Raw genomic sequence first — 288,358 nt, forward strand, 5'->3', positions numbered from 1 at the left:
CCCCACTCACCTCACAGAGTGTTTGTTGTGGGGGAGGAAGGGAAAGCAGAATGTGAGCCGCTTTGAGACTCCTTCGGGTAGTGATAAAGTGGGATATCAAATCCAAACTCTTCTTCTTCTTCTTCTTCTTCTTCTTCTTCTTCTTCTTCTTCTTCTTCTGTCACTCTGCCTGGTCTGTGCAGACGGTGTTCTTGCAAATAAAGAGTTAACTCCTCTTTGCACAGTGAGATTTACTGCTGCCTTGCTCCTGGCACTAATGGACCCGTGTGTGTGTGTGTGTGTGTGTGTGTGTGTACGTGTGTTTTAGCAAATATAAACCATACGATTCATATACACCTCTTGTTCTCGCCTTGCAGTTTCCTCTAAGCGTTCGCCGGGATGACGCAGGAGCCCGCTGACCCCCTCTCCGCCGCCAGCCCCTACAACTATGAGCAGCCCCTTCCCCCCGTGGCTCGGACCAATGCCTTCACCCAGGTCCCCCCTGCCAAGAAGATAACATTTTACAAGAGCGGGGACCCTCAGTTTGGAGGGGTCAAGATGGCCATCAACCAGCGCAGCTTCAAGAGCTTCAACGCCCTGATGGACGACCTCTCCCACAGGGTCCCCCTGCCTTTCGGGGTGAGGACCATCACGACGCCACGGGGGATACACTGCATCAGCACCCTGGACCAGCTGGAGGACGGAGGGTGTTACCTGTGCTCCGATAAGAAATACGTCACGCCCATCAGCGTTGGTCCCGCTGGCCGGAGGGCAGTTCCTCAGAAGGCAGGCCGGCCGGCCAGCGCATTGCGGAGGGCAGCCCAAGACGTCAAGCGCGAAGACCACTCGGCCGCTTACGCCCAGCAGAGTCCGCGGATACCCAAGAAAGTCACTCTGGTTAAGAACGGGGATGTGGCCACCAGGAGGCCGATAATCCTCAACCGCAGGAACGCGCGGAGCTTCAAGACTCTCTTGGACGAGATTTCGGAGATCATGCAGTTCACGGTGAAGAAGCTGTACATGTTGGAGGGGAAGAGGGTGAGTCTTTGTGCCGCAGAGTGCTTCATAAAAAGAATAGCCTGACTTGGCTGCTTCGGTCCAAACCATGTGTACTCTGCACACTCAAAAGTGCAGGGCGCAAAATGCAGCATGGTGGAAGCAGCCCAAGCAGCCCAAGAAAGCTTGATGGCTTCTCTACTAGAACCAGGCAGGAGCTGAGCTGATCGACCAGAGGTTCTCAGAGTGGGTGGTAGTGCCTCCTGGGGGGAGCAATGGGATGGACTGGGTGGGGGGCGCTAAGAGGCAGCAGAGTGGCAGGGAGGTGCTGGAAGTATATCTGAAGGAGCGTCTACACCCCCATCATTCTGCCCGGACACTGAGGTCCAGTGCCGAGGGTCTTCTGGCGGTTCCCTCACTGCGAGAAGCCAAGTTACAGGGAAGCAGGCAGAGGGCCTTCTCGGTGGTGGCGCCCGCCCTGTGGAACGCCCTCCCACCAGATGTCAAAGAGAAAAACCACTACCAGACTGTTAGGAGACATCTGAAGGCAGCCCTGTTTAGGGAGGCTTTTAATGTTTAATAGACTGTTGCACAGTGGTACCTCGGGTTACATACGCTTCAGGTTACGTACTCCGCTAACCCAGATATTATGCTTCAGGTTAAGAACTTTGCTTCAGGATAAGAACAGAAATCGTGCTCTGGCGTTGCAGAGGCAGTGGTTGGTCCCATTAGCTAAAGTGGTGCTTCAGGTTAAAAACAGTTTCAGGTTAAGAACGGACCTCCGGAACGAATTAAGGACGTAACCAGAGGTGCCACTGTATTTTAATATTCTGTTGGAAGCCGCCCAGAGTGGCTGGGGAAACCCAGCCAGATGGATGGGGTATAAATAATACATTTTTTTAAAAAAATTACCACCAGACTTTGAAAGGTCGGTATCAGTGGACCAAGTTCGTCCATTTTGTTGAACTAATTAAACTGAACGGTTTAAACTGGATTTTGAATAAACGTGCAATTAATGAGCGATTGAATTTTATCGTTACATTCTCTTCCTTAAGGGTTCTCCCCCTCCCCAATTTTGTCCTTAAAGGAACTTGGTAAAATAGATTAAGGCCAGAAGTTTTCAACCCTTTTGAGTCCACGGTTCCCTTGACCAATTGCATTCTTTCTGAGGCACCCCTGGAGGGGGGTCAGGAGCCCACTTATGTCCCCCACTTGCCTCTTGCCCTTTTTCGAACACCCTCCCTGGTGGAGGGTTCCCTCAGCCTCCTCTCCTCTCCTCTCCCCTCTCCTTGGGAGTCTTCTGGGCAGCCGCTGCCGCCGCCCCTGGTCTCTGAGTTACCCCTCCTGACCCAAAGAGAGATTTCTCCTCACATTGCACCACTGAATTATTATTATTATTATTATTATTATTATTATTATTATTATTATTATTATATTTGTACCCCACCCATCTGGCTGAGTTTCCCCAGCCACTCTGGGCGGCTCCCAATTGAGTGTTAAAAACAATACAGCATTAAATATTAAAAACTTCCCTAAAAAGGGCTGCCTTCAGGTATTTTCTGAATGTCAGGTAGTTGTTTATCTCCTTGACCCCTGATGGGAGGGCGTTCCACAGGGCGGGCGCCACCACCGAGAAGGCCCTCTGCCTGGTTCCCTGTAGCTTTGCTTCTCACAGTGAGGGAACCGCCAGAAGGCCCTCGGCGCTGGACCTCAGTGTCCGGGCAGAACGATGGGAGTGGAGACGCTCCTTCAGGTATACAGGACCGAGGCCGTTTAGGGCTTTCAAGGTCAGCACCAACACTTTGAATTGTGCTCGGAAACATACTGGGAGCCAATGTAGATTTCTCAGGACCGGTGTTATGTGGTCCCGGCGGCTGCTCCCTGTCACCAGTCTAGCTGCCGCATTCTGGATTAATCGCAGTTTCCGGGTCACCTTCAAAGGTGGCCCCACATAGAGCGCATTGCAGTAGTCCAAGCAGGAGATAACTAGAGCATGCACCACTCTGGCGAGACTCCTGCTTGCTTGCTTGCTTGCTCCGCGGTCCCCTCAGCTCCTGGCATCCAGCACCCCCTGGCCAAGCCCCATTCGCGCTGTGGAGCTTGTAGCCAGGGCTGCTGCAACAAACAGCCACACAAGCCGATGGGAGGCAGAGATGCGAGAGGACACCAGAGGAGGGAGCGAAGGGGAAAGGGGGCATAGGCCAGTCACTCAGCAAGCTTTGGACCGAAGTGAGGATTTGAATCCAGGTCTCCCCACTCTGAGACCTTATTCACACCTTGCATTTAAAGTGCTGCGATATCACTTTAATCATTCATGGCTTCTCTCAAAGAATTCTGGGAGCTGTAGTTTGTTAAGGGTACGGCTGAGAATCATTAAGGTTCTCCTATTTCCCTTCCAAAGCTACAATTTCCAGAGTGAAGAGGTGTTGTTAAACCCCTCCGTGAAGGGAACGGGGGACTCCTAGCATTTCTCAGAAACCTTAAGAAACTACAGCTCCCAGAATTCTTTGTGGGAAGCCATGACTATTTGAAGTGGTATCATTAAATATGCTTAATCTTTTTTTATATAAATAATTTTATAAGCTATGTAACCTTCTTGCTCAATTCAGTCTTTTTACATGGTTTTTTTTAAAAAAAAATGCATTGGAATATTTTTTATTGTGATTTTGTGGTTGTTTTTATTGATTATAATCTAATAACAATATATGGTAACAGAGTGAATTTCTGTTTATTTATTTGTTGATATGTTGTATGTTAATTTTATTGGGTATATTTTAATGGATTGTTGAATATTACTTTATTTGATGAAAGTTGTTTACTTTAAGACATATTTTTATTATGATTGATTCGCATTGGATCAGATTGCTATAAGATGTGTGACATTTTATCTTTTGCTGCCCTTTCAGCTTGTGAACTGCCTTATGCATAGTAATATAGAAAGGCGCTATACAAATTAAAAGTGAAACAAATTGAAATGGTGTGAATGTGGCCTAAGACCATCTTTCACACCATAAAGGGACCCCTGATCATTAGGTCCAGTCGTGTCCGACTCTGGGGTTGCGGCGCTCATCTCGCGTTAATGGCCGAGCGAGCGGGTGTACAGTTTCCGGGTCTTGTGGCCAGCATGACTAAGCCGCTTCTGGCGAACCAGAGCAGCGCACGGAAACGCCGTTTACCTTCCCGCCGGAGCGGTACCTATTTATCTACTTGCACTTTGACGTGCTTTCGAACTGCTAGGTGGGCAGGAGCAGGGACCGGGAGCTCACCCCGTCGTGGGGATTCGAACTGCCGACCTTCTGATCAGCAAGCCCTAGGCTGGCTCTTAAATCAGTTTGTGTCAGAACAGAAGGCCTGGCGTCAAGGTCAACCCACCCATGAGGCAAGCTGAGGCAACTGCCTCAGGCTGCAAGATCCCCAGGGGCTGAAATCCTGATCTAGATCTTTATTCCCCCCCCCATGTTCCTAATATAGATCTCCACTCACCCCTTCTTTCCTGGCGGGGAGAGAGCTGCCATTTTGTGATTCGCTTCAGGTGCCAAAATTTCTTGGGCCAGCCATATATGGGACCCGGAAGACATGGAGGTCAGTGGCTTACCAGAGGATACAATCCTGATCTCCCAGGCCTCCTCTTCATTTTTCTAAATTTGACAAGAGTCTGTGTGTGTATTTGGTCCTTCAAGGAGAGCATACCTTCTTGTTTGCTTCTCCATTTGTCTCCTCTCCTTTGCTGAGAACACAACAGGACCCCAAAGACATCTGGAGATGGAGGGATCAGAGGTTCTCCAGATGGTGCTAGAGAACAACTGCCTTTATCGCGGTCTGTGCCGGGTGATGGAAGATGGAGGCCAGCAACATCTGGAACGCCACAGCTTCCCTTTTGTCAATGTGTTCACACAAGCACAGCTTATATTGACATTTACCTTCTACTTTTCAACTCACCTCCTCTTCCTCTCTCCTTCGCCCAGCTCCCAAACTCCTCTCCCAAGCTCACTTCGCAAGAGCCGTTTCCCCCGCAATCCCAACAGTCACAGAATCTTGGAATGTTCCTTTCTGGTGCTTGTGAGATAGGGAAGACGGGGGGGCCTGTTTATCTCTTTGCTCGGTTGAGTAGTAAATCTCGGTGGGTCATAGAATTGACCCATAGAATTGTAGAGACAGAAGGGACCCCAAGAGTCATCTAGTTCTCCCTGATGTTGAGTCAGAAGCACCTTTCTTGTAACTCAAATCCATTAATTCGTTTCCTACTCAAAGTAGCAGCACAGCCAACTCCCTCAACTGCTCCTCATAAGGCTTGGTTTCCAGGCCCTTGATCACCCTGGTTGCCCTCATTTGTGCATGTTCCTGCTTATCATAGAATTATTGTCAATATCCTTCTTAACTTGTGATGCCCAGAACTGGACACATTTTTCCAGCTGTAGTCTGACCAAGGCAGATTAGAGCAGTACCTTAATCTGGACTCTAGACCTCTGTTGATGCAGCTGAGAATATCACTTTTTTCCTGCTGCATCACACTGTTGACTCATGTTAAGCTTGTGGTTAAGCATGTGATCCTTTGCACATGCACTGCTGGCAAACCAGGTTCTGTTGTAGTAGTAGTAGTAGTAGTAGTAGTAGTAGTAATAATAATAATAATAATTTATTTATACCCCGCCCATCTGGCTGGGTCTCCCCGGCCACTCTGGGCAGCCTCCAACAAATATTAAAATATAATACAAAGTCACAAATTAAAAACTTCCCTAAACAGGGCTGCCTTCAGATATTTTCTAAATGACAGGTAGTTGTTTATCTCTCTGACCCCTGATGGGAGGGCGTTCCACAGGGCGGGCGCCACTACCGAGAAGGCCCTCTGCCTGGTTCCCTGTAACCTCACATCTCACAGGGAGGGAACCGCCATAAGGCCCTCGGCGCTGGATCTCATTGACTGGGCTGAATGATGGGGGTGGAGACGCTCCTTCAGGTATACAGGACTGGGGCCATTTAGGGCTTTAAAGGTCAACACCAACACTTTGAATTGTGCTCGGAAAGGTACTGGGAGCCCATGCAGATCTCTCAGGACCGGTGTTATGTGGTCCCGGTGGCCACTCCCAGTCACCAGTCTAGCTGCCGCATTCTGGATTAATTGCAGTTTCCGGGTCACCTTCAAAGGTAGCCCCACATAGAGCGCATTGCAGTAGTCCAAGCGGGAGATAACCATAGCATGCACCACTCTGGCAAGACAGTCTGCGGGCAGGTAGGGTCTCAGCCTGCGTACCAGATGGAGCTGGTAAATAGCTGTCCTGGACACAGAATTGACCTGCACCTCCATGGACAGCTGTGAGTCCAAAATGACTCCCAGGCTGCGCACCTGGTCCTTCAGGGGCACAGTTACCCCATTCAAGACCAGGGAGTCCCCCACACCCGCCCGCCTCCTGTCCCCCCAAAATAGTACTTCTGTATTATCAGGATTCAATCTCAATCTGTTAGCCGCCATCCATCCTCCGCCTCCAGACACTCACACAGGACCTTCACCACCTTCACTGGTTCTGATTTGAAAGAGAGGTAGAGCTGGGTATCATCCGCATACTGATGAACACCCAGCCCAAACCCCCTGATGATCTCTCCCAGCGGCTTCATATAGATATTAAAGAGCATGGGGGAGAGGATGGAACCCTGAGGCACCCCACAAGTGAGAGCCCAGGGGTCTGAACACTCATCCCCCACCACCACTTTCTGAACACGGTCCAGGAGGAAGGAGCGGAACCACTGTATAACAGTGCCCCCAGCTCCCAGCCCCTCTAGACGGTCCAGAAGGATGTTATGGTCGATGGTGTCAAAGGCTGCTGAGAGATCCAGCAGAACCAGGAAACAGCTCTCACCTTTGTCCCTAGCCCGCCGGAGATCATCGACCAGCGTGACCAAGGCAGTTTCAGTCCCATGATGAGGCCTGAATCCTGATTGGAAGGGATCCAAATGGTCCGCATCTTCCAGGCGTGCTTGGAGTTGTTCAGCAACCACCCGCTCAATCACCTTTCCCAAGAATGGTAGATTTGAGACTGGGCGATAGTTGGCCATATTGGCCAGGTCTAAAGATGTTTTTTTAAGAAGCGGTTTAAAGAACGCCTCTTTCAGCGGGTCTGGGAATGCTCCCTCACAGAGGGAAGCATTCACCACCCCACGGAGACCATCGCCCAGCCCCTCCTGGCTAGCTTTTATAAGCCAGGATGGGCAAGGATCAAGGAGACAGGTGGTCGGTTTCACTCATCCAAGCAGCCTGTCCACATCCTCGGAGGTAACAGATTGGAATTGATCCCATGTATACCTGAAGGAGCGTCTGCACCCCCATCGTTCAGCCCGGACACTGAGATCCAGCGCCGAGGGCCTTCTGGCAGTTCCCTCACTGCGAGAAGTGAGGTCACCAGGCAGAGGGCCTTCCCGGTAGTGGCACCCGCCCTATGGAATGCCCTCCCATCAGATGTCAAGGAAATAAATAGCTATCTGACTTTTAGAAGACATCTGAAGGCAGCCCTGTTTAGGGAAGTTTTTAATGACTGATGTTTTAATGTATTTTAAATCTCCTGTTGGAAGCTGCCCAGAGTGGCTGCAGAAACCCAGCCAGATGGGCAGGGTATAAGTAATAAATTATTATTATTATTATTATTATTATTATTATTATTATTATTATTATTAATTACACTAAACTGGCTCTCTTTTGCTTCTGGCCCTGCCCACCATTAAGATGTGGCCCCAAGTGGGTATGTAGTCTTCAGGAGGGCAAGCTTTTGTTTTTTTCTCACCCCCAGATATACAAAATATCCAGAGTGATATACAACATTATATATATACTGTATAATTTGGGACACCTTAAGATCTGCCTTGTCCCACGTGATTAATTTTCAGGGGGCCTTTTTAAATATATATATAAATCAATCAATCACAAATTGATGTTGTAAAAAGGAGAACTGAACTCAGGATTGGGAAAGCGATAAATTGACAAATTTGCCCATTCTTAGCTATGAACACAGAGCCAGCTTCTCTTCTGTCTTGTTATAGGATTGTGAGTGTCCAAGAATAAAAGCAGGATTGCATCTTGCAAGGGGATTACGTTCCAGGGTGGGGGTAAGTGCGTATAGACAAAATCATGTGATGTCAGGGGGAGGAAACTGGAAGTGCCTGCCTGCCTTCCAAGGGCATGCCATTTTAGGGGGTGAAACGTGAGTTTTGGAACATTTCCGTCCATGAGAGGCCTTAAAAATATGTTCCAGGATGTGAGGAATTCAAACCTGCTCTTATTTTTGTGACGGGACAACATTTAGCTTGGCAAGTCTACGTTTGACGAAGAAGCACATAAACTGCTTTCGTAATACCAAAGAATTTTAATTTTTCCTTCTGGAAATGTCAGGTAATGACAAACAAACAAACAAACAAACAAACAAACAAACAAACTGCAACTGCTTGCCAATCATTTTTCATGATTTCTATGCAATTTCGCACACATTTCTACTTACCAAGCAAAACTAAATCCCATTAATTTAACCGAAATACCTTTCGGATTCCCAAGTCACTCATTTTTCGGAAGTTGAAGATTGAAAAATTCTACATGCCCTACTGCCCTGCGCAAGCAATCTTGCCTTCCGGAGCAGGCACAAAATCTCGCCAGATCTCACGAAGGCCTTCAGAACCCACGTGCCACCTTCCCAAAGCCCGGAAAGCAAAGCAGAAGGCTTTAAAACTCTTCCCGTGGTGTGGAAACCTGGAATGGAAAGAGCTTTTAAGAGCTTTTAAAGCTTCCTGCATTGGTTTCCAGGCTCTGGGAGACATTCACATAGTCTCTGGAAGCTCTTCCAAGAATCTTGAACAGCCCCTTCCACTGGTTTCCCCCTTCTCTCCCACACCTCATTTTAATTTCAGCCAAGTCAGTGGCAGACGTACATTTTGGGAGATGTAAACACAGAGCAGTCGAACGCAACATTGCTAGAGTGGACATGAAGGTGTCTCAGACCTCCAGCCTTAACTTCCTGTTTACCTGGACTGAGACAACTTCCTCTAGGTAACTGGAGATGGGTGTGGTTTCACCTGGGCAGGTTTACACAAAACCACAGGAAGCAGACCCCATCTCTCTCTCTCTCTTGGATTTGCATCTTCGAGGAAGAGCATCTCAGGGACAGAAGCCTGCTTCTTTGTGGAGTTTGTTGTTGTTGTTGAGTCGTTCAGTCGTGTCCGACTCTTCGTGACCCCATGGACCAGAGCATGCCATTTCTCACTGCCTCCATTTCTTCCCCTTCTATTTGCCAGGAGGTGATGGGACCAGTGGCCATGATCTTAGTTTTTTTGATGTTGAGCTTCAGACCATATTTTGCGCTCTCATCTTTCACCCTCATTAAAAGGTTCTTAATTCCTCCTCACTTAATTCCACCCCTACCTCGATACTGCCATCAAGGTAGTATCATCAGCACATCTGAGGTTGTTGATATTTTTTCCGGCAATCTTAATTCTGGTTTGGGATTCATCCAGTCTAGCCTTTCGCATGATGAATTCTGCATATAAGTTAAATAAGCAGGGAGACAATATACAGCCTTGTCGTACTCCTTTCCCAATTTTGAACCAATCAGTTGTTCCATATCCAGTTCTAACTGTAGCTACTTGTCCCACATAGAGATTTCTCAGGAGACAAATGAGGTGATCCGGCACTCCCATTTCTTTAAGAACTTGTGGAGTTAGCTTCATGTAAATACATTTATCCAAGCTAGCCTGCCTTTTCTGAACCTGTACTGTAACTCAGGATGCCTGTAAGTAAACTCTTTTTATACGTTTAAAGAGCAGTGTTGTGTCTTTACTTTTAAGAGGGAAGAAGGGGAATATACCAGGACTATATATTTCTTATAGAGGCTTTAGCAAGCCTATGCAACCGTCTCTGCTGTCCTTTAGAAGGGGAATGAAACTCTGCTAAGTTTGGAGCTTGTTAACACAAGCTGGGATAGGATATCTTAAACAATATATCCTCATCCACATTCCTAAACATTCCCACACATTTTGGGGGCCCTGAAGCTTGAACTGTCATGGGGGAACCCTTTCGCAACCAGCAACGAGATCTGGGTAGCCACTGTTACCTTTTCAGTGGGGTTGTTCCACCACACCTGCACAACATCTGTGCTACTGACTCTCAAACTTTGGAATTGTTGAAATATACACAGCAACAACAACAACAACAAATCAATCTAAATCGTGCAATGCAAATTGCGTCTATTAGACCCAAAACGTTTAAGCAATGTGGACTAAAGTTGGTTCTGGGGCCCCTCCAAGACTGGGGGCCCTGAAGCTTAAGCTTCCTTAGTTTCCTAGCAGATCCCCACCCACCCAAATGAAGTTCATAATGCTACAATCGCACAAGTAAAACCTGTGTAAGTTGCAAGCCTATGGTATAACTGCATCTTCTTCTTCTTTGGCGATCCCTCGTAGCTGAGTAAGATTGTCTTCCATAAACACGGTTTTAACAGTGAGTCCGTAAGTGACTGTGGAGGCCAATTCTGGACCCACATGTCCTTCCACAGTGGGAACATAGGTTTCCAGGCGGGTGTTGATCACGGTGTGGATTTGCCAAGTGTGCCTTCCTCTTAGCACGTTTCTCCCTTGCGTCCTGAGTTCGAGTGTCTTCAAAGCCCATGACTCCTTTGGTAAAGGCTGTTCTCCAACTGGAGCACTCATAGGCCAGTGTTTCCCAGTTGTCGGTGTCTATACTACATTTATTTTAAAGATTTGCTTTCAGAGAGTTTTTGAACCTCTTTTGTTGACCACTGACATTACGCTTTCCATTTTTAAGTTCGGAATAGAGTAGTTGCTTTGGAAGACGATAATCAGGCATCCGCACAACATGACCAGTCCAACAAAGCTGATGCTGAAGAATCATTGCTTCAACAACTGGTGATCTTTGCTTCTTCCAGTACACTGGCATTAGTTTGCCTGTCTTCCCAAGTGATGTGTAAGATAAGTCCAGTTTTGACGTCTGCTGCGCTTGCCTCCCCTCCAGATCGACAACATGCAAGCACTGCTGCACTGCCCCAATGTCCTCGTCTGTGTGGGGAGAGAGCCCTTCAAGCCCATCGTGGTGGAAAACCCCAGGAAGCCCTCCTCGGAGAAGCTGCCCGGCCTGCCTTCACAGTCCAACAGCAGAGGCAACGTTGGCGAAAACCATGAAAGTAAGAAAGAGGGCAGGTGGCTGGATTTGGGTTGGTGGTTTGGCAGCAGTTTGTTCCTTTTCTGGAAAACGTATTGATCGACCATCCCATCCAAAGGTCTCAGGGTGGGGTGACAAAATCTGGATGGCCTTCCTGGATCAGAATGAGGATCCATGTAGGTCTGTATTCAGACTGCAGGCAGTGGCCACTCAGATGCCTTGGGAAACGCTTGGTTATATTCCAGCATCTGGCAAGCCAAGGTACACTGCTCCTGACCATGGAGGTTCCATTTAACCTGTCATGAGTCTATCTCATATATTAAACTCCAGTAGCTAATGAAAACAATTGCTTACATAAATGGACTTTTCCACGATATTCTAATTTTTCGAGTTTCACCTGTACATACTTTGTTATGTGCAAATGGCTTTAGATACCTATTAGGTCCATAAATGACCATATTGCATATATTCAACACAAAAAACCAGAGACCATTTGTTGTTGACAAAGGACAGCTGGACATATAAAGGGCCCCATTAGCTTCAGTAGCTTAGGGCCACATCAAACCTAAATCTGGCCCTGTACCGTGTAGCTATAAAATAGCAAAAATCAGGGGCACCATCAGTTATATGTTGGAGAGCTGCGTTTGTGATCTCATTACAAACTCACTTCCTCTGTGCTTTCTACTTACATACAATCCAGGTTAATTCACACACCTCTCCCTCGTCTATTTGGCTACAGGCACAATCTCATGCCCACCCACAAGTTATTCAACCACAGCACCACCCCGGAAGGCTAACCCAAAGGGAGACACCCCTTCTGTGTTTTACCATTTGGGGTCCGTCTGCGACTCAAGGCAGCTTCCAGATAAACAACTTCAGCTCGGGCGAAGGTCTTGCAGTTTTTCCTCGATGGGCAGGTGCCAGGTGGCTCAACCTCCTGGTCGTTTCCCCCCCCCCAACAGGCCGCTGTTCTGCAGGTTCAGTAAAGAAGGGATGGGGAAGCGGAAGTTGTATCCAATGAAGTCATCCGCTTGGCACAACCACCTCCACCTGCTTAACAGGACTTTCTGTCCATCTCCTCCCCATATCTGCTTTGGAGGCTTAAGGGAACAATTCGGTAGCAGTGGTACTTAACGCAACAGAGACTAGATCCATTGCATTCAACACCGAGCAGATTTTAGACCATTCTACTCATGTAAAAACACCAGGCAGGCCCCACAAATAACCCAGAGATGCACTTTAAATAAAAGCACACATTCTACTCATGTAAAAACACCAGGCAGGCCCCACAAATAACCCAGAGATGCACTTTAAATAAAAGCACACATTCTACTCATGTAAAAACACCAGGCAGGCCCCACAAATAACCCAGAGATGCACTTTAAATAAAAGCACACATTCTACTCATGTAAAAACACCAGGCAGGCCCCACAAATAACCCAGAGATGCACTTTAAATAAAAGCACACATTCTACTCATGTAAAAACACCAGGCAGGCCCCACAAATAACCCAGAGATGCATTTTAAATAAAAGGACACATTCTACTCGTAAAAACACGCTGATTCCCGGACCATCCGTGGGCCGGATTTAGAAGATGATTGGGCCGCATCTGGCCCATGGGCCTTAGGTTGCCTACCCCTGTTTTAGACCTATATTTTGGGAGTGCTCAATCTTTGAAGCACATGGGATATTGTGTGTGTGTGTGTGTGTGTGTGTGTGTGTGTGTGTGTGTGTTATTTTATTACCAGCAGAAATACTAGTACTGTGTTGTTGGAAGCATTTAGTCCTGGAAACAGATTTAGAAGAACTGGTAAATCTGCTTGCTGCTGCCCCCCCTCAAAAGAGTACCGTACTTTTCCATGTATAAGACTAGGTTTTTTACGATAAAATAATGGGGGGGATTGGGGTTGTCTTATACACAGGGAAATCCCCCCCCCCAATTTTCTTAATTTTGAGTCCCCAAAAATAAGGGGTGTCTTATACATGGGGGCGTGTTATACACGTGAAAATACGGTATTTCAAAAAAATGAAGGGGGGAGGGAAAATAATGTTCCAATGCAAGAGGAATGGTTTATTTTTTAAAATATGGATTAATAAAGCACGAGATAACGATGACTACATTAACATACTGCAAAATAGAGTTGTGCTTTCTTTGTTATATTTTGGAGCAGTAAGTATTAGGACCATATAATGAACCAGAGAATTTCAGGGTTGGAAGGGGCCCAAGGGACATTTAGTCCAAACCCCTGCAATGCAGGAATCACAGCTAAATAATAATCTATTTATTTATTTATTACGGCAATTCTGTAGTTCAGATGGGAACTTGGGGAAATGTTTAACGCGGGGAGGCTGCATTAAACAGTGATTTTGCAGAGCACATTAAGAAGCAGCCTACATCCTCCTCTACATGTTGCTTGAGTGTTGTTGAAAGGGCTGGCAGTTTCAAATAGCCCTTTTGCAAAGTGCCTCCTGCTGCTCCTATTTGAGGCTCTTGTGTCCGGGGGGGGGGGGCTGCCTTTAAAGCCCTTTGCAAACAGCCATATGGCTTTGAAGATGTTGCAGATTCCTAAGTGCCTGACACTGATAAAACAGCAGCAGCAGCAACCTCTGTACCTTGGCTTTTAACACCTGAGGCATATGTTTTTTAGGACCCACCTTATATTTATGCTGTGGGTTGTTTTGAATTGTTTTTGATGTTGTTTTGATGTTGTAAGCCACCTTGGGACCTTATGGCAAAGGGTAGCTAATAATAATAATAATAATAATAATAATAATAATAATAATAATATCACTGAGCTCCCAGTTTACTATCTTATGTGCCGCTGTATGCTTGGCATAATTCCTTACAATTTCCCTTTTTGTGTTTCCTCAAAACCCCCACCTCCTGCAAAATCCAGTGAACTTTGGACTCAAAGCCAAGAAGAGTGTGATTCACCCGCGGTCGGCCTTGAGCAATCGCTCTGCGAGATTCTCTTTGTCGTCGGAAAAATCCTATCCAAACGGCCTCACGACATCGCCGGAGAATGGTGCTCCCTGCTTGAGCCACTGCCCGCAACCCAAAGCGGGCAACCTGGTTCATTCCTTGGTCAACGATGACATCGAAAAGAGGGTGCATGTGAACAAAGATGGCAGCCTGTCCGTTGAGATGAAAGTCCGCTTCCGCTTGCTCAACGATGAGACGCTCCAGTGGTCCACACATATCAAGAAGTCCAGTCTGAGGGGCAAGGTGGCCTGTGAAGAGATGGGCATAGACGAAGACAATGGAACAGACCCCACAGAGAAAGAGAACCCGGAGGCCAGCTCTGAGGTGGACGATTCATTATATCCCTGCGATGCCGATTCCTACATCTCGAACCTTGACGTCTCCGAAAATGAGGAGGCGTGTTGCCGGAGTTGCGGCAAGCCATGCAAAGACTATGACATTTGGAAGAACCCCATGCATGCTTCTCAGAAAGAGGAGCCCTGGGTCAAGAACACCTGGTACACACACTCTTCTTGCTCCAGCACGTCGTCCCACCGTAGGGTCGTCCGCAAAAAGACGGCCTCCGTCGAGAGCAGCCATACCTCGTCCAGCGGGGAAGAATATTCCAAGCATGTCGTGCGGGAATCCTCTTGCTACTCGGAGACTGTAGAGAACAGGGTAGAATACCATGCGGTCCAAAAATGCTGTTGTCGACACGGACAGAGCAACACAAGCAAAAGGGGGTCACCCGTGGAAATGGATTCTGCAGCTTGCGTAGCCAGTTCCCCAAACGAGGACAATTCCACGGCAACCGCAGAAGGAACAGAGGGCAATGGCAGCAGGGCAGGGAGCAGCAGGTCGAAATCGTCTTGCTGTTCTGCGGAAAGCCAGATCAAAGTGTGCGAGGAGAGCAGCAGCGTGGTGAGAACCATCTCCTCCCGTAGCATCGAGGCAAGGGAAGAGGTCGAATTGGAAGAGGCCAGCTGCCCGTCCTCTCCAAAGAGCGCCTGCAGCCAGTCCGTTCAGCGTACAACACCTGAGACAAGAGACAACCCGGATGAGCCTCCAGAAGACGCTCAGCCAATCTCTTCATTCTCCATGGAGGAAGAGGCGGACAAGGAACAAGGGGAAACCAGCGAAGTTCATTCCGCCTTGGAAAATGTGGCATCCAACCAATCGGTCAGGGATGATGTCAGCGAGTGTGGGGGGTGCTCCACAGAACGGTCCTTCCGTTCCAAATCTTGCGGTGGGAATAGCCTGAGAGGAGACAGCAACGAAACACAGGTGTGCAGCGCGGCGGCTTCCTCTTGCTCCAGGAGGAGCAAGCACAGCCACAGTCACCGAGAGGCAGGCGCCAAAGTCTCCAGGGTGTCCACCATCAAGAGAAAGAGGACAAAAAGGTCTCTGCATGCAGAAGATGCACGGTCGAGCAGCAGGGCCTCTTGGTACTCCAAAAGCTCCCCAGAGATGGAGGGAAGAGAGGGAGAATGCCATGCATCTCATGACTCAAGCTCTCCTCGTTCCAACGTGTCTTCCTTAAGCGAAGCGGCGGCACCTCCTGCCAACAACGTGGAGAGTGCAAGCAGCTCTGCTGGGCATTGCAGCCAGTCCTTCAAGAGCATCCAGAACGGCGGCCAGCCAGAGTCCTCCAGCAAGGAATCATCTCCTGGCTCCAGCTTCTCCAATTCCAACGGGAAAAATGGGACTGACAAAGCATCAAGGCCGGGGAGCGTGTTCGAATCCACGTGCTCCAAATGCGGCTGCACGGCGGCAGCAAGAAACAATGGCCTTGGGAGCATCCAGTCGATTGTGTCTTCCCATTCAGAGAGTAAATGCGCAGAGACAGAAGCGTCAGGGAGGAGCGAGTCCTCGAAGCCAAGGAGGAAGAAAAGCAGCCTCCATGCCAACACGGAACGCTCTAGCCAAGCTTTGGCATCAGAGTCTGCATCCATGTACAGTTTGCACTGTCCAGCTCCCCCGAAAGGGAGGCCAAGCGGCAAAAAAAGTCGGTCTGCGGTGCTGAAGAAGAAATCTAACAATGCCAGCGCCGCTGAGTCAGAGCCAACTGCAAGCAAAGAGGAAGAGGAAGCCGCCCATTCGCAGCTCACTGAAATGGAAGTGGAGAATGGGCTGGGGGATCCTTCTCTAGCGCTGCATAACGAAGCAGGATCCTGCCAAGGAGAGGCTGCGGTGGAAGGTGATGAGGACATCATCCCTTCTTCTCTTCCCAACGCCTCTCCAGAAGAAGTTGTGCACGAGTGGTTGAGGAAGATCCCCTCGGAGACTCTGCTGATGAAATGCGAGATGCAGGATGATGGAGACGGCACAGAACTGGGTGCCGAAATGCCCAGTTGCTCAAACAACCAGGAATCGTTGGGAGAGGAGTCGGAAGTAAAGAAAGAAGAGGAGGAGGAGGAAGAAGAAGAAGAAGAAGTGGCAGCCGAGGAGGCAGCTGAGGAGGGGGCCGTTGAGGAGGGAGCCGGCGAGGATCTCAGTGACGAGGCAGCTTCCAAAGTGGTGTCAGAAGAGGCTAAGGCAGGCCAAGCAGAATGCAACCACTCTGTCATCTCCAGCCAGAACAACCACAAAAAGGACTTGCCCAGCACCATCCAGACCTCCGTGCAGATCATGAAGGCGCTGCTGGCTTCCAAGCAAGAAGCCAAGTTGGACCGTTCACACAGCTTGCCTGAAGTCTCCCCTACGATGGGCAGAAAGCTCAGCAACTCGGCAAACATTCTGATCACATGCCTGGCTAGCCTGCAGATCCTTGACGAAGAGCTGGACCCCTCAAGCAAGTCCAGCAAATGCCTGAACAGGCCAAGGTACAATGAGCTCTTGAACATTTTCCAGGCTCTCTGGTTTGGGTGCGCATCAGAGAAAGGTGGCACGAGCTCAGGCCTCCAAGGAGAGGCCCCTGCAAAAGTGCCCTCCACTTTCAAGGGCCATAAAGATGGTGACTTCACACCCTTGTCCTCTTCTGGGGTGGATGTGAGCAGTGGCGATGGAGGCTCAGGAGAGGGGAGTGTTGCTGGTGCCCGAGACTGTGCCTTGTCGCCAGAGAAAATGAATGGAGCCAAACCCACCAAAGAAGAGGCGAAAGAGGAGGCAGAACAAGAGGGAGGCTGCAGTGAGGAAGAGGAAGAGGAGCATACCCAGCCTTGCTTAAAATCTGAAGGAGAAGAAAAGGTAGCCTCTACTGGAGGAGAGAAGGTGACAGAAACCAAGGAGAACCAAGGCAGTGACGTTGGCGAGGAGGAGGAGGAAGATAAAGAAGTTGTTGGAGAAGAAGAAATGGAAGGTGTAGAGGTGGAGCAGGCAGAAGCTGATGATGCTGATGTAGACCCTGTTGAGCAGACCCAAGAGGACCCCGCTATCAAGGAAGTAGAAGAGAGTCCCAGTCAAGAGAACGCTGATGAAGCTGATGAAGAGCCAAGCGACGATCAAGAGAATGTTGAAGTTGCTGAAGAGCCAAGCGACGATCAAGAGAACGTTGAAGTGGCTGAAGAGCCAAGCGATGATCAAGAGAACGTTGAAGTGGCTGAAGAGCCAAGCGTTGATCAAGAGAACGTTGAAGTGGCTGAAGAGCCAAGCGACGATCAAGAGAACGTTGAAGTGGCTGAAGAGCCAAGCGACGATCAAGAGAACGTTGAAGTGGCTGAAGAGCCAAGCAACGATCAAGAGAACGTTGAAGTGGCTGCAGAGCCAAGCGATGATCAAGAGAACGTTGAAGTGGCTGAAGAGCCAAGCGATGATCAAGAGAACGTTGAAGTGGCTGAAGAGCCAAGCGTTGATCAAGAGAACGTTGAAGTGGCTGAAGAGCCAAGCGACGATCAAGAGAACGTTGAAGTGGCTGAAGAGCCAAGCGACGATCAAGAGAACGTTGAAGTGGCTGAAGAGCCAAGCAACGATCAAGAGAACGTTGAAGTGGCTGCAGAGCCAAGCGATGATCAAGAGAACGTTGAAGTGGCTGAAGAGCCAAGCGACGATCAAGAGAATGTTGAAGTGGCTGAAGAGCCAAGCGACGATCAAGAGAATGTTGAAGTTGCTGAAGAGCCAAGCGACGGTCAAGAGAACGTTGAAGTGGTTGAAGAGCTATGCGACGATCAAGAGAATGGTGATGAAAAGGCTGAAGAGCCAAGCAATAATCAAGAGAATGCTGAAGAGCCAAGCAACAGTCAAGCTGAACCCGACCCAAACACAAATAAGAGCGAACCCCAAGTGAGTGTCGAAAATCAGCTGGTGGATGAGTCAGAAGCTGACATAGTTTCTCGCCAACCCGCAGCAAAAGCTTCCCTCATCACCCCACAGAAATCTCTCGACCCCGACCCGGTTTGGGTGCTAAAGCTTTTGAAGAAGATCGAGAAGGAATTCATGGCCCACTATGTCAGCGCCATGAATGATTTCAAGGTGAAGTGGAACTTGCCCAATAGTGAGGAGTTGGACTTGATGATTGCACAGCTGAAAGAGGAAGTGAGCCGGAGGATCCAAAAGAGCATCGAGAAAGAGTTAGGGAAAATCAGGAGCAGGGCGGGCAGGAGGGTTCCGAGGCCTCCGGATGAGCAGCTGCGTCGTGATTCTTCCATCCTGCAAGTGGAAAACCGAAGGCGCCGTTTGCAGAGCATTCACAAAATGTCCCTCTACAATGACCGCAGCAAGCCACGCGAGACAAGGGAATTAGATGAGGAATTAGATTTTTTCAGTACGACCATTAGAGACGACATCAGTGACCCCCCCGGGGAAGAGGAGTACTGCCCTTGCGATGCCTGCTTCCAGAAGAAGATGGAGGCCAAAGCCCTGCGGCCTCGAGGGCCGGTGGTGGCAGCCAATGCCCCCATTGTGAAGGCCTTTGACCTACAGCAAATCCTGAGGATGCAGAGAGGCAAGGCAGAAGAGGACATCGCAGAAGAGGAAGCAGAAGGGGAGGCCATTGAAGCTGAGGCAGAGCGGGAAATGTTGGCTGATGAGGAAGAAGTAGAGCAGCAGGAAGTGACCGAAGGTGAAGCAGCAGAAGCCCCAGCAGATGGGGAGGAAGAAGCATCAGAAAATCAGAACTGTGAGGAAGCCGAGGGGGAGGAAACTGTGAACGAAGAAGTAGATGGGGAAGCACAAGGGGAAGCAATAGAGGAAGGAGGAGAGGGAGAGGAGGAAGTAGAAGAAAAGGGGGAAGAGAAAGAGGAAGTAGTAGAAGAAGGGGAGGAAGTAGAAGAAAAGGGGGGGGAGGAAGCAGAAGAAAAGGGGGAGGAGGAAGCAGAAGAAAAGGGGGAGGAGGAAGAGGAAGTAGATGAAGAAAAGGAGGAGGAAGCTGCAGAAAAAAACGGGGAGGAAGTAGAAGAAAATGAGGAGGAAGTAGAAGAAAAGGGGGAGGAGGAAGAGGAAGTAGATGAAGAAAAGGAGGAGGAAGCAGCAGAAGAAAATGGGGAGGAAGTAGAAGAAGAAAAGGGGGAGGAAGTAGAAGAAAATGAAGGGGAAGTAGAAGAAAAGGGGGAGGAGGAAGAGGAAGTAGATGAAGAAAAGGAGGAGGAAGCAGCAGAAGAAAACGGGGATGAAGTAGAAGAAAAGGGAGAGGAGGAGGAAGAAGTAGAAGAAGAAAAAGGGGAGGAAGTAGAAGAAAAGGGGGAGGAAGGGGAAGGAGAAGAAGAAAAGGAGGGAGAGGGAAGGGAGAGGGAAGAAGAAGAAGGGGGAGAGGAGGTGGAAGCAGAGGAACAAGAGGGGGAAAATGAGGTTGCAATGGAAGAAGAAAATGAGGAAGTGGGAGCCAAAAGCGAAGTAGAGGAGGAAATGAATGAGGAAGAAGAGGCAGTAGCTGAAGAACAAGAAGAAGCTGCTGCAGAGGAACCTAAAACGGAAGATAAAACTGATGGTGCAGCAGCCGATCCAGAGGCAGCTGAAGGAGAGAACCAAAGAGATGAACCTGAACGTGCAGAAAACGTTGACGATGGCGAGGTCTCTGATGCACCAGCAGAAGCGGAGGAACAGCCTCCGGCAGAAGGTGCAGAGGAGGATGAGGATGATGCCAAGCCAGAGGCAGGGTGCGAAACGGCAGAAGTGGAAGAAGCAGGAGGAAATGAAGCAGAGGCGAACGGCGAGGAAGCAGAGGCAGACGAGGGCAACGAACCTGTGCAGGACGGTGGCAGTGAAGACCCCAGAGAAACGGAAGAAGGAGCCGCCGAAGGCGCAGAGACGCAGAGAAAAAGTTCCGCCTTCTCCTCTATGGGGAATTGTTCCCAGCAATCCCAGAAAGGGTCTGAGGAGGGGAATGGAGAAGAAGAAGAAGACTGTAAAGAACTGGAGGGCGATGCTGGTGGCGGTGGTGAGGATGGAGAGGCAGAAGGCGACACAGAGACCAAACCTACAAAGATGTACCCAGATAGTGAAGAGGAGGAGGAGGAGGAGGAGGAAGAGGGAGAAGAAGATGACCGAGCATCCCCTGAGGCAAAGAAGAAACCCCAAACTGGCAAGAGCAAAGGTGGAAGCGGCCCAGTCCCTAAAAAGGAGGCGAGCTCAGAGGCGATTGATCAAGATGACCTGGACTTTTAGAATAAGCCACCCAAGACTCTGGGGACCATCGGAGAAGCCTCTGTTTTCTCAAGTCCTACTAAACCAGACGTCCCTCGCCCTCTGATTCCCTCGATGCCGTTTGCATATGTTGGCAGCGCAAATACCTGTGCATCTTTGTAACGGGGGAATCGGCCATGGCAGTGCAGATAAGCGACTTCCCGTGGCGAATATTGCATTACAGGGAGCGCCTTCTACACATGGAAAACTGAAATTCCTTCAGAGCCCCTTGCACTCTGAACAATTTGCTCCCAAGGGGGCAGGGCATTTGCTTCTTGAATGAGAAGCTTCGCTTATTGATAAACCTGCCCGATGTTGCAGGGAGTTCCACAGGTGTTTCGTGCGCATAGACAAGGTCACTCACACTACAACTTGCTGATCTGAATGTCGTGGCTTGCTTGGATTTTTAAGATAATCCAACTTTGCTCAACAGATTATGTGTTTACCACAAAGACAATGTGTCATCCATTTACTTGAGGGAAATGCAGCAATATGTATCTCATCTCCCTGCCCCCCCCCCCACACCCCACCAAACGAATTGTAGCTTTCCAGGGGAAAATGGTTGATGGAAAAGAACAATCAAATCTCATTTGCACCGCTGTATAAAATGTGACTGGTTTAAGCAGCAAGAAGACTGTCTTTCCAAACGTGTGGGTTCCCCCTGCCTTTTTATATTTCTTAAAAATAGCTTTTTTTTAATTGTTTGTTTTTAGTCAAGCGTGTAAATGTGAATGAAACGTGGAAAATGGATGAGCATCACATGAGAAAATAAAACAAACTTGATTTGTTTATCCATGTTTTCTTTCTTTTTTCTTTTTTTAAATGTCCCACCCCAATGGGAAGCTTGAACCATGCACTTGCAAGACAGCTCAAAAAGGTCATTTGTCCCAACCCACTTCCAAGGAGTCCTGCTCCTTGTATTGCAGGCTGCTCCTCTGTTGAACAGCCAATACCACCAGAGAGTTCTTCCTAAAGTCTAGACAAAATCCCTTTCCTTGTCATTTGAACCCGCTGCTTTGGGTGGAGTACAGCCAAACCGTGCCCAAATGCATTGGGAGGCTGGCGTGTGGACAAAATGACCTACTGGCTGCAGAGGGGGAAGCTCACGATTCTTTCTCCCAGCCTTGACCCATGTGATAGCCCTTCCCAGGTGGCTCAATATATTGTGGTGACCGCCATGACCAAGTTGGTGCCCTAACTGTCCTGGCCTTTGAGTCCCTTTTTTCCAACATCGTTGATGAAGAGAAGAAGAGGAGTTTGGATTTGATATCCCACTTTCTCACTACCCGAAGGAGTCTCAAAGCAGCTCACATTCTCCTTTCTCTTCCTCCCCCACAACAAACACTCTGTGAGGTGAGTGGGGCTGAGAGACTTCAGAGAAGTGTGACTAGCCCAAGGTCACCCAGCAGATGCATGTGGAGGAGCGGGGAAGCGAACCCGGTTCACCAGAATAAAAGTCCACCGCTCTTAACCACTACACCACACTGGCTCTCCTGATGTTCTTCTTCCTCGGCAATCCCTCGTAGCCAAGTAAGATTGTCTTCCGTGAACACAGTCTTAACAGTAAGTCCTGACTGTGGAGGTCAATTCTGGATCCACACATCCTTCCACAGTGCGGACATTGGTTTCCAGGCGGGAGTTGATCACGGTTTGGATTTGCCAAGCGTGCCTCCCTCTTAGCAAGTTTCTCCCTTGTGTCCTGAGTTCGAGTTTCTTCAAAGTCCATGACACCTTTGGTATAGGCTGTTCTCCAATTGGAGCGCTCGCAGGCCAGTGTTTCCCAATTGTTGGTGTTTATACTATATATATATATATTTATATATACACACACACACACACACACACACACACACACAAGATTTGCCTTGAGACAGTCTTTGAACCTCCTTTGTTGATTACCAACATTACGCTTACCATTTTTAAAGTTCAGAATAGAGTGTTTGCTTTGGAAGACGATAATCAGGCATCCGCACATGACAGGGTATGGGAAATGACATGACATGACAGGATAGGATATGGGGTGTGATACAGGAAGTTCTCCAGCCATGAGGAGTGGTCGGGAGGTTCAGTGGGGGCAGCAGTAATGGTGTCACTGCTGCCCCCGAATCTGCCCCCTGAGACAGTCACGGCACTCTGCCTAGCAGCAAAGCTGCAGCCCTCCAGATATCTGAAAATGGCTACCATGTGCATGAGACTCTTAATCTCTGGGTTGTGAGTTCGAGCCCCACGTTGGGCAAAAGATTCCTGCATTGCAGGGGGTTGGACTAGAAGACCCTCGTGGCAGCTTTCCCACTCTGCAGTTCTGTGTGTCGTTTCGGAGCTAAAATGTGGGTTTCTTTCCAAGAACAAAAAGAAATCCCATTTAGCTGCTTCCAATCACTCACAGGGCTGTATAAAATGTTTGTCGTGCTCAGAGGATGCCTATTGACATTAATGAACATGAGTAACATAGAATACCCCAAGGGTCATTGAGTTCAATCCCCTGCAATGCCCAACATGGTGCTTGAACCCACGACCCTGAGATTAAGAGCTTCAGGCTAAAGAGACTGAGCTCTCTCAGCTGGGATCCTTTCCTTTCAGTGGGTCTTTTCTGAGTAAAAGTGGGATACAATGAGGCCCTGAAGGCAGAAGAAGGAACTGGACTCAGTTTCACGCATTGCTCTATAAACTCCAGATCCCACCAGCTACAACCAGCATGGCCAATGGTCAGGGATGATGGGAGTTGTAGTCCAGAAATATATGGAGGGCCACAGTTTCCCCACCGGTGATCAGAATCTATCAGCTTGGTGCTTGAATTGTGTTAGAAAGAGCAGTAGGGGGAGCCTTAATTAAACCCCTACCCCAATTTTAGCATGCTAAAACCTGCCCCCCGGGGAACCTACTCTCCCCCACAAGAGTGGAGGATGAAGCCCCTCGGCCCTCCTTGCAAGTTGAGAACCAAACTGGTTTAACTTTCCGGCCGCAAGTTTCTAGTTCTCAGTTTAACCTGGCAGTGCGTCTAATCTTAGCTGCCTCCCTTGCTCTGAACCTTTGTGCTGCGTGAGCTTCTTCTGCAAGTCAGCCAGGAAATGGTCTGGGGCTGAGCTCTCTAATTCGAGACTCTTTGCTCCTTGCATAAAGGCCTCACCATGCTTCTAAGCATGAACATGGGCAGAAACATAAGGAGCAGAGATGCGAGGAAGCTGGTGAGCTCCGATTCCCACAAATATTTCCTGCAAAGCGTCACCAAATGCCCGCAGATCTCGGATTTCATCCCTAATGCGGCACAAGGAGAGCTTGGTTGCTTTGACCCTCAATACTTTTCCTTTGCCAACCCTCCCCAATTACAGGTAGGTAGCCGTGTTGGTCTGCCATAGTCAAAACAAAATAAAAAATAAAAAAATTCCTTCCAGTAGCACCTTAGAGACCAACTAAGTTTGTTCTTGCTATGAGCTTTCGTGTGCATGCACACTTCTTCAGATACTACTTTATCTTTTATCTTTTAGATTCTTCAGTATCTGAAGAAGTATGCATGCACACGAAAGCTCATACCAAGAACAAACTTAGTTGGTCTCTAAGGTGCTACTGGAAGGAATTTTTTTTTTTTTATTTTGTTTTAACCCTCCCCAAGTTTCCTGTTTGCCTGCCAGGCTCCGAGAATTGGATTTTTCCAGTGAAACAAGGAACAGGTGCTGGGAGGAGACAGAGACTGGAGACTGGAAGCTGCAGACGGACCTGATTCTTTACACACACACACACACACACACACACACACACACACCAGAATTTGTTTGCACATTGGATGCAAAGACACTATTGGGATTCTTCCATTTTCCCTTGAACATTTAGGATGGGGGCACATATGGACATTTGAGAAGCTGCTAGAGGCCCACAAAAATAACCATTACCCAGAAGAAAAACTGGTGATGCTCAGAGCCTGCTGAATCAGGTCCATCCAGGCCACTATCCTATTCCCACGGTAGCCGGCCAGTTACCTGTGGGAAACCTGCAAGCAGGATTCGAACACACGAGCGACTCCCCCCTCCTGCGGTTTCCAGCAACGGGTATTCACAGCATTCCATTGTGTAACTGCACCAAAAAAGCACTTTCTTTCTCAGAATCATGTGGCGCCCTCCTCCCACCAAAAAAAAAACAACCTGCCGAAATACCTACACACCCCAAAACAAAACACAGTCAACAAAATGAAGAGGGGGTTAACAAAACTTGAATTAAAAGTGGGGAGCCAGGTGGTCTTGGTGGGTGCCAAGGGGACATCCGAGGGCACAACATGGGCAACCTCAGATCTAGGGTATGCTGATCTTATCTTAGAGTTAGAAGGGACCCTGAGGATCATCTAGTCCAACCCTCTGCAAGACAGGCACATGCCGTTGTCCCATACGGGGATAGAACCCGCAACCTTGGCATTATCAGCACCATGCTCTAACCAACTGAGCTATCCAAGCTGACTGTGGAAGCCCAGAACTTTGTTCTCTCTCGAGTTGACGGAGTGCATTAATGTCCACATGGAAGAAGAAAGGGGCTAGAATCTGAAAAGGGGGGTGTTCACATTTCCTACCCACCCCTTCCCACTGCCACACAAGCACATTGCAGACCCTAAAGCCCCAAAGGTCTGGGGTAGTAAGGCAGGTGCCGTTGCTTTCAGGAGTCTGGGAGTCCTGGAAATGAGAATCTGCATTCAGGCATCACTGAGCAGAGGCAGACATTTATTTCACAGGTCTGCCCCAGCACAGAGAGTGTGTCCATGCAGTGCCGGATTTATATATAAGCTAAACAAGCTATAGCTTAGGGCCCCACTCTCTTGGCCCCCCCCCCAAAAAAAATAAAGAAAAGAAACTGGACGTACATTTCCAAAATATAAAATAAAAAACAAATAAAATAAAACCTACATACAGCGACAGTTTTTTTGTGTTGTGTAGGCTCCTATGATGTAAGCAATGGGCCCCGCCTGCTAGCCTGCTCCCTAAAATATCACTGGTTTGCTCATTTCTATATATAGGGTGCCTACATTCTGCACGGATGGGTTACATGGCAACATATGCAAATGGCTTTAGATACCTATTTGGTCCATAAATTACCATATAGCATATATTCAACACAAAAAACAGCGGCAATTTGTTGTTGACAAAGGACAGCTGGACATATAAAGGGCCCCATTATTACCTTCAGTAGCTTAGGGCCTCATCACACCTAAATCTGGCCCTGTGTCCATGCAAAGGCCAAGACCGTAGCACGATGCCCAGCAGAGAAGCCCGTTGCTAAACAGGCTCCTAAATAGAGTGGTACCTCTGGTTACAGACGCTTCAGGTTACAGACTCTGCTGACCCAGAAATAGTACCTCGGGTTAAGAACTTTGCTTCAGGATGAGAACAGAAATCGCGCAGTGGCAGCAGGAGGTGGTTGTCCTTGTTCAGTCGTTCAGTCATGTCCGACTCTTCGTGACCCCATGGACCAGAGCACGCCAGGCACCCCTATCCTCCACTGCCTCCCGCAGTTTGGCCAAACTCATGCCAGTCGCTTCGAGAACACTGTCCAACCATCTCGTCCTCTGTCGTCCCCTTCTCCTTGTGCCCTCCATCTTTCCCAACATCAGGGTCTTTTCCAGGGAGTCTTCTCTTCTCATGAGGTGGCCAAAGTACTCCTTCATGGATCACTGCCTTGTCGTGGCGAAGGGACTTGAATAACTAAGGGAAGCTATGATCTATGCCATGCAGGGCCACCCAAGACGGACAGGTCATAGTAGAGAGTTTTGACTAAACGTGATCCACCTGAAGAAGGAACTGGCAAGCCACTCCAGTATCCCTGCTAAGAAAACTCCATGGACAAAGACAACAGGCAGTGGGAGGCCCTATTAGCCAAAGTGGTACCTCGGGTTAAGAACAGTTTCAGGTTAAGAACGGACCTCCGGAACGAATTGAGTTCTTAACCCGAGGTACCACTGCAGCTGCTTGGAAGAGAAAATAAACCAGGGCCACAGCCGACATCAACACACACACACACCGGTCAATTCTGCAGAGTCGTGTTTGCAAAGCCAGCTTAAAGTCATTGCATCATGTTCCATCCCATAGGTGCAAGGAGCAGAGTAAAAGGGGGAGGTTAATCCACACCTCCTCTTAACGAACTTCCACGGCTCTGCTCTTATCACTGGCGGAATTAATTACATTGTCAGCCTCCTGTGGCAGCCGACCAACTGCAGAAGTGGTTTGTGGATCTAATCTGATCAGACTCACCTTCGCATGACATTCACCTCCTGGGGGGAAAGAGCGTGGATTCAGGCAGGTACCCAGAAGTTCTGTAGCCCAGGCTATTAAGGTGAATGGATAGAGCCCCTTTCTCGGGACCAAACTAGAACAAGGTGTTATTCCAAAAACAGCAGGAGGGCTGGGGCAGAAATTCAGTCCAGCTCATGCGTAAAGGTGAACCTCCCTACCTGTGAATTTTGTACTTCTCTGAATTTCGAAAGTTTTCCAGCCACATAACATGCGGAAAGCTGCATGCATTTGGGATTTTTTAAATAATAATAATAATAATAATAATAATAATAATAATAATAATAATAATAATTACAAAAATGCTTAATATTAGAGGAGGTAGCTTTGCAAAAATGTGTCTATCAGGCAGTGCAGAGGCAGTGTGGTGTAGTGGTTACAGCCTAGGTTCAAATCCACACTTGGCCAAGAAGCTCAGGGCAATCACTGCCTCTCGGCCTAACCTACCTCGCAGGGTTGTTGTGAGGATAAAGTGAGGGAGGAGAACCATGCATACAACTGAGAGCTCCTTGGTGGGATATAAATGAGATGCTGATGAATTTTCATGAGTAGGTTTTTTGGGGGGAGGGCAACACCCAAACTGATGTGGAAATTTGGAAAAATGAAGAACCAAAACAGGCTGATTCGCCTCCCCCAACGACAACCGAATCTTTGCTCAAAGCTGACAGGGGAAGGAGTAGCCATGGGGCTCAGGAGAAATGGGGGCTGCCCCTCTTGAGTCCCCTGCCTCACTCTGCCTAAAGATAGGGCCAGAACTGCTTAATATGACCCAAAGGTGAAGCTGTTACATTTTATAGATCATGGGTAGGCAAACTAAGGCCCGGGGGCCGGATGCGGCCCAATCACCTTCTCAAACCGGCCCGTGGATGGTCCGGGAATCAGCATGTTTTTACATGGGTAGTATGTGTCCTTTTATTTAAAATGCATCTCTGGGTTGTTTGTGGGGCATAGGAATTTGTTCATCCCCCCCCTTCAAAATATAGTCCGGCCCCCCACAAGGTCTGAAGGACAGTGGACCGGCCCCCTGCTGAAAAGGTTTGCTGACCCCTGTTATAGATCCATTAGCTCCCTCCTCCTGTTTATCTCAGCTGGGCAAATGAACAGTCCCCTGATCTCTTTGGCCAAGGAAATACAGTGGTAACTCATGTTGCAGACGCTTCAGGTTACAGACTCCGCTAACCCAGAAATAACGCTTCAGGTTAAGAACTTTGCTTCAGGATAAGAACAGAAATCGTGCTCTGGCGGCGCAGCGGCAGAGGGAGGCCCCATTAGCTAAAGTGGTGCTTCAGGTTAAGAACAGTTTCAGGTTAAGAACAGACCTCCAGAACAAATTAAGTTCTTAACCCGAGGTACCACTGTATGAGGAGATCGGGAGTCTGCCCCTTGGTGGCCTGCCTCCAGTGGGCATCCCAGAAATTTCCCACATTTGTTCCTTCTGCCACTGATTCATCGATCAATAAAACCTCTGGACGTCAAAAATGGCCTTATAGCAGGTCAGGCGATGGTTTGCTTGGCCTGCCACCGTGTCCAGCGTTCTGCCAATTGGGTCAGCTCTCCTGTGTCTCAGGCAAAGTCCCCCACCTGAGATGGTTTTACCTGAAGATGCTGAGGAGTGAACCTGGGACCTTCTGCATGCCAAGCAGGTGCACTCTGTCACTGAGCAATGGCAGAACATCTGCCCTAAACCCCCAGCACCCTGCAAAGCATTATGGGCAGCATAACACAGTTGGAGACAGTGTGTAGGCCCTTGGGATGAATTCTCAGTGGAGGCTGGCTTATTTTGCGCACTGTCCCACCAACATCAGTCCTCTGCCAACCCCCAGCTGCTGGCTTTCTTATTTAAAGTACGTTTCCAAGCACAATTCAAAGTGTTGGTGCTGACCTTGAAAGCCCTAAACGGCCTCGGCCCAGTATACCTGAAGGAGCGTCTCCACCCCCATTGCTCAGCCTGGACACTAAGGTCCAGCGCCGAGGGCCTTCTGGCGGTTCCCTCCCTGCGAGAAGTGAGGTTACAGGGAACCAGGCACAGGGCCTTCTCAGTAGTGGCGCCCGCCCTGTGGAGTGCCCTCCCATCAGATGTCAAGGAAATAAACAGCTATCTGACTTTTAGAAGTCATCTGAAGGCAGCCCTGTTTAGGGAAGCTTTTAATGTTTGATGTTTTGTTGTGTTTCTAATATTGCCAACCTAGCAGTTCGAAAGCACATCAAAGTGCAAGTAGATAAATAGGTACCACTCTGGCGGGAAGGTAAACAGCATTTCCGTGAGCTGCTCTAGTTCTCCAGCAGCGGTTTAGTCATGCTGGCCACATGACCTGGAAGCTGTCTGCAGACAAACACCGGCTCCCTCAGCCTATAGAGCGAGATGAGCGCCGCAAACCCAGAGTCATTTGCGACTGGACCTAACGGTCTGGGGTACAAAATAAAATAAAAAATTCCTTCCAGTAGCACCTTAGAGACCAACTAAGTTTGTTCTTGGTATGAGCTTTCGTGTGCATGCACACTTCTTCAGATATTGCACACAAAAGCACATACCAAGAACAAACTTACCGGTAGTTGGTCTCTAAGGTGCCTCGGGTGGTACCTCGGGTTAAGAACTTAATTCGTTCCGGAGGTCCGTTCTTAACCTGAAACTGTTCTTAACCTGAAGCACCACTTTAGCTAATGGGGCCTCCCGCTGTGCCGCCAGAGCAAAATTTCTGTTCTTATCCTGAAGCAAGGTTTTTAATCTGAAGCATGCACACTTCTTCAGATACTGCACACGAAAGCTCATACCAAGAACAAACATAGTTGGTCTGTAAGGTGCTACTGGAAGGAATTTTTTATTTCGTTTTGTTTTGACTATAATCATAGAATCATAGACTTGGAAGAGACCACAAGGGCCATCCAGTCCAACCCCCTGCCAAGCAGGAAACACCATCAAAGCAATCCTGACAGATGGCAGACCAACTATGGCAGACCAACACGGCTACCTACCTGTAACTGGTCAGGGGTACCTTTACCTTTACCTAATATTCTGGGTGGGGAAACCCAGCCAGATGGGCGGGGTATAAATAGATGATGATGATGATGATGATGATGATGATGATGATGATGAAAACCAGCCCAGTGGGTGACGCTGGATCCAGAAGCCCCCTCAGACAGCACAATCCCATCCAGGGCAGAAAATGGGCCAATTTCTTGGACACAAGAACCATTCAGCCACAGCACCTCCCTTTTTGCTGGGATTCACAACCTCTTTGGAGATAGATGCTATGGAGAAACACAGCTGAGTGTCTTCAGTTTACTGGTGGCACCTTGTCCCCAAACTCCAGCAATTTCATACAGGGTTGCCATATTTCAAAAAGTGAAAATAGGGACACAAAAGTTGTTGAGCTTTATCTGGCAAAGTTATGCGGCTTTTGTTTTTGCAAAATCCCTTTAAAAACAAAAAGTTTTTGAGCTACTCGTTTTGAATTACTCGTATTCAAATAACTCACACCATGTTTTGATAGGCCCACTCAGGTGTTGCAAGAGATGTCGTAACACTCCCTGGTCCGTCCTTTCACAAACAAATACACAGGTACCTTGGTTCTCAAACTTAATCTGTTTCGGAAGTCCGTTCCAAAACCAAAGCGTTCCAAAACCAAGGCGCGCTTTCCCATAGAAAGTAATGCAAAATGCATGGATCCGTTCCAGACTTTTAAAAACAACCCCTAAAACAACAATTTAACATGAATTTTAATATCTAACGAGACCAATGATCCATAAAATGAAAGCAATAATCAATGTACTGTACTATAAAATAAGTAAGACAGTATTGTAGATGATAAAAATTAAAATTATTATTTTTTCCTTACCTGCACTGATGATAGTCATTATTTGTATGGGGGGCTTTTTATCTATTTCCGCAGTCACACATTCAATCAATCATTAGCTGAACTGGGTTCCACACAGTCACAAAAACAAATGAATCGGAAAAGCCTCAAAAAAAAAAAACACAAAATAAATAGCCAAAAAAAAAAAAACAACAACAACGCTAAACTTAATCCGTTCTGGAAGTTCGTTTGACTTCCAAAATGTTCAAAAACCAAGGCACAGCTTCTGATTGGTGCAGGTGCCTCGGAAACAATAGCCGAGAGCCACATCGGATGTTCGGCTTCTGAAAAACATTTGAAAACCAGAACACTTACTTCTGGGTTTTCGGAGTTTGAGAACCAAGGTACCACTGTATGGCCAATATGGTCAATGTGCCCTTAAATTCAACGGCATACTTCATGGAAAACAAACGTTCCCGAATGAGCAGGACAAGTTCCAGGGAGAGAAAAGTCTCCGTGCTCCTAATTTGAAGCCTTGCTAATTGAGTCCCAAGAGGGGATTCCTGCGTACGACTGAGAGCAACTGCTGAACTGGAACTTTAGCTGTGGTTCCCCAGAGATGACAGTGGCTTCTTCTTTCTGGGTTCATCACATTCAGCTTCAGGGAAAAAAGCACTCTTTTCCCCCAGGTGAAATAGAAAGCGCTCTCTCTCTTCCCTTTGCTTCAACTGGAAAGGTTCAGATAAGTTTTGGGAGCATTCTTTTCTCTCCCTGTTTGGGTGAACCTATAGCCTACACCAGCCTTAATAATAATAATAATAATAATAATAATAATAATAATTCTGCCCTGCCCATCTGGCTGGGTTTCCCCAGCCACTATGCGTGGCTTCCAGCAAAAGATGAGAAATACATTAAAACATCAGTCATTAAAAACTTCCCTAAATAGGGCTGTGTTCAGATGTCTTCTAAACATCAGATATTATATTACATTTTGTTGTTGTTCAGTCGTTCAGTCGTGTCCGACTCTTCGTGACCCCATGGACCAGAGCACGCCAGGCACGCCTATCCTTCACTGCCTCTCGCAGTTTGGCCAAACTCATGTTAGTAGCTTCGAGAACACTGTCCAACCATCTCATCCTCTGTCGTCCCCTTCTCCTTGTGCCCTCCATCTTTCCCAGCGTCAGGGTCTTTTCTGGGGAGTCTTCTCTTCTCATGAGGTGGCCAAAGTACCTTCTTTATGGTCCAGCTCTCACTTCCGTACATTACTACTGGGAAAACCATAGCTTTAACTATACGGACCTTTGTCGGCAGGGTGATGTCTTTGCTTTTTAAGATGCTGTCTAGGTTTGTCATTGCTTTTCTCCCAAGAAGCAGGCGTCCTCTAATTTCGTGACTGCTGTCACCATCTGCAGTGATCATGGAACCCAAGAATGTAAAATCTCTCACTGCCTCCATTTCTTCCCCTTCTATTTGCCAGGAGGTGATGCCTTCAGGTGTCTTCTAAACGTCGGATTTATATTATATTATATTATATTATATTATATTATATTATATTATATTAATTTATCTAAATGTTTATTTCCTTGACATCTGATGGGAGGACGTTCCACAGGGCTGGCACCACTACTGAGAAGGCCCTGTGCCTGCTTCCCTAAACAGGGCTGCCTTCAGATGACTTCTAAAAGTCAGATAGCTGTTTATTTCCTTGACATCTGATGGGAGGGCATTCCACAGGGCGGGTGCCACTACTGAGAAGGCCCTGTGCCTGGTTCCCTGTAACCTCACTTCTCAGAGGGAAGGAAACGCCAGAAGGCCCTCGGCGCTGGACCTCAGTGTCCGGACAGAACGATGGGGGTGGAGACGCTCCTTCGGGTATACAGGACGGAGGCCGTTTAGGGCTTTCAAGGTCAGCACCAACACTTTGAATTGTGCTCGGAAATGTGCTGGGAGCCAATGTAGGTCTTTCAGGACCAGTGTTATGTGGTCACAGCTTTGCAGGACCATTCCAGGGCACAGCTGAGATGCAGCTTGGGCAGTTGGCATCAAGTCCCAAGGCGACGGCAGTTCCCTGAGATGAGCAATTCGGAGCGGTACGATTCACGGCAGCAAACGCAACGAAGGGAAGCACCAGGAGGCAAGCAGACAGAGACCGGGGATCAGCTCTAATGGGAAGGCTTCACTTTGATATATGGGGCTGGGATGGTTATTAATAGCATGCTGGGGTTTACCTTTAAAAACTTACGGTGGATTATTTATTATGTCAGTGCTCTGAGTCTATGATCTATAGATGGGGCAGGAATATTTGCTCGGGATTTCTTCGGGAGGCAGGGTGGCGGCGGTTCCTACGCGGGGAACGAGAGTCTTTAATTAAGGACTTAATCCATAATTGCTCGCGCCCAGCCCTTCACGGGTTGCAGCCTGCAAACGATATACTTTTGAGTAGGGATGCGAGAGGGAACCAGTTCGGTTCAAGCTCAGTCACACTTCCCAAAAACAAAGAGCAGCGACTCGTCCAGATTTTGCAACACATTACTCCAACCAAAGCACATGTCCCAAATGTGTGCATTTTAAGGGCGGGAGCAGGGGGGGCGTAGTTTGCAGAGAAATGCATACAACTGTTAAAGTAAAATACACAAACGCATTCCGTTAGGGGAAATTGGTTGCAGAAATTAGGCAAAACTGTGTACAAAGGTATGTATACAAAGGTGTGCGTCTGGCACCTTCGTGAGAAAGTGAGATGACCTTTGAGGATCATCTAGTCCAACCCCCTGCAATGCAGGAATCACATTTGAGGTGTGTCTACCTGGATTGACATCTGGGGGGGATTTCCGAAAAGCGATGCTTTGTCCTGGATCAGGCATAGGCAAACTCGGCCCTCCAGATGTTTTGGGACTACAACTCCCATGATCCCTAGCTAACAGGACCAGTGGTCAGGGCTGATGGGAGTTGTAGTCCCGAAACATCTGGAGGGCCGAGTTTGCCCATGCCTGTCCTGGATCTTAGAGAAGTCAATCGAAAAATCACTTTTTTTTTGGCGAGTCAACAATTTTGGGGTTTTTACTATGTGGAATATGGCAACCCTATGTGTGTTTTCAGAATCCCCTCTATTCCTGTGACGGGAATCTCTTTCCGCTGTTTTTAATTCTGAATTTTAAACTGTTGTACCTTGCCCTGGGTCTCACTGAAGGAAGACAGGTAGTAATGCAAGCTGATTTTCACAGGGATTTGCTTTTTTCTTTCTTTTAAGAAAATCGCAAACCGAAGCGGAAATGCAAAGAATCGAACTTGCCATTTGAAAAATGAGAATATGAAACTGACCCATCTGTCCAAACCAGCTCTGGAAAGCTAGGGAAACTCACTTGTAGTTGGTTTGAGTTTATTTTTATTTTTTTGCGTATATGCAGAACTCTTGGAACTGAACCTCCACATAAGGTTTAATTGTACTGCAGAAGAGCTGGAGTAACTCAGGTTTCATTGCCCAAGGAAATGGATTCGTATTAGGTTCAGGATGAGACCTTGGACAGCTGCTGCCGGTCAGAGTAGGCGGCCCTGGGCCAGAAGGACTGATGACCTGACGCGACAAATAGCAGTTTTGACAAAAGGAAGTGTGCCTTCTCCATGCAAGAGGTTATCGACTTACCAAAAGGTGTGGAGACAGCCATAGCCTTAAGACGGCTTTTGAAGGGGAATGAGTCACAGTGGACGGCCCTTTCGTGTCTGTTTAGCTCCCATAACAGGTAAAGTGGTTCCTCCACGTTCAGAGGAAGTCTACCTCTGAATTCCAGGTGGTCAAAGAAAAAAGGGGAGGGCTGTTGTCTTCTTGTCCTGCTGGTGGGCTTCTAGGAGGCACCTGATTGGCTGATTCTGCTGGAGAACAGAATGCAGGGCAAGACGGACCTCAGCCTCACCCAATAGGGTGCATCCTCAAAGCTCTGTTAATCATGAGTCACCTAATCCTAATTGGGAAGAACATTCTGGCTGTAAGAGCTGCTTGACAGTGGAACGGATTCCCTCGGAAGGTGGGGCACTCTCCTTCATTGGAGGTTTATTGTTAATTTTATTTTGACAAAGTAATAATCATAAACAAATAAGAATAAACAGCTGCACCCCACCACTGAGACTATTCAATTGGAACTATCCAACCTCCCAAAATTTCACCACCTCTTGCGATGGTTTGACCCCTTTCCGTTTTAACGGTACAAATTCTACAGACACCCTCCATATCTCCTCAAAATCATTCCTCCTGCATATTCCACGTCTTACCTTAATGGCACATTTATTAATTTATCATTAATAGCTATATCCCAAGACCCCTTTATACCATTCTTCCATTTTATATTCTGCTTGCCCCTTCCACTTCCTGGCTATAATAATCCGTGCAGCTGTCAGTAAATTTGTGAGCGAGTCCTTCATAGCCTGCGAACCTTCCACTCCATCGTAAACTGAAAATAACGCTACCTCTGGACCATTGGAGGTTTTTAACCAGACCATCTGTCTGCGATTCTTTACCTGCAATTCCTGCATCGCAGGGGGTTGGACTAGAGGACCCTTGGGGGTCCCTTCCAACTCTTCCCTGATTCCAGTCCTGCTGCAGTCTCAGCGATGCCTGTGCGAGCTGAAAGCCAATATGCTGCATCTCAGCACAGGCTTTTCCTGGTCAATAGCCCCAGCGGAAACCACCCCGGCGTCATTTTTCACTCTCCGCAGCTGAAGGGTCGGCTTGGGATGATATAATGTTCTCCATAACCTGTCCGTCCGGAGAGACTCCCGGCTCACTCAATACCTTGTCAGCGTGACAGGCCTTCTGCGGCGAAAGGGGCCTTGATGGATCATTCCCCAGCTAGATTTCATATATCTTTGGGCTTCCAAAGGGGGCTTGACAAACATAATTGGTGTCACCCGGCTCAGCCCAGCGCCAAATGCTGACAAAACAGTTCGTAACAAGGAGCTCGGCCGAGTAGGCCTCAATCACATGAAGGAGAAGGATGAAAATCCCGTGCCTTGGCTCCATGGTTTGGTCTCAGCTTACCGGGCAGCCCATCGCTTTGAAGGACATATGACATGCTGAAACCTGGGACAGGAATGGCGAACAGCTAAATGGCCCCTCCACGTCTTGAAGAAGTCTATGTTTCAATGTACAGTGGGCGCTTGGGTTGCAAACGCAATACGTGTGGGAGGCGCGTTCGCAACCCACAGCATTCGCAACCCGCGCCGCTGCGCCCGCACACGTGTGGGTCATGATTCGGAGCTTCTGCGCATGCGCAAAGCGCGATTTAGCGATTCTGCGCATTCCCGAGCACCGAAACCTGGAAGTAACCCGTTCCGTTACTTCCGGGTTTGGAAGGGTGCGCAAGCCAAAATCACGCAACCTGAAGCGACCGTAACCCAAGGTATGACTGTATTATACCCTTGACCGAAGAACGGTACACTCCTTCTATCTGGGATGGTCGTCTTCTTCCACCGAGCGCGCAGCTTCGGGAGGGACATACATGGAGCGGTGAGGGAAGAAGGGGACACCCGCCTAGCCAGCCAGATGTGCCGAATCAACCCTGGCGATCAATGGGGTGACAGATGTCGCAGCCAGATCGCCCTCACATCCTCACATATATTTTGATGTTAGCCGCCCTGAGGCTGGCTCTGGCTGGGGAAGGCAGGATATAAATAAATTTTATTACTGTTGTTGTTGTTGTTGTTATAATTATTATAATTATTGTTATTGTTATTATTGTTGTTGTTCAGTCGTTCAGTCGTGTCCGACTCTTCATGACCCCATGGACCAGAGCACGCCAGACACGCCTATCCTTCACTGCCTCTCGCAGTTTGGCCAAACTCATGCTCTCAAACTTCGAGAACACTGTCCAACCATCTCCTCCTCTGTCGTCCCCTTCTCCTTGTGCCCTCCATCTTTCCCAACATCAGGGTCTTTTCTAGGGAGTCTTCTCTTCTCATGAGGTGGCCAAAGTACTGGAGCCTCAGCTTCAGGATTTGTCCTTCCAGTGAGCACTCAGGGCTGATTTCCTTCAGAATGGATAAGTCTGATCTTCTTGCAATCCATGGGACTCTCAAGAGTCTCCTCCAGCGCCAGAATTCAAAAGCATCAATTCTTCGGCGATCAGCCTTCTTTGTTTTTATTGTTATTATTACCACCTGTGAAACACCAAATATGATTTATGTGTTACATTTATATCCCACGCTTTCCTCCAAGAAGCTGAAGGCGGTGTACATGGTTCTTTCCCTTCCCCGTTTGATCCTCACAACCACCCTGTGAGGTAGGCTAGGCTGAGAGACAGAGATTGGGCCAAGGCAAGGATGGAGGAAGGGGGGTCATGGGAGCGCACCACCCCGGGCAGCGCGATCCTGGTGGGGTTCCATCGTGGTGGCTCCCCCGCCTACGCTGGGCGCCCCACCCTCAGAAGGCGCACCCCACCCCTTTGGGCGGCACGCCCCGCCCCCAGGATGCGTGCCAGCCCCGCTCCCGTCTGCTCCGCGCCCCTGGTGCCAGAGAATGAAGCTCCACCACTGGGCAAAGGTCGCCCAGGAAGCTTCACAAGCAAGCGAGGATTTGAACCCTGCTCTCCCAGGTCCTAGTCTGATACTCTGTGACATCACAGTGGCAAGATGGAGAGAGAGAGAGAGAGAGAGAGAGAGAGAGAGAGAGAGAGAGAGAGAGAGAATAAATCTGTCTTATTTTCAAGGTTCGAGATTTTGATTTGAAAAGCCCGCCTCAAAAAAATGCAATTTGACATCAACATTCAACTTTGTGCAGCTCCTCTCAAAGGCGGTGTTTCCTGGCAGGTTAAATGAATGAACGGACAAAGAACAGAATTTACTACACGCTTCTGCATGTCACCTGCCAGCAAACTATCAAATGTCAATTGCTACTGCGTGCCAATCACCTGACTGAGTCATACTATGAATTACCTTCCAGAAAGTGCCAAATATCGACTGTTACATGTCAAACGCTGTCTAATGCTGCTTGCTTCTGCATGTTAGTTGCCAGGTACTCTCAGATATCGACTGTTTCATGGCAAACACTGCCAAATATTGCCAAGCATAGCAAGTGTTGCTGTAGTGCATAGTGTGTTAATGGCTACCAGGAAATCATTCAGCGTCAACTGCGATCCTGCATTGCAAGGGGTTGGACTAGATGACTCTTAAGGTTCCTTCCAACACTGGGATTCTATTCTTGAGCAACAATTATCATATTTTTTCTGTTTATAAGATGACCCCTATTTTTTTAATCCAAAATTATGAAATCAGTATTTCAATTTTTGACTAATCCTTTTTCTTAGCATCGTCTTATACACGGAAAACTATAATAATAATAATGATGATGATGATGATAATAATAATAATAATAATAATAATAATAATAATAATAATAATAATAATTTACTATTTATACCCCACCCATCTGGCTGGGTTTCCCCAGCCACTCTGGGCAGCTTCCAACAGAATATTAAAATGCAATAATATATTAAACATTAAAAGTTTCCCTAAACAGGGCTGCCTTCAGATGTCTTCTAAAAGTCTGGTAGTTGTTCTCTTTGACATCTGATGGGAGGGCTTTCCACAGGGCGGGTGCCACCACCGAGAAGGCCCTCTGCCTGGTTCCCTGTAACTTGGCTTCTCTCAGTGAGGGAACTGCCAAAAGGCTCTCGGTGCTGGATCTCAGTGTCCGGACTGAATGATGGGGGTGGAGACACTCCTTCAGGTATACAGGACCGAGGCCGTTTAGGGCTTTAAAGGTCAGCACCAACACTTTGAATTGTGCTCGGAAACGTACTGGGAGCCAATGTAGGTCTTTCAAGACCGGTGTTATGTGGTCTCGGCAGCCGCTCCCAGTCACCAGTCTAGCTGCCGCATTTTGGATTAATTGCAGTTTCCGGGTCACCTTCAAAGGTAGCCCCACATAGAGCGCATTGCAGTAATCCAAGCGAGAGATAACCAGAGCATTGTACCACTCTGGCCAGACAGTCTGCGGGCAGGTAGGGTCTCAGCCTGCGTACCGGATGGAGCTGGTAAACAGCTGCCCTGGACACAGAATTAACCTGCGCCTCCATGGACAGCTGTGAGTCCAAAATGACTCCCAGGCTGCGCACCTGGTCCTTCAGGGGCACAGTTACCCCATTCAGGACCAGGGAGTCCTCCACACCTGCCCACCTCCTGTCCCCCCAAAACAGTACTTCTGTCTTGTCAGGATTCAACCTCAATCTCACTATGGTACTCGCCATCAGATTGGCAGAGGAGAAAGCTGGGAACAGCATTTTGAGGCAAAGTTTCTTTTCAAGCTCTCCTCGACACCCACCTTTCTAGGAAGTCTGTGAAAAACGGGGAGGAGGGGGCAGAGGGACGACGACACGGGTTCTGTCCCGAGAGCTTCCAGCATCTAATTGTTAACCCCCATTGCCTCCCCCTTTGCTGCATTGTTTGTGTTATCAGCAATTCACATGCACTACACTGCCTCACAGGAAAATATTTCTGCACCTGCCATTCAGCATGTATCCTGTCTGAAAAGGCTCCCATTCAACAATTCAGCCGACACTACCTGGGGAGGAAATCTAGGGAGAGCACACAATTGATGGAAGATACAGCAGCCAGCATTGAAATAATGTAGGGGGGGGGGAATGTGTTACCCTGAGGTTCCCTCAAGTCCCCTGGGAAAGAAGCAATGGTTTTGTGATAGAGGAGAAACTTCTTTGTCTGCAGAAATGTTCAGGTTCAGCGGATGTTTGGCCGAAGGGACTTCATGGGTAGGGCTAAGAGAGTGTCTCCATTGAGATCTCCCTTTATTTATATTTTAAGGACAGCCTTTTCCAACCTCCAGATCAAAAAAAGTTGCAGCGTTTGGGATGTTTTGGTTTATTATCTAGAAGCCAGAGTTAGAGGAGATAGCCACCTTCAACTATCTCAAGGAAGATGGACAGGACTCGAACCAATGGCTTCAGGTTACAAGAAAGGAGATTCTGACTAAACATTTAAAAAAAAACTTTCTGACAGTAAGAGCTGAATAGAGTGGAATAGACTCCCATGAGAAGTAGTGGACTCTCCTTCCTTGGAGGTTTTTAAGCAGAGGTTGGATGGCCATCTGTCAGGGATGCTTTAGCTACGATTCCTGCATTGCACGGGGTTGGACTAGATGACCCTTAGTGTCCCTTCCAACCTTCTTTGATTCTATGATTATTATTTATTAAATTTGTATACCGTCCTATAACCATGGATCTCAGGGAGGTTTAGGAAAGTGTTGACTAAGAGGTGACATGTAGACGTTTCCCACATTGTGCATGTCATGGAATCACAGAATCACAGAAAATGTAGAGTTGGGAGGGACCCTAAGGCCCATCTAGTCCAACCCATTTGCAATGCAGGAATCTCAGCTAGATCACACATGACCTGAAGGAGCGTCTCCACCCCCATCGTTCTGCCCAGACATTGAGGTCCAGCTCCGAGGGCCTTCTGGCAGTTTCCTCCCTGCAAGAAGTGAGGTTACAGGGAACCAGGCAGAGGGCCTTCTCGGTGGTGGCACCTGCCCTGTGGAACGCCCTCCCATCAGATGTCAAGGAAATAAACAACCATCTGACGTTTAGAAGTCATCTGAAGGCAGCCCTGCAGCAGGAAATTTTCAGTGTCTAATATTTTACAGTTTTTAATGTGCTGTAAGCCACCCAGAGTGACTGAGGAGACCCAGCCAGACAGGCAGGGAATGAATGAATGAATGAATAAATAAATAAACAAATAAATGAATAATAATAATAATAATAATAATAATAATAATAGCGACCCAACGTCAGCTTAAAGGTGGATAGAGAAAAGCTTTTCTCCCTCTCTCGTAACACTAGAACTGGTGGACACCCTGGAAGATTCAGGACAGACGAAAGGAAGTCCTTTGAAAGAGGATTGGGCTTTAAGAAAGACATCAGATCTAAGATAAATTAAGGACTAGTCAAATTAGGATAAAAGTGTGTATTGGCAACGAGCAATATGTACAGGTAATTGAAGTAAGGAATTCTATAGTTCAAATACCAATTTTGCTTTATTGTTTTGTAAATAATATCGTGTTCATTTTCATTTGTATTTCTGTTTTTTTTTTTCTTCTTTTCTTCTCGGTGTATCAACAAAAAATCAAATAATTTTTTTTTTAAAAAGGGAAAGGGGAAAAAAGAGGATTGGGCAAATTCATGGCTACTGGCAATGATGGTTGTGCTCTGTCTTCACAGCCAGAGGCAGAGATGCTTCTGAATATCAGTTGCCGGAAACTGCAGGAGGGAAGAGGGCTGCTCTTGTGCTTGAATCCTGCCTGTGGGTTTCCCAGGGTCATTTGCGAAGAATTCGAGTTGAGATGGACGGCAGCAGGGAGAGAAACAGAAATTGATTCTCTCGTCTGCAGTTGTAGTCCGTAACACATGGAGGTGATGTATTTATGGTTTCCCCCTTTGCTATTTGAGTGAGAGCTGGACCATAAAGAAGGCTGATCGCCGAAGAATTGATGCTTTTGAATTCTGGTGCTGGAGGAGACTCTTGAGAGTCCCATGGACTGCAAGAAGATCAAACCTATCCATTCTCAAAGAAATCAGCCCTGAGTGCTCACTAGAAGGACAGATCCTGAAATTGAGGCTCCAGTACTTTGGCCACCTCATGAGAAGAGAAGACTCCCTAGAAAAGACCCTGATGTTGGGAAAGATGGAGGGCACAAGGAGAAGGGGACGACAGAGGATGAGATGGTTGGACAGTGTTCTCGAAGCATGAGTTTGGCCAAACTGCGGGAGGCAGTGAAGGATAGGCGTGCCTGGCGTGCTCTGGTCCATGGGGTCACGAAGAGTCGGACACAACTGAACGACTGAACAACAACCTTTGCTATTCACACAGGTTTTTGTTTTTTTTCTTTTAACCCAGTAGGGCCCTGATGCCCCCTAGTGGCAGTTCCCAATAAAGCAACACAACAAGGGCTGCTTCTAGATTGCAATTACAGGTAGATAGCCGTGTTGGTCTGCCATAGTCAAAACAAAATAAAACATTAAAAAAAAATTCCTTCCAGTAGCACCTTAGAGACCAACTAAGTTTGTTCTTGGTATGAGCTTCCGTGTGCATGCACACTTCTTCTTTGAATGCCACTGCTCTTCTGCGATAAGCTGCATTTGCAATGGACTTTGCAAAGTTTCGTGGATGTAGCGGTTCTGGGTGTGTACATGCTCTTAGCCTCTTAGCAGACTTCCGATTGGCTGAAAGATACAGGGCCTCCTCTGTCGTAGCCCCGTCAGAGTCCCGTTGCCAAGCAAGGAGTCTGCGAGGAACACTTCCCTGAGAGCAGAATCCACATACAAAGTCAAGTCTGCTCCAAGGGCCGGGAAGGCAGCAATGTGTGTAGTCAGCCAGTCCAGAGGTCAGGGAATCCAGATGATCACAGAGCCAAGGGTCCAGAAGGACAGCAGGAAGTAGCAAGGTCGGACCAGGAACCACAGGTGTTGTTTCCAGCATCTGACTGATGCTGAGAGCTCTGTTTAAGAAGACGGAGCCAGCTGGTTCTCACCTGTGACTTCTCCTTGAAGGCTGATCAGCTGCAGGTCAGGAGTCGCTCCGCCTTCTCCCCCTTCAGGCTGCTGTTTAGCAGGTGCAGTGGACTCCTGGCTCATGGCACCCTCCAGACTGGTGTTTTTCGTAGCTTGCTCGCGGGTGCAACATCTCATTGCTTCTCCGGTGCCACAAAGGCCTGTCAGTGAGACAGCAAGTCTCCGAGAGACACTTGGAACTCAGAAGTGACGGTGCCTGTTGAACCTCTGCTGGAGGTGTGTTCCACCAAACACACAAAAATCGTGACCGGCTGAAAAATAATCACAACTCTTAACAATTGCACATATAAACAAATATAAATCTCAGACTGGCCATGCTAAATGTCTAAACTGAGGTCGATCAGGCCTGTGAAACACATGGGACAACGTACAGCACACCTCTGGACGATTCCTCCATTGTAGGGGTTGGGTTAGATGAACCTCAGGGGTCCCTTCCAACTCTACAATACTATGAACTCAGTGATAAAGTTGGACTATAAGGCCCCAGGCCAGCTTTAATGTATCCCGGACCCAAGTTCTTCAGGGTTTGCAAAATCAACATAAGAACCATGCACATGTCTTGGTAATTTGCAAGGTCCATTCAGTTCCAAACACTGTCAAGAACGTAAGATGAGCCTGCAGGATCAGGCCAATGGCCCATCTCATCCGCCATCCTGTTCTCACCAGATGCTTGTGAAAAACCAGCAAACAGGATCCGAGCACTAGAGCAACTCTCCCCTCCTGTGGTTTCCAGCAACTGGGATTCAGAAGCATTGCTGAGTCCAGCTGCGGAGGCAGAGAATAGCCATCCTGGCTAGTAGCCATCAATAGCCCTCTCCTCCTCCATGCTTTTGTCTAATCCTCTTTTAAAGCAATCTAGGTTGGTGGCCAAGGGACGCGGGTGGCGCTGTGGGTTAGACCACAGAGCCCAGGGCTTGCCAATCAGAAGGTTGGCGGTTTGCATCCCCGCGACGGGGTGAGCTCCCGCTGCTCGATCCTAGCTCCTGCCAACCTAGCAGTTCAAAAGCACGTCAAAGTGCAAGTAGATAAATAGGTACCGCTCCGGCGGGAAGGTAAATGGCGTTTCGGTGCGCTGCTCTGGTTTTGCCAGAAGCAGCTTAGTCATGCTGGCCACATGACCCAGAAAAACTGTCGGCTAGTAGCCATCGATAGCCCTCTCCTCCTCTGTGAATTGATCTAATCTTCCTTTAAAGCTCCTTTGGACCACTCTGAAGCATTCCACTGCAGACAAAATACAGCTCTATACATTTCCAAGCATCCTTCAAAACAGCCTCCTTGTGCTCCCCCCAACTCCCATCAGCCCCAGGGGCGCCAGGTGGAGGGCACCAGGTTGGGAAACGATGCTTAGAAAGCAAGAGAATGTGCAAATTCACCTTAGTGGCACTTGATGGTGATTTGCCAGCCTTTGGGGTTCAGCGGGGATGCCGAGAGACCTGGCAGCATGTGTATTGTAGCATCATCTCAGCTGCCCCGTTTCCGATTTCTGGTGTGGGACCCGTTGCGCACAATAGAGTTCCTTCGATTGGCAGGAGAGAGGAGGCCGTTTCCTGTTATGAAAACACAGCCAAGAGCCTGACACTCGGGGTGGGGTGGGGGCGGAATCTGGGCACTGGTGCAATAAACAATGCCGATTCAGATCTGCAACAGAAAACACAATAGCACGTCCCCTATCGATGAGAAGGTGGGAGCACTTGGCGTGACCCCAAGCGCATGGGCCCTCGGCAATAACTGCTTGATAGGCAGGAACCAAATGCGATTGAATGCAAGCAAATCCAAAGGGATGCGCCAAAGGGAAAGAAGAAGAAGAATCTAAAACTCACATATACACTCAAGGGTGCTGAGCTACCAGGAGAGAGTCCTTGGGGGGTCAGAGTGCGTGGCTCAGCAAAGAGTCACCCAGTGGGTGCCACCTGTGAAAAAGGTGAATGTCTTGCAATGGATCATTAGGAAGGGGCAACAGAGCACATTCATGTTCTTTTGTTAAATTCCAGGCGGACCTATTGGGGAAATATTAGCCAGTCGTTTTAGAGGACCGTTAGCAAGCAAGCGGCCTCAATAAGGATGCCAGGCCTGCAACTGTAATCTTGCTCCCAGGAGAGGCAGAGAACCGCCCTGAGATCTATGGGTATAGTAGGTAAAGGTAAAGGGGCCCCTGACCGTTAGGTCCAGTCGCGGACGACTCTGGGGTTGCGGCGCTCATCTCGCTTTACTGGCCGAGGGAGCCGGTGTACAGCTTCTGGGTCATGTGGCCAGCATGACTAAGCCACTTCTGGAGAACCAGAGCAGCACACGGAAACGCCGTTTACCTTCCCGCCAGAGTGGTACCTATTTATCTACTTGCACTTTGACGTGCTTTCAAACTGCTAGGTTGGCAGGAGCAGGGATCGAACAACGGGAGCTCACCCCATCATGGGGATTCGAACCGCTGACCTTCTGATCGGCAAATCCTAGGGCATAGTAGGGCAGTATACAAATTTAAATAATAATCATTCTAGTCCTAGGAAACTTATGGTAGATACAACTCAGAATGGGGTCACGGCTTCTGTTTGCAGCAACATATGGCTGGCAGTTGGGACCAGATGAGCATCTTGATGCAAAGACAGGTAGGTAGCCGTGTTGGTCTGCCATAGTCAAAAAAAAAAAAAAATTCCTTCCAGTAGCACCTTAAAGACCAATTTTTTATTTTTTATTTTGTTTTGATGCAAAGAGTTGTCTATATCCATATTGCTGTGCCCAGTAGCCACTTTGCTTACCTGCATGTCCCTTGCTAGATTCTAGATTCGTTAACCCCTAAATGGCTCAGTTGGTAGAGCATGAGACTCTTCATGTCATGGTCGTGAGCTCAAGCCCCACATTGGGTGAAAGATTCCTGCATTGCAAGGAATGCAGGACTAGATGGAATGCAGGAATAGGTGAGCCTTGTGGTCCCTTCCAACTTGACAATTCAATGAAAATGTGTCAAGGAAATATGAAGTCCTGGATTGCAGCAAAATAGAAGATTCTTTCCAGTAGCACCTTAGAGACCAACTGAGTTTGTTCTTGGTATGAGCTTTCGTGTGCATGCACACTTCTTCAGATACACTGAAACAGATGCACACGAAAGCTCATACCAAGAACAAACTCAGTTGGTCTCTAAGGTGCTACTGAAAAGAATCTTCTATTTTGTTTCGACTATGGCAGACCAGCACGGCTACTCACCTGTAACTGGATTGCAGCAGTTTGGACTAGATGATGCTTTGGGTCCCTTCCAACTCTACGATTCTATGAAGTCCTATAAAAAGTTTCATGGGGGAAAGCACTATCAAAGGTCACTAACTATGATGGTTCTGCTCTGCCTCCATGGCTGGAGGCATCGATGATTCTGAATATCAGTTTCTGGAAACCAAAGAGGGGAAGGGATTTTTTTGTGATCAGGTCTGGTTTGCAGGCTTCCCGCTGTGAGAACAAGAAACTGGGCTAGTTGGGCCACACCACTTATCCGGCAGGCTCCTCTTATGATCTTAAAAAATACTTAGGACATGTGCCTGAGTGGCAACATGGGCTCTCCTGGAAACCAGGAGGAATGGTTGAGAGAGTTGGGTATGTTCAGTGAAAGATACTCGGAGTCCAGTGTGATTTTCATGCTCTTTATTCAGCTCATAGTAGTGAGGAATGTAGTTCCCCCAAAACGTTTGCTTTATATACACTATTTACACAATGGGCCCCACGTGATTGGCTAATTCCGGGATACTCCTGTATGCCAATCAGAGTGCGGATTCACTTCCACCTGGAGCTGGATTGGGTGGCTCCTGCAGACCAATCAGACTGCTGCAATCTCAATCCTATTGTTCTGGGACCAGTCAGACTGCTGCAATCTCAATCCTATTGTTCTGAGACCAGTCAGACTGCTGCAATCTCAATCCTATTGTTCTAGGACCAATCAGACTGCTGCAGTTTGGATCCTATTCAACTCAGTACATAACACCCCTCCCCTCTAAGTTCCAGTCCTGCCTGGGAGGTTGCATCCATAGTCCTCAAGGTACGCTGGCCGCCTATGTGTGCGTTGCGGCCTGGGCTGTTCCCTGGTCAGGGGTTCTGGTTCAGGCTCGTGTTCCAAGGCTGCTGGTTGTGATGGGGCTGTTTGGTCTGGCGCAACCAGCTCGCTCTGTCGTGCCTCTGGTTCCGGTGCCCTTTTGGCCTCACGGGTCCTCTCAGTATTTACTGATTCTGCCTCCCCTGCCGGCCCCTCCTGCTCTACGGGTCTCAATGCCCCACTGTTCCCTTGGGACTCCTCTGACCTGTCCTCCTCCTGGTTTTCTCCTGGGAATCGTCGCCGTAGCTGGTCGCAGTGGCGGCGCCAGCATTGCCCCCCCTCTGTTAGCACCTCGTATGACACGGGGCCCGTCACCCTGGTGACTGTGGCGGGTACCCATGCTGGGCCTGCCCCAAAATTCTTTGCGTACACTGGATCCTGGGCCACAAAGGTCCGGGGGTTCCTGCCTTCCCCCACCACTACCTCATCCTGAGCTCTGTCAGGGTGGAGGCGGTCCAGTCTGATTGCGAGGCGCCGGCCCATTAGTAGTTCAGCGGGGCTCCGGCCAGTCGTTGAGCTGGGGGTGCTGTGCTGTGCTAGAAGGAATGTGGCAAGGCGGTACTCCCAGTCCCCTTGCGTCATGCGGCGTAGGGTGTCCTTGGTGGTCCGCACCATGCGCTCTGCTTGGCCATTGGTGGCAGGGTGGAATGGTGCTGAGCGGATGTGGCGGATGGCATTCTGCGCTGTGAAGGTCTGGAATTCTTCTGACGTAAATGCGGTTCCGTTGTCTGAGACAAGAGTGTCAGGGAGTCCATGGGTTGCAAACAGCCTGCGTAGTACCCGGATGGCTGCGGACGTAGAAGTGGATGGTAGCAGTGCGACTTCCAGCCATTTGGTGTAGGAGTCCACCACTATGAAGAATGTTTTCCCCTGGAAGGGGCCCGCAAAGTCCATGTGCAGGCGTGACCATGGTGCTCGGGCGGACTCCCAGGACTGCACTGGGGACCTTGGGGGATCTGGGCGGGATTCTTGGCAGGCCTGGCAGTGTTTGACCCAGGTCTCTATCTCTCCGTCAATCCCTGGCCACCATACATAACTCCTGGCGAGGGCCTTCATTCTCACTACCCCTGGGTGTGTCTCGTGTAGGGCTGCAAGGACCCTTTTGCGAAGGGGCTCAGGAACGACGACCCTGCTTCCCCATAACAGGCACCCCTTGTGGGCCGACAGTTCATGTTTACGGGTTGTGTAGCCAGCGAATTCTGGCCCGGGGCTGCTGCTGGGCCATCCCCTCCACACCCAGTCCAGGACCCGGGAGATGACCCTATCTTTCTTGGAATGGTGTGCAACTTCTTGTGCCTGAATAGGGCGGTCGGGAAGCAGCTCCAGGCTCATAACCTCTTGTGCGGGTGCTGGGTCGGGGCCTGTTTCTGGTAGTGGTAGCCTGCTGAGGGCGTCTGCGTGGCCCATCGCTTTCCCAGGGCGGTGAATCAGTGCATACTGGTAGCCGGCAAGGAAAATTGACCACCTGAGGACGCGAGGAGACAGCACTTGGGGGGTCTGCTTTTCGGGGGCGAACAAACCAAGCAACGGCTTGTGATCAGTCACCACGGTAAAGGGCCGCCCGTACAAGAAATCGTGGAATTTTTTTACTCCCTTCACGATTGCCAGACCTTCCTTGTCGATTTGCGAGTAGTTCCGCTCAGCTGTGGTGAGTGTCTGGGAAAAGTATGCCACTGGCACCTCTCTTCCATCTGGGAGTTGGTGTCCAAGGACAGCACCGATGCCGTAGGGTGAGGCGTCACATGCTAACACCACCGGCAGCCTCTCGTCGAAGTGTGCCAAGACCGAGTTTGAGACGAGCAAGTCCTTGACTGCCTGGAATGCGGCCTCCTGGCGCTGGCCCCACACCCAAGGGGCCCGCTTGTCCAGGAGTCTGTGTAGGGGCTCTGCTACTGCTGCCTTATGGGGAAGGAAGGCATGGTAAAAGTTCAATAGCCCCAAGAAGGCCTGAAGTTCAGTCTTGCCCTTGGGCGCTGGGGCATCACAAATGGCCCGTACCTTGTCCCCAGTCGGGTGGACCCCTTCTGCATCCACCATAAATCCCAGAAAGTCCACCTGAGGCACTCCCAGTAGACACTTTTCCCGCTTCACCTTGAGACCCGCTGTCTGGAAACGGTGCAGAACGGTGCGAAGGCGATCCTCAAACTCCTCTGCCGTGGGCCCGGCAATCAACACATCATCGAAGAAGGGGGTGACGCCAGGAATCCCTTTAAGGAGAGAGTCCATTAGATTCTGGAATATGCCTGGTGCCACGCTGACACCGAATTGCAGCCGCTTTACCTTGAACGCTCCCCTGTGTGTCACAATTGTCTGTGCCTCTGCTGTGGCTTCATCTACTGGCAGCTGTTGATAGGCTTGGGCCAAGTCCAGCTTGCCAAAAAAATTTGACCCAGCCAGGGTGGCGAGGACATGGCTGACCACTGGCACTGGGTATGCGTGGGCCGTGAGGGCCTTGTTTATGGTACATTTGTAGTCTGCGCAGATGCGGACCGAACCATTAGGCTTGACGGGTGTGACGATCGGGGTTTCCCAGGTGGCATTAGGCACAGGCTCCAGCACTCCTTGCTCCACGAGCCGGTCCAATTCCTCGTCTATACGGGGTTTCAGGGCGAACGGGACCCGGCGGGCCTTGAGCCGGACAGGTCGTACTGCGGGGTCCAGCTGTAGGGCAATGGGGGGGCCCGTATACTGTCCCAATTTCCCATCGAAAACTGCCGGAAACTCCTTGCATATGGCGTCCACATCCACTTGTAAGCTAGTGCGGTTCACCCCAGTGACGGCTAGCCCCAGTGGTCCAAACCATGCCAATCCCAGTAAGCTAACGTAGGAGCCCTTGACCACGAGCAAGTCCAGTTGCCGCGTCCGCCCTCGATATTGCACCCTGAAGGTCCCCACCCCCATTGTGGGGATCTTACGTTTCTGGAAGTCCCGGAGGGTGAATGGGGCTGGCCTGAGTTTGGGACCCCCACTAGGGCACAGTTTCCTTAAAGTCCGTGCCGAGATTATGGATAGGGTTGAACCTGTGTCCAGCTCCATGCGGCACGGGGCCCCCTCTATCTGTACCTCTACATAAATTTTCTCTATGTTGGGGTGGGGCAACTGGTATACCTGGTAGTCCGTGGTCTCCGTCGAGTTGCCTTGGTGCGTTGGGCCCCGGGACCTGGGGCTCTTGGGGTGGTCATCTGATGCCTGGCGTCGGATGGGCCGAGCCCGACACACCCGGGCGATGTGGCCTGATTTTCTGCACTGCCTGCACTCGGCATTGCGGAAACGGCAGGTCCTCCTCTCGTGATTCTCCCCGCAGCTTGCGCAGTTCCCTCCTTCTGGTCGAGGCAGCTGTGGTGTGTGCACGGCTTGAGTGCGCCGCTGTACTCTGTGCACCTCCTCCCTGTCTGATCCTGAATCGTCGATGAGGTCCTCGTGGTGGACCCTTGGTTGGGACGGCACGCTCGGCCGTGCCTCTTGCATCGACCTCTCGGCGGCTTCTGTTGCCAGGGCCTCCTCCAGAGCGACCTGGAATGTTAGGTCCTTCTTGGCATAGAGGCGTCGTTGCAGCTTCTCATCCCTCAGGCCACCGACGAGGCGGTCACGCAGCATGTTCTCCAACTCTGAGAAGTTGCAGAACCGAGCGGCTTGGCGGAGGGAGGTCACAAACCCCGTTATGGTTTCCCCAGGGGCTTGCCGCTTTGCATAGAAGGCATTTCGACGAGCCACCACCGAGGGCTGTGGCGAGAAGTGCCCCTTCAGCCGTTCCACTATTGTTTTGTAAGGAACGGTAGCGACATCATCAGGCGCAAGGAGAGCCCGGGCGATTTCAAATGTCTCCTCTCCGCAGACGCTGAAGAATATCGCCCTCTTCTTGGCATCGTTGGTGACCCCTTTAGCTTCTAGAAGAAAGGTGAAACGGGTGGCGTATCCTTCCCAGTCTCCTGATGCTGGGTTGAATGGCGAGAAGCTGCTGTCCGTTGCCATCTTGAGTTCCTTGGGACCCGGCGCTGAAGCCTGGATACACGGTGCGAGGCAGCTGTGCGGCAGGTGGCGTTGCTGCGGTGCTGTGTGTGGCAGTCAGCTCAGCGGGATCCCACCTTCGTCGCCAGTGAAAGATACTCGGAGTCCAGTGTGATTTTCATGCTCTTTATTCAGCTCATAGTAGTGAGGAATGTAGTTCCCCCAAAACGTTTGCTTTATATACACTATTTACACAATGGGCCCCACGTGATTGGCTAATTCCGGGATACTCCTGTATGCCAATCAGAGTGCGGATTCACTTCCACCTGGAGCTGGATTGGGTGGCTCCTGCAGACCAATCAGACTGCTGCAATCTCAATCCTATTGTTCTGGGACCAGTCAGACTGCTGCAATCTCAATCCTATTGTTCTGAGACCAGTCAGACTGCTGCAATCTCAATCCTATTGTTCTAGGACCAATCAGACTGCTGCAGTTTGGATCCTATTCAACTCAGTACATAACATTCAGCCTGGAAAAGAAAAGACAGAGAGGTGAGAGGGTGCCTGAAGTCCCCTGGGGAAGAGGAGATGGCTCTGTGATAGAGGAGAAACTTCTTTGTCTGCAGAAATTTTCAAGTTCAGTGGATGTTTGGCTGAAGGAACCTTATTGGTATGGCTATCTCCATCGAGATCTTCCATTTCTTTAAATTTTAAGGACAGCCTTTTCCAACCTGGCACCCTCCAGATCAAGGGGATGGAACAACTTCCCTATGAAGAAAAGTTGCAGTGTTTGGGATGTTTGAGTTTATTATCTACAACAGGCATAGGCAAACTCGGCCCTCCAGATGTTTTGGGACTACAACTCCCATCAGCCCTGACCACTGGTACTGTTAGCTAGGGATCATGGGAGTTGTAGTCCCAAAACACCTGGAGGGCCGAGTTTGCCTATGCCTGATCTAGAAGCCAAGCCAAGCCAAGCCTGATGAGGAATGGTTGAAGGAGCTGAAGAAGAAGAAAAGAAGAGTTTGGATTTGATATCCCGCTTTATCACTACCCGAAGGAGTCTCAAAGCGGCTCACATTCTCCTTTCCCTTCCCCACAACAAACACTCTGTGAGGTGAGTGGGGCTGAGAGACTTCAGAGAAGTGTGACTAGCCCAAAGTCACCCAGCAGCTGCATGTGGAGGAGCGGGGACGCGAACCCAGTTCACCAGATTACAAGTCCACAGCTCTTTTTTTTTTTTTTTTAAATATAAAATCTTTATTTTATTTCCAAATGGTTTACAAATTTTTACAAGTTTTACAAATACACATTACACACAATAAAAAAAAACCAGTTTACATTACAAACAATAAAGGAAAAGAAGGAAAGAGGAAAATACAGAGAAAGAAAAAAAAAAGTAAGAGGCCAAAGAAAGAAAGAAAGAAAGAAAAGCAGAAAAGAGAAAGAAAAAGAAAAGTAAATTATTGTTAAAGTTACAATAATCAACTTCCATTGCTGCATTTCACTACCTACACTATCTGAACATTTTTGCCATTCTTCCCTTTAACATCAGAGTTACCATAAATCCACTTAAATGCTATTCTAAACATAACCAAAACCTTTCTCTAGATCCTTGTTTATTCAAATATTCAAATATAATAAAGCAAAAGCCAAAAAAGGTAATTCAAGACCAATGGAATTGTTTCAATGTTTCAAAGTCCACAGCTCTTAACCACTGCACCACACTGGCACTGGGGATGTTTAGCCTGGGAAAGAGCAGAGCGAGAGGAGATAGCCATCTTAAAATATCTAAAGGACTGTCACATGGAAGATGGAGCAAGCTTGTTTTCTCCTGCTCCAGACTGTAGGACCCGAACCAATGGCTTCAAGTTACAACAAAGGAGATTCTGATTAAACATAAGGAAGAACTTTCTGATGGTAAGAGCTGTTCGGCTGTGGATTGGACTGTCCCAGAAGCTGGTGGACTCTCCTTCATTTTTAAACAGAGGTTGGGGGATTCTCTAGCTGTGATTCCTGCACTGTAGGGTGGGGTGGACTAGATGACCCTTGGAGGTACCTTCCAACTCTGCAATTCTCCAATTCTATGACTCTGTGACCTAGTTCCCCGGGACCATCTACACTCCATGTTCAGGAGCATGTGTTCTCCTTTCACCCTGCATGCCTTCACTGCGGGAAACACCGGTGGATCCCAGTTGTCACGTAAGGCGTGGATGGGCATCCGAGTATTTTACTAAAACAGCGCTTGCTTTTTCAGAAGGGAAGCTGGGTTTGCCAAGCGCATTCAGAGAAAAAGAAAAGAACAACAACAACAACCCGGGGAATCGTCCCACGCAATTGCAACACCGCTCATTCAAGAATAATTGCCATGATAATGATTCACCGGGGAATCTGGTGGCCGTAAGAACAACAACCTTTGGTGGAAGGTCTGGAAGCCTGGGTGGTGTTCCCTGGCATCGAAGTGACATGGACGCAGCCTGTGTTTTTTCGCCATGAATGAGCGCAGAAGTACCCACGAGGGGAAGAGGAAACCCCTAATGTAGTTCTGAATAGACCTGTGAAGAGGGATAATAAAAGTTGTCCTGGATTTCCTCTCACAGCAGGTGTTTCCTTTGGTCCTTCTATTCATTCATACTTTGGGTAGCCGGAGGCTGCCAAGATTATCATTTTTTATTATTGTAGGAATGCCCCACAACATTTTACTGACCTGTGTGTGAGAGAAAGCCAATTTACACGCTCAATTCCCCAGCTGTGGCTCTCCCACCGATGCAGAATTAATAGCCGGTGAAATGTATGTATTCCTGGGGCAATTAAGATTTACACCCAATGTACCAGCTCCCCCCCAATGTACCCCCCCATGCACCAGCAGTGAAGACAAAACATCAGTCATGGCTAGTAGCCATCCATAGTCCTCTCCTCCATGGATTCCTCTTCTTTAGCCATGCATGTTGGGGGGGGGGTCATCACTGCCTCCTGTGGCAGCGAGTTCTGTGGTTTAGCTCTGCACAAAGAAGGACATCCTCGTGTCCCGAATCTTCCAACATTCAGCTTCACTGGAGACAATCATTGTAGACTGCAATGAACCAGTGATCCGGCTCAGGGTTCGATAGCCAAAAGCAAAACTTCCTCTCCCTTAAAAAGCCAAAGTCCAAATGGGAGAATCCCTGGCTCCCCTTACATCTCCGCTGCCCTCCCTAACCCCCAAATCCACCCCGATTCCCCATCCATGGGAGCAGGGGCCTAGAGAGAGGCTTGCCCACCTTCCTCTGCCCCTGCATTGACTTCCAATATCAGCAGGACAGATATGGGAGACTCTGTGGGCTCCTTAAATTCTCAATAACCACGGGAGTCTTTTCCTGTGACCTTCTAAATGCTGTTAAGACTACAGTTCCCATCAATCCTGTCCTTTGGCGTGCCAATGGGAGTTGGAGTCCAAGGACATGTCAACAGTGTGATGCAGCAGCTTAAAAAGCCAATGCAATTCTGGGCTGCATCAATAGGAGTATAGCATCTAGATCAAGGGAAGTAATAGTATCACTATATTCCGCTGTGGTCAGACCTCACCTGGAATACTGTGTCCAGTTCTGGGCACCACAGTTCAAGAAGGATACTGACAAGCTGGAACGTGTCCAGAGGAGGGCAAACAAAATGGTCCAAGGCCTGTAAACGATGCCTTATGAGGAACGGCTTAGGGAGCTGGGTATGTTTAACCTGGAGAAGAGAAGGTTAAGGGGTGATAGGATAGCCATGTTCAAATATATAAAAGGATGTCATGTAGAGGAGGGAGAAAGGTTGTCTTCTGCTGCTCCAGAGAAGCGGACACGGGGCAATGGATTCAAACTATAAGAAAGAAGATTCCACCTAAACATTAGGAAGAACTTCCTGACAGTGAGAGCTGTTCGGCAGTGGAATTTGCTACCAAGGAGTGTGGTGGAGTCTCCTTCTTTGGAGGTCTTTAAGCGGAGGCTTGACAGCCATCTGTCAGGAATGCTTTGATGGTGTTTCCTGCTTGGCAGGGGGTTGGACTGGATGGCCCTGGTGGTCTCTTCCAACTCTAGGATTCTATGACATCTCTTCTACTGTCTATCAATTGCATCTGTTTCCCACTTTTTCTCAAAGAAGTGCTAGGCAGCACCCATGGTTTTCAAGCCCTCCTCGTTTCACCCTCGCAATGACCCAGTGAGGTAGGTTAGGCTGAAAGATGGCACCTGGCCAGGGAGCTTCATGGCTGAGAGGGCCTTTGAACCCTGGTCCTAGTGCAGCACTCCAACCATTGCATGACACTGGCCATCACCACATAATTATTTGTGTGTGTGTGTGTTTGTGTGTGTTTATCTTAGTTTGCTTTGCAAGAGAGGGAAAGGACCTTAGCTTGGTGGTAGTACAGCAGCTTTGCATGCAGCAGGTACCAAGTTCCACTCCCAATGTCATCTCTAGGTAGGGCTGGGAGAGACTCTGCTTGAAAATCCTGGAAAAGCACTGTCAATCTGTGTTAAAAAAAAGTAAAAGGTAAAGGACCCCTGGACGGTTAAGTCCAGTCAAAGCCGACTATGGGGTTGCAATGCTCATTTCGCTTTCAGGCCGAAGGAGCTAATGTTTGTCCTCAGACAGCTTCCCGGATCATGTGACCAGCAGGACTAAACCGCTTCTGGTGCAACGGGACACCGTGACGGCAGCCAGAGCGCATGGAAATGCCGTATACCTTCCCGCCACAGCGGTACCTATTTATCTACTTGCACTGGTGTGCTTTTGAACTGCTAGGTTGGCAGGAGCTGAGACACGGGAGCTCACTCCACCGTGGGGATTCGAACCGCCGACCTTCCGATTGGCAAGCCAAAGAGGCTCAGTGGTTTAGACCATACAGAGCTAGGTGAACCAATGGTGTTATTGAATATAAGGCGGCTTCTTAGGTTAGAGAGAGAGAGAGAGAACATGAACAAATATAAGAATGACCGGGGTGTCTATGCAGATGTTACCGAGGGAAGGTGAGATTCCCACACTGAAGAGGAAATGCTGTGCGTTTTCTGGAAGCCCTGAAATCCGTCTGAGGAAGTGGCAGCGAGTCGGATTCTCAGAGGCAGAGGGAGATGAAGGTAAAAGGGGGGGGGTCCTGGAAGGCATCTATTCTTAGAGAAAAGGCAGGGGGGAGGAGGCAGAACAGCAGCAGGGGGTGGGAAGGGGGATGCATTATTGCGAGTCTTTGTTTACTCCAAGAACTGAATGAATCAAATGACCTTGTTGATTGTCAAAAGTCTGAATGGAGACCAAGGTGTGAAGGGGGGGAGGGCATTATGCTATTATTGTTCATTCACAACTTTTCCCCCTTTTATTTCCTCTCCTTCATATAATTGCCAAAAACAAAACAAGAAAAAAGGTGAGGAAGACTGAACTCCCCCATCTTCTCAGATCCATTTATGTGGGTTTCAGAGTAGAGATGTGAAGGTGGGGTGGGGGTGGATAAATTCACTTTTGTTTGCACTTTAATGAGAAATGATCCAATTCAGTTTTCGAAGCAGTACGCAAACAGAAACACGGCCATCCTTCAGAATTCGCACTTCTCTGAATTTTGTGACGCAGTTCTCCAGCCCAAGGACGCACGTGAAAATTTGTAAATAAGGAGAAAGTGTGCATTAAAATGCCTAAATGAGTGAAACAAAAAGGTGTTGCGTATGGGGAAATTGCATCACAAAAATATGAGTATTGGCCTAAACTGCCTACAAAAATATTAGAAAGAATTTGTTATCTGCTTGGGGAAATCTTCTGGGCTCTTTCATGCAAGCTCTTTATGTGGTTCCTGCCTCATCCAGCTGATTTGAGGCCATGGGGACAGTCTTCCAGCAGAGTTTCAGCAGGCACCCTCACTTTTGACTTTCAGGAGTCCCTTGAACACATTTTAATGCCAACAAACCTATGCAGTTCTTGAGCACACAGTTCTTGAGCGCTTAAGTCATTTTGATAATTGATTTATATTGTCTGCCAAGGGTGGCACTGTGGTCTAAACCAATGAGCTTCTTTGGCTTACTGATCGGAAGGTTGGCGGTTCGAATCTCCATGATGGGGCGAGCTCCCATTTCTCTGTTCTAGCTTCTGCCAACGTAGCAGTTCAAAAGCATGCCAGTGCAAGTAGATAAATAGGTACCGTTGTGGCAGGAAGGTAAACAGCATTCCTGTGTGCTCTGGCTTCTGTCATTGTGTTCTGTTGCACCAGTAGCAGTTCAGTCATACTGGCCAAATGACCCGGAAAGCTGTCTGTGGACAAACACTGGCTCCCTCGGCCTGAAGCGAGTTGAGTGCTGCAACCCCCATAGTCATCTTTGACTGGACTTAACCATCCAGGGGTCCTTTACCTTACCTTACCTTACCTTTACCTTTATATAAAGGTACAGCACCCTGGTTTTGCAAGAGAGCAGTCTAGAAATACTTTTATAACTCGATTAATATGAACAAATGCATAAAGTCTTCTCTTGCTTTGCAAAGGAAGGAACCTTGTCCCCTGGCATCGCCCGCTGCCATGCCAGGTGCTAGGAAGAACGGCAAACTCCCACGGGGCAGCGCAGAAAGGGCCAGTGGGGTGTAGTGGTTAAGAGCGGTGGACTCGTAATCTGGTGAACCGGGTTCGCGTCTCCGCTCCTCCACATGCAGCTGCTGGGTGACCTTGGGCTAGTCACACAGCCCCACTCTCAGCCCCTAGTCTCTCAGCCCCACTCACCTCACAGAGTGTTTGTTGTGGGGGAGGAAGGGAAAGGAGAATGTTAGCCGCTTTGAGACTCCTTCGGATAGTGATAAAGCGGGATATCAAATCCAAACTCTTCTTCTACTTCTTCTTCTTCACTTATGAGCTTGCATGGGCTGGCATGACCAGCTGCTAGGGAAAGACTCTCAGAAACCAAGTCTCGCCTCCCCGCAACTGTTCCTCCTCCCAAAAAAGTTTGCCCAGAAAGCTCCTAAAAGACGGCATCAGTTTTGCAGCTAAGCAGAACAAGGTATTCCAGAGGAGGCAGAAGGACCCTAGTGGGTGGGGAAGGCAATGCTGCCACCTAGGGGCTTTGCTGAGGAACTACTCCATTCCTTGAAAGGACAGTGTGCTCTGCAGCTGGAGACTTGGCCCCTGGAGCTGAGTTAAGCCTCATTCAGCCTCTTGCCTTGGCTTACTGCTTGGCTCCCTTGCCCATGTTCCTCTGGGACTCTTCTTCTAATCCCCCTGCCCTCCCTCTCCCATGCTCCCCACTGATGTGCTGCTTGCCAAAAGGAGTGCAGCGTCCATTGAAAGATCCGAGGGGGATAAGTAAGTTAGACCAATTAAGCACACCAAGCAAGGGGGAATCACAAGGGAGGAAATAAACACACACACACAGGAACATGGGAAGCTGCCTTATGGTGCATCTAGCTTAGTGTTGTCAACACGGGCCAGCAGCAGCTCTCAAGGGTTTCAGATGTGAGACAGTCCCAGCCCTACGCAGAGATGCCACTGGGGGACTGAACCTGGGACCTTGTGCATGCCACGCAAAAGCTCGGGCACTAAGCTAGAGCCCTTTCCAAAGTGCTCATCAAGCCCAGTGGCACTCTGGTCTCCCAATAGCATTCAGGCCTCAGCAGTGATGGCTGGAACCCCCTGGGACTCTTGGGGCAGATGGCAGGGTGTCCAGACAATAGGTGGTAGCAGAGAGCCAATGATGGGTGGGGCCAAGTAACTCTGGCTTCGTCCCATCACAGATTACTGTAACGGAAACGTGCTGTCCTTGCATTTGGTCTGGAAGCCGCAGCTACTGCAAAATGCAGTGGCCGGACTGCTCACAGGAGGAGGCTACTGGCAACATGGTAGTCAGCTGCTGAGATTGCTGTACCAATTGCCAATTTGCTATCTGGCCAGGCTCAAGGTTTTTTGTGTTTATCTACAAAGCCCTAACCAACTTCGGCCCAATGCAGCTTGGGGTCCACTTTATTCCTTATACTACTCCTCAATCCCTGAGATCCTTGGGTGGGGCATGTCTGGTGGTTCCCCAAACCCCTGAGGTTCGGTCGGCCTTTACTTAGAACCGATCCTTTAGCATGGCAGGTGTTGTTCTGTGGAACTCCCTGCAGGTGGAGGCTCAGCAGGAATCACCCGTGCTTTCTTTTAGACATCCCCTAAAACTGTGTGGCAGTGCATGCCTTTGCAAAGTGTTTTAAAAATAAACAAGAACTAGTATTTATTATTTTTTGTAATGATTTTTTAGATGTAACTGTTGTTGTAGTTTTAAAATTACAAAGAAAGGAATAAAATTACAGAAGGAAAAGAAGAAAGGGGCGAGAGAAGATACCAAAAGAAAAGCAGTATCAGAGCAGACATGGAGAAAGATTACACTTGTTGAGGTTTAACGAATACTTCTACATATTTGGAAAAGAAAATATGACGGTAATTACCAATATGTTGAATGCAGAATGGGTTAAACAAAAATGTTAATCTTAATCTGCAGTGATGTTTTTATCTACCTCATTGTAATTTTGCATGCTGAATGCTGCCTTGGTGTGAATTTTGGTAAGCATTTCTATTTTATCAAAGAAATACAGTGGTTAAGTACGCTTCAGGTTAAGTACGCTTCAGGTTAAGAACTCCACTTAAGAACAGAAATCGTGCTCTGGCGGTGCAGCGGCAGCAGGAGGTCCCGTTAGCTAAAGTGGTGCTTCAGGTTAAGAACGGAGCTCCAGAACGAATTAAGTACTTAACCCGAGGTACCACTGTAAATGGTTGGTACTATTGATTCGAATGCCTAATACATGCCAGGAGCTGCACAGAAATAAAGAAAGTCTCTCTCCCCCACCGCCAGTAAGGTAAAGGGACCCCTGACCCTTAGGTCCAGTCGTGAACGACTCTGGGGTTGCGTGCTCATCTTGCTATATACGCCGAAGGAGTCGGCTTACAGCTTATAGGTCATGTGGCCAGCATGACTAAGCTGCTCCTGGCGAAGCCAGAGCAGCGCAATGAAACACCGTTTACCTTCCCGCCGGAGTGGTACCTATTTATCTACTTGCACTTGACGTGCTTTCGAACTGCTAGGTGGGCAGGAGCAGGGACCGAGCAACGGGAGCTCACCCTATCGCGGGGATTCGAACCACCGACCTTCCGATCGGCAAGCCCTAGGCTCTGTGGCTTAGACCACAGCGCCACCCGTGTCCATCCCACCGCCAATAAACAGCCTTAAAAAAAAACATGGCACAAAGGGTGAGGAAAGTGGCAGGAAGAGGGGAAAACTTTCCACAAGGCAGGGAATGAAAAGATAAAGGTGCAAAGGAATATTTCCCATCTCTCGTTGATAACTTCTCAGCGGCCTCTTTGCAAACAATAGCTCTTACTGCAGATTTGTGAGCATACAGTAAGGCAAAAGCCATTAATAGCAGCACTATCAATGATGCAAATGATCCTTCTGCAAGCAGCTTCCTTCCAGATGTTGGGGATCACCCCTCCCATCATGATGTCATGGAGATTGAGATCAGGTGATTGACAGGTAAGTGATGCTGCCCATCTGTCAAAAGGGGACACACACTCCTGTAGCATCTTGACCCGGTGTAGCATATGTGGTGGTGCAGGTCTGAGAGAGGAGGGCCAGAGGCAAATTCTAGATTGCCAGGGGTGGGCCAGAGGTTGTCTGTGGCCTACAGCAGCAGTTGATGTACATACACAGCATCTTCGGTTGCAGTGCAACCTCGCGCTGGCTGTAGTGCAGAGTGTAACCACAAGATGTCCCTCCGTATCGCAAAACGTGCCACTACTTGCAAAAAAAACAAACCCGAGAAGTCAGCCCTGGAGGAAACGTGCAGGAAGCATGTTCATTTGACGGCCCTCGGGTTTCGTTTATTTGTTTTACGCATGAAGAAAGCGAGAGAGAACTTGTGCAACAGAGAGAGAGAGTGTGTGTGTGTGTTTGCGAAGCGGATTTTATTACAATAAACGGAAAAGTATCGACATCAGAACAGAAGCAACAGCACTGGCGGTGGAAAGGAAGGGAGAGTCAGCCAAACCGGGAACGGGGATTTCGGGGTGAGTTATGTCAACCTCCGCCCCTTCGGGGATTGCTAGTTTTTCTTCCTCAGCCGTTACTTCTTCCATCTCAGCCAAACCGGGAGCAGGGATTTCGGATTCAGCTACGGCAACGTCCACCCCTTCGGGGATAAATGGTTTCCCTTCCTTGGCCGTTACTGCTTCTATCCAGTCGAGGTAGCTGAAAACCACAGTGTAGATAGCGGGGCTTCCCTTTCCTTCGCAGGCCTCCCCCTGACTGCCTATTCCAACCGCAAACCATCTCATGTCTTCCCCGAAAGTGCAAAGCAAAGGAGCCCCGCTGTCATCCTGGGAGAGGTCGGAAGGAGGAGACAAGAGAAAGAGGTCAACGTTCTCACAGAATCATAGAATTGTGGCGTTGGAAGGGACACCATGGGTCATCTAGTCCAACCCCCCACAACGTAGGAATCACAGCAAATGAATCCCTGGCATATGGCTACCCAAACTCTTGTTTACAAGCTTGCAAGGTAGCCTGTTTCACTGCCGAAAAGCTCCTACTGCCAGAAAGTTATTCCTAGGGTTTAGTTGGAAATCTTCTTTCCTGTAATTTGAAACCACTGTTTTCGGGCCTTACTTTCTGGAGCAGCCGAAAGGAAGCTGACAGCTTTGCACTATTATTCGCAGAGAGGGGTTGTTGCACCCGTTAGGTATCCCAAATCTGAGACGGCGCAGTCACTCTCTCAAGGTCCACAGCCAAACTCTCCTCTCCATAGGCCCCAAAATTCACACAACAGCCACTTGATGGGCAACCAAAATACCAGAAAATAGTGTGCAAATGTTGGGAGTTTTCCCACAATCCTTCACCATCAGGCTAGGTGTTCAATGATTAAACATCAAATGACTTTACACATCAAAAGCTTCTCCGAGGTTTAGCGACAATTGGGTTGGCCTAATCAAGGAATGGCCCCAAAGTGGACTGTGGATTTTCAATTTTACAGTCATACCTCTGGTTGCGTTTGCTGCGGGTTACGAATGCGCCAAAACTGGAACGGGCTACTTCTGGGTTTCGGTGTGCGTGCATGCGTAGAAACACTAAATCATGCTTTGTGCATGCGCAGAAGCGCCAAATCGCGTTGTGCACATGTGCAGATACGGCGCTTCAGGTTGCGCTCTTTTCATGTTGCGAACGGGCCTCTGGAACGGATCCCGTTCGCAACCAGAAGTACCACTGTATGGGAAAACTCAGCCACTTTAGTTTTTGTTTCGTTTTAAATGCTACTAGAAACATCAATGGAGAAGTTTTCTGAGCCTGTTTCCTATGCATGTTTCAACCAAAACAAAGGCATATTCTTCTCCGTTTACCCCAATCTCCATTTCATGCCTTTTCTTTTGTTATCTCCACTGTGTCAGAGTTGAACATGGGTGCCCCTCAAGGCAGGACTCCTCTGCTTTCGCAGCCTCGAAGCCCACGACACGTCGAAGGCGCACCATAGATAATAAATAGCAATCAAGTGGTTTATAAATTCCCCACATCAATTCCCCACCCTCCCTTGTTCCCTTTCCCTTCTGCATTTTCCATAGTTTCAACCAGTGCTATTTTTCTAGAAAAAGAGGTGCTGGAACTCACCCAAAACACCTCCCTCGTTCTCCTATAATGGCACTGGCGCTCACCTGAGAGGTGAGTTCTGGCTGGGGGTGGGGGAAAGCCCTGGTTTCAACCCTCTGCAAAACCTCCTCTTGAGTAAAGAATATGCATCTCTTTCTAAAGAGTTTCCACCTCCAGCCGCAAGCTCACTCCTCCCAACACACAGTGTGTATCAGTGGAGGCAGAAAAGCAGGACAAGAAAATGAGGAGGGGGAAGGAGAGGGAACAATAAGAGAGGGAAGGGGGAAAGGGAGGGAGAGGAACAAACGTAATCAAAAGGAGGGATAAAGGAACACGGAGACATCTCTCTTCCCCTTTCTGGGACTCAGAACAAGATTGGAGGACACGGCCTGTATATCCTTGTAGGTGACCAGGACTTCCCCTACTTGGAAGCTTGCTAAAATAAATCTTCCCCATATCTCCGGAGGCTGTGCAGAGAAACATTAGCAGCCCCCAGGAAGCCCGGGGAAGAGATTGAAGATCATTACCGCATCCATCCTGCCTCCCCAGCCTGCGGCACAGCAGTGCAGGGCCAGGTTCATTATACCTTGCAGGTCTCCTTCCCTCCTTCGTCAGAGACGGCGCACAGCATGCCCTCCGTCAGCCCCTGTACGGTCTTGGAACAGGTCTCCCCGCTGACCAGAGACATTTCCGCTTTCCTTAGCACTCTGGTGTTCTCGTCGCCTGCAGGCACAGAGGGAAGAGGGGGAGGCGGCGCCATTCAGAAACGACGGGAGGAGAAGAGAGGGGTGAATGGGACGGCGGGGGCTTCATCTAGGCCTCGCCGCTCTGCGCAGCGCGAAGACTTGTGCTGTTCTGGAATTGGGAAAAGGAGAGCCTGCATTTCTCAAAGCCAAAGAGGGACTTGGGTTTCAAGGGAGAAGGGGCTGCACTGCTGGCCAGGGCAAGGGCAAAAGGTCTGGTCAATTCAGAGGCCAAATCTATAGCCTGCCAGCTACAAAGGCTGGTGTTCCCACTTGCTCTAGATCATTTTGTGCTGGTTCCTCCCAGTGAGATATCGTGGGGAGGTCTCTGTCACAAGCCATTGAGTTCCCAGTTCAAGCTCAGAGTCCAACAGTTTCAGTTTCTCTCCATTTCTCATTCCTCAAATCTCCCTAAATCTTAAGTTCTGTTATCTGTATCTTCCTATCAGTTTGGGGGGGGGGAGCCCTTTAAAGTTCTTACGAGAATTAATCAGCACCCTAGTACAAATTTCTCCCGTTTCTATGCAATTTTGTCACACGCACACCTTTTTACAAAGCAATTCTCCCTAACATAATGCGTTTTTCTATATTATTTTACACCAATACTTTTCATGTACACTTTACACGAGGATATGAATTTTCTGCACGTTACTTGGCTGGAGAATTGCATTGCAAAATTCAAATGCGAATTTCAAAGGGGACAGCTATGTTTGGGTTCGCATGTGGTTTCAGAAACTGAGGATTTGATCGTTTCACCTTGAAATGCAGACTGAGCCAATGGATACCTGCAAATTCACACACCCCATCTGCTCCAACTTACAGCAGCGAGTGTGTGTGTGTGGCAAACTCAGGGGAGTATTTTTTTTACTGAGCCCTGGACTAGAAAATGCAATACCAGCCGTGGTGGATCTCCAAGTTGCAGCCCAGCAGTCTTCCCACACGCTAAGATCCTGCAGCATGGGCAGGCAAATGGGAGTCCTCTCTTCGCCGAAGTCTACTGGGGAGGCAAGCAGGAGCAAAGCAACGTCGTTGTTCAGGTTTGTACAGTCAAAGTCCTCGTGGATGAGCACCCTGTCCAACTTCATTCTCTCCGATTCATGCCCATTCAAAGCAACCACTACATGGAGATCTGAAGGACTTGGGGACAAGGGAAAGAGAGGCAAACAATGAACCGCAGGACCGTGTCCCAATGAACCAATGACTTGAATTTGCATAAAACAGCTTAGAAAGGGTGGTGAAGGCTTGTGAGGCAACATTTGTGTGCTCTCCCACCACCACCCGCCATTCCCAAGGTGAAGCAAAACAAATGAGAGGCAAATCCTCAGGCTGGTACTCAGAAAGTTGAACATGCAGCAAAACATTGCAGTGGGAAACATTCTTGTACAGGTTTCCTGAAAGCCAGCTCTGCCCTTTTTCAGTACACTCCGTTCTATTCCCTCTTTGCCCAGTTTTCCATGCCACCCACCCAACAGTTGGGCAGCACTGTCCAATGGGCATGCTTTGTAGTCAGTAAGCATTAAGCCATTTGACCGCCCCTCTCCTTGGGCATTCTTTTTTCTAGTACAGTTGTACCTTGGATCTCAAATTTCTTGGCTTCTGAACAAATCGGCTCCCGAACGATCGAAACACGCAAGCGAGCGTTCCGGTTTCTGAACGTTCATTTGGAAGCTGAACGTCCAACGGGGCCAGTGTGGTGTAGTGAAGAGCGGTAGACTCGAATCTGGTGAACCATGTTCGCGTCTCCACTCCTCCACATGCAGCTGGTGGGTGACCGTGGGCTAGTCACACTTCTTTGAAGTCTCTCAGCCCCACTCACCTCACGGAGTGTTTGTTTTGGGGGAGGAAGGGAAAGGAGAATGTTAGCCGCTTTGAGACTCCTTCGGGTAGTGATAAAGCGGGATATCAAATCCAAACTCTTCTTCTCTTCTTCCTCTTCGCCGTCCGAGTGTCTCTTTGCACCTTGCCAAAACCACCCCTTCCCCAAAGGCCAGGTCAAATTTCCACAGCTTGCCCACCTGGGTGGGCTGCCTACCTGGGCCACCAGCTGCCCATCTTCCTGCCTCCTTCCCTGGTTCTCATCTCCAGTTCCCTCCTCCTTGCCTGTTATAATGACCTAACACAGGCATAGGCAAACTCGGCCCTCCAGATGCTTTGGGACTACAATTCCCATCATCCCTGACCACTGTCCTGTTAGCTAGGGATCATGGGAGTTGTAGTCCCAAAGCATCTGGAGGGCCAAGTTTGTCTATGCCTGGCCTAACAGCTCTGAGACCCAAACTTGCCATCACACTGTAGTTCATTGCACCACCTGTCTGCAGCCAGGTGAACTGCAGCATGATGACAGTCTTACATTTTTATTACAGGTGAAACTCGAAAAATTTGAATATCATGGAAAAGTTCATTTATGTAAGCAATTGGAGTTTAATATATGAGATAGACTCATGACATGCAAAGCGAGATATATCAAGCCTTAATTTGTTATAATTGTGATGATTATGGCGTACAGCTGATGAAAACCCCAAAGTTGAGATTGTTAATTTGGGGTTCTCATCAGCTGCAAGCCATAATTATCACAAGTATAACAAATAAAGGCTTGACATATCTCGCTTTGCATGTCATGAGTCTATCTCATATATTAGTTTCACCTTTTAAGTTGAATTACTGGAAGAAATGAACCTTTCCACGATATTCTAATTTTTCGAGTTTCACCTGTATATATGTGCAAGTGTGTGTGTGTGTATTCGAACGTGAGCCTGCTGATCCCCTCCTGTTGTGTATGGGTGGTGCTTAGGATCCAGACTCAAAGGATGCATTCGTGATTAATATATAGTATTATTATTTGAAGATTGCTCCAAAGAGTGTTTGGAGAGTGAGCTTCCTCTGGGACAAAGGTTCTTTATGGATCATACTCTTAATTCATCCATTAAAATAACTCAGGGAGTTGTTATTTTTTTAAAAGACAACTTGCTATCTACTTAAAGGGAATCCTCAGTACTCACAGTTCCTCCGTGTAGCAGTGAGCTGCAGTCAGGACCCACCAACTGCTCAGAATCACACCTCCACAGAAATGCTGCTCATTTGATTGGATGCTGGCCTGCCAGGGAAGTGTCTGAGAGGCAGTCGTTGCTTCTGATCCTGAGGTGGCTTTGAATTCAGGCCACAGGCCACAATGCACAGGTGGCAATGCCTGTAGCTCTGTCAAGAGATAGCAGAATTATTTTGTTCCCTGCAAGGTTTATGCCCATATGGCAGACTAGGGAAAGTGAGGCCGGGCTTGGCTGGAAGCATGTGTCATGGCCATGGGCCTTGCAGTACGATGACTTGTTTCAAACCTGCCCCCCCCGGGTTCCTGTGGATAGCACCAAGACTGAGGGCTTTTTGCCACCTAGATATCAGGAATAAACAGAATCCGCCTACCTGTATGGGAGATTCTCGTGAAGGATGCTAGCAAAAGGAGAAGGCGCTGCAGCATTTTAGCCTCGTTCTAAAGCGGCCCTCTGTCTTCATGTTCAGACCAGAAGCTACAAGAAGCAACCCCATCATTCTTCATTGTACGGGACATAAGCAATCTGTTTGCCTAGAAGTGACATCACTCACAGTTCCTCCCACATTGCCAGACCCCATGTGATGTCACCCACCGGCCTGTTCCCTTGTGGTGATGTCATAATGGAATGCTGGGTCTGGCAGTGAGTTGGAAGGCCGGCAATCTGCGGGTGTCTAGCCTCTGTTAATTTCCCCAGGGGGATCTCTGAATACTGAAAGGAGGAAGCGTCACAAGGGATCCGATGTCGAGATTTGGCAATCCCAAGGAAGAAATGCGAAGGTGGCTTTTCAAATGAGCTTCTTGTGTGTGTGTGTGTGTGTGTGTGTGTGTGTAGTCATACCTCGGGTTACAGACGCTTCAGGTTGCGCGTTTTTGGGTTGCACATCGCGCCGAACCCGGAAGTACCGGAAAGGGTTACTTCCGGGTTTTGGCGCTCACGCATAAGCGCTTAATTGCGCTTTGCACATAAGCACCAAATCACAATCCGTGCGTACACAGACGCGGCGCTGCGGGTTGCGAACGCTGTGGGTTGCGAACGCGCCTCCCGCATGGATCATGTTCGCAACACATACACATACACAAACAACCACCAGTCTCCGGACATGTAATACCCAAAAACTTCACACCAGGTAGCACAATCCCTGCCGCCGCTATTTTAGAAATTAAATTATATTAATGGAAAGAAACCAGGAATCTAGTGACAAATGCATCTACTCTGTGAGGTTTTTTTGTACGCATTTTGGGTTGAAAATTTGCTTTAAATGCATAGGGTAGATGGGGCCCAATATGGCAGCTATGTGAGGTCGCAGTGTCGTAATCCAGGTTACAAATAACCAGGAACCTTTTGTGTGGTGGGGGTGGGGTGGGGGTTGCAGAAATGCCTAAAAAACCATAGAGATAATGGGCGGGTATGTCTTGCACCCACGCGCAGCACTTACAAACACAAGAGACCGAGCGAAACCTCTTTCCAAATGGCGGCAGCCCAGCATAGCAATACATATAGCCCCAAACAGCTGAAGGGGGACATTTGTTTTCCGGAATGAGAAAAACCGCTCCCGACACTTGCTGAGCTCAAGGCCCGTGGTATCCGATTTGCTAATAAATCCAATCTCTTTGTGCAAAAAGCACGGCAGCTTCAAGGCTGTAATTTCTTACTGCTCCTTGGAAATGGGCCTTCCCGTGCCAGAGGCCCTCACCCAGCAGCGGGAGAAAAATAACACTCGCCCGGGCAATACTAACTAAAGAGGTAAAGGCAGCCACGAGTAAAGAATCAGCTGCAGCGCTATTATGCTCTATTCCCCTTTTCACCCCTGCGCCTGGGAAATTAGATCGGGCCAGGTTCCTCGATAGTGAAGAACAGAACAATTCAGAGGTATAACGTTTCCACACAATGTGCTCAGTTACTATAGGAACCATGCCTTCTAAGGCTGAGGGGGGCAGCTCAGGAGGGAGGGCAGACTGACATGTTAGACCCTAGCCAAGGGCAAACATTGAAAAGGATGGGTGGGTAGGGGGTGTTGCTCACCACTGAGCCAGTTTGGCCCCATGACCGTGGGTGCCATGCAGCGTGCATGGCCTTGGCACTGAAATTTGTGGGTGCCCGGCCCCTTCATGGGGAATTTCGTGGGTGCCCCGGGGAGTTGGCACCTATGCCACATGACCCATTCTGACCACCAAACTGCAGGGCGGAAGGAGAATGCCCTGAAGCGGTCGTGGGATTGTGGCTTTGAGCACGTGGCCATTGAAACGATCCATAGAATCATAGGGTTGGAAGAGACCACAAGGGCCATCCAGTCCAACGCCCTGCCAAGCAGGAAACACCATCAAAGCATTCCTGACAGGTGGCTGTCAAGCCTCTGCTTAAAGACCTCCAAAGAAGGAGACTCCACCACACTCCTTGGCAGCAAATTCCACTGTCCAACAGCTCTCACTGTCAGGAAGTTCTTCCTAATGTATAGGTGGAATCTTCTTTCTTGTAGTTTGAATCCATTGCCCCATGTCCGCTTCTCTGGAGCAGCAGAAAACAACCTTTCTCCCTCCTCTATATGACATCCTTTTATATATTTGAACATGGCTATCATATCACCCCTTAACCTTCTCTTCTCCAGGCTAAACATACCCAGCTCCCTAAGCCGTTCCTCATAAGGCATCGTTTCCAGGCCTTTGGCCATTTTGGTTGCCCTCCTCTGGACACGTTCCAGCTTGTCAGTATCCTTCTTGAACTGTGGTGCCCAGAACTGGACACACTGGAACCAAACCACATTTGTTTGCCACGGGAGAGCAGATGGAAGCGGGGTGAACGGTGGTGCAAGGATTAGATGGTTGGCGTTCCAGCGGTGGGCAACTCAGCAGAAACCTCAGTTATGGAGGGGCCTGATCTGTAGCTTTACAGAGCGGAGTGGTTAATGCAGCCACTCCAAGCCCAGGTCGGCAGCCTCGATGTATGGAGCCGAAAAGCACCTTGGGGTATGTGGACTCGAGATAACAGCACAAGACACTTTTTTTCCTTAGCAACCTGTAGCTCTTTATTACAGTCTCCTTACCGATCCAGACCACCACCTGGGTCAAGAAGACTCAGGTTTCTTCAGCTTCCCCCACGTCCCAGCTGCTCTCACAAATAAGAAACAACTGCATTCTTTACAACTGAGCGAAGGAGTGGGGAGAGAATCACAGAAGTAATTTCAGGGGCGGGCGGGCAGGGAATTGCATGCCAAAGACATCTGGGGCAGTAACGGAAGGGTACCCATGGGCCGAGGATCTTACAAAACTGCACATTTGATGCTACAGAAATCAAACCTTGCGGCTCCTCCTTCAGTCAAGAGACTTCCCCACAGTCCAAGCTCTCAATTTTCACACTTATTTTCAGCATAATTCCCCACCCCAAGAGGATAGCAGAAGCTTTATATACCACAGCTGCAAAAGCAACTCAGTTGTGCCCACGTAGCTCCCCTCCCGAAATGCCTTCCGACAGAATTAACTTCTGCAAGAGAACACATAAAAGATCTGTGGCCTGAACCCACAGAATTAAGGCATTAGCCGAACGCAGATCGATATAACTGAGCTCTGGCACCAGTTTCAAAACGAATGGGGCCCTATTCACACCATTAGGATTCCATCGTGGGAGAAGAGGGGCCATTCTTGTCATCCCCACCCTCTCTTGGCACATTCTCGTTGCCTGCCCCTAACCCCCCGTTGGGAGATGTGAAGTGGGAGCCTGCTTTCCTCATGCTGGGGTGTCATGCTGGTGATACAGAACTCTACAAAACTAGGTTTCTAAATCCTGGGGGGAGGGGGGGGAGTCTGCAGAGGTTGCTTGCTTCAAACCTTCATCCCTGGTGCATGGAGGGTGGTGGGAGTTGGGTGACAGGGACACAACAGAAGGTGGGGGGCTATCAGAATAACCCCGCCAACCCTGCAAAATATTCTAACCCCGCGAACTGGGCTTTAACAACCGAACGGGGGCTTTGCAAGTATGAGCATTTACAGCAAAGAAGCTAGAGGGGTGTGCAGATGCTTTGCTCTTTCTCTGTTGTCTGCTTCTCAAAATCCTCTCCCGGGGGCTTTCACCCATCATCATCTTGTTTATCTATCTCTTCTCTCTCCTGCATGGGAACACACAGCCTTGCCTTTCACACCCCCTTCCGATTCCAGGACTAATGCTGGCGCACAGCGTGAAACACCCAGTCCAACCCTGGGCTCCATTGCAGAGACTATGTCCACCTGAGTGCTTGTGATGGGATTCTGAGCCGTGTAGATTCCGCAAAATTACACATTACAGGCCTTCCTGGACTGCACCACTTCAGAATGTAGATTGGGGGAGTGCATTTTTGAATGCTCCCCTTTATTTATTTTTTTAAAACCCAAACGCTTTGTGTGTAGAAAACTAATATTCCAGGCTATGGCAGTACACCAGTTGAGGCATCCGACGAGCTGAATTCGTTTTCACTTACATGGAAGAGCATGATACAAAAGTGGTTTTCCCCGTCTGCATCCTGAAGTGGTGGAGTCCAACAAGGACTCCAGGCATGTGGCTCTGCTAAACGCATAGCTCAGCAATCAGCCTTTCCTTGCAAACAGGTGCCTTTGATTTCACGGCATTCACTGGCGGGGAGAGCGCCCCGAAGACTGCAGCCAAACTGTAGGAAAGATCCAGAGCATGTCCCCTTGCGTCCGACATCTTGCTTTAAGGTGCTGAGGCGGTTGCAGGAGGAAAGATCACTTTTAGATGCCGATGGGGCAGGAAACCCCGGTGCCTCCAAGTCCGCAGTAGCCATTAGGGTGCTTGCTCAGGTACTGCTGGTGATACTCTTCAGCGTAATAGAACGCTGGAGCCTCGCGGATCTCAGTGGTGATCGTGCCGAAGCCTTTCTCCGTCAACACCTGCCAGAGGGAGGAAAGGAGAGAGAGAATCCCATTAGGAATTGTTTGCACTGAGGTAAGAAAGTCATTTGCGTGACCCACCACCCAGCAAACAGAGGGTAGAGCCCGATTCAGGAGTCTATAGCTAGGGGGTCTTCGCACACATGGTTGCACATGTGAAAACTTCCCCAGAATCTGCAAAGCTGATAGTTCAGGGCTGCAAATTCCAGAGAAGTCTCTGCATGGTGAAGTATAAGCATGGAGGCCCCCTCCTCTATATGTGGGCGTCAGGAGAGGAGTCCACAATGCCAGGGTGGGGGCTACCCAGGGAGGACATGAGAACATAAGCAGAGCCTGCTAGATCAGGCCAGTGGTCCATCTATTCCAGCATCCTGTTCTCATGGTGGCCAACCAGATGCTCCAGTCCCATCAGAGTTCCTTCCTTATTGTTCACTTCCTTCCATTTCTGGGTGCATGTTTAAAGAACCTTTTCTCTTAGTTGCATGGCTTGGAGGGGGGGAAAGTGGTGGGTTTTTTTTTACCGCAGCTGTCAGAGAACAAATTGGAAGCAAATTGCTGTGTGTGTGAAATTACTTTCACTTGCTTTCCAGAATGGTGGTGATATAGGTCTACTGCACTACAGGGGTGGGGGTGGGGGGGAATCACTATATACCGGAGACATGTTCCAATCCATTGATTGCAAAAATGAATTGCTTAGATCCAATTCCCCCCAGGCAAAGACTATTTCCACTGCTATGGGGGATCCCATCTAACTCCTTTATCTTGGCAAAGTTTTTGGTTGAAACAAATGGTTCTTACACAGTGCAATCTCAGCCAAGAAGGAAACGGAATGAGTGGGAGGGTGTTTGTAGAGCTGATTTCTCAGAAATGGGGAGCAGCTAATTCTCCATTAGGTGAGTAACCTGATATCTGTAATCACCTAGGAGGGACATATCCAGCCAGCCATATCCATCTTGGAACAGAGTCCATAAGCTGACCTCGTGGATACAGCACACAGCGCAATTTTGGGTCTTTCTGTTGTTGGGTTTCCCCCCAGATTTTTCTTGTTCCCCATCACCCCCTGCTATGTGTAGCATTCCACCTGATTTCAAGTCCTGAGAACTCGAAAGCTTGCCACAATTTTGCAATGTTTTCAGCTGACCTTAATAAAGGCATTGCCTAGCTGTGGATTTGAGGAGTTCCCCCTTCTCCATGGACCAACACAGCTACCTTTGCTTTTCATGTGCAAACAATTTGAATGTAGGAGAAAGCCTGTTGGTTCCCTTGAACCCTGTTTACTTACGTATATCCTGCCCTTCTTCCCAAAGGAGCCCAGGGGGGAATGTGACCAAGAGAGCCAGTTTGCTTTAGTGGTTGGCGTGTCATATTAGGTCAACGGGAGAGCACAGTGCAAATCTGCACTCAGGCACGGAGCTCAGTGGGTGACCTTGGGCCAGTCTCTGCCTCTCAGCCTAACCTACCTCTCTGGGTTGTTGTGAAGATGAAACGAAGAGCAGGGTGAACTACAACACACGAACAAATAAAAGGAGTTAAATCCTGAGTCTTCGCAGTTAGCGAAGCAGGCATGGCTCCAGGGGGAGGGAAAGGAGGGGGAAATGTATTTCCCCTAACAGCGGAAAAGGTGTTTGGAAGAATCCAATTCCACCGAGTTGGACTGTTGTTGTTTTGGCTGCTGGCACCATACCGTGGGGAGTCTAAGATGGTGCGAAAAAGAAAAGGAAAGGAAGGCTTTCTTGTTTACATCTGAAGTCTGAAAGTGGTGTGCTGTGAATAAACAAAGGATGCTTCCCCCAAAATGCTGTGTCAGCGAAAGGCCCTCCCAGCAAAACAGCTCTGCGGCACATGCCTCTGAGCCAAAGGCGTACAGCAGCAGCTCAACTTTTGCCTTTCTGCTCTCCCTCGTTTACTCATCGAGTGCCATATTTCTGGATGCCTTCAAATGGCCTCCTGCCCCTCATACACCCACCCAGCCATGCCTTCTGAAGGCAGAGTGACTAAAGCGGAGTTTGCATGCAGCTGGACTTCTGAGCAAAGTCAAATAGTCACCCTGCGGTTGGGGGACAGCAGAAATCAGGTCACCTTTCTTCATTCCTGGGAACGTAAGATCTGAAAACAGGACGCAACGGGAGGTGGCCCAGGTGCCAGTTCTGGCTGGCAGAGAAGCAACTTTTGACCTGTAACTCGCCCACGTTCTCCTAACGGATAAAAAGAGCCCTCCAGACCCTGCCAGTCTCTGTGCGGCCCACGCACACTTGCTGCAGGATCGGCTTCTGACCTTGCTTTTGCCACAAACCTGCTGGTGGCAGCTGATAAATCAGGGACGGGGGCTCAGACTCTGACATCTGCGCCCTTCCTTATATTGGCCTGCTGACAAAACCAGCTGCTAAAATCTCAGAAAGGGGCCTAGGGTTAGGACAGGCTGTTCGGTCCTGCAGAGGAGACTTTTAAGTTAAAAAGAGAGGGGATAATTTAAAGTGCACATTTGTGCCCTCTCTTTTTTCCAGCTCTCAAGGGCTCTGGGCACAACTCAGAGGCTTCCTTTCTGCCCTCCGAACAGGAACTGTGCTTTGCTTTTAACCCCTGCAGATCTGAGTGTGAAATATTCACCCGAGAGGCTGGCTGCTTTGATATCTGCCCATCGCAATGGACACCTAAGCTTCTGGCTGCACCCCTCTCCCCCAAATAGCCCCTGGAGTATGGAGGCCAACCAGACTGTGAGCAAGACGCATTCACCACGATAAATTTATTGGGGCAAGATTGGAACGGCCCCGTTTCTCATCTCTGGTGGAAGTTGCAGAAGCTCCAATATGCAGGTGAAAGTTAATCTGTGTATGTGACTGAGGGTTTATCCACCTTCTGCCCTGCATGCTTTCTTTCTAGGCACAGATATGGACTTTCCCGATCCGTATCTGAGTGCTTCCCACCCCCACCCCCCCGCCACAGCTTTCCTTGAGGAAACCTGATCATTACCACTGAAATGAAGTAAACAGCAATTCAGGTTTTCTGTGAATTGCCGTTTGCTCCTAATCAGTGGCCGATAGTGGATTTTTTTGGGGGAAGTGGCAAGGTAACCCGCCCCCAAAAAGCACTTGAACAAGGACCTGTAAAGACCAGACCTCTGCCTAGAAATGTGGAGCGATGGTTAAGTGTGGATGAGCCCTGCGTTTTCCTTTCGACATTATAGCAGCATGTACTTCAACCGATCCCATTTTCCTGCAACAGCCCCAATTGACAAATCCACTAGGAAGCCACTCACCCACTAGCTTGCCCATGATTTGTCTGCTGGGAGAAATCAGGGGAAGCTTCTTTGAAATGACAAAGAAAAGCATATATGCTTAGGAATATTAGGTGTTAGGAAGGCAGCAAACTGCCTTGTCTGTGTCAGACCAAGGGCCCAGCTGACTCGCTATTGCCTTCACCAGCCTTCTTCAACCTAGTGCCGCCCAGTTGTTTGGGGACTACAGCTTCCCTAACTGGCACAACCAATAGTCAGGGAGGGAGGGAGATAGAGACCAAACTATCTGGAGGGCACCTGTTTGGTTAAGACAGGCCTACACTGACTGATTGGGATTCTCCCAGGTATTACGCATGGGCAAGAGCGGTCCTATTTTTGTCCGCAAAACGCTGGAGATTTTGCAGGGGGTGTTGTGCTCCGAGGAAGGCACGGTTCCAGGATCTGACACCTCTTGAAAACCTTCTTCTGTTTTATTGTGTGTTAGTCCTTGCAGCTGTTGCTCTTCTCACCTTTGTAGCAGTATCTCTTCTGGAGGGCTAGCACTTCCCACGCCACATTCCCACCATACCACTTTAACAGGCACGGCGTCCCCTGGCAAATCCTGGGACCTATAATTTGATAAAGGGTGCTGAGAGGTGTTAGAGGAGACGTCTCACAAAGCTACAGCTCCCAGCACCCTTAACAAACCACGTTTCCCAGGATTTTTTTTGGGGGGGAGCTATTAAAGTGTATGTGAGTGCTTTAAATGTATGGTGGGGCATCTCTCTCTCTCTTTGCCATTTAAACAGGGTGTGGTCTTATAAACTACATGCTCTGTCCCCCTGTTAGAGTTGCTCTCCTTTCCATCTTCCATCCTATTTCTCTCTTTCCAGCCACTGCAGAAGCAGCAGATGAAAGAGAGGGAAGAGGCAGACGAGGGAGATGGAGGGAGGGAGAGTAACAAGGAATGCAGCGCGCTTTTCCAAGAGAACTTGGCGTTTGCAGCCCCTCTCCATCCCTGCCAGCCATGGAACAGCAGTGACTTGGCAAGAGTTAAAGAGACAGATGTCAGTCTCATCTGGTTGCTTTGGCTCCAGTTGTTTGTTCAAAATGAACAGCAAAGTCAAGCAAGCGTGGGGGCCTTTGTGCCCAGAGAGAAAGGAAATGAGCAAAGCCCTTCTGGTCAGCGCCTCTGACTCTTGAAGCCCATCTTGGTTTACATGGCTTGAATGAACGTGACGAGGCTTGCGAGGCACAATTGGGAGAGAGAGAACCATCGGGCCAAAACTTAAACAACAGAGAGAAGGGTATGCTTGACAGCCCCTGCATTTTGTGGAATGTGCAGAGAGGAGCAAATGATCCTTTTAGCATATTCCAGAGCAATGGCATTGACTTGTCTTGAGTGACCAGAAGACCACAAGAAGGCCTTCCATTATGGTCTGTGATGCAAGTACTGATGTCCCATTGGCTTCGCTGGAGCAAGTTTGTGACTTTATTACATCATGAGGGGTTTGGTAGACAAAAGCCTGCTTCTGACGCATGAAATGGACAGAAAGAGGACTGGTTTATACAGACGCTAAGATGCTGAACAACAGACCAGGTTAACAAAGTAAGAGGTGGGGTGGGGGAAATTGGGAACGCGAAACATGAAGAAAGAAAGCCTAGGACCATGGCCCTACTGATTCCTTTAGCCACCAAGCATTCAAACAAGCATGATCATAGGTCGGTGACACCTAGTGCCAAGTGGATTTTTCAAAGGAAGGCATAACCGGACCGCATCTTAATCGTATGTATTTTGCATGCGCCTTTCATGTAAAATACATACATTTTACATGAAATATGCACTTTTCGATGCTTTTCAGTGCATTCACCTATAAAGCATGCATTTTGAGCACATCTTCTGCGTACTTTGTGCACACTGAAAATGCATTGCAAAATCAGTGTAATTTGTGTAGTTCCGCAAGCGGGTTCAGGAGTGTTGGATTGGGCTGTGAAAAGTGGACGAAATGCATTCCTCCCTGATCCCTAATTGCTACAGAGCCACCATCATGAAGACCTTACTGGCTGCCATTAAGTGCACTATGCTTTATTTTGGGCATTAGTGTGTTATAAAAGAATTGTGACTGCATCATAGGGGCCTGGGCACGACCTCCTTGCTCCACAGTAATGAAGTTAGCATACGCCACTCTCTGTGCCACTGCAATGAGGCACATCTACAGAACCAGGAAGTTCGGATATACAAAGTTTTAACTGCATTTCATGTGTCCCTGTCATATTTGCTCAATTGTGCAGCTACTTCTCAGTGCGGAGCTTGACAAACAGAAATTTTCTGTACTGGCTAACCAGGTGGAAAATGCATATTAGGCAGCATGGACAGTCACATGTAAGCGGAGACAATTTTGCCTTTGTGGCGCCCATAGTCGGGTTCACATTATCCTATAATAATGGAAGAAGAAACCCATCGGATCAGGCTGAAGGGTCATCTAAGCTAAGCATCCTGTTGCCAACCAGATGCCCATAGAAAACTCGCAAGTAGGAGATGAGTGCAACAGCACTCTCCCCATTTGTGATTGGGATAGAGGACAACCCATTTGTCCCCCACAAAAAAAACTCCAAATAGTGCAAGAAAATGAAACGGAACACACACATTTGCAAAAGGGACAAAGGGAGGAAAACATGATGCAATTATACAGATTTCAAGCAACACCAGCCGACCTGAATTGCCCAGCACCACTCACTGAGTCTAGGGGTTTTTTGCATCATAGTTTCACAGGGCCAATCCTAATGGACTTACACATGCTCTCGTTGGTGCTAGAAGAAAATGAAGTTGTGCGTTTAATGCTGTAAAAGTTTGTTTTATTTTATTTTTTAAAAAATGAATATTCTGTGCAGGCAGCTGATGTGGTACAGTGACTAGAGTGTTTAAGACTAAGTTCAGCAAGATCTGGATTCAAATCCCCACTGGGTGGTTCAGTCTCTATACCTCATAGGGTTGTTGTGGGGACAAAACAGAAGTTGCCTTGAGCTCCTTGGAGGTCAGGCAGCAAAAAAATGGAGTAAGCAAGTAAAAGTGCCCTGTTTTGAAAAGCAGTTCAAAGTATTAACCATTCAGTTGAAATTTGAGGAGAATCCAGACCCTAGCTAAATGCTAACAGGTGCATGGCTCTTTAAACAGAGGTCGCACAGAACCCGGATGCTTTTGGACCGGTCCCCTACTTAGCAATTGCCACTAGATTCCGAAAGTCACTGTTGAGAGCCGGGAGGACCCGTTAGTCACTGACCTTCTATGGCAAGTGAAGCTACATCATCGTTAACAACAACAACAACAACAGGGAGGTAGCGCCGATTGTATGTGCCTCTTTGCATACGCACATCAATGCATGCGAGAAGAAGGGCCGCTTTGTAGAGAAACTTGCCAACAAACCTACTTTTGGTGCCATCTGCTCCGAAGAGAGTGAGCACCTGTTCGGAGCAGCTGCTGATCGCGGAATGTAGGTAAGGGAGAAATCAGTTTCATTCTCGACTTGGCCTGCTGCAGGTAGCACATGGGCCTCACCAACGGGAATGCCAACTGTTCCCTTTTAAGCTTGTCCTAATTAGGAAGCGGGGAACGTTCTGAAATCTCAAAACTGTTTGGTTAGATTATTACAGGAAGTTCCAAGAGAAGAGAGGATGGCGAGCCTCCTCCCTCTCCTGAACGTCAGTTTCGGTTGCTCTTTTTATCAAGGATGCCAGCTTATTGCTGGGCAAGGGGTGGGGGAAGAGTGAAAAGAGCATCCCGAACTCCTTTTCACACCTTAGCCCAGCCTTCATTGGCACGGTCCTTATCAGTAGAGCATAAACAGCCCTCCCCCTGGCCCTCCGACTTTCATTCGCAAGTGACTCCATTGCATGTGATGCTTCTATCAGACACTAAAAATACTGCCTCCCCATTTTAAACAGAACATTTCAGAACAAGGATTTAGATGGCAACGAGACCCATGGGGGGGGGGGCCTGGAAAAGCACCAAAATTGCTGAGAAGAGAGAAAGTGTTCCCTCATCCCAAAATGTAATATGAGAAGAGCCCGGCTGCTGGATCAGGCCAAATGGGGGCACATCTAATCGAGCATCTTGTTTCCTACAGTAGCCAAGCAGATGTCCCAAATGGGAAGCCCACAAGCTGGCCATGGGGGCAATAGCTGTCTCATGCTCTTCTCCCCCAGTGTTTAGAAGTCTAGCCCCACCCTCCACCCTCCGGCCACTCACTCTGGATCCCTCCCAAGCAAACGAAGGCTGCACCGAGGAGATGAGCTCCTCTTCTGGGCCTGTTTGGCCTGTTGCTCAGCAATGTGCAGGACTCTCAAGTGGGGTGTCTGAGGGGGAGGAGGGCCAGCAGGACTGGGACTGTCCTGCTGTTGGGTAGAGAGGACAACCTCTGACCCATCTCTCTCTCTCTGCATCTGCACTCACACTGTGACTCTCAGCCTCTAACCCTGTCCTGGAAGGTCCTCCTCCTGATCTCCCACCACCCCTGATTGCTCAACCCATCTGCTTCTAACACCTCCTACCTAGTTCATCACTTCCCTCGACTGCTCTTCAGTGTCCCAGCGCCACGATCTAGGGTCCATGTTAACGTCTTCTGTGTCCTCCCTGGGAGGCTTTTGGGTGGGTGGTTCCCACCACTCTTCCTCATCCAGCCAGTTCCTGACAGACGGACTGTTGGTTTGATTTGGCATAAGGTAAGCTTCCTGTGCTCCTAACACTTAGCCTTGGGTCGATGGTGGGAATTTAAAGTAACTGTTCTACTTATAAAAGGGGGGAAGTCAACACGGAGGTAATTCCGCCGCCCAGCAGGGGTCCCTTCAGTTTGCGTCATTAATTGAGCCTGCAAGTGCCATGGTTTGATCTACAAGGGCTTGGCTCTCTCTTCGCTGCTAATCTCGATACCATGTAGAGCTCCCAAATGAATAATGTAGTGTTTGTGTTTTCCAAGCCAACTCCATTATCTCGCAAGGTACACCTGGCGTATACGAGGCAGATTTCCCTTCACCGAAGTGCGCAGGCAATGGCTTGAGCTTTTGAGATGGAGAAGAGTTTTAAATCAGAGTTTAGATACTGACAGCCGTGCAAGCGTTTCCCATGGTCACCTTCACAACAATGCCTGAGCCCAACATAACACCGGGCCCGGTGGGGTGTGTGTGTGTGTGTGTGTGTGTGTGTGTGTGGAGAACGGCTTGGACATAAAAAGGAACCTCCTTTTCTTTTTGCTTTGCAGCAAGAACTAGAAAGACAATAGCGTCTGGCAAGATGTCTGGTCCAACCCATTGTGTCATCCTACTCGAGATACGACGGCACAACCTACATATCTGGCAATGATCATGGCGCTTCATTCATGGATTCCTTCCACTTCTCCATTACACGGCAGGAGAAGGAGACAGCTACTGAAGTTGTGCTCAGTTCCTCACTCAGTCTCCTCTGCCCCTGATGGTAGGGAACATTGGGGAGCTGCCTCCCCCCCAAAAAAATATTGGGGTGTGTGTGTGGCAAAAACACTTGGCCCCCTGGATTTGGCACCCCTGCAGCCATGTATAAAATTCTGCATAGCATGGAGGAAATGGATATGGTGGTGTTTTTCTCCCTGTTTTGTAATACTAGAAACACCCAATGGTGGCCAGCCAACAAGGTGGAATATTGGAAGATTCAGGAAAGAGAAGGTAAATACTTCTCCGTACAGGTCATAGGAACTTGTTCCCGCAAATGTGGTGGTGGCCAACAGCTTGGACAGCTTTAAAAGAAGGTTAGACAAATTTATGGGGGATGAGACTATTGATGGGGGAATTTTTGTCGTTCAGTCGTTCAGTCATGTTCGACTCTTCGTGACCCCATGGACCAGAGCACGCCAGGTACGCCTATCCTTCACTGCCTCTTGCAGTTTGGCCAAACTCATGTTAGTAGCTTCAGGAACACTGTCCAACCATCTCATCCTCTGTCGTCCCCTTCTCCTTGTGCCCTCCATCTTTCCCACAAGGAGAAGGGGACGACAGAGGATGAGATGGTTGGGGGAATAAGACTAACCAAAATGGCTATGTTCTGCCACCGCTGTTGAGAGACAGCATGCTTCTAGTTACAGGTAGGTAGCTGTGTTGGTTCCTTACAGCAGCACCTTAGAGACCAACTAAGTTTGTTGTTAGTCTGAGCATATTTCTGAAAGCAGTTGTTGGGTATCAGAAGTGGAGATACCCAGGTCTTGCTTGTGGGTTTCCCACAGGCGTCTTGTTGGCCACTGTGAAAACAGGATGCTGAACTAAATGGGTCCCCCCTTGGCCTGATCCAGCAGGCTCTTATGCTTTGATGCTTATTTCTGGCGCAATGACTGATAAGCATCATTACACACACCAAATGACTGCAGTTATCAGGTGACTATTGTAACAGAAGAAGAGTGAAATCCTACATCTTTGTGTAGCAAATGAGTAGAGGAGCAAAGGCAGCTTGTTGTTGTTGTTTTTAACAGCAAGGAAAAACCTCTGGTTTTGGATTGTTTAAAAAGGGGTGGGGGACACAAATATTTTCAATTCTAGGTCTCCTCTTCATTGCTAAAGCTCCAGCTGAACCGAACTGCAAGATCCACCCCCCCTCCCCATCATGCTGTTAAGAGTTTAGGTTCTGCTGGCATCTCTTATCTCCGAGAAGAAGACAAGCAGGAAGCTGAACGCGCGGCAGCTGAGAACACGCAGATTTAGAAGCAGCAGGCCGGAGCAGATGGGAGAGCGATTACTGATGCCGAAAGTTATTGTCTTTTAAAAATCTTGGCATTTCAAACAACGGGGGCGGGGAGGGGGCAAGAATGACAAAGAGAATGGCATGGAAGTGGGTTTGGCTTTTTTGTTTTACTTATCCCACTACTTTTCGGACAGCTAGAAGCTGGGAAAGGGTTAACCTCCCCCTACATAAAAGGCAGGTCACTGCCATATTACACCAGCCACAGCAGACTAAAGTTGAGGTGGTCTAACCTTCCTTCTCTGTGTTCGTACATATTGTTTTGAAGCCGATTCTCCGTTTGCTGTACTGTTTCCAAAACTTTTACGAAATATCTGCGAATTACCTTGAGAGATGTGTGCAAAAGGTGATCAATAAATGTACAAATAATAATAAACAAGCAAAAAAAAAATTGAGGTTATTTGCCGAGGCTTTGATTAAGGTTTCGCAAAGAACAGCTAAAAAATAATAATTTAAATGCTTGGTACCCTATACTTCATATTCCTAAAATTATTGAGGTACACCAGGAACTGGGTTACCTTGAATGTTTTCTATAAAGCTTTATTCAGACATGAAGCCTCGAGACAAAACCTCGATAGGATTAAAAATAAGTAAATAAAGGGGTTTCAGTTTCTCTCGCAGTAATCCCTAGGCTTTTGTCATGGTATCACTACTGACAAAGCTCTTTCTGAGAAGCAAGAGTATAAAATTGCTGCAATTGCCACTTAGCACACAACATACACAGAGCTAGGGCTCTGCAGTGTGTCAGTGCCTTTAGATGGCATGAATAGCCGTATTGCAGAGATGCAACACTTGTCCCAAGGACAAACGGCATCAATGGTGGCAAAGGAGAGATAATTCCCCCCCACCCCCACCCCCACCCCACTGCAATTTAACAAGATTCAGAATAGGGCATCTGAAAATGATAATTGCAGAAATGCCACCTGTCTGATGCAAGTCCTCGTGGACAGGAGTGACTAATCGTGGAGGCTGAAGTGTGTTTCGCTGTGTAATGGTGAATAGCGCTGCTAAGGCATTGTGCTGATGAATGGATGTCTCTATTAAAGCTGTGAAGACGGGGAAGTTCTCGCTGGGAGCTGAAGAAGAAAGCAAGAGGCAGAACAGGAAGGGGAAATTAGGGCAGGTGCAGAAACACTTCTGCTGGAAACGTCTGCAAGGTAAAGAGAAGCAGGGTTTATCTTTACAGAGGATCTCGAGTTCAATGAATCAGAGAAGAAGAAGAAGAAGAAGAAGAAGAAGAAGAAGAGTTTGGATTTGATATCCCGCTTTTCACTACCCGAAGGAGTCACAAAGCGCCTAACATTCTCCTTTCCCTTCCTCCCCCACAACAAACACTCTGTGAGGTGAGTGGGGCTGAGAGACTTCAGAGAAGTGTGACTAGCCCAAGGTCACCCAGCAGCTGCATGTGGAGGAGAGGGGAAGCGAACCTGGTTCCCCAGATTACGAGTCTACCGCTCTTAACCACTACACCACACTAGAAGAAAATGTTATGAAGCTTCGGGACAGTGGAGGCCTGCGCCTTTATGCAATGCGCCCCGGGGACAACTGCTACAAGGCATTAATGTCCCAAAGTTAATATGACCGCTGACTGTACAGGCCGTGGCATCAGACTCCTATGAATATTGTAAGGTCAGCACAAGGGCCTACTTGTTCAGCCTTCATGTGGTGTAATAGAAAATTCTTTCCAGTAGCACCTTAGAGACCAACTGAGTTTGTTCTTGGTATGAGCTTTCGTGTGCATGCACACTTCTTCAGATACGAAGCACACGAAAGCTCATACCAAGAACAAACTTAGTTGGTCTCTAAGGTGCTACTGGAAAGAATTTTCTATTTTGTTTCGAACATGCAGGGGGTTTTGGAACGTGGGGCTTCAAATAAAAAACCCTGCATTCTTTAGGGAAAATTCCAGCAAGTCATGTTGGTGGAAGAACAGATCAGCCCTCAGCCAGTTGTTTGTGCCTCCCCTCAGCAAGTGAAAAAGCAATGTGTCAAACATCAAAGTGTTTTGTTACAATACCCGCCGGTCAAAAACACCTTAAGTTTAAAGGATGTGGTGTGCAGAAGTACGTTTGGTATGAGGGGGTGCCATTTCCCCACTGAGGACATCAATGGGTCAAGAATGGCTGCTAACTCTCATATTTGTAGACTTGAATCTGCTGTTGGTCCAACTAGCTCAGTGTTGTCTACACAAAATGGGAGTCCCTCTCCGAAGTCTCCGATCCGGCTCTTTCTCAAGCCTCCTTGGAGATGCCCGAGACTGAACCTGGGACCTCTTGCATGCAAACCACGTTTTCCACCTCCGAGCTGCAAAGCCATCCTCCTCGAGACATAGAGCTTTATATATATGAGACTGCTCCCCCTAACAGTCCTTCATGGTACAAACCTAGGCTTGTTGGCCGATTTCAAGGCCGTTTGCTCCAGTGGTTCTGGTTGCCCCTGAGCTCTATCTCCTGCCCAGCTGTAGGGTGAAAGCAAGCATCAATCCTCCTACCCACCCTCCAGCTCCCCCACCACTCACTTCCTCCTTGAAAGCCCAACCTGTGCAGTCACAAGAAGTGGCCACCATGCCTCCTACAAATGCCAGTGTTGGTGCCCATTGGAGGCAACCCCGAGCGGCGTTCTCTTGGGATTTCCGGGCGATGTTGCCTGTCAGCCCCTGCCACTCCCCTCCAGAATATGATTATAGTTCTGCCATATGCTAGCATGCAGAACACACAGAGGACATTTGAAAAAGGGGGGGCAAATACACCCAAAGCCTTATGGCTACATGGGGGCTCTTTGGTGATGACAGGAAGGACGACAAGGCAGGCTGAGAAGGAAGCAGAAAACCTGTCACAAAGAGATGAGAAGCCAAGGCAGTGGATTATGGAAGGGGGGGAGAGAGATGCACGAAGCACAACAGTGTGAACATTAAAAAAAATACAGTGCATTTCCCCACTGGGGAGGCAAATCACACAAATCAGAGCAAAACCAACGTGCTGTGATTTGAAACCTCTCCCCTGCGTTGTTCAAACACAAATACCAAGACAGTACTGTAATAATAATAATAATAATAATAAAACAAAAAACATTTGCACCAGCCTTTCCAACCTTGCACTGAACTTGGGGGTGTCGTGAAGCATTATTTACACTCCATCTATTTATCACTTCCTCCTCTTAAGCACCTGACCTTGTCAAAAAGCTTAAAGGTTATTATTTTTTTTAATTATAAATGAACAAGACTGCTCTACTTATCTGTCAGCATCTGGAAGGCCAGGTGAGGTCAATCCTGGTTCAGAATTTTGAATAGGGTTCAGGGAAGAGAGAGAAAGAGAGCGAGAGCAAGGGGGAGAGGGGTCTTGGGTATGCATTGCAGTTCTCTGCTCCCTTCAGCCTGCCCTTAGTGTTGCTACATACTAAGTGATTTGTCATGCAGTCAGGTTTAAACAAGTACCAATATGCCCAGAGCTAGTTGCATTTTTCATATCTTTGCTGTGGAGTTTAGGTCAACCGTCTGGGCAGCAGAGTTTGCTGCACCATATGGATGTGGATGTGCCGGATTTGCATCCGTAACGGACTGGATGCGAGCCAATAAACTGAAGCTCAATCCAGATAAGAGTGAGGCACTGTTAGTGGGTGGTTCCCTTGACTGGATGGATGGGAGGTGGCCTTCTCCTGAGGGGGCTACACTCCCTCTGAAAGAGCAGGCACACACATGTCGAGTGCTTCCGGATCCAGTGCTGTTACTTGAGGCTCAGGTGACCTGGTGCCCCAGCTGTGCCCCTATCTGGATAGGGATAACCCAACTTCCATCATCAATGCTCTGGTAACCTCTAGGTTAGATTACTGCAGTGGGTTGTGCATAGGGCTGCCTCTGAAGACGGTTTGGAAGCTACAGCTGGCGCAGAATTCAGCAGCCAGGTTGCTCACCGGGGGAAGATGGTTTGAGCATATAACGCCAATCTTGGCCTGACTGTACTGGCTGCCGTTTCACTTCCGGGCACGATTGACAGTGCTGGCTTTGACTTACAAAGCCTTAATGGCTCAGGACCACAATACCTCAAGGACTGCCTCTCCCCATATGAACCAACTTGGACCCTGCAATCATCATCTGAGCATCTCCTCAGGGAGGCTTGCCCAGCACAACTGCTATATATCTTTTAGGCACCAGATGAAAACATTCTTCTTCTCCCCGGCTAATTAAACAACCTATGACCTTTTAAACTGGGGGGCGGGGGGGGGGCGGCATGAGTATTGGAAGTCAGGAAAAGTTTAAGTTATTTCCCCTACAGCAGAGGCAGATTTAGGGCAGTGCGAGTGGTGCAGCCATACTGGGCACACAGTCAAGGAGGGCACTTTCTCAAAGTCCAAAAAGCATTTGCCCAGCTTCCGGGAAGGAGGGAGGAGGGCTGTAGGACCCTGCCAGAGCCTCGTGCCGCCTTCCTAGAGTCCTGTTTAAGATGGGGGGATGGGTGGGTCTAGCAGAGTGACATATTACCAAGGTCTGCCCCTGCCCTCAGTGCTATCTGCCCTACACCCCATTCACCAACACAGCGTCTTGGACACACAACTTCCTTCCCCGCTTTTCAAACTCAGTTCCTTCTGTATTGGGTGAAATAAAGAGTAGAGAAGATCAGGAATTCCCTTTTGTTCCCCCAACCTGAAGCTAATAAATAAGTTTGGGGAAGCAATGCCTCAGACACATTTCCCCAACTGGCTCTGTAAATAATACTTTGCCAGAGTGGCATGTTAAATTGCATAGATGAATACATAGATATGATAGACAGACAGACAGGTCTTATTTTGACTGAATTTGTTCTTGTAAGCAGCACAGGAGATGCTACTTTCAAGAAAAACATAGTTAACAGAAATATGCATTTCTATATTTGCATTTCTAAATATGCATTTCTATATGCATTTCTATATTTGCTATATTTGCTGGATGAATCCCAAGCCGGAATTAAGATTGCCGGAAAAAATATCAACAACCTCAGATATGCTGATGATACTACCTTGATGGCAGAAAGTGAGGAAGAATTAAAGAACCTTTTAATGAGGGTGAAAGAAGAGAGCGCAAAATATGGTCTGAAGCTCAACATCAAAAAAACTAAGATCATGGCCACTGGTCCCATCACCTCCTGGCAAATAGAAGGGGAAGAAATGGAGGCAGTGAGAGATTTCACTTTCTTGGGTTCCATGATCACTGCAGATGGTGACAGCAGTCACGAAATTAGAAGACGCCTGCTTCTTGGGAGAAAAGCAATGACAAACCTAGACAGCATCTTAAAAAGCAAAGACATCACCTTGCCGACAAAGGTCCGTATAGTTAAAGCTATGGTTTTCCCAGTAGTAATGTACGGAAGTGAGAGCTGGACCATAAGGAAGGCTGATCGCCGTAGAATTGATGCTTTTGAATTATGGTGCTGGAGGAGACTCTTGAGAGTCCCATGGACTGCAAGAAGATCAAACCTATCCATTCTCAAAGAAATCAGCCCTGAGTGCTCACTAGAAGGACAGATCCTGAAGTTGAGGCTCCAGTACTTTGGCCACCTCATGAGAAGAGAAGACTCCCTAGAAAAGACCCTGATGTTGGGAAAGATGGAGGGCACAAGGAGAAGGGGACGACAGAGGATGAGATGGTTGGACAGTGTTCTCGAAGCTACTAACATGAGTTTGGCCAAACTGCGGGAGGCAGTGAAGGATAGGCGTGCCTGGCGTGCTCTGGTCCATGGGGTCACGAAGAGTCGGACACGACTGAACGACTGAACAACAACAACAACAACAAATATTTGCTTGATGTTTTCACATTGTTTATTGGGGGGGGGGGAAACAGCATTTCTTTAAAGTCAGCAATATTGCCCTCAGTTTTATCCTCATTATCGGCAAACGTTTCGATGGGCCTTTATGATATGTGCAGCCTGCGCAATGTTTTAAAAGGGTGTCTGCTGCACTGCACTTTGTGCATTTTACTGCACTGCAGCTGAAGTAAGAAAAAAAAACAGGGCGAGTCAAAAATGGAAATTTGTCTTGCTGTGAATTTCTGTTTACTGGGGATGATGGATGACGTTCCTCGTGAGGATGATGGAAGGAAGGAACAGGCAGGGTCTATTAAAGCATTTTGCTGCCTCTCCGTGGGAGGAGTCATCATCCCTCTCACCAGACCAACTAGGAGAGCAGGCAGCTCTTTGAGCCATTTCACCTTGCTCTGCTGATGAGCTGGGGTGTGTGGCTTATGGCTTGTGCTGCCAGTGGTGGTGGTGGGGTTCCCTGTTCTTTCCACATGTGTGTGCTCTGTTGGTCAAGGGGCTGCCTGTTGTACCCTGGTGTGGACACCCCCCTTTCTGCCGTGCTCCTCTGTTCCGTGTCTGTCTCTTTCCCCCCGTCTAGTTCAGTCTCTCAACCATTAGGTTTTAGTCACTGACGGAGCTGAAGTTTCAAAGTCCATGCGGGATCAAAGATTTGTCCGTTTTGCTGGTCGGTGTGGAGAGGGGGCAGAAAGCTGCCTGTTCCTCCCAGTCAGAGGTATCAGGCCCGTGAGCAATGTCACCAATCACCCGCAGGTCAAGTGGTGCATAACCAGATGTAGCCGTGCAGCAACAGTCTCCACAAGAAGGTGAAGCTGCAGGCCCGTCTTAGAGGGATCAGCCGCCCTGGCGCAGCGATCCCTCGGCGCCCCCAGCCTGCCGCCTCTCCGCCCGCCTCCCTCCCGCGCTGGCCGCCCCTCGGGAGGGGGGAGGGGGCGAGCGGGGGATGAGGGGCGTGGTGTTGGAGCAGGCGCTCGCGCGCCGGCGGGCGGAGGATGAGGGGCGGGCGGGCGCTCGCGCACCGGCGGGCGGGCGGGCGGGCGGGCTGCAAGCCGGCCGCCCTCGCCTCCCAGAGCCCCAGCTGGAGTGCTGGAAGGTCGCGCAAAGCCCCGCGCCGGCGCGCGAGTGCCCGCCTGCCCGTGGGGGCGGGGGCGGGGGCGGGTTGGGGAGGGGGAGCCCGGTATGCCGGCGGGCTCGCGGGGGCGCCCCTGGGGTGCCCAGCGCCCTGGCGCGCCGAGCCACCGGCCTCTATGGATGAGACGGCTCTGTGAAGCTGGATGCTGTCAAGTTTCAGATTAGCTCCTTGGTTCATGAGAAACAACAACACAGTTGACACGTTCCCCCATGTCTTCCCACACATTCAGCGGAGCCAGAGAACCCTCACCATCGCTTATATCTGTTTGGTTACTCTGACTTTTAATGCCTCAAAAAAAAAAAAGCGTTTTTAAGTGGGCTGTTGTGCTGGTGCCAAGGCAGCACCTGGAGCTCACTGTCGCACTGTGTAGGAGCAGATGTGGGCCTGTGATGGAGCTGCCCTGACTTCCCATTCACACTTTCATGGATGGAGATGTTCTGCGGGATGCAGGCATAAAATGCCCCAACTCGGGGAGAGGGGAGGTGTTCCACAGTTTTGCCACTGGTCCCTCTCCACCAATAGGGGTGGAGGGACCAGTGGCAAAGCTGGGCAGTGGAACACTGTGCCACTCTGCTGCCGCCGAAACCTCCCTTACCTCGGTTTCTTCTGCAGTGGTGTGGGGTGTGTGTGTGCGTGCTTGCAGGGCCACTGCACTTTCAGTTTCCGCCGCCTCACCCCGTGTCATGGGTGAGCCAGCTCTGAGCGTAACACACTGACTGTTAGGATTCTTTCCTGGTGTCCCCCCCCCCCATGTTGCAGTCATGAGATTGTTTATATCACATGACGGTGTATATTTTCATTCCACATTGTGGGAAGTGACGGAGACAGGATGTTTATATTACTGTGTTTCTGTGATATAGGACATTTGTCCTCTGTTCTTTCTCTTTACTGTCTGATGCTGAAGAGGAAGGAGCTGAGTTATGAAGCCCCGAGTGTGTATATGTAAATAAACGTACTTTAGCCAAATGCTGCGCTACTTAGACTGAACTCTGACTGCCTATACTCACTGATCCTGAAGTGTGCTGATGTCTCTTAGGTATCAGTCGCTGTGATGTTTGGGCTGGAGAAAGACTCTGAATCTCCCAAATGAATGACCAGGAGGGACAGAACATGCCAGTCGGGCATGTGTCTCTGCTGGACCCCTACCCGTGTGTAGGACCTCCTGACACTGACAGTCACCTGCTCCCCAAGGTTTCAGAGTTCAGACAGGAGCCATTGCCCTTTCTAACTTGACATGTTGGGGATTGAAGCTGGGGCCTTTCATTATGGGAAGCAGGTGAACTATCACTGAGCTTTGGTCCTTCCTCAGTGTTGATCTTTTTTTTAAAAAAAAAAATCAATGTGTCACAATTAATTGGTTTTACACCTTGAATATATTCCTAATATTCAGAATTGGGGGTATTGAGGTGGTTTAGTGGAAATGATTTTTTGTTGTATGCATATTAAAATTATGGAGGGATTCACCCACCCCCAATAATCCTCTACTTGCAATAGAATATCTGTTTGAGAATACCAAAAAGTTGATTTTCCAACACAAGATGAGATGGATTCTGCTTTTCAAGGAAATGCAGCTTGGAAGCTCCCCCCCCCCAACTGAGCACATGCAAGACTGTACACAAATCATGACCAAATAAGTACAAAAACTGAAGAGATAGGTAATATCTGACCCAACAGACGAATGAGTCCATTCACGCTTCATCTCAAATGTTGACCTGACAGCCTGTCCCATCTTCCTCCCACAGATCAGACTCAAGAGCACAGAACAGCCTTGACATGACATGACCCATCCTGATGAATGAATGAAGACTCGGTTTGTCTTCCTCAAATGCATGAACGACAGCAACGGCTCCACACACAGAAGGATTTTAGAACTGCAAGGTCACTGGAGAGGTGAGGGTGTTCCAAAGGCATCCCTTCCTCATCTTCTCCTCAGACGGATCAGCAGGAGAAGAGGAAACACAGCACCCCTCTGTTGTGTGTGCCAGCAGTGGGTACATGTGAAAAGAAGCTCAACCTCTCGGTTCTGAGAGCCACAAAGATGTGTGGTGGAAATGAGACTTTTAACACCCAATTCATTTCTCGGCTAGACAAGTCAAACACTGTTGCAATAGGATCTCAATGGCACATATGTTTGCCTTCTCCTTCTCCTTATGGGCCGAACTTAAAGCAAAAGGAGTATTAACTGAATTACTGCAACCCTTACTTGGCCTCTGTTTATGGCCTTGCTACAAAGAAATTACATTTGAAAGATAGGAAGCCTGTCAGTGTTGGAAAACAGACAATGCATGTAAATCCTATGATTTATATATATATTTTCTGGCTAGTATTTTTTTTGATGAATTGATCAATGCTTGGTCCATTCTATCAATTTTTGATTGTGTTGGATCCAGACTTAGTCACGTTTAGAGTAAACTTGCTGTGGCTAACTCAGGTCTCAATGATTTCATTGGGTTTACTCAAAGGACAATTAAGTCTGGATCTGACTCATTTTATTTAAATGTTCAGTTTATTGCTTTGGGGGCATTTTGGCTGAAAAGTAGAATATGCAAACTATTGCTACTATTATTACAACAACTACAGTTATAATAATTGCAAGCTGGAGTGATATCCTTACACAGAGCCAGGAAGCAGAAACATCCATTTTAGGAGCTCTCCTGAAAGCAGACTAATCCCACAACATGGAAGTATGGTGCATATACTGCTGTGCCAGTTATTCTGTGAAAAGACAATGAGGGAAGAATTGGTTCTGAATGTCCTTCCTCTTGCTGCAACAGAACTCCAAGGATCCAGGGCCTGGATGTCAGGACTTGGACTCAAATATGAACTTAGAGGTGAGATCAGCTTAGAGATGAGATCCATGGTCTTGACCAGGTTTTATCTTTCTGCAGAAGGGTGGGTTTCTCCGCCCCTTTCAATGAATGCATCATGTCAGAGTGACTAAACGTGGTTAGTGATGAAGAGCTCCTATTTGGACACCCATGGAGTGCTGTGGTTGCTGCTGTATGGTTGGGGCTTATTGTGTCTGGAGAAATACTTTGATCTACTCCCACTGTGAGCCAACAAAAGGACCACAACTCAGTGGCATTCAACTAAGTTTCGCTCGGAACACAGCCACTGAAATCAATGGACCTGACTTAGCCATGCTCATTAATTCCAGTGGGTCAACTCTGCACAAAGCTTAGTTGAATATCACTCTTTGTGTCCACAAGGGCCCCAGTTCAGTTCTCAGCATCGCCGGTTTAGAGGATCAGGTCTTCCTTTTTCTTTGGTGATCACTCGAAGCTGAGTAAGATTGTTTTCCATAAACACAGTTTTAACTATGAGTCTGTAAGTGACTGTGGAGGCCAATTCTGGATCCACGCATCCTTCAACAGTGGGGACGTTGGTTCAGTCAGGTGGAAAAGGGAGGCATACTATGTTTAGGCCACCTTTTAGGCCCCTCCCCCTTTTCGGGGTGAGCAGAGTGGATCCTCAAAAGGGCTGCTCAGTCGTGGATACAGCTGCCCCCATGTGCCGGTTCATGACTAGGGGCTTCCAGATTTCACGATCCTGCCCCCATTACCATTTGCCGATGGCCATGGGACTTTTGGGGTTTGGGTTGGGTTTTTGGAAGATGCCTGTGCGTGAATTTGTTTTATGTGTGTAGATCAGGGCACGCTGACAAATGCACAGTCTTCACAGTAAGGCTTTGTACCAATGACACAAGTAGTCACGACGACCAGCAGATTTTTATCTGCTGCAGCCTCCGTCTGCCTTCACAGCCATTGTAACATACCCCTTGTTATCACCCGCCTGTTCTGCCGTTGAGGACTTCTTGGACCATTCTTTGTCTAGCTGCTTCCCTTTGACCTAACCGCCTTCGGTGACTCTGCTGGGAGTACGAGATTCCTGACGGCTTCGCTCACAAGGGTCATAGGAACGCGCAAGCCCACTCACCATGACGAGGTGATTATCCAGTGAGTGAGAGAGGATCAGGTAGCAAGGACCCTGCCTGGAACACTGGAGAGCTGCTGCCAGTGAGAGTGGACAATACTGGGCTAGGTGAACAAATAGCCTGACCTGCAGAATCCCATGTTCATTGGCCCCTTTGAAACTACCCACGTGCTTCATCATACTCCCTGAGGGCCAGCAGCACAGGGGTGGCTACTTAACAACTTATCTGGAGGACTCAACCAAGGAGCGGGTTCAAGCATCTTGAACTTGCAGAAGCAGTTTTTCCTAACAGCAATAAGTTGGCTGGATGAGCACTGGAATCAACCAGAGTATGTAACTAAACGGGGGGGGGGGCACTGGGGGCGGGGCGGAAACCTTACTTCAAGGTCCTGGAAGGTGTGACCATGTATAAGGAGGATAAAAGTGCTTACTCCTTCTTCCCCTCTTTATCTCATTTGGGTCCTCGTCTTATTTTCGTTTAAAGTTACAGACCAAACCACCAAAAACGATCCCAATCAGAGAGTATGTGCCCAAACAAAACTGGCAAGATAAAAAAGGAAAAGAGAGATGCTTTGGAGGCAAGCCAGAGGAAATCACATCCCCTTGTCAGAGAGAATATTAATAATGTAACAAATTCTCACCCAGTGCTCTCCAGCCTCATGATTTTTTGATGGAAAGTTGCTACTAGGATGGTGTGAAGGGATTATGCGCTTCATGCGCCAGGCAGCATTGTGCGTCTCGGTCTGGGCAGTGGGGTGAGCGAAGGAGCTGAAAGCCAAGGCAACTTGACCTTCCCATCTGAGAGAACGGCTCTGGATGGCAGCCGAGTGTGCCCACCCCCCTGCATTCAGCCAGCCGTGCATCTCCATGACACCCAAAGCAGCTCCAATAAATGTGCTTTTGGTATGGGCATGTTGTGCTCTGAGTCACAGTTAGGGAAGTCAGATTCTGTTCTCTCGCTGTGCTGTCAAGTAGGTGTGCCCTGTATCTAGGCCCCTATCCTGAAAACATTTGGTTCTTGTTCTGCTTGAATAACACTGCGGTACTCAGCAGGTGCTAAATAGATGTGTTTTATATAGCAGTGCTATGCTGAATTATTAGCAGTGACAATTCTTTTGTTGCAGAAAGCCCAGGCAATTTGTGCATGATCTTCCTTCTTACACTCCTTAGCAGAACCTAACTTCATTTGGCCATTTTCTTTCTCTTTGGATTTTTCTTGCATCCCACCCTGCCTATGATTATTTCATTTTTATCCTACCCTTCCACTAAGAATCTCAGGGTGGTTCCATGTTCCCTTCCCCTTCATCTTCATCTTCATAACAAACCCTGGGACACAGAACAGGCTGACAGACACAGTGACTGCCCCAAGGCCAAGCAGTGAACTTCACTGCAGGATCGGGATTTGACCATAGACCTCTGTGGCCTTAGTCTGGCACTCTAAGCACTACACGCTTAACCACTGATTCTTTAGATCAGGTGTTCTCTCACCACAGATGGTCTCAAAGATTTGGTGTTGAAGGCAAGGAGTGGATGGAAGTTAAGAGCTTGGCTTCCATGCAGGGGCTTAAAACAGTTGTGACTTGGGGTGGAATTCCACGCCATGATCCTCCAACAGTTCTGCTTGGGCAATCATAGAATCATAGAGTTGGAAGAGACCACAAGGGCCATCCAGTCCAACCCCCCGCCAAGCAGGAAACACCATCAAAGCATTCCTGACAGATGGCTGTCAAGCCTCTGCTTAAAGACCTCCAAAGAAGGTGACTCCACCACACTCCTTGGTGGCCAGATGGAAGGATCCCCCCTCTCCTCACCCCACATGCTTTTCATGGGGCTCTCCCAGAGCCAATTTTAAGGGGCACAGGGGGACATGAGAAGGAAAAGTTCCATTGCAAAAGTGAAACTCCTTGCAATGGGCTTCCAATGGTGGGGCTGGTTAGGTGAATCCCACCCTTAGAATCCAGCAGCTGAGTTGAGTTCCTTCAGGGTACCCGGTGGATTCAGTTGTTTGTGTCTGTGGTCACAGTCTAAACACAGGAAGGAAGGAACATAGAAAGGGGCCTCATTCTGAGTCACACCTTTGGTCCCTCCAGCTCAGAATGGTCTACAAAGAAGGAACGAATGGAAAGCTGGAAAGGAAGGCTCGAGAAAGTTGAGGCAACTGTGTCCTAACATGCAGGGTGAAGGCAAAATATCCATGTCTAGATCTGACACGGGCGGCAAGAGCTTCTATCAGGCTCCCAGCTAATCAAAACCAAGCCAGGAGGAAACCAAGGAGAGCAAGAGAAATCTTGCAGTACACCAGTGAAAGAGCACAGGATCTGCTTCTGAAGTGGTCCGCACTCAACAGCAACTACCTCGCCACTGAGAGTTGGGGTGGCTGTGATATAAAATGGAAATACAGGTGCGTCAAATGGGTGGTGCCTTTTTAATAAGCGGTATTGAGTTGGCTACACTGTCACATGCTCTCTTGTAGAGCTGAAAGAAGGGTGGAAGATAAGCTAAAAAGGCTCAAGAGATACAGAGGCGTTTTCAGTGCATTATACTGTGATCAGCCTTCTAATTTAGGACATGACATGACATAAATCTGAGTAAACTAATTAAGCAAGTAAAAAGGATGCTGCTTGGAGCCCTCCTGCGTGTTCTGAACTACCAACTACTTCACCAAGGCTCACAATACTGTGATCCAGTGGGTCCCTGGATCCAGCATTGGTGTAGTGGTTAAGAGCGGTAGACTCGTTATCTGGGGAACCAGGTTCGCGTCTCCGCTCCTCCACATGCAGCTGCTGGGTGACCTTGGGCTAGTCACACTTCTTTGAAGTCTCTCAGCCCCACTCACCTCACAGAGTGTTTGTTGTGGGGGAGGAAGGGAAAGGAGAATGTGAGCCGCTTTGAGACTCCTTCGGGTAGTGAAAGGCGGGATATCAAATCCAAACTCTTCTTCTTCTTCTTCTTCCCTGGATTAAGTTTAGAGCGTAGCCCATTCTAGCACAAGCGCATAAAAGCTCTACTGTTCTTAATCTTTTTACTGATATGCCAACATGGAAAAGAAGCACAGGCACCACACAAGAGGAACTTTAGCGGCTACACAGCTACGAGTTCTAATGCCGTCTGACACTGGACGACTGCTCAAGGTCCCAGTGAAAAGCCAAAAGGATATTTGGCAAACCGAAAAGGATTGTAGGTGTGAAGAAGCACATTTAATGTCAAGTGACAGGATGTTTCTCAATTTACATGTAGCTTATTTCTTCCCATGACCCGTGTCATAAAAAAGAAATGTAAATTAACTCTGGAAAACTTTAATCAGCTGTGGCACCCGCTATATACAGCAACAGTTGCAGGCCATGGAATTTACCAGCTTTGAGCTTTGAGCACACAGATGACAAATTAGAGCTTTGTTCTGTTCCTTCCTTCCTTCCTTCCTTCCTTCCTTCCTTCCTTCCTTCCTATTGGCCCATTCCAAGGGTTGTGTTTGGGGAAAGGTGAGTGAGGGATAACAGTTTAGAAAAGACGATGCTGACCAAAAAAAACCCCCAACCAATCAACCAACCAACCAACCAACCACATATATGCAAAATTTTACCCCTTTCATAAGTTGCAAAAACATAGTTGAGCAGTATGTTTCTTAGGGCCAACCAAAATGCCACAAAATACAGAGCAGCCATTCCCTCCAATTCCTAGATAATGCTACCCAATTTGGCTTTTAATGACTTTTTAAAAACTAAAACTGATCTCTAGCATTGCTAATATAAAAATACTGCCATGTTTTCTCTATTTCTGTTTTTCCTGCCTAACAATGAATCTACATTAGCTTCACTTAAAGATGGGGACAGATCCAGGTAACTGCTGGATTGCATAGTTTTAAAAATAGGGGATCAGCCATTCTTGAGTTTTTCCCAGCATTCCTGTGTACAAGTGTTAGGTTCAAATTCCTGCTTGGCTGTGGACAATCTGAGAAGGCTTAGCAAGCCAACCACTCTCAACTTCTGCTCTCCAGTTGTAAAATGGGAATCATGCCAACCCATCTCTCAGGTTGTAGTGAGGACAACAAGAGGGAATCTGGAAAGCACATTGTGCCTGTAAAAATATATAAATTACAATACCAACAGTTATTACAGTTCTATATCCCACCTTTGCTCAAAGGAAATCAGAGAACTGTAGGCCTGGAAGGGTCTCAAAGCAGGTATCCCCAAACTCGGCCCTCCAGATGTTTTGGGACTACAATTCCCACCATCCCTGACCACTGGTCCTGTTAGCTAGGGATGATGGGAGTTGTAGTCCCAAAACACCTGGAGGGCCGAATTTGAGGATGCCTGGTCTCAAAGGGTCTCCTAGTCCAGCTCCCTGTGATGCATATATATGGTTTTTATTAGTAGTAGTATGCCACCTTTGCATTACAAAAATGTAAGAAAAAATAAGTTGCCATAAGCAATAAATGAAAACATATCAATCAGCATACAATAAAATCAAACAATCCCCACATGATTCATAAGAAGGTGTGGCAACAGAAATACAAAAACAAAGCACCAATAACAGCAAAAATTAAGCACCTCCAAAATTAAATTAATCCTGACCCCGAATAAAAACTCCCAAATGATGCTCCACCCCAATTGTCTATAGGCATCGTGAGCGGCAGGTTTCGTAGCTGGAGTCCGTCAGGACCCCACCTTCCCAGGCCAAGTAGAAATCAGCTAGCAAAATAGGGAACAGGTCTTTTAGGAGTCACAGCAAAGATGGTTCTCCTACCAATTTTATCCACACAACAAATCTGAAAGGTAGGTTAAGAGACAAGAGACTGGACCAAGGTCACCCAGTGAGCTTCACTGGTGGCTGGAGAGTTGAACCCTGATCTTAGACCATCACAACCCTGGCTCAGTAACCTTTGACTCCATCTGTGCTTCTCTCCCCCCTTCCCTCTGATGTGGCTTGCCTTTGTTGCATGAAGCTCACCTGGAAACTGTCGCAGGACAGCGTGGGCTTCGTATTTCATAGGATTTAGGAACTGTGTGTGTGATCCCGTATCCCTGAATCCAACGGCTTTCCACTGTCTTTCCCCCCCATTCTATGATTCTATAAATACACAATCAGAGAGCAAAGAGGGGGAAATCAAACAAAGCAAAACCTTTTGGTGTTCCAGAGCTCTCCCCCAGTGTTCCTCTTTGAGGCACATTTGGTATTTCCCCCCCTCCCCCTGCCCCCTTTAAATTCTGGCCTGCTTTCAATCCCGAAAACCTGATACAGAGAGTTACTTGGTATTCTGAAGGCGTTATTTTAAGAAGAAACAATGTAAATTGTGATTTGGACGGCAGATGGCTGGCAGTTCACTGCTTGGCAATGCAACATGTATGGTATGTTAGAAAGTCAGAGCAGCAGGTAGCGCAGCTCCATTTGAAACAACCACAGATGCTAGGAAAGGAGCGGGGGAGGGGCACAAGCTGGTCAGGAAATTAAGAACAGGAGTGAGACTCACAGGGGGAAAGGAAGACCATAATTAGCTGAAAGTTTCTTCCACCAATCAGCACTTTTCCCCCTCCAAAGTGCACCATTAGAGAAGCAAAAGGGTCTGGATGAATCCAACTTCCTTTCATAGAATCACAGCGTTGGAAGGGAACCAGAGTGTCATCTAGTCCAACCCCTAGCAATCCTGGAGTCACAGCTAAAGAATCTCTGGCAGACAGACACCCAACCTCTGATTAAAAGCCTCAAATGAAGGAGGCACCCTACCCTACCCTACCCTACCCTAGAGTGTTGTCTACATTTCCGGTTCGGCACTAAAAGTCACCATAAATAGAAGAGCTGCCTACCACATGGATGGTCCTTTCATTAAGGGACTGTGGAGCCAGGAGTCAGGCTCCTCCTGATACTGTTTAAAGGCTTCTCAGCATTGCAAAATACTCTCCACCGCAATATAATGGTTGCCTTCCCACAATCTAACCTCCAACACCATACTTTCACAAAGATGAGGGTAAGAATGAAATCTGGCTTGCATTTGTAAAGCAGGCCATCCCGAGCCTCTCCATTGTTCTAGTCTGCAGAGTGTGGGACAATTTCTCGGCAAGGAAGCCGGAGTGAACGCCTGGGCAAAGTTTTCAGTGATGGAGAAGGTGGAAGCTTCAGCACCCTGGACAGTTACTCAGGCAACTTCTGCCAAAAATTCTCTGCGAAATTAGACTCTGCAAAGTGGCTGAGAGAAAGACTACAGTGGTATCTCCAGTTGTGGACATGATCTGTTCCGGGGTGCCGTTCGCACCCACGAAAAGTCCGCAACTAGAGCGGCGCTTCTGCGCAAGCGTGGAGCGTGATAGAGCGCTTCTGCACATGTACAAAGCACACAGAATGCTTCTGCGCATGCGGCGGAACCCGGAAGTATACACTTCCAGGTTTGACGCGTTCGCAAGCCAAAATGACGCAACATGAACCTAACACAACATGAGGTATGACTGTACTGCAGCAAGGCTTACCTTTGGCCACATTGCTGCTCAAATTTACCCCTCCTTAAAACTCTTCTTCTAACCATGGAAGAAAATAAGACAGGTACATGGCACAGAGCTGCTGATGCAAGCAATTTTGAGAGGAATTGCAGGAGGGGAAGCATTAATATAAGAAGGTATTAGGCCTTCCATTCCCAACTATCCCCAATGCACTTCCAAGCCCAATGGCCACTTTTATGCTTTAAAAATCAGGAAACTGTTACATAGGTCCACTGCGTAATACAGCGGTCCCTTGGTTCTCAAACTGAATCTGTTCTGGAAGTCTGTTCCAGAACCAAAGTGTGCCAAAACCAAGGCATGCTTTCCCATAGAAAGTAATGCAAAATGCATTAATCCGTTCCAGACTTTTAAAAACAACCCCTAAAACAGCAATTTACCATGAGTTTTACTACCTAACGAGAACCTTGATCCCTAAAATGAAAGCAATAAACAGTGTACTGCAGTCACACAATCAATCAATCAATCAATCAATCAATCAGTAGCTGAACCGGGTTCCACACAGTCACAAAAACAAAACAAAAAAGAGCCACAAAAACAAAAACACAAAATAAATAGCAAAAACAGACAGACCTCAGTGTAACACTCAAATTGTCAGCGTAACACTCAAAACGGAGCACGGTCAGCTTCCAAAAAAAGTTTGCAAACCAGAACACTTACTTCCGGGTTTGCAGTGTTTGGGATCCAAGTTGTTTTGAGTACCAAGGCGTTTGAGAACCAAGGTACCACTGTATCTAGTTCAATCCTGAGTCTCCTTGCTGGTCTTCTTCCAGTTCCTGTGGCTTTCCTTTTTCTGCCATTCTACTTTTCCCAGGTCCTCTGCCACATCCAACCCTGCCCAGAAACGTCTTAGTAGCATGAAGTAGCATGGGGGGTTGCAGTGATTTTTAGGAAGTCATTAGTTTGCACCAGGCGTCCTATTGGGAAGACCCAGTTCTCTGAGTGCATGTTCTGGAAGTTGGGCAATAGGGGCAGTACAGGATTCCTTTTGGTGTACCGACCTCCCCGCTGCACCAAGGATTCCCTGCCCGAGCTGCTTCAGGTCGTGGCGGATGTTCTCCTGGAGTCACCTAGTTTGGTCGTCCTAGGGGATTTTAACATCCATGCCGACACGACCTTACAAGGGGCCGCTCGGGACTTCGTGGAAAGCATGGCCTCCATGGGGCTGTCCCTGAATAAGTCTGGTCCAACTCATAGCCGAGGACATGCCTTAGACCTGGTATTCACCTCTATGGATGTTGGTGATCTGACATTAAAAAAAAGTGAAACTAAAGAAGTGCCATGGTCAGATCACTTCCTGGTACAACTGGACTTCTCCGCAACCCTTCCCCTCTGCAGGGAGGTGGGACCAATTCGGATGGTCCGCCCCCGCCACTTAATGGATCCAAATGGTTTCCAGAGAGTGGTAGGGGATACTTTATCCCATGTTGATGGCCTTTCAGCCGATTCCCTGGTGGCCCGCTGGAATGTGGAGCTAACCAGGGCTATTGACTGTTTGGCTCCGAAGCGCCCTCTCCGGTTGCATGGAGCCCGGACAGCCCCGTGGTTTTCCCCGGAGCTGAGGGCGATGAAACAATCGTTGAGACGGCTAGAGCGCCGGTGGCAGAAAACCCATTCTGAATCCGACCGAACACAGGTTAGAGCTCAACGTCGAGCCTACCAAGTGGCGATAGCGACGGCGAAGAAGACTTTCTTCACCGCCTCTATTGCATCTGCGGAAAATAGCAGCAGGAGACTCTTTCAGGTGGTTCGGAATCTAGCGGAGCCACCTTCGTCATCGGGGCCTGGTAGGGACCCCAAGATCTCCTGCAATGCGTTTGCAAAGTTTTTTTGCAGATAAAATCGCTCAGATTCGGAAAGAGATAGACTCCACCGTGGGAGCAGGGCCAGGGCGGGAGAGTGCCAGAGTCCTGTCTAGTCCAGTTGCGTGGGATCAATTTCAGTCTGTTACCTCCGAGGATGTGGACAGGCTGCTTGGACGAGTGAAACCAACCACCTGTCTCCTTGATCCTTGCCCATCCTGGCTTATAAAAGCTAGCCGGGAGGGGCTGGGCGATGGGCTGCGCGGGGTGGTGAATGCTTCCCTCTGTGAGGGAGCCTTCCCAGCCCCGCTGAAAGAGGCGGTCATTAAACCGCTTCTTAAAAAAACATCTTTAGACCCGGCCAATATGGCCAACTATCGCCCAGTCTCAAATCTACCATTCTTGGGCAAGGTGATTGAGAGGGTGGTTGCTGAACAACTCCAGGCACGCCTGGAAGAAGCGGACCATTTGGATCCCTTCCAATCGGGATTCAGGCCTCACCATGGGACTGAAACCGCCTTGGTCGCGCTGGTCGATGATCTCCGGCGGGCTAGGGACAAAGGTGAGAGCTGTTTCCTAGTTCTGCTGGATCTCTCAGCGGCCTTTGACACCATCGACCATAACATCCTTCTAGACCGGCTAGAGGGGTTGGGAGCTGGAGGCACTGTTATACAGTGGTTCCGCTCCTTCCTCCTGGGCCGTGTTCAGAAAGTGGTGGGGGGGGATGAGTGTTCAGACCCCTGGGCTCTCACTTGTGGGGTGCCTCAGGGTTCTGTCCTCTCCCCCATGCTTTTTAATATCTATATGAAGCCGCTGGGAGAGATCATCAGGGGGTTTGGGCTGGGTGTTCATCAGTATGCGGATGATACCCAGCTCTACCTCTCTTTCAAATCAGAACCAGTGAAGGCCGTGAAGGTCCTGTGTGAGTGCCTGGAGGCGGTTGGAGGATGGATGGCGGCTAACAGATTGAGGTTGAATCCTGACAAGACAGAAGTACTGTTCTTGGGGGACAGGAGGAGGGCAGGTGTGGAGGATTCCCTGGTCCTGAATGGGGTAACTGTGCCCCTGAAGGACCAGGTGCGCAGCCTGGGAGTCATTTTGGACTCACAGCTGTCCATGGAAGCGCAGGTTAATTCTGTATCCAGGGCAGCTGTCTACCAGCTCCACCTGGTACGCAGGCTGAGACCCTACCTGCCCGCGGACTGTCTCACCAAAGTGGTGCATGCTCTGGTTATCTCCCGCTTGGACTACTGCAATGCGCTCTATGTGGGGCTGCCTTTGAAGGTGACCCGGAAACTGCAATTAATCCAAAATGCGGCAGCTAGACTGGTGACTGGGAGTGGCCGCCGAGACCACATAACACCGGTCCTGAGAGATCTGCATTGGCTCCCAGTACGTTTCCGAGCACAATTCAAAGTGTTGGTGCTGACCTTTAAAGCCCTAAACGGCCTCGGTCCTGTATACCTGAAGGAGCGTCTCCACCCCCATCATTCAGCCCGGACACTGAGATCCAGCGCCGAGGGCCTTCTGTCTGTTCCCTCACTGCGAGAAGCAAAACTACAGGGAACCAGGCAGAGGGCCTTCTCGGTAGTGGCGCCCGCCCTGTGGAACGCCCTCCCATCACAGGTCAGGGAAATAAACAACTACCTGACATTCAGAAAAAACCTGAAGGCAGCCCTTTTTAGGGAAGTTTTTAATGTTTGATATTGTTGTATTTGGTTTCTGTTGGAAGCCGCCCAGAGTGGCTGGGGAAATCCAGCCAGATGGGCGGGGTACAAATAATAAATATTATTATTATTATTATTATTATACCTGTACACCCAAGATGCTAGGGACTTTCCTAGTCTCAGATTGAGCTGTGCCATTGGCCTCATGGAAACATTGAATCACAGATGATGAAGTCCCACTCCTCCTCTGAATTTGTGCCCCCCTGACACTAATGTGCCCTTGTCAAAATGCCAGTCCCATGCACTCCTTACGAGTTTCGATATGAATGGGCGAATAATGCTATTGTGACGATGTAGGTGATTAACATTCAAAGGGTGCTACGTAAATGCTTTCTGTTGCTGCTGTTGTTATTGCACTGCAAATGCCCATTATCAAACTCTTGCAATAGATATAACATTCTGATAAGCATCAAGGACATACTTTGTTCCTTCAAACATCAGCAGCACCAGCAGGAAGCCACTTCTGCGGCTGACATATATGAAAGCCACTCTATTACAAGTAAGTTTCATTGTAAGCAGGTATGGGTCACTCAGGTGATCTTGAAATACAAGACTTTCGAGGACAGCCCACAGGCATGAACTTTATGAAGGTTAGATCACCTAGAAACAGACTCACAGGGATGCTATTAAGATGCTGTTTTCCCTTCTAATCAAATATGTTTGGATCTTTTAAATAATGTGTCTGCAGGAATAGAAACCTATGTGGAATGGCAGGCAGTGTGCACTCAGACCCGGACTAATGTGACACTGGCAACTTAGTTCCCCAACTGTCTTTTGAACTTAACCCAGTGTTCCAACATAGTTCTTGCCTCAAATGCAGCAAAATGCATTTTAAAATATGCATTTTGAGAGCCAATACATTTAGAAACACGCATTTAATGTGAATTTTCTTGCAGATTTAAAAACAAACCAACATGGAAATAGGATGGAACAGGTTGATGGGCAAACACATGTGAAAGCAAAATGGACTGGAAAGAGGTTTCTTTGTTCATCCATACTTGTGAAGTGTTAGAGGGGCACAACGGCTTGTTTTATGGCAAATTGCAAAACTACAATTCCCAGGATGTTCTGCATTTTCCCATGAGGTGTCGGTGCAGTATCTTGGGGCTGTGTTTCATTTGCTTCATGGCTGCTCTCCACAGTTACTGCAATGTTCCGCCGTTTTATCACAAGACTTAACAGCTAGATTTCACATCTGCTGCAAAGAGAGCAAAGGGACGGGGGAGCCAGTTCATAATAGCAAAAGAAAATGCAATTAAGAGAAATGGAGCAGAATCAAAAGCACTGTTGTGAAGAAAAACAAAACTGAAAGACTAGTATTAGCTAATCCATGCTACAGATTAATTTTCAATAACGGAAGAATGAGTCAAAAACAATAGCCGGATTCAAACAGGAAGACGGTCACTGCAGACCAGCAGAGAACATGCTGAGTCCCTATCAATATGAATCAACCCCACCTCAGCTGCACTTCTCCTTTGTGGCCTTGCAAAAGTCTCAAGCTCATGCCCTCATCTCTAAAACTGCCAAATATTAACAGGGCCATTCCATGAAAAATGAGCCTGATAAGAATGCTAGATGAGCACTGGACTTTGGTGAGGAAGATTCCAAACGTGCAGTCTAACCATTTTTTAAAAAGCTAAAGACAAAAGAAGTTTATTTTATGGACCTTATTTTCAAAAGTCCACCCACATAGTCTTCACAGAAGTGTTCAAATTAAAAGTTTTCTGATGATTGTCCCACCCGTGACAGCATTTTTTCCTTAATTTTGCATCATTAAATTTCTTAAACTTAATTCCTGATTGCATAGTTGTAACCAATAAACATTGATTTAAACAGATATGCTGAGTTTATCGTTGAGTCACCTCCCAACTCACAGTTTTTCCATAAATCAAACTTATCTCAAGCTCCATGTCCTTTTTTTGTCCCACCCGTGACAACACTTTTAACATTTAATAAAATTGTCAAAAATATCCATAAAGATAATAAAGCATTAGTAAAATGTTCAGTATCTTATTAAGAAGATAGTTTAAATTTTGGTTGTTAATTTTTATGTATATTTACATTGTTACACATGTGTGAATACCAAAAAACATGGTCAAAGTGTCCCACCCGTGACAATGGAATGGCCCAACAGCTCAAAGGGATGCCATTTTGCCAGACCATTACAGAAAACACTGTAATGCTTCCAACTCCTCAAGAAGACAGGCAGATCAGCAGCGTGTGCTCATGTCAGGGTTGTCCGTCAAGCGTTCTGCTTCCACCGAGGCCTCCTGGTGCTCACAGGCATGGGTCTGACCTCTTGCCCCACAGTGGTGGCAGTTCCCACTAGTGCAACCTTCTTCAACCTCAGCCTCTCATAGCTAAGAGTCAGGGTTGGTGGGGGTGATGTCTGGGGACCCAAGGTTGAAGAACAAGGCTGAAGAACTCTAATGTCGGCTGGCACTAGTGGAAAATGTAATGCTGGTGGTCAACAAAAGAGGTTCAAAGACTGTCTCAAGGCAAATCTAAACACTGACAACTGGCAGACACTGGCCTGTGAGCGCTCCAGTTGGAGAACAGCCTTTACCAGTGTGGTGTAGAGCCAGTGTGGTGTAGTGGTTAAGAGTGGTATACTCGTAATCTGGGGAACCAGGTTCGTGTCTCCACTCCTCCACATGCAGCTGCTGGGTGACCTTGGGCTAGTCACACTTCTCTGAAGTCTCTCAGCCCCACTCACCTCACAGAGTGTTTGTTGTGGGGGAGGAAGGGAAAGGAGAATGTTAGCCGCTTTGAGACTCCTTGTTGTTGTTCAGTCGTTCAGTCGTGTCCGACTCTTCGTGACCCCATGGACCAGAGCACGCCAGGCACGCCTATCCTTCACTGCCTCTCGCAGTTTGGCCAAACTCATGTTAGTAGCTTCGAGAACACTGTCCAACCATCTCATCCTCTGTCGTCCCCTTCTCCTTGTGCCCTCCATCTTTCCCAACATCAGGGTCTTTTCTAGGGAGTCTTCTCTTCTCATGAGGTGGCCAAAGTACTGGAGCCTCAACTTCAGGATCTGAGACTCCTTAGAGTAGTGAAAAGCGGGATATCAAATCCAAACTCTTCTACCAAAGGCGTCATGGGCTTTGAAGACAGTCGAACTCAGGATGAAAGGGAGAAACGTGCTAAGAGGAAGGCACGCTTGGCAAACCCTCACCGTGGTCAACTCCCACCCGGAAACCAATGTCCCCACTGTGGAAGGACATCTGGATCCAGAATTGGCTTCCACAGTCACTTACGGACTCACTGTTAAATCTGTGTTTATGGAAGACAATCTTACTCGGCTACGAGGGATCGCCAAAGAAAGTGGACCCCTTCACTGGCTGACACTGCTGGTCCCTATCATGACATTCCCCTTGTTCACTCAATATTCAGGGGTAATGGTTGGGAAGGGCTGATTAAGCCTAGTTGACTAGTCAAAATACTTAATAATTCCCATCTATATCTGCTCAGTACTGTATGTACGTACATCCAGAATTCAGGCAGTTGGACTCAGAGATTCCTTTCTCTGATTGAAGGAGATTCCTCTCCAATGGAGAAAAGGAATCTTTAGATCCAACCCAAATAAAATTCAATGGTGTGTGTGTGTGTGTGTGTGTGTGTGTGTGTGTGTGTTTTACAGGCAGTGCATGAGTGTTTTCTTGAGGTAAAAGTAATGTATTTGGGCAAAACTACTCTCCCCTTTTCGCAGATGTTTAGATGCAGCCTATAAAAATAGCACCTGCATTACACAGGAAAAGAAGCTTATATTGACAAATCAATATGCTGTGTAAATATTTTTAAGAGATGAAGAAAGAGAAGATTGGCAGGCCCGTGGTTTACCACAGGACATATGCCTTCAAGGGAAGTAGTAAGATTAGAAAGTGAGGGCAAAAACAGATGGCTTAAACAGGCAAAGAATAGCTCATACCACCCAGGCAGAAAGTCTCATCTCAACATCAATCATGTTGAAAGAGGGCTTGCTCCTGAGAAAGTAGCTTATGGAATTCAGGGCATCTAAATGGATTTTTAAGGAATAAAGGCTTAATTGTTGTGCCTTCAGTACCTGAGTTGCAGGTATAATATATCTTTGCAATGGCCACCACACCCTGGAGCTCACATCAGCACCCTCTAGAATTATAAATACAAGCAACTGACACAGTGAGATATATGGTTAGGTTATGGGAAGACTGAAGTCACACATATTGCCCATTCTTTTTTGCTTGGCTCTACCTGCCCAGGAACTTTAAACAGGACTGGTTAAAGCCCAGGTAATTTCATAGACTCACAGAGTTGGAAGAGACCCCAAGGGTCATCTAGTCCAACCCCCCTACCCTGAACATGTATGCTGGGTCTTAGGAATGTGCTACATGTTTACTCAGAAGTCCTTTCAGCTGATGTGAAAATGTGACGTTTGTCCAAAGTGCACAGTGTTATTTGTATGCTGCAATTCTGCACAGGTGAAGAATGTGGTGCAGAATTTAAACTTCTTGGGAACTTCAGCCACAAAATATTAAAAACACAATAAAACATCAAATATTAAAAAATTCCCTATTCAGGGCTGCCTTCTGAAAGTTGTCTAGAAAGTTGTCTAGTTATCTGAAGAAGTGTGCATGCACACGAAAGCTCATACCAAGAACAAACTCAGTTGGTCTCTAAGGTGCTACTGGACAGAATTTTCTATTTTGTTTCGACTATGGCAGACCAACACGGCTACCCACGTATAACTAGTTATTTATCTCCTTGACATCTTATGGGAATATGGGATGCCATTTCACAGGGTGGGCACCACTAACGAGTAGGCCTGGTTCCCTGTAACCTCACTTCTCACATTCGAAGCTGGACCTCAATATCTAAGCTGGACGTCGGCGGTGGAGATGTTCCTTCGAGTATACAGGGCTGAGGCCATCTAGGGCTTTAAAGGTCAGCACAAAATTTTTGAACTGTGTTCGGAAATGTACTGGGAGCCAATGTAGATCCTTTAGGACCAGTGATGTAGTTCTGGCAGCCACTCCCAGTCACCAGTCTGGCTGCCACATTCTGGGTTAGTTTTAGTTTCCAGGTCACCTTCAAAGGTAGCCTCACGTAGAGCACATTGCATTCTTGGCTTCTGTTGTGCCATGTGTCCTTCAATGCTTCTCTTGTCTTTCTAAACTGCAAACCTGGAGGTTACAGTCTATGTTAGCAAGCACAACAGAAGAGGAGAAGGCAGGCAGGAAGAAGCACTCCCACAACGGTGATGCTCAGATTAGCACAAGGTTACCATGCCTGTCATCAACATGCCCTGTTTATGATCACAGGTACAACACTGGACCACTGTTTGACCCAGGGTGGTCGTTACCCCTTTTACATGCGCTGCCTCCTTTGAACGGTTCCTGTTAATCTGAGGAGTTATTTCAAAGAGCTGCTGAACTGTAGGGATTTGCTTTCCCTTCACATAGTTTTGTTGACACAGTTTTGCCCGACTATCGTTTCGTTGCTAATGCCCTTCTGACACACACCTAGGAAACCAGCACTGTCGAAATGACTATGCTTAGTGTGTTCTATATATGGATATTGGCATGGAAACAGCATTTTTGCTCCACGGAGCTGATCCACTTTTGCTTCTTATTCCCCACACCTATTAATTACAGTCTTCTGCTCATGACATCATGATTAGCTGCCATGGGAACAATGGTGGGGCTGTTTCTCCTAACACCCGTTTCAGAGCAGGTACACCTGACGGCTACCAATGCTGCCAGAGCTAACTGTAAGAGCTGCGATGGTCCAGAATGCAAGACCTTTGGGTGACCACTTTACAAAGTTGAGTATTAGTCAAAACAAGCTGCAGCCTGAAGTATTCCAGCCAATACTCCATTGCATTCTCCTTCCTTCCTGGTTTACCACTGTCCACCCCACAAGTATGTCATTATTTCGTGGGCACTTGGCCACTCAGACCTCAACATACAGGTTTGTTTACCCCACACCTTAGACCTTTTTTGTGCTTCTGCAAACTTTGAGGTTCTCCCCAAGTCTGATGATCCCTCCCTCTTGTGCACTGAGGGTACTGCTTTGTCTAGAAAAGCACCAGCATCCACAGCCTGAACATCAGAAACAGGAGGAACAACATCCGGAGAAAACAAAGCTGCAATCCTATTTTCCGCCAGAGGATGTAAACCAGGGGTCAGCAAACTTTTTCAGCAGGGGGCCGGTCCACTGTCCCTCAGACCTTGTGGGGGGCCGGACTATATTTTTTTTGGGGGGGGGAACGAACAAATTCCTATGCCCCACAAATAACCCAGAGATGCATTTTAAATAAAAGCACACATTCTACTCATGTAAAAACACCAGGCAGGCCCCACAAATAACCCAGAGATGCATTTTAAATAAAAGCACACATTCTACTCATGTAAAAACACCAGGCAGGCCCCACAAATAACCCAGAGATGCATTTTAAATAAAAGGACACATTCTACTCATGTAAAAACACCAGGCAGGCCCCACAAATAACCCAGAGATGCATTTTAAATAAAAGGACACATTCTACTCATGTAAAAACACCAGGCAGGCCCCACAAATAACCCGGAGATGCATTTTAAATAAAAGGACACATTCTACTCATGTAAAAACACCAGGCAGGCCCCACAAATAACCCAGAGATGCATTTTAAATAAAAGGACACATTCTACTCATGTAAAAAACACCAGGCAGGCCCCACAAATAACCCGGAGATGCATTTTAAATAAAAGAACACATTTTACTCATGTAAAAACATGCTGATTCCCAGACCGTCCGCAGGCTGGATTTAGAAGGTGATTGGGCCCTGGACCTTAGTTCAGGGACCCCTGATGTAAACAGATGACTGTGCACTTGCATGGAAGCAAGACAAATCGAAAGCAGTGGAATGACTTCTGCAAAGGACTCCAACTCGCATCGGCCACAGTCTGCATGGCCAATGGCCAGGGATGACGGGACCTGTAGTCCAATGACACCAAATCGGCTGGCCCCGATTTATAGAACAAAGCACTATCTCTTCAAACAATGGCTGGTTTCTAAAGTGCCCACACAGCAGTCCAGGGCCTTTCCATGCCCCCCACACAATCACCCTGTTTCTCCCTGAAGCCCCCCAAAAGCTGCTCCTGAAGACCGAGGTCCCTCTGGAAAAACAGTCAACACCAGTAACTCATTAACCTTTCACATGGCTGCAAATTTTTTGCTTGCACACAGGGATCTTTATATGCAAGCCATGGTTTTCTTTTGGTGGATACTGCCAATTAAGTGTGTGTATGCAAAATATTATTAATAATAAAGGTTTTAAAAATAAACCAAGAAATAAATAATGCTCTTGTAGCTGAGGAGGAACAGCAGAACAATGGCTGGGTGTATGGATTGCCTTTGATAATGGGAAGCACAAGAGGAAAGCACTAAATCAGGGCACTGCGTTGGCTGAGATGTTCTGCGGTGGTGGTTTGGCCTTGGGCCGTGCCTCTCACAAAACATTATACTCTCAGCAGCCAGATCCCCAACGTGGGGCCCTCCAAATGCTTTGGGATACAATTCCCTTTGGCACCAGCCAGTACAGCTACACTGCCTGCGGCTGACGGGGAATTGCTTTAGCTGAGATTCCTGCATGTAGATCCTTTAGGACCACTGATATGGTCCCAGTCACCAGTCTAGCTGCCACATTCTGGATTAGTTGTAGTTTCCAGGTCACCTTCAAATGTAGAGCACATTGCATTCTTGGCTTTTCTAAGACAAGCAGAGCTTGTGCACAGAGTCTTTTCCTCCACCAGCCTTCAATCCGAGACCATTTGGGATTTCTATATAAGCCCATAACAAGACATTTGAAAAACACAGCAGCTCTCCCTCCGTTAGTTCACATATTGGCTGGCAAGAGGTCTTTCTCACTTCTGGTGCTTCCCTGGTTGCTTGCACTGGATCAAATTCTCTTGCCAAGCTTTTAAGGAACCTTTTCTGGGGGTGCAGGGGAGGAAAACACCAGTATTCCCAGGCAGTTCCCACTCGCCCCACAAGAGACAGTCCCAAAACCTTCACGTGTCAAACAACAGGCAAGGAAAGGGACAGGTGAAATACTTCAGGAGCAAAGCACTGCTCTAAAAATATCCAGGCTTTCAACAGAGAGGCGGCGGCAGTGGTGGCAGCAGCTCAGACATGTTACTAAGGAAAGTTAATTAAAAGAGGGAGGGAGGTCTATGCATTCAACTGCTGCCTACCCCCCACCTCCAAGTCCCAAGCCCCAAACACAGGGCCTGGCACTTATTCTGATCCCTGGAGTTCGGCGCGCATTTTGATTCACAGACTGCATCATGTTTGCACCAGATGGCCCAGAGTTAATGAACACAAACTCATCACTTTTGCTCACCAGGGAAATGTGCAACACAACCTGATTTGTACACGGTGGCTAAAAATATTTGCGTATTTTTAGAGAGTGTTTTACTGTTAGAGGACGCCACTTGAGGGAAGTGTTAAAAAGAACACGGCCTCCTTGACAAATATGCCTGCGCACATTACAGACCCTGCTGGAGGAGAGCTGGGTTCGGATTCTCTCTCTCTTTTTTGAGGTTTTTTTTTGGGGGGGGGGGGAGGGAATCAGCATCTGACCCAAGCAATGCTAGCACGCTCACAAATCTCAAGGCCTATAAGCTAGCAGAGTGTGTTTGACTGCATGTGCTTCTGTGGGAGAGATGACAGCAAGGTCTGCTTGGATTTCTCTAGAAGTAAACCTCTTAGAAGAGGAAATCTCTGCAAAATTGTGGTGTAGGGAGCCTCCACCATACCCTCCTTTGCACACACGCACACACACACACACACACACACACACACGAGAGAGATTCAGTTGATGCTGCTTTTTTGCAAGAGTCTGATGGCATGTCCACAGCGGGGTTTGCTGAGGCTCAGGTGTGCCGATTCAGCCCGATGGATTCCCTGCAAGCTACAGAGAAAGCCGCAATGAATCTTGCACAAATCCCCAGTAGCTCAGAAGACAAACTGGAGTCTCTCTGTGTGTGTGTGCGCTTCTCACTAAAGTGATGGACTGTCACAGCATGGAAAAAAGTCTATTGGCATTCATGATGATAATGCAAACAATAAAGTTCCACTCTTAAGTTCACCACTCAACAGCCTGAAGACTGGGATCTCAAACCGCATGCAGATGAATTTAATTGTGCAATTAGACTGGCACAGCAAGTCCAGGTTATCAGATCTCAGGGTGTCTGGGCAGGGAGAATGGTGGCTTTTCTAGATTGCATAGATTGCAAAAGCAGCCTTGTCATTTCCTCCTATTCTCCCAAAATCCTGTAGCTCAGGTTCTGCATTATTGGCAGGAGTACTTGATAGAGGCTGCTAGCAACGAAAATGCAACAGAGCTTGGGGGCTGAGAAGGAAAGTGGAAGCAGAGTTGTAGGCTATGCACGTTGTCCAGAGAAGTCACAGAACCATCAGTCGGCTGCTCTTACCTTTACAATACAGGCACTGAGGAACAAGGGCAGTGATTAAGAGAGTGAGGTGGGAGCCTCGGGTTTAATTCTCCCCTCAGCCATGAATTCACTGTGTGACCTTGAGGAAGCAGATTATCTACCTTTCTTCAGCCTACCTTACAGGATTGCTGCAAAAAATCACTAAGATAGCATGCATTGCTCACTTTAGGAATTCTATTCCCAGGGAATAATTCAGCACTGCACTATGCTGAAGTCCCTTAGCACTAGCAGAACGGTTTGCTCAAGAGAAAGGCAGGAAGCTGGCAACCCACTGCCAAGTTGGTCCTTATAATTGACAACGCTGTGTGCCACAGGCAGATTGCCGCAGTCCTAATACTTTCTGTTGCACAACTGGTCGCTCAGCCAGCTTCCGCTATTACAGCTGTTGTGTTGGGTTTTATATTGCACAATCATTATTCTTATCGTTAGCACAACAGCCCTTGTGCTGGTGGTCAGAGGATGCTGAAGCCGGGCCCTAGAATTTGCAATTTTAATGCCACCTATTTTATAACTCGATTTATTAAGGGGAAACTTATGTGTACACCCTTGTGTTACCCGAAATGCATATGGGCTACCTGAACCCCACACCTGCAATGGAAAATCTTCCTGCTTTTCAAAACACACACTTAAGAGTTTATTCTTTTGCCGCAAGGATCCCGGTGAGCATCAAATCTGAAGTCTAGAAGGAATCCCCCCTGCCCTGCTCAGACTTTTCTGCTGCCTGTGGCACACAATGTGGTTATAATCATAAGGACCAACAAGGTGATGAGGTGGTTTTGCCTTGGGGTAGGCAGCTGGGACTAGAACGTACCAGCAGAAACTGCTCGGAGGGGGGAAATCCCCCCCTGAATAAAGTTGGAGGCTTACTTCTGTGTAGTAACTGCCCCGAACGTTATCCCCCAGCCAGGTGTGACCTTCGATTTGACTCTTGGCAAATGCAGCGCTAGAAGGCACTCTGTTCATATTCCGAGAGAAGAGATTAGTTGGAACTGGGCAGCTGGGCCCCGCAGCTGCCAAAATCGCACCAGCGAGTGGCCTGTGCCAAGCCAATATACTATAGGAAGAGGACATTCTTCCATTACCTCCATCAGGAGGGAAGCTTGCCAGGCGCGTATTGCTACGAAATGGCTTACTCCACGTACAATGCTGAATGCAAACACACAGCTTGGAATGCAGGGTTGCCGTTCCAAGCGGCATTCCCAAGTGTAGCATGAGCGGGGGGAGGAGGGAGAGAGAGCTAAGGGCTCTGGTTATTTCCGTAAGAGCCCTTTGTGTGTTTGTGTTTGTGTGTGTGTGTGTGTGTGTGTGTGTGGCGAGGGAGATCCTGCCAGCTACTTCCACGTACGTTGCGAAATTACGATAGAGATATCAAGGGAATGCTGATAATAACAATAAAAAAAAACATTTTTTAAATAAAAAATCGCACAAAACCTCCAGATAGAAACTCATTGTGCAGATTGGACCATTTCGGTTTACAATATTGGTATTAAACATGAAGCAAAGCTGTTCAAGCCAGATATGCCAGAGTTGTCCTCTAGAGGATGGAAGAGGGAAATTAACCCATATGTGAAGTGGGCTGGAGTCAAGAGGCATTCTTCCTGAAATAATGTTAACACTTTCTACTCCATTTCCCATTTTTTTCAGCTGTGTAGCTGTTTTCAGAGGTGTCGTGAGACATTTTTGTTAGATTCACCTTGAATGGTGTGTGTGTGTGTGTGTGTGTGTGTGTGTATGTGCAATGTTTTATGTGTCAGACAGGCCATTTTTATACATGTTTCCATGCATTTTTACTTCTCTGGGGCCTCACATCCACTCCCATCCTACCAAGACGAATTTGCTAACTGTGCGATAACACACTCTCAAGTTGCACTGTATGCCAGACCTTGCCTTTTACATGCTTAGCTGGTTAGAAGAAGAAGAAGAGTTTGGATTTGATATCCTGCTTTATCGCTACCCGAAGGAGTCTCAAAGCAGCTAACATTCTCCTTTCCCTTCCTCCCCCACAACAAACACTCTGTGAGGTGAGTGGGGCTGAGAGACTTCAGAGAAGTGTGACTAGCCCAAGGTCACCCAGCAGCTGCATGTGGAGGAGTGGGGAATCGAACCAGGTTCACCAGGTTACGAGTCTACTGCTCTTAACCACTACACCACACTGGCTCTGGTTAGCAAATTCTATCTGGCTTAGGAACACTGAATGTATGGAAATGGACTTGCACAAATGTAGGATACCTAAATGTGAAAAGGGGCGCTTTCTGAAGCAGGCAGAAACGTATACGACATTAAGAAGTGAGGAGAGCACAAAGAGGCACTGAAAATAGAGATGGACCGATCAGCCTATTTCCATTCTGGATCAGTTCTACATGCACTCAACCACAGGTCCATTCCACACTGTCTGTGCTCCCCCACCCCCCATTTAAAAAGGAAAAAAATCGAATTTAAATGATATGCCTTTTGTATGCATTTTGTAAGCATTAACCCCATAAAATATGCCATTTTTGTAAGCCTTTCAAAGCATTTATCCTAAGATATGGATTTTTGCATGCATATCCCGACAAAACATGTATGTTTGTGCACATTTATTTCTACTGAAAGTGCAACAGGAAACACACAGAGATGCACATAATCTGAGTGACAGCTGTGTTCTGCAAATTAGGTCAGTTTGCCTTAAAATCTGGTCTGAACCAATTTCTCCTCCATCCTACTTCGGAGCAACAGCAAAAATGAAGCAAATCCAAGCTGAGACAGTTGTCATGAAGGCTCTGTTATTTTATACTTATTATTTATGTAGTTGAAATAATGTGATGCGTTTATACTGTAAATATATTCTTCTCTCACAATCTGAACCAGGATTTCCAATTTAAAATTAGTAGGTTTCATCTGTGGAAAGAGCTCACATTTGCCAAGTTCCAAATAATGCTTTTTGCAGTTCTTAGAGACAGGTGTGTGAAGTTACAATGCAACCCGCACATGGTATGTAGTTCGGCTACAGCTCAGGGTTAGGGAGGACGAAGAGAGAACTTAACCAGAAGTCCCTGTTCAGGCAAAATGCTAAGCCAAACCTTGCCTTAGCTCAGTGTGGAAGTAAAGAGGACCAGGGAGGAGGCAATAGGCTGTGAGCTCCTCTCCAACTGACCTACACATTCACAGGGCCTCACTAACCCATAAAGTGGTTAACCAAGTTGTGTGAATCAGCCTATATGGCTAATAATAACCTAAAACTAATGTTAGAAAATGGTATGATGGGAGAAATTAAACCTCGGCAAATAACCAGCTGACCTGGCCTTGGTAACTGTGCCATTTGAACTACAAAGTTTTAATTAGTTGCTTTTCATTGATTTATACTTAATTCTATGTCACACCACATTTGTCATATTGTACAGTGGTACCTCTAGTTGTGGACACAATCCATTCCGGGGTGCCATTTGCACCCTGAAAAGTCCACAACTAGAGCAGCGCTTCTGTGCAAGCGCTGTGAGCGATAGAGCATTTCTGCGAATGTGTGAAGCGCGCAGAACGCTTCCGGGTTTGCCGAGTTCGCAAGCCGAAAAGACGCAACATGAACCTAACACAACACGAGGTATGACTGTATCTGTCTCCGTTTTAGTTTTGTGATGCCCTCTGGTTTTTGCTACATCGTGCATATCCCTCCATTATATTGTTCTACACTGCGATGGCCTATGGTTTTAAGCAATACATTTGAACAGATTGGTTTTTAAAAAAAATATTTTACAATTGTCTTGCCATCGATGTGCTGAGCGGGTCATGGATGAGTTTGACTTAATATGTCTCTGTAGGAGAGCCTCTCCTGGCAAATAGAAGGGGAAGAAATGGAGGCAGTGAGAGATTTCACTTTCTTGGGTTCCATGATCACTGCAGATGGTGACAGCAGTCACGAAATTAGAAGACGCCTGCTTCTTGGGAGAAAAGCAATGACAAACCTAGACAGCATCTTAAAAAGCAGAGACATCACCTTGCCGACAAAGGTCCGTATAGTTAAAGCTATGGTTTTCCCAGTAGTAATGTACGGAAGTGAGAGCTGCACCATAAAGAAGGCTGATCGCCAAAGAATTGATGCTTTTGAATTATGGTGCTGGAGGAGACTCTGGAGAGTCCCATGAACTGCAAAAGATCAAACTTATCCATCGTTAAAGAAATCAGCCCTGAGTGCTCACTAGAAAGACAGATCATGAAGTTGAGGCTCCAGTACTTTGGCCACCTCATGAGAAGAGAAGACTCCCTAAGAAAGACCCTGATGTTGGGAAAGATGGAGGGCACAAGGAGAAGGGGACGACAGAGGATGAGATGGTTGGACAGTGTTCTTGAAGCTACTAACATGAGTCTGGCCAAACTGCGAGAGGCAGTGAAGGATAGGCGTGCCTGGCGTGCTCTGGTCCATGGGGTCACGAAGAGTCGGACACGACTGAACGACTGAACAACAACAACAACAACAGGAGAGCCTCAAGACTTGTCAAACGGATTGGGGCAATAAATTGTTTTCAGTGCACCTATGAGGCTTCCTCCCTACACGTTTTTGCGCTGATGCTCCTTTCCTTCCCCGAATATACGTAACAGCCAGACCAGTGGTAGCTGATGAGCAGGACCTGCTCTCAGATCCGCTCTCTCAGCCGTGAAACTTACAAGTTGGCCTTAGTTGCCCCTCAAAGCTGCAAGAACGAAACTGGATGAGCCCCTAGATGAGCCCCTTGACACAAGTAGCTATGGCCATTCTCTTTCATCACATGCTGCAGGGCATGCAGATAAATGTAGGGACACATAAAAAAGGTAAAGATAAAGGACCCCTGACAGTTAAGTCCAGCCGCAGACGACTCTGGGGTTGCGACGCTCATCTCACTCTATAGGCCGAGGGAGCCACCGTTTGTTTGCAGACAGCTTCCGGGTCATGTGGCCAGCATGACTAAGCCGCTTCTGGCGCAATGGGTCACGCACGGAAACGCCATTTACCTTCCCGACAGAATGGTACCTATTTATCTACTTGCACTTTAGAAAATTCTTTCCAGTAGCACCTTAGAGACCAACTGCTAGCACCTTAGAGACCAACTGCTACTGGAAAGAATTTTCTATTTTGTTTCGACTATGGCAGACCAACACGGCTACCCACCTGTACTTGCACTTTGACATGCTTTCAAACTGCTAGGTTGGCAGGAGCTGGGACCGAGCAATGGGAACTCACCCCATTATGGGGATTCAAACCGCCGACCTTCTGATCGGCAAGCCCAAGAGGCTCAGTGGTTTAGACCACAGCGCCACCCACGTCCTAAGGGACACATAAGAAGCTGCAAACTGCCAGGTCAGCCTCTCTGTCCATCTCCACGTGAGCAGTGGCCACCCAGGGAGAGTATTGGAGAGCAAGACTGCTGGAAACCTCTGTCCAAGAGTCCCCCGGAAATTTACATCCAGGTCCTGGCCTCGTGAACAGAGTGCAGTTCCTTGCCCCTATCAACAGCAGTCCATTTTAATCAGTTTCATTTTCCATCAATGCAAAGAGAGGGCTGTCGGCAGCTACTAGCCATGATGGCTGCGCTCTGCCTCCACAGCTGGAGGAAGCAATGCTTTTGTCAGCTGCTGGAAACAGCTGACAAAAGTGGGCTCTTCTGCTTGGGTCCTGCTTGCGGGTTTCTGACGGACATCTGATTTGCCACTGTGAGAACAGGATGCTGGACTAGATGGGCCCTTTTTATGTTCTCATCGAGGTTTCCTTTCAGGTCCTTTGCACCTTCCCTGTACAGCTGGGCTCTCCCAAGATGTCTCTGCACTGCCCATTGCCGCCGCTGCACATACAGACCTCAGCTCTCCCTCCATCCCGCTTATCCTCCCGGCTCCTCGTTCAACTGGGTCTTATTCTCTCGTCTCAATTTCCCCGTCTCCCTAATTTAGCTCTCTGGTTTAAAGTCTTATTAGTGTTGCATTAGAAGAACGAAGACTCGTGCTGTCATAACAAAGAGACAGAGAGCTTGTAGGCCCACTTTGCAAAAGGGATTAAGTGGGAAGCAAGGCACCTTGCCGCATACTAATGATGCTTAAATAATGCTACTCCGGCACCCTCGTGGCTGGGTTAACAGTATGCAGGCTTCACAATAAGCAAGGAATGCAATTTGTGTGCTCGTTATGAGTTAAGATAATGGGGGAAATGTACAATCCAGCCAAACAAGTTTGCCATAAACAATAGTGTGCTGGAGACGATAGCCCTTCTCTCCCTTTGTTTCATTTCTATTTGTCTCCCCCTTCCCTCTCCCAATACCTTTATTTCTGTGATGGCATTAAGTGACCCCCATTTCATGTGCCTCTCTGATTCCAGTTAAAGAAACAATGATACAAGGATGTTTCACACCAATATTTTGAGAGCTTCTTTTCATTCTCCTGCAGATACAATGCCACATGTGGGTTAATTATGATGTGTCAAGGTTAGCAGGTTTAAAATCTGCACCACCACCCCCCCTTTTCTAAATCTGTGTTTGCAAAGAGAACCAGTAATTTCCTCTGCATTTTCATTTGGAGTGAGTGTGTCTGTGATACTGTGTGGATGTGGTATCTGCAGTAATTTTCAAAATAAGGTAAGCACACCAGTTTTAGGGTGAACGCAGCTTCTTGATCCAAGGCTACAGATTCCCCCCCCTCTATGCCATTTTCTACCTTCCATAAATCAAAACCAGTCACTATAATCTCAAGCGTGATGGTAAAATAAACACAACGGTGATGAAAGCGGAACTGGTAGATCCAGATTCAAAATTCCACCTCAGCCCTGGTCATGTCAATGAGGATGAACCGCCTCGCAGGGTTGTTGTGTGGGCCAAAACAATATGGACGGAAAATAATGTTTCCTTGAGGGTTTTAATGCATTAAAAGAAATGAAAAGGGTTACTGATACAGGCAGCTGAGGTGTTCAAGTCGCTGAGGGGAAGAGCAATAGCTTAGTGGTTGAGCATTTGCTCTGCAAACACAAGGCCTCGGGTTCAATCTCCAGGCAGGGCTGAAAATGTCTCCTGTGAAACCCAAGAGGGTTGCTGCCAGTCAGTGCAGACAATACTGGTCTAGACGGACCAATTGTCGGACTCTGTAAAAGGCAGCTTCCTATATTCCTAATGTCCAGGTAGGTAGCCGTGTTGGTCTGACACAGTCGAAATAAATAAATAAATTGTCCAGTAGCACCTTAGAGACCAACTAAGTTTGTTCTGGGTATAAGCCAGGCATGGCCAAACTTGGACCTCCAGCTGTTTTGGGACTACAGTTCCCATCATCCCTGACCACTGGTCCTGTTAGCTAGGGATGGTGGGAGTTGTAGTCCCTAAACAGCCGGAGGGCCAAGTTTGGCGATGTCTGGTATAAGCTTTCGTGTGCATGCACACTGAAGTATCTGAAGAAGTGTGCGTGCACACGAAAGCTTATACCCAGAACAAACTTAGTTGGTCTCTAAGGTGCTACTGGACAATTTTTGTATTTATATTCCTAAGGGTTGAGCAATGATTGACAGATGACACAGACGGAAGCACAGAACACGCAGACTTGCAAAAAGTATCCCTTTTCACCATGAACCACACTCTGCATGTATTCATTCTGTGTGGAGCTCTCGGAGGAGGAGCAGGGCTGAGAATATATGCAGAGGCACCTGCCTACAGATCTTTGACACTCTTCTTGCCTTCCTCTCCTGAAGGATAAACAAGAGAAGAAATAACAGATCTCGAGTTCGCCGTACAAAGGCCTGCCAGCTCAGCATCACTTCAGAGCGCCTCAGAGGACTGAATGGTCCTCCACAAACAAACAAAACAAAACAAAAATCCCTGCATATTAAACACACATGCAACCACAAAATCTGGAATGCCACAGAAATGGTGGGCAGGAAACCTTCTTCTTGACAGGCTGGTTTTCTACAGGCAGGGAGTTTTGGACATGGCGTCTCACTTCATTACGTGAACCCTCGCCTGCAACCTGAAGAGGGGCGGCCCAGACACAGATCTGACATTTCTGCAAGAACTAGACCTGTGACACCAGCTTTCTCAGCGTTTAGGGTGTGTGTGTGTGTGTGTAAGTCTGTGTTGGGGGCAAGGAAGGAAAAGCTGGCAAGGTAGGTGCTGAGGATGATTACTTGGGTGTCCAGGGAAAACAACTACTGCAAAGTAAAGAGTCGCTGCTGTTACTAGAAACTGTGCCTCTGCAATGGTCAAGCAGAGAGTGCAAACACTGAACTGTCCAAAAGACACACTGACTTTTTTTTTCCAACCTCCAGTTTGATGAGGACAACAATCCACTGGGCTGTTCTTCACGGGCTGTGCTCCACACGAGCTTCTGCTGCAGCAGGGCACTGTGGTTCACCTCCTGACAAGTGCCGATATCCGAAAGTGACTCAAGGAGGAATTGATTTCTTATTATTCTTATTATTTTGCCCCTTTTAATTTTGTCGGTGATCAAACTGGCTTGGCGTCTTCAACCCTCCAATAAGAACCATCTGTCCCCTTAGGGATGGCTGGGGGTGCTGGAAAGCACGGGCTCCTCTGTGACTCTGAGAGCTCCCTTGCGTCTTCCGTAAAGAAAATCTGTTTTTTGTCCTTTAAAGGTAAAGGTACCCCTGACCGTTAGGTCCAGTCGCAGACGACTCTTGGGTTGCGGCACTCATCTCTCTTTACTGGCCGAGGGAGCCGGCGTACAGCTTCCGGGTCATGTGGCCAGCATGACTAAGCCGCTTCTGGCGAACCAGAGCAGCGCGCGGAAACGCCGTTTACCTTCCCGCCAGAGTGGTACCTATTTATCTACTTGCACTTTGACGTGCTTTCAAACTGCTAGGTTGGCAGGAGCAGGGACCGAGCAACGGGAGCTCACCCCGTCGTGGGGATTCAAACTGCCAACCTTCTGATCGGCAAGCCCTAGGCTGAGTGGTTTAGACCACAGCGCCACCCGCGTCCCATTTAAGAACCTCAAAAAGACTTGATCCAAAAATGGCCAGGCCAAAATCATTAACGCCAACCATACATACGCTCCTGAGTTTAACCACTAGGAACACAGGGAGGACAGAAAGATTGCAAAGGTGGAATTCCATTTCTAGGAGATCCCCCCCTCCCTTAGGCCCAAGCCTGTGCATTTTTAGGAATATTCTGGGGCCTCTTCCTATCAACAGGCAGGTCATAAACACTACTAAATCATTTACAGGGATGGGCTTCAAGTATCTGCATTGTATTTTTAATTGAACTGAGATTGCACATTTTATCAACCAAAAAACTATAGCTGAATTAAAGTGGTGTACAGTAATATCACCAGCAGATGGCTGCAGCTGCAGCTTTACTATGTGTCTCTAGCAGTGGTGCAACACTATTATAAGGTACCGGAAGCGTATGTTCAAGGAATAACAGGAGCTGGATTTTTGCACAGGCCACAAGTTCTCCTTTTAAGTGACACAGAAAGTACATTTTTTTAAAAAACAAAAACAAAAAAACCCCAAAGCCAATCAGACAAAAAGAGCGCTTGTTTGGAATTTGTTAACTGCTGCCCAAATGATTATTGCAAAGAATTGGGAAAATAACAACAAACAATCTGCTGAGGAATGGTGTAAGAATTCGGCATACTTTACCGTACTAACAAGAAAGCTTACTGCTGTTACTCAGATACACTTAAGCAGACAGCGGCCTAGAAATGCATTTTGAGGTGCGGGGAATGGCTACTACTCATAGCTTTTTGCAATGAATAAGATCCTCGGGAAAGAATCTGATCATGTACGTCATTTATGTTCTATTATTTACAAATCCAGAGAGGAATCAGGTGTTTTGCTATATATCTGTGAGAGTGTTATTAATTGTAATACTCGGTATGTATCATTACAATTAAGAACCAAAGGTGATATTGCATGAAAGCAGAAACCAGTGATTTGTTTTCCAAAATAGCCGTTTTTCATTAGCCACTATAAGGCTAGAATTTTAGGGAAATGTCACAGAAGTTATGGAGTGGGAGCCTGTGGACAAATGGCTTTGATTTCAGTACACAGTTGTTCACTTTGGTAAATCTACAGAAAGCGGGAGCTGGGCATTGATTTTTCTAGCATTGACGGGGATTTAGCTGAAAAACCCAGTTACTGGGCAATTCTGGTTTATTCATAGCTGCTGCTGCAGCAGCAAAATAAAGGAGCCGCTTCTTATTTCATTTAAACAACAATGACCAAGTATGTCCCTCGCTTACCCTGCTCATCAATCCGTTCTTGGAGACTTGCATCTTATGCTCTTCTTTTATCCTTGCATGTGAACATCGTGGGGGTGTGGGAGGATAACATAAAAGCAAAGACACCGGCAGTGATCTGGGTGTTTGGGTGATGTGGGTGTCCAGCTGACTTCAAGCAAAAGTTGCTCCATTTACAATGATGTTTCAAGGCACCGTTAATGCTTTGATGGATCACACCAAAGAGAACTAAAATAATTCCTAGGCATCGGGCAGAGAGTTTAACATGCAGGAGGGCAAGCGCTAGAAAGCCCAGGAAAAAGAGGACGAGGCAGACAATGGAGACATGTAGCTTTAAAGAAACAAAAATTAAGATTTCTTTTTCAACCTTGCTGGTGGAGAGATGTGGTGGAGGCTGGGCTCTTTTCTACGGGCCACGTTTCAAATGCCTCCAAGGAGCTCCCTCGATCTGCCAGTGTTGGCTGTGATTCTTCTCCATCCACTGCCGAGAACGTGGTTGGTCCTTGCAGCTCTGCGATTCCTTGAGCAACAAGGCCACGTCAGTAATGAGCAGAGAGTCTGCGGTTCGCGTTGCGGTCGCACGTTGCAAATGAAAAGTTTCATGAGAGGTTAAGTGTGAGAGCCAGTGTGGTGTAGTGGTTAAGAGCGGTAGACTCGTTATCTGGGGAACCGGGTTCGCGTCTCCACTCCTCCACATGCAGCGGCTGGGTGACCTTGAGCTAGTCACACTTCTCTGAAGTCTCTCAGCCCCACTCACCTCACAGAGTGTTTGTTGTGGGGGAGGAAGGGAAAGGAGAATGTTAGCCACTTTGAGACTCCTTCGGGTAGTGATAAAGCGGGATATCAAATCCAAACTCTTCTCTCTCTTCTTCTTCTTCTTCTTCTTCTTCTTCTTCTTCTTCTTCTTCTTCTTCTTCTTCTTCTTCTGGCACCTCTCGCGGCGGCCATTCGTGGGCACCCTGCTCATGTCAACCGCCTACCCGTCATTCCATGGGGGGCAGCTAGCTACCAAATGCACCATCCGATTTGCCAGCACAAACTAGGCCAAAAACACTCTCCCCTCGCGTTGTGTGGTGGCGTTCAGAAAGGGTAGCTCTGCTCCTGGCAAGCATGCGAGATGCCCCCATTTAACCAACAGCTGGAAGAAGCCATGAGGTTTTGGCAGGGTGGGGAGAAGCAGGTACCATGATCATAAAGCAGAGTAAGCCCCGTCCACGTACAGAGGTCCTCTAAGGTAATTATGCTACAGCTGGGTCTCCATTTCCCTGGTGCACCTAGTCTGCAGCATACTTAGACTAATGCTTAATGCAGCTCTTATCATTTGTTGTGTGCTCAAGGGAAATGGGAGCCGAACTCCCAATCATTCATCATTCTAGAGAGTGCCTCATTAAACTAAACAATCCAATAAAAAACAAAGTCAGATAAGATATAGCTGAAGTTCTTCAGAATCAGTTTATCTCTTAGTAAATTTTATTGTGGAGAGGAGGATTGAGGACGGATTTGCTAGTCTCCCAGGGCCCGAATTTGGAAGGTGAGGAAAAATACACTGCAGAGAGAATCAAATGTATTATTTCAAGCTAGAAAAGTTGGAATCTTTGAGGGCTGTTTAAGACTGGCCTGGATATCATGGACCCAGGATTCCTCCAACGGACTTGTTCAGAAGTAACTATGCGCATCTGCATTGACAGGGAAGGGGTGCAGAATCTGACCCCTGAGCAAGGTACGCCAGTGACTAAAATGACTAAGGTCTGATGCTTCCAAAAATGGCCTTTCCCCAGAAATTTTGGAAATACTTAACCAATTTAAAATGGCATTGACTTCTGGTGAAGAAAGGGTTTCTGCTTGAGAGTGATCCCTGCTAGCACTCATAGAAGAGGCCTATTTTTTATTTTAAATCCATCTAGAGGTTTGATATGGGGAGAGGTGGGGATGAACACATAGAAATGGTTCGGAAAGGAAGGAAGGAAGGAAGGAAAACTTTGTAATGAAGTAATGTTTTTCAAAATTACGGGATATTTTTTTCCTGGGATCCTCGGTATGGCAAGATCTGTACATGAAACATTACCCACACAAAATCCTAAATCATATGGGTGTGATAATGTTCTTCTTGGGAAGAAAGCAATGACAAACCTAGATAGCATCTTAAAAAGCAAAGACATCACCTTGCCGACAAAGGTCCGTATAGTTAAAACTATGGTTTTCCCAGTAGTAATGTACGGAAGTGAGAACTGGACCATAAAGAAGGCTGATCGCCGAAGAATTGATGCTTTTGAATTCTGGTGCTGGAGGAGACTCTTGAGAGTCCCATGGACTGCAAAAAGATCAAACTTATCCATCCTTAAAGAAGTCAGCCCTGAGTGCTCACTGGAAGGACAGATCCTGAAGCTGAGGCTCCAGTACGTTGGCCACCTCATGAGAAGACTCCCTAGAAAAGACCCTGATGTTGGGAAAGATGGAGGGCACAAGGAGAAGGGGACGACAGAGGATGAGATGGTTGGACAGTGTTCTCGAAGCGACTAGCATGAGTTTGGCCGAACTGCGGGAGGCAGTGAAAGATAGGCATGCCTGGCGTGCTCTGGTCCATGGGGTCACGAAGAGTCGGACACGACTGAACGACTGAACAACAACAACAACAAATATTTCTTGGCATCGCTAATACAGCTATGAATTTATAACGTGACTCTGGGCATGTGCAAAGTGCTTTCCCCTCCCTGCTTAGCAGAGCTGGAAAAAGCTGAAGCAGTTGCGTGCCTGCATGCTGGAAACCTAAGGCTGGTGCTGAGGAGTCTGAAACATTTATTTTTAAACAGAATGTGTGAGAGACAGAGGGAGGCAGAGAGAGAGAGAGAGAGAGAGAGAGAGAGAGAGAGAGGGCACGGATCAAAGGAGAACAGAGTTTAAAATTAAATCTGCTCCAGGTGCAGAATGGCCCTCTCGGTCGCTCAATTGTCATAGCAATTCTGATGACAGCTGTGCTGTAAATGGAAGTTAATTATAATATCTGAGGCCTGTCATCTACATTTCCGCCGTTTGAACTGGCAGGAGGAAAGGCCCCCACGTGCAACTGCATCTGAATCCTAAGCAGTTCAAAAGGAAACACAGCGAGATGTTAAACAAAAGGAGCCCACCACTCGCGCTTCCCAGCTTGACGACTGTCCTTTGGCGACACCCACACTTGAGGGTCAAGATAATGGCATTGACCGGCAGGGGACCAGGGCGGGCGGGGAGGGGAGGGGGCTCTCCGCAGCGCAAGCTGGGCAGGGTGCGCAGCTGGCCATTCAAGTGACCTCTTGGGTGATGCCCTTCTTTGACATTGCCTGTTAATGCGTCCCGGGCTAAGGGTTGATCGGAAACAATGGCAGGCAGGCACCCTGCGCAGGAAACCCTTGACACGGCAGGCCTTTCCTTCCTCCTTTTGAGGATGCAGCCAATGGGCACGTTCCCTAGGCTGGCTACCATGGCAACCATACTGCAGCTCAGTAGCACATTCGAGGTGTCACGTGAAAGAAGATGAATGTGCTGCACGGGAAGGGGGGGCCGCAAGGAGGCGAGGAAGGAGGCCGAGAGGCAGATGATCGCGCTCAGAATTATACATTCCCACCAGGGGGAGTGAGTCCTTTTTAAAGAGCAAAGCTGGTCCATTTCCACTTTTTAAAGGTCCCAGGCCATCTCACATTATATTGTATGGTATATTTTATATATATGTTAAAGGTAAAGAGACCCCTGACAGTTAGGTCCAGTCACGGACAACTCTGGGGTTGCGGTGCTCATCTCGCTTTATTGGCCGAGAGTGTCGGCATACAGGTTCCGGGTCATGTGGCCAGCATGACTAAGACCACTTCTTTTTTTTTCTTCTTTTTTGATGAAAATTTATTGAAATTTTCTATTGACTAAGACCACTTCTGGCGATACCAGAGCAGCGTGCGGAAATGCCGTTTACCTTCCCACCGGAGCGGTACCTATTTATCTACTTGCACTTCAACATGCCTTCGAACTGCTAGGTGGGCAGGAGCTGGGACTGAGCAACGGAAGCTCACCCCGTCGTGGGGATTCGAATCGCCGACCTTCCAATCGGCAAGGCCTAGGCTCAGTGGTATGTTCGGGTTGCCATATTTCAAAAAGGGGAAATCCGGACACAAAAGTTGAGGTTTTGGCCATGTTTTTGTGGCCAAAGTTGTTGATCCCAGGCGCTGTATATTTATGTACACGTACACACACACACACACACACACACACACACGTGTGTCTGCATTCCTCTCCATTACAGACCTGAAGCAATGATTGTTGTTTTAAAACCAAATGCAACTCTGACCCAATGTTTTGGGAAGATGGGGAAGAATGCCATCCTGCACAGAGAATCTATTTTCTCTCTCTAGCGATTTGCACAGAAATTAATGATATATGAACCCCAAATTCATTACACTGGAATCCCAAAGAAAAGACCCCCTGAAATGCCTGTACAATTGAACAAATCTACATTTAACTACCCGGTACCCACCCTCCAAAGTTATCACTCAGACGTTTATCATTTATCAAAACAAAATCGAAAATTCTTTCTAGTAGCACCTTAGAGACCAACTGAGTTTGTTCCTGGTATGAGCTTTCGTGTGCATGCACACTTCTTCAGATACACTGAAACAGAAGTCACCAGATCCTTAAATATAGTGGGGGAGTGGGGAGGGGTATTACTCAGAAGGGTGGTGGGAATGGGTGATAGGCTGATAAGTGTGGAAAACCTGTTGACGACTCTAAACGGCTGCAATTAGTCTTGCAGGGAAAGGCAAGGGGTGAGATGGCTAAAGATGGCTTTGTTATGTATAATGAGATAAGAATCCAATGTCTTTGTTCAAACCAGGTTTCTCCATGGTTTTAAGTTTGGTGATTAGTTGCAATTCAGCCACTTCTCTTTCCAGTCTATTTCTGAAATTTCTTTGTATTAAGACAGCTACTTTTTAGAGATTTTTTTTTTAAAGGTAAAGGGCCCTTGTACTGTTAAGTCCAGTCAAAGTCGACTGTGGGATTGTGGCGCTCATCTTGCTTTCAGGCCGAGGGAGCCAGCGTTTTGTCCACAGACAGCTTTCCTGGTCATGTGGCCAGCATGACTAAACCACTTCTGGCACAATGGGACACTGTGATGGAAACCAGAACTCACGGAAATGCCATTCAGTGTATCTGAAGAAGTGTGCATGCACACGAAAGCTCATACCAGGAACAAACTCAGTTGGTCTCTAAGGTGCTACTAGAAAGAATTTTCGATTTTGTTTTGACTATGGCAGACCAACACGGCTACCCACCTGTAACTGGTTTATCATTTATGTAAGTGGTGAAACTGGAGTTGCATCAGTCATTGCTGCTCAAATAAGAACGGCTGCTATCTGCAAACCACAAATGGTAACCAGTGCTGCCAGACCTCAGGTAGAGCATCTATGAAATTTTATTTGCACCAGGGCTGACTAGTGCTTAGTTCTGGGACCTGTAGTCTGGACATGGCTCACACCTGTAATATACTAATGAAGAAACAGGTCCCTTGACCATGTGTGTAGTCAGCCCAGTGGTCCAGGTGATGGGCCTTTCAGGATGGAGTGTGTGGGTTTCAGGTAAGCTTCCATACTTCATACTTGAAAATAAGGCGCTGCCTGGCAGTAACAACAGCAGCAACAGGGATATACTTATATTCCGTTCTTCAACTAAACCTATCTAGAGAAATGAGTAATCGGCCCATCACAATTAAAACACTCTACCTGTCTTGAACAAACCAATAAATTGAACAAACTAAGAAATAAACCCATTATTTGCAAACCAGATGTTAGATCCCACTAACACCGCAGAAAACATTCCACATTTTTATATGCAGTACCATGAACATTTATATTCCGCTTTCCCCACTACACTCCAAGCTTTGTATAATGCCAGTAATCCTTTCAACTCTGTAAGGGAAGCATTAATGGCTGGGTTCCAGCTGCCCAGGTGAGCTATGCTATCTGCCATCTTTAGCTGTATCTTTAGCTGCAGGCCCAACAATCACCATTCACAAAAGGCTGGTTAATTTGAGTTTCGAGGGAAATCCCTGAAGCTGAAGATCTGAGAGATTTTCATAAAGCCTGTAAGTATTTTCCCAGGAGCCGTCTACAGACTACACTTATTTTTCACTACCACTCAATCTCTGAGGTTTTAGTCAACTAGCTCAGTGGTTCCCAATCAGGGGTCCATGGACCCCTGGAGATCCGTGGAATGCACCCAGAGGCTCCACGGCCCCACCCCTTGACTCCCCAGCATGGTGTAGTGGTTAAGAGCGGTAGACTCGTAATCTGGGGAACTGGGTTCGTGTCTCCACTCCTCCACATGCAGCTGCTGGGTGACCTTGGGCTAGTCCCACTTCTCTGAAGTCTCTCAGCCCCACTCACCTCACAGAGTGTTTGTTGTGGGGGAGGAAGGGAAAGGAGAATGTGAGCCGCTTTGAGACTCCTTCGGGTAGTGATAAAGCGGGATATCAAATCCAAACTCTTCTTCTTCATCATCATCATTTTCACATTGTAATATCACAAATTTTATGGTCTGTTTTAGCGCTGTTCGGTTTTTCAATATACAGTCGTACCTTGGTTCTCAAATGGAATACATTCTGGAAGCCCATTCGAATTCCGAAAACATTCGAAAACCATGGAGCGGCTTCCGATTGGCTGCAGGAGCTTCCTGCACTCAACCAGAAGCCGCGGAAGCCACGTCGGAAGTTTGGCTTCTAAAAAAACTTCGCAACACTTACTTCCGGGTTTGTGGCGTTTGGGAGCCAAAACGTTCGAGTCACAAGGCATTCGAGAACCAAGGTACGACTGTAGTGGTGATAACACTGCAATAACTGTATGCAGTTATATATGCAGCAATGTATCTCTCCTTGTGCGAGGGAAAACAGGGCAGTCGATATCCAGGCACTGCCCATATTGCACAATGATCTCAGCTGATAACGCTGCTCATCTGAGACCAGGGCAGCTGATCGCTCTCACTTCAAGGCATCGTGGCACTACCCTCCCCTGGCACCAAGGCAATCCCATCCAATCTCTGTGACTGCTCCTTCATTCATCCCCATGCCTGATCTCTAATTTCAGACATCGTGATATATCAGAATATCGCAGTGTTTAGCTGCTGATATATCACGATGTTGAAAACCAGACTACCACTCAGTCCTAGTCTGTTTTTTTAGTATACCTAAAATCCTTTGCTTATTAGGGGTACACCACATTTTGTTCAAAAATTTGCTTTGCAGAGGTAACTATCACAGAGTTATCAAAAATTTCACAAGTAAAGGGGTCCATGGCTTGGCTTTCAATAAGTACGGGGGGTCCTCGGTAATTAGCTAATTGGGAACCACTGAACTAACTGATTGATGGAAATAAATTCACAAAAACCTCCAGGCAACTGCTTTCTCCCCTTGAAGATAAAGACGGAAGAGTGACTTTAACTCAATAGCCAAATAAACATCACTACTCATTGTTCAATTTATGCTTCTGCATTACAGTTAATACACCATGGCCAAAATGTTTTCAAACATTTATACATATGCCCTTCAATCACAGCTACTATTAATGTGACAAACGTAGTGTACAGGCCTCATCACCAACCCATCTACAAGTTCAGTTCCCTGTGCTGGATTTGTGAGTAAAATTAATGAGCAGCTGAGCTTCTGTGAAAAGCGTACAAGTGTTTTCTACTCGGTTCCAGGGACCTTCCTGCTTTCCAATAGACAACAAATGGGGATACATTATAGGCCGTAAAATGGAAGCTGAGAGCGTCAGACATGTGCATCAGATAGCAGGAGGTGTGTGTGCTAGCCTGCAAAAATTGTGATACAAGGGTTGGGAGGAGGCATTGAAACATGTTAAAGATTCCCACAGAAACTAAAGATACAGCAGTGGATCCATTTGGGCAACAGACAAAAACTCCCCAAGTTTAAGTATCCTAGACCCAAGTGCACATCCAGTTTTTAACTAGGCTCCTTTTGGGGTAATTCCCAGTGCTGAGCTGCTTTTTTGCAGAGCAAGGTTTAAAAAGCAATTTGTTGTTTTCTGCTGGGAGGCCCTTGAAAAAGTATGGCGTGCCTGCGCTCTTCCTCTGCTGGTTCCTGCGGATCAAGGCGTATGGTCAGGATTCATTCTTGATCTTGCTTGAGTGTGCCAGTTTCGGTAATGTTTGACTTTGGTACTCAGAACCAGCCCTACCCTACAGCAGTGTTTTTCAACCACTGTTCCGCGGCACACTAGTGTGCCGCGAGATGTTGCCTGGTGTGCCGTGGGAAATTACTTTATATATAGTCAATATAGGCACAGAGTTAAATTTTTTAACATTTTCTAATGGTGGTGTGCCTCGTGATTTTTTTCATGAAACAAGTGTTGTTGTTGTTCAGTCGTTCAGTCGTGTCCGACTCTTCGTGACCCCATGGACCAGAGTACGCCAGGCACGCCTATCCTTCACTGCCTCTCGCAGTTTGGCCAAACTCATGTTAGTAGCTTCAAGAACACTGTCCAACCATCTCATCCTCTGTCGTCCCCTTCTCCTTGTGCCCTCCATCTTTCCCAACATCAGGGTCTTTTCTAGGGATTCTTCTCTTCTCATGAGGTGGCCAAAGTACTGGAGCCTCAACTTCAGGATCTGTCCTTCTAGTGAGTACTCAGGGCTGATTTCTTTGAGAATGGATAGGTTTGATCTTCTTGCAGTCCATGGGACTCTCAAGAGTCTCCTCCAGCACCATAATTCAAAAGCATCAATTCTACGGCGATCAGCCTTCTTTATGGTCCAGCTCTCACTTCCATACATTACTACTGGGAAAACCATAGCTTTAACTATACGGACTTTTGTCGGCAAGGTGATGTCTTTGCTTTTTAAGATGCTGTCTAGGTTTGTCATTGCTTTTCTCCCAAGAAGCAGGCGTCTTCTGATTTCGTGACTGCTGTCACCATCTGCAGTGAAACAAGTGTGCCTTTGCCCAAAAAAAGGTTGAAAAACACTGCCCTACAGGACTCACAACTTTCCAGCTGCCCTACATTTTTAAAGCACATCTGCTGGCGAGTTGACCTCCAGCTGTAATAAGTAACTCTGTGTTCCTGCCTTCTCTTGCTCTGGAATGTTTCCCTGGATTTGAGACCTGGCTGCACTTTGGATTTCTACTGGGACCCACTGGCCTGTCGCTCTGCACTGATTTCCTTTCTCAATTTCTGCTGCTTTGACCAAGCTCCGCACTCTGTGGGACCTTGATCCTGTAAGATGCATTGGCTCTTGCTAATACACAATAGCCTATGTAGGGGAAGGGGGCTCATACGGATGTGGCTACTGAGAAAAAGGCAACTTCAGCCAATATAGGAAGGCGCAAACGTGAGCTGCTTCATTTGACTGCACTGCAGTCATGTCTCAAGGCCACCAGAGGGCAATGAAATAAACCAGGTTCTCCCGTGGTCGTAGGTCTGAATTTCAACATCTTACAGCAGGCAAGTCAATTACAGCAGCTTTCCCCTTTGCTGCAATAAAATGCCATTGAATAATGTGGATGTTTATTTGCTGTGGCAGTTGATACTTAACACCAATTTGCACATTTGGAAGAGATAATGACAAGTTTGGAGGGGCGCGGGAGGGGGGAGGGGGAGAGAAATGATCACACAAGATATAATTAAACAATTGCAATAGTAAGAAATGATTACACCAACACAGAAACAGGGCAGGTGATGCCCGACAGTTGCACAGAGAGATAAATGGGCTATTTAGCATGAGCAACAACTGGAGAGTCAAATATATTAATGCCATTAATGCGGATTCGAGGAAAATATGTTTTGGAGCACACTGTGCAAATGTTCAGAGCCATGAAGTGCCATCCACAGATATTCCTGGCACACCACCACACGTGTCAGAACCAGCTTAGGAACTAGCCTATCCAAGGCATCCCTTGGGCTAAGAGACTGTAGGGCTCTGCACCCAACTGACATGTGCCTTCTGTCACTGGAGAATCATAGAATCATAGATTTGGAAGAGACCACCAGGGCCATCCAGTCCAACCCCCTGCCAAGCAGGAAACACCACCAAAGCATTCCTGACAGATGGCTGTCAAGCCTCCGCTTCAAGACCTCTAAAGAAGGAGACTCCACCACACTCCTTGGCAGCAAATTCCACTGCCGAACAGCTCTCACTGTCAGGAAGTTCTTCCTCATGTTTAAGGGGAATCTTCTTTCTTGTAGTTTGAATCCATTGCCCCGTGTCCGCTTCTCTGGAGCAGCAGAAAACAGCCTTTCACCCTCCTCTATATGACATCCTTTTATATATTTGAACATGGCTATCATATCACCCCTTAACCTTCTCTTCTCCAGGCTAAACATACCCAGCTCCCTAAGCCGTTCCTCATAAGGCATCGTTTACAGGCCTTGGACCATTTTGGTTGCCCTCTTCTGGACACGTTCCAGCTTGTCAGTATCCTTCTTGCTCTGTGGTGCCCAGAACTGGACACAGTATTCCATGTCAGAACCAGCTAAGGAACTAGCCTATCCGAGGCATCCCTTGGGCTGAGACTGTAGGGCTCTGCACCCAACTGACATGTGCCTTCAGTCACTGGAGAAGAAGGCAACAGAGCCTTGCTGAGAAATAGGTGACCCTGGACGGGGTCTGCTGCAATGGATCGTACAATTCTATTGGTGGATGGAGCAGATCAGAAGGCTTTCTAGGGGTCAGAGATAACTTGAACTACTCTGGCCTACCACGGGGACGGAGGGGAATTGTGTTCGGTCTGCATGTTCAAGCAAACTAACCTAATTCACACCTTCCAGACTAACACACAGACTGGAATGTAATTGTCCTTGGATTTTGCTCTTCTCCAAATGTTATGATATGGATTTTAGCACTAAAATGTACCCAAATGCATTACAAGAAATACGCGCTTTATAATAAACTATGTTTAGAAATGAACGCATTGAACTAAAATAGTCCTTAATCAAAATGTTGTAATAACATATATTCAAGTAACGTCTGAATACAAACTTGCATACTTAAAAAGAAAAGAAAAAAGCAGAATGAAAAAGCATGTGTGAAATCAACCGAGACCAGAAACAGTCTGGTCCTTAGCCTATTTATGGATGCTTTTACTGCTTTCACTCTATTTTGCATGTCGTAAAGTTTATGATATACTTTATGAAAGTGTGGCTTATGTATATTTCAATAAATAAAATTAAATAAGTTCCTTTAGAGGCTTCCTTGATGGTATGGCTCTGCAATTCTCTTCTTCAGCCAGAGCTGGACAGTGTCACAAAGTCTGAATTGCTGCCTGACACCCTTTGTGCCCCATGTTCAGAACCAGCTGCGGGCTTAAGTCCAGGCAATGGCTTCTGCGGGAATATTTGCAAGCTCATCTAGCCCACCTTCCCAGCCAAAAACATCTAATACTGAGAAAAGCAGGTATAACGTGCTGATTGGCAATTCACTTATCCCCACTGACTCAGTCCACAAGTCAGATAAGGAACACACAAAAGCAACTGCCCCAGATTTTCCAGGGCGTGCTTGTTGCACCCCAGAAGGGCAGTGAGAGAAATCCCCACCCTAGCACTCCTTATGACTTAAGCCCTAAGCAGCTGCTTAACACCCACATCTGCTAAAGCGGTCTCTAGTTCACAGAATCTTGTGCTATAATAATACTGGTTATCCTCTAATGTGCCACAAGCCTCTTGGTTCTTTTTCTGCTGCAACTGACTCTCTTTGCCTGGAAGTGGCTCACTGAAAATTACAGCTAAACGACACTAAATTGCACCCTTCATTCACTGAGATTACAGAAAGATTATTTAACATACTGTATATTAAATATCTAAGTCTGCAATTCCATATGTACTGAAGCCCCAATAGGGCTCATTTTTTCCCAAAGACACTGCACATTACCTAAATTAAGGACAATATTGTCCCAAGAACAGATAAACATGTTTCATTTAAACTTCCTATGAATAATTCCACTGACTTGATCTTTCAAGAAACATCTGTGCAGATAAGCAGGAAAAATGGTAAAGAAAAGGGAACTGCTGAATTAAAATGCAAGAATATTAGCATGGGAGGGAGCAAGGGAACACCCCAGAGTAAGGCGAAAAAGAGAACGACAAGGTATACATGGAATAAGTAGTAAAATGAACCACTCCAGAGATAAAGAGACACTGAGAAAGAGTCTGGTGAGGGTGTTTGGAACAGCCTCACCTCTTTCAATTCATCAAAAGCCTCTTCAGTCTCCTCATTTAAGGAAGTCAAATATGCATGGAGGACAGTCTCTCTTGAGACTGTATCATCTTGGACTGCAAGTGGGGATCGACTGCGTTGAATGTACCCTTATACGCAACCCCACCCAAAACCTTTGCCTGTGGAAAGGTATCCTATCAGTAAGGAGGAAAAGGGGAAAGGGAAGCTAAGGACTTGCTAGAGGCATAGAGACCCTCACAAATCAGGCCGCCGTCCCTGATTAGAGGGCCAACGCTTGCGTGGTCGCGCAGTCACGTCCGACCTCCTATCAGTCAGACACAGGCCAGTACTTATCCATCCAAGTTGGCAGCCCAAAACAGACAATGACAGGACTGCCAGCTCCAGGCTGAGCACACCAGGAGGGGAGCTGCGGACACTGAACCTCAGTTTGTGGGTGCAATGAAGAGAGTCAAACCTGCCAGCTTAAAATCTGCTTAACCCTTCACAGGACACAGCAGACAATCTGTGCCAAGCAATCCTAAATCTATAGGTCTGGTACTATACTGTCCTGTCCCCCTCTACCCATCCTCGCCCTCTCCTTTTGGCATTCATCATGGCAAATTTCTGGAGGTGAGGAAGGAAAGAGTTGTTCTTTCAACTTTCTCCAGGGTTTAAATCAAATAACGGCTCTTAGAGCAAGAATGCCAACAACATAACTAGAACTACCCACAGCCCTCTGGGGAGGAAAACTACACTGTAAACCCAAGTTTCAATCGTTACCAGCTGACAAATATGTTTGGGGGTGAGAAGTCAGAGGTAGAGCATATGTTTTGCAGGAGAAGGTCTCAGGAGTGCATGGATGATGCTATTGCGTGCTTTAGTATGTAAGGAAGCGGCCAACTTACCAATTGCCAGTCACACTTGATGGCTTTACACCTTAAGAGGAGCCTGCAGGATCAGGCCAATGGCCCATCTGGTTCAGCATCCTATTCTCGCAACAGCCAACCAGATGCCTACGGGACTTCTGAAAGCTGGATCTGAGCACAGCAGCACTCTCCCCACCTGCGATTCCCAGCAAGTGCGATTCCCAACAACCTTCCAAGATACCTCCAGACAAAAACTATGGAGACAACCTCCTGGTAATCAAGACCTCCTTGATGTAAGCCCATGTCTGCCTACAGAGCTGGGAACTGACATACTGCTGAAGTATCTCTCTCTAGTGCATTGTTCAAACTCTTTCTAGGCTTCCTTAGAAGCTTATCAGGGGTTCCTCCAGGAAAAGACCATTAATGAAGGCTTGGGTTGACATGGACCAATGGTAAAGCCCAAGAGGTTTGGCCAGTGCCCTGTGTAAACAGCAAGGGCACTGCTGAATGGGACTCTGAATCTGACATAGGTTCCTCGAGAAATGCATAGACTCACTAGCAAGCAAATGGATAAGGAAAGGGCTCCCTCGGGGGAGGAATATGAAAAGCATTGCTCTGGTGCTCAGTTAGTTTTGACTATGACTGCCAAAAGCATTAAGGAAAAAAAAGGATAATGCCAGCAGATTTAAATGCAGAAGAAGCAGCAGCAGCAACAGTATAAACCAATGTCATGCAAACCCCAGATGTTCCAACAGGGAGAGATGGCAACATCAGCATGGAGTTCACGGTTCGGAGTGATGAATTCTCTCTTCTGCTAGGTGCGACACCATGAAAAAAGTATAGCGAGGCCAAAATGATCTCTCATGTGAGTGCACTAATAGCCAGGCAAGAAACCCAACAGGGAGCTAGTCTCCAGGAAGGCTGGAAAACTCACGCTGGCACTTAGAACTCTGCAAAACTTTGTAGCAATGTACAGCCTGATGGCTAAAAAGTTGATGATCCCTTTTTTTCCAGAGGCCGGGTGCTTGTGGGGGACCTGAAAGTTCCCCTCACTGTAAAGTTCTACTCAGCCTTACCTTTTGGTAATCTTCTTTGGATCTCAAAGCAGCCTCCAACTGTTCTGGGGAAAACGTGTAGATGGCAGACCGATACTGTGTGCCGACATCATTCCCCTGCCTCATCCCTAAGATTAGAGGAGGAGGAGAAGAAGAAGAAGAAGAAGAAGGTGTGGGTGGCTCAGTTCTACATCCCAGAGGGTGAAAATATAACCAATCAATCTAATGTTAGTGTTGTCCTGCCACAGGTTTAGAAAAACAAGCCCTTCGCGTGTTGTACGCCCACAGTTGACATTTTTATCAAGTGTATTTCCCTCTTGCTTAACCAGAAGTGAATGCATATTATGGCTTGATGACATCACTGGCAGCCAAGTACAGCTGTAAGGCATTAAGAGAAATCAAGAGAGTGATTGCAATATGTGCTGTCATTTAATTCACTGAAATCAAGAGGCTGCTTAAAAAAATGGGAAAGGGGTATCAAAAAATCACTCAAAGAACCCAATTGTAAAGAGGCCTTTAGAAACTCTCTAATGAGTGGGGAGTGCTTATCTGAGGAGGTGGTTCTGCACCCTTACAGGAGCTGGAAAGTTTCCCCTATAATCCTGCTCTGCTTTAAACAGAGGGAGGTCCCTGTGCTGGTTCTACGGCAATAGAAGCCTAAGGCTCATTTGTTACTTCGTCACTGGGGGGAAATGGGCTGAAGATTAAGAGAGGGCTGCATGCCACTGTGAGAAGCTTGAGTGGAGGTATGGATGCACACACCAAATTGATGGCATTATGCTGTGAGCTGGCACACAGACAGACAATGACAAGGTGGAGTGGCCACCGATAAAGGCAATTCAGGGGTGGCAAGAGCCAAACCAAAGTTGGCCCCAACCAGGTCAACAGACGACAGCCTTTCTGGCACCTCTGAAGCAGCCAGGTAGAATGGCAGTTGGTGGAAACAGTTCAGGTAAGGGAGGAGCCAAATGGCAAGGGGTAATGGCAGAAGCAGTTAGCATGAGACCATACCTTAAGGTGGCATAACAGGACAGACCGCCTTTGCCTCTCGTACACAAGCCACCCCATGCGTGTTGCACCCCTGATTATCTAAACGACTCTGGGACTGCGCCACTGCTGTGCTGTGCTGTGTTGTCAAACAGTTTGGACTTGCTTGTGAAATGGAATAGTTTGCTTGCTGCACGGCAAAAAAGGCAGGCCAGGGGAAGAGGGAGATTTTGCCAACCTGTGACACAATGCACGTTTCATATAAGTGCCCCATTTATTCTGCTGTTTCATATAAGTGCACCATTTATTTTCAAGAGAACATCAAGGTGGCCTTAAAAAAACAAAACTTTTCTTCTTCTTCAAAGAAGCACTGGTGCTTACTATCAACTCCCCCTGGCAACTATTGCTTGTGGAAATCTCAATAGGCAACAAATGAGGCAAGAAATTCAATTTAGGAAACAATAGTGTAGAATGACCGATCCTGATAATCCTTTCTTTGTCGAGAAGGAAGTCTACCCAGGCAAGCACTACACCACATGTGTGAGATGAGTCACCTTAAAATTCCACCTGGAAGCCTTAACTCCCCCCCCCCCCGGGATACCTTAATCAGCAAATCCGGAGCAACCTTAGATTTGTATCACAGTCGTATTAACCATTTTTGGTCAGGCGGTTTGAAAGTCGCATTTTTCAATACAACTTTTTGGTTCCTGAAATTCATTCTGATTGTGCACATAAAATACCTGTCAGGGAACTGTCCCCGGCTCAGCACAAGGTGGTGGAAGGGCTCTCGGGATGCTACAGAGAGCCTCAGCCCCACCTGACCAGTAGCACCTCCTCGTCCAGCGGAGGGAGCAGCGAGGTCTCCAGTGCGGAGGGGCAGGCAGCTCAGGAGCTGGAGAGCCGAGGCTCTGGGTATGTTGGAGAGACCCTGCACTCCTCTCGCTCAGTGGGCAAGGAGGGAGACACGCTATTTCCGTTGCCCCAAGTATGCAGAGGAGTGAAACAAAAAGAGGGGAGGCGGAGATTTCGGATACCAAAACTCTTATGTTGGGGTCAGAACCGGAAGGGGCCACTACCGGATTCTGCAGACGGTTGATACAGACATGAACTTTTAAGCTCTGCACTGTACATAGCATGCACAATAAAACTAATAAAGAAACGGTTGGAGTTTTGCCTGGTTTCTCATGAGCAACCATCCAAGGACCTTACAATACCACAGACAGAACTCTACAGGATGTGTTGCTGTTGTGTGAGAACAGTCCAGATCCAAGGATCCCCAGGCAGGCACCTCCAGGTGGTGGAGACTTCAGGTGCCATCCTGGCACCCGGGCATCTTCACTTGGTCACAAGTGACTGATAGCCTGTTGCAAAATGCACCCGGCGCATTTCAAACACTGCATATCACTACTGAAACTTCAGAACCAAATCCCCACCTACATAGAAAAGTCGTGTTGTTGTTTAGTCGTTCAGTCGTGTCCGACTCTTCGTGACCCCATGGACCAGAGCACGCCAGGCACGCCTATCCTTCACTGCCTCCCGCAGTTTGGCCAAACTCATGTTAGTAGCTTCGAGAACACTGTCCAACCATCTCATCTTCTGTCGTCCCCTCCTCCTTGTGCCCTCCATCTTTCCCAACATCAGGGTCTTTTCTAGGGAGTCTTCTCTTCTCATGAGGTGGCCAAAGTACTGGAGCCTCAGCTTCAGGATCTGTCCTTCTAGTGAGCACTCAGGGCTGATTTCTTTGAGAATGGATAGGTTTGATCTTCTTGCAGTCCATGGGACTCTCCAGAGTCTCCTCCAGCACCATAATTCAAAAGCATCAATTCTTCGGCGATCAGCCTTCTTTATGGTCCAGCTCTCACTTCCGTACATTACTACTGGGAAAACCATAGCTTTAACTATACGGACCTTTGTCGGCAAGGTGATGTCTTTGCTTTTTAAGATGCTGTCTAGGTTTGTCATTGCTTTTCTCCCAAGAAGCAGGCGTCTTCTAATTTCGTGACTGCTGTCACCATCTGCAGTGATCATGGAACCCAAGAAAGTGAAATCTCTCACTGCCTCCATTTCTTCCCCTTCTATTCCCCTTCATGGATCACTGCCTTGTCGTGGCGAAGGGGCTTGAATTACTCAGGGAAGCTATGGACAGGTCAAGATGGACAGGTCATAGTGGAGAGTTTGGACCAAACGTGATCCACCTGGAGAAGGAACTGGCAAGCCACTCCAGTATCCCTGCCAAGAAAACTCCATGGACATGGACAAAGAAAAGTCGTATCTGCTTCTAAAATAAATCAAAACTCAGGTGTCACTTAACCGTCGCCGCATACATCTGAGCCGAAAGGGGTGGTGCATGTGATGGAAAAGACTGCTCTACTTCCCCATTGACCTCATTCCACATACGAAAGGAATTACAAGCTGGACCCACTCCGTTGATCTTGAGGCGTGGCTGGGTCTGTAAAGAATTGCTCCTGAAACTGCGTGCAGAAACCTGGCCATTTAAAGCTTTTCTAGTAAGTACTAGCGCAGGCATAGGCAAACTCGGCCCTCCAGATGTTTTGGGACTACAACTCCCATCACCCCTAGGTAACAGGACCAGTGGTCGGGGATGATGGGAGTTGTAGTCCCAAAACATCTGGAGGGCCGAGTTTGCCTATGCCTGGACTAGCACTTTAGAGTTGCGGACAGTCTATGAGAAGCCACCATGTAGCTGCCCAACAATTGGCTGAATATGAATTAATGTATATACAGTATACTAATGGAGCCAAGTCTGCTATGGAAACTTGTTGCCATGCTGACCCTCAGAACAAGAAATGCAAAGTAGTTTGAACCATGGGCATCCCTGAAACAAGGACCACCTCACCCAGCCAACACTAAGGATTTACTCGTTCTATTGATTTTAAGCATGGGTTTAATTCTCTCGCCAGAACCAACAGAATTTCGAACTTATTGACTTAGACCCGGGCCATGCCAGTTACACAGAGAAAGGCCACTGCTCAGGGCTGGTGCATCTGCTTAACCTGCAGAATCTCTCAGGTTCAGTCCTCATCATCTCCAGGTAGGACTAAGAAGGTCCCTTCTGAAACCTTGGAGAGCCACTGCCAGTCAATTCTCCAGACAAGACAAGGAGTTAGATAGATCAAATGGTCTGACTCAGTATGCTTCCTGTATTCCCGAGTTTCTGTGAGCTCTCTGTTAGGTAAGTTCTAAAGATTTTTTAAAAAGCAAACCATACCTTGAGCCAGAGGTAACAAGGTTCACTAGAAAATGGGTGTCTGTCAGCTTGTCCACCAGAAGACTGGGAAAGGCACACACAGACACAACCACACTTGCCTCCATGCAAGAGTTAGTTGCTAAACCTGGTGCACTAATTCTCAGCTGTGCGTCATGCAGGCACCATAGGTGAAATTAACTGAAAGTATGAAAGCGGGTGGCGCTATGGGTTAAACCACAGAGCCTAGGGCTTGCTGATTAGAAGGTCGGCAGTTCGAATCCCCACGACAGGGTGAGCTCCCGTTGCTCGGTCCCAGCTCCTGCCCACCTAGCAGTTCGAAAGCACGTCAAAGTGCAAGTAGATAAATAGGTACCGCTCCGGTGCGAAGGTAAACGGCGTTTGCGTGCGCTGCTCTGGTTCGCCAGAAGCGGCTTTGTCATGCTGGCCACATGACCCGGAAGCTGTACGCCGGCTCCCTCGGCCAGTAACACGAGATGAGCGCCGCAACCCCAGTCGGACACGACTGGAGCTAATGGTCAAGGTATGAAAGTGAAAGAAAAACTGTTCAGCTAAAACTGTTGGAAGTTGTGACTAGCTTAGAGAGAAGCTGTGATGTGGAAAAGGCACCCAACAGGAAAGGTGAGCAGTATGTTATAGAAACGCTCCACAGAAGCTGAATTATGGCACTGGAATTGAGATTATGCTGTGCTTCAAACTGGATCAGGAGCACACCAGAATGAAGACCATAATACGTTACACAGCTGCCTGAGCCTCCTGTTCCAATGTAATGCAAGAGTGTCATTGAGCCAGGAAGCAAAGGTGGCCTTGAATGCATCCAACAAAGCTAAGACGCATTGTGTAGTCACAAAAAAAACTCACCGGGTGTTGATAAGCTACAGATCAAGCAGAAGCCAAAATTAATCCTTGCAGTGCGATTAGAAACTAGATGAATATTCCAGGCCTGAGACCATGCTACTTTTCAAAGTGGAATCACCAGGTTTAATTCAGTTCAAGTGTAAGCTTGGATCGCAATGGCATTTTGAGAGCCGCACACATGGCACTCCTAATCTCCCCCTCCCATGCAAGGCAAGAACCTAATGGAACCGTTTTCCGTTCCCCTCCATTCTCAAAGGATCCAAGTGGTAATGGAGACAAATCGCTATGCTCTGAAGCGCTCTTTTGGCACGGCGCAGTGAAACTGTAAAGGGCAGCTCATAGCTCTTACTTTGGTTGTAAAAATGTATCTTTGATTTACAGAGTTTTCTGCAGCTGTCACTTGTCTTCTGATATATCGATCCGCGATTTTCCTCTCCCCACAATCAATACCTGCTGAGTTAAGACTAATAAAACTCCCTTCCTGCAGCTCATCATATGATTATTTAGCAGAAGTCATTTGTACCGTGTCGCCCTGGCTTCATCTCATCACTCACTGTAACGATTCTTGCGAAAAGAGCTTGAGAGTCGCCAATGGAAAAGGGAAAATTTTGAAGAGAAGGTCATGGCATGTTAATGAGCTGGCACTGAGGCTGCCCCACTTGTTTGGCAAGGGGAGAAGGAGCTCCGCACCCGGAGGAGGAACTGGGCAGCTAAGTTCCCAGCTGCAACTGCCCCTGGTGAAGCTGTAGGCCACAAGGAAACCAGGGCCTCTGCTTCACCAAACTTAACTGCCCGTTTCAGGTTTCACAAAGGCATCAGCTGGAGGTAGAGCAGGGGTGAAGAGGCAATAACTGTTAGGAAACGTCCCGTGGGGGCAAGTTGTGAGACTGACCCCCAGGTAGGGACGAAGCCTGCGTGCCCTCCTGGCTACTCGAGTCCAGGGGCACATTCATATGCGATTGTTCCCAGGTGTGAAGAACAACACACACAAGCCATTAAGGCTAAAACTAATTTATTGTAGATAAGATGCAGAATATGTCTCTGCTTGCCAGCTCATTAAGTCAGAGCTGTGCATTAGGGTGTCCGGCATCTCTGAGCCAGAAAACGAAAGTAAAGTACAACAGTACAGTACAAAAACATCACGTGTGTGAGAAAGCTGGTAGAACTGGTGGCTTTCCCACAGGATAAAACAGACACATAGTCATGCTGGCCTCGCTGCTGCAGCTTTTGCAGCTCGGCTTGTAATAATATCCTGACAATAACAGCCCCTTATGCTTTGTACTATGGAGTCACTTGCCAGTTCAGGAGCCCAAAGTGTGGGATATTCAAAGAGCAGTCAAACCAAAGATTTATTGTTTGCGAAGATAGGTTCGTGATATCTGAAGCTCACAGCTCCTGTAATTCTAGATTCAGGTAGGTAGCCGTGTTGGTCTGGCGCAGTCGAAATAAATAAATAAAAATTGTCCAGTAGCACCTTAGAGACCAACTAAGTTTGTTCTGGGTATAAGCTTTTGTGTGCATGCACACTTCTGTGAGACACTCCCACTGTGCCCTGCCAGGGGCATTGCCATATATAGTCTCCTCGCCTGCGTGGACACACTCGTCTTTTACCTCTCTTCATCTCATCACCATTCCAGAAATCTGAGAGCAATCTGCATCTCTGAGCTCCATTGCTCAGACACCACCTTAAGCTAGACCAGGGGTAGTCAACCTGGTTCCTACCGCCCACTAATGGGCATTTCAGGATTCCAGGTGGGCGGTAGGGGGTTCTACGGCACATGTTACTGCAGCACTGATGGGCGGTAAGGAAATTTTACCATCATTAGTGGGTGGTAGGTATAAAAAGGTTGACTACCCCTGAGCTAGACTTCAGCATGTCTCTGTAACTGAATCACCATTTTAAGCTTGCCTGAACAAAGCTTCCATAATATTCTAGTGGGAGAAGCTGGTAAAATGTGGGTTGGACGGTGTTACTGTTATGTGGATTTGTAGCTGGTTGGCTCTCTCCTCATTTTTAACATGTCAAAACGAAATAGCAGGCTCACAGCAGAATGCATAATGGTGGCTTAGGCCTCCTTTCACATTCTATATGGGTACAGCTGTTCTTCCACTCCTCTAAGAAGACACATCTGTTCATTAGAAAAAACAATGTAATTTCTAGTGACTAATTTTAATTATTTGCTGATGATAGATTCTTTGTGCATCTATAAAAGGCACAGGCTTCCCCACTCAGTGACAAACAAACAGGCCCTTTAGGTGAAATGGGATGGAGTAAAGAAAATCTGATGCAAACTGAGAAAAATGAGTGAATGGGGCAGTTTGAAAAAGAAAAGGGGATTCCCTGGGTCCTCCACCTCGTCAGTTGACTCAGAGGCAGCAACCAGAGCAATAGACTGGTTTCACAAGCTTGGCTTTCTGTACAGCATGGTTTAATCTTCAGTCGCTGCTGAGGTCTGATTACAGGATTCATAAGGGCCTTTTGAAAGCTGTCAATGAGCTGTGAGTCACATACCCACCACTGCCCCACCCCACCCCCACGCCACATCCATGGTGGAGGAGGAAATGAAACCCCATGGAGACAGCATAGGTAACAGGAGTCAGAGTTGCATCCCATGTTGGAAGAAAAATATGGTGGGAGGATCGCCCAAAGGCATACAATGCCCAGCATGCTCACTGCAGCTGAGCTACTCCACTAGCCAACCGGAGGGAAGGGAAAGAGCTGGGCAAGCTTTAAAAGTAGCAACAGACAGGGCAAACGGAGGAAAGTGGGGAACCTTGGATCGTCCTCCTGAAAAGACACAACTCGGTCTTGTTGAAGGGAGGAGGCACCCTCTAACTTTCCCCCAACCTGCTGCCTTCCGAATGTTTTCGACTGCATCTTCCAACAGTCCCAGGCAACAAGGTGGAGAAGGCTGCTCCAACCCACCTCTCTCACCTTCCCTGCTGCTGGATTCTGAATGCTTTGGGGTAGGAGGAGCAGCAACAAGGAGCTGCTCTCAGCAGCGGTGGAGCCTATGCCCATGCTGCCCGGGGCGGGCGCACAGGGCGTGCCCCCGTGGGGGATGGGGCACGAAGGGGCACCCTCCCATGCGCCACAGAGTAGGAGAGGGGTGGGGAGACTGCTGCCCACTCTTCTCCTGCTCTCCGCTGCCAGGTTAGGCCTAACCCGGCAGCAGAGGCGGGAGGAATTGCTGTTGCCCAGCACACCTCGCCACGGCCAAGGAGGGCTGCCCTCTGCTGCCGGGTCGTAAGAGCTGATGCCACTGGGTGCGAGGTATGCCACGGCCGAGGAGGGTGGGCGGCAGCGCTGCTGCCCACTTGCCTGCTCTCTTACCCCAGGTCATGCCTGACCTGGGAGTGAAGCTGCGCTAGGCACAAGCACCGCAGCCAAGGTGCAGCTCCTTCTGGCACCAAGCTAGGCTCCGGTGAAGGAGCCTGCTGTGGGTGTGCCTGCTTGTGCCCCCTCTCAAAATTGCACCCAGGGCCACAGCACACACACACCCGCCACGCTATGCCTCTGGCTCTCAGGCCCCTCTGCTCTCAGTGAGGTGCAAACTGAAGGATAACACCTGCCTCCTCTGAATGCCAGGAACTGGTGAAAACCATGGTGAAGACAGTCGGAAACAGGACACCAATCTAGGTGAAACTTTGGTCTAATCCGGCAACAGTCTGTATAAAAACCAGGTGTCACCGAGCTCTTATTAGGGGGGGGGGGGTTGAATGGGTGGAAGACACCAAGGATCCGTGCACCTCTCCCCTTGCTTTTGTGAGGTACAGTCACCTCCAAAGTCACAAATCTGGAATGAAGGGACTCATGTTGTGAGCGGCATTTTAGAGCAAGTTATCAGCCAGCAATCCCTAGGCCGAAACTGCTCCGTTTCCTTATTTCTCTTCCTCCAGGCATGTACTTCTTTCATCCTGCAGACACTTCCAGGGAGGAGCTATCAAACCTGGCTAAGACGATGGTCTCCGATCAGCAAGCCCTGCAACCTCTCGCTCATTTTTCTCTAATAGTAAGAGATACCTGTAGTGATTCTGGAAAGATGAAAAAAAAAAAAAAACCCACCAAATTCAGAGGATAAAGCTCTGTGCCTGAGTGAAATTATCAACTGTGGAGAGGCCTTTAATTTGAAAGACAAAAGATCGCATTAAGGAAGAAACTGTAATAATCAAAGTTGAAAGGAATGTCTATTGTCTTGTTCTCTGTTCTCTTCTCTCTCTCTCTCTCTCTGGGAATTTTCACAGGCAGGCATCTGTGGGGGGTTGGGACTGCCTTGTGAGCTCCCTGCTCCTCATTCTTCCCCACCCCATCAATAAATGCCGGCAATCATACTCTCAAGCTGCGGTGTGATTTCAAGGTTCATCTCTTCCTAGCAGCTCGAACACTAATTATCCCAGCTGTAATTAGTAAGATAATTAAATACTGGCTCGCTCATCACTCTACCTTGTGTCGGGTCATGATTCTCCCAGAAGACCTTGAGCAGTTTCTCAAAGCTGATGGTTTCTGGCTGAAATACCACTCGCACAGCTTCGGTATGGCCAGTTCTCCCTTCAACGAAACAAAAAAAGAAGAAGAAGAAGACAAAGTATTAATCACAAAAGGCCACCCCAAAAGAATGGGCACCTGCCTCACCAATAAATTAAAATGGCAATATAAATATGTGGATAGGATAGGGATTTCTAATTGGCTCGCAATTTTACCACATCACTTTTTCAGGTGGCTTGAGAGGAGCATTTGCAGTGCATTGCGATGGATTCCTTGAGCAGAGGCCTTGCAAGACGATCCCAGAAAGGCCAGCTGGCGCACGTTTCACTGTAGCAGCCATGACGTTGGACCACAAAGAAAACTAAGCCAGAACCTCTGTTCTGTTCCACGGTTCATGGCGTGAGGAAGGCTGGGCTGAGGTAGCTGGTCAAGTTTCATGCTCTCTTTCATTTGTGTGAAAAGTTACCTCCCATTTCCAGGAGGTGGGTTGGATATCCGTTGCAAACAAAAGTTGTGCTGCATTGACACTCTTTTTTCTCCGTGGCTGTTGCCAGTTTCCATTTTCTTACTTGCTCTCACTGTCCTTGGTTCTTTTGCTCTCACTGATGTTAGCCAGAAGTTGGCTCTGGCAACGCATGCAATTTTATTCATGACATTGCATTGCTCTGATGTACTGATACCCTACAGTGTGTGTCGTTAAATTATGGCACCGATGGTGCCCGCAAACGAATTCACAGCCAGATAAAATGAGGGCAAATGAGGGCTGAGGGCAGCAACAGGCAAAGAAGTGCTGAGAGGAAGCCACAGTCAGATAACTAAAGGGGCAGCAAAGAGTACTGAATCAGCAGAAGGGCTTGGCAAGGTAAGTAATTCTTCGGCAAGTTGCTTGCCTGTGCCAAACATGACAATTTTAACATGAATGTCAAAATTAAGGAACGTTCAATGCAGCCTGACTAGCACCCAAGTGGTAATACAGGTGAAACTTGAAAAATTAGAATATCGTGGAAAAGTCCATTTATGTAAGCAATTGTTTTCATTAGCTACTGGAGTTTAATATAGGAGATAGACTCATGACATGCAAAGCGAGATATGTCAAGCCTTTGCTTGTTATAATTGTGATGATTATGGCGTACAGCTGATGAAAACCCCAAAGTTGAAATTGTTAATTTGGGGTTCTCATCAGCTGTACGCCATAATCATCACAATTATAACAAATAAAGGCTTGACATATCTCGCTTTGCTTGTCATGAGTCTATCTCGTATATTAGTTTCACCTTTTAAGTTGAATTACTGAAAGAAATGAACCTTTCACGATATTCTAATTTTTCGAATTTCACCTGTAAATGCATAAAGGCTACAGCAGACAAAGAACTCAGTGGTAGGGCCCAGCATTCAAAACTGCCATTGTTCTAGGCGTGTTTTGCGACAGGGAATTTCAATAATGCAAGCAGTTTCTGAGCTCTGGGCACAGTACTGAGCCTAAGATTTCAGATTAAAACTGCCACTGCTGGAAGAAAAGGGGGACCTTTTCCTGCCTCCCTACTTCCAGCCACTCTCTGAAGACTGGAGAAGAATATTATCATAAGAATATGGGGAGGGGGGAGTACTAGACCATGTGGAAAATGAGCATAATATTTTAGCTGCAGTTCATTCATTTTCAGCTTTGTATTCTTGTTATTAAAAAAAGCGTGCCTAGACGCTCCATTGCAACGCCCCGATCTAGGTTTAAGGTGCCATTTAATTCCTAGCTTTCATATCTCAATTTCTAACACTGGTAGGGTCATTATATTAGCTGTGCTGGAAGATCAGCTTCATAGGGCTTCTCACTCTCTAAACTGTGTCACCTGACACCAGCTGCTTTATTGGGCTGCAGAAAAGACTGAGAAGGGAAACAGGGATGTAAAGAGAGATAAAAATGGCAGTGGCTCGGGATTTTGGGACCCCAGATCTAAAAAAACTGTGCCAATTGTGATGCATAGAGGAAATGCAATGTTATTTCATGCACACACTTGCATAAACGCATGGGTTCTGGTATGTCAGTTCTAACCCTGGGCTGCCAGTTGTTTCCATGTGAACCAAGCAGTTACCATTTTACGCCTGGTAATAGCACTTCTCAATTAAAACTATGTACAGTGCAAGGGGGGAAGGCATGATTAATTACAAATTATTCCTATAATGGAATTACTGCATAATCTACCCAGTGGATTTGGTTATCTCAATAACTCTCAAATTATTAATTGGGGATTATATCTATTTTATGGTTAAGTTCAAACCCAGGATATGAACCGCTCTTCTGTTGCCAAGAACGCTGATACTCAGCATTCTGTGAATGGAATTTCAAGTAACTTCAGTCCAGAAGACGATATAATCAGAGAATCGTAGAGTTGGAAGGGATCCCAATGGTCATCTAGTCCAACCCTCTGCAATGCAGGAATCTCAACAAAAGCAGCTAAACCTTAGAACAGGAGTTTGCCTATTTATTTTTATATATTCAATAAATTTATATCTATCTATATATATACATATAAATGTTCAAGATGGGTGCACGGATGCGAGGCCTTGCTCCGTAACCGCTTGACCGCTTCAAATTTGGACACAACATTCCTTGGTCATATGGGAAGGTTCTCAGGTACCTAGATTGCAAAAATATCACACCTTTCCCAGGTGCAAAAAAAAGCGCCCTCAAGTGGACGTCAAAGCAACAGATTAGCCAAAATGCTGAGTTCTGTTACGCAACTGCGCAAACTTCTGCGGATCCCTAAGTGTGCTGATGTCTTCTGGCATCAGTCGCTGTGATGTTCGGGCTGAGGAATGCTTAAGAAGCTCCCGAACAATCGTCCAGGAAGGAGGGAACAGTCAGGCATGTGTCTCTGCCAAGCTCCTACTTGTGTGTAGGACATTTCCTGACAGCATCAGCCTGGCCTGCACGGCACAAGCACCCTTGGAGGGGCAAGCCTTGACCGTTGCTTCTCTACATCATGAGGCAGCTGGAGTGCCCCTCACCCCACTGCCACTGCTGCTCATGCACCAGTTCTTTGCTCTCAGCGACAACGTGGAGGCTGTGGTTTTTGTAAAGAAGCAGCACTGTCATTGTCAGGCAGCTGGCCTGCAATGGCGCCCACCTGAGAGGTACCAGAACTGTGCTCCGCTGTATTCCAGCAGAAAAAAAGCCATGGTCTCCCCTGAAAAACAGATTTCTACACACACACACAAAACACATAAACATCTAGACACTAGCACCATGATGTTCCGCTGTTCGTTACAATCCACATTATGCATGGGGAATTTGCTGGGGTTTTTTTTTTACTATATGTTAGTCAATGTTTGTATCTTACTTATACGTGAATGTAAATCCGGATAATTACTACTCTGACTTCGGTGAAATTGTTCTGCGTAACAGAGATGAAGGTCTACTGAGGACCTACAGGGGCTATTAGAATGACACAACAAAAATAAATCTTGGGAGTCTTTGGGGGGAAAGCACAGTGGAAACATCTGTTCATCGCACAACAGGAATAATGGGGAGGGGAAAGTAGGAAGGACAGGGAGATATATTAAAACCATTGGAGAATAACGGGAGAAAAGGCACAGGAGCTTTTAATTGTGCCTTCAAATCTCAAACCTCCAAATTCAGCACTCATTTCTGTCCTTTCATTGCTAGTTGCGATTGGAGATGGGGAGAGATGAAAGAACCAAAGTGGAATGATGGGGAGGGGGACAGCTTCATGTTAAGAAAGATATAAGAAATTAGGATTAAATGTAGTAGGACACGGTAGTAAAAATGTGTACAACATACTTTGATTTGTGGGACAGTGCAAATATTTTTGTACATTGTATGTGTGCATGTTCCTTTACTAATTAAGTACTTTCTTCTGTTAGCCACACTAAATTTGCAGTGTATGTAAGAGCTGTTTGACAGTGGAACAGACTCCCTAGGAAGGTGGTGGTCTCTCCTTCCTTGGAGGTTTGAAAGCAGACGTTGGTTGGCCATCTGTCAGGGATACTTTAACTGTGATTCTTATATTGCAGGTAGTTGGACTAATGACCCCCGGAGTACCTTCCAACTTTACAATTCTATGATTCTATGTGTTGGTGGGTGTGCACCCAGTAAGCAACATGCTAGGATGCCAAGTGTGAGTGGATGAGAGAATCCAAGGATCTCGTTTTATAGCTTCTTGGCCTGGTCTCTTATCGTTGTGGTTTCTGAATCCAGAGCAGCCATCATCACCTCCTGAAGTGTGCTGAGGGGTAAGAAGGAAGACCTGCGCTCCACAAGCTAGAGTGGCCTGAGAGGCTATATGTGGTGCTTTTATCTCCTGCCCACCGAACTCTGCACAGGCAGAGAAGGCACCTGGCTGGTGTCAAAGGAAGCATGTGAGCAGAGCCGTCTTTCCCACTGGGCTTACTTCTTCTTAAGATTTAGTGTCAGGAAATAACGTAGTCCTGGACACAGCAGAGTTAACCACAGGTTTTCTTGAAGCTTCTGGCTGTAGAGCATTAACTGGACAGCACAACGCAGGAACTCAGGAACTCACTTGGATAACTATATACAGCATTTATTGAAGCAGCTAGTAACATAAGTTACTATGTACAGACTTTACAAATAAAAGAAACAAAACATAAAACCTTTCCTCTCTGTCTCTCTCTCTCTCAACCTCCAGTACATCACAAACAACTACCACCACCACACAAGCTCTCACACAGAGCTCATTCTTTAGGAACTCATTGACCAATCACAGGTCGTTGCTAAGGGTCTGGAGAGAGAGAGCAGGTCTTGGCTTTCTGCCAACTGGTAATTGCTACAGAGGTGATAAGCTGACTTTCTGCACGTAGGCACTTTGAAATCTCTAACATTACTGGTGCATTGCGCCAAGGCGCCAGCCTCTCAGGGGTGCCCCAGTGAGTGGGGGAGCTGTGCAGCTTTGCTAGCGGCCTCCCCTTTCCCTCCTGCACACCTACCAGCTGCGCCCGGTCAACTATATGACTGGCGGGCGTGCAGCTTCCTTCCCAAGCCTCCGCGGGAGGAGAACGATCCCTGCAGAGGCTTAGGATGGAACCTGCACCCGGTCAACCATATGGCTGGCAGGCGTGCAGCTTCCTACCGAAGCCCCCATGGGAGGAGAGCGATCCCTGCAGAGGCTTGGGAAAAGGTCGACAACACTGGGAAACGGGGGGTTGGGGTGGGGCACCGGAGGGATCTTTGCACCACGGCGCCGGATATGCTTAAGACGGCCCTGCATGTGAGGATGCCTTCCCCCAGTTCTTCTCCTACCCCGTCTTCATGACGGCACTGAACTTTTGATCCTTGCCTTACACCTTGCACACCTCCTTCTGGCAACTCCTGCAGCCAAGCTGGTGCCCAATGTCTTGCTTTCCTTTCCTTTGGACCATGTCAGCAAGGCCAAGAAGGGGGGTTTTGTCATCTGGGCAGCCCAGGACCTCCATACACACTGCCTTTGGGGCTGCCAATGCAGCAATTTAACTTCACCCCCAGAGGCGCTTTTCTCTTGAAACAGGCGGGTGACAATGACAACAACAACAACAACAACAACAACAACAACAACAGTGGTGGCAAATGAGAGAAACAAATAATGACCAGGTTGGAGCCCCCTTTCCGCTGGCAGGGCCTATGCCGTTGCTGGGATGCTGGCATAGGGCTTGTGGGTGGACATGGACTGGGACCCATTGCCAGGCCTGCAAGTCTGTAATTCCGCATTTGGCAGCAACGTGAGCCTAAAACTCTATAGAGAATTCTTGGAGACATCAATCGCAAGGTGGGGAAAGACATACTAGGTCTATTTCAAAGTGCCTTTCTAACGAATGTGCATCTTCCACCCCTCTAAATACAAAGCAGATACAAAATCAGCAGGTGTAAGGTAATAAATCTGGATAAAACTCAAAATACTTTTTCCCTGAGATAAGGCTTCCAGTAGGGAACATTTCTGCTTTTCAACATGACAGCAGAAAGAGAGGTCGTTCATGTTATAATAGTTTTTGTTGTGCAACTTAATAAAGAAAGGGTCACTGCTGAAGATGAAAACTTCCTGATTCCGGAATGTATTTTCCGATTTTGCTCTTAAAGCATGTTCATTTCACTCTGAGGGTGCCTTCATATCTCACGTTAAAAACAGAAAGTTCTCCTCAGTCAGTCGAGCAGCCCCGCAGACTGAGGCAGCAAAATTTCAGGAACCTTCTGTGCTGAAGCTTAAACTCTGAAACGGAGCCGCAGAACCTTGATGGATTGATCTCAGGTCAGAAAATCTCAGTGTCAAACAGCTTTCTGCTTCTGTTCGCCATGTTCGGCTCAACCATATGAGGCCAGCTTTTCAACAATAAATGTTCATAGGAAGGGAGCTTGCAGCTAGAACCGACATGCTGTTCTAGGGCCTATTATCCTTGTTTCTATGTAACAAGGCCTTTGTGCAATCAAGCTCTGCGGCAAGCAGATGGGGGTTGCCAAGTGTCCCAAGGCCGCTCGATACTAAGTGTAGATGTGGGTTGAAAGTGGGTTAAAGCCCCGGTATGCTGAAGTTCTGTTGATTTAAAACAGCACTGACAATTTCTGCACAAGTAGCACCTCGCTTCAGCCTGCCTGACCCACATTAGTTCAAGACAGTGCTTTTTTTTCTTTTAAAAAAATGTTTAGGGGTACAGTGGTGCCTCGCTAGACGAAAATAATTCGTTCTGCGAGTGTCTTCATATAGCGAATTTTTCGTCTAGTGAAGCACCAAGGCAGAATAGCGGTTTTCACGACGAAATTTTTTTTCCCCGTCTTGAGAGGCAGCCCCATTGACTTTTTCGTCTTGCGGGGCAGCCTTCCGCTAGCGAATGCCTTTCATCTAGCGAGTTTTTCGTCTAGCGAGGCATTCGTCTAGCGGGGCACCACTGTACTCTCGTTTTGACTCAAGGAAATCACCATTTTATAGTTCAAATCAGGGAAAATAAATACAGTAAATGGACAAAAGTACAAAGATTCACAAAATATTTAGGGTTATATGTACCCCTGCGTCCTCCCAGAAAAAAAGCACTGGTCTTTCTCTTAGCAAAGGTCATGCCATGGAGTAGGGATGAAAGTTTCCGTTTCAAAAGTGTAATCCCACTTAAATTAATCCAATTAACTAGTTTAATCCAAGTGTGAGTGGAATTGGCCAGCAACCACCTGCTTGAGCACTTTACCCAGGAAACAGGGTGGTGACAACTGGCTTACATATCACCTACAGTGGACGCTTGGGTTGCGAACGTGATCTGTGCGGGAGGCACGTTTGCAACCCGCAGCATTCACAACCCGAAGCGCTGCGTCTGCACACGCATGGGTTGCAATTCTGCAAATGCGCAAAGTGCGATTTAGCGCTTCTGCGCATGTGCAAGCGCTGAAACCCGGAAGTAACCCATTCCAGTACTTCCGGGTTCAGCGTGGTGCGCAACCCGAATTCACGCAACCTGAAGTGGCCATAACCCGAGGTATGACTGTATTTTAAAGAAGCTGGAATCACAGACCCCACCCCCACCCCCAAAAAGAGGCATTTACAACCTCCTGGACCCACTGAATATCCTTTCCCTGCAGGAAGGGCAAGTGTCAAGTATTGGTCAAGCACATACCCTCTGGCTCCAGTAACTGAAAGCTATTCAATATAAACAACACTGAACACCTTCCCAAGTCATGGCGGATGCAAGGAATGTTATTCTCAAAGTGCCTAGCAAGCCTGTCACCGCAAGCTACAAAGGGCTGTGCCATATCTCCCCTTGGTCAAAATGCCTTGAACCACATGGAAAAGCTACATTGGGAAACAGTGTAATGCCTGGAAGGGAGACCGTCTTTTGTAGCCCTAACTGCAGCAGGGGAGATTCCATATTGAGTCCTATCACAATTAGACTCATCACGAGCATTTCTCTACCTGCCATATGTATTTTGTTGTTGTTCAGTCATTTAGTCGTGTCCGACTCTTCGTGACCCCATGGACCAGAGCACGCCAGGCATGCCTGTCTTTCCCTGCCTCCCACCGTTTGTTCAGACTCATGTTGGCAGCCTCAAGAACACTGTCCAACCATCTCGTCCTGTCGTCCCCTTCTCCTTGTGCCCTCAATCTTTCCCAGCATCAGGGTCTTATCCAGGGAGTCTTCTCTTCTCATGAGGTGGCCAAAGTATTGGAGCCAAAGAGTGTGTGTGTGTGTGTGTGTGTGTGTATTATGTAAACTTCAGACACGGCAGGTACACCACACTAACAGATGGGGTGCCCTGGAGGTGTTCGGATGCAGCATGCCCTGAGCCATCTTCTCATATTGAACCAGAGGGTGTAAGGGTGCACCAGCCAGTTGGGTGTCAGGGACTGGCAGGAAGTTGAGTGTGCACCGGGGGAAGGGGGGCTGGAGTCTGACTCGGGAGAGGGGGGGTCAGTGATTTGTGGGGAACTGTTCCCGCCAGGAGGGCAAGAGTTGGAGGCAGGGGGAGCTTCAGAGCTGGAGGTTGGAGCTCAGGATGGGTCGGGAGAAGAGGAGGAAGAGGCAGGCCAGGTACCGTGTTTCTCCTAAAATAAGCCATAGCCATAAAATAAGCCATAGCAGGATTTCTATGCATTTGCGAAATATAAGCCATTCCCCGAAAATAAGCCATAGTGATGCACCACCTCCCATTAAAACAGCCTGGAGAGGCGTGGCTATGCAGCATACTGATGTGACGCGGTTAAAATAAGACATCCCCTGAAAATAAGCCATACTGTGTTTTGTTGAGGGGAATAAAATATAAGACGGTATCTTGATTTAGGAGAAACACGGTAAGTGAAGGGCCGGGTGCTTCCCTACCCTCTCCTGCACCGCTGTCTCCCAGAACCAGGAAGGGATTGAAAAGGGATGAGCAGAGGAAACTTCCATGTAGGCGAAGTCTCCAACTGCGTGCACGGAGCCCATCAGGGGGCGGTACATAAACTGATGGAGGGAGAGTGGCCCTCAGTTGATGCAACTGCCCCAGAGAGTGTGGAACTGGGACAAAATGCTTGTTTACAAAGCTATTGTACTACCAACCTAACTATATGCTTGTAAAACATGGACCACTTAAAAACGCCATCTCCAACTCCTCGAAAGATTCCATCAACGGTGTCTCCAAAAAAGTTTACACATCACTTGGGAAGACAGGTGAACTAATACCAGTGTACTGGAAGAAGCAAAGATCAACAGTGTTGAAGCAATGATTCTTCAACATCAACTTCGTTGGACTGGTCATGTTGTGCAGATGCCTGATTATTGTCTACCAAAGCAACTACTCTATTCTGAACTTAAAAATGGAAAGCGTAATGCTGGTGGTCAACAAAAGAGGTTTAAAGACTGTCTCAAGGCAAAAAAAAATTTAAAAAAATGTAGTATAAACACCAACAATTGGGAAACACTTGTCTGTGAGCGCTCCAACTGGAGAACCAAAGGTTTCATGGGCTTTGAAGACGCTCAAACTCAGGACGAAAGGGAGAAACGTACTAAGAGGAAGGCAAACCCTCATCATGATCAATCCCCGCCCGGAAACCTATGTCCCCACTGTGGAATTACGTGTGGATCCAGAATTGGCCTCCACAGTCACTTATGGAATCATTGTTAAAACTGTGTTTATGGAAGGCAATCATACTCGGCTACGAGGGATCGCCAAAGAAGTGCAAAGATACCCAGAGCTGCAGATGTAACTGTGTTATCTTTGACGACAAAGAGTTAACTATCTGCTGTGTGCATTCTTTTGGCTGGGAAGCACCCCTGACACTGGGAAAGAACTCTGCTTTCACTTCATAGCGTCAGTCACTTCCTATAGGTTACTCAAGGAGTGACACCACCCAGGCCAGCAACTGACCTGTCTGATCTGAAGTGGAGAGGTGCTAGACCATGCCTGATCAGCGCAGGATATGGTCCACACGCTAACAGCTGTATACCCCTGCTGCGATGTGTCCACTACCTGATCCTGCTCCCCCCCCCCCCCGCAACACCACCCAGCTTGCTCCCAGGGACCCGTGGACCAGTGGAGGATAAAAGTTTATCATGCTGCTGTTGAAAAGCTGTTTGCCAGAAGCTAATCGCCTGTTCAGCCTATATTCATTTCACACTTGGAAAGCATAGCCACTCTCAGAAGATGACATGAAGTGAGCTCTTGCAGTGGATATTCCAAACAAGGGAGATCAGAAACATGCAGTCTTGGAAAAGAGCTATTTGTATGCCACCTAACCACTGTTTGTAAATTTCCCATCAGATTGTCAGTTTAAAATCACTGAAAATAGCTCTCTGATTTGGCTTAATGGAGGCTGCAATCATAGCCTGTGGCAGCTGCATCAAGGGGAGAGAATCTGTCACCTCACCTTATTTTCCTGTGTTGCAGTCATGCTTCTTGGTGGAGGATTAAATATGCGAAAGAAAGCCTGTGCGTTTACAGAGACCTTGTCCTCCCCACAATCATCCCCCCCCTTAAATTTCTTGAACAAGATACCACTGGGTATCTTCTAACACGATGCACCTCACTGGCTGTACAGCTGTTCAACGAACACATTTTCGTTAAACGATCTCCGCAGAGTTAAAGTTATCATAGGGTAGGTACTGTTCCACAGGGGACATTTTCAAAAGCTCTGACATTCTGCTCTACCATCAGCAGGGATATACAAATTTGTCAAATTTGGTTCTCGCTGTTTCTCATTTTTCCAATCTTAAATTCAGTTCTCCATACTGTATTTCCAAAGCAATTTGCAAACAAACAACCTTTTAGGGGGAAGTCCTCATGAATATCTGTCAACATTTCAGTGCAAATTCCTACTAATAAATGTATTTTTGGCATGCAGTTTTGACTAATACACACATTTCCCCTAATGTAATGCATTTTTTTATTTCCATTTCACACATATGCATTTCTATGCACACTTTCCCCTGGCATACGCATTTTTGTACACACTCCTGGCTAAAGACGTGCATTGCACACTTCAAAGAAATGTAAATTTCAAAAGCTATCTGTGTTTTGGTTCACATATTGGCTCCAGAAGGGTGACTTTGGTAAGAACGCAAGAACATGTGAAGAATAGTTCTGCTGGATCAAGTCAGGGACCCAGCTGGTACAGCACCCTGTTCTCACAGTAGACAACCAGGTGCACCTGGGAAGCCCACAAGAAGAGCCTAAGCAGAACCAGCACTCTCCCCTCCTGCGGTTTCCAGCAGCTCATTTACAGAAGCATGCAGTCTACAGTCATGGAAGCAGAGCATAGCCTCCATAATGGCTAGCGGCCATTGAGAGCTTTATCCTCCATGAATTGGTCCAATTCTTTGAAACCATCCAAGTTGGTGGCCATTGCTGCCTTCTGTGGGAGCAAATTCCATAGTTTAGCACCATACTGTGCTAAGAAGCACATTATTTTGTCTGTCCCGAATCTTCCAACCTTCAGCTTCATTGGCTATCTATAAGTTCTAGTGCTATGAGACGGGAAGCAAAACTTTCTTCCATCCACTTTCTTCATGCTTTGCATGATTTTATAAACTTCGATCATGTTGCCTCTTACTCACCTGTTCTCTAAACTAAAAACCTCCAAATATGTTTGTTAACTTTTCCTTCTTGGGGAGTTTCTCCATTGCCTTGGTCATTTCACTTGACCTTTTCTGAACCCTTTCTAACTCAACAATATCCTTTTTGAGGTGAGGCGATTTGTTATTCCAAATAAAGCTGCGCCGTAGATTTGTATAATTCCATTATGCTACTGGCAGTTTTATTTCCAATTCCTTTCCTAATTATCATTGATCCCCAGCATGGAATTAGCCTTTTTCACAGCTGCCACATACTGGGTTGACATCTTCATCAAGCTAGCCCAAGGTCTCGCTCCTGGTCAATCACTGCCACTTCAGACCCTGTGAGTGTATACGTGAAATTAGTAAAATAACAAATAAAAAAATGTCCCAGCATGCATCACGTTATACTTGTCTGCACTGAATTGCACTGTCCCTGTTTGTTTTAATGACCCAAACAATTTAACATCAACTGCAAACGTGGCCACCTCACTGCTCACCTTGAACGCTAGATCATGTATGGACAATTTTAAAAGTGCAGCTCCAAAAGCAATCCTTGGAGGACTCCATTTTCTACACACACCCCCATGAGAACCATCCATTTATCCTTACTCTCTGCTTCCCATTACTTAACCAGTTCCTGCTCCACAAGAATATATCACCAGATATTCCATGACCGCCAAGCTTACGTAGGAGTCTTTGGTGAGGTACTCTTCCCTTAACCTCATCTCTGATCTATCTGCATTCCTTGCAATCTAAACCATCTCACACCACAGAAATGTTTAAAGGCTGCCATACTTAGCAGGTGTAGCAGGAAAGGGTCAAGTGTGACTAAGGCACACAGAAGTGAGCAACAACGAGCACTGTTATTATCTGTGAACCTAACTGAGTGACAGTGCAGAAGTAAACTGGGGGAAAAAACTAGAGGGAGGGAGGCAGAGCAAAGCAAGGTGGGGTACAGTGCTCAAATTATAGTTGGGGGAGGGTATGGACCCCTGCTCCCCGACTCCCCCAATGACCTTCCCCATAGCCTTCAGTTGCTGAGGGAGTCATCATAAATGGCAAGGGATGCTGAGCCCTCTCTGCCCCCTGTAATTCAAGTACTGCTAGCAAGGGAAATCATTTGTGTACACGCGCCCTTATTTTTATGGCCACATTTCCATACACATTCGTTCCACTTTTGGTGGTCTTATTCCTAGGGGTGCATAAAATCCTTGCACTCATCTTCCTTGTGCTCATCTCTGGCAAGCCGAGAATTCATGCCTCGTCATTCTGCAACCTGGCCTTCTGCCACAGCATTAACTGAAGCTTTTGTTTATTCCCTTGCTCCGCATTCAGAACACCACTCCTTTGCAGATAGCATTGATTTCTGTTCTCCTGCTATTAAGGACCAGTTGTACCTTTAAAACAAAACAAAAAAAGATTGCCTATCTGAAAACAGAACACTCTGAAGAAGCACTTTAAGATCTGGTTTTATTCTGCCATCAGGTGTTGTAAGCGACAGGCTCAGATCTTGCTTAGGACTACCAGGCATGGCCAAACTCGGCCCTCCAGATGTTTTGGGACTACAACTCCCATCATCCCTAGCTAACAGGACTACTGGTCAGAGATGATGGGAACTGGAGGGCCGAGTTTCGCCATGCCTGGACTAAACCAAACCAAGGTGGCTCCCTGTTTGTGGAATGCTCTCCCCAAGGAGGCTCACCTGGTGCCTTCATTACATTCCTTTAGGCGTCAAGCAAAAACATTCCTCTTCTCCCAGGCCTTTGATTTATTATGGCCTTTTTAAACTGTGTGATGGGGGTTATTGTTTTGTTTGTTATTGTTATACATTTTTGTGTTTCATACTGTAAACCACCCCATGATCTTTGGATGAAGGGTGGTAAATGAATTTAATAAATAAAATAAAGAACAAACCTTGGTTACAGCTAGTGGTTCAACCCAGGAGCCTGGGTTTGGACAAAACATGTAAGGTGAGCCATGAGTAAAATTACCACAGATGAAGCACGTGGTGCTTTGTGATGCTTTTGTACTTAATCTATATATATATATATATGTTCCCATTGTGTGCGCAGCAGACACCAATGTTCTCCATAACTGCTGGACCAAAGTGCATCAAATTAGTACAAAGCGTAACATGACCATCAAGGAAGGATCTGGCATCATAAAAATTTAAAAAACCACACCTGTCATGCCTAAAATATAGAATAAAGGCAAAAAAAATGGCACACGCATTAGACATCACCAGAAAAACAGCACCCTCTAGCGATGGCTATACTGGTATTGCAGGTACAAAAGCTAGACCTTGGCTCCACAATTTGATGTCATACCTGGTACTGCAACTAATACAGCTTTCCCCTGGCAGAGCTCCGTCGGCCATTTGCAATATCACAAACTGGTAATTGAAAAGGGGGGGCGAAAATAGGGTAATTGAAAACTGGGGGGTGCTGCAAAGAGGGTAATTGTAAAGGGGGGGCTGAAAAGAGGGTAATTGAAAGGGGGGGCCAAAAGAGGGTAATTGAAAATGGGGGGCCCCAAAAGAGGGTAATTGAAAATGGGGGGCCCCAAAAGAGGGTAATTGAAAACGAGGGAGGCGAAAATAGGGTAATTGAAAATGGGGAGGTGTCGCAAACTAAATCAATACAATCATTTAAAAAACCATTTAAAAAAACCACAGCAACGCACGGCCGGGTCAGCTAGTTACTGTATAAAACGTGGCCCTGCAGGATGAAGGTTCTGACCAGTTCTGGAAAGTATCAGTATCAAAACCTTTATTGGCATCACTTACAAACATTCACAATAAATAGGCCAGTACGATCTCGTCGCCATGTCATCAGTACAGTCACTTGCCAAAGGGAAGAGGAGGCCAGCAATCTATTTCACCTCTGTGGGTCTCCAACAAGGGCAGGGTCCTTTAATGTACTTTGGCGGCAAAAGATCAAATAAAGGAACTTAGCTACTGTCTTGGTGAGCTCCTGGTCTCTCCCCTGTAATAGGAAGCGTATAACCTCTATCTCCGGTTTCCATTTTGGAATACATAGTTGGTCTAGGAATTGTTGGCGGAGATCATCATACATTTTGCACTGAGGACCATGTAAGCTAGAGTTTCCACCAGGTGGGCATCACATGGGCAGATCCTATCTCCTTCTGCTGTCCCCGCGAACCTACCCCAAAGGAGGTTCTGGAAAGTGTTCTGCTAGGTACTTTTGCATAATTGCCATAGAGGCATTACAGAGTTTCCTGGTCTTATCTCACCTCTGCTATAGCTACCCTTTTGCCAGCCTGAGGAAAGAGGAAGTGGGGTTTCTACGACACTGCATGGTATTTCAGGTTGGGATGTGGGTCCTTGACAGAAAAGGTTGCCCACTTCTGTCATAAAGCAGTAACTAAAAATGTACATCACAATAAGATTAAGATATACACAATTTATGCTCTCATATGTATATCATTTGGGACGAGGGTGGCGCTGTGGTCTAAACCACTGAGCCTGGGGCTTGCCGATCGGAAGGACAGGGGTTCGAATCCCCGCGATGGGGTGAGCTCCCATTGCTTGGTCCCAGCTCCTGCCAACCCAGCAGTTCGAAAAACACATCAAAGTGCAGGTAGATATATAGGTACCATTCCGGCAGGAAGGTAAACGTCGTTTCCGTGTGCTGCTCTGGTTCGCCAGAAGTGGCTTAATCATGCTGGCCACATGACCGGGAAGCTGTCTGCTGACAAACGCCAGCTCCCTTGGCCAGTAACGCGAGATGAGCGCCGCAACCCCAGAGTCGTTCGCGACTGGACTTAACTGTCAGGGGTCCTTTACCTTTTTTTATGTAAATCATTTATTTTTGTAGCCATGGTCTCACAATTTCACACTTACTGATGACTAGCATCTTGCCAAGAATATAAATGAAAACTGAAACATTGTGCTTTTTCACTAAGAAAAAGGTAGCCACTGGGAAAGGATCAAGCACCAGCCAGCGTATTTCTGTTGGGACTCGACCCAGATTTAAGCTCTCAAGTTTAGCAGATAAAACGCTGAACACATCAATCATTAGCCTTTCATAAATCTTTCTAGATATTTCACTTTTTCTGTGGCAAACCTTTTAGATGTTATTAATTCCCATCCCTTTTTTAATGAATTGCTGTGCCCATGTTTAACCTTCGGAATCCACATAAAATAAATTATTGCTGATGATTAATTATGCTGTGAGGGACCAATAAGAGCAACTTAGTTTTGAACCATACAGGGAATTAATTAAAATTGGCTTCAGTAAACAGTTTGCTATTTACGCTGCCACTTCTCCAGAATAAAAGGCCTCTTCCCTCTACTCCAATAATCTTGAATTCTCATCAAAAACAATGCAGTGGAAGAAAATCCTTGTCAGTTTGCAAAAGTGAAACTGTGAATCGCAATTTTAATCAAGAGGTCACCCTTTAAAAAAAACCCTTCATAGCTGATAACATTTCTAAGCATGACTTTAGTACACATGAACCCCACCCTAACCCACATTAATTTTCTCTTATCAAGCCTACCAGTGATGAGAACAGATAATAAAACAAGCTCCTCCTGGTCATTCTATTAATACACAAAATCTCGAGGAACTTGGATCCACCTTAAGGCCAACCTGCTCGACCACTCAGATCACCTGGAGGAATGCTTTTAGTGGTCTCCCATGTTTCATAAGTCTGACTGGCATCAACTAGAAGTTGGGCAGTTAGTGGTACCTGCCCAATGGTATGCAATGTTCTGCCAGCAGAGATTCGGCAAGCATCCTCGCTGCTAACTTTCAGGACTCTCCTGTACAGCTTTTTGTGCCAATAGGTCTATTCAGTTGCCAGTTATTTCCATATTGTTTCATAGTACCTTATGTTTTGTTGTGTTTGCATATATATTGCATGCACCCACCCACCCACCCACACACACACACACCCCTTCTTCTTTCTTCTTCTTTGGTGATCACTCATAGCCGAGTAAGATTGTCTTCCATAAACACGGTTTTAACAATGAGTCCGTTAGCAACTGTGGAGGCCAATTCTGGATCCACACGTTCTTCCACAGTGGGGACATCGGTTCCTGGGTGAGAGTTGATCACGGTGTGGATTTGCCAAGCGTGCCTTCCTCTTAGCATGTTTCTCCCTTGCGTTCTGAGTTCGAGTGTCTTCAAAGTCCATGACACCTTTGGTAAAGGCTGTTCTCCAACTGGAGTGCTAGCAGGCCAGTGTTTCCTAGTTGTCGGTGTTTATACTACATTTTTTTCGATTTGCCTTGAGACAGTCTTATGACCTCTTGTGACACCCACACCCCACACCCATACACATACATACACAGAGACACACACACACATATAATATTCTATAATATAAACTTGATGTGGGTGGGTCTTGAACCCTTGCCCCAGGAGGACCAAATGTGCTCTGCTGCTGTCCTGCCCAGAAAGCCATGCAGGTGCTTCTGCGGCAAATGGCTTCTCCCCCTTCCCTTTTGTGTGTGCTGTTACTCCAAAGCAGGTGCTCTTTTTTCAAGCATTTATATAGCACTTAGGAATTCTGTGTATTAGATGGTGGTTGCGTGGGATATCACGGGATTTGTGCCTCTGCCCTGGAGGCTGGATATAGAAGGGTCCTTGCTGGCTATGCCACTGGGGCTGGAAGTCTCCTGGGGTTGCCTGGCATTTTGTGCATGCCGTGATAACAGAGGGAGGTGGGGGGGCCTTCCCCATCTTCATGAGTTCATTGGCTGCCTCTGTTGATGGGTAGAAGCACAGTTGTGGCTTGGCGGTCACTGGCAAAGTTTTCAGGGATGCTGGGAGTGCCTATTTTGTTTTTAGGTCACATTTTCATTTCTCGGTTGCTTATTTTTCCAGGCTGAGCATACAGCGAACACTACAATGCAGCAGGATACCCAGTTCTTGAATACATATTACTAGAGGAGCCACAAAATTTGGTATGATTAACAAACTGTATCAATTTCACAGACAGCTTCTGCTAAGAAATAGTTTCAAAACGTACTGCAAACAAAGGCCCTCAGTAGAAAAGGGATTCAGATATTATAATGGTGGTGTATCTGTGCATGTGCTAATCTGTTTACATATACATTCCAATTTACATATTCATCAATGTAGATACTGCAGAGTAGTATCACACCTAAATATTTTGCTCCACAGGGAAAATAGGAGATTTGGAGGGAAGGATTGTAACTGGGAAAACTGAATAGATGAGAAATGGTTTTAAATATGCCATGATCCTCATTCCAAATGGGCCTTTCCCTGCCGTGCTGCTTTGATCATATATATCCCATTTCACATCTTTTCCGGTCGTAAGTCCTATGTGGTGAACAGGGTAAGATATTTATCTAGGTGTTCAGTCATACATAGTGAAATGCAAGACATACAGAAAAATGCAAAAAAAAAAAAATTATGCCACAAAAAGTGCAACAGGAGTAATATCAGCAAACAGCCTGATTTACATATTCCCCTCCCACTATGACAATTAGACATTCTGGAGTTCTCATAATGCCTATATTTCAATTCCCTGATTGTAGCATGGAGACAATAGTCATCTTCTTAAGCTCCTTCTCAAGAGAATGCAGGAATGGAATAAAAATATTTCATGCCATTATGTTTAAAAGATAATTTCACCATTAAATCACACTTTCAAGGAGGAGAAAGACTACTACTAAGTGTGACCACTATTCAGCACTTAATTGTTTTTTATAAATTGGCCATTACGAATTGGATGGATACGTCATATGAGCACAGATTCCATTTTGTGGAAATTATGGAGGTGGCTCCATTTTAAAAGAATGGCAATAAGATGAATGGCTAAAATAAACTGGCCTTCATTAAGCTGAACTTCCAAATCTCATGTCACTTCCTGCATTCGACTTTCCCCATTTCAGTTTCCCATAAGTTGCTAACATTGATCAGACTAAAAGCAGTAGGGGGGGGGGAATCTTTAAAAAAAAAAAAACACAAGCGCAGTCCTGATGTCAACAGGGCCAAGACTATTTCCTTGGAGGTTTTTAAGCAGAGGTTGGATGGCCATCTGTCATGGATGCTTTAGTTGAGATTCCTGCATTGCAGGGGGTTGGACCAGATGACCCTCTTGGTCCTTTCCAACCCTTCAATTCTATGAGTCTAAGAGATACGGCCAAACACTACCATACCCCACGTATGCATTCTTTGACTATGGTTATTCAACTTGTGGTTTATTTCATCCTTTATTTAATTCTTAACAGCACTCTTAGCAATCCTGACCCTGCCTATACTCAGCATCCTTACCAGAGACCAAGCCATCCGCTGCAACACAGTCTGTACCATCCCCTTCTCTGCCACCCCAGTTGTTGACGTAGGTAACAAATATGCCAACCTATGCAAGCATGAAGCCAAAAGATGGCTCTCCACTTGCTTGTTGTCGTTTTATTCAGAAATAGGAGATTAGACACACTCGTGTCGGGCTGCTACAGCACATTCAGCAGAAAGTTCAGCTGCATACACTTTATGGAAATGTGACATTAGAACTGAATAACTGAAAGACATTTCAGCCACAATTAACATTTGATACTGTTTGGAAAGAAAACACAATTAATTTCTAATTTTGCCACTTCGGTGAGCAAACACTGGCTTAAGCCAACTGGGAAATCAGAACACAAACTAGCAAGAACACAAACTAGCAAAGGGTGGCTACTCAGAGAGTCTTCACTGAAGTTCTGATCTGGACTACCTCTTCAAATTTCACAGATCAGGCATTAAATAACTGAAGCATCTCGCTCAAGTGTGCAGGCTTGAGATAAAGATGTGTGATCACACTGAGGCCAAGCACTGCCCTAAAAAAATTATCCAGGTAGGTAGGTTTCTCCACATCCAGACAGCCTCCTACACCTACCAGTATCTTTTTTTAAAGTATTTTTTATTAAAGATTTTCTTGATTTACAAAGGTATGTGCAATGTCTCATATTTTTTCCATGTAACATTTTTACAAATCAGTTTCGTTTGTTGAGACATTAGGAAGAAAAGGGGGAAAGAGGTGGGCAGGATGGAGAGATGGGTGGGGTGGGGTGACGATGTTTCTATTTTACTTAATATATGTAGGGTTTGGTGTTGTTTGTGCAGGTTCTCTGTTGTTCGCTTGTGCTCCTTTGGTGGTGAGAGAGGTTGGGGTTGGCGAAGGGTGTGATTGTTCATTTGTGGTTGGCTGTGGTGGTCTTTGGTTTCCTGTGTGAGTGGGGTGGATGAGTGTTTTTGATCAGGTTAGCCATATTGATTTTTCTGCTGTCAGTAGATTTTTGTCTTTGTCTTGTTGGGCTGTGTGTGTGATGAAGGGGAACCATACCGGGGTGAAGGCGTCTTCTTCTGTTTTTCCCCCGTGTCAGTTTCAGCTTACTGGTTAGTTTTTCTAGTAGGGCTGTTTCCCATACTACTTGGTACCATTGGTCCATGCTTACTCCTGACAGGTCTCTCCAGTGTCTGGTTATGATGTTTCTGGCTGCTGAGAGTAAGTGAGTTATGAGTTCTTTGTGGTGTAAGTGGCCATTGTTGTCTTGGAAGATGTTTAGTAAGACCAATTCTGGGATGATTTCTACAACTTGCTTGGTTATCTTACATATTTCTTGTATGGTTGTTGTCCAGAATTGTTGGATTTTGGGGTACTCCCACCACATGTGGAGGTATGTGCCTGTGGAGGTGCACCCTCTCCAGCAGTTAGGTGAGGTTTCTGGGCATATTAGCGCTAATTTTCTTGGGATTAGGTCACCTCCCAGTATCTGATGACTGTCCTTGCAGCCCTCAATTGCCCTTTGGTCTTCCTCTTGTTTCTTCTGTGAGGAAGTTCCTGGGAGGAAACAGGGTGCCAAAGGAGGTTGCAGGCTGCCAGACGAAAGAACACTGCCACAGATGGAGCATGGCCAGAGTGGGTAGCTGCCAATTTCTCTGCTTTGTCTGGGAAGACAAAACTGGGTGGACGTTGCCTCCTCCCCTCACCAGCTCTTCTCCCTCCTCCCTGTCCCCTTCTCTCTTCTTTTGTGGCAAGAATCAAAAAGGAACAATGAGACGAGGAATAGAGCATTAGACTCTTAATCTCAGGGTTGTAGGTTCAAGCCCCACGTTGGGTGAAAGATTTCTGCATTGTTGTGGGCTGAACCAGCGGTCCCTCCCAACTCTACAATTCTATGAATCTCATGGCATCTTAAAGGCTAATACAGTGGTACCTCTGGTTACGTACTTAATTCGTTCCGGAGGTCCGTTCTTAACCTGAAACTGTTCTTAACCTGAAGCACCACCTTAGCCAAGGGGACCTCCTGCTGCTGCTGCACCGCCAGAGCACGATTTCTGTTCTTATCCTGAAGCAAAGTTCTTAACCTGAAGTGTTATTTCTGGGTTAGTGGAGTATGTAACCTGAAGCGTATGTAACCCGAGGTATCACTGTAAATATATTATGGCATATATTTCCACAGAGTACATGGATTACATCTGATGAACTGGACTCTCTAGTCTACAAGAGCTGAAGTCATGATACAATTCTTACTCTCTAAGATGCAACAAAGTTCTGCTGCTCCCCACCCCCCACAAACTAACATGGCTATCTCTGTGGAAGTTAATATCAAAAGAGACAACTGCCTTACTCAAAACATATAAACCCAAAGAACAACTCGGATAAATAGGAAATAATACAATAATAGCAAGTTATTTACAGGACTCTGTTCAAAAGCAATAAGAACTGCAGCACACCAATACTCATGTGCTTCAAGAGTCTTCCCAAAATAACAGACGAAAAAATTATTAGATCATAAATCAGTCCACCAACCAACTGAATGTATTTTGACCGTGGGCCTTCCTCAGCCACTTCCAAGTCCCAGCACGGAGCATCCTTGGGAATCCAAACTCCAGACACATTCAGCCTGCACCAAAAGAAGCTTTGATGCAGATCTTCCACATTGAACTTCTCTGGAGATTTCTGAAAAAGGTCCCTCCATGTACCTTTCCTGCTTACTGAGTGCTCCACAGTCCAACTCCCTATTCTCACACCAAAGTTCCTTGGCATCACTGCAAGTTGTTTCTGTTTTCAACCTCACTCCAACTGAGTGTAGGCAGGAGGCCAAGGAAGAGCAGTTGTTGTTGTTGTTAAAAATTGTATACCACCCTATACCCGTAGATCTCAGGGCGGTTTACCCAAAGCAAACCTCCCACCAGCTTGCAAAATATGATTATTTCTTAGTTAGTTACTCCTAAGGATGAGATGTAGTGACTTGCCCAAGGCTATTCATTGAGCTTCACAGCTGAGCAGACCCTTGGAAGATAGATGGGCATCCCACTCTGACGCATGTGCATTAAAGAGAGTCAACGAATTTTACGAAAGGAGCTCCTTGAGAGGCAAACAGAAGAAGGCCATTGAAGCCTGGAGAATTCACAGGTAGAATTTATCCTCCTCATTCAGTTATGTTTGTGAAACCAATATAGCTTTATTAGCAACATCCTCATGAAGACAGAGCACTACACTTTTCTCAGTGAAACACAAAATAGGCTATGAAGCCCCCTCCCACCCCCCACTCCCACATTTTAAAAGTGCTCAGAATCATTACCCTAATGTTAAAGAGAATGCACACGACATATGGAGGCTGTTGCTCCTTGGGAACAGCAGTGTATAAATGGCGGCTATAATATTACACACAGTAATTACAGAAATATCACAATTTCGAGGAAATAGGATGTGCCCTGTAAACGTCATCATTATTATCACTGCAGCTCCTTAGCGTTGGATCGTTAAGAGAACAAGAGCTTTGATATGGAACTGAAATAAGAATATTAATTTTTAACAAAACAAAACGCAGCAATGAATGAGAAAGATGCGAACAGGCAGCCGACACCATCTGCTGCCCTTTGGAAATCTGCACTGATAGCAGCTGTAGTCCATTCCTGTTGTTCATGGCCATGTCATAGAATCACAGAACTGTACAGGTGGAAGGTACCCAAGGGTCATCGAGTCCAACCCCGTCATGCAGGGTTCTCAATTAGATCATACATGACAGGTGGTGTAGTGGTGGTGTAGAGAGCCAGTGTGGTGTAGTGGTTAAGAGTGGTGGACTCGTAATCTGGTGAACCGGGCTCACTTCCCCGCTCCTCCACATGCAGCTGCTGGGTGACCTTGGGCTAGTCACACCTCTGAAGTCTCTCAGCCCCACTCACCTCACAGAGTGTTTGTTGTGGGGGAGGAAGGGAAAGGAGAATGTTAGCCACTTTGAGACTCCTTCAGGTAGTGATAAAGCGGGATATCATATCCAAACTCTTCTTCTTCTTCTTCTTCTTCTTCTTCTTCTTCTTCTTCTTCTTCTTCTTCTTCATCCAACCTCTGCTTAAAAACCCCCCAAGGAAGAAGAGTCCACCACCTCACGTGGGAGTCTGCTCCACTTTCAAACAGTTCTTACTGTCAAATAGTTCTTCCTGCTGTTTAGTTAGAATCTCCTTTCTTGTAACTTGAATCCATTGGTTCAGAAGCTAGCCTCCAGAGCAGGAGAAAACAGGATTGCTCCACCCTCCATGTGCAGTCTTTTGGATATTTGAAGATGGCTATATCTCTTCTCAGCCTGCTCTTTACCAGGTTAAATATGGGACACAGGTGGCACTGTGGTCTAAACCACTGAGCCTCTTGAGCTTGTCAGTCAGAAGGTTGGCGATTCGAATCCCAGTGACAGGGTGAGCTCCCGTTGCTCTGTCACAGCTCCTGCCAACCTAGCAGTTCGAAAGCATTCCAGTGCAAGTAGATAAATAGGTACCACTGCGACGGGAAGGTAAATGGCGTTTCCGTGCACTCTGGTTTCCGTCACGGTGTCCCATTGCACCAGAAGCAGTTTAGTCCTGGCCACATGACCCAGAAAGCTGTCTGTGGACAAACGCCGGCTCCCTCGGCCTGAAATTGAGATGAGCGCTGCAACCCCATAGTCGCCTTTGAATGGACTTAACCATCCAAGGGTCCTTTACCTTATTAACTTAGCAGGCTAAATATGCACAATTAGCTCAACCATTATTCATAACACTTGGGTTCCAGAGCCTTGATCCTTTGCACACGTTCCAACTTGTGACACACACCCCTTCTAGCTCTGGGGGCAAACCAATGCACTCCGTCTCCCCACCCCAACCCACACAAAAACAACCAACACACTTCCCCATTATTTTATTTGCCTCAATAACAAATGTGATATATTTCTCAGAAGTGTATTTCTCGCCACACACACTCATCAATTTTTTGAAAGTCGATTTAGCCATCTGAAGGGCAGATATGCAAATGCATTTCATGCCTACCATTTGCTCAGTGTGCAGCATCAGCAGTTCAGCAATGGGATCGTTTTTCGCATCAGTCTGACTTCTGAGGAACCTGCCAAGTTACAGAAAATTCCAGGCCATGTTCTAGGGGGCACACTAAGTCAATGTCACACTTGCCAGGGCTTTTGTGATCACTGGTGCCACCATGTGAACTGGATTCAAAGATGCGCCCATCACTCTTTTTGTGACTTCACATTACAGGGCAGAAACCTGTAGCTGAGGGCAAGCTGTCTTTCATGGAAGCTCATCTCTGAACTTACTGATCGTCTCATCAAGGAACACCTTATGAGCTTCCCGGAAACCACAGAGTTCCCCCAAGAACATAGTTTTAAACTTCTTTTGTCCAGCAAAATTACTTATTTTCTATAATGAAATAATGGGCAGCAGTTAGGTGCCAACACCTACCCTTCCTTCAGATCATACAGAGTGCTTTGATAGCTTTGACCTGTCCACCCTTGAGCCCAAGTGAATAAGGCAAAACAGAGAAAGTGACAGAATGGTACAGTAAAACAAGCAGAAGAATGTAGAATCTCCACTGAATCTGTAAACTAGTCATTTGAATCCTTACACCCTTTCCTTATAAGAGAGGCTATAAGGAGTACAGACAAAAGCTCAACAGGAATCCATTCTCTCGACAATGGCTTGAACAATAAAAGGAAATGTTCTGAACCACACTCATTACTGTCTGAAGACTTTAATCTTGTGATCTCCTTCAGAGACTGTTCTCAAAACCCTTCAGGTATCCTTAGAAGCCATAGGAAATGAGGAGAATGTTTGTAGTTTAATTATGCAACTAAAGCATCACAGAAAGCTAGGTGATCTGGCAAGGTGTAATGATGTCTCTGTTATATTGGCAGGACAGTAATGTCTTTTTCTCTAAGTTATATATGAATTTTCCTAATGGGGGTGGGGGACATCCCACATACAAGATAGGTGAAACTAGAGGGGAGAGAGGAAAAAAATAATGGGGGTGGGGACATCCCACATACAGGATAGGTGAAACTAGAGGGGAGAGAGAGAGAAAATTGCACTGCTCATTTTCTTTATTTTGCTCAGAAAGTGGTAATTAACATGAGGAGTGTGGTATGGAAGCTGCACTTCTCGAGATAGGATTGTGTTGCGAAGAATTATCAAAACAGCAGAGAGTATTACTAGCTGTTCACTCTCTACCTTAGAACGTAACTATACCATCAGGTGCCACAGAAAGGCATTAGACATATCAAGAGACCCATCACATCCTGGTCACCGTTTCTTTGAGCTTCTGCCATCAGGACGGAGATACAGAACAATGAAGGCGAGAACGAGCCATCTCAAGAATAGTTTCTTTCCTAGAGCAATTTTGGCCTTAAATGGAAACTCTGGACTCTGAAGTCATCTTATTTTATTTGTTATATTGTCCTGGATTGTACTGTGTTTATTAGTATTTTTAAATTATGTGGAGTGCCTTATTTGAGTTGACATAGCAACCGAGGAATTTCGTTGTTTCCCGCAAGGCTTCCGAACGTTTTGGAAGACATCCCGAACGGATTCCGTTTGACTTCCAAGGTACGACTGTATTCAGGTTTGATGCCCAAGTTACAGGTAGTATAGGACAGCAACTCTCTCTCTCTAGACAGGTCTGTCCAGAATAAAACAAGTCATTCACGATTTGAATGTGGACTAGGAGGCCACCCTGAAGTGTATAACCAAGACCAGGTTGGATGACTGGACAGCTCCAGATTATTTTGGTAGTTTGGCCACCCTCTTAAATGCAGGGATTGACAATCCAGAAGAGGATTTTCTCTGTGACAGCATCTAAATTGTGAAACTACCTCCTCACAGACGTACATCTGGCACGTTAATTATACAGTTTCCACCTTAAGTTGAAGGTGTACTTTTGATACCTAACAGTAGATTACACTGTTCTGTTCTGTTTGTAATTGTTTTATAAAAAGGTAAAGGGACCCCTGACCATTAGGTCCAGTTGTGTCCGACTCTGGGGTTGCGGCACTCGTCTTGCGTTACTGGCCAAGGGAGCCGGTGTACAGCTTCCGGGTCATGTGGCCAGCATGACTAAGCTGCTTCTGTATGTATATTGTATTGTATTGTATTGTATTGTATTGTATTGTATTGTATTGTATTAATTATATTATTGTATCCTGCCCTGGGACTTTTTGCTGAAGGGCTGTATGATTTTTTATACAAATAAATAGTTTTCCACCTGCTCAAGGTGGGATTCCAAAGCAGTGTACAGTACAAATAGTAAAATTGCACAATAAATGATGACAAAAATATAAAACACCACAATATAAAACTTATACTGAGTTGACCGAGGTTGGATAGTGGAAAATTCATCTTCAACAGGTGCTCTGAACTCAATGGAATTGGAGCCCATGGTTCCATTCCGCCTTGGCACTATCACCCTCTGAGCCTTCCCTACTTTTTCTGGAAAGGTATGCTACAGGTATGTATCCAATGCACTCTTCTCCAAACGAAGCTGAACCTGCAGAAGAGGCCTTGAATTTCTTCCCATCATTAAGGGGAAGGGAGAACAGAGAAAAGCATTGTTCAAGACAGCGTTTGTGTCGCCTCCACAAATCCTTAAAAATTCTTAGAAACATTAACCAAGGACACTGGGTTACTTGAGTGGCAATCTCATTTCTCCTTCTCTTCATGCACTCCACGGTAATATCTAAAGTAGCTTTTAGACTAGGATAATAAAAGGAAAAGCCAACCACAAAGAACATGATCAGGTGGGTCTCCCCCAAAAAGCTAATTATGTGACCAGCATAATTTGTCACACAATGCTGTAGGTATCATGGCAACAAAGCTAATGGCAGGATGCATATATTTAAATTGCTATTAATTTTCATAGCTCACTCACGCATATTAAAAGATAAACTGACAGCTGTTGAGAAAAACCATCAGAGGGTGACAAGATTTAAAACAGGCCAACCAAATGACTTTCGGGGTAACATGATGATGAATAATGTTTAAAGCACATGTTTCCTCATATAATTACTTTTTTTTAAAGCTACCCTACATTCCGGGAAATTACATGGTTGTATACCCAAGTCTGAATCAGAAATATAATGTAAAAACATTCTGATTTCAAGAAGTGCGGGCGGAGGTAATTGCAGTGAAGCAGCTGATAAACCACCAAGTACTTTCTCCCTCCATCAGATTTCAGTTCCACTTGAGATGTGCAGATTTCAAATAGCTTATGAATACATTGATAAACAAAGAATTGTTCTGAACATCTGTAAGCAAACTATGAAGAGATGTTTCATACTGAATGAACATCATGAGTTTCACATAATGCTTGCCAAAAAATGTGTATTTGTGTATTGAGTAAAATGCACTGGAAATAGCCCAAACACTTATCCATTGCAAATGCCCTTTCAAATTTGCATCTGTGGGACAATTTACTGTGATGTAAAAATAATTCCCTATCAGAGTACTTATCGGCTTCAGAAATCTGAGCAGGCCGATTGCTCCTTCAGTTCAATGCAACGTGGCACCCATCTTGCCACCAGAAAAGATGCTGTGCACTAACTATTCTTAAAATTATATATATAATAACTCATGTTTGCTCCTAGTTTCTGCTAATAGCACATGGCAATCAAAATGGGGTCAATTAATATTAGAAGGTTTTCAAGTGTGTTGTAGATAAAAAAAAATTGGGCACTGATTATTTTGCTTTCAGGCAGAGTTTGTGTAAGATGAGACACTTTTGTAGTTTCTGATACCAAAACATCATATTTTCAGAGATATTCTGCGCCAGCACAAGGCACTCTGATACTCCTGATGGCTGAATTGCATCACAGCTGTTATGGCACAGAGGCTGGGACACAATCTTTGCATCCTTTATGTCCGAGAAAAATACAAGTGCACCCAGTCTCTAATACCTTATTCTACAAGCTCCTAGCGCACAACCCTCGGATTGCATAAGAAGTCAAGCTATGCTGAGTCTGCCCATTGGACCATCTAACTCAGCATTATTTGACTGGCAGGAACTCTCCATGGTTTGGGACATGAGCTTCTTTCCCAGCTCTACCTGGAGATGTCTATGATTGAACCCGGGAACTCCTGCATGCAAAGCAGATACTCTATGGCTTTTCCCCATTTTGCAGTCGTAACAACACTCCAGTCATTCCAATGACTTCTTGGATTTCCAGGGCAGTTGGGCTGGCCCATTCAAAGTCCTTGCACCCACAGGAAACCAAGGACATCGTAGCACCTTAAGACACTGGTCTTCTACTAGCAGGTCAAGACCCACAATGATCATGCTGTGACTTAAGGTGGATTGCAAAAGGAAGTTTCCTGACCTTGCAGATTGTATGCAATCCCCAGTGCAAAACATTGCCAGGGAATGGGGGTATTTGCTGGGCACATTGCCACTGTTCCCGCAATCCCATGTAAGCAGAGCACTAGGCAAAACAAATAAATCTGTGCTTAACTGTCAAAATGGATACGGGTTACAGAATACTCCCTTTTCTTGGCACAAAATCTGGGTTCCTTTCATGAAAAACTTATTTTATTTATGCTTTTCAGTGCGGAGTGCACACAGAGCCCAGCCACAGCTCAGTATTTGAACACTTGGTTTCCATACTGAAGGTAACAGATTCAATCCCTGGCCTGCATCTCCAGCTAAATGAGCCTCTTGATATCTGAGCTGCCAGAGGCTTTTCTGCCTAACTCCTTGGCAGGCCAGAGTAGGGAGCCCTGGTCTACGTAGAAAGATCAGCGTGAGGCAAGTCTGCATGCTTCTATGCCACTAATCTTACTTCTATAGATTAGTCTTAACCACCTGTTTGTTTGGGGAAGGGACTTAGATCACAGTGCTTCAGAAAAAGGCTTATAATCCATGAAAGAATCAGCCCTACCTGAACAGACCTCTTCATAGGTGGGATGAGGGGTATGTCCTCCTGCATAGCCCACTTGAGTTGAGTAGACTCCTTTCTGCCGCCAAAATTTCCTCTCTGCGCCCCAGAAGCAGCCCATCCCTGTATGGAACAAAATAGAAAGCATTCTTGTTACAAAAGATTTACAGTGGACGCTCGGGTTGCGAACGCGGTGCCGTGCCGCGGTGTCTGCGCACACACGTGACGCAATTCGGCGTGAATTGCGCATGCGTGAGCACCGAAACCCGGAAGTAACCCATTCCGGTACTTCCGGATTCGGAGCGTTCGCATCCTGAAAATGCACAACCTGCAGCGAGCGCAACCCGAGGTATGATTGTACAAGGTTTTTGCTTAAAAATGCATACAGTGGTGCCTCGCAAGACGAAATTAATTCGTTCTGCGAGTCGTTTCGTATTGCGAAAAATTCGTCTTGCGAAGCACGACCATAGGAATGCATAGGAATGCATAGGAATTTAATTCCCATAGGAATGCATTGAAATTTTCGTCTTGCGAGGCAAGCCCATAGGGAAATTCGTCTTGCGAGTCACCCTTTCGTTAGCGAATGCCTTTCGTCTAGCGAGTTTTTCGTCCAGCGAGGCATTCGTCTAGCGAGGTACCACTGTATTCAATGTGCCATACAACACAGCTAAAAATATAAAACATAAACTATTTAAGAGAAACAAAACAAAACCAAGAACAATAAATTCAAGAAAAAGGAACCCTGTCTTCCAATCTGCTATCAAAAACACTGTAAAAATAATAATTAAAAGGGGGGGGGAAGAAAAAGAAATAATTACTATACATTTAAGAACGGTTTTTTTAAAAAGCTCTGCCAAAACTGGTGGCACTAAGACAGAGTTCAGACACTCTGGTGTGCCTGGGCAGGTTCCCCAGACTCTGAGTTTTCATTTAAAAAGAAAATCTCCCTATGGCAGCCATTTTGAATTATTCTACACCCCATGGCAGCCGTTTTGTGCCTGGCACCATTGGTACTCTCCCAAAATTCAAAACTTTCCCACTGGTCTAAAAAGGTTGGTAACCCCTGCTATAAGTTATATCCCAAGGGATAGACCAGTTGTTTCATGGAGTCACTGTCTGGTATCAATCAGTCCATTAATGTCCTCAGTAGAATAATGCCAACCCCTGCCAGTTCCAGGAGGACCAGAAGGATTTGGAGGGCAGCTGGGTCAAAGGTTTATCAGTAGTACCAATAGGATCACACTTCCCCAATGTAACAAGGAAGAATCTGAGCAGACCCTTTGATCCAATGGGAGGGAAAGGAACTGGCAACCTAATCAGATGCTCTTGCAGTCGTCATGAACACATGCTTTCCGTAAATTAAAATAAAAACCTAATTCTTCCACACTTTAGATGGCCCATTTCCTTTAAAAAATGATTTCAAAATGCACAACCTTTAGGGACGAGAATCCCCATCCATGTAAAAGCCTTAGGGTTGGTTAAATGGCAATTGTACATATTTTTACAGCATAATTTTCTTTTAGCTGATTAACAAACTGTCAAAACACAATAATTTGTATTAATGGCAAACATTCATTTAATGTTCTGCTTCCTGGCATCTGCAATCTTTAAAGGTGGCAGAGCAATAATTAACTAAATTAGAGATCATACAGGAATTGGGGGGGGGCTCTCTAGGCTAGTCAATTTATGCATGAAAATAATATTCAAAGTGCACACAAAAATGAAATATTTATTCACTGACATGGCCGGTTAGCCATTAAGTCAGAGTTTCAACGCAACAGAATTCCACTAATTTTAACAAGAGCTTCACCAATTCAAATTATCCGCAATTACAAGTTAGCAAATATCTAAATATAAACAGGGCCTGGCCTGAAAATTCTCCCTTTGAAGCTGAATGCTCCAAAGCAAGCAACAAATTAAATAGCAGACAGGACGGATCTTGGTACAACAGATGCCATCTTGAATCCATTCAACCTGCAGTCTCTTGCCCTGTGAATCGTTACCTTTAAAAAAGCCAACTAGGGGAAAGGCTTCAAGTGGAAGCAAGGCAAAGTGTATTTTTTGTGTCCTTCCTTGAATCAGAAGTCCTACATATCTAAAGTGGCCTTCGTGTGCTCTAAGGTGATATCTATTTCTTAGCTCAGACCTGAGAAAGTGAGGTTTGCTGTTCTTTGTGATCCTTGTGACAGGGAAGGGGTGCCACTTCCCTATAAAATTCATAACTTCAGATGTCTAGAAGATACCCAAAAATCACAACTGCTTTTGGATGGTAGCCAGTAGGTGCTAGCTTCATTAACCATGTTATAATAAAGACTAGTCATAACTGGAGAAACCTGGATACTCTTCAAACCTAATGGAAGGAACTCTGCACCACCAAGGCCACCTGAGCCTCAAGAACCAACAAAGGACCCAGAAGTACCCCCACGTTGTGTGCCCACTCCTTCAAAGGGAGTGCAACACCAACAAGAGCAGACAACCTCCCATCCATCCTGTCTAGAGAGCCACCCACTAGGAGTGCCTCCGTCTTATCTGGATTAAGCTTCAGTTTGTTTGGCTCTCATCCAGTCCATTGTTGAGGCAAGACAATGGTCCAGTACGTCCACTGCCACACCAGCAGATGTAAAAGGGAAGTAGAGCTGCATGTCATCAACACATTGCTGACAACTTACTTCAAAACTCCGGATGACCCCATTCACTAGATGTAGATGTTAAACAACATGGGAGATAGAATTGAACCCTGAGGAATCCCACATTGAAGGCTCCACATTTCCCTTTTCTGTGGTGTAGTGGTTAAGAGCGGTAGACTCATAATCTGGGGAACCGGGTTCGTGTCTCCGCTCCTCCACATGCAGCTGCTGGGTGACCTTGGGCTAGTCACACTTCTTTGAAGTCTCTCAGCCCCACTCACCTCACAGAGTGTTTGTTGTGGGGGAGGAAGGGAAAGGAGAATGTTAGCCGCTTTGAGACTCCTTCGGGTAGTGATAAAGCGGGATACACAGCTGTCAACTTTTCCCTTTCCCTGTGAGGAATCCTATTCAGAATAAGGGAATTTCCCTTTAAAAAAGTGAAAAGTTGACAGCTATGGTTGGATATCAAATCCAAACTCTTCTTCTCTCCCAACAGACGTCATCATGTTGTTGTTGTTGTTGTTGTTGTTGTTTAGTCGTTTAGTCGTGTCCGCCTCTACGTGGCCCCATGGACCAGAGCACGCCAGGCACTCCTGTCTTCCACTGCCTCCTGCAGTTTGGTCAAACTCATGTTGGTAGCTTCGCGAACACTGTCCAACCATCTCGTCCTCTGTCGTCTCCTTCTCCTTGTGCCCTCCATCTTTCCCAACATCAGGGACTTTCCCAGGGAGTCTTCTCTTCTCATGAGGTGGCCAACGTACTGGAGCCTCAGCTTCAGGACCTGTCCTTCCAGTGAGCACTCAGGACTGATTTCCTTCAGAATGGATACCGTGTTTCTCCTAAAATAAGACACCGTCTTATATATTTTTTCCCTCAACCAAACACAGTATGGCTTATTTTCAGGGGATGTCTTATTTTAACCACATCACATCAGTACGCTGCATAGCCACGCCTCTCCAGGCTGTTTTAATGGGAGGTGCCGCATCACTATGGCTTATTTTCGGGCTATGGCTTATTTTCGGGGAACGGCTTATATTTCGCAAATGCATAGAAATCCTGCTATAGCTTATTTTATGGCCATGTCTTATTTTAGGAGAAACACGGTAGGTTTGATCTTCTTGCAGTCCATGGGACTCTCAAGAGTCTCCTCCAGCACCAGAATTCAAAAGCATCAATTCTTCAGCGATCAGCCTTCTTTATGGTCCAGCTTTCACTTCCATACATCACTACTGGGAAAACCATAGTTTTAACTATACGGACCTTTGTCAGCAAGGTGATGTCTCCTTCATGGATCACTGCCTTGTCGTGGCGAAGGGGCTTGAGTAACTCAGAGGAGCTATGAGCTATGCCATGCAGGGCCACCCAAGATGGACAGGTCATAGTGGAGAGTTTTGACTAAACGTGATCCACCCGGAGAAGGAACTGGCAAGCCACTCCAGTATCGCTGCCAAGAAAACTCCATGGACAAAGACAACAGACGTCATCATACAGGCCACCAAAGCAGTTTCTATGCCAACACCAGGCCTAAACCCCGATTGAAATGGATCAAGAAAATGTTTCCTTCAAGTGTGCCTGGATCTGGCCCACAACCACCCTCTCAAGAACCTTGTCCAAGAAGGGGAGGTTGACCACTGGACAATGGTTACTTACATTTTCCAAATCCAGGGTGGGTTTCTTGAAGTGTGGTCTTATCACTACCTCCTTCAAGCAGCCAGGGACCACCCCCTCTCTCAAGGAGGCATTAATCATCTCCTTGGCCCACCCACCAATTCCCTCCCTGCTAGTTTTTATCAGCCAAGAGGGGCAAGGGTATAGAATGCAAGTGGTTGCCCTGAAAGAACCAAATACCTTGTCCATATCCTCGAGCCTTACTATCTGAAATTCATCCAATATAACAGGACACCTCTCGATATTCATCCACTTTAACAGTGGAGTCAAGGTCCTGGGGGATGCAAGTGATTTTATCCTCAAAATGCTTTGCAAACAAGTGACAGCCAGCTACCATCGGTTCTGCCACCTCCTTTGGGTAAGACTGTAAAAGGCCCCACACTACCCAGCAAAGCTCTGCTGGACGGCACAATGAGGATGCAACGGAGGCAGCAAAGTATGCCTTCTTTGCTGCCTTCACGGCCACTAGCTAGGCACAATGGTGTAGCAGCCTCCCAGAAGGAGCAATGACATCTATGCCCACACCACTGCTGCTACCTGCCAGCCACTTAATTTAAAAGAAAGGTACCCTGCACGCTCAGGATGCTGTTGCTGCTCGCTGGGCAGAGGGGGCAGCTGCTTCCTCTATGGAATGGTCCAGTCTCATTTTCTTCTCTTTTAAATGTGCCAGCCATTTTGTGTTATGCTGTGCCCCCATGGCAGCAATTTTGTGTGGTGCCACATTCCAAGGCATCTGGCAACCCAGAGCAGTTTCTCAACCCAACTATGCAACTGGCAACCCAGAGCAGTTTCTCAAAATTCCAAATGTGCCCACTGGCCCCAAAAGTTAAACTACAACTCCAAATGGGTTTGGGATTTGTTTTTTGTTTTTTGCTTTCCATCTTTATTTTTAGGGCTGGGTTCTACTGGACATCCTGTGGTGCATTCTTTTCTTTCTTTTTTTACTTTTTCTTTTTCAAAAGTGTTTCAGGCCAGGTCCTCTCTAGGAGTGAATCAGAAGAGCTCTGCTGCCTTCTGCCAATTTCAAAGATTCTTTGAAAGTTCAGTTAACAGAACAAAGCCGTACCTGCCATCAAACGGATTACAAAGGTATGGCCTTCCTTTGATACTTCAGAAACCAACTTCAAACTAAGTCATGTACTCTGGCCAGCTCCTACCTTTGTTGCTGGTTGAAATGTACTAAAAACAAAGAGACAATATAATGACAATCTAAGAATAATTGTACATCCAGAATATTCTGTATCCAGCAATGTATAAAAAGAACTGAACAGAGACTGTGGGGAATTGTATTCTGGGTCACAAAACCATTTCCTTCCCAAACTGTACCAGGCGGAGTACATGCTTGCACAGCACGACCTAGCAGGATTGAACCCTCCTGCTCTATGCAGTGTGGTCGGGAGCCAGGAAGAAGACACAGTGCCTCCTTTCCCCACTGTACAGGCTTTTGTAAAATAAAAAAAACCTGATTAAGCATTAGCTCCACCCCACCCCACCCCAATTGATATCGGGCCAGATCCAGGTCAGATGATTCCTGGGTCACCCCAGAGGGTGGGGGCAGGTTTAGCCCTAGAAACTAACCAATTATATTAGCCATTTATGATTCTCGGTATTCTTTGGTTTCTTGGAATTCCCAAGCAATGTCAGGTACTTTCAGCTGGTAAGACAAGATTAGGATCCTCAACCAAGGCTAAAAACAACATGTTAGAATTCCTGGGAAAATAAGCATGTTTATTTAGCCAGCCCTGGGACGTTATCACTACCTCTGCAACTGATTAACAGACTGCTGACCACTGTGGCCATGTCCACAGCCCAGAGAATAGTAGTAGTAGTAAAATTTATTACGGCCATTGGCCCATATCAAGAACAAATCGGACAAGCGAACGAAACATAGAATTTAAAATACTTGGCCATGTCCACAGCCCAGAGAATAGCTTGAAGGTATGTGAATAAATTTGACATCTGAAGCTCAGGAGAACTGGCTCAAAGCAGTGCCTGGATTCAAAACCACCTAGGAATCATTTGTACACTTTAGCCAGTTCTAGGCAGCATTGGGGACAACCATATCATGAACATAGAATCCCAGCATCAAAACTGATCATCTACTTCCAGAGAACATGCATCCCACTTGGGTCAATTAATAGACAAAGTGAGGGGGGTTGTTGTTGTTTTCAGATCATGTGACACACCCTGCTCCAAAGAAGACTGGAGAGTGCATGCCAAAGAGATGCCAGACATCCCCTGGTGCATAAAATATAGTAATGAAGGCAACAGGAATCCCTGCTTCGGGGTAGGGGAGCCCCATAGTTAGGGTACTACCCCTGAAAAAACTCTGGAACGGATTCAACTAAGTAGTATCCCTAGCAGGAGCCAGCAGTGGGGCTTTCCCCACTCCTCCCCTCACACCATCCCCAAAATTGGGTTAGGAGAAGAGTCAGGGGAACCCCCAGAAAAATACACAGGAGTGTGATGTTGAATTCCTCCCTCTATCTCCAGTCACCACCCTTCCTAACTTCGAAAGGCAAGAACACCTAAAGAAGGGTGTCCAATAAAGATCTTATTTGCCAGGCAGGTTCAAAAGCAAAGGGGGGTGGGGAAACAGATACTCTGAAGTGCCTGGTATTGGCGGGGAGGGAGAGAAACACCATTCTACTACTCTGTGGAATGGAATAAAGGAAAGGCTGCTCTAGAACTCAGCAGCAGGCAAAAGATCCCAGCCGTGTCAAAGAGAGTGAGCGATGAGCCCACTGGGATGGAGTTGGAGTTCTACAGAATCTTACAGTCAGGGCCGTCTTAGAGGGATCGGCTGCCGTGGCGTGGCGATCCCTCGGCGCCCCCGGCGTGCCGCCTCTCTGCCCACCTCCCTCCTGCACTGGCCGCCCCTCGGGAGGGGGGGTGGGCGAGCGGGGGATGAGGGGCGTGGCACTGGAGCGGCGCGGGACTTTGCGCGCCCTTCCAGCGCTCCAGCTGGGGCTCCGGGAGGCGAGGGCGGCGGGCCCGCAGGGGTGGGGGCAGGTTGGGGAGGGGGCACCCGGTATGCCGATGGGCTCGCGGGGGCGCCCCTATGGACGAGACGGCCCTGCTTACAGTTCTTTATAGAATCGTCGAGTTGGAAAGGGCCGAGAGACCACCTAATGCAACCAAATACAGTCATACCTCGGGTTGCAAACGTGATCCGTGTGGGAGGCCTTCACTGGTTCTGATTTAAACGAGATGAACACCCAGCCCAAACCCCCCTGATGATCTCTCCCAGTGGCTGCATGTAGGTGTTGAAAAGCATGGAGGAGAGGACAGAACCCTGAGGCACCCCCACAAGTGAGAGCCCAGGGGTCTGAACACTCATCCCCCCACCACCACTTACTGAACACGGCCCAGGAGGAAGGAGCGGAACCACTGTATAACAGTGCCCCCAGCTCCCAACCCCTCTAGACGGTCCAGAAAAATGTTATGGTCAACGGTGTCAAAAGCCGCTGAGAGATCCAGCAGAACTAGGAAGCACAGTGTGCCAGAGACCAGGTGTCCTTAGCGAACAAGTACCTTGGAATGACATGAAGGCGGAGCATTACAGAGAAATGTAGCACATACACTGTATGTACATACATGCACACATACAAACATAGAAAGATATGGCCCACTGTCTCAGACTGTGATCTGATAAGCTAATCACTTCCAAGGGCAATATTATTGGGGCACACCAATACCACACAGCATACCTCATCCCTTAGTGATGAAGTCCCTCCTGCAGCAGAGGAACAGAAATGACAAGATATACAACATACATGTTTATCTAACTCTGCATTGAGCCCAAGGAGGTGGTCTGTTCCTACAACTACTCCAGGGAGAATATTTTAAGAATTTTACACTTCTAGAAAGAATGCTATGCTTCTGAAAAGAGTATTCTGCAGATCAAAAAGTCTCCTTTGAAAAGCAATTTGCACTGACATCAAACTCAACGTGCATTGAGATGGATAAAGAAGATACAAGCTGAGCAGATGAAAAATAAAACATAAACTGCAAAATGTCAGAATGAAAAATACAAATTATGGTACCTTGGGAAAAGACATGAAAGAGAGCATAAACAGGACCTGCACATGCACTCAAGAGTTTACAGTTGCATTGCCTTTTTCTCCAAGAACAAAAATCAGAGAGAAAGCATAAAAAGATAAACATGTGATCCTTTGAAATATGAGAATGCTAATGCAACCTCAATCAAGGACAGTTTCCCGTATTATTGCACAGTATACTTCAAAAACGTCCTTGGTAATGTCACAGTAACTGCAGATGTTTTGAAGGAATCTAGAGCCCAGTTCCTTTGCTTCTCCATGCCTCGTGTAACCATTTGCCTAGTGTAAAAGGTGAACACATCAGACCAAAAATGGAACATTTTCAATCCAAAAATTTTACTCTCAATTTGCTTTCTAGTGCAAATGATTATAAGTATAGTAAAGGAAAAGGAAAAGGGATCCCTGACCATTTGGTCCAGTCGCAGACGCCTCTGGGGTTGCAACGCTCATCTTGCTTTATTGGCTGAGAGAGCCGGCATACAGCTTCCGGGTCATGTGGCCAGCATGACCAAGCCGCTTCTGGCGAACCAGAGCAGCGCACGGAAACGCCGTTTACCTTCCCGCCAGAGTGGTACCTATTTATCTACTTGCACTTTGACGTGCTTTCGAACTGCTAGGTTGGCAGGAGCTGAGACCGAGCAACAGGAGCTCACCCCGTCGCGGGGATTCAAACCGCCGACCTTCTGATCGGCAAGCCCCAGGCTTTGTGTTTTAAAGTAATGAAGTATTAAAGTATTTAAAGTATTAAAGTTTAAAGTATTTATGAGATGCAACTGTTCTAAAAAACGAGAAAGCATTGTTTGGTTAGGGAGATGTGCATGAGCATCAGTGAGTATATATATTGAAATGTCTCCTGAACTTTTAATCCTTTTATCTATAACAGTGATTACTTCTTTTTTTATCAATGATTCTCAGCTGAATGCTCAGAGAGGACCTGGTTGCTCCCAAATCCCAAACCAAAATGTATCAACTCGTAACACTCAAAAGCAGAAGGAAGGACTTGTAACCGAGCAATTTATAAGAAGTAAAATCAATAAAAGTGTAGGGCTGTGTTCACATGTCACATTTAAACCATTGTGTGCTCATTGCCCAAAAGTCCTCCTCCTCCACACTAGGAGCAACAAATCACAAGCCTTGGCTTGTTGCGTCATCTAAACATGAGCTCATGGTTTGTTTCTCACAAAAACAAACAAATCATGAATGATAGCCACGGTTGCAAGGTTTGCCACATTTGGATTCAAGTCCCTGCTCAGCCTTGAAGCTCACTCAGTCATCTTGAATGAGCCACGAAGGAGTTGGGAATTCTAACCACAACCAAGTGGAATAATAATTGTAAATAATTTTATAGAGCACACACAAAGAGCTGTACTGATAGTCAATATTATTAATAATAGAAAAACTTACCAAATATTGCCATGTGTGTTCCCTCTGGAAAAGGTTCGACCATGCTGTTTCCATTCACATGGTGTTTATCTAAGAAAGAAGGAAATGGATACCTGTCAGGTAAGAAAATGTATCATGGGAACAAGCCCCTAAAACGCATTTATATCTTCGATAGCTCAACTAGCACGGGTTAATGCTAAATCCATTATTCATAGCAGTGATGATAAAGGCAATTGCCATTTGCAGTAAGCAAGAGGGTTTTTTATGTTTGGTCACATTCACACAACAATTTTTATTTACAGCAGGTCTTCTAGATTTAAGGACCCCAGTTCAAATGTTATGGGTGTTACAGAGGCAAGGTGACCAAGTAAGCTACATAAAGAATATAACAGGCCCTCCAATACTGTCACACCTAGGGACAGGATACTGAGGGGAGCAGACCCAGACCCCAGCCTAATCTGTTTTCATGAGTTTAGCTCATATTAGTGATCCAGGTGGCAGATGGGCTTCCTGGCTATGGAGCAAGTGTGTTCAGGGATGCCGTTGCCTGGCAAACTATACCATATAGGTACATATACCTGATACATACAATATATATGTATATATATGTGTGTGTGTGTGTGTGTGTGTGTGTGTGTACTGAAGAGCAGAATCTTTTAGTTTCATGTAATTTTTAGAAGATTTCTCTTCCAGAAGTGCCATTTAACAATTCCTTATGTCATTTTTTTAATGTGCTTCCAGGAGGAAGGGGTGGGGACACCAATGACAGTAGTGGGGTGAGAGAGCTCAAAATAATGTCAATATGTATATTTCACATCTGGCAACCAGTGAGCCCCTTTGGTTTCCGATAGCACCTGGGTAGACAAGTATATAAAGCCTAGGACACAAATTTTCACGGCCCTTTAGCAACTAAGATGGCTCATTCACCAGAAGTACTGCATTTAGTGTTAACTCTGGAAGTGTATGCTTGATTCTGACCAAATTAAGCCTCTTGATGTATATTTTGCTCCAGGAGGCATAGTTTGGTCAGAATCAAGTCTACACTTCCAGAGTTAACCCCCGGCAGGCATGTGGCACAGATAATTTTATCCATGCCTATTCTCTCATGACGGCATTCTGTGGTGGGCATTACCTTAAAGTCCACAGGAAGGTAACACCTTGGGGTTGGTTGTCATGGCCTAAAGGTCCACCCCCAGCAATTTATTTTCATGAGAGCTCAATAATTTTAGCTTGAACTGTTAATGTCTCCACCACATACAATCAATAATGGTTACTTTGTTAGATACTTGTTATTTATAGCTAATAGGCTTTTAAAATACTTGGTTTCAATTATGCCTTTGTGAAATGAAATTCACTTCTGTATTTTATTTCAATACCAATTTATTGTGCTGTTGTTACACATGGGTCTAAAGAAAATATAGAGCTCCATTAATTTTCTTAAACAACCTCCCATTATGTCAGAGATCTAAAAAGGCTTTACAGCAATATCCACAACAGTGCCCAGATATTTTAATGTCAAATTCCATTGGCTTTGATGAGACCACACCAACGCAATTAGCATGTAATCCTCCAGGAACTTTTGCAAAAAAAAACAAAAAACTGACCAGCAATGGTCATGAGGCACAGCCAAGCAGATTCCAATAAAATGAGCATTTTAGGGAAACAGCACATTTAAAATTGAAGTACATAATTTAATTTTCATGGGTAAGAACAGGATGCTGTACTAATAGACCTTGGTCTGATCCAGCAGAGCTTTTCTTCCGTTCTTAAAGTCTGCAAAATTAAATGGAACAGGCTTAAGCTGCTCCATCTGTACACTTGGAAGAAGTAAAAGATCACCCTCCCAAAGGGAGAGCAGGAGAAGTTATCTGGGAAGCCAAACATGCACCATTTTGAGTATTACGCTTCCGTTTTGAGTGCCACACTTCCGTTTTGAGTGCCACACTTCCGATTTGAGTCCCACGCTTCCGTTTTGAGTGTTATGCTTCCGTTTTGAGTGCCACGCTTCCGTTTTGAGTGTTACGCTTCCGTCTTGAGTGCCACGCTTCCGATTTGAGTGTTATGCTTCCATTTTGAGTGCCACACTTCCGATTTGAGTCCCACGCTTCCGTTTTGAGTGTTACGCTTCCGTTTTGAGTGCCACGCTTCCGATTTGAGTCCCACGCTTCCGTTTTGAGTGTTACGTTTCCGTTTTGAGTGCCACGCTTCCGTTTTGAGTGCCACGTTTCCGTTTTGAGTGTTACGCTTCCGTATTGAGTATTACGTTTCCGTTTTGAGTGCCACACTTCCGATTTGAGTGCCACACTTCTGTTTTGAGTTTTATGCTTCTGTTTTGAGTGTTACGCTTCCAATTTGAGTGCCACACTTCCGTTTTGAGTGCCACGCTTCCGTTTTGAGTGTTACGTTGAGGTCTGTCTGTTTTTGCTATTTATTTTGCATTTTTATTTCTGCAGCTCTTTTTTTGTTTTTTGTTTTGTTTTCTTTGTGACTGTGTGGAACCCAGTTCAGCTACTGATTGATTGTGTGACTGCAACACAATGTTTACTGCTTTCATTTTATGGATCAATGGTCTTGTTAGATAGTAAAATTCATGTTAAATTGCTGTTTTAGGGGTTGTTTTTAAAAGTCTGAAACGGATTGATCCATTTTGCATTACTTTCTATGGGAAAGCGCACCTTGGTTTGGGAACACTTTGGTTTTGGAACGGATTAAGTTTGAGAACCAAGGTACCACTGTACTGCCATAGATGGACCAATGGTCTATCTCTCTATATTGTTGTTGTTGTTGTTCAGTCGTTCAGTCGTGTCCGACTCTTCGTGACCCCATGGACCAGAGCACGCCAGGCACGCCTATCCTCCACTGCCTCCCGCAGCTTGGCCAAACTCATGTTAGTAGCTTCGAGAATACTGTCCAACCATCTCATCCTCTGTCGTCCCCTTCTCCTTGTGCCCTCAATCTTTCCCAACATCAGGGTCTTTTCCAGGGAGTCTTCTCTTCTCATGAGGTGGCCAAAGTACTGGAGCCTCAACTTCAGGATCTGTCCTTCTAGTGAGCACTCAGGGCCGATTTCCTTGAGAATGGATAGGTTTGATCTTCTTGCAGTCCATGGGACTCTCAAGAGTCTCCTCCAGCACCATAATTCAAAAGCATCAATTCTTCGGCGATCAGCCTTCTTGATGGTCCAGCTCTCACTTCCGTACATTACTACTGGAAAAACCATAGCTTTAACTATACGGACCTTTGTCGGCAAGGTGATGTCTTTGCTTTTTAAGATGCTGTCTAGGTTTGTCATTGCTTTTCTCCCAAGAAGCAGGCGTCTTCTAATTTCATGACTGCTGTCACCATCTGCAGTGATCATGGAACCCAAGAAAGTGAAATCTCTCACTGCCTCCATTTCTTCCCCTTCTATTTGCCAGGAGGTGATGGGACCAGTGGCCATGATCTTAGTTTTTTTGATGTTGAGCTTCAGACCATATTTTGCGCTTTCCTCTTTCACCCTCATTAAAAGGTTCTTCAATTCCTCCTCACTTTCTGCCATCAAGGTTGTATCATCAGCATATCTGAGGTTGTTGATATTTTTTCCGGCAATCTTAATTCCGGTTTGGGATTCATCCAGCCCAGCCTTTCGCATGATGAATTCTGCATATAAGTTAAATAAGCAGGGGGACAATATACAGCCTTGTCGTACTCCTTTCCCAATTTTGAACCAATCAGTTATTCCATATCCAGTTCTAACTGTAGCTTCTTGTCCCACATACAGATTTCTCAGGAGACGGATGAGGTGATCAGGCACTCCCATTTCTTTAAGAACTTGCCATAGTTTGCTGTGGTCGACACAGTCAAATGCTTTTGCGTAGTCAATGAAGCAGAAGTAGATGTTTTTCTGGAACTCTCTAGCTTTCTCCATAATCCAGCGCATGTTTGCAATTTGGTCTCTGGTTCCTCTGCCCCTTCGAAATCCAGCTTGCATCTCTCTATATAGCAGCTTACAATGTTCTCTCTATATAGCAGCTTACAATGTTCCCAGGATGTGGACTGTCTGTTCCATTTATTTCTTGCAAGTTATAAAGCCCCAAATGTTTCTTTTAAGTGCTAAACTAAAAAGAAAAGCGCTATAGTAGGAATCAAGTAAATTTCTTGTTTCTGGCTTAAGGGAGGAGGAAGAAGAAGCACTGGCAATCTGAGATGCAGCAATAAATCACAAGTGCCACGAAAGACAATAGGATTACAATGGGCTTACACTGGCAGAAGTTTCTTTCACCTGATTTCCAGCCCATTCCCAGACTTACCCCTTAACTCCCACTCTTTGTAACAATCCTTCACTGCTGTGAATAAGCATCAGGAAATATCTGTAAGCCAGTGGTTTGCATTTCAGACTTGCATACAAGATGCTAACCAGAAAGAGATGGAAATAATGTACTTAATTTAAGAGTGGGTATTTGTCACTGTGATTTTCTCTTTCAGTATCTTATAAGCGAAACGTGTAATAATGTCAGCAGGTGGGGGGGGGGGCGGAGAGACAGAGACAGAGACAGAGAGAAAGACAGAGACTGTGTCCATTTGCTAATGCTACTTTCCACTCAAATGTTCCTCTTCAACAGTAGAAGAGTTAGCGCTCATTGTCATGATTGAAAGAACTTGCTCAACCAGCTTCACTGGGGGTTTGCATCTTTGATTCTCAAGCATCAGCTCCTCGTGCTACACAGCAAACAAAGCTTGGTACTCAAGGGAATCTGAGAAGATTGCAAGAGGGTGGGTGTGGGTGGGTGCTTTCAGTGCTGTTTACTTATTTTCTTTTAAACTGAGCCTAAATTAGTTGTTTGTCTCCTGGCCCACTTTAAACTTTCTGCAAGGTCAGGCCAGCGTATCAAACAAACACAGTGTTTGCCCCAATGCTACAAAACCTCCCCCCCCCCCTATGTCTTGACTGCCTTTTAAATCCCCAATTGCACCCTTTGCTATACACAGTTGTGCAGGATACTGATAGTTCTCATGTTCCAAATGGCAAGCTATTTAATCTTAACTCCTAGCAAAGGCGTTTTAGGCTCCTGCTTCTTAATCTCAGGTTCCGAACACCACTGCCACTGAACCCAATCTCTCTCCTCTAATATCTCGGACAGCAGTACAGCTGTCCAGCTCCAGGGCTTTCGAGGGTGAATGGCACTTGCCAGGAGACTAGCAAAAGAAAAGCCCCTTTCCTTGAAGAGCAGCCCCCACCAAGTACCCTCAAATACTGCTTTTCATTTGGCTGGATGGGAGCTTTGTGGAAAACAATATGGCTCCAAGTTATACTGGGAACAAATTATTTTCACTTATTAAAATTGACACTGACAAAGGGCACAGTGGTGGCTTAAAATAGTTCCAGCAATGTTTTCATGCAGTTGATGTATCACGATGTGACACCCCACATTCGACTGCATCCATTATATCAAGCGGCATTACTGTCTGCACACTGATTGATGCTACAAAATATGATGTGTTTCAGTACAATATTCAGTGCAATATGTCAGCAAATAATGATTTTGAACTGAGCCAAAATTCCTTTAGGTAGGATTTGGGAATTATTAATTTTCTCTTTAAAAAAGTAAAAAGACTGGTTAGGCAAGAAAAAGAGATTCAGGTAGGTAGCCGTGTTGGTCTGACGCAGTCGAAATAAAAATAAAAAAATAAAAAATTGTCCAGTAGCGCCTTATAGACCAACTAAGTTTGTTCTGGTATAAGCATTCGTGTTCAGGTATCTGAAGAAGTGTGCATGCACATGGAAGCTTATACCAGAACAAACTTAGTTGGTCTATAAGGTGCTACAGGACAATTTATTTTTATTTTTATAAGAAAAACAGCTTGCACCATTACTGCCACGAAAGGGAAAGGCAGAATTAAAACATATAGTCTTTTAAACGATTTACACATTTCTCTGAAATTAAGAATATTTACATAGGATTGCAGTTCATGGGTTTAGACCACAGATGGTAGGCAAATTCCTAATCAGTCTCCATACTCCACTGACACCCACATGCAGAAGAACATAGCTCACTGTTCTTCTCTTTATATACATTCGCCAGTGCTTGTTCCCCTTCTCCATTCCCATTCTCTTGTTCCCCCTGCTTTACACTGAGATTTGCAAACTGTTCCCTGAATTCAATTATTCTCAGGACAGTGGATAGAGCAGACAACTGAAGACAGTGAATACGAGCAGACACGTGAGAGCTGCATGGTGGATGCAACTGCACTAAGAGTTAGTAGCTCATCACCCAAACAATATAGCCCACGGCCCCAAGCACTATTACTTGCTTCCAGCCAGACCCTCAAAAACCAGATGAGCCTCTGGTTTGCTCCAGTAGGGCTGCTCTTATGATGAACCAGGACCCACTACCACAACCTGACCTACTGTGGGTCACACGCATAAACAGATTTTTTTCAATGAATCTGGGGACACTTTAATTAATTAAATAAATACTACACGTTCGGGACATTGATGCTGCAGCGATGGCGGTGGCAGAGGGGCGGCGGCCACCTTGACCTCAACCGCCACGTTTCCCCTTCCTCTGAGGCTTCTGTCTCCTTTCTCCATGAGCCTAGGCAGCCCCTGAGTTGTGGGTTCTGTGGTGGTGTGGGGGGGGGGGAAGCAGTGTGCAGTGGGCCAGGCATGGAAGGTGGAGAAGGAGGGCCGAGAGCGGTGGCGGCGGCAGCGAGGCTCGGGCAGGGCGATGCCTCCCTTCCCATTGAAGCAGCCCCAATCCCATTCCTACTTGCCTGCAAACAGGAAGGGGCAGGGATCCCTCAGCTGGGAAGCGAGGCTTCCCGTTGCCTAACTGAGAGATCCCTGCTCCCTCCTGCTTGCACGCAAGCTGATAGGCAGTGTGAAGCCTCCCTTCACAGCTTAGTTGCTGGGGTCAGGGAAAGTGGAGGCAGCCCAGAAGCTGCATCTTGGAGCCCCTGCACCACCATCATATGGGGACTTCCGAGCAGCTCCTGAAGCCAGCCAGAGCCAACTGCTCTGGGCTGCTGAGACTGCCACTGCTGCGCTTCCCGGGGACATTAGATGAAATCCGGGGACATTCCAGGGATGGAGTTTGTCTGGGGACTTATTGTCAAATCCGGGGACTGTCCTCAGGAAACGGGGACGTCTGGTAACCCTAGCATAAACGTATACGGGAAGAGAAGACTCCCTGGTGTTGGGAAAGATGGAGGGCACAAAGAGAAGGGGACGACAGAGGACGAGATGGTTGGACAGTGTTCTCGAAGCTACCGACATGAGTCTGACCAAACTGCGGGAGGCAGTGGAAGACAGGCGTGCCTGGCGTGCTCTGGTCCATGGGGTCACAGAGAGTCAGACACAACTAAACGACTAAACAACAAGTTCACTGCACTCCCTCTTGCTTCCTTCCTTGCCACGTTGCTTAATGGGCCATAAAGGAAAAGTTGAAATTTCCAGAGCCACAATCCACGAATGCTACATTAACGTGGTTCAAAGAGCCTGAAATTTCACTTTCTAGAATACTTATTGCAGTAGCTTATAACAATTGCTGTCAATAGTGTTTTAACTGACACCACTTTCAAGCAAAGTTCCATAAAATCTGCCTGAGCTACAGCATGTGAAATGAAATGAATCTCAAAAATGATTACATATACAAATGGGAGGATTTAAAGAATTTGGATGTTAGGATGACGGAAGACTCCCTTAGGTTGCAGCACAGGAATAAAACAGAGGCCACTGTTCAAAACAGCACACCAAATTCACCAAGCCACAGAGACAATGTATTTTAACCACTAATAAGAACAAATAAAACAGGGTGGGGGAGTGGGATTCTGTTTTTTAAAAAAAGTGAAAAACAACATTGCAGAAAGAAACAAATGAATTGGCCAATTAAATTCAGAATTTAATATTTGTGAATTTAATATTTGTTTATCCCCATATTCCAGGCTGGGGGCAGGAGCTGAGGTTCAGAGAATCATGGCTTGCCTGAGGCTACTGGGTGAGTTCATGGGTCTGGCTGAATCAGAAATGGGGATTCTTCCAACTCACACTATTCTACAGCATCACCAGGCTATGCTGGCTCCCTTAGACACTGACATTTGTCAGGAGTCGACTCCCTCTGTACAAACGTAGAACAAAAAACACTGACATCTTCTCATCTGGCTCACAATGTCGCGGTATTATCATTTTGGAGATTGAGCGCACGGCTCCAGTATGCTGCTAATACAGCACAAACAGCACCCACACCCACACCCCGCACAACAGCCCTCGTGAAGATGTCAGTAGCTGTAAGCAATATGCAGGCTGTGATAGAGTATCTTCCTTGTACACACTCCCCCCCCCCCACCTCCCCTTGATGGCAGATTATCTGCCTGGAGGTTGCATTAAAGCTTCATTCAGCTGTCAGTCAACAGATGAGCAGGAATGGTTCAGTGCCTCTTCCCCACCCCCGCCCACTCCCATCTGACAGTGATAAATGATCAGGAGTAATGCTCAGATAAGCTGGAGAGTTCCAGGCCTCCCTTTCAGAATCTTGTTTCAAACTAGCCCCCCAGATTTTCCTCCCCAGGATGAGGGATGGGGTACCTATGGAACCAACAAACAAATAAATAATAATAATAATAAAATGCCCCATCCGCAGCACCTCGGCAGCGAATTCCGTGCGGTGTTGGGGTTTAGCGGAAAAGGGAAAATCTGGAAAGGGAATTTCTGCTTCTGCAAAGCTGCCTTGGTTGGGTGCTGAATTTGGAGCGCTCTTGAATGGTTCCTGTTCATTTCAGTGAGCAATGGACAGAAGAACCACCCACTGGATTGTGCCCCTTGTTGGTTAGTGGAGTGTGTGTGTGTGTGTGTGTGTGTGTGGTTGGGGACAGGACCACCTTAGGAACCAAAGTATCCTGGGTCAGCACCAGTTCTAGCCAGGGAAAATAAAGGAAGGCCACAAGTTCTGTGAAGAGCCTCTACAACCAGGTTTCAGTTTACACATCCTCTTTAAATAGATACAGGTTTTGGAAACAAGCAGCAGTGCTTCAGCTGCCCTGTCCAACAAATTCTCTGTGTTTAAGAAGGGGATATCCAAAAGAGAGACTGCTTTTCCCTCTTGGAGATAATCTGGATAAAGAAGTTCCCAGGCCAAGGGAGATTCCATGATTAAAACATGAGATAATGGGTCTCCAGAGGGAATCCCAAGGCAAGCAGTTGTCAGGGGACACCCAATCTTCTTCCTTCCCTCTCCAAATGAGTCATAACGCTGGACAAACAATGTGCTCATGTAATAGTACCCTCTTTTCTTGTCCTGATTAGGAATGTGCAGAATATTTGCATCATTTCAAATTTTTGGTGTGAAAATTCAACCAACAGGAAATGGTCAGCTCTACAGTTCTGACCAGACCTGACCAGAATATGAATACTCAATCAGTATTTTAAGCTACTATATGTGCAAGCAATTAGTTATCATGATCATTATTTACCAGTATATTTTTTACAGTTGCAATCAAAATTACTCAACCCACATTGCAATTCAAGTTTGTTATCAAAATTTACAGACTTTCAGCTACTTGCAATGAGTTTTAAAGCATTGTTAGCACAGCCCCAAGTGTACCCCACCCCCACAAATAAACTTCATGGGTGCACACTAGGTATCACACTGCACCCAAATGCATTTATTAGCATGCAAATCCCATTGATCTTTTTGGAGCTTGCCTCCAAGTCGACAAGCCCAGGATGACAGCCAAAGTATTCTCTCTCTCCAATTCTGATTCATATTATTAATTTTAAAAGTTTTCTAACACTTTTAACTTTCTGGACAGAGGTGGGGGGGATCAATAGATCTGGGCTCTTTTGTTTCAAACTGGTTACAAATTTCTATATTAAATGCAGATTTCCATTATTACTGATCTAATAAGCCTTATTCTCATCTGGGCTATCAGCGACTCAATAAGTAATTATCATTCACCTTAGGCTGTTCCAGTCCATTAGACCAATACTGATGACTCAGGAGAGACAATAAATGAAGAGCAGAACACTGATAAAAGAGTAGAGAAGCAACATAAGTGGGGAAATGCTGTGGATGTAACTCTCTTAGTCTTGGCTACACTTGCTGAATGCGTGCAATGCATATAAAGATCAGGGCGATTAAACAGGAAAGCTTATTCTCGGTAAGGCAAGTCGGGCACCCTACTTCTGCACTCACATAGGGTGTGCCCTATAAGACCCTACACCAGCAAATAAGCACACTAGAATGGTTTAAGGACTGCCAAGTCAGCTCAGCATAGCAACCCATGGCGTTCTCTGGTCCCATCACCTCCTGGCAAATAGAAGGGGAAGAAATGCAGGCAGTGAGAAATTTTACTTTCTTGGGCTCCATGATCACTGCAGATGGTGACAGCAGTCACGAAATTAAAAGACGCCTGCTTCTTGGGAGGAAAGCAATGACAAACCTAGACAGCATCTTAAAAAGCAGAGACATCACCTTGCCGACAAAGGTATAGTTAAAGCTATGGTTTTCCCAGTAGATGTATGGAAGTGAGAGCTGGACCATCAAGAAGGCTGATCGCCGAAGAATTCATGCTTTTGAATTATGGCGCTGGAGGAGACTCTTGAGAGTCCCATGGACTGCAAGAAGATCAAACCTACCCATTCTGAAGGAAATCAGCCCTGGGTGCTCACTGGAAGGACAGATCCTGAAGCTGAGGCTCCAATACTTTGGCCACCTCATGAGAAGAGAAGACTCCCTGGAAAAGACCCTGATGTTGGGGAAGATGGAGGGCACAAGGAGAAGGGGACGACAGAGGATGAGATGGCTGGACAGTGTTCTCAAAGCTACCAACATGAGTTTGACCAAACTGTGGGAGGCAGTGGAAGACAGGAGTGTCTGGCGTGCTCTGGTCCATGGGGTCACGAAGAGTTGGACACGACTAAACGACTAAACAACAACATCATTTGTTTGATTTAAATTAAGTTATAGATTTGGGTATATCACCTATAAAATAAATGAAACTAAAGTAGATTATGTAAAAGATACAATAAGAAATTTGGCAATTCCAAAATATTCCAATGAAATGAAAGAATAGCCTAGTGAAGTATATCCTCAACTACTCCTGTTAAATAAGCTGTCCAGATTCAGATATTAAGAATTAATTAATAACATAACTTAAAATTAGAACGCAATGATAATTTCTCATGGTTAAGTAGTACTGCATTGCTTGAACATGTTCTTTCTAAAAAGCTTTTTAGAAAATTAAAGCTCTTCCAATACATATGCCATTGCATTTTCTGTAGCTGACAAAAACTGACAATTATAATTGAAATAAGAAAATTAAATATACTTCAGAAGAAATTCTGCCAAATACACCACTTTTATTATGAACTGTGATAATATGAATATGAATATAATCAGAAAGTGGGAAATGGGAGCAAAACAGCTAGTATAAGATGGGGAAAAAACTCTTGAGTACTCATTTATTTTCCTGTTATGGAAATCAAGATTAAAAGAAAAAAAACATACCTTTTTATAAAAAAAAGTTATAGTCAGCATAGTATTCTTTTCTATACTGAAGATTTACAGTAAGCTAAAAACCAAAACACATGGAAGGCTCTGCATCTTGAAAGGTGATATTATAAATAACTGTAATAAACAATAAAACCAAATGGAATTGCATAAGCAGTTGATACAGCATGATAACGAAAATGTATAAACTAAACAGCTTTACATACTTTTGATCTGGGTCTGCTTTTTCCATTTTTACAAAGTTGGCCCAGTCCATATATTCCAGAAACCATGCAGGCGGCCATTGGAAATGCAACCATGTTTATGAACCTCTACAGAGCTCACCTTTCATATGGCACAGTGGCCCAAGAAGGTCAGGAAATTTCTTCTCTACCAACACAAGCCAGGAGACACTGTGTATTTACACTTCCAAAAACCTTGTAATGAAGTCAGGATGAGTTCCTGCAATAATCTTGCCTGATATGTGGACCAATTCTTGTAGGGTCTCAACCCCAGATGCCAACGCAGTACCTAAACCTACTAAATCAAACTAGTACTGGACAAAACAAGGGAAGACACAATAGTTCATTTACCAGGTCATCTTCCACTGTGATACGATAGCATCCATCTCTCAGCAGTGCCTTTCTACATTCCAGGTAGGATAAACAAGCCAGTTCCTGCAAATGTCACTGTCTTGAGAGACAGTGGAGTGCCTTTCCAGAGGTGAAGTCAAACTGCTGCATTAGCAGCACCAAAGTGACTTCCCCAGTGTGCAAGCCTGGGTAGTGTGCATGGAGGTCCTGGGCTGTCCAGACAAGTCCCCCGCTCTTGGCCTCGCTGATGTGGTCTAAAGGAAAGCAGAGCAATATGTTTGACTCTATTTTAGCCGCAGGAGTTGCCAGAAGGAGGCATACAAGGTGCCATCCAATCATCTTAAGGTCTCCACTCCAGACTTGCATAAGGTTTACTTATTAGGTTTTTCTTCTCTCAAAGATATCCAGCAAGGCAGTGAAGGCTCAGGGTCAGTGTTCTCCTCCTAGATGGGCTGCCTTTCCAGGTTCAAGAACCCCATCTATCCCTCACTTCCCTCTCCAGGATGTGCAGAAACCACCTTCTTGACCGTTGGACCCACTCTTGGTCTCGTCCGCTCAATCTGCTAGAGCCCATCTTCACATGCGTGGAAAGTCTCTAACTCACTGAGGCTTTGAGACCCATCAGCTACCCTCACCTGGTTTAGCCAGCCAGTTGAAGCAGTTTCCCGGGGTGTGGCTGCTGTTGCCTGCTGACAGCTTCTAGGAGCCACAGATGGGAGCTGAGTGCAGGTGGGGACCAAAGGTGGACAAACTAGCACAAAAGGAGCATGATGTGTCCCCCACCAGAGGTACTATCCCACCCCATAAACCCCATGAGTGCCAACTTGAACAAAATATGGCCGGGGGGGGGGGAGAGCCACATCACATGATGTGGCACATGCACACCATTTGAATAGCAATGTCCATTAGCTTGGGGGGCTCCTCAAAAAATTTATTGGCACGGCCAAAATCCCTAGGAGTTGGCTCCTATACCAGCTCCTGTAAATATATAGGCACAAATTTGACATCAGAATATTCAGAAACAAGTAAGACAATATTACAACCTACAAGGAATTTAAGGTGCCCATCTATGTTGGGCTACTTTTGAAGGTGAATCAGAAACTACAACTAATCAAGAATGCAGCAGCTAGACTGGTGACTGTGAGAGGCCACCGGGACCATATAGCACAGGTCCTAAAGGATCTACATTGGCTCCCAGTACATTTCTGAGCACAATTCAAAGTGTTGGTGCTGACCTTTAAAGCTCTAAACAGCCTCGGTCCATTATACCTGAAGGAGTGTCTCCACCCACATCGTTCAGCCCAGAATTATTATTATTACTATTATTATTATTATTATTATTATTATTATTATTATTATACAAAATAACTTTAAAGGGAAACTCCAGTATTAAACTGCTGAATTACAACTTATCAAGACATAAATTCTATTCATCTAGATCTGAACAAGGATTATGGTTTCCTGTTCTTCCTCAGATGCCAATTTACTAAGCAATGGAAAGATTATGCTTATCACCAATTATTGCTATTTTGAAGGGTCACTGTGCTTATTTGGCCTACACTGAAGCTTTAATTAATTTCAGAGTGTGTACTTTCTGTATTTTATTGCCATTTAACTTTCACTGTTTTCTGTCCTCTTCAACCATGTGAACCTGGCAACTGAGGAATACACTTTATGCATCTGACATCGTGGGCCCTGGCCCACAAAACGTAATGCCGGGGTGCCTAACCCCTGCCTGTGAGGTACGCATGGCCCCACAGCCCCCCCATTTGACATTTTCTAATATATCTTACTATATAATCTTTTAGTAAGAAAAAAACTCAACACGCTGCAGGTTGCATGGCAGCTGGTAGGGGAAGATGCTAACAGGCAAGGCCTCCCTGCTACCGGTACATGCCGGACGTATTCAGTCGGTGGTTTATTTTATGCTTCTGCTCCTTGAAGGCAGACTTAGGGGAGCTGGTGTCACTGAAAATCCTGCTGCTACTGTAGTAATTGCAGCACATGGTGATGTTTAGGAACACCTGCATCTTGTGAGTTGTATGAGTTCAGCTGTTAGGATAATCCTGAAATAGTTTTCTGCAGTGGAGATTATCCTACTAAAATACTGGTGGCCTTTTCTGTCAAAGAGTTTCATTTCTAAAAAGTCTGCGATCCAAACCCAATGGCTGCTTTGTTATTTTTAAATTGTACCCGTGCAGTTTGTCCTCAGCGCCAAAAGGAGCTGAACTTGTAAGTTTCAATAAAACTTGCTCTACTGTGCATGTTTCCCTCCTCCCCTTCAGGGGGGTAAAAGTTTAGACCCTTTGCATCTTGTGCATCAAATTAAGTCCGGCATGGGGACTCATTATCACAACCATCTAATTAAGAAAATACATCAAGACTCCTAAACGTTTATTGGACAACTTCAGCAGGAAGAAAAGGCAAAACTGGCCAGAGGAGAACTAGGAATTAATGGAGATATTTAATTAAATCAATATTCGCAACAGCATTCACTGGAATCAAATTGTTTTCTATACTGAATGGAATGACACTGCTGGGAAATTTTTACATTGGCGTTTTTTTTAATTTATTATTATTATTCTCATTCTTATTCGTGCGCATGTATATGTGATACTTAGAAAATAGGTGAATGCAGAGCCATTTGGAATATTTCAGGGCAAGGGCTGCATTAGCTCTTATTACCCTGTTTAATTATTATTGTTTGTAGTAATTACATCACAAGAATTAGCCATGTTAATTATTGGCACAGTAATTCAGTCCTAATTGCTGCCACTGAAAATAGCATCCAAGCAGTATTCAGTAGTGGCAACTTTCAGCGGAACAACTTCTGCTTGTAAATGGAATTTTTCTGGAGACACAGAAACTGGATACCAACCCAAACAGTTGGACTACTACTGTACAGGCATCCCCAAACTCGGCCCTCCAGATGTTTTGGGACTACAACTCCCATCATCCCTAGCTAACAGGACCAGTGGTCAGGGATGATGGGAGCTGTAGTCCCAAAACATCTGGAGGGGCGAGTTTGCCTATGCCTGGACTAGTATGACCCCCCCTGAAACAACTTTGCAGGATGACTCACTGAGGATGCAATGCAGGCAGCAACCTCCTTTCCTGCCTTCATCACCACTTGGCAGGCAGAACTCTGTAAACTAAACAAGCGTTCAGCCACCTTTAGGGAGTGTTTTCTGTCACCTACACCAAGTCAACTGCCAGTCTGCTTCATTGCTCACAGCTCTTTAGTAAAACCAAGGTGCAGAGCAGAACCTGAGAAAGCGGAGAAGAACCCGTGGGAGCGAGTTTTTGACAGCTCTCCCCATCTCACCAACTCACAGAAAAATCAAGGCATCAAGAGGATCTGAATTCCCCCCATTTGTACCATTTATACCAGGCACAGATTTCAGCTTTGTTTGTACATAACTTAAATGCCCAGCTACGTAATTCTAATTTGCTTTAAAAACACAGAGGGCTCGCACACACATAATGCTAAACCAAGGTTCAGTGTTATATGGATGATCCTCAGAAAGCTAGAGCAAAGGGACAAAGACATAGACCCTCCTCCCTCCCTTCTTCCACGCAGCCAGGTCAATGACTGCTACTGGCTTTACTTTCATTTTCAAAGAACCTCAGCTTAGCATTAGGTTGCAGATCAGAAATCCTGGTTTAAAACAAATACAGTGGTACCTCGGTATAAGAACAATTTTGGTTTACAAACTCTGCAAAACCGGAAATAGTACAGTGGTGCCCCACTAGACGAAAATAATTCGTTCTGTGAAAATTTTCGTCTAGCGGGTTTTCCGTCTAGCGAAGTGGCAATGACAGCCGCGCTTTCGCTAGACGGAAAAAAAAGACGAAAAATTTTCGTCTTGCGAGGCAGCCCCATAGACAAATTCGTCTAGCGGGGCAGCCTTCCGCTAGACGAATGCCTTCGTCTAGCGAGTTTTTCGTCTTGCGAGGCATTCGTCTAGCGGGGCACCACTGTATCTTGGTTTGAGAACTTTACCTTGGTCTAAGAACGGAAACAGAACGGTGGAAGGGCACCGGCGGCGGGAGGCCTCATTATGGAAAGCGCGTCTCGGTTCAAGAACGGTTTTGGTTTAAGAACGGACATCCAGAACGGATTAAGTTCGTAAACCGAGGTACCACTGGTAAGTCATGGTTTGAAGCTTTCTCAATTAGCAAGAAATAAGCACTGCTTATTTTAAAGCAGGATTCCTTGTTCACACGTACACTCGAAATGGAGATTCAGGCAGGCAGGCGAGGGAAGAATACACAAACTCAATGCTCTACTTCAGCTTGCTGAGCCTTAACCGCATAGCACTGATCACAGTTTAGTGTTCCATGCAGACTAGCCCAGAAAATACACTGTCCTTTGCGACCCTTTCAGAATCTCATTTGCTTAGCCTTTGAAGATAAAAGAACCAGAGAATGGTTCCTTACCCCATTAAAATGTGGTGGAAATGAAAATCCCTGCACAAAGATCAGAAGACAGGTATGTGTGCAAACGCATGGAACATTTTAGGAACCAGAATCCAAATATTGTGAAATAACAACTACAATCAGCTAAAACTGCCCTAGCTTTATAAAACGTAATACTGAAACTGGCCACACGTACGTAGTTGGTTGTTTGCTTTGGGTGTTCTAAAGAGATGTTGCTAAATTTCTCCGCATTAAGCTTCTGCAAACCTCCATTAAAAAGCTTTCACGAGTAACAGTTGCTGTTTCCATAGAAACAGAAGATCATAATTTCTGTGAAAATATAAAATCTTTTCAATGTGTTTGATGGCAATTTTCTCCAAATGACCTCCAGATAATTAACACAATGGTTTAACCCAAGCTTTAACGTAACTTTCTATGAGCCAAGCTAATTTCCCCCTTTTTTTTAAAAAAAGGAATGTATTGTTCATCCAAGGCAAAAAGAAAGTCCTTGAAACTCTGTGATCTTTTCTGAAGAGCTTTTGTGAATGTGGCCTGCTAATGTTTCTTCTCCTATTAACACATTTGATCTAACCTTGTGGAAAATTACACGTATTTATGACCTCTGTGTCTTTGCTGAATTAGCAATCAGAAAAACCTGCAGTGCTAAACCAAATAAATGGAGAAAAGTCCAATCAATTTGCATCCCATTGTGACAGCCTGGACCACATTCTTTCTGAAATCATGAAACTGCATTTGCTCAATCAAAACCTAAATAAAAGCTGTTGTTAAAGGGATACGAACTATGGTTTTTACTTTTTGATATAATTCTATACCCCTTATTAGTGTGGGTAGAGATCATAGACTGCAACACTCAAGTAAAAGGAAAAAAGCAAACAACAGATTTTTATTACTAAATGATGCTCACTCTTCTAGTGATGCTCTTCCTACAAGTAGTATGGCCTCTGGGGAACACAGAAGCCGAAGGTACTAGCAAATGTGCTATGAAATAGGAAGAGAGGTCCAGGTCTGTAGCTGAGCTGTAGAATACATGTTTTGCATACAAAATGTTCTAGCCTCCATCTCCAGCACTTCCTGACAGGGCTAGAAAAGACTCCTGCTTGAAATCCTGGAACACTGCGAGTGGTCAATACAGACAATGCTGAACTAGACGGACCAGCTTCCTATGTTCTTCCTAAAACACAAAGTGAGGAAGAGAGAAGGCAAGGTACAGGTAGAAAACTAGGGGGAAGGAATGGGAGCAGAGTAACCCAGTAAAATGGGGTACAAAGAGGCTGAGAGGTACATGGTTCAAGATGGGCAAAGGCACCACTAACCACAGAACTGTGGTCCACATAAAGGCGCATCAGCCACTCCGGCAGCACGGATGCCCAGCAAGCAAAAGTCTTCTGCCACCTTTCCTGTTGGGTCAAGCCCTGGTGGGCTCAGAGAATACTCTTACAACACATAGGTAAAACTGTCTGTCAACATATATGGGAGTCCACTGAGGAGTCTTAAGTAAGCCACTCTTAAGCAATTACCTTTAAAGCCCTAAAAGGCCTCGGCCCTGTATACCTGAAGGAGCGCCCCCACCCCCATTGTTCAGCCAACAGACGCTGAGGTCCAGCTTTGAGGGCCTTCTTGGTAGTGGCGCCCGCCCTGTGGAACACCCTCCCGTCAGATGTCAAACAATTACATGACCTTTTGTAGACATCTGAAGGCAGTCCTGTTTTGGTCACCAACTCGAGTTCTTGCTACAAGAGAAGCCTAGAACTAATGATTTATTACTTTCATGAGATACTTTTAAACAAAAATAGTGAGGTGCCCAGAAAACCAAAGAGCTCTCCCCACTGCAGTGTTCAATGTGCAGTGAGTCAAACTCATATAAGAGACAAAGGAACCCTGGAGCAAGAGGAACTCACTTTTCCAAAAGAGCAAGCTAGGCTGCCCAAAACCCGGTACAGCTGCCTAGTAGGTAGGCAAGGAAGCCTCAAGAGACCGGAGGCTGTGGGACGGAGCTGCTTAAGAAAGCGCAATGGACTGGTACAGGAGGCAACCAGGCCTGTAAGGCATATGCTCAAGGTGTTGAATCAAGTCTGGACAGGAAAGGAATGTATTCGGTCACTTGCTTATTTTCTGGTAAGCCAGTCTGCACATTCCCTCAGGCATAGTCCACTTTTGCTGCAGCTGAGATTTGTGAGTGGCGATCTAACATGCTGCATTGCCCACACAGCTAGATGACTCTCATGAAAACAGCAATTCCAACATAATCCATGAACAGGTTTTGTGTGCAAAGTACAAGGGAGAAACACACCTGTTTCAGAACAAGGAGGTATAAACCTTCTCTAAATTCCAATATATGTGGTTCAAGGGCTGCACTGGTATATTGCATATCGATAGATAGATAGATAGATAGATAGATAGAAAGATAGATAGATAGATGCATTTGTGAACATGAATGCTAGTTTCCATCAAAGTTTCTTCCCTTGGAAGTTTCTTTCCCTTGCCTACGACCTCAGAAAAACAGATTCTTGAATAAAAACAGCCATCTTCTCAACCACAGTTGCTAAAAACATGTAAAAGGCAATATATTACCATAATATAAAACTGAGGATATTCAAACAAACCAAAACAGGCAGCACCTTCACATCCTACGAGATTGTAAACAAATAAAGGGGGAAAACCCAGCAATAGGCCCTTGCCCTGCAGATGGGATGGAAATAAGCAGGCATCATCAGAGGACACATGAGCAGAGATTCTGACAGGTTGAAATGAATTATGCATACAGCAAAGAATTTAAAAAAAACAAAGCTTGGATATTTTCAGCTACGAGACACAAATTCAATAAGCCAACCAGAAGCAACATTACAATGGATTAAATACATAGCATGTTTCTTTTTCAGATGCATTCCGCCATTCTGCAGAATGACAACTTGCCTGAATGTTTTGTTCTGGAATCTACTTACTTGTTTTCAGCTCCTAGCTAATTAAATATCAGAGTATCAGATGGTTATTTGCACCCTTTATTTGCCAAAGGTCCGTATATTTAAAGCTATGGTTTTCCCAGTACAGTCATACCCTGGGTTGCGCACACCCTGGGTTGCGGCCGTTCAAGTTAAGAATGCCCGCAACCCAGAAGCATTTCTGGAGCGCGCGCAACCCCCAGATGCGCAGAACGCTTCTAAATACTTCGCGCATGCGCAGAAGCGCTCAAATCGCGCTACTTCTGGTTTTTTTTCTTTTGGGGAGGTCATTCATGTTAAGCACGCCCGTGTTACATAGCATGATCCGGAACGGATCGCATGCGTAACACAGGGTACCACTGTAGTGATGTATGGAAGTGAAAGCTGGACCATAAAGAAGGCTGATCGCCGAAGAATTGATGCTTTTGAATAATGGTTTCGGAGGAGACTCTTGAGAGTGCCATGGACTGCAAGAAGATCAAACCTATCCATTCTGAAGGAAATCAGCCCTGAGTGCTCACTGGAAGGACAGATCCTGAAGCTGAGGCTCCAATACTTTGGCCACCTCATGAGAAGAGAAGACTCCCTGGAAAAGGTCCATGGGGTCACGAAGAGTCGGACATGACTAAATGACAACAACAACAACTCAGAAAACAACTGAGCACTTAGGTTACTTTCCCACCCCAGCAAGGACCACTGCCTTAGGCACTCCAATGAGCACCAGGCAGTCACCATTTAAATTTCCAATGATGTCCTAGAGCAGGGTTAACCAGTGTGGTGTTCTCCAGATGTTGTAGGACTCAAATTCCTATTGGCTCCAGCTAGCATGTCATGGGAGATGGGAATTGCATAGCATAGAATTGTAGAGTTGGAAGGTACCCTGAGGGTCATTTAGTCCACCCTTGCAATGGTTGAATCTCAAGTAAAACACCCATGACAGATGGCCATCCAACCTCTGCTTAAAAACCTCCAAGGAAGGATGGTCCACTGTTGAACAGGTCTTACTGTCAGAAAGTTCTTTCTGGTGTTTAGTTGGACTCTCTTTCCTTGTAACTTGGAGCCGTTACAAGGAGCAGGAGCAGAGCAGGAGAAACCAACTTGCTCCATCTTCCATGTGACAGCCCTTAATATATTTGAAGATGGCTATCATATCTCCTGGCAGTCTCCTCTTTTCCAGGCTAAACATACCCAATTCCTTCACCCGTTCCTCATAAGGCTTGGTTTCCAGATCCCTGATCATGTTGGTTACTCTTCTCTGCACAGATTACAGCCCGTCAATATCCTTCTTAAACTGTGGTGCCGAGAACTGGACACATTATTCCAAGTATGGTCAGACCAAGGCAGAATAGAGTGATGCTATTACTTCTCTTGACCTGGACACTAGACTTCTAGACACTATACTATGCAGTCCCAACAACTTATGGAGAGCACCACATGGTATACCTTCACCTTTCAGTGCCCCTGGTAGATGCTCTAATTCTAACACCTTAAAGCCAGTTCTGGGTTGTTGCTTACAGGAAGCACTACCCCACCCTCAGTGTGCCAAAGTTACTTTATCAAGACTGAAAGAAAGCCAGTCTGCCAAATCTGAGGAGCACTCAAGGGACCAGAAATGAGCCTGGTTGTTGGAGAAACAGCCTGGGAATTGGGTTGCCATCTCTCCACTTGAAATTGCCCCTGCCATACCTCACATCCTGCCACAGGCCTGCCACCATAGCATCCAGTTTGTCCCAAGAGTTAGTGTCCTAACAGCGATCTGTTCAAAACAATGCCATCAACGCCACATTCACCTATCATTTCATTCTTAAAGTAAGCCTGGCAACACTTCCTCATCAGCCGGAGTTTGGAGAAGAGGCTCAATTCTAGTCATTTCTCCTCTCAAACAACCCAGCTTTGCAGGGGAAGAGGCGCATTTGTGAAACATACAAAATGACAGTAATCATGGAGTTTGTGTGTATCGTCTTAAGCAATCAAGGCAGAGATTTAAGCATAGTCAGATGTGCCTATTCCCAAACTGGCCACCTCTGATGAGCCAGCTGTGAGCTACAATTGCCACATTCTAATATAGGCAAAGGTTGGGGGGAGGAGGAGGCATCTGATTCTACACAGGATTAACATAATTATTCACAGCAGGATACTGCGGAATTAATTTAGCCAATCAGAATTACAGTTGGGGGCTGGGCATGGGCAAGGCTGAATATGAGGGGAGAAAGATAAGCAAACACAGAAAAGGAGGCAGCAAATGTTTTGATTATTCATCACTCAGAAGAACTGGAAGACAACCAAGTGAAAATGTAACTGTTACACGAAGGTCCTTGGCTCCCATAAGCAGTCTTGAAATTAGAGAAACTGTGAATGTGTGTCAATAAGAAACGAAACAGCATGAATGTTATTACTGAGACGTCGTGTAAGCTGCAAACTGGACAAATGTATATTTCTCGGCGGCACTGCTCTGGGATTTCTGAAGCGGATATATTAATGATTTCCAGAGATGCAGGATGAATTTTAGCCTGGAAGTCCCTTGACCCATGCAGAAAGGAATGGGGGAAAGGGTCTTCATTCAGTGGCAGATCCCATGCTTTGCAGGCACACAGGTCAATAGATAATCACTGGGCTGGGTGGATAAACAAGTACAGTGGTGCCCCGCTAGACGAATGCCTCGCTAGACGAAAATCTCGCTAGACGAAGGCATTCGTCAAGTGGAAGGCTGCCCCGCAAGACGAATTTGTCTATGGGGCTGCCTCGCAAGACGAAAAATTTTCGTCTTTTTTTTTTTTTCATTTTGCAGAGCGGGTGTCATTGCCGCTCCGCAAGACGAAAAACCCGCTAGACGAAAATTTTCGCAGGACGAATTATTTTCGTCTAGCGGGGCACCACTGTATCTGGTATAAAGCAGGTTCTTCCATTCCTAAGAAATTGACATGCAAAACTCCTGGATGGCTTCCTACATTTGAGTACAGTGGTACCTCAGGTTACAGACGCTTCAGGTTACAGACTCTGCTAACCCAGAACAGAAATCGCACAGTGGCAGCGCAGCAGCAGTGGGAGGCCCCATTAGCTAAAGTGGTACCTCCGGTTAAGAACAGTTTCAGGTTAAGAACAGATCTCCAGAACGAGTTAAGTTCTTAACCCGAGGTACCACTGTATAGAAAGCTGCCTTATATGGAGTCAGACTAGTGATTAATTTAACCCAATACTGTACTGTGTACTTGTTGTGACCCAGGAATTGGATTCCCTACAACCTGGAGAAAGTTCTGAGGACACCATAAAGCACAAGACTGAGTGTGAGTATCACATCCCTAGAACGAACATCAGAGGACTTCACATAAGAACCTTAAGAGATCCACAGTGCCTCAAGCTCCACAATGTGAGGTCATTCTACTCTCCTCCATTGCGAAGATCACCAACTTCAAACCTTCACCTGTGAAGGAAGCCAATCAGCCTTGCTGGAGCCAACAGTTGATCCCAAAGGAGCTTTGACCCACCCACAGCCTACCTAAATCATCAGTTAGTTTCAGGCCTTCACTTCATACTTTGCTGCAGGCACCCCCAACCTGCGGCCCTCCAGATGTTTTGGCCTACAACTCCCATGATTCCTAGCTAACAGGACCAGTGGTCAGGGATGGTGGAAAATGTAGTCCAAAACATCTGGAGGGCCGAAGGTTGGGGATGCCTGCTCTGCTGCTTGTATCTAGCCTGAACTTTTTCCAGCTCTACTTGGAGCTGTCCCAGGTCTTGCCTCTTTGATTGAACTCTACAATTCTCCATGTGATATCTGCCCTAGACCATAATTCAAGCAGAGACAGATCTAAGGTCTCAGGCCCTGTTTTCTTTGCCACATTGGCAGCAATCCTTTTAACTGGAAATGCAGAGGACTGGCCCTAGGGGTTTCTATATACAAAGCCTGTACTCTGCCACTGCACTCAAGACCCTACCCTAGAGCACATTTGAGAAATGTGGATAGATTTCACCTAGTCTCCAGGCTTACACTGGCCTGCTTAAGAGTGAAAATTCTGTGTAATATCTTGTCATCCATGGAAGAACCAGAGTTAAGCGGCTAGATCCACAGGGAACTTGGCTAAAGAATGCCCACCATGAGCAGAGTTTCCTTTATTCTTCCCTGCAAAACATTTGGATACAGTATTAGCACTTTTGGAGCATCTTGGAGTAACCAGCAACTAGAGATCCAGCCAAGCATGGTTTTGGACAACTCTGCACATTACAAATACTGAGACAAATGCTGAAGTTACCCTAACACAACTGAATAACTCCCCCCCCCCCCAAGCTTAACTCTTCTCTCCCCAGCTGTGAACTCCCAAAATCACTTCTTCCCCACTACAATTAAGCTTGAAATGGGGGTTTCTATTTGCTTCAATATAAGGCTTTCTTCAAGCCTATTTGTGGAGTGGGATGATCTTTCTGGAGAGTACAGCTGTGAAGCTGAGATTAACTCTTGCCTTCCCAGCTGAACTCTCTAGGAAGACCACTCCCTACTTCCATTAGGCTTCCAAAAGAAAGAGTCTTAATTTCTGGTGCTGGTATAAAACGGAGTGTGTGCATGCTTGCGTGTTATGCTCATGACAGTTTCTGCAGTTTGCAAGATCATGTTTGTTGTGCAATACATCATAACAACATCCATGTTTTCCCACAGCAGTTGTCATCATGGAAATTAGGCTAAAGGAAGAACAGTAACTCTCACAAGCACAACTAAAAAGAAAGTAACTACACAAGGAATAATTCTGCAATAGGGTAATACAGTGGTACCTCTAACTGCGTTCACCTCCAGTTACATATCCTTCGGGATACGTACGCAGCAAACCCGGAAGTATTTTTCAGGGTTTCACCACGCACATGCGCAGAAGTGGCACCTCCGGATACACACACCTCAGGATGCGACTGGAACTCCAGAACAGATCCTGTGTGTAACCACTGTACTTCTATAAAGGTTTTCCTCGAGAATCAGTATATTGGGACTGGTGCTTTTTTCCTTGATCATAAATGATCTACAGTTAGGGGTAACCAGTAAGGTAGCCAGGTTTGCTGATGATATCAAATTGTTCAGTGTGGCCAAAACAAAAGAGGACTATGAAAAGGTTCAAAAGGACCTGTCTAAAATGGCTGAATAGAGTAGTAAGATGGCAAATGCAATGCAATGCAAAATAAGTGCAAAGTGATGCACATTGGGTTTTTTTAAAAATCAACATTTCACATATGTGCTCATCGGTTCTAAGTTGGTGGTGACTGACCAGAAAAGGGACCTTTGAGTCACAGAGGATTGTTCTATGAAGATGGCAACCCAGTATGTAGGATCTGTGAGAAAAGGCTAATGCCGTGCTAGAAACCACGAGGCAAGGAATTGAAAACATAACTGCCAATAACAATGGTGTTGCACAAATCTTTGGTGTGAATACCCTCGGAATACTGTGGTAAGTTCTAGTCACCTCACCTCAAAAAGGATACTGTAGAATTCAAAAAGGTTCAGGAAAAGGGCAACCAAAATGACCAAGGGGATAAAGCAACTCCCCTATGGGATGTTTTAGTACGGAAAAAAAGACAAGTAAGAGGTATCATGAAGGCATTATAAACTGATTGTGAGTAAAACTACTTTTTTGTTACTTATGAATAAAACAATTATGTCTTTATTCTTTTAGGAGGGATAAAAGAGGTTTTACCAGGAATAATAGAACATATCTCAATCTGGGCAAGCCAGACTGAATTGTTATCTTAAGCGACTCACACGAGCCTGCAACCAGCTTTCTGCTATGTAAAAGGGGGAATGCACTCTGCTGTATAAAGAAACTTGCTAGCACAAGTTAGGAAGGATAGTATTAATCAATATATCCTCTCCTGTTACCCACAACATTCCCACAACTAGAACTCATGGACATACATTGAAGCTGAATGTTAGAAGATTCATGACAGACAGGAGGCGGCAATGCTCCAAATAGGGCATAGCTATGGAAACTCAGGCCCACAGGACGCAGAGCTGATCACCAACACAGATGGCTTTAAAAGAGAACCGCACAAATTCATGCCTGATAAGGATATAATGATGACTATTTTCTTCCTCCGGTGTCAAGAGTGGGAACACCAGCTGCTGGAAATCCCAAGTAGGGAGAGCGCTGTACCAGGCTTGCAGGATTCCCACTGGGGCATCTTGTTGCCACTGTGATGGTGGATTAGATGGACCTCTGACCTGATCCAGCAAGTCTTCTTATGTTCTTCCCACGCTGACCCAGAGAACGGCTTGAACTTGCCGGCCTTTACACATTAGACTCAACTGCATGTGCTGTTTGCAGGATCATAGCCAGTGCCACTGACTTGATGCTTCTACTACGTTGATACAAGCTTTAAAACCTGCATGTTCAATTGGCCAACTGCCCTAGAATGAAAGGACTTGGAGCTTCTCAACTTCAGGTTTCCTATACAATGTTGGGGGGTGTAAAATAGGAAGCCAAACAGCATGTCAGCTAGACATCTGGGCTCTTCTAAGCCCAACAAGAAATTCTTCTCTTGCCTCCTCCTCAATTTCTTCCTCTTTATAAAAGGCAGAATGTGCTGACCGTTCCACAAATGACCTCAAGCTGGTGGCAAAGTCACCATGCCTTATTTGCTCTCGTGAATACTCTGGCTGAAGATGCTCTTTGCACACAAGAGTGCATCCTGTCTCTTTAAATCACTCTCTTCTGGAGTGATGGTATGGTGCACCAGAAGCCTGTTCTTTGTGCTGGAATTCTGCAGGGATCAAAGGCATTAAGTGGGGCAAGCAGCACTCTTTGAGTTTCCTGGAAAAGCTAAACTTGTGTCTTTGCTTCTGGTAATAATGAGAAAAATGACAGGAAGGCTGATGCCATTTTATATCTTGCAATAATAGTTGATCTATGCCACTGTCAATGAGAACCATGATTCAATCTATAAGGATATAGGGCCCCGCGATGAAAATGGTATAACTGCAAATCCTGATTAACAATCACGGCAACACTAAAATGGGTTCCCATAGCAACAGGACAGAAATTATACAACAAACGGCTTTGCCATATCAAATAAATTATTCCGTGAAATGTTCCTTTTTCGGAAATCATTTGGCTTTCTGCTGCGTTGACGCTTAAAAGTCTGGCAAGTGCTACTTCAGATGCTTGTGCCATACCTCTCAAAAAAGATGCTAAACTCCATCATCATTTGCAATTCAAATATCTGAGAGCTGCTTTTCTAAAAAAAAAAACATGCAGAAAACCACAAGGCGCAAACTGACTGAAGGTAGAATTGGCCCAATTTAAATAGACGCATTGTTCCTGACTCCAGGCTGTTGCTTGTTCTGCCCAAAACATGGGGTGAAGTTTCAGACTCACTTATGAATTGCTTAACTTAAGAGTTCCTTTCCTATGCATCTCCCATTCTAAGAAAAATGGCATCTCTTCCTTAGGAAAAACGCACACTCTATTTTTCACACTTAGAAGATATATTGATGCATCTGTGTATAGCTAGTCCAGACAATTCCAAAGGGCTCTGGCCAAGTAGCAATGCATAAAGCATCCATAAAAGTCAGTTATAAGCCAATACGAGAGAGAAAATATTATTAACAGAAACACAAACTATTTCAACTCATCTGCTGTCATTATGTATTTATCATTTTAATACTTCTCCAAATCAGCTTACAAAACATGAAATCACACTCCAACAGGTAAGATGAAGGTTAAAAAGGTAAATGACCCCTGGGTGGTTAAGTCCAGTCCAAGGCAATTATGGGATGAGGTGCTCATCTAGCTTCAGGCCGTGCTTTCTGGGTCATGTGGCCAGCATGACTAAACCACTTCTGGCACAACGGGACACCGTGACAGAAGCCAGAGCAAATGGAAATGCCATTTACCTTCCTGCCACAGTGGGTACCTATTTATCTACTTGCACTGGTATGCTTTCAAACTGCTAGGTTGACAGAAGCTGGGACAGAGGAACGGGAGCTCACCCTGTTGCATGGATTCGAACTGCCGATCAGCAAGCCCAAGAGGCAGCATGAAACAGAGCATAAAATTGTCGGGATAACCAGCTTCTGGGATAACCAGTAGGCCTAATCCTGGAGAGCCTGCTCCCACTGGTTATGATGGGTCCGCTGGTTATGAAGTTTTCCTGAAGGTCGTGAGAAGTTTTCGGGCATTGGAAAGGTTCTGAAGAGGATAGGATAGGCAGCAAGAAATATAGCAGAAGGTGCGGCCAAAGGCAGGAAAGGGGCCAAATAAAAAATAGACTGCAGTCGGTTGTTGGGGTGCGCTCTCCCAACAACTCTCTGTGCGTGTTCTTTCTCTCTCGTTTCTCCACGCGTTTCTTCCACCACTAACAGAGAGCAGGGGCCATTTATTAACAAACTGAACAGCGTCATCATGCAAGCATAAACCAATCAGAGCATTGCAATAATCAGTGTTTCCGGGCGGGAAACAAGCTTTGCAACCGTTACCAGGAGGCTTCCTGGCGCGCTTTCGTGCAGGCGCAGAGGGATCCAGGCAGCAATCACCAGCCGGATGCTTTTTCTTCCGTGCAGTAGCACGGAAGGTTTTGTGAAGCGGCAAAAGCGCGGGAAATCCCAAAATGTATTCCCACATAAAATAAAAGTCAGCCATAGATAAAGCCACCAGCCATCCCCCATAGAGAAATTTTGAAACAGAAGAGGCTCACAAGCCTTCCTTACAGTTCACAAACTGAAGCAAAAGCAGCCACTACCAGGCAGGCTGTTCCATAGAAAGGGGACAACTACAGGAACACAGAATTGGAGGAAAGGAGAACAAACTAAATAACTCTTCAAGGAGCTCCATATTTGTGGGGCGGGAACTGAAAATGCCTCTTTCAGTGTGCTCAACTTGGTGCAGACAGTGTTATAAGTTAATTGCAGGTTTTATGCTAGGATGACAGGAGGTCATTATACTGGGTCTCAGCAATGCAAGGCTTTACATGTCAAAATGTCTCCATGTTTTAATGGCAAAAAATTCATCAGAAGAGGATACCACAGAAACAAGACTATTCTATCACTTTTGCTGAGAAACCAGCTGCCTTTGGCCTTCCCTCAACAGTCACTTAGCAACAGTCATTTCATCAAGTTCCCTCAGCAGCTCAATCTTAGCTAGCCATTACAAGTTGTAAGAACTAGAACATGCATTTTTCCCCGCCCTTCCCTTCCCATCCCTTTTCCTTTTGTGTCATGTCATGCCTTTTAGAGTATAATCCTGAGAAGGTGGGGGCTGTTTTACTACTGACTTCTGATTTTTGAAAGCCACTCTGGGATAGATATGGGGGAGAAATTTGTTTGATTCACCTTCCAATTTGCACTTCCCAACTTAATAAGCAACCCAAAACACAACTGCCCTCCAAAATTTGTACTTAAAAAACAAAGAAAGAATCAGCATCATAGAAACAGAAAATCACCTTCAAATGTTTGCTGTAATAGGAAAGTCTTTTTTAAGTGCCTGTTAAGTCCAGTCGTGAACGACTGTGGGGTTGCAGTGCTCATCTCGCTTTACTGGCCGAGGGAGCCGACGTTTGTCCGCAGACAGTTTTTCCGGGTCATGTGGCCAGCATGACTAAGCCGCTTCTGGCGAAACCAGAGCAGCGCCCGGAAACACCATTTACCTTCCCGCCGGAGCAGTACCTATTTATCTACTCGCACTTTGACGTGCTTTCAAACTGCTAGGAGGGCAGGAGCAGAGACCAAGCAACGGGAGCTCACCCTGTCGCGGGGATTCAAACCGCGGACCTTCTGATCGGCAAGCCCAAGCCTCAGTGGTTTAGACCAGGATGGTATGTGTCTAATCTCAGTCAGGATGGGAAGGAGTCCCACAGGACTGGACCTAAAATATTGAATGTACAGCTGGTAGTTAGACCAGATGCAAGGGTGGCCTCACATACACCACACTGCTGTAATTAAGCCTTGAGGTTACCAATGAATGATTCACCATAACAAAGGTATCCCTGTCCAAGAATGATCGTAGGTGAAGTACCAGCTGCAGCTGGTAAAAGCCACTCCTGGCCACTGAGGCTAGCTGAGCCCCACGTATCAGAGTTGGATCCAGGAACAACCGCAAAGTACAAATCTGTTCTTTCAGAGGGAGAACAACCCTATCCAGGACTTGCAAGTAGCCAACCTCCCAAACACAGGAACCATTCACAATTCCTCCGTCTTCCTGGGGTTCAAACTCAGTTTCTGGGCCATCCATACAGCATTCTAGAGCAGGGTTTCCCAGACCTGGGTCTCCAGCTGCTTTTGGACTACAATTTCTATCATCCCTGACCACTGTTCCTGCTAGCTAGGGATGATGGGAGCTGTAAGTCCAAAAATAGCTGGAGACCCAAGTTTGGGAAACCCTGGTCTAGATCATACTCAGCCTCTCATGACTCAGATGTTGTAGAGAAACAGAGTTGTGTATCAACAGCATACTGATTACACATTGACCCCCAAAACCCCAATGACTAGGGAGGAAAGTAACAACTGTAAAACAATGTCCATTCTGCAGAGCTGATCCAGGAGGTTGCCATGGTCAATAGCGTTAAAAGCCACAGAAAGATTGAGAAGCAGATGGAAAACTGCATTCCCATGTATCACTCTCAATACAGGTCATCCATCAGGCCAACCAAGGCTGATTCGGTCCAAAAACCATGCCTGAACCCAGACATACTGTAGTCTGTATCCTTCAGTTATCCTACAGTTATAACTGCTGCATCACCACTCGTTCCCTCACCTTGCCCATGAAGTGGCATTTGAGATCAAGCTTTTAAGTGTTGCAAACCATGGGGTGCTGGTGTGCTTCTTCGGTAGTGAATGCATGACTGCTTATTGAAGGGCAGCTAAAGCAACACTTTAAAGAGATTTTACTTTCTTGGGTTCCATGATCACTGCAGATGGTGACAGCAGTCACGAAATTAGAAGACACCTGCTTCTTGGGAGAAAAGCAATGACAGTGGACAGTGTTCTCGAAGCGACTAGCATGAGTTTGGCCAAACTGCGGGAGGCAGTGAAAGATAGGCGTGCCTGGCGTGCTCTGGTCCATGGGGTCACGAAGAGTCAGACACGACTGAACAACTGAACAACAACAAAAGCAACACTCCCTACTAACTTAAATAATCCCTTTAACAAGACATTTCTGGAGATTTCCTATATTGATGCTTCTTTTCAATGATACATTTTTTTAGAAGAAAGTCCAAAGTAGAAAAAAGTGGTCATCAGGTGAGGCATCTCCTTTGGAAGAATAACAAAACTGATTCAATTTATCCAGAAATGTCAGCAAGTTTACTTTATTATGCTGACTACAATATTTCATTTTTAGAAATCATTTTCAAGAACCATTTTTTACTCTCCAGCTTGGAAATGTAAAAGAATTGCAAACAGACAGTGCTGCAATTATGGAAGCAAATGAGAATATTCTTCATTGATTTTTGTTGTGAAAAGTTTCCAAGTTGCAAACAAATAAAAATTACAAGCACAATTCAAGAGCAGTAATCAATATCAAGTTACTTTCTCTCATTCTTTCTCATCATACCCCTTGCAAAACTAATTTCTTCTTATATAAACTTATCCAAAGGCACAATGACTATGCTGGCTACTAGTGACAGAACTGAAAACTTATTTAAGTATTTTTATGCCACTCTTTACTTATATTCCCAGGGAGGTTTACAAAAAAAAACAACCTATAAAAATACAAAAAATATAAGAAGTTAAAAGCCAAATATATCAAGATGACTTTAATTTTATAAAGGGTCTTTGGAAAATTCACTAAACATTGCTGCTAAGCTTATCATCAATAAATTTATTTAATAGAAGGTTAACCAATACAGAATTTGGCATTGCTCTCCCTCAAGTCAGGAGCAGTAAGTTCCTGGAACTAAAGAGAAGAGGGGGTGGCATGCCTGTTCTTAAGCAGCTGCTATCAACCTCTACAGACGCAGAACCCACCATTAAGCTCCAACCTTCTATATAAGACTTCGTTTTCTCCTGTATTAATTTTACCTTTACATCCTACATCAATTGATCAAATTCCATCGTATCCTCTCTTTCTCCTTTTCTGTTCACTCTCCCTTTCCCCACTCTCACCAGTGTCGCAAATCCCTCTTAGGTCAGTTACAGGTGGGTAGCCGTGTTGGTCTGCCATAGTCGAAACAAAATAGAAAATTCTTTCCAGTAGCACCTTAGAGACCAACTGAGTTTGTTCTTGGTATGAGCTTTCGTGTGCATGCACACATGCACACTTCTTCAGATACTTCTTCTTCAGGTATCTGAAGAAGTGTGCATGCACACAAAAGCTCATACCAAGAACAAACTCAGTTGGTCTCTAAGGTGCTACTGGAAAAAATTTTCTATTTTGTTCCCTCTTAGGTCAGTTCACAAACCACTTGTGAGTTGTGACTAGTGCCATTCTAGAAAAAGTGGTGCCGGAACTCACCATGAACATCTCCCTTGTTTTCTTAGAATGGCAATGGCACCCACCTGAGAGGTGCCAGAACTGAGTTCTGCAGAGTTCCAGCTGGGGGGAAAAGCCCTGGTTGTGACCAATCTATTGAAATCTACGGTTCTAATTTGTGGGGATAGGTTAAGGAGAAAAGCAGGTCTATGCGGCTGCTGCAAAAAATGAAACTAAGATTTTAGATGCAAGAATCCCGAATTTCAACCTGAACTCCATTCAGTAGCCTACTAGTCACCACCATTATTGAACTATATAAGCAAGCGCACAGAGTCACTGATCAAAGCAGAATTATATTATCCTGACACTTGGGAACAATGCCCCTGTATCTATAATTTTTAAAAGGAGCTGGCCATTTCTACCAGTGTATCACATTGTTCATGGCTCAGGTTCTTCTGCTGCTTTCTGCTTTTTAGCTCACACCAAATATTAGTGACTTCTCTGGACCTCTTTGTACATCCCAGAGAAACTGCAGCACAAAGCCTCATTGCGAGTACAGTACCCACAACTGCAAGAGCTGCAAAGCATAGCTGAAAATATGATAAGCAAAAGGCACTTGCCTGGTTGTGGCAAGTAAGGAATGCTTCAGAAGACCAGGCTGGGAAGGATTACAAAGGCTGGTCTCCATTTTCTTGTAGTCCACGGGGGGGGGGGGGGGGGGGGGGGGCTAACGTTTGTGGACTAGTCAAATTAACGGGCTTGTTTGCAAGGTTGGTTGGCTCTCAATTGACTAGGATGGGAAGTAAATTAACTGGCAGCTGTACAAACTAAGCACTCGGTGCCACTTGATGCATTTATTCAGCACCCTAGAAAAACAATGTTCTACCAACATGTTTTAAAAATCTAACCTATCCCAAGAAGGAAAGCAAATGCTAATAAACCCTGGACAATTTGTTGCCTCCAAGTTCCTTGCAGAAAACAGAGCACTGCTGAAATAGGGAACAGCAAAAGGTTAAGTACGATGCAAGAAGGCTAATTCCGCCCCTCCCCTCCAAAACAAAAAGTGGGGGGCGGGGAGTGTTCAGACCTTGAGTACAGATGTCTGTGTTGAAACAATAGGGTTTTTTTCTTCTCAAAAGCATACAGAGCTTGTCCATCTTGCTCCCTGTAATTATAAGAGAACACAAACAAAAGCACACTAGGAACAGAACAGCAACACACAGTCACATCTCATCAGGGAGGAAACGTAATTGCACTAGGTCACTTCAAGGGGAGCCACAACTATTCTCTCCTTTTGTACAGCTATACAGAAGAACACTGGACTTCAATGTGATTTCCCCCTGCAACCTTGGGGGCTAAAACAAGAGGGGGAAAGCAGCTAAAGACAACTTATATTATTAGACGGACACTAAGGCTGACAGCAGAGAGACAGGCTAAAAGGTCTTGATTTGCAAAAAGCATTGGAGAAAAAATTGTTTCTTAACAGTGTAGTGAACGTGAAGAAATTGGGATAATCCGCTCATTTCATAAAAGGGAGAGATAGGAAATGTTCTGCTTTTTTGTTGTTGTTGTTCTAAGGCCAACCTTCGTGTTGCCCTCCCTTGATTAAAAAAAAAGACTTTTTCTCTCTCCTTTTTGCTAAAAGCAAGTGAAAGACATCAGGCACAATCACCGCGGTATTTAGAGCCTCCTCCACAAAGCAGTTAAGCTGAAAAACTTGGGTTAAGAGCAACTAAGATAACTCAGCCAAATATTTACTTGGAAGTAAACTTGTTTCATGGCCACTGGTCCCATCACCTCCTGGCAAATAGAAGGGGAAGAAATGGAGGCAGTGAGAGATTTCACTTTCTTGGGTTCCATGATCACTGCAGATGGTGACAGCAGTCACGAAATTAGAAGACGCCTGCTTCTTGGGAGAAAAGCAATGACAAACCTAGACAGCATCTTAAAAAGCAGAGACATCACCTTGCCGACAAAGGTCTGTATAGTTAAAGCTATGGTTTTCCCAGTAGTAACGTTTGGAAGTGAGAGCTGGACCATAAAGAAGGCTGATTGCCGAAGAATTGATGCTTTTGAATTATGGCGCTGGAGGAGACTCTTGAGAGTCCCATGGACTGCAAGAAGATCAAACCTATCCATTCTCAAAGAAATCGGCCCTGAGTGCTCACTGGAAGGACAGATCCTGAAGCTGAGGCTCCAATACTTTGGCCACCTCATGAGAAGAGAAGACTCCCTGGAAAAGACCCTTATTTTGGGAAAGATGGAGGGCACAAGGAGAACAGGATGACAAAGGACGAGATGGTTGGACAGTGTTCTCGAAGCTACCAACGTGAGTCTGACAAAACTGCAGGAGGCAGTGGAAGAAGGAGTGCCTGGTGTGCTAAGGGCCATGGGGTCACGAAGAGTCGGACACAACTAAACGACTAAACAACAACAAACGTGCTTCCAAAGAAGAGTGCTTAAGATTGCAGCATGGATGCTTGCGTGTTAGTATGTAGTAATACCAGTACAGTCATACCTCAGGTTACAGCCACTTCAAGTTGCGCGATTTGGGGTTGTGCACCGCGCCAAACCCAGAAGTAACAGAACGGGTTACTTCCAGGTTTCGGCGCTCACGCACGCGCAGGAACACTGAATCGTACTTTGCGCATGTGCAGAAGCGTTGAATTGCATCATGCGTGTGCGCAGACACAGCAGCGTGGGTTGCGAACGCTGCGGGTTGCGAACGCGCCTCCCGCACAGATCGCGTTCACAACCCAAGCATCCACTGTAGGTATATTTAGGACTGTAACTGGGCTGTGTGGCTATGAACCTCAACATACGTTCCCTAGAAAAACACTGACGTGAAATCAACAAGACCTAGGGCTCCTCCACACCCCCATTTACTCTGCTGCTTTTCCCTGGGGAAACCCGATCTTCAGCGCAGAATGGGAACAAAGAGCAATCAGGTTTTCAGCAGATTGCTGTTTGTTCCGATTTAACATCAAAGAGTGGGCTTTCCAGGGGAATGTGGCTGGGCAAGTGGAAAACTGCTCAGACCTGTGCTTTCTAGCACAAGCGGAACAGCATGAGCTCTTGCTATCAAGTAAATTCATTTAAGCACAAGATTTCGTACGAGTAAAGGAGTTCAGACTTTCTCCCAAAACGATACAGCTCTTATCCAAGGATTTCAATTAAAGTACTCCACAGCAAGAAAATTGACTATGTTTTAATAACTCCAAATCTTGGTTCGAGGTTTGCAATGAAGCCATAGCAAGAGCAAAGGGACAAGCAGTCTGGCAAAAATGTGTAGCTTCTTCCCAGATCTACAGTTCCTTGGGTTGTGGTCCTACTAAGGAAGGCATCCCCAAACTGCGACCCTCCAGATGTTTTGGCCTACAACTCCCATGATCCCTAGCTAACAGGACCAGTGGTCAGATATGATGGGAATTGTAGTCCAAAACATATGGAGGGCTGAAGTTTGGGTGCCTGTACTAAGGTGAAAGACTGAAATCAAGACTACTATGGTATATTACAGTAGTTGGATCATTTGAATATCTGCTGAGGATGCCTTCCTGCTCTATGACTAACAAATCCAGACCTAAGAAATATACAAACTGGGTTGGTTGTGTCTTCTCTTCCAGAATATGAATGGCATCCTCCTTTAAAAGGTGTTAACTAAAAGGGAGTGATAGGAAAAACAACAAACAGACCCCACAGCAGGAGGAAGAAGCATAAGTCAGGGATTCTGCACAAATACAAAGGGCTACAAACTGACACAGAGGATCATGGGATGTTTCTTTTGTTATTGCCAAGAGAAACTGGCAGATAGGGATGCAAGCATACACCTTGCAGAGCCTTTGAAAGCGCAGAGGGAAAGCAAAGAAAATTCTCCACCAGCTTTAAGTGCTTTCTTCAGAAGCTGACAAGACTTACAAATATTCAGCAAAATAACCAGGAAGCTTCTGAAGCCGAAGGAGAGCATGTAACAGCGACGACAAAAAGAAAAAAAGTTTTCCGCACTTCTCAGATATCACACACCGAGCACAGCAGTGCAGAAGTCAACATGTTCCAATTTCTTACAGTGTTGTAGCAAAGCTTTAGGGGGCATACATTTGCACCATACAAGTTTGCATATATAAGCTTTGATGGAAGAGGTATGCCTTCTCCTGCCAAGAGGCAAAAGGCATCAAATGCGGTGTGAAGAGTGTTCTGACAGCACCTTTGATGGGACATGGGAGGGGAGGGGAGGGGAGGGGTCAGGGGGGAATTGTCAACTACCTTTTTTCTCCTGTTTATGTTATCGAACAGTGGGAAGAATGGGAACGGTTCATGTTCTACAAAGGAAAGGAAAAAATCCCATCCCTTGATCTGGAGTCATCAAAACTCCAGCACAGCTTAGCTGAATGTTAAGTTTTCTGAGCAGAATCGGCACCAGTTCTACACAGCCCATGGAACCAAATAAATGTTGGAAGCAGCAGCATGGTAGCAGATGAATGAGTGGAAGAATGAGTGTCAGCAAGGGAGTATGATTAATCTGTAGGTGGAGTCGGGTGAGTGACAAGTGGAGAGTCAACTGAAAAAGACGGGGAGGTGGGACAGTTGAGACAATGTGCGAGAGGACTGAGCAATATTAGAGAGCAGCAACAAAAATGGAAATTAGGATAGCTATTAAAGGGGGAAATAAAGTATGCTCGGTTGGGATAGTAAATGGCTACTTGTTCAGATTGTTGTTTTCCATAAATAAATATATGTACATATTTTTAAATTTATGAATTTATTTATGTGTTCTGGTCTGGGGGCTTCCAGGTTAGTAGATCTCACCCCATGACTGTGTATTTCAAAGCCAGCGCAAGTAAATAAAAGGAGAGTCCCTGGGGAATGCTAAGGTAAGTCTCGACTCCAGGTACCAGCTGCGGAGCTGACCTACTTTCTACTTTCTGCTCTTGAATCGGCAAAAATAACCATGTTAGAGTTTGCATTGAATGAAGCGTTTGGCAATTCTTGTCTTGCAAATCTTCACACGGGACAATAATGCTTGCACCCAATGTCCATATCTGGTTCCCCGCAGCTTCTTGGTACCGCTGGGTGCCACTGTCCCCAACAGCATAGTAGTACTGATGTTAAACGCCAGGTCAGTATGTAATGAGACCATGGTTGTACATGATTTAATAGCAGAGGAGGGTACTGACCCCGGTGTGCATCACTGTGACTTAGGGGTGGGGAGAGATGGCTGGTCCAGATTTTACCCAGCTCTGCTTCACTGGATACTCAGCACAGGACCAGCACAGGCTGAAGGGTCAGCAAGGTGAGGGAGACATATTTCACCGGAGTTTGTTCTATCTAACCAGGAACCCTCTCTGCCCTGGTGCATCTGGCACCAGGTCTTTGATGGAAATTAAGGATGCTATTATTGTATCAGTCACACAGCTGTCCAACAACCTCCCTGACCCATCTGGGCAAGGTAGTCCCAAGCATAGTGCTGAAGGGATCCTGGATGATAATTCTGGGTGACTTCAACATTTATGCTGAGGCAGCATTGGAGCGGCTCCAAATTTCATGGCCTCCACAGCAACCATGGGACTGTCTCAATCTGACTCTCTCTACTGAGAGAGCTGACTGGTTGCCAATTTGCTACCAGGACAGGTCCAAGGTTAATCCACAAAGCCCTAAACAACTAGGGCTCAACGTACCTTAAGGCAGTGTTTTTCAACCACTGTTCCGCGGCACACTAATGTGCCGCGAGATGTTGCCTGGTGTGCCGTGGGAAAAATTGTGTTTATTTTATTCCTATTCAAGAGAATTACTTTATATATAGTCAATATAGGCACACAGTTAAATTTTTTAACATTTTCTAATGGTGGTGTGCCTCGTGATTTTTTTCATAAAACAAGTGTGCCCTTGCCCCAAAAAGGTTGAAAAACACTGCCTTAAGGACTGCCTGATTCCTTATGTTCCACCTTAGTTACTGAGATCCCCTGATGAAGCACTTCTGGTGGTTCCCCACCCCCCTGAGATTTAGTCAGCCTTTACTAAGGACAAAGCCTTTTGGGTAACAGCAGAGGTTCAGCAGGAACCGTCCCTCCTTTCAGATGTCTTGTGAAAATGCTTTTCTTTAAACAGGCCTTAACAGCATTATTTTTTCTTTTACCAAATCAGTATTTATTTATACTTATTTATTATGTTTTTATATGTGCTGGAAGCTGCACATAATGGCTGGGGAAACCCAGCCGGATGGGTAGGGTATAAATAATAAAATTATTATTATTATTATTATTATTATTATTATTATTATTATTATTATTATTGCTTTATTGGTGTTTTTACTGATTTTTAAATTGTATTCTTCTTCTTATATACTTGCTATATTTTTTATGAAAGTATGGATTATAAATTTGCAAATAAATAAATCTGCTTCCTTGAGCAGAGATGTCGAAATATCAGGTATGGCATGCAGTTTATTTTCCCTGGTACTATTATGTCAGCTGTGTCTGCCCAAGCTCTTCTTTATCTGGCCTTTCCTTGTTGCTGTTCATTACAAATCACTGCCTTTTTATGAGTAAATTATATAGTAATACTAATATGTACCAGAGATAATATATAGGATAACAGATAACTACAGTGTTAATAAAAAGCTGTAATTCTCTGGAGTACACTTCTAGGAGTATAAAAAAGACTACACATGTAAATCTCAATATGAATGTTAGCAGACCTTTGTGAATGATTTAGAGTTTTATACTCGCTACTTAAGCAGCACATTTTAAAGAGAACTGCCACTTTTCTAAGAAGCGGTTGAAACTGAAGCACTATCAGCAGTGTTATAGATATAGATGCAGTACATAGTTTTTCAATTGTTTTTATATAAGCAAGTAGTTTACTGTTTTTATATGTGCAATTGTTTCATATACATTTTTATTGTATGGTGAAATCTCTTTGAGATGTTTCATAGGAAGAGATTTATAAATTGAAAGAAATAATTAATTAATTAATTAATTAATTTCCTGCAAAGCGCAGCACTGGATTCATGCATCTCATCTATGATGAGGTGTCTTCACCCCCTTGTGCACAGCTGAGATGTAAAAGTCCCCTTTTGCAAGTTACAGCAAAAGCAAAGAAAGGATAAACACAGCAGGAAGCAGGTGTGCAACTCCTGTCACTGCTCTTGTTGAAACTATGAAGGAAAACAACAGACAGGAGCTGAAAACAGAAGGAACAGGATTTTTTTTTATTTTTATTTTTTTTGCATATATGGGATTCAATGCCCAACTCACTCCCAATATTCACTAACAAGACCGTTAGTAGCTGTTGGAAGTTAATGCATCTTGCAGGTTTTAACAGGAACAATCCCAGTTCAGCTCCAGAGAAGGGGCAGGTATTACTGTTCTCAGAACACAAAAATGCCAGATATTTGCACTGTTATATTCCCAATGCAGAATTTATTTCTCATTGGCTGATAGGTATTCAGCAAGTATGTGTAACATAAATCTTCTCAAAACAAAATAAAATAAAAAATTCCTTCCGGTAGCACCTTAGAGACCAACTAAGTTTGTTCTTGGTATGAGCTTTCATGTGCATGCACACTTCTTCAGATAGATATGGGTGTATCTGAAGAAGTGTGCATATCAAGAACAAACTTAGTTGGTCTCTAAGGTGCTACTGGATGGAATTTTTTGTTTTGTTTTGTTTTGACTATGGCAGACCAACACGGCTATCTACCTGTAAATAAATCTTCTCAATATGACCTAGCTATTTCTAGTCTAATTAGAACCATTTAGAACCATATCAGCTCTCCAACATCTACTTGGTTTCTTTGCTCTGGAGATCAGATTCAACTAGGTAAACTTCAGCTAGTGCACATTATCTGTTTTACTCATCTAGAACCTCAGCTTGAAAAGTTTGCTTTCTAGTACTACAAAAAATACTTGGGCCAACTATCAAAAGTGCAATTCTACACACTGTCAAATATATATCCAAATCTTTATAAATACAGAAAACGCTGGCCAGGAGCAAAGTAATATGTATCTTAAGCTTGGTGTCATCATCAGCCTGTCCAGCTGAATTAATGTGCCTCTGGTTGGAAACAACTGTTTCCTTTGGTGCTAGGAATAAGCCTCCTGGCAGAAATGCCTGTTTGCTTGTACACACACAGTATTCATGCCTGCAGCCCACTGCAAACATTACATCTTCTGCAATGACTCAGCAGTGTGTGCCGTCTAATCCCTGATGGATCATCTGAAACCGGCCACTTGCTTTCATAATGCCTGAACCAAAACGTGATTACAGTACTCTGGTCCCAAAGAACTCAAGAGGAGGAGGAGGTTGCACACACCTGATCGAGTAGCCTCTACATCAGATGTTTTGGGACTACAATTCCCATCATCCCTGACCACTAGTCCTGTTAGTTAGGGTTCATGGGAGTTGTAGTCCCAAAACATCTGGAGGGCCAAGTTTGCCTATGCCTGCTGTACATTAAAGCACAGCACCTACCTAGATGCTGGTTCATGTCATTGCCAATGGCAAACAGGGAAGGAGAACAATTACTATTGCATTTTAATATTTTGTTGGAAGCTGCCCAGAGTGGCTGGGGAAACCCAGCCAGATGGACAGGGTATAAATTCTTCTTCTTCTTCTTCTTCTTCTTCTTCTCCTTCTTCTTCAGTGGCAGCCCCTGAGAATGCTGGAACAGCAGCAGTTAGGTGCTGTTAACCAGGGCGTCCCACCTTCCCCACTACACAGGCTGCATGAATGCCATCAGTAAAATAGTGGACAGAGCTGGCTGGGAGGAGCAATCCCCTCTCAGCCCCTTGGGAACAGACAAGGAGCCAAACCACAGGCTGGGGAGGAAGGAGGGGGAATGCAGCCATCATAGTCTCTGAACAGCTGCCCCAGGGTGCCAAGGCATCGTATCCAATTGCACGGAAGAGCTATTTCATATATAGATAAGTCCAAGCAGCCAGAATGTATTTATAGAGCAGAAATGTTATGCTTCACGTATTTCCCCTCCATATTAGATGTTGATCATCTTTTCATTTTGCGCACATTATGTCAACTCCCCAAAAGATAGCTGTGCCTCTTTTGTGGGTTTTAACAGTGTGTAAGCTGGTTTTTAAAAAGAAAACACTCTGCAAAGGAGCCCCCTGGGATTCGATATTCATTAGCATGCTAAGGGAACATGTGCCAACAGGAGAGGTTTAAAACAAGCCCCCTAGGGAATAGGGAAGATTCTTAGAGACTGCCGCATACAGCTCCAAAAGACAGCATTTGATGTAAAGAAAAAGCTTTTGCTATAACCAGCTTTCCAGGGGAATCTAGGAGCCTTGCATCATTTATTCAAATACAGTTTTGTGTTCAGTGAAGTTAGTAAATAATCTGGACATCTTTGAGTACTAATGATTTTATATGTGTGAAGCCGGTGGTAAGAACAACACAGTCTGTCAACAGGAGTTAAATGCAATTAGGGCACTGTTGGGGCAGCTATTTCCTTTTTAAAACATCACAGTGAAGCACCTCCTTTGCCAACAACAGCTACCCTCAACCACCCAAGGTCAAAATTGGTAGTCCTCCACAATGTGAGCTCCGCAGGTTCCCTTTATCTGCCATTATTGTCCACTGACAAAGGACAGGTAATCTGTGTTTGTTTGGTGGAGGTCCCAATTAGGCTTGGAGATTCTTTGATTCTATGTTCCACTTACATTCTCAGCTCATTATAACAAGGACTAAGAATTCATGTTTTTAATCACTTAAAAAAAGAAAAAACAGTTTAATTCAAGGTTTTTCTCCCATCACCTCCATAGCAACTATGGGCTGATCATCGACAGCACAGTGCTCAAAAATAGTGGCGCACTGGTTCTCATGTTCAGAGTTGAGGAAACTGGATGTGGGAAATGTTTCCCTTGACCACTATCCCCACAAGCCTAATGTCGATGGGTGTGGGAGGGAAATTCTCTTTTGATGTTTCATTCCAAAAGATGGCTGAAGTCAACTAGATCTAAAACATACCTGAAATACTGCATCACTGGGCAGAAAGACCACTCTATTCATGCTTAGTTCTGAGCATTTACAAGTTACTTCATCATCAAACCACTACCATAGCTTCAGACTTCTACCTTCACCCACCCCTCGCGATCCCATTCTCAGTTCATGCTTCCAACTTTTTCCAACCCTGTACCATTGTTTGTCTGCTTGGTGTAGACCAGGCATGTCCAAAGTAATCTGGCCCTCCTTGAAAAAAGTTTGGACACCACTGGTGTAGACTGTAAGGCGTAAGCCCTCTGGGCAGGGACCGCACACACTTCTCCTGCGCTTTGTGCAGTACCCAGTAAAGGTAAAGGTAAAGGGACCCCTGACCGTTAGGTCCAGTCGCAGACAACTCTGGGGTTGCAGCGCTCATCTCGCTTTCCTGGCCGAGGGAGCCGGCTTACAGCTTCCGGGTCATGTGGCCAGCATGACTAAGCCGCTTCTGGCAAACCAGAGCAGCGCACGGAAACGTCGTTTACCTTCCCGCTGGAGCGGTACCTATTTATCTACTTGCACTTTGATGTGTTTTCGACCTGCTAGGTTGGCAGGAGCTGAGACTGAGCAACAGGAGCTCACCCCGTCGCGGGGATTCGAACCACCGACCTTCTGATGTAAGCCCTAGGCTCTGTGGTTTAGACCACAGCACCACCTGCATACCATGTACCCAGTACAATGTTGTATTGGTAACACTGGTTTATAACAGTACCATTTATGTGGTCGCGAAACAACCACTCCTGTTTGTCATTCTTGGGGAAACAAGGAATCATGGGAACCTTAAAAATTTGGTACAGATTGGGCCTCTGGCAATTGCACAACACAATCCTATGTATGCAACTGTTCTTTCAATGGTCTGTTCTCCCAAGCAAGTGTGTTTAGAATTGCAGCCCAAATTAAGCAACAGCCTAAATCATTCAACCTACAGCGTTAAAGGAGATAGCAGAAAAGTTATCAGAAAAGTTCCACATAAGACCAAAACACCTCCACCTGGAACAAGCTAATATTTTTCTAGCTGGAAGGATAGAACAATAGCTGTCACTCATCAAAGCCTAACTTTTAGGAAATGAAAGGGTGTCTTAACAAACCTATGGCCATGTTTCCTTTCATTGTAGGAAATGAAAGACACTTAAGGAACCAAGGGTCATGTTTGTGTAGAAGATTATTATATAAAACCTATTGTATAGGAGATATGGTTCATTTTATTTTTGCATAGTTTTACATGCAATACTTAAAATGCTACATTATTCTAAGCATTAGCCGCCCTAAGCCTTTGGTGAGAAAGTGGATTAAAAATCTAAAGACCACTCTGAAAGTCAGCCCAGCCTTTAGTACAGCTGTAGCTTGCTTCTTAGCAGAAACTATAAGCTTTCCTCCAACTCATTAAAACACATACGGAGTTGTGAGGTCATTAAATATCATTAAGAAAAATAGAATCATTACAAAATGTAATTTTAATTTAATTTCCCAGGTGAAATGTAGATAATAAAGGGGAGGTTAATAAATGGTGTGAAGATGCAGCCAGAAGAAAAAGGCGCTTTGTTCTATAAAATTTAATTAACTCTTTCAGGATTCAATTGAAATTCAAAACAAAATAAAAAATAAAAAAATTCCTTCCAGTAGCACCTTAGAGACCAACTAAGTTTGTTCTTGGTATGAGCTTTCGTGTGTATGCACACTTCCTCAGATACACTGAAACAGAAGTCACCAGACCCTTATATATAGTAAGAGAGTGGGGAGGGGTATGACTCAAAGTTATGGATATTTTATTTTTATTTTTTTGCCCAACTCCTTTCTCTCACCTTAACTTTTCGGGCAATAATCTGAGCTATATACTACCCCAAGTGTGAATGAATATTGTGTGTGGTACTTAGGAGGTGATAAGACAGTATTGGGTTTTGAGGACTCCCAGGAGCTGTGTTTCTCTGACAGCCGGTCAGGCCATCTGAAATGCATACATATTGCATGCCGTTCATCTACCAAAGATTATTTGCACACTTTTGACACATTGCTTCTTTTCCAGAAGTCACATGAAGAATTTCCACCTAAGTATCAGTTGCATAAAGGGAGGCAGGTGGCACTGTGGGTTAAACCACAGAGCCTAAGGCTTGCCGATCAGAAGGTCGGCGGTTCGTATCCCTGCGACGGGGTGAGCTCCCGTTGCTCTGTCCCAGCTCCTGCCAACCTAGCAGTCCGAAAGCAAGTCAAAGTGCAAGTAGATAAAAAGGTACCACTCCAGCAGGAAGGTAAACAGCGTTTCCGTGCGCTGCTCTGGTTCACCAGAAGCGCTTCATCATGTTGGCCACATGCTGGCTCCTTTCCTGTTTCAATGACCATGAACAACTGAAGAAGTGTGCATGCACACGAAAGCTCAGACCAAGAACAAACTCAGTTGGTCTCTAAGGTACTACTGGAAAGAATTTTTGATTTTGCATGAACAACTTAACACCCCTCTGCAAACTTGGGCCACCCTTCTCCAGCCTTCCCAACTCCAAAAGAACATTTAATGCAATGTGTTTTTTTAGGTAGGCCTACTTTTCATTAGAGCACGTCTTATTTTTGGAAATAAAGGGGAGGAAAGTAGATATTTTATTGTAATGACATGTTTATTTTATGTATAATGGCATTATGGCAATATATTGTTTTTAGATGTTTCTATTTTAGCTGCAAGCCACCTTGAGTTCTTCAGGGGGAAAGGCAGGGTATGTATTGCATGTATGTATAAATAAAGAAATATTTTCCCCCAACAGTCAGTTGCAACCCTTAACTTTCCAAAGCCAGAGGTGTGCAAGGAAGTATAATTGAAAAACCGCCTTATGGGAGTGAGATGGAATGCCCATTATTGGAGCAAAGCCTGGGGATAGCTCAGTCACCTGAGCACGAGACTCTCAATCTCAGGGTCGTGGGTTCGAGCCCCGCGTGGGGAAAATAGATCCCTGCATTGCAAGGGGGTTGGACTAGATGACCCCCGTGGTCCCTTCCACCTCTCCGTGAAAATCATTGCTCCAGTTGCGAAGCAGCCGTCCCTACTGCGCCCTAGAAACAACCAACCTAACGCAACCTAATGCAACGCATAAGATTGCGAAGACCCGCGCGGAGCATGCGCACTGCGGCTTGGCTTCTACCTCGTAGGGAGGCGGTCAGGAGGCGCGCATGCTCCCTCCGAACACCACCGCGGGGTCCCCGACCCACCTCCTCAGCGTGCCCGGGAAGAGCTCGCGCATGCGCCACAGTCCCGAGAATAACGTCTCCCTCACGAGCTACGCGCTCTCTCGCTCTCTCTCACACACACACACCCCCAGACCAGCGACTCGAGGCGCATGCGCGGCCTTCTCCGCTCTGACTCGAGGCATCCGGCTCCCCTCAGGAAGCCGCTTTTTAGTCTTATCTCTCTCTCTCTCTCTCTCTCTCTTCCCGCTCACTTACCCAGGAGGCGCACAAGAGTCCGGCTCCGGCCGGGCAGGACCTCTCTTTCACTGGCTGCCTTGAGGGAAGAAGAGGCGGCTTCTCCCATGGCTGCGAAAGCGAGGAAGAGTCTGCGGAGACCGACGGAACTCATCGCCCCACCCCCAACCCACCCCACCCCACCCCATAAACTGGGGCAAAGGGACGGAGAGGGAGCAGCCGTTAGGTGGCGCGCGCATGCGCCGGGACGGAACCCTTGTCTGGGGTGTGGGGTGGGAGGGCACGTGGTCAGCGGTTGGGCGCGCGCGATGGGGAGTCACGTGCCCTTGGGCGCGACGTCACCCCTGAGAGGAAAGGTGCAGTTGCGCACGCGCGAGTGGTAATGTTACTTGCTCAACTTACCTTGCATAATATTGTGTATTGGGTTTGTTTTCAGCGCCTGGGGGGGGGGCGGTCAATGGATCAAATTACGTTGCAAACCTCCCCGCGGTGCGGTGATCGGTACAGAAATGCAGTTGATGATCATAAAATTAATTATCAGTAATAATTATTGTTTAATGTTATTCGATACTAATTTATTATGTCTGCTGCATCAGAGGCTAAGGCCCGAATTAATGGATTCAAGTTGCAAGGAGGGAGAGTCCGGCCAAATGTTGCCCAAGCAAGTGTGATGGCAGGGGCATAGCCAGGGGCGGAACTGAGTTATCTGTGATATAATTGGTCAGTTAAGTATTTTTATTTATTTACCTGATTCGGGAGGCACCTCCCCCCCCCCCCGCTACGCCCATGTGTGATGGTAGGAAAAGGTAAAGGACTCCTGAACGGTTAAGTCCAGTCAAAGGCAACTATGGGGTGTGGCACTCATCTCGCCTTCAGCCCAAGGGTGCCAGCGTTTGTCCGCAGAAAACTTTCCGGGGCATGTGGCCAGCATGACTAAACCGCTTCTGGCACAACAGAACACTTTGACGGAAGCCAGAGTGCGTGGAAATGCCATTTGCCTTCCTGCCGCAGTAGTACCTATTTATCTACTTGCACTGGTGTGCTTTCGAACTGCTAGGTTGGCAGGAGCTGCAACAGCAACAGGAGCTCACTCCGTCACGGGGATTCGAACCGCCGGCCTTCCGATTGGCAAGCCCAAGAGGGTCAGTGGTTTAGACCACAGCGCCACCCGCGTAGTAGATGATGCGCTGGATGGGTGCCTGGATCTTGGGAATGGGCTGTCTGAGAACATCTGCATCAGGGGTCGACATTTTCCCCAAAGAAGGTTTCGTACCTCAGTGACATGAGAGGTCGAAATGCAAAGGCACAGCTCACCCTAGCATGGCAATGAAGTGATGGGAAGCGCTGTGCTATTTCTGCTTGTTGTGCAGCTGATAAAAAAGGCAATGGAAATCTCTCAGGAAAGATAAGACATCAGGAGGAACTTTCTGATGGTAAGAGCTCTTCAACAGTGGGATGAACTCCCATGAGAGGAGGTGGACTCCTGTTCCGTGGAGGTTGTGAAGCAGAGGTTGGGCGGCCATTGTCATGTATCATCTTGTTGAGATTCCTGCATTGCAAGGGGTTGAGCTAGATCACCATGGGGGCCCTACAATTCTATTCTATTTACTTACAGCATTTATACCCTACCCTTTTCAGCCAAAAACACCTTTCAAGTCAGCTTACAGAAAACGTGTCCATGTATTAACCATTGCTCACTTAATGTAAGTGAGCATTGGATTTCAGCCAGAAAAAATAATTTTAATATGTGTGACAATTCTGTTAAAGGATCAGGAATTAAAAGTCCCATGTGGTCATCTCTTTTTGTCCTAGGCCAGTGATGGCGAACCTTTTGGAGACCGAGTGCCCAAACTGCAACCCAAAACCCACTTATTTATCGCAAAGTGCTAACACGGCAATTTAACCTGAATACTGAGGTTTTAGTTTGGGGGGGGGGACAACTCATACATTGACATCTTTTGTCTTAAAAACACAATAACAGAGCTTTCAATGATACAAACTACTTTTTATTGAAAGGTAAAAGTTTGCATTATCCTTGTTTGGGAAATCATGAAAATGGAATTTACTCCCAGACAGCATGGCCGTTTTGAAAATTTCCCTTCAAGAAACTCCTCTTTGGGAGATTTCAAAGCAGAAGCTGAAAGGCCACCTGCCATGGATATTGTTGTTGACACAACTCCCCACAATCCTATGATTCGATGGCTAGCCCGCCAGGCTGCTCTTCTAAAGCCCGCTCATGCGGGAGGGAGCAAAATGCTGCTGGGCTTACTGGCAGTTCTGCACCGAGATGCTTTAAGACAGAAAAATGGAACATTCACGTCTCTGCTGCAGCCCGCGAGCACCAAACTGGCTACTCGCGCATGCGCAGCTCTGCTCGGTGTGCGCGCTGCCCCTACAAACTCTGTGCTAGGGCGACGGCACACATGCCCACAGAGAGGGCTCTGAGTGCCCCCTCTGGCACGCATGCCATAGGTTTGCCACCACTGCCCTAGCCACTCTGGGCAGCTTCCAACATATCTGAAAAACATAATAAAACATGAAACTTTTTTTTTAAAAAAAACTCCCCTATACAATATTGCCTTCAGATGGCTCGGGGGTTGGATAACTCCATACCCTCCAACATTTCTCCAATGAAGATAGGGACATCCTAAGGAAAAGCAGGACATTTCGGGTTCAAATCTGAAACCAAAATGGCTTCTCTAAAAAATGGCCGTCCCTGGAAAATAGGGACACTTGGAGGGTCTGGGATGGCTGCTTTAGTTGAGATTCTTGATGACCAAAGGGGCAAACCTTCCAACTACAATTCTATAATTCTTTGCTGCTTTGCATGTTGTAATCTTTTTTTAAAAAAAACAACAACCAGTATGTGAAATGGAGCTGGATAGACAAATGAGGCAACTTTAATATACTAATATTTGGAGACAGGCCATAGTTCAGTGGTGGAGTGCCAGTATGCAGAGCTTCCTGGTTCATTCCCTGGTATCCTTTCTGAAACCCTGAACAGCCGCTGTCAGTCAGTGTAAGTAACACTGAGCTAGATGAACCAAAGGCCGTAAGCAAGTACTTTCTTGTTCCCCTGTTCCTCTGACTGGATTTGTTAGCATATAACCATGAGGAAGAAGTGCTCTCTTGGTAACTCTGTGCTGCTTCACCATGGACAGAACACATTTTTGTAGAGGCTTGTAAAATGCAATATTTTATTTGGAGGAAACTGCAGGAATCGGCACAGAGGCCATATCCACTGACCAACCAAGACATTTCCCTTTTATATTCTTTATTGAAAGATTAAAAAGGTACATAATTGCAAGTGCACAGTGTTCGATAAGACACAAAAGAAGAAGAAAAGATAGGACCCATGTAGGAAACAAGCAAAGTTATTGTGGTTAACCAGACCTTAACCTAATACAGTACAGTATTTATAAAAATGAATTACAAATATCATTAAATCTGTCCATGGCAAGTCTACATTTAGGACTATCTAAGCCATGTAGCTGCTTGATATGTAACAAGGATACCGCTTCTCTAAAACATACCGGTATGTTTGTACAATGCCCTAGGCTTTCGACAGTGACAGCAGGGGATTGAAAAAAGCAGGCCAAAGTTGCTCTGCCCACATGTGAAAACCATGAGACCTAAGCCTTGGGGTTCAAGGAAAACTGTTTATTTTAGCTATTACAGCAACAGGAGACAATAAGACAGCCTCAACATCATAATTAGCAAAGCAAACAGTTTAAAACAATCAACCAGTAGACTTGAACATACAGCATCTTCAGAATTATGATGCTGTCAATTCACAGTATTAGCACTAATATGATTTGCCATGCACACAAATATTACAACATATTATTGTCTAATAGATGCAGGGCTCAAATTATGAGGAGCAGAACAAAGTAGGGGACACTTAATAACACCCCCAAGTCCCACTCTGACTCGCTACCCCTGCTATTTTAGCCAAATCCAGGGTCTTCTGAAATCCATCGTCAAAGAAGGAACCATCCCCACCATGGCTCAGCCCAGTCCCCAGTATTTCGAGGAATGAAAAGATAAGTTAATTATAACAATGCAAAGGAAAAGTGTATATAAACAAGATTTTCAGTTCAATTTTGGACTGGCAAACACTGCTGTAATTATGAATGTTAAAGTAAAATGCATTGCTTGCACAGCCGGTAGCAATACTTTCCCCCTCAAAAGGTGCACTTTCTGATACTTTGCCATTGCTACTGAAAAAGGAGTTGCTTCATTCATAATACACTTTTTGGTAACTTCCATCAGGAAATTTCACATTTGGGCATATGAGCTTCATTAACAGCAACAAGAAAAATTATGTATTGGAGACCTCTGAATTGTATCAACTATATTTCAGCATTTGTGGAAAATTACAGAGATTAATTCTAAATCCTCTTTAGCCCAGGGCATCAGTTTTCAGCTGTCTTATGAAGATGTCACTGAAATTATGCACATTAAATGTACATTATATAGGTACTATCATGGTATAAAGCACAGCTATTGTTATTAAGCTCAGGGCCGTGGAATCGAGCCCCACGTTGGGTAAAAGATTCCTGTACTGCAGGGGGTTGGACTACATGATTCCTGGGGTCCCTTCCAACTCTAAAATTCTGTGATTTATATCCCACCTTTCTACAGAGGAGCTCATGGTTCCCCTTTCCCATTTAGCCTCACCACAACTTTGTGAATGGGTTAGGTCAAGAAACGGTAACTGGTTCAAGCTCACAGAGAGAGAGCTTCATGGCTGAGAAGGGATTTGAACCTGATACTCCCCCGTTTTTGCTTGAAACACAAACCACTAAACCACACAGTAGGCGTTACTGTCCCACCAAATATGAAACTTTATTTGAAAACGGCAGTGATGGTTATGGAGACTCAAGTTGGTATCCTATTCTTCTGTGGTCCTCCATGAAGCTCATTCTATCACTTCTACTGCAAATCCTGCATTAACGTGGGCTGGACTAGTTGACGTTTTGAGGTATCTTCCAACTCTGTAATTCTAAATTAAGTTCTCAATTTGTATGTTCTTGACTTAAGAATGCAGAAAATATATGAGCTGCTTGCTGGACCCAACTGAAAACTCTTTTTAATTTTTATTCCAAATGCCCATCCTATCCTCAAGGAACTCTGCTTGCTTTTTTAAAAAAGAGCCCAGTAAAAGCTATGAAATCTCTCCTTTCTGGGTGTAACTTCAGTGGGTAGTTTTAGCAGAACAGCTCTAAGATCATTTCCCCTGCAGCAGCTATAAACCGTTTATAGTCTTCAAAAAGCTACACTAAGAACCTGCTGTTGGAATTCTCCCTCATTAATTGAGCTAAACAAGCCCCTGAAAAGCCTTTGGTAAAAGACACTCTATTGCATTAATTAATCATTTAATTTTCTTCTGAAAAAATATTTCTTCCATTCCCACAGGCAATCCCAGTTCTTCAAAGGCTAGGACTGCAGTTCACTGGGGCAGCTACAAAACAAGATGCAGGGTTGCACACAGGGGCAGCTGAAGCCTATTTATTTAGGATCGTATATTATAGCAAAATCTCTTTGGCCTATACATATAAAAAACAAAATGCACCCCAATTTGGGTCCACGTTGAAGAATACAGCTTTAAAAAAAATGGAGAAACAAATGCTTTATTTACTTTAGATTTCCATTCTATTGCAATGGCTTGGTGTAAATTATGAACAGAACTGCCCGATGATTAAAGAAATCTGAACTGATTAATCAAATGTGTTTAGTTTATCAATCAGTTAATTAAATGCTTAAGACTGCAGCTCATGCACACTTTCCTGGGATAAAACCCCACTGAATATACATGTAAATATAGAACTGAACTGTGATCTATCATTTACCTATAATATTAACCTGGTCCTTTTCAAAAGGAAGCTTTCATTTTTGAATGATATGTGCATGTGTCACAGCAAACATCACATTAGGAGAGAGAGGCATCCCCTCCTATCCTTGCACAGAAGAAGAGAATGCCTCTTCCAGCAACAGCCCAATACATTTTGCTGCCTGAAGCAGAGCTAATACAGAATGTGGCAACTCAAATGCTCACTGGGGGGTGCTACACGCCTGAGCCGAACGGAACAAGTCGCCATGTCTCAAACAATTTTCCTTGTTCAACCTACCAAATGACCAGAAGACAGGACTTATGCTGATTACGAATCTGTGAATGAATCATAGAATCTTAGATTTGGAAGAGACCACCGGGGCCATCCAGTCCAACCCCCTGCCAAGCAGGAAACACCACCAAAGCATTCCTGACAGATGGCTGTCAAGCCTCCGCTTAAAGACCTCCAAAGAAGGAGACTCCACCACACTCCTAGGCAGCAAATTCTACTGTCAAACAGCTCTTACTGTCAGGAAGTTCTTCCTAATGTTTAGGTGGAATCTTCTTGTAGTTTGAATCCATTGCCCCATGTCCACTTCTCTGGAGCAGCAGAAAACAACCTTTCTCCCTCCTCTATGTGACATCCTTTGATATATTTGAACATAGCTATCATATTCAATGCATGGAAGGAGTCTGTAAAATGTATGAAGAGCATCTGAAGAGAATGAATCCTAACAGCGCTTCAATTACATATGATATTAACCAGTTATTTGATTTCATTGATGACTTGGCTGACCTCAGCTGCCTTGTTTATCGTGCTGATACTCAGACACACCACATAAAGACTGGATAAAGGAGAAGACCTATGTCCTTCTCCGCAGACAAGCTCAGCAAGCAAGCAAATAAGACACCATGGTTAAGGGGGTTTTGAGGGAAGGGTTTTGGCAACAGGTGTGTACAGCGTTCTGTAGTGAAAGTTTTGTATTGTAGTCCTCCTGTTCATTCTTGTTAGCCTGTAACTGAGACAAAATCTGTTAGAATTCAAAGGGACTTTCTCAGTTTAAAACTCAAAAGAAGAAAGGATATGCTTTCTGCAGGTCTTTTAATTTAATTGTCTTTGCTTAAACAGTTCTTTTGTTCCTCACTCCCGGAATTGTTCAACTCTGCTTTACCATGGTATGTACCCCTCTTTGGGGTTTCCCCCAATGCTATTTCTTGGAGGCTGTCACGGTGAAGAATAAAATTAATACTCTTTAGATTTTTTTTAAAAAATGCTCACTGGGGCAGAAGAACATCATCCTATTATGTTGCTGTTGAAAGAACTGCACCAGCTGCCGATTAGCTACTGGGCTAGGTTCATGGTGATATTATTGGTGTAAAAAGGTAAAGGTACCCCTGACCCGTTAGGTCCAGTCGTGTCCAACTCTGGGGTTGCGGCGCTCATCTCGCTCTATAGGCAGAGGGAGCCGAAATTTGTCCGCAGACAGCTTCCGGGTCATGTGGCCAGCATGACTAACCCGCTTCTGGCAAACCAAAGCAGTGCACGGAAACGTCATATACCTTCCCGCTGGAGTGGCACCTATTTATCTACTTGCACTTAGACATGGTTTCAAACTGCTAGATTGGCAGGAGCAGGGACCAAGCAACAGGAGCTCACCCCGTCACGGGGATTCGAACCGCCGACCTTCTGATCGGCAAGCCCTAGGCTCAGTGGTTTAGACCACAGCGCCACCCACATCGCATTATTGGTGTACAGAGCCCTAAATAGCATGGGACCATGATACCTGAAGGATCCCCTCTCGCCCTACATACCAAACCAATCACTATGCTGTGCAGTAGAGGGAACCAGCAGATGCCATCCTATCAAGGGGCCCTTCTGCAAGGTGTCAGTATCAGGCCTTTAGTGTGGTGCCACCTACACTCTGGAACTCACTCCCATTAGGTATCCGACAAGCACTGGTTTGTTGTCTTTTCACAATACATGGTAACAGGAGAAGGCCTTCTCAGAGGCTGCTCCCAGACTTGGAACTTCCTTCCGAGAGAAGCTAGACTGGCTCTCTCCTTGTCTTTATACTGGAAGGTGAAGACTGTTTTAATCCTGCAGGCTCTAGGGAGCTTTTACGGAAAGGGCTTTTAATAGTGCTGTTCTGTTTTTACCTGCAAATTTAATAGATTTGCTTTAATATCGTTTTAATTTTATTATAGTGCAATAACTTTTTAACTATGATCATTTATGTTTTTAGCTTTCTGTGTTTTATTCCTGCTTGTTTTGATTTTTGTGAGCCACCTTCAGTCCTAGTTCTGAGAGAATAGTGGAATATAAATAAATATGATGATAATGAGAACCTTAATCTCAAGGTGATGGAAATACAAATAAATATTATTTTAAAAGTGAATTCTGTTTGTAATAATTGTTTAGATACACTATATTTTTAATATGCTAGTTGTGATAATTTTATGCCCTTTAAAATTGCCCATAGTTATATTTTATGTTTCTAAAGTAACAATATGACATTCAATCTGGAAAAAAAAGAAGTGCTAATATAGCAATTTTTTTCAATTTTTCTAAAATTTTTCATTTTTTCTGCAAAAACCGGGGGGGAAATGGGGGGGGGGGTTTCCGAGCTTCAAAATTTCCAGAAATTTTACATCTCTATGACTCACTACACCTAACTCACTCACTCAGTATTACCTGTCCGTTTCCCTTTGATATTTTCACTCTTATGTTTCTCCCCTCCTCATCTTTAAATACCTGCTCTGCTTGTAATCCTTCATTGATTCATCTTGATTGTCATTGGATATTATTTTATGCATTGTTGTTTGATGATGTTAACCATGTTGTGCTTCCTCTTGGAAGGAAAAAGAGATACGAATGAGCACTGAAACAAACAAATGTTTAAGGAGTCTGGCTAAGACAGGCATAGGCAAACTCAGCCCTCCAGATGTTTTGGGACACATTGCTGACAGTGGCATTTTCTTAAAAAATTCTAACACATGTTGTACATGCTGCAGCAAAAAGTGCAATCCCCAGGAACTACTCCTTTGCAAACCCCATCAAATCAATTGAGACAGGGGCGTAGGGGGCGGACCGCCCCATGTTCCATAATGGAGGGGGTGACAAATTATCAAGGAACAATTACTGCCCTACTAGGGCGGTTCATAGAAAACTTTTTTTTTTTTAAATGCCTGCTCCAAAGGTCTTATCTTTAGGGGTTATATAGCTATACTGTATATGAAATTTAATGCGTATCGGTTAATATCTTGACCCTCCTCCACCCAAATAGCTGTTTACTTGGCTGTTTTCCTATGTCATGGAGGCTGAAATTTCAGTTCAGTGGAGCACTTACTGTTTCCAACCCTAACCCTGTGGAAAGCCATCTAATTAGACTTTGATTTTGAGATGTTTTTAGGAGGTAAATTAATTATTGTTTGATTTTATACCAATGTTATGTATCTGATGTTAGCCACCCTGAGCCCGACTTCGGCCGGGGAGGGCGGGATATAAATAAAAGTTTTATTATTATTATTACTTGTTATTATTCCTTTGTAAGAAAATATGAAATAACGTAAAACCATTTTTGCAGGGGGGGGGGAATCAATGGGGGGTGACAAGAAATTTTCTGCACCGGGTACCACCTGACCTCCCTACGCCTCTGAATGGAGATTGAGCCAGAGCATTGTAATATTTTAATACTCCATTGTGAATCCTAACAATTTCAATGAAAGTTATGCAGGAGCTACTCTGAGTGGATTGCATTCAAATTAGCACCTCTAAAGAAATATAGCATTTCAGAATAAATTGGCAGTTTGTATTTCTGAATACTCCCCTATATTACATGATCTGAATCTATTTTAAAGAACATTTCAAAATTCAGTTATTTTTCCAGCTGGCTCACTGCACTTTTGGAGAGAATTTCATTCCAAAAGTTTGGAATTTTGGGTCCTTAACACACAAACAATGCACACTTGTGACATCTCAGTTTGGGGATTCAGAATAATTCCTTGGCAATCATTTGGCTAAAAAGTGTTGTTTTTTTAAGTTTTGAAAAAGGAAAGCAGAATACAAATGCATCTTGCATGAATACATCAAAGTATATTTAAAGGTTACTTGGTATAGCCTCCTTAAAAATTCTGCATACTTTCCCATATGTTTGTTTAGGAATTGCAAGCAAAAAATTGAATAGGTTTTCAAGACCAAAGGGCACAATCCACCAAAGTAATCCTGCTTAATTGTGTAATCCTACACATCTGCTGTGTTCCCATGAGTTCAATAGTTTATTCCTATATAACTGGGCATACAATTGCAGAATCCTAAGCACACCTAGTAGGGAGTAAATCCCATTGGATACAGTGGATCTAACTTTCATGGAATCATGCACCGGATTGGACATTCAATCCCACTCAATCCAATGGAATAATTCAATGTGTTTAAATATCTCTCTTTCAAATCAAAGCGATTTTAAAGTGCTTACCTTTGGCTGAATACTGCTCATCTTATGTTATGTTATGAAGAATTATACAAAAGATAAACATAGAAAAAGTACATTAATAATAATGGTAACTCCAACCTTATAAAATGCAATCAAATCTACATGAATATTAGCATGAATGTTAGAAAATAAAATAAGCTACATGCAGACCTTTCATTTCCAAAAAATTTGCTTTACTGTAATGACTCTGGAATCTGTACGCAAGAACTTTGTTTTTAAAAAATATATCAACTTCAATTCTATATACACTAAAAACTCCAACTATTTTTGGCTCTTTAACATTCCAGTCCTAAACTTGTTATTCATAAAGTTCTTTGAATTTCAAGGGAATTAATTTCTTCATAAGTGTGCTTGGCACCACAAACGTAACAATTTTCTATGTACATTCAGGATCTACATAAAGATTTTTAAACACAGTCATGGGCTTGTTTTGTAAAAAAGAAATATGATGAAACTTGTTATTCTAACAGCTGGTGGCACAACTGAACAATCTCATATTTCCAAAAAAAAAGTTCATCAACTATTTATGCTAAGTGAAAAAGACCCATACTAGACTGTCATAACTCTCTGAACCAGTAATAGAATCATAGAATAGAATCATAGAGTTGGAAGAGACCACAAGGGCCATCCAGTCCAACCCCCTGCCAAGCAGGAAACACCATCAAAGCATTATAGAATCATAGAGTTGGAAGAGAGGAAAGAATGAAGGAAAGAAATGGAGTAATTCAAGGCCTAGTTGACAAGATACTTGTGTATTTGTAAGTTCAAAATTGTTGTTGTTGTCGTTCAGTCGTGTCCGACTCTTTGTGACCCCATGGACCCCATGTTAGTAGCTTCAAGAACACTGTCCAACCATCTCATCCTCTGTCATCCCCTTCTCCTTGTGCCCTCCATCTTTCCCAACATCAGGGTCTTTCCCAGGGAGTCTTCTCTTCTCATGAGGTGGCCAAAGTACTGGAGCCTCAACTTCAGGATCTGTCCTTCCAGTGAGCACTCGGGGACGATTTCCTTGAGAATGGATAGGTTTGATCTTCTTGCAGTCCATGGGACTCTCAAGAGTCTCCTCCAGCACCAGAATTCAAAAGCATCAATTCTTCGGCGATCAGCCTTCTTTATGGTCCAGCTCTCACTTCCATACATTACTACTGGGAAAACCATAGCTTTAACTATACGGACCTTACGGTTCAAAATTAGGAATAAACTATTCCTCTCCTGTGTCATAAAGTTAAAGACTGTTAAGAGAAAATTACTCTGTATCTAATTGCATAACTAAAATAACACTGAATGTGATCTTCAGTCATTGTTAAACTACTTAGCCCAATAAACTCAAACTCAAGCAAATAAATTGTGGGGCTTTTTCTACCAGTTATCTCCATCAGCAGAACAGAACCTACTTAACCCAAAACTTTCCTCATCCTGAGTGATCAGCCCAAATTGCATTCCCTGCCACCATCAAACAATTTTACAGAATCCATTACAGTTTGCTCCTGAAGTACACAATTCGCTAATTTCACAAGTGTCTTTTGAAAGTTATACTGTATGCCCAAAACTGTTTCCAGGCACTAAAACAAATTGCCATCTTTCTAGCTGCATGTCTTCAAGCAAAGACAGGTGCCTTCAAGCTGAACATTGTGGGTTTTCCCTGTTGTCACCAATTGAAGGGAAACTAGGTAAAGGAGGAATCATTGAAAACAAACGCTGCTGCTTTAAGAAAACACAATACACTATTTTACAACAATATTTAAACTATATCATTTCACAGCGGATATAGGAACATATATTAGAGGGAATCCCTTTTAAAAGTTATCATTTGCATTGTATTAGAAAGGTGAAAGAAAGAAAAGCTTATACCCTCAAACCGGTTTTTTTTAAAAATAAAAACAACAACTGTCCAGCTTGATCCTAAAAGCTTAAAGTCAACGAGAACTTTTATTCTGCAAATGCATGCCATTTTTTAAAAACCTAGAATCTCCCCCCCGCCCCTGCACACTCATCCCCATCTTCCAATCTTACTATACATACAAAATTCAAATACCGTATTATCCTATATGTATAAAGACAAAACACTGTGGTAGCTTCTTTAAAAAAAGGTTGCTTTTTCCCCAAACCAGTGATGGACGAATTTTAATATACCGCCGCTTGAAAACAAAACAAAACAAAAAAGCCCAAGCGACTTTTGATAATCTTCTAAGTTTGAACACCGAAAACTTCTGAGTTTTTTTTTTTCCTGTATCCCAAGATGGTTTTCTTTCCTGAAGCTCAAGCCGAGAAAGCAGACAAAAGAAGCCGATTTGATTGAACAGTGCCAAGTCTTGCCTTTTCCCCCCTTTCTTCAGCTCGCTTGCTTGCTTGCTCGCTCGCTTGCAGCATGGCAACCTTCCCAAACAGTCTTGGCAGAGCTCCAGCCTATGCCAGGTTGTTGGAAGTCCCTGTTTCCAATAGATGCCCTTTGCAAGTCTACACACACACACACGTGTGTGTGTGTGTGTGTGTGTGTGTGTGTGTGTGTGTGTATTCTTAGCCAAAATTGTTGGTTAGAAACCAAATCCTGGCACCAGCATCGCTTCATCCTGCCAAATCGCCTTACAGCCTTCATGGTTTTGTACACTGTGCGCACAATGGGAACAAAAACATTTTACTCAGTAGTCCTGGAGAACTGGGTGCAATGCGCACCATTCAACGATAAGAAATGTGTTCTCTCTAAACGTCTGCAGGCAATGCATAAAGATACCAAGCTTCTTTCGAAGGAGGTTCTACCCATAACATTAAGAAGCATGGAATACTGCATTAATATCAGGGTGACTGATGATAATGGGAAAAGCTCCGCTATGGAAACAGACCTAAATCATGGCTGAAACTGAAATTATAATCATTTTGTTCTCAGAGGAAAATACAAGATATGTTAATTTTCCCTCCCCCCTTGTGTGTCATCTTGTCAGGTATCTTTTCAGGTGGGACCACATGCAATGGGTGATCAGACCACAACATACAACAAGGCATTGAATTGGGACCAGTTCATAAAAAGTGCTTCCCTCTCCTACAAATGCCTGGTGACACTGTGCTGGCATTGAAAAGGAACTCTTAAAGGGATCTTGCTGTCCATTTGCAAACATTTCTTCTTCTTCTTCTTTTACAATAAAAAGCAGTATCAGGCACACCTAATTATTACCCACCCCAAAGCACAGTTAAAACCGATGTTACAGTTAAAACACACTCCTACAGAAGGCAGTGGTGGCCACTAATTTGGATAGCTTTAAGAGGATTTGACAAATTCATGGAGGAGAGCGCTATCAATGCCCACTAACCATCATGGCTATGCTCTGTCTCCATAGTTGGAGGCAGTAATGCTTCTGAATACCAGTTGCTGGAAACTGCAGAAGGGGAGAGTTGCTCTTGTGCTCGAATCCTACTTGAAGAAGGTTTCCCACAGGCATCTATTTGGCCACTGTCATGTCGTGTCATGTCATGTCACTGCCCTTACAGAAGCCATGCTGGCTGCGCTTCATCGAAGCTTGTTCTTCTGTATTATTTTATCTTCAGCAATACCTCCCACCGGTTTTCCTGGAACAGACATTAAGTTAACCAGCCCGTCATTTCCTGGATCCACCCCCCGCCAGCCAATTCCAACAGTTATTTGAACATTTGTTATTGTACTGTGCACATAACACTGTACAGTTTCACAATCTAAAGGGTCCATGTTCTGGCTTCAGAAAAGTATTGATGCTTCCATGAAAGAGTGCATTAACTGCAGGAAACAGTATGCTGCAATAGGTAGAACATCAGTCTTAGACGCGGACACCTAAATGGAAAAAAGGGTTTCAAACCCCTGCTCAGCCACAATATTTACAGGCTTGCCCTAGGTTGCATTCCAGCCCCCAGACTTCATACAGCACTTCAAGTAGCTGTAAGACAGCAAGACAGCATGAGAGACAATATTTATCCCTGGGGAAGCACAAAGGACAATTCCCAAGGGGAGAAGAAACCATGGCATTAAAATGCGTATCTCTAATTCCCAACACACAAGGGTAGTTGAGAAGGACACCGTGGCTGATGGCATCACAGGCCACCAAAAAGACAAGACGCATCTTCTTCTCTCCTTCTCTCAGTACAGATAATCAGGTACTGACTTGTATGTAGCTAATTGTATGTACTGTACTTTTCCATGTATAAGACGAGGGTTAAAATTATGTTAAAAATTGGGGCTCGTTTTATACATGGATAGTGCACAGGGGGGACGTGGTATTGGTTGCTGCCACGATGCGGAGATTGCCAGCGTCTATTTGTTGTGTTATTGGTGGCTGCGGCAAGGGCTGGTGTTTATTGGCTGTCGCTGCAGCATTAGGGCAGGTGAATGGTGGCTTGTGCCGGTGCAGGGACATATTTTAGGTGGCTTTTGCGATGCGTGCGGGTGAGCAATTTCCTACAACCCCCCTCCCCCAAAAAAGCTCAACAACTCAGGGCAATCTCCCCCCATTTTCTTAATTTTGCATCCCCAAAGGGTGTCTTACACACAGGGGCATGTTATACACAGAAAAATACGGTAAGCCACTCTGGGAGCCTTTTCAGCTGAAGAGTGGGGCACAAATGCTAATAATAATAGTAATAATAGTAAAAAAATTGTCCAGAAACGCAAAGTAAGTTTCCATCCTCAAACCATGCATGTTGTTGTTCAGTCGTTCAGTCGTGTCCGACTCTTCGTGACCCCATGGACCAGAGCACACCAGGCACACCTATCCTTCACTGCCTCCCGCAGTTTGGCCAAACTCATACCAGTCGCTTCGAGAACACTGTCCAACCATCTCATCCTCTGTCGTCCCCTTCTCCTTGTGCCCTCCATCTTTCCCAACATCAGGGTCTTTTCCAGGGAGTCTTCTCTTCTTATGAGGTGGCCAAAGTACTGGAGCCTCCGCTTCAGGATCTGCCCTTCCAGTGAGCACTCAGGGCTGATTTCTTTAAGGATGGATAAGTTTGATCTTTTTGCAGTCCATGGGACTCTCAAGAGTCTCCTCCAGCACCATACCGTAATTCAAAAGCATCAATTCTTCGACGATCAGTCTTTAATATGGTCCAGCTCTCACTTCCATACATTACTACTGGGAAAACCAGAGCTTTAACTATATGGACCTTTCTTGGCAAGGTGATGTCTCTGCTTTTTAAGATGCTGTCTAGGTTTGTCATTGCTTTCCTCCCAAGAAGCAGGCATCTTTTAATTTCGTGACTGCTGTCACCATCTGCAGTGATCATGGAGCCCAAACCATGCATAGAGGTAGCCTTTTACTAGGATCCCTGGGCAAGGATAGGCTGCTGGCTGCCACAGGAGAGCCACAGTTGAAACTGAACAGTGTGGCCAAGTCATAGCACCCTCAGAAGGGTGTCAAGCAGCTCATTGTGCAGTGAAGGAAACTGATGTAGCAGGGGGTAGGTTATTTGAGGTCCCTGCAGGAGCCACTCAACAACCAGCTCTCTGTGAATACAAAGATTAATTGATTGACTGACTGATTGATTGACTGATTTACTGTATTTCTATACCAGTGTTTTTCAACCACTGTTCCGCGGCACACTAGTGTGCCGCGAGATGTTGCCTGGTGTGCCGTGGGAAAAATTGAAAAATTCAAGAGAATTACTTTATATATAGTCAATATAGGCACAGAGTTAATTTTTTTAACATTTTCTAATGGTGGTGTGCCTCGTGATTTTTTTCATGAAACAAGTGTGCCTTTGCCCAAAAAAGGTTGAAAAACACTGTTCTATACCACCCTTCATCTGAAGAAGAGGAGGAGGAGGAGGAGGAGGAGGAGGAGGAGGAGGAGAATACCCCACCTATCTGAATGGGTTGCCCCAGCCACTCTAGGCATCTTCCAACACATTTTAAAACATAAAGGTAAAGGGACCCCTGACCATTAGGTCCAGTCGTGTCCGACTCTGGGGTTGCGACGCTCATCTCGTGTTACTGGCCGAGGGAGCCGGCGTACAGCTTTCAGGTCATGTGGCCAGCATGACTAAGCCACTTCTGGCGAACCAGAGCAGCACATGGAAATGCTGTTTACCTTCCCGCCGGAACGGTACCTATTTATCTACTTACATTTTGACATGCTTTCAAATTGCCAGGTGGGCAGGAGCTGGATCCAAGCAACAGGAGCTCACCCTGTCGCGGGGATTCAAACCGCCGACCTTCTGATCAGCAAACCCTAGGCTCTGTTGTTTAACCCACAGCGCCACCCGCATCCCTTACTAAAACATACTAAAATGTTAAAAACTTCCCAATACAGGGCTCCTTTCAGATGTCTTCTAAAAGTTGCATAGTTATTTATCTCCTTGACATCTGATGGGTGGGCATTCCAGAGGGAGGGCTCCACTACCGAGAAGGCCCTCTGTCTGGTTCCCTGTAACTTCACTTCTCACAGTAAGGGAACCAGCAGACCCTCGGAGCTGGACCTCAGGGTCCAGGCTGAATGATGGGAGTGGAGATGCTCCGAATTAGCCATAGGTCTGGGATAAAAGAAATGTATATGTAACAAAGGCACCAGGCAAACTTCCCTGGGGAGAGCGTTCCACCAGCAGGGAACCACCACAGAAAAGGCCCGTTCTCGTGCTGTTGCTCTCCAGGCCTTAGGACTGCATTCCAAGTGTCCACACCTCTACAGATGTAGCAAGGAAAGAGAGGTGCTTGAAACTGCAGATTTGTATTGAAGACCTATTTCCGTTTGTCATATATGCTAGTCTTTGAAAATACAGAATACCCAGAGTTTAAGGCTCTTTAATCACAGCCCCACTGGGGACACAGGAATCTGTGTTATACCAAGACAGACTAGCAGTACCCCTAGTTTAGTAGTGTACACTGATTTGACAGTGGCTCTCCAGGGTTTCAGATAGGGAGTCTTTTACAGTCATAGCTGGTGATGCTGCAAATGAGATGCTCCACAACTGAGCTATAGACCTTGCCCAATAAAAGCAGATATTAAAAACCAGGGTTTGTTGTTAGCCTCCTGCTAACAAATGGTAATACTTGTATGTATTCCAAATGTTTGTATTCCAAAACGTGCACTGAAGGCAAAAACCGTTAAAGATTGCCAAACTTTATGCCTGAAGGGTAAGGTGAGAATAAGTGGTGCTAAAGCTTCTGACAGCTAATTTTAAAATCTACTAAACCTCAGCAGGCTTAGAAATTATTAGCAGGCTTTGAAATGCCAAAACCCTACATGCACACATAGCAGGGAAGAAGTCCCCTTGAATTCAGTGGGATTTTCACCAAGTAAACACGCTTAGGGCGTCACCGGAACAATGAGCAATTGGCTACCTATCAGCACAAACTTAAGTCAATATTCTTCGTTTGTGTGGAAACTAGCTGCGGACCTTGCACAACTTGCAGGTGAGTTGAGCTTGTTTTTGTTTTGACTAAGTCAAGCCAGCTCAGCCCTTGGGAAACTTCTGATACCATAGCCTGGGAAACCCGCAGAGAAGGAGGAACCGAGCAGATCAACCGCAAAGAGGAAATATCACTTTCAAAGCAGGAAAAAGAGAAATGAGCCTGGAAATGAGCTGCCTAATAGCTAGAGCTGGTTGATCCACAGTACTAGGCTCAGTTAATATAAGGATCTTTCATTATTATTCATTAGCAGCTCTGCATACCAAAGGAGTGACTCAGGTCTGTGAAGTGACAGCACTTCTATTCACAGCAGCAGACATCAGGTTCATACTGATAACCGCAAGTGAACAGAGTTTCTTCATCCCTGGGGTACTGTGGAAGCAGAGACTCTCGAGGGAGAATTTGAATAAAAAGAAGGAAGCAAACCCAGTAACCGCTGTGGACAAGGCATATTATAATGTTATCTCTGGCACAGCTATTTTGTTATTGATAACCTCAGAAAAGCTTTTAGTATGGTTTGTTAAGCCGTATCAGAAATTCATCCCTCAATTGCAGTACATGAAACACTGTCCTTTAAAAAGAATGTAAACACAACCTTTGGGAAATTGGAGATAACAGATCCTTTCAAGATATTCTCCCTCTTTGGCGCACATAACCGTTTTATTCATGGATAAACATTTTCCACAGGTTTCTGAAAGGCTGGTCTTGCTGCCACTGTTAATAAACTATAGAAGCTATAGGACTGCACCTTCGTCCCCAGTACAGGACCAGATTTTCAGCAATACAGTAAGGGAATTTACACCAGTGTTGCTGCATAGGCTTCCTTGCTCAGCAATGAAGCAGCACACTTTGATAAACCACAGTTTCTCAGCTTAATCTGCCTCGCAGGGGAGTTGTGAGAAAAATGAAGTAATACTCTGTAAACAATCTCGACACAGACTGCAGGAAAGATTTCAAAATTATTAATCTCTGCTGAATAGTCCCCAGGATGTTTTGATAAAGAGTCCACAAGGAGAAGAGGCTAGGGCCAGGTCTTCTGTATCATTAATTGGCCCACATAAGAGGTGCGGTTCTCGTAACCCTTCCAAAATTCCCTCTTATAAATGCAATCCTCCATCTTCCTCTAATCCCAGATACTATTTGAAGAACCGATCAGCTGCCGTATTTTATTCGAGGCCCCTTCCCAAGCCTTGACAGCCAGGCATTGAAGAACAACCTTACATCAAGTTATTTTGTTCCATAATCTGGAATAAATTCTCAGAGCATCATTCTCCAAATAAAGATCTTCTCCATTTTCTTGTGGTCAGGTTCATGAATATGCAATCCGCTGAATACATCTCTTTTGTGTCTTCTTTGCAATCAAGGGATTGCCAGTTGGGGTAAACGTATCCACCCCTCAAGTGATGCTGTTCCCCAGCAACCTGCCTTTTATTGCCAGGGGGGACCCTTCTGGTGAGATACTTTGGTTTACAAGCCCATCTGAATCCTTCCGGGGTGGGGATACAGCGTTAGGCCCAATAAAGCTTCAGGCCCATGCACACCGCAGTGTGAGAGGAATGTTAAGCAGCTTTTGAAGAAATCCAGGGATGGGGGGGGGGGGACTTTCAGGTGAAAGTGTGAATGAATATTGTGTGTGGTACTTAGGAGGTGATAAGACAGTATTGGGTTTTGAGGACTCCCAGGAGCTGTGTTTCTCTGACATCCGGTCAGGCCATATGAAATGCATACAATACCGTCCATCTACCAAAGATTATTTGCACGCTTTTGACATACTGCTTCTTTTCCAGAAGACACACGGAGAATTTCCACCTAAGTATCAGTTGCATAAAGGGAGGCGGGTGGCACTGTGGGTTAAACCACAGAGCCTAGGGCTTACCGATCAGAAGGTTGGTGGTTCAAATCCCCACGACGGGGTGAGCTCCAGTTGCTCTTTCCCAGCTCCTGTCTACCTAGTAGTTCAAATGCACGTCAAAATGCAAGTAGATAAATAGGTGCCACTCCAGCGGGAAGGTAAACGGCGTTTCCGTGTGGTGCTCTGGTTCAATCTCAGGGTCGTGGGTTCGAGCCCCGCGTGGGGATAATAGATCCCTGCATTGGGTTGGACTAGATGACCCCCGTGGTCCCTTCCATCTCTCCGTGAAAATCATTGCTCCAGTTGCGAAACAGCCGCCTCTACTGCTCCCTAGAAACAACCAACCCAACGCAACCTATGCAACGCCTAAGATTTCGGAGACCCGCGCGGAGCATGCGCACTGCGGTTTGGCTTCTCCCTCGGAGAGAGGCGGGAGGCGGTCAAGAGGCGCGCATGCTCCGTCTGAACACCACCGCGAGGTCCCCGACCCACCTCCTCAGGGCGCAGGCGCCGAGCGCGGCCCGGGGAAAGCTCGCGCATGCGCCACAGTCCCGAAAATAACATCTCCAACACGAGCTACGCGCTCTCTCTCTCACACTCAAACAAACATAAACCAGCGACTCGAGGCGCATGCGCGGCCTTCTCCTTCGCCCATGGCTGCGAAAGCGAGGAAGACTCTGCGGAGACCGACGGAACTCATCGCCCCTCCGCCCCCCCCCATCCCATAACGGGGGCAAAGGGACGGAGAGGCGGCAGCCGTCAGGTGGCGCGCGCATGCGCCGGGACGGAACCCCTGTTGGAGTGGGAGGGCACGTGGTCAGCGTTTGGGCGCGCGATATGGGGAGTCACGTGCCCCTGGGCGCAACGTCACCCCTGAGAGGAAAGGTGTAGTTGCGCACGCGCGAGCGGGAATGTTACCTGCTCAACTTACCTTGCATAATATTGTGCATTAGGTTTTTTTTTTCAACGCCTGGGGGGGGGGGAAAGGGAGGGCAATGGATCAAATTACGTTGCAAACCTCCCCGCGGTGGTCGGAAGAGAAATGCAGTTGATGATCATAAAATTAATTATCAGTAATAATTATTGTTTAATGTTATTCGATACTAATTTATTATGTCTGCTGCATCAGAGGCTAAGGCCCGAATTAATGGATTCAAGTTGCAAGGAGGGAGAGTCCGACCAAACGTTGCCCAAGCAAGTGTGATGGCAGGGGCATAGCCAGGGGCGGAACTGAGTTATCTGTGATATAATTGGTCAGTTAAGTATTTTTATTTATTTACCTGATTCGGGAGGCACCTCCCCCCCCCGCTACGCCATGTCTGATGGCAGTAAAAGGTAAATAAAAAGGTAAAGGGCTCCTGAGTGGTTAAGTCCAGTCAAAGGCGACTATGGGGTGTGGCACTCATCTCGCCTTCAGGCCAAGGGAGCTGGCGTTTGTCCGCAGAAAACTTTCCGGGGCATGTGGCCAGCATGACTAAATCGCTTCTGGCACAACAGAACACTTTGACGGAAGCCAGAGTGCATGGAAACGCCGTTTACCTTCCTGCCGCAGCAGTACCTATTTATCTACTTGCAATGGTGTGCTTTCGAACTGCTAGGTTGGCAGGAGCTGGGACAGAGCAACAGGAGCTCACTCTGTCACGGGGATTCGAACCACCGGCCTTCCGATCGGCAAGCCCAAGAGGCTCAGTCAGTGGTTTAGACCACAGCGCCACCTGCGTAGTAGATGATGCGCTGAATGGGTGCCTGGATCTTGGGAATGGGCTGTCTGAGAACATCTGCATCAGGGGTCGACTTTTTCCCCAAAGAAGGTTTCGTACCTCAGTGACATGAGAGGTCGAAATGCAAAGGCACAGCTCACCCTAGCATGGCAATGAAGTGATGGGAAGCGCTGTGCTATTTCTGCTTGTTGTGCAGCTGATAAAAAAGGCAATGGAAATCTCTCAGGAAAGATAAGACATCAGGAGGAACTTTCTGATGGTAAGAGCTCTTCAACAGTGGAATGAACTCCCATGAGAGGAGGTGGACTCCTGTTCCGTGGAGGTTGTGAAGCAGAGGTTGGGCGGCCATTGTCATGTATCATCTCGTTGAGATTCCTGCATTGCAAGGGGTTGAGCTAGATCACCATGGGGACCCTACAATTCTATTCTATTACAGCATTTATACCCTACCCTTTTCAGCCAAAAACACCTTTCAAGTCAGCTTACAGAAAACATGTCCATAGAGGGCTAACAATAATAATAAAAATTCATGGCACATGAGGAAAAAAGGAATGGAAGGGAAGAGGAAGGGAAACTGCCTAAGGCACACAGGTTTCTGAAGTTATAGGCAGTCTCAGTGATGGTTCTGGCTGTCTTGCCCTTGAAAAATAAGCCCTGTCCTGAAGTACTCTTTACTGTATCCACCTCACAGATCCAGGAGCAGAACAGGGGGAAGCATCTTGGCCAGGAAGTTAGGGCACCTCTTGCCACATACCGGTAGTTCTATAACACAGCGAGAATGTCACAGGTAGGTAGCCATGTTGGTCTGCCATAGTCAAAACAAAATAAAAAATAAAAACATTCCTTCCACTAGCACCTTAGAGACCAACTAAGTTTGTTCTTGGAATGAGCTTTCGTGCGCATGCACACTTCAGGAGAGCCTGTGTGGTGTAGTGGTTAAGAGAGGTAGACTCGTAATCTGGGGAACCGGGTTCGTGTCTCCGCTCCTCCACATGCAGCTGCTGGGTGACCCTGGGCTAGTCACACTTCTCTGAAGTCTCTCAGCCCCACTCCCCTCACAGAGTGTTTGTTGTGGGGGAGGAAGGGAAAGGAGAATGTTAGCCGCTTTGAGACTCCTTTGGGTAGTGATAAAGCGGGATATCAAATCCAAACTCTTCTTCTTCTTCTTCTTCATACCAAGAACAAACTTAGTTGGTCTCTAAGGTGCTACTGGAAGGAATTTTTTCATTTTTTATTTTGTTTTGACAGTAAGAATGGACTTTGCAAAGTTCAGTGGTTGTATTAGGATTGCTTTTGAGCTATACTTTAAGGTTTTATATGTCAAAACCTCTACAGTGGTACCTCGCAAGACGAAATTAATTCGTTCCGCGAGTCGCTTCGTATTGCGAAAAATTCGTCTTGCGAAGCACGACCATAGGAATGCATAGGAATTTAATTCCCATAGGAATGCATTGAAATTTTCGTCTTGCGAAGCATGACCATAAAAAAATTCGTCTTGCGAGTCACCCTTTCGTTAGTGAATGCCTTTCGTCTAGTGAGTTTTTCGTCGTGCGAGGCATTCGTCTTGCGGGGTACCACTGTACTTTGAATTGGGCCCAGAAACTAATCAGCAGCCAGCGCAGTTGGGTCGGGGTTGGGGTTACAGTCAAACCTCGGCTCCCAAACACCTCTGTTTCGGAACGTTTCAGCTTCCAAACGCCGAAAACCCAGAAGTAAATGCTCCGGTTTTTGAACATTTTTCGGAAGCCGAACATCTGACGCGGCTTCCACTTGAGTGCAGGAAGCTCGTGCAACCAATCAGAAGCTGCGCCTTGGTTGTCGAACATTTCGGAAGCCGAACGGGCTTCCGGAACAGATGACGTTCTACAACCGAGGTTTGACTGTACATGCTCAGACCGCCGTGCCCCGGTGAGCAACCTGGCCGCCAAATCCTGCACCAGCTGAAGTTCCCAAACCGTCTTCGGGGGCAGCACCATGAATAATGCATTGCAGTACTCTATAACATAAGTTACCAGACATCAGTTAGCCTGTCCATGTCCAGATAGGGGCGCAGCTGAGCCATCAGCAGAAGCTGCTGGAAGGCACTCTGTGCCTCTGAGCAGGACTGGAGAATCTATGCCCCCTCAAATAGTTGCTAACTCCTAGCTCCCATCACCCCTAACTGGGCCATGCCAGCTGGGGCTGATGCTTATTTATTGATGCTTATTGATGTGATAAAATGTAAACCACTGTGTGTTGGTCTTCACTAGAAGAGTGGTATATGAGCACCCTAAACAAACCTTGGGGATTGCCTCTCAACTACAATAACAGCTGGTTTTATTTATTAATAAATAAAATATGGTCTGAAGCTCAACATAAAATAAACTAAGATCATGGCCACTGGTCCCATCACCTCCTGGCAAATAGAAGGGGAAGAAATGGAGGCAGTGAGAGATTTCACTTTCTTGGGTTCCATGATCACTGCAGATGGTGACAGCAGTCACAAATTAGAAGACGCCTGTTTCTTGGAAGAAAAGCAATGACAAACCTAGACAGCATCTTAAAAAGCAAAGACATCACCTTGCCGACAAAGGTCCGTATAGTTAAAGCTATGGTTTTCCCAGTAGTAATGTACGGAAGTGAGAGCTGGACCTTCAAGAAGGCTGATCGCCGAAGAATTGATGCTTTTGAATTATGGTGCTGGAGGAGACTCTTGAGAGTCCCATGGACTGCAAGAAGATCAGACCTATCCATTCTCAAAGAAATCGGCCCTGAGTGCTCACTAGAAGGACAGATCCTGAAGTTGAGGCTCCAGTACTTTGGCCACCTCATGAGAAGAGAAGACTCCCTAGAAAAGACCCTGATGTTGGGAAAGATGGAGGGCACAAGGAGAAGGGGACGACAGAGGATGAGATGGTTGGACAGTGTTCTCGAAGCGACTTGCATGAGTTTGGCCAAACTGCGGGAGGCAGTGAAGGATAGGCATGCCTGGCGTGCTCTGGTCCATGGGGTCACGAAGAGTCGGACATGACTGAACAACTGAACAACAACAAAATAAAAGACCTTAAGGACACAACAAAGTATTCTGGTACATTAAAACATGGGTAGGCAAACTAAGGCCCAGGGGCCAGATCCGGCCCAATCACCTAAATGCGTCCTGCGGACGTTCCGGGAATCAGCGTGTTTTTACATGAGTAGAAGGTGTCCTTTTATTTAAAATGCATCTCTGGGTTATTTGTGGTGCATAGGAATCCCTTTCCCCCCCAAGAAATATAGTTCTGGCCCCCCACAAGGTCTGAGGAACAGCAGACCGGCCCCCTGCTGAAAAGGTTTGCTGACCCCTGCCTTAAAGACTAACATTTATTATGACATACGCTATTATGGAGCAGGGCCCACTTCATCGGATGCAGCTCCGTTAGATTTTCAGCGTCTTAAAATTATAAGTTGAAGGTTTCCGTTCAGTTTATTTATATGCCTAAAGCGGATTGCGATAAACACGTAGATTGCCATCAAAATATAGAACATTTGGGGAAACATAATTTGTTACGAAACATAAATAAACTCAAACGAAATAAAATCAGCAGCTTAATAAACCTAGGATAACACAATAAGGCGGGGCTTTCTGACATCTGTTTACAAAATGTGTCCCAGCTTTACGGTCGCTGCTGCTGCTGCTGCAACCACCCGTGAGCGAGCAGGCACTGCATGTCATGTAAAACGCGAACTGGGCCTCCAGCTTTTTGCAAATGCTTACATCTTAATCTTTTCTGCAGCACCGGTGTTAAATGGGCTGAAGAGGTGCTGCGTGAGAGTTAACTGCAGGTGTGCATTTGTTTCACACAGAATTGATTTCTTAATGCGGCCTGAGATGCTCACAGGCAGATTATAAAGAAACGTGCAGGCGTAACAGCATGCATCATGTAGGTTGTTAGTTTGCGTAACACCGTATTTTCAGAGTTCTTCGGAACGTTACCAAATAGACCATCTCCTTGGCGGCGGGGGGGGGGGGTTCTTCCTCAGAAATTTTTGGATTTTGCAATGGATTCCCTCAAGCCACCTGGTGGATTTCCAGCGTAACTACAGCATCACGGAGCTATGCCGGCAGCTGAACGCTCCTAGTGACTCCTGTTAATGCCAGTGTCGGTCCCAAAGATTGAGAACAACAGGGCACATCCCGAGAAAAAAATACAAATGCCAGAGGGCAGAAGTAGCTCCATCCAGGAGGAATCGTCCACTGACTAGTGCCCTGAACCATAGGGTACCTGGCAGCGAGTCCCATAGGTGTACACGATTCCATGGCAGATGCTAACACATAGCAGTCCGGTCAGGCCAGGTTCCTGCCCCTGCAGCTGATCCAGGATCAGGTCACCTAAAGGTCACTCCCACACATGAAGAGTCCCAAAGAGCATCTCGGACCATCCAAGCCATGATCCAACCATTGAGGGGAGTTGAGCAGACACAGCACCTCCTCTCTGCTTCCCTTTTATACCTTGCATACTGACTGCAGCAACTGGGCTTGACGAGGCATGTGACCCTCACCTGTCCTGAGCCTACTCCACCTGGGGAATCGGACACTTCCTCCCAGAGCTACAGTAGCAAGCCTCACCTGGCCAGCTACTGAGCTGGGTTGTGAGCCCTTGGCTGCCCCAGCCTCCTAGAGCGTTCCTCCTGCTTCTCCTTAATCCTCAGAGCCCACCGTGTTCGGGGAGACAGGGGCCCCTCTGGTGATGGGTCCTGCTGCTCTGGTTCCCTGTGCACTGTCCCCCATCCCCTCACCATTCTCCGCTGCCCCAGAAGTACTTTCCACACCAATCATACCCGGCTTGCCCCAGTGTGTCCCGGTCACGGCTACACCCTTCGCTGGGCTCTTCTTCCTTGTTCCCGTCATTCATGGCTTCAAGATTCTGAGTGCTAGGTTTTCATAACCGAGTTAATTGGCGCTGGGGGCAAATTGCCGCTCTCGGATTTTAAGCACGGTGCACCAAGCTGCCGCTACAACATTAGCTCCAAGGTGATTTCATTACAGAAGCACTCGTGAAACCAGAAACAGATCCATGCTCAAAACAGGGAGGAAGTTTCTCCAGTCCAAGGGCCACATTCCCTTCTGGGAAACTTTCTGAGGACGACATGCCAGCGGTGGGCGGAGCAACAGGTGTAAATTTAACCTTTGTGCAGTAGGCTGGTTTCTGCACACACAAACAACTGCCCCCCCCCACCTAGAAAACAAATGGTCATCATGGGAGTTCAAAGACTCATTCCATCCAGGCAGAAACAATTCAGCTGCAAAGGAGAGAGTGTGGCCTAATGAAAGTCCTGCAGCGCAGGTAGCGAGGCCTGGAGAGCCTGAGGTTCTCTTCCCCATAGTAGAGCATAGAAGAGACCAGCCTGGGAGATGGGAATCCCAAATGGAATTTCCGTTATCAAGGTCATCTACAGGTGAAACTCGAAAAATTTGAATATCGTGGAAAAATCCATTTATGTAAGCAATTGTTTTCGTTAGCTACTGGAGTTTAATATATGAGATAGACTCATGACATGCAAAGCGAGATATGTCAAGCCTTTGCTTGTTATAATTGTGATGATTATGGCGTACAGCTGATGAAAACCCCCAAGCTGATATTGTTAATTTGGGGTTCTCATCAGCAGTACTCCATAATGCATGTCATGAGTCTATCTCATATATTAGTTTCGCCTTTTAAGTTGAATTACTGAAAGAAATGAACCTTTCCACTATAGTCTTAATTTTTCGAGTTTCACCTGTATGTACATCCATTGAAGCTGAATCTTTGATAATTCAGTACAGACCAAAAACAAAAGGATGGCTTTAAAAGAGGATTAGACACACACAAAAGAGACCGCAGTATGCCTCTGAAGAACATTTGCTGGGGGGTCCTAAGAGAGGAGCATTGTTGCTGCACTCAAGTCCTGGATGCAGGCTTCCCAAAGACATCTGGGTGGCCATGGCGAGAACAGGATGGTGGACTAGATGGGCCTTTGGCCTGATCCAGCTGGACTCATTCAATACTATTATTATTATTATTATTATTATTATTATTATTATTATTATTATTATTTTATTTTCCAAAAATAACAAAAATAAAAACAGCAACAATACAAAAACAAAACAAAGCAGAACAGATTGACTTTAGTCCCTTCCTTGGTTCCATTATTTATCAATGTACCGCTAAGTTTAAACCCATTTGTATTACCTATGATCCATTCATAACAAAATTACAAGTAATTTAAAAACCCTGCTAATGTATTAACTTGTGTACAATGCTTCTGTACAATATGCAGTATTGTACTATATGCAATAAACATCTTCCATTCTTCCTTATATTCGTTGTCGTCTTTTCCTCTTAGTTTCATTGTCAATTTTGCCATTTCAGCATATTCTATTAATTTAACTTGCCGATCTTTAGCTGGGACACCTTCTTCTTTCCAATGTTGTGCTAATAATGTCCGTGCGGCCGTAGTCGCATACATAAATAAATCCTTTTGTGGTTTTGGTAAATCCATTCCTAAAATACCTAAAAGAAAAGCTTCTGGGTTTGTTTGTTTTTAAACAAAGGTTGTTTTAAACATCTTCATTTCATTATAAATCATTTCCCAATATTTCTTTATAATTTTACAATCCCACCGCATATGAAAAAACGTCCCTTTGATTGTTTTGCATTTCCAACACTTGCTTTCCTTAGTTTTTGCTAATTTAACTGGAGTTAGATACCATCTATACATCATTTTCATATAATTTTCTTTAATCACCACACACGCTGTGAACTTTATCTCATTCTGAAGGCAGCCCTTTTCAGGGAAGTTTTTAATGTGTGATATTTTTGTATCTGATTTTTGTTGGAAGCCGCCCAGAGTGGCTGGAGAAATCCAGCCAGATGGGCGGGGTACAAATAATAAATATTATTATTATTATTATTATCAATTCTTCCATAATTTTTCCAAATCCTCCATCTGGATATTATGTCCCACATCTTGTGCCCAGGCTCTTCCAATATTCTGATGTTCTAGCTATGCCAGTGGTCTGACTTCCTCTGCTCTGATTCTTCTTGCATGCAGAAGGTTCTACCTCGACCTCCCAGCATCTCCTGGTAGGGCAGGGAGAGAATTCTGGAGAGCATCTGCCAGTCGAGGTCTGACATAATGCTTCCTATGTTCCAATAAATTGTTCAAGGTGAAGAAAACAAAACAGTCCCTGCCTACAGTCTTAATAGATGCAAAGATTGGGTGGGGACACGAAGAAGCAAATTTAGCCACTACGTCTTTACAAAGCACCATTGTGCACTATAGGACTTGTACCCGGGAACTGTAGCCATTAATTCATTAAACCAAACCCCCATGAGGATGGCCAGTTGTTATTCACGGGATGGGACAAACATCATTCATCGAGGTGGAAAGATGGAAAATCAAACTAAATCCACTGAATTTTCATTAAGGCCAAGCCCTCTGCTCCTGTATCCTACTGGCTCCATTCAACATTTATTCATTGTGATAAGGAAGAAAAGGTCGTGCAGAAGTTATTGCCAACACATGGAACCAGGGTGTTCTGTCTACTATTCCTTTGGCCGATTTAAGCATGTTGACAAATTTATGTTAACATTTTTTCCCCCTCCTGACATACTAATGGCCATATAGCTTGTTTTTCCAGCAAATTACACATTATCTCTAATGGAGAAAGTAGAGGAGGGAGCTCCCTCCCACTCCACCCCTTCACTCCAAGGATGCTCAACAATTTCCAACGGCTGAAATGAGCATTATTGAGAAGACATAACAGAGAGGCATTGGCTACCTCCACCACCTTCATAATGTGAACTTCCATCATCTTTATTACCAGCCACATAATGCACACAAGCACATTTTTTGGGGGGCGGGGGCTTCTATTGCGGCTTTATATTGTGGTTATCTATAAGACTCCACCTAACTTTGCATCCCAGAATGCGGAAACACCTTTGTGCTTTCAGATTTAATTGCAAGCAATATACGATCTCGCTAAGCATTTGATTAGCCGTCCAAGGCATCAGCTAATGTGTCCCCTTTCCATTTGCCCATTTAATTTCCCTTTATCTATTTGCACTATTTTGCCGTGATTATGTGAGAAACAACTACAACGAGGCTTGTTACTCTTAGAGAAGACATGACATTCGTGAGATATGGAACAGGCAGAGTCCTAGGCAGTTTGCCTGTGGCTTTTTTTTTTTTTTAAAAGGATCAGATTAATATACGGAAAAGAGGTCTCTCTCCGTAGCCAAAAGTGGCCATATAGTCAGGGCCACACCTAGGTCTGGGAGCTTACGAATTTGGCCCGGGGGATAAAGAGTCTCCCACTGACCCATGAACCCACAGGGGGTCATTAAAGGGGATATGGTGCCCCTTCCCCCATCAGCTTTCATGGAATGCTTGTAGAATTCCAAGCCCAATTTGACCTACTGAAAGGTGTTTACTACTCAGAACCACAATCTGTTCTGGAGCACCTCAACCAATATGAACCTTGTTGTTGTTCAGTCGTGTCCGACTCTTCATGATCCCATGGACCAGAGCACGGCAGGCACGCCTATCCTTCACCGCCTCTCGCAGTTTGGCCAAACTCATGTTAGTAGCTTTGAGAACACTGTCCAACCATCTCATCCTCTGTCGTCCCCTTCTCCTTGTGCTCTCCATCTTTCCCAACATCAGGGTCTTTTCTAGGGAGTCTTCTCTTCTCATGAGGTGGCCAAAGTACTGGAGCCTCAACTTCAGGATCTGTCCTTCTAAGTGAGCACTCAGGGCCGATTTCCTTGAGAATGGATAGGTTTGATCTTCTTGCAGTCCATGGGACTCTCAAGAGTCTCCTCCAGCACCAGAATTCAAAAGCATCAATTCAATATGAACCTACCTGGGCCTTTAGACCTTAACCTGAGGCTCTTCTCTCACTTCCTCCTTTAAGGATCTCCATTCTATCTTCTCCAGTGCTTATAAGAAAATAAGAAGTGCTTGCTGTATCGGACCAATGCCCCATCTAGTCCAGCATCCTGTTCTCGCAATGGCCAACCAGATGCCCAATATGGGAAACCATCAAGCGAGAGCTGAGCTCAAGAGCAACTCTCCCCTCCTGTGGTTTCCAGCAGCTGGTATTCAGAAGCATTGCTTCCTCCAGCTGTGGAGGGCGGAGCATGACCATTGTGGCTAGCAACCACCCACAACCTTCTCCTCCATGGATTTGCTTAGTCTTCTTTTTAAAGCCATTTAAGTCAATGGCCATCACTGCCTCCTGCAGGAGTTCCATGGTTTAACTATGTGCTGAAACCACAATATACTGGTAGTATTTTGGGAGTGTAGACCAGCCTTCACCAACCTGGTACCCTCCAGGTCCGAGCCACCATGGCCATACTGGCTTGGGCAGAAGAGAAATGGGACGCCGGGTTGACAAAGGCTGTTATCACAGAACCAACCATCTTACTCATCTGCCAGAGGCTGAAGAATCACCCGCGACTGAAGTTAGGAAATGGAAACGGCTACGCAACGAACAGAAGAATAAGGCAGATTGTGCCTCGTCCTTGACTGTAAGGCTTCAAGACTTGTCCTTAATGATGCAAGGATGAAAGGGTAAGCCCCAAGGATGAAAAGGGTGAAGTGGCTGGCCGGACAATGGCATCAAGGAGGTCTGCAACAAGAACTTGATTTCAGACCTTGACCACTTGAAGGAATGAATTAAGGAAGGAGGCCCAAGTAAGAGATTTGCTACATTAATGCAGCTAGCAGAAGAGAAATGGGGGTTATAGGTATATATGGTTTTTGTTTTGTTTGTTTTTTGCTGGGGTGTGTGTGTGTTATTTCTCAGCAGTGACCCTCTAATATAGCAGAGGTGGCTATATTATTATTATTATTATTATTATTATTATTATTATTATTAATTTTTATTGATTATTTAAATTTAACAAAGAAGAGCATCTTAATCCAACTATTATCGTATAATTTTGTGTGGGGGGGGGGGGGGAAATTCCACAAATCCAACTCGTTATCCTTCATTTAACACTCAAAAGCTGGCATGGAAGCAAAGCTGTTGTTATATTTTTTCACATATCTCATATATATATATATATATATATATATATATATATATATATATCCCATTTTTCGACAAATTTCTGCTTGGAATTTCCTCTAAGATTGTTAGTTAACAAGGCCATTTCAGCATATTCTTGTAGCTAACTCTGCCATTCTGAAATTTTTGGAAGTTCCTGAATTAAGGAAGGAGGCCCAAATAAGAGATTTGCTACATTAATGCAGCTAGCAGAAGAGAAACGGGGGTTATAGGTATATATGGTTTTTGTTTTTTGCAGGGGTGTGTGTGTGTGTTATTTCTCAGCAGTGGCCCTCTGATATAGCAGAGGTGGCTATTGATTCCATCAGGCTAGCTGAAAGTGGCATGGAAAATAATGAACAATGCGAAAAAGGATCACAGACAACTCTTCTGCTTCGTAGCACTAAAGACATCTCTATGCCACCTGCAAGAGGAAAAGTCATCAACTGGAACAGGGATGCGGGGAGTGAAAGGGAGAACAATGGATGACATTATAAAAGGAAGCACACGACTCATCTATAAACAGTGTTCCAGTTACAGGTAGGTAGCCATGTTGGTCTGCCATAGTCAAAATAAATAAATAAATAAATAAAAATCCTTCCAGTAGCACCTTAGAGACCAACTAAGTTTGTTCTTCAGATCTGAAGAAGTGTGCATGCACATGAAAGCTCATACCAAGAACAAATTTATTTGGTCTCTAAGGTGCTACTGGAAGGAATTTTGTTTTGTTTTGACTATAAACAGTGTGCAATTAGCTGATAAAATGGACTGCCACAGCTCTTACTGGGGTCCTGGCTTTTGCTGGGGAGTGTTGTTGCATCCTGCAGCCTTCCAGCTGTTCATGCATTGAAGAGGTCATGAATCACGGGCCCTAGCAGCCAGACTTTAGTGCCTTGCCCATCACACCACCCTGGCACTTGGATGCAGGAACAAGCAGTGGGCTGGCTGTCTGGAAACATAGGAAGCTGCCTCTTGCTGCCTCAAACCATTGGTCCATCCATTGTAGAGTTGGGAGGGACCCTGAGGCTCACCTAGCCCAATACCGGAGTCTCAACTTAAGCACCCATGAGCATAGCTGTCAACTTTCCCTTTTTTGTGGGGAATTCCCTTATTCCAGCGCCATTTCCCATTGCAAAAAAGGGAAATTTGACAGCTGTGTCCATGAGTGATGGCCATCCAACATCTGCTTTAAAACCTCCAAGGAAGGAGAGTCCACCAACTTCCGAGGGAGTCCATTTCCACTGTTGAACAGCTCTTACCGTCAGAAAGTTCTTCCTGGTGTTTCATTGGAATCCCCTTATTTGTAACTTGGAGCCATTGGGTATAGTCGTTCTCGGGCAGGAGAAAACAAGCTTGCTCCATCTTCCATGTGGCAGATCTTTCTCTTTGCCAATAGTTCATAGAAAAGGCAAGTAGGCGGTGGTGACATGGCAGAAGCAGGGCCTTTTTTTAGCCAGAACTCATGGAAACTCGGCCCCTCCAAGTGCCCCTATTGTCCAGGGACTCAGGTTTACAGGAGCCACCCCGGTTTCTGATTTGATCCTAGAATGTACCACTATTCCTTAGGACGTCCCTATTTTCATTGGAGAAATATTGGAGGGTATGGAATAGGATGTCCCTATGACAACAAGGAAGAAGAAGAAGAAGAAGAAGAGGAGGAGGAGGAGGAGGAGGAGCAGGAGCAGGAGCAGGAGCAGGAGCAGGAGCAGGAGCAGGAGGAGTTTGGATTTGATATCCTGCTTTTCACTACCTGAAGGAGTCTCAAAGCGGCTAACATTCTCCTTCCCCTTCCTCCCCCACAACAAACACTCTGTGAGGTGAGTGGGGCTGAGAGACTTCAGAGAAGTGTGACTAGCCCAAGGTCACCCAGCAGCTGCATGTGGAGGAGCGGGGAAGTGAACCCGGTTCCCCAGATTATGAGTCTACCGCTCTTAACCACTACACCACACTGGGAGACATTCCTAGTGAGTTCTGGCACCTCTTTTTCTATTATGTATGCATGGCATGGTTAAAGCGAAGAGGCTCCATCCGAGGGCTGCGTTCCTTTTGGGTGTAGCCTTCCGGAGCCTCCCTGATCCTTAGCCAATGATTACCACAGGAGTCACAAACATTATGAAATCCCTTTTGTGGGGCGACAGCATGCGTTTACCCATTTCACGCACTCAAACCCCCAGCCCCAGCTAGCTCTGCCATTTCCTTGTGATTATTTATTTTTTTGTCACAATTTCCTCCGCCCTCCCCGCTCCAAATAATCTAAGTGCAGCACTTTCATAGCTGCTAATGTGATGGAGAATGAGAACTATAATGGCATATAACTAGGGGGGGATCTAATTTTAAAGGGAAGCTGTCAAAGTTTAGAGTAATCTAGTCTTAATTAGTCCATTTAGAATTCCACTCTGGTGCCTCAGCTTAAGTATAATTACACGGAGGCCTGGCGGTGTTTAACAAGGGACAGACCCACGAAAAGATGGCGTTTGCTTCCCATGTGGCAACACAGAAACGTGCAGCCCCGATAAATTCCGTGGCGGTGGGCGTACTTTTACAGTGAACTTCCCTGCTAAGAAATTTAAGCATGGCCGAACAAGAGGAACATTTCCTTTTCACTTTGCTAGCAAAGATCAACCCTTCTGGTGCCCTCACGTTCCCGTTGCAAAAACATATCAGCTGATTTCACAGATCTGCAGGTGAACTCCGTGAAGCTACAAAGTTTGGTGTTTGTTCCTTCACGCAAACCTTCCAAATAATAAAACATACAATCTGATCCATGTTCAGCAGTGTGTGTGCGTGTGTTTGCTATTAGCTCATTTACAGCCAACCACTAAGCATTGTTTCTTACTTAAAAACAAACAATACACGCAGAGGATGGCAGTCGGAGGAATGTCAACACTGAAAGATTTCAAAGGATCTCGGGCTGATTTCAATTTCATTCTATTTGAAATTTTTTATCAGGTTATTATTCTTATTCTTATTCTTATTATTAGTCCACTTTATTAGCCACCTGCCAGCCTCCAAAACTTAAAGTTTATAAAGCATAAAGCATACAATCAGAAAAAGAATGATACATTACAATAAGAGCCATATTTTGTTGTTGTTCAGTCGTTCAGTCGTGTCCGACTCTTCGTGACCCCATGGACCAGAGCACGCCAGGCACTCCTGTCTTCCAGTGCCTCCCGCAGTTTGGCCAAACTCATGTTAGTAGCTTCAAGAACACTGTCCAACCATCTCATCCTCTGTCGTCCCCTTCTCCTTGTGCCCTCCATCTTTCCCAACATCAGGGTCTTTCCCAGGGAGTCTTCTCTTCTCATGAGGTGGCCAAAATATTGGAGCCTCAGCTTCAGGCCACTGTGGAAACTAGACTAGATGGACCTTTGACTTGGTTCATCAAGCACTTTTTATGTCATTAAGTAAGTCAGAGTTTTCCAAACTGTGTTGCGACACGTTGGTGTGTTGGCTGCAGTGTGCAGGTTTGTCGTGCAAACGCTCCCCGCCCTCCTCCCGGAGCTGGAAAGGGGTTAGATTAACCTCCGGTTTGCTAGTAAAACCGAATTACTGTGTCGTGAAAGGATGCCTGTCTAAAAAGTGTTGTCGCCAACATGAAAAGTTTGGAAAGCTCTGAAGTCAGGGATGAGAGCTCTGGTCCAGACACATCCTGGCACGTATTCCCAAATTGCAAGTTAACAAGTCTCCTGAATGGAAGCCGACAATGAAACGAGGAGGAGAAGGCAGCCATTTTAAAAACAGAGGCGCATCTGAACGGGAAATGTCAAGTGTTGCCGAAAAGGCGGCCACAAATGGAGCGCCTTCACGGGGACAGCCGACGGAACGGGTTCCTTGACACGAAAAGTGTTTTTGGAGTGTTTAATTGGCAGCCCTACATAACAAACTAGAATCATTATATAATTAGCAAGAAATTACAGATCCCATTAGGTGCTTAGAACAAGCCAGATTAAGTTCTGATTATTTTTTAATAAGGAGGGAAGTTTGATGCATCGTTGAGGTTCTCTGCATAATGATGCTGCCTCTAAGAATGGAACTGTTCACTCCATCTCCAAACACTTGAAGCTGGAGCAGTTTGGGGGGTTTACATGGCAACTGCGACTGCTACACATGTGTAGGCCCTGAATGGACCAGGTTTCCTGGCACCAGGGGCATAGCTAGCTGCTCTGGCACCTGGAGCAGCGGGGGCGGGGCGCTCTGCGCATGATGCGCTGTGGCGATCCACGCTCCAGCCAGGGTGGGGGACGCCATGGCGATCGGCCCAGGGGGGCACCACGGTGATCCACCCAGGGAGGCGCTGCAGCGAGCTGCACACGCAGTCCGTCTAGTAGGGGCAAGCCCCACCCTGCCATTTCAGGTAGCGCAGGGCCCCGTGCCACTGCGTCACTCCTAGGAGAGATTGTGGCTCGGGTGCGCTGCAGGCCAGGCCCCACAGTAAGTGCTGCGCCCCACGGTGTGCCATTTTGTCACCCCCTCAGAGATGGCACCTGGGACGGAATGCACCCCCCTTCCTACGCCCCTGTCTGCCACGAGTACGTGAACGATGCATCTGCAGAGGGGCAACGCTGAAGAGTCCGTTTGCCTCATTTAGCTCCCAGGTTATTGGGGAAATGGGTGTAGCTGTGGGGCAAAGGGTGTCAGGTGTAGTTTCTAGCAAATCCACGTAGGGCTGGCAAAGATCCCTGCCTGGAACCCCAGATAGTCACCGCCAGTGGGTGCAGATAACTCACTACTTGCACAGGGTTTACGTTCCGGGGCCAGCACGAAACGCCAAATTCGCTTAGAGTCAAAACAGCCCCTTGGAACTGCCCCCCTGCACTAATAATCTTTCTTTCCGGAGCTGGTGCTCTAAATGGGTCTTATCCCCCTGCCCAAGCAAGAAAGAGAACTTTTGAAGCCCTTTGCCTTGCTTACTGGGCTCCGCGAGGCTCTTGCAAGATCTCACAGGGCTGCCCAAGTTCCTGTGAGGTGTCGCAAGAGCCTCGCAGAGCTCAGTAAGCAATTCCGAGAGCTTAAAACTTCTTTCCACGCCGGGAAAAGGTCTGTAAACAAGAGCTTTTAAGCTCTCCACCTTCTGTCCATTTAATTTGTGTGATATCAGCCAGTTGAGACCACACATGTAAGCTGCGAGTTGGTTGCATAGACGATAGTGAGCTGGATGGACCACGTTGGGCATGGTCCATTCAGAGTAAACAGGGAGTGTGGACAAGGCCTACCTTGGCTCTGGAAGAAAATGGGGCATGATAGTGCCATGGTAGAGCCAGCATGGGGTAATGGATCGAGCATCAGACTAGGGCCTGGGAAAGACCAGAGTTCAAATCTCACCCCCAACTTGGCCACGAAGCTCACTGGGTGGCCTTAGGGACTAGTCACATGGACTTTCAGCCTCCCTTACCACACTAGGTTGCTGTGGGGATTAAATCATAAAATCCTAGAGCTGGAAGAGACCCCAAGGGCCATCCAGTCCAAGCCCCTGACAAGCAGGAAACACCATCAAAGCATTCCTGACAGATGGCTGTCAAGCCTCCGCTTAAAGACCTCCAAAGAAGGAGACTCCACCACACTCCTTGGCAGCAAATTCCACTGCCGAACAGCTCTCACTGTCAGGAAGTTCTTCCTAATGTTTAGGTGGAATCTTCTTTCTTGTAGTTTGAATCCATTGCCCCGTGTCTGCTTCTCTGGAGCAGCAGAAAACAACCTTTCTCCCTCCTCCATATGACATCCTTTGATATATTTGAACATGGCTATCATATCACCCCTTAACCTTCTCTTCTCCAGGCTAAACATACCCAGCTCCCTAAGCCGTTCCTCATAAGGCATTGTTTCCAGGCCTTTGACCATTTTGGTTGCCCTCCTCTGGACACCTTCCAGCTTGTCAGTATCCTTCTTGAACTGTGGTGCCCAGAACTAGACAAAGTATTCCAGGTGAGGTCTGACCAGAGCGGAATACAGTGGTACTATTACTTCCCTTGATGTAGATGTTATAAATGAGGGGGAAGAGAGAGAGAGATTGAGAGAGAGAGAGGACAACGTATGCTTGCTTGAACTCTTTGGAGAGAAAGATGATATATATTTCCAATAAAATGAATAAATGACATTTCCTGTTAGGGATTATAGGGGCAGAAATTCCCCCCCCCCAAAAAAATGTTAAAATCATTAAATAAGATATCTGGCAGCAGGGTAAAGCATTGTTATTGGTTAATTTGAAGTGTACAATCACAATCCACAGCCTGATTGGGTCCCGCCGGAAAGTTTGAATATTATTGGTTCCCGCTAAAATGTATCTTTTCCCTCAGTCCCAATGTGTCTATAAATAGAGCTTTCCCTACCCCCTATCCCCAGTCTTGTCTAATCCCTTTAATAAAGAGCTGTTTTCACTAAGAAGAAGAAGAAGAGTTTGGATTTGATATCCCGCTTTTCACTACCCAAAGGAGTCTCAAAGCGGCTAACATTCTCCTTTCCCTTCCTCCCCCACAACAAACACTCTGTGAGGTGAGTGGGGCTGAGAGACTTCAGAGAAGTGTGACTAGCCCAAGGTCACCCAGCAGCTGCATGTGGAGGAGCGGAGACACGAACCCGGTTCCCCAGATTACGAGTCTACCACTCTTAACCACTACACCACACTGGCTCCCTAATACGTGTTGCTGGACTTTTTGCGACCAGAACCCACGACACAACATACTGGCGACGAGGATGGGATTGAATTAGGCCGGCTGAGGGCTGCTGACCCTAGCGACCTGATTCTGGCGACAAGACTCCCTGTGACTGACAGGACAGATCAGTCCACTAAGATGGCTGCGTCACGGTTCATGGAACCATTTCATCCCGGAGCAACTGAGGCCTGGGATGCTTACCTCGAGCGCTTTGAATTCAGCGTGGCTGCAAAAGGGGTCACTGACGAGGAAAGGAAAAAGGCGCTGTTCCTGAGTTGCTGCGGGGCAGAGACCTTTGAGTTGGCTCGGGCAATTCTGGCCCCCACAACACTGCGGGAGGCGTCGTTCGCGAGCATTACAGAACACCTCTCGAATCACCTTAATCCGACAGCGTCGAAGATGACATGGCGCATCGAATTCCATAAGAGGCAACAACGACCTGGAGAGACGGTAGCAGTTTTTCTCACCGAATTAAGAAAGCTGGCGAGACACTGCAAGTTCGCCAACTTGGAGGAGGCCCTGCTGGATTGGTTTGTGTGCGGCCTTCGCAGCAGCAAGGGCCGCAGGCGGATTGCAGCAAAACAAGACATGGATCTCTCGACAGCGCTCCGTGAGGCCATTGCGACAGAAAACGCTGAGAGAGAGGAGCAAAACCCGGGCCAGCGAGCCGAAAAGAGAGCTGGAGAGTCAACCCACACCGTGGACAACCAGGATGTCAGCCCCAACCAAAGCCCTGTGCGGGGAATAGAGATGGTGCGACAGGAGAGCACAGCAAATAAAGGTCGGCAGGGGGTCTGCCCTGGCTGCGGCGGATCACATGAGAGAAGAAAGTGCCGGTTCCGAGAAGCTACGTGTCATGCTTGTGGGAAAACGGGGCACATAGCCAGGGTCTGCAAGTCGAGTGGCACGTCGGGGTCCGCGAAATCAAGAGGTCAGAGGACATCCACAGCGACGCACCAACTCGACGATTGCAACTACCTCACGCAAATCGAGGGCAGAACTGTGCCATTTCCAGCCCAAGGGAAACCAGCTGTGTGGGTCCTAATCGAAGGGAAGCCGTGTAACATGGAGGTGGACTCCGGATCCGGGTTCTCCATCGTCTCGGAGGACACGGCCAGATCGTTATTTCCTAGAGGTAAGCTTCCGAGATTGGAGCCCTTCCCGGCCACTCTACAATCCTATTCCGCCGGCCGCATAGACATTTTGGGGATGTGCGCAGTGAACGTACAGTTCCGCGAGAGGGAGGCCGTATTAAAGCTTGTGATCGCAAAAGGGAAGCGCACTAGCCTGCTGGGTACGGACTGGTTCCCGGCCTTAGGGTTGGGAATCTCAGGGCTCAACACGGTCCAGATAGCTTCCGAGACATTTAACACCCTGTACACGGAATTTGGGGAGCTATTTAATGGAGAGTTAGGATGTTATAAAGGGCCTCCAATTGACTTAGAACTGGACCCGGGGGTTGCGCCAATCCGCCTCAAACCCAGGCGGGTTCCATTTGCGCTACAGCCTAAAATAGAGACTGAATTGGAGAAGCTAATACAGCAAGGGGTGCTTTCACCAGTGGACTCTGCTAAATGGGAAACACCCATTGTCACACCCCTGAAGGCTAATGGGGAAATACGAATTTGTGCGGATTACAAATGTACGATTAATAAGGCCATCAGGGGCAACTCTTATCCAATTCCAGTAGTGTCCCAACTATTAGCGAAGCTGACTGGGGGCAAGGTGTTTGCAAAGATTGACTTGGCACAGGCATACCAGCAGCTTCCAGTGACTCCAGCGTCCGCAGAAATCCAGACAATTGTGACGCACAAGGGCGCCTTTAAGGTGAATAGGCTGCAGTTTGGAGTCTGCGTGGCACCTGGCATCTTTCAAAGTCTTATGGAGCGCCTGTTACGGGGCCTGCCAGGTGTCCTGCCGTATTTTGATGATGTGTTAATCGCGGGCAAGGATGCTCAAGAACTACTGGGACGCATCCAGACAGTCCTATGCAAATTCCGGGATGCGGGGTTGAAACTAAAAAAAAGAGAAATGTAGTTTTGGGGTAGCAGCTGTGAACTTCTTAGGGTACAGAATTGATGCTGCTGGCATCCACCCCATGGAAGACAAGGTTAAAGCTATCGCCGCAGCACCGACACCTAGTAACAAGGCTGAGCTGCAGTCCTTCTTGGGCCTCGTCAATTTCTATCACGCCTTTGTGCCACACAAGGCATCAATAGCCGAACCACTGCATCGGCTACTCCAAAAGAAGTGTGCATGGCGTTGGGGGCAACCGCAACAGAGAGCTTTTGAAACGCTGCGGGGCGTGCTGTCAAAGGAAAGTACACTTGCCCACTATGATGCTGCTAAACCATTGGTGCTGGCGTGTGATGCCTCACAATATGGCGTAGGGGCTGTCTTGAGTCACAGGGAGGCGGATGGGTCGGAGCGTCCAATCTCATTCTACTCCAGAACCTTGAGCCCCACAGAGCGGAACTATGCCCAGATTGATAAGGAGGCACTGGCTATAGTCACAGGAATCAAGAAGTTCCATGACTACGTGTACGGCCGCCCTTTCACAATTCAAACGGACCATAAGCCTTTGCTGGGTTTGTTCAGCCCGCATAAACAAACGCCACAAATCTTGTCCCCACGCATGCTCCGATGGTCCATCTTTTTGAATGGATTTCAATACGAACTGTGTCATGTGAAGGGTAAGCTGTTGTGCCATGCGGACGCGCTGAGTCGTCTACCACTACCTGGAGCAGCCAACGACGACCCAGCTCCGGCTGAGCACGTCATGATGATGGAGACACTGCCCGGACCACCCGTGACTGCCGTCGACATCGCCGCGAGAACTAAAAGGGACCCCGTCCTTGCCCGTGTCCTTGTGTGGGTGGGGAGGGGATGGCCAAGTGGGACTCAGGAAGAGAAATTTAGACCTTTCATGGCAAGACAAAATGAGCTGTCCCTCCATAAGGGTTGCATATTGTGGGGCGATAGGGTGGTTATTCCAAGGTCTCTACAGAATGAGGTGTTGGACACATTACACATGGGTCATCCGGGCATGGTTCGGATGAAATCTTTAGCCAGGTGCTATGTGTGGTGGCCAGGTATGGACAAGGACATTGAACAATGGGTGCGCACCTGCCGAGCATGCCAGGAGGTGCACCCAGAAATGCCCAGGGCACCAGTGCATTGGTGGGAGCGGGCTAAGAACCCGTGGAGCCGGCTCCATGTTGATTTTGCAGGGCCGTATCAGGGAAAGGTGTTCTTAATTGTAGTAGACGCCTACTCGAAATGGCTGGAGGTCTCGATTGTTCCAAACATGTCCTCAGCTGCTGTAATCAGGGCCCTTCGCATTTTGTTTGCAACGCATGGGTTACCCGAGACCATCGTATCAGACAACGGGGCGGCTTTCGTGTCCCAAGAGTTCAGGGCATTCCTGGCCGATAACTTCATTAGAGGGGTAACTTCGGCTCCCTTTCATCCATCCTCAAACGGCCAAGCCGAACGGATGGTGCGCACAGCCAAGGGTGCAATAGCACGCCTCTTGGAAGGGGATTGGTCTGCTCGCATTGCACGGATGTTGTTCCTGCAGCACACAACGCCGTGTGCATCCACAGGCAAGTCCCCAGCTGAATTATTAATGGGAAGGAGGTTAGCCACAATCCTAGACTATGTCCACCCTGACAAGGTGCCGGGCCGCGATACAAGAGAACCACCGGCTGCCGAGGGTGACAGAACCCGATACCTGACAACAGAGGATTTGGTTTGAGTCTGGAACTATGCAAGGGGACCAGCATGGGTGCCGGGGGTGGTCACCCGACCCAGTGGGCCAGTGTCATATTTTGTGACGTTAGAGGATGGCAGAGTAATGCGCCGCCACATTGACCAGCTAAGGCGCCGGGTTCCAAGCAGGGTAAGCCCGAGTGGAGAGGAGCCGCGCACAACTCTGCCGGCGTCCAGTGAATCGCAGCAGTCTAGTCAGGATGTCCCCGGGCCACAGGGGGTGGAGGGCTCCGAGAGTCAGGAAGCTGTGGGCTCAGAAAGTCAGGAAACCGAGATCACCACTGATGAACCTAATCCGGGGACAACTAGTCAGCCTAGAGAGTCAGCTAGTGACACAGCTCCAGCTGAGGTACCCGAGGTTATTGGGGAGAGATGTCTGACCACGGATAGTCCAAGGAGTGACACACCGGGGGTTAGGCGATCCGGTAGGACTCGAAGACCTCCACAACACTTGAAAGATTACGTGTATAGTATCAACTGGGTGCGGGGGAGTGTTGTGTATTAAATAAGATATCTGGCAGCAGGGTAAAGCATTGTTATTGGTTAATTTGAAGTGTACAATCACAATCCACAGCCTGATTGGGTCCCGCCGGAAAGTTTGAATATTATTGGTTCCCGCTAAAATGTATCTTTTCCCTCAGTCCCAATGTGTCTATAAATAGAGCTTTCCCTACCCCCTATCCCCAGTCTTGTCTAATCCCTTTAATAAAGAGCTGTTTTCACTAATACGTGTTGCTGGACTTTTTGCGACCAGAACCCACGACACAACACATTCATCTATGTAACGACAACAGCTAGGATACTATATGCGCAGAAATGGAAGGAAGAAGAAGTTCCAACCAAATAAGAATGGATAATTAAGACAATGGGCTTTGCAGAACTGGCAAAATTAATAAGAGAATCTAACGATGACTGTTTTGTGGAAGAATGGATGCCTTTTTTCAGACAATTTAAAGAAATATTATAGTATGATGAACTCGCGAGCAGGATTTGCACTATGAGCAACAGAAGTAATTAGATTATAATACTGTGGATATGATTTGATAGCAGGTTCTCCAAGTGCCCCTGTTTCCCAGGGACGTCCCTGATTTAGAGAAGCCATCCCAGTTTCTGATTTGATCCCAGAATGTCCCACTTTTCCTTAGGACGTCCCTATTTTCATTGGAGAAATGTTGGAAGGTATGGAGTTATCCGACCCCCGAGCCATCTGAAGGCAATCCTGTATAGGGAAGGGTTTTTTTAAAAAAAAATTAAAAAGAGTTTAATGTTTTATTATGTTTTTATATGAGTGCTCACTAGAAGGACAGGTCCTGAAGTTGAGGCTCCAATACTTTGGCCACCTCATGAGAAGAGAAGACTCCCTGGAAAAGACCCTGCTGTTGAGAAAGATGGAGGGCACTAGGAGAAGGGGACGACAGAGGATGAGATGGTTGGACAGTGTTCTCGAAGCTACTAACATGAGTTTGGCCAAACTGCGAGAGGCAGTGAAGGATAGGCGTGCCTGGCGTGCTCTGGTCCATGGGGTCACGAAGAGTCGGACACGACTGAACGACTGAACAACAACAACAACAATGTTTTTATATATGTTGGAAGGTGCCCAGAGTGTCTGGGGCAACCCCATAAGACGTGTGACTTATAAATAATAAGATAATCGTTATGGAATGGGACGTCCCTATTTTTTTATCGGAGAAACGTTGGAGGGGAGGGGACAGATAGAAAACAAGATGCCCCAGAAGGGGAGGAACAACAACTCCACTCAAAATGGAGTTTGAAGCCGACAAAAATAAGATGAAATTGCGTTCGGACTGTGCCGTATATGTTACAAATGTTGAAATGTAATAAAACGTAATTGGAGAAAATAAATAGCACCTCCCTCCTGTCTTCCTAGGAGGCACCCTCTTAACCCCAGGGTGTGACTTGGGGTCTGTCCCTCGTTTGCCTCAGGCCATTGACAGGCTTTGCGGAGATCCAAGGAAGCAGGAAAAGAGGCCTTTTCACCGGGAGACCTTAATATATGCACATACGAAGAATGGGCAGAGGGTGCGCTGACAGAAGGCCCATGAGGTCATTCGAGAGCAGATGTCACGTCAGCTGGGGACAGAGAGAGGAACTGAAACGGACCGAACTTGGATGAGCCCAGCAGTTTCTCACCTGCTATCCCGAAAGAGCCAAGGAGAAAACGTGTCACTAGAGAGTTGGCCCATTCTCCTTTTTTTGTTTTATTTTTTTGCAGAGATAATCAGCCTAGGTGATGGCAGTCTTGCTGCTGGGGGGGGGGAAATATGTGGAAGGAAGGCTACAAAGAGTTTTATCTGAGATCAGCACTCTGGCTTTGCGGTAATGAAAAGATTTGCATAACAAATGCTTCCTTGGTTGCTCTTGTTCCGGCCGAAATAATTCATTTCCCCAGCTAAAATAAATCCACCTACGAGTGAGGGTTTGCTAGGTGGGAGGAGGGACGCTTAACTCTCTCCCTGTGTGATTCCCTTTAATTTGTTGTTTAGTCGTTTAGTAGTGTCTGACTCTTTGTGACCCCATGGACCAGAGCAAGCCAGGCACTCCTGTCTTCCACTGCCTCCCGCAGTTTGGTCAGACTCATGTTGGTACCTTCGAGAACACTGTCCAACCATCTCGTCCTCTGCCGTCCCCTTCTCCTTGTGCCCTCCATCTTTCCCAACATCAGGGTCTTTTCTAGGGAGTCTTCTCTTCTCACGAGGTGGCCAAAGTATTGGAGCCTCAACTTCAGGATCTGTCCTTCCAGTGAGCATTCAGGGCTGATTTCCTTCAGAATGGAGAGGTTTGATCTTCTTGCAGTCCATGGGACTCTCAAGAGTCTCCTTCAGTGCCATAATTCAAAAGCATCAATTCTTTGACGACCAGTCTTCTTTATGGTCCAGCTCTCACTTCCATACATCACTACTGGGAAAGCCATAGCTTTAACTATATGGACCTTTGTTGGCAAGGTGATGTCTCTGCTTTTTAAGATGCTGTCTAGGTTTGTCATTGCTTTTCTCCCATCAGCCTTCTTTATGGTCCAGCTCTCACTTCCATACATCACTCCTGGGAAAACCATTAGGTTTAGTTAAGCACTCTGGTACTCTCTGGCCTCTGCTGCCTTCGAAGCACAACCCAAGGTTCTAGTTTTGGACCATTGAAGAACTTCCCCCCATTTTGTGTCCGCCATATTGACTGAAGAAGCAGTCGTCACGTTCTCGATGCTTGTTCCTGTGAGAGCATCTTCTAGGGCCCTCTGGGCATTAAGAAACCATCAGAGATGGAAAGGAGATCGAAGGAAGATGAAGTCCCTACCAGAGAAGAATGGCAGATGAAGTTGATGCAATATGCCGAAATGGCTAAAATGACCGGAAGAATCAGAAATCATGGAAGACCAAGATTTTAATAAAGAATGGGGGAAATTTATAACTTACCTTAAAGAACATTGTAGGCAGTTAAAATTGTAGGCAGTAAAAAGCCTGGAGGGGGTGACACTCGGCGCCCCCCCCGTGACTCCCAAGCCGCCGCCTGGCACCACTTGCGCAGCCGTCGCTCAGACGTGCTGAGGTAGCCTGTCTATGCGGCTGCTTGCACCTGGCAGCCCTGACGGACCACACTCTGTAGCATGCTTGCGTCATGACATCACAACACATGCGCGCTATGGAGCGGCACCTCGACCCCGGGGGGTGCCCACACGTTTGCTGCTCTGGGCAGCAAAGTGGCTCCGTACGTCACTAGCTGAAGTGGCTGCATGTCGAGCTGCCTGGTCCATGTAGTAGAATCATAGAACGGAATCACAGAGTTGTAGACTTGGAGGGAACCCTGAGAAGAAGAAGAAGAAGAAGAAGAAGAGTTTGGATTTGATATCCCGCTTTTCACTACCCGAAGGAGTCTCAAAGCGGCTAACATTCTCCTTTCCCTTCCTCCCCCACAACAAACACTCTGTGAGGTGAGTGGGGCTGAGAGACTTCAGAGAAGTGTGACTAGCCCAAGGTCACCCAGCAGCTGCATGTGGAGGAGCGGAGACGCGAACCCGGTTCCCCAGATTATAAGTCTACCGCTCTTAACCACTACACCATACTGGTTCTCATGGAGGGGACCAGGTGCAAGAAGCCATCACAGCTACACCAAGTTCTCAGTGTAAAATTGAGGAGCCTCCCCAAATCCTCTTCAAACCCAGTTCTCTTCCAGCCGCCCCCCCCAGAGGATACAATGGGTTGAAACTGGGACCTTCTACATGCCAAGCAGATCCACCACTAAGGCTACGTCCCTTGCCCATTGATGACCACTGGGCACTCCAAGCCACTGGAATTTTTGACACCCTACCTGGGTAATGTTTAAGGAAGACGTTTGGTCTTTGCATATGGTTAAAGAAAGAGAGAGCAGCTCAAGTTTTGCGGATGGCGTCGTACAGGAAGCAAAAACTGCTTGTGTACCAGTGAAGAGAGTGGGTTATGAGCCGGCAGGTCCATGCCCAAATATCAGCTCAGCCATGAACTGATTGGTTGCTCTCTGGAGTCCTTTGGATGTTGTGGCTTCCTTGTTTCATGAGGACCCAACTAAAGTGTAATTTCACAGCCAGCCACCTCGTTAGCAGCAGCTCACCCCAAAAAAGGAGACAGCACGCATGAGAGCTTTAAATCCAAAAGGGAAATGCTTGCAACCTTTTCTGCAGAACACCCACCAAACGGATCGGCCCCAAAGAAAGAAGCACGTCTGGCTTTGACCTGTGGATACCATTAATACATGTACCATTCCAGCACAACGAACCGGAGCAAAACAGCAATAATTTTTAATTTCCTCTCTTGGACAGAAGGGGCTGGCTTGCTCTAGTCATGTCTGCCTGGGCATGGCTGATATCTTCTCACATGCAGGAAACGGGCCCTTCACCTGCCTCCATACAGCAAGGTTAGAGAAGAAGGAGATTCAACACGGGGGGGGGGGGGCTTACGCAAGCCCTGAAAATGTGAATCGGCAAGCAAATATGACTGGTGGTTTTTACACCGGGTCTATTGCCAATGCCCTCATCAAGGGTTGGCAGAAGGGATTGAAGCTAGACTGTGGATGTGGACAGACTCCTGTCAGCACATAACACCAGTTTTTTGAAGCTTCACTTCCTGAGAATGGGCCGTTTCGCCAATGACAAGCATCTGATTTGTCCAAGAAATTAAAGGAAGTTATAGCAAATAGAAGGGGAAGAAATGGAGGCAGTGAGAGATTTTACTTTCTTGGGCTCCAAGATCACTGCAGATGGTGACAGAAGTCCCGAAATTAAAAGACGCCTGCTTCTTAGGAGGAAAGCAATGACAAACCTAGACAGCATCTTAAAAAGCAGAGACATCACCTTGCCGACAAAGGTCCATATAGATAAAGCTCTGGTTTTCCCCGTAGTAATGTATGGAAGTGAGAGCTGGACCATAAAGAAGACTGATCGCGGAAGAATTGATGCTTTTGAATTCTGGTGCTGGAGGAGACTCTTGAGAGTTCCATGGACTGCAAAAAGATCAAACTTATCCATCCTTAAAGAAATCGGCCCTGAGTGCTCACTGGAAGGCCAGATCCTGAAGCTGAGGCTCCAAGACTTTGGCCACCTCATGAGAAGAGAAGACTCCCTAGAAAAGACCCTGATGTTGGGAAAGATGGAGGGCACAAGGATAAGGGGACGACAGAGGATGAGATGGTTGGACAGTGTTCTCGAAGCGACTGGCATGAGTTTGGTCAAACTGCGGGAGGCAGTGGAGGATAGGGGTGCCTGGCGTGCTCTGGTCCATGGGGTCACGAAGAGTCAGACACGACTGAACGACTGAACAACAGCATAGCTCTTTGTTAATTCCCCCTCTAAACTCAAAGACGAAGACACCTGTAGCTTCAGAAGGCAAGGCTCTTTTTCTGGAGCAAAAATAGCCACCTGTCTAAAGCTCTGAAACAGTTGTGGGTGGGAGTTTTGTTCCTGCGCATACCTCTGTTATGTGCACCAGGGACAGGCAGACTTCAAACTAATGGGATCTGGGATCTACTTTTTACTAGGACCTAGATCCACCAATCAGTGCCAGGTGTGCAATGCTGGGGCCAGACTCTCAGAAACAAGGAACAGCATGTCTCTGAACCACCAGCTCAGCCCAAGGATTTATTTCCATTATCAGAAGAAACGCCATCATGGGTCTGCTAGTCACTGTAACTCTCCAACGGTTTGACTTCACCCCCAATGGCACATACTTTCATCGTCTCTTGAGACAGATGGATGCCAGCTTACAACTAATAGCCCGCCTTTGCCCCAGACTGGGACTCAAGGCGGGTTACACAAATTAAAACAACGCAGATAAAATGCAAAAAGCGAAAACCACATAAAAGATAATCAATATAAAGTAATTAAACTCTGTCAGAATTAAACAGTCTTCTCCCACCGACAGAAGGACAAGGAGGAAGCCAGTCTAGCTTCTCTGGAAAGGGACTCCCAAAGCCTGGAAGCAGCTATCAAGAAGGCCCCATCCTGCGTCCCCACCACAACTGCAGACCCTCCAAGTGTCCCTATTTTCCAGGGACGTCCCTGATTTAGAGAAGCTGTCCTGGTTTCTGATTTGATCCCAGAATGTCCCACTTTCCCTTAGGATGTCCATATTTGCAATGCAGAAATGTTGGAGGGTATGGAGTTATCTAACTCCCGAGCCGTCTGAAGGCAATTCTGTATAGGGGTGTTGTTGTTGTTGTTGTTGTTGTTGTTGTTGTTGTTGTTGTTGTTAATGTTTAATTATGTTTTTATATATATTGGAAGGTGCCCAGAGTAGCTGGGGCAACCCGTAAAATGTGTGGGGTATAAATAGTAAAATTATCGTTATGAAATGGGACGTCCCTATTTTCATCGGAGAAATGTTGGAGGGTGTGCAACTTAGCTCCTAGTTCTGTCAGGCAAAACTCCACTACTGGTTTTCTCTTTAAGCTTTCTTCATCTCAGCAGCCCTAATGCAGAAGGTTTTTTTGTTTTGTTTTTTGGGGGGGTCTTTGTTATTGCTAAACAAATGGGGACCAGAATCCTTGCTGATCTACTGGAAACCTTGTTGAGATCTACCCAGCAGAGATAGAGATCTTCCTTCTGCCCACCCCGACATACATTGCCAGAGTAACAGAGGAAGTAAACTCTTGGAAATGGCAGTCCATGCTGTGTCAATAAGAAAGGGCTGCTCTCCAAGATTAAGTCATGCAATTACACCCATTTGGGTGCCTAAAAAAAAACAAGGGCATGCAAGGTGGAACATTCCTGCCTCTCAATTGATAGCAGGACTTTAACTCGGTGCTGTGACACAGTAGTAATAGTAGTGGTAAAACAGAGAGATCTGTTGCCAGTCCAACAATCTGTTCATTAACTGGAAAGCACATTTTAAGACTGACCAACCATGGAACAATGAGGTGCAAATTGCCAAGGGTGTGTTCCCTCTTTCACTGGGGTTAGGTGGCAGAAGTAAACCTCAAGCCTGAACAAGCCCTGGGTTTAAATAGCACACACTTCCCCAAACACGTTTTGGGTGTGTAGTCAACAGTGAACTTCCCAGCTTCCCAAAGGGCTCATCAAATCCTCCCTGCTCATCCCTGAAGAGGCTGTCCTTCTGACGCGGCTCGCTTTGCTTCCCAAGATTAGCCTGACCAAAAATAGCCAGACCTAATCCCATAATCCAAAGAGCCTTTCCTAACGGCAGATTTGATCCTAGTTTCTTCCTCGCGTCGGCCTTTTAACTAGTTCCTCCCACTGTCAGAGACATTGGCTTTTCCTGGGTCATTCTGTTTCTGAGGTAGGGAGGCCGGCCCAACTGTTTGGCAAAATACAGGTACATAACACCGCACTTCAAGCTGCTTTTGCACTGCTTCACACTGCAAAATTTCAGAAAAGCCCCACGAACAGAGCCCTGTCAGAGTTGCATAGATCTCTGGTTATAACAGCTGATGCAATTGGATAACAACCCCAAACACACACACACACACCACACACACACACACCAAGAACCCTGGAGCTTGAAAGAGAGTGAAGGGTGGGAGGAGGGAACCTTCCCATTAATTTGAAGACGCTACAATGAATCTCTGCTTTATGACACACTCTGATTCGCTCTGGCCCTGCAAGATTTGTCAAGCCCAGCAGGGACAGCCGCATATAGATTTTCTTCTCCCCTCTCCTTCCTCCCCTCTCTCTCTACTACCCAAAATTAATTTCTGCTGTGGATTCAACACATCACTTCCACGGCTCCGGAATGATGTTGCATGTTCTCTGTTCGAGAACTGCTCCATTTCTCCACCCCCCCTCTCCACCCCACCTCTGCATGAACAGCAGAAAAAGCTGGAAATTCCCCGCAGTCAGCATTTCATCTTTGGTGCAGCCGCCCTGGGCAGCAAATCAAGGCATAAGGCAGCGGCGGGGGGGGGGAGAGGAGGAGGAGGAGGAGGACAGGGGTGGCGCTGGGGATGAAATCAGGTTTGCACCATTTCGCGACTCGTGGAGCACCATCATTCAGGAGCTACGAAAGGCGAAGTGCGCCAAACACACAAACAAGCCGCCGGGTCCTGTTTTTTTGGAATGCCTGGGGCATTTTTTGAGAGCAGCGAACGCAGCAGCAAAATGCAGTTGTCTGGATGGGGTGGAGAATTTGTGTACTCATTGGGTGGAGCTGGTTTAACCCTCTGCGTTCGCCCTGACACCCCCACCACCACCACCACCACCGTGGAAATGGAGGGGGAGAATGTGTAGCTGCGTTGCTCAGGTTTGTCCCCTTCTCTTCCGCTTGCTCCTTCCTGCTTGCTGGTCTCTGACAGGCACCTGGGTGGACTACTTTGAGAGCAGGATGCTGGGCTAGATGGGCCCGAACCTGCAGAGTCTTCTTATGCTATTGTGTTTTAAGTTTTGTGTGCTGTATGTTTTATTTATTTCTTATTTCCCGTAAACCACTTTGAGGCATATAGTGAAAATCAGGGTATAAATTCCTTAAATGAAGAAATAAAACTTAGTTTAGATGGCCACAACTTCCAGACCAGCTAATATTTTCCAATGAGAGAACAAGTGTCACTTTCTTTATCATTTTTTTCCACCCTCGGCATTCCTGGATCTCTCCTCTTGGCTTCCAGTGTCTGATTTGGAATCCAGTGCCTTACTGATGAGGAAGGAAGCCAAACACATTGATCTGCCTAAGGTTGGCTTTATCTGTTTTGGCAGCTACTACACACACACACACACACACACACACACACACACGAAGCTGCCTTATACTAGGTTAGACTCTTTACCCAGCTGTCTCAGTATTATCTATTTTGATTGGCTCTTCAAGATCCCCAGCAGAGACCTTTCCCATCACCTGAACTTATTTGGGAAGCATCAATGCTTCTGAATACCAGTTGCTGGGAACCACAGGAGTGCTCAAATCCTGCTTGAAGGCTTCCCACGGGCATTGGTCAGCCACTGTGAGAACAGGATGCTGGCCTGGATGAGCCATTGGCCTCATCCAGCAGGCACTCCTTATTTTCTTATGTTCTCAACTGGGAACGCCAGTGATGGAACCTGCTGTCTTCCGCATGCCAACATCTATGGTCCATACTCAGCCGTGGAGTGACAGCCCCATCTGGAGAGGTGAGCTTCCCATTCTTCCGGTCACACTTTCAAGTTCCATCTTGAGTTTCCCCAGCCTGGCGTCCTCCGCAGTAAACATGGGGCTTATCTGACCGGCCAGCCGTCAACCACCACGTAGCACTTCAATTAGTGCTGAGATCAATCACCACCATCCCTGGAGGAATATGCATCAATGGCAAAAAAAAATCCTGAGCTTGCACTGCTGTCAGGGTAGAGAAGATGGCACCATGCTAACACATTTCCTCAATAAATCCCAACTTAGAAGGGCATCCTTACCATGGCAGGTCTGAGGCCAACCTGTCATGAATCCCATGGAGGTGTCTTGGAGAGGGTGGAATGAGGAGAGATTGGAGAGCTGGAGGAGGCTGACCCAGGGGATCATCGAACTGGAGAGCTGGAAGAGACCCAGTGGGTCACCTAGTCCAATACCCTCCAATGGACTGGAGGGTGAGAATCTGGGTCTCCAGGAGAAGTCTGGCCCAGGGAAGGGTCCTAGTGGCCTGAGATGTGAAGACCTGGATTCTGGGGAAGTGCCTAGTGGGCTGTCAGGAGAGTGACCTGCCTCCGTGATATTGGATACTCCAAGCACATCATCACCAGCTGTTGATATGTCTCCAGCGCCTTCCTCTATCAGCAAAGAGAATAGGTTCAACAGTGAGACAACCCCATCGACTCCACCCGTTTCCAAGAATGCAGAGGCAGCAGTGCCAGCATGAAAAAAAACCTTGCATGCCTGGCCTCTTTGCTTGCCCAGTCCCGGGGCTCAGGACGCCAACCATGCAAATAGTTGTGCCCACCTTGCTCTTCAAAAGTAGCGCACCGGGGGGACATGCCAAGCACTGGAGCAGCATCTTAGCTTATGCCTAGCCACGTGTCATACATTTCTTCCGTGCCTAACCTGTAGTCTCATGTTGAGAGGTTGTACTGACTTTAACACTGTTACAACTTCCAACCGTAGTGAGAGATTGAGCTCTGAGTTTAAACGGGAGGACCAGGATACAAGCATACTGCAGTCCCTGCAGGAAGGATGCCTTCTCCAGCCCAGAGAAGGCACCCTTCTGCTGCAGAAGCCTACAGGGCTCACCCCATTTGGTGTGTGTGTGTGTGTGTGTGTGACCGCTTGAGGCAGTTTTCAGGATTTCACCAGGATATGTAGGGTTTCCAGTTGTTGGAGGTTTTTTATGTGATCGGCCTGGTAGCTGTCCGTGGTCCTGACTCCCTGCCTTGGCTTCCCTTGTCTGTGTTGAACTGGCTTCACAAACCACTGCCAGCTGCCTCTCATCCCCCACCACCACCACCACGTGATCCCACGCCATGTTCTATAGACTTCAGTCAGTCAGGACAAGACGCAAATCCAGATGATTGCTTGGGTTGCTGCGTCCTTAGATCTGCCCCGGCCCCTCAGGGTCTCCATCCTTTCTTCACCCATCATTCTTAAGTAGAGAGATTTGAAATTTGCCGTTGGGGTGGGAACATATTGCTTTCCTTTGCTATTATTTCTCTTTCCTTCTGCTATGCACTCTCATGAGGCATAAAAGGGCAGTGTGGAACCAGCGATTTACTCTGCTAATGACGCCTCCGTAAAAAAAAGACATTTTGCACGATGCATATTAAGATATACGTTGTGTCAAATGGTTGCTAATTTTGTTGCAGAAACAAACATGCAAATAAATGTTTTCTTCTCACTGTGTGTGTGTGTGTGTGTGTGTAGCACCCATCATGCTATGCAAACCCAGTGATACAAATTCAATCTGACATGGAAAAACATTGCCTCCAGCAGTGCTGACTTATTGCAGAAGCTTTGCTCACAGACAACACTCTGGAAAATATTTCATACTCTTGTGTGTTTGTGTGCGTGCGCGGTAAGATAATATATTTGACTAAAGCTGCAATCCTAGCCCCTCTTACCTGAGAACGTGCCCTGTTAATTCAGCAGGCATGGTGCCAGTTTCGGAAGAGGCCTTCCAGTGGAAGGAAGAAGAATAAGAATTTTTAGATGCTGGATCAGCAGAAGGAAAACTCAAAAGACTATCAATGGTGTTTATTCTTAGAATATTGTTTATCATTAGACATTTCATTAGAACCTATCCTCTGAGATGTGCATGTGTTTATGTGTGAAACATTCTAAATAAATAGCGTAAACATTAATAGATCAGATCTGTAGGTTAGGCACCATGATGTTTACCATCTGCTACCTAGGCCATGTGCTATTGAAGCATGCCAAGCTACATTCTTCATTGCTCAAATTGCTGGGTGGGGCATAGGGACACCACACTCCTTATTTTTTACTGATGGACCCTACAGCTACTATTCTCAGAAGACAACCGGGGGATATCATGATCTGGCTAAAATTGGGGCAGGTGGAGCATATGGGTAGCCAGTGCGATGCCCTCCAGATGTTGTGGACTATGACTCCCATCATCCCTTAGAACATATGAAGAGCCCTGCATCTGGGTCAGCCCAAAGGGGCCCCATGTATTCCAGTACCCTGTTCTCACAGTGGCCAACCAGGTCCCCCAAAGGGAAGCTCCCAAACAGGCCCTGAGTGCTGCCCACACTTATGGTTCCTAGCATATGGTTAACCAGAGGTCTACTGTGGAGAGAGATCATATCCATCATGGTGAGCAGCCTTTGATATCGTCCACGAATTTCTCCAGTCCACCTTTAAAGCCACCCAAATTGTTGGCCATCACTACTTCTTATACTTCTTAGTGGGAGCATAATCCACAGTTCAGAGGTTTTCAAATTTTGAGACTCCCTGGGTCCCTTGACCAATGACATTCTTTCTGCAGCAACCCTGTAGGGCTCAGGAGCTCAGTTATGTCACTCCTTGCCTGCAGAGCTGGCAGTCTCTCACCCTTTCTCGAACACCTTCCCTTGTGGAGTGTTCCCTCAGCCTCCTCTCCTCCCACCTCTCCCTGGGAGTCCTCTGGGCAGCTGCTACTGCTGCCCCTGCTCCCAAGAGAGGTGCCTCCCAGAGGCACCATTCGCCTGCAGAAAGAGCCAGTGTGGTGTAGTGGTTAAGAGCTGTAGACTTGTAATCTGGGGAACCGGGTTCGTGTCTCCACTCCTCCACATGCAGCTGCTGGGTGACCTTGGGCTAGTCACACTTCTCTGAAATCTCTCAGCCCCACTCACCTCACAGAGTGTTTGTTGTGGGGGAGGAAGGGAAAGGAGAATGTTAGCCGCTTTGAGACTCCTTTGGGTAGTGAAAAGCGGGATATCAAATCCAAACTCTTCTTCTGCTGCAACAAACAGCTGTGCAAGCCTTCAGGAGGCAGAGGCATGAGAGGGCATCAGAGGAGGGCAGGAAGGAAAGAGGGACAGAGGCCAGTGTTGCTCGCGGCACCCCTGACCATCATTCAAGGCACCCCAGGGTGCCACGGCACATTGGTTGAAAACCACTGCCATAGTTTAACTGTATGCTGTTTGAAGAAGTATTTTCTTTCGTCTTTCCCAAACCTCCCAACATTCAGCTTGATTAGCTGTCCCTGAGCTCTAGTGTTATTGGAGGGAGGGGGAGAGAGAGATCTACTTTATCTTTACGATGCATAATTGTATACACCTCAATCATTTCGCCTCTCACTTGCCTTTTCTCTCAACCAGTGTTTCCCAAACTTGGGTCTCCAGCTGTTTTTTCAGACTACAATTCCCATTATCCCTGACCGCTGGTCCTGCTAGCAAGGGATGATGGGAGTTTTAGACCAACAACAGCCAGAGACCCAAGTTTGGGAAACACGGCTCTAAACCACAAAGCCCCAAGTGCTGCAAGATTTCCGCCCCCTTGATCATTTCGGTTGCCCTTCTCTGAATCTGGTCCAACACTGCAACATTCTTTTTGAGTTACAGAAAACAGGACTCATAAGAAGAGCCTTCTGCACCTGGCCAAAGAGGGGCCATTGAGGCCAGCATCCTGTTCTCACGGGGGCCAAACAGAGGCGGTCAGTATGCAGGACTGAGCTCAACAGTACTCTCCCTTCCTGTAGTTGCCAGCAGCTGGTGTGCAAAACCAATGCTGCCTCTGAGTGTGGCTAGTAGCCACTGAAAGCCCTCTCCTCCAAAGTTCATGAAAGCCCCAAGGAGGCCACCCTTCAGCTGGCACAATTGTGATATTCCACACAGACCTCTGCTGTTTTTCAAGGTTGGGGTCGCTTTTGACAATTGAGACAGATCCGCTTTTGTGGAATTTCAAGGTGGGAACTTCTGGGATCTTAAGAAGAAGAAGAAGAAGAAGAAGAAGAAGAAGAAGAAGAAGAAGAAGAAGAAGAAGAAGAAGAAGAAGAAGAAGAAGAAGAGTTTGGATTTGATATCCCGCTTTATCACTACCCGAAGGAGTCTCAAAGCGGCTAACATTCTCCTTTCCCTTCCTCCCCCACAACAAACACTCTGTGAGGTGAGTGGGGCTGAGAGACTTCAGAGAAGTGTGACCAGCCCAAGGTCACCCAGCAGCTGCCTGCGGAGGAGAGGAGACGCGAACCCGGTTCCCCAGATTACGAGTCTACCGCTCTTAACCACTACACCACACAAAATTCTCACTGTGGAAAGGGAGAGGAGGCGTGACTCATCGCTTGCCTTGCTTTGGGTGATGATCTCTCTTACTTTTAGATGGCGCAGGTGTGCATGCTGGATTCCCCAGCAAAAAAATAACCTATGGAAACATATGGAGGGAGTGGAGCACCCAGGAGGGTTTTTAAGGTTAACACCTTTCCAAGAAGATCTTTGTGCCAGATTTAACTCAGGCGCCTTAAAGGTTTAACTATTAGAATGTAGCTAGGAGCAAGTGATTACATGACCTCTTTGCAGAAGATGTAACACAGTGGCTAAGAGCATGAGCTGCGGGCCAGGAAATTATCAGATCAAATCTCATCTAGGCTATGAATTATTTAGGTGTCCTTAGGTAAACTGCTATCTCTGAGCCCTATCTCCCACCCCACCAGCAATATGTGGGTGACAATGGCGTACCTTATAGGGCTGGTGTGAAAATTGCTCTTATGGAAGCAACATCTCTTTGCCTTGGAACTCTCCAAGGTACTGAAGGTCCCCTGTAATTGGATTTTGCTAGCCAAGCACAAGCACCAGAGGCCTCCTACTCCAGCCCACATTTGCTGAACACTCTGAAAGCTCTCAATCAAGGCATGATTAGATCTTCCTCTGTGTGTGCACCCTCCCCCCTAAAAAAAAAAAAGTTGGGACATGACCATGTCATGGATATTTTAGCACAGATTCCTTGCAAGGAATTGGTCTAGATCAGGGTACAGGAAACCTTTTCAGTCCAAAAACTGCATTCCCTTTATAGCAACTTTCTGGGGCCTCCTGCCTGTGGTGCACAGAGCTACAAATGGTTATTTTGCCTCCCTGCCTCCCAAATAGCAGAAGACCTTGCTTTGGCCTCCCCTGTGCCTTCTGAGATTTCCACCAGACATCTCTCACCCACTCTCAAGGCTTGATGGCTTGGAACTTGGGGGACAGCCATATCTCAGTGCTGAGCGTCTGCATTGCATGCAGAAATTCCCAGGGTTCAATGCCCAGCATCTCCAGGCAATGCTGAGAGAGACCCATGCCTGAAACTCCAGAAAGGCGCTGCCAACCATTGCTGATCTAGGTGGACCCAATAATAATAATAATAATTTATTACTTGTACCCCGCCCATGTGACTGGGTTGCCCCAGCCACTCTGGGCAGCTTATATAAAACATAATACAGTGATACCTTGGTTCTCAAATGCCTAGGTACTCAAACAACTTGGAACCCAAACACTGCAAACCTGGAAGCAAGTGTTCCGGTTTGCAAACATTTTTCAGAAGCCGAACGTGCTCCGTTTTAAGTCTTACGCTTCTGATTTGAATGCCACACTTCCATTTTGAGTGTTACGCTGAGGTCTGCCTGCTTTTGCTATTTGTTTTGCGTTTTTGTTTTTGCGGCTTTTTTGTTTTGTTTTTGTGGCTGTGCGGAACCCAGTTCAGCTACTGATTGATTAATGGATTGTGTGACTGCAGTACATTGTTTATTGCTTTCATTTAATGGATTAATGGTGTCGTTAGATAGTAAATTTCATGATAAATTGCTGTTTTAGAGGGTTGCTTTTAAATGTCTGGAACGGATTAATCCGTTTTGCATTACTTTCTATGGGAAAGCATGCCTTGGTTTTGGAACGCTTTGGTTTTGGAACAGACTTCCAGAACGGATTAAGTTTGAGAACCAAGGTACCACTGTAAAACATTAAATATTAACAACATTAACAAACTAACAAAAGCAAACTAAGCACTGTTGAATTCACATACTCTTTCCCCACCCCCATGACTCATGGTCTTCATCCTAGGGCTGGAAGGTGAGACAAGGCAGGTGGAACAAGCCCAAAGGACCCAATGATTTGACTCAGTTGAAGGCAGCTTCCTATGCTGGAGAAGAAGAAGAGTTTGGATTTGATATCCCGCTTTATCACTACCCGAAGGAGTCTCAAAGCGGCTCACATTCTCCTTTCCCTTCCTTCCCCACAACAAACACTCTGTGAGGTGAGTGGGGCTGAGAGACTTCAGAGGAGTGTGACTAGCCCAAGGTCACCCAGCAGCTGCATGTGGAGGAGCGGAGATGCGAACCCAGTTCACCAGATTATGAGTCTACCGCTCTTAACCACTACACCACACTGGCTCTAGATATAAAGATAGACAGACAGGCATATTGTGGAGTTCAGATCTGAGTCCTATTCTGGTTTATGTGCTTTGACAGAACGTACACAGCCCTAGGTTCACACACCTCAAACATGGTCATCATTTCAGTGAGGCTCGTTTGGAATGGAGCTTTAACGAACAAGTGCCATTGAACTGAATAGTGACCATGAATCTGCTGTTCTAGTTGGATCGTTCCTGTGATCAAAAACCACTGCTATCCATGGGAGGTTTGGCATCGTGGGGAACGAGTTGCACGTGGTACCTGGATCTATTTATATTTGCTCCTGCTTTTATATCCTGCATCTTTTATTTAGCTTTATTGTTGCCGTTCCAAGTACAGAAATGAAACAAGTTGATGTTAATAGGCTAGGCATGAATGCTGTAATAATAGGCATGCTTAGGCTCAAGAAACCTTGCGGGTGGGGGGGGACATTTTTTTAAAGGGAAATTAGATCCCAAATTTAGCACCGGGAGATTAGGAAAACGGGTGTGCATAGCAACAGATTCTGCGTTGATATGCTCAGACACCCGCCCACCCAAACAAGAGGAAAAACGCGTACCTCTTCCAAAAAAACAAAATGCATATAACTCCCCCCACTGAAATAAGCACAACAACAACAACAACAACAATGGGGGCAGCTTTGGTGGATGTCAAAGGGGAGAGATCTGTGGTCCACATTGGGGAACCCAAAGTTAGTGACTCTTTGCAGCTAGAAGGGAGTTTTATGCATGCAGCCTTGGTCGTGCTGCCCTGTGCGAGTATGGCTATTCCATTTTTGTGTCTTCTAGTCTGACACGGCCACACCCTCTTGGAAGGTATGTGAGGGAGCACAGAGCATATAACCCAGTTTCTTCCTGCCCCAACTGTTCCACCATGTTCTTCTGCTAAAATCTAAGTAGTTCAAAGCACCATAATTACAATGCAAAATATTGTAGCTATCCTCCCAACTGGGTATGTTTTTTTTCTACAATAGCAATTAGTACTGGGCCTCAGGTGTGCATGTGGAGGGGGGTGGGGGAGAGGAGAACCACATTGAACTCTGGGAGTTTTCAGATGGCCCTACTGTAGGAACATCGGGAGACAGAAAGCTGCCACACCATTCTTGAAACAAAATAAAAAATATAAAAAATCCCTTCCAGTAGCACCTTAGAGACCAACCAAGTTTGTTCTTGGTATGAGCTTTCGTGTGCATGCACACTTCTTCAGATACAATACACACCATCCTTGGTCAACCAGAATTGCCTTAACTGACTACCTGCGCCTCTCCAGGATCACCGAATCATAGAATAATAGAGTCGGTAAGGACCCCAAGGGTCATCTAGTCCAGCCATGCACCCCCCACCTTGAGTTCCTTGAGCTGGGGGGGGAATATAAAAGCAATAATAAGTAAATTGTGGAAGGTCTAATGCAGGGAAGCTGAGCCATTACCCCCCCCCCCCTTCAAGCTTGCTTGCTGGCCTGCGCGAAAATGAGACCTTCTAGAGCTGGCTCCAGACTCCTTGTGCTAAACTCAGCAGGCTTAGTCTAAGCTCTCCTTAAGAAGTGACTTTCAGAAAGCACCCAGGTCCTCCCTGAGGTCAAGCGGGCCTTGATCCGAAAGGTTGTTCCAGGGCTCAGAGAGAAAGGACTTATCCATTCTGACATATGGGTGCAAGAAGGACTCCCTTGGCTGCTGTGTGGTTTTCCCTTTTGTTATCCAGAACTGGGTGGGTGGCACACAGTGCAAAAGAAGACCTGCGACAGGCTCCAGTCCTGACAGAATTTTCCCCAAGGTCAGATGAATGAGCAGCGGCCAGGGAGAGGGGTATATAGGAAACACAGACAGTGTCATTGATTCTGCTCACATTTGTTATGAACAATTCCAGGCACACCCATCACCACTGTCAATATTTATTGCAATCGCCTAGCTGGGTTCTCTTTTTTTATGAGGTTGTTTTGCAAATTGCCTGTTCACTCCAGCCACGGCCTCAGCCTCTATGAAGAGGGGCTCACAAATCCATATAAGCCAAGTTAATCTTTGGACTTTGTCTTTCAGAGAGTGAGTTGGAAAC

At 46.4% G+C, this 288,358-nt stretch overlaps 3 protein-coding genes and 1 pseudogene across 3 annotated transcripts; 2 read left to right on the top strand and 2 right to left on the bottom strand.

The window, feature by feature from the left end:
• The first annotated feature begins 378 nt into the window (after nt 1-378).
• RP1L1 (RP1 like 1) lies at nt 379-20,625 on the top strand. The gene is made up of 4 exons (XM_033145485.1): nt 379-1,017; nt 10,979-11,147; nt 14,024-19,203; nt 20,032-20,625. The coding sequence occupies exons 1-4, from the start codon at nt 379-381 to the stop codon at nt 20,623-20,625; spliced, it is 6,582 nt and encodes a 2,193-aa protein (XP_033001376.1).
• Nucleotides 20,626-60,208: 39,583 nt separating this feature from the next.
• On the bottom strand, nt 60,209-62,634 carry PRSS55 (serine protease 55). The gene is made up of 2 exons (XM_033145486.1): nt 62,461-62,634; nt 60,209-60,616 (listed from the first exon to the last, which is right to left on the bottom strand). Exons 1-2 carry the CDS (start codon nt 62,632-62,634, stop codon nt 60,209-60,211), a joined length of 582 nt encoding a protein of 193 aa, XP_033001377.1.
• Nucleotides 62,635-69,895: 7,261 nt separating this feature from the next.
• Nucleotides 69,896-228,478, bottom strand: MSRA (methionine sulfoxide reductase A). The gene is made up of 6 exons (XM_033145166.1): nt 228,329-228,478; nt 183,120-183,188; nt 173,363-173,482; nt 144,646-144,750; nt 135,152-135,258; nt 69,896-70,541 (listed from the first exon to the last, which is right to left on the bottom strand). Exons 1-6 carry the CDS (start codon nt 228,459-228,461, stop codon nt 70,383-70,385), a joined length of 693 nt encoding a protein of 230 aa, XP_033001057.1. The 5' UTR covers nt 228,462-228,478; the 3' UTR covers nt 69,896-70,382.
• Nucleotides 228,479-234,406: 5,928 nt separating this feature from the next.
• LOC117044418 lies at nt 234,407-235,238 on the top strand (annotated as a pseudogene).
• Nucleotides 235,239-288,358: the final 53,120 nt, after the last annotated feature.

Source organism: Lacerta agilis, chromosome 3 (genome assembly GCF_009819535.1).
Source record: "Lacerta agilis isolate rLacAgi1 chromosome 3, rLacAgi1.pri, whole genome shotgun sequence".
In the NCBI taxonomy this organism is placed as follows: domain Eukaryota; kingdom Metazoa; phylum Chordata; class Lepidosauria; order Squamata; family Lacertidae; genus Lacerta; species Lacerta agilis.

Bases quoted from the DNA above. Each gene is read 5' to 3' on its own strand.
- RP1L1 (XM_033145485.1), top strand. From the start codon at position 379: ATGACGCAGGAGCCCGCTGACCCCCTCTCCGCCGCCAGCCCCTACAAC. The intron at 1,018-10,978 runs GTGAGTCTTTGT...CCTCCCCTCCAG, and splicing joins ACATGTTGGAGGGGAAGAGG to ATCGACAACATGCAAGCACT. The intron at 19,204-20,031 runs GCAATAGAGGAA...GACGATGGCGAG, and splicing joins ATGGGGAAGCACAAGGGGAA to GTCTCTGATGCACCAGCAGA.
- PRSS55 (XM_033145486.1), bottom strand. From the start codon at position 62,634: ATGGCGCCGCCTCCCCCTCTTCCCTCTGTGCCTGCAGGCGACGAGAAC. The intron at 60,617-62,460 runs GTATAATGAACC...GACCTCTCCCAG, and splicing joins GAGGGAAGGAGACCTGCAAG to GATGACAGCGGGGCTCCTTT.
- MSRA (XM_033145166.1), bottom strand. From the start codon at position 228,461: ATGAGTTCCGTCGGTCTCCGCAGACTCTTCCTCGCTTTCGCAGCCATG. The intron at 144,751-173,362 runs GTAGGGCTGATT...GTTTCGTTGAAG, and splicing joins CTATGAAGAGGTCTGTTCAG to GGAGAACTGGCCATACCGAA. The intron at 135,259-144,645 runs GTAGAGTGATGA...CTCTAATCTTAG, and splicing joins GAATCATGACCCGACACAAG to GGATGAGGCAGGGGAATGAT.